Raw genomic sequence first — 288,358 nt, forward strand, 5'->3', positions numbered from 1 at the left:
ATTTTTGCAGATAAGCGTAGTAATTTAGATAAATCTGGAGGCTTTAGAGCCCTTCACTTGGGTTCTCTTTCTTTCTTTCTGTAAGGTTTCTTTTTTTTTCAATTTTATCTTGCAACTCGAGGGGAGGGAGAACGAGAAGGTGGGGGAAGCTTAATCTTTGGGTAGTTTTTCTTTTCTGTTTAATGTGTTCTCCCCCAGAAAGTGGGATAATGCAAGCAGCGCTCACACACACATACACACACAGAAGCCGGGGCTATGTTTTTTAAAAGCGGCGGACAAAAATCAAAATATTTGAAAATGTATTTCATGGTAATTATGTCATATTTCATGGACTGATGCCACTACTGAAAGAGAGCCTGAATGCCTTAATTTGTATAGAAATTGTAATCATTTGTTCATTTCAAGGTGAAAATTGCATTTTTTAATTTAAATTGTATCCTGCGTGATAGTCTATTATCTAGTAAAATTGTCTCCATGTCTGAATGCCTTATATGCAGCTGCAATGCTTGTTACAAATCCAGTTATATTCATAAAAGCTTGGTCGACGTCTCGGGAAATGTGAACAATTTCTTGTGGGTTTCTTCTTTTTTTTTCCTTTTTCCCTCCCTTCTCTTCCTCCCCCTCCTTCAGCTCCTTATTTTGCTTTTTGTTGAAATAAACCTATATCTGCTATTAATAATAATTAGCCTGGATGTATTAAAGACAATCAGAAGTGGGTTGGGGATACCATGGGTGCCATGTTTGTATAATTTTTGGTGGTGCCCAGAACAGGCCCAAGCAGAGCTGTCCTGTCCATAGGACGGACTGGTGCAACTGCCCAGGGGCCCATGCTTTGGGAGGCCCTGTGCTTCAGGGGGACACAGGGTCCAGGGCAGCCTGGGGGCTCAGCAGAGGGCCTGGCTCCGGCAGCAGCGAGCAACCTGGCCCAAGCCCACCCCTGCTACTCCCCCTCCCTGCCCCTATTCCAGCCCTTCCTCCAAGCCCCTGCCCCACCTCTTTTTGGCTTTCACCTCCTCCCCCGATCGACACCAACGGCTGCCAGGGTGGAGTGGAGCGGGGCACCCCGCTAACCTCCCAGTCTGCCTTGGAGCTGTGTTCCCCTGAAGTGCGGGGCCCCCCAAAGCATGGTAAGCCCAAACATTGGTGGAGCCAGGCCCACATTCCTAAATATAGGTGGAGCATGGGCACCACAGGCCCATATAACTCGCCGCCTATGAGAGATGTGTAGAAAGCCTTCCCTGTTCCTGCTTTTTTAAGTGAACATTTTGAGGTTGCGTTGGGTGGAAACAAGAGGCAAAAGAAAAAAAAAAGCAGCTTTCCTTCCACAGATAAGGAAAGCCCCCATCCTGCAATGAGTTAATGGTCAAGATTCTGTGGAGTGGCTCTTGGAAACAGAGCGCACACAGTCTCAGTGCAAGGGGGAGGGGGACATGGTGGCTTTCGGTCAATGTTGTCCCTGGTGAGTCTGGGCCAGCTGAGGACTAGTGTGGCCCCCAAGCCAATTTTAGGGGACCCCAGTGGCTGCTCTAAGTTATGACAGTCCTGCCTGGGGTGCATGTGGGCAGCCAACAGCGCATATTAGAACCACCCATGATCCCCATCATAACTCTGCAGGGACTGTCCTTCTGCCCCCCACACAGGGCCGGGGCAATCCATTAGGCGACCTCAGCAGTGGCCTAGAGCGCTAACATTTCGGGGGTGGCAGCCGGATCTTTGGCCGCCCCGGTCGTCGGCGGTATTTCAGGGGTGGGACCTTTCACCGCCTCTGTCGAGGACAGCATTTCAGGGGTGGCACCTTCCGCTGCCTCTGTCGGGGGTGGCATTTTGGGGGCAGGATCTTCTGCTCCTGCCCCCACATGGCCGCCCCCCAGCATTTCCCCTGTGCTGAGGATTCTGAGGGAGGTGGGGCTTGTGTGGGGTCACTCTGGCCATGCTATGTAGTGTCCGCTCTGGGGGAATTTTCCCTCAGTAAGCCACGAGGATCCCCCCCACCCAGTTCTCCCTCTGTTGGCTGCAGTGGCTTGTGAGGGCTCTAGACAGGTGTGGGCCCACTCATCCATCCTAATCTGCACCTTCTTTCCCATGATTTCAAAACAGCGCACAAAAGTTATTTATTTGGGTGTCACTGTCCCCACTCTGAGGTCAGTATTAATTATCACCATTTTAACGAGAAGGAAACTGAGCCTGAGAAGTTAAGTGTTTTATCCAAGGTCCCACAGGGAGTTGGGCAAAGTGATAAAAACCAGGTCCTCTAACTCCTTATACTATACTCCAAGATCTAGACACTCTATAGTGGTCAATACCTTGACTGTTTAGAAGGGAAGTCAAATAGGGTATCTACATCATACTTATTCTTGGTAGAGGACCAGTCAGTTTTCTATAGGAAATTGTCCACCTCTTTCTCCTCCTCTTCCTCAAACACATCGACCTTTCTCAGGCAGGTAAAGATGGATGGGTCCCCTCCCTCTCACACCTCACATGGCCCCAGGGTCACTGCACGGGAAATCCCACCTCTCCAAAAGGCGGTACGCTTCCACAGACAGTTCCTAACCCCACCTCAGCCCGGAAGGTGAGAGACCGTGTCTGGAAACCAAATCAGATTCTCATGGGATTAACCAGAGGGCTATATAATGTGGCCTTACTAACAGGGTCCTGTTCTCCTGCTCCACCATTGTGATCTTGGACAATTCACCCTCCCTGTGTGTGAGTTCAGTAAAATGGAGTGGAATACCTCCATCACTGAGGTGTGGTGGGGATTGAAGTTTCCATACTGCTTTGAATTCCTCAGAAACGAACATAGGAATTGCCACACTGTATCAGACCCAGGTATCCAATCTCTGATGGTGGCCAGCACCCAGCTGCATCAGGGGAAGTTGCAAGAAATCTTGCATCAACAGCTATGGGATAACCTGCTTTGAGGAGGCTTCCTTTTTAACCCCCACTAGTTAGGGGTTGGATTAAGGATGTTATGTGTTATAGATAAGCAGGATAAGATTCTCAGCTGGTGTAAGATCAACTCAGCAAATTGACTTCTTCGAAGCTAAGCTGATTTTATGCCAGCCAAGAATCTGGTCCATAAAGTACAGAATATTAATTATATTAAATGTCAGAAAATGAGTCCCACATGAAAATCCTTTTAAAGTCATTTAATTCTCTTTCCATGTACCTCTCCCTGCTCAAAATGCCCTTATTTTATGCAGGTGCACAGTCGATTGTAATAAACTTTTCTATATCTATTCAGAAAAGAAATTGATCATGAAATGTAATGCTGAAGGCTTCCAAGCTAAATTTGATCACACAGTAACTGTATGATAGCTACTGAGATCAGTGACAATAGGACTAAACACAGGTCATGAGGCGTAACAGACATCTGAGGCAGGTGAATGTACCCTGATAGTTAAATTATTGGGTGGGGGTGTGCCAGTCTGGCTAGCAGTGTAGTTCATATAGTCAATGCTACAGGATACATTAAGATTCACTCCAGACATACTTGGATTTTTGTGTGTTAGGAGCTGTATTTTCATGCCCTATGTGGCAACATATGGCAACTTCCAAGTTCATCGGGGAGGCTCAGCAGATAATATATAGATAAAACACACACAGCTAAACATACAAACTAAATCCTATCTTTAAGAGAAAATTATGGAGTGATGTGCATTGCTTTTGCAAGTGAAGTAATGGAAGTGACTAGAACCAGGTATCATGCACATGGGCCTTGAGCAAGTTCTCCCACAGCTTTGTCATCACATCTAAATCCTGATCGGCAACACCCTCTGCTATCCCAGCCATAATTTGCTACCTTGCGACACTGTGTCCGTTCGAAACAAGCCATCTAAGCTTGTTCTATGAGGGACTTAAGTAGGACTTGAACTTGGCTGCGCTGTGAGGAAAAGGCTATGGCTTAAATTTTCAAAAGTGGCAATGATTCTGAACGCTTAGCATGAGAGCCTTAAAAGGCGCCTGATGACCAGAAGGTGGGTGCACAGCACTTCCGGAAAAGTCAGGGCCTTTCTAGAGGTCTCAAACTGGGCACCCCAAAAATCAAAATACTCAAAATCACTAGTATCACATATCTGGTCAGGTTTCCCCTGCTGGCACCCCACCAGATTGCTGTGGGGGAGCTCCAGCCTCTGGAGTCAAAATAGAGTCCATGAACTGTCCAAGTCTTCAGGTTCCTAGGCACACTGTTGGAGTGCAGACCCTCTATCTAATATTCCTTCCTGAGAGTTCCAACACATCCCAGATGCTGATCCCAGAAGCCCCAGTCCTGACTCCTCCTCTCACTTAAAAACACCCTCTCCAAGAATCCCACCAAAGGCTCACCCTTACAGTTCAGCTTTCTCAGGAGGCAGGAGATAGATGTAACACACAACACAACACAACACACACAAACACTTTGCACAGAGTTCTACACAGCTCTTGCTCTCTACTTAATCCCAATGAGAAATACACAGATCCATGCAAGAATAATAAACCCTACATATATTTCCCCTCACTCTAACTCACCCTTTCCTTGGCTTTTTTGTGTTCAGGTAAGCAGGGTCACCCTGCCTCATTTGGCTCCAGCAACAGCTTCCTTCTTCTTAAGCTGGTGAAAAATGGCCAGAGAGTGAATGGAAGAAGAGCAGCATCTGCCCTTTCTAACCTTCCTAGCTTCTGTGTCAGGTGACTCCCTGATCAGCGCTAACAGGTGACCACAAAGCCCTATCAGGTGACTTCATTGAGAGGCTACCACTCCCCTGACAAACCAATTCTCCTACTTGGAAGCCAGTCTATCATCAAGGGTGAGTAAATATCAATGGTCCAGCTCTTAAATAAACTATCCCCCTTTGCTAGTCCTTTGCCACCTCCTTTGGAACTTCAGTCCAACATAGAGGCAAAAGCAGAGAGAAGGCAAGTAGCTTCCACCTTCAAAATGGAGCTTGTTGCTTGGTAAAGGTACATACAGAGTGTTCAGAATCTCACACCGAATTCATAAATTGTACAAGACAGACTCTCCAAATCACCACAACTAGTCACTTCCAAAAATCTTGGTGCAATGTTGTCAAAGATTTATAATAATGGATTCACAGCATACCTCTCAAATGTATCCCTTTGGGGCTTAATCCCAAAGTCAAATACCTTCCCGTACATTTCTTATCCTCTGAACTTTGTTTTTTTCAAAAGTATATATACATCAGAAATAAGGAATCATGGAATTCAAGTTATAGAAACAGTAATTTAAAGAATTTTGGGTTCCTTGCATGAATAATCTTTGTATCCCTCATTTTGGGCCAGTCTCATATAGCATCCCACATTTGGGCTTTGGTCCATTGAGAGAGAGACTGCTGGGCTCTGACACTTAAGTATGTCTGTCTGTCAGAGATTTTCAAAAGGTATTTAGGAGCCTAATTCCTATACATTTTAATGGGAGGTAGGCAGTTATGAACCTACCCTTAAGGATGGGGGCCTTAACCACCATTTGCCGATTTGTAAAATGGCCTTAAAAACCTTGCTTTGCAGGGAAGTTCTGAAAACTAATGTTTGCTTAATTTCAGAAGGGTAGATGTGTTAGTCTGTAACTATAAAACCAACAAGGAGTCCTTGTGGCACCTTAGAGACTAACAAATTTATCTGGGCATAAGCTTTCGTGGGCTATAACCTACTTCATCAGATGCATGGAGTGGAGAATATAGTAGGGACTTTTTACACAGCACATGAAAAGATGGGAGTTGCCTTACCGATTCGGGGTGGGGGGCAGTGCTAACAAAGTGAATGTTTACTAAGTGATTTGCTATGAAAGGGGAAAAATAAAGTGGGTCAAAACATTTTGCTGAAATGTTTTGTTTTGATTAAAAATGGCTTTTTGAAGGAAGTAAACATTTTCAGGGGTATATTTACTTTCTTTTTAAATGTTCATTTTAAAAAAAATGAAACAAAATAGAAAATGTTCTTTTCATTTTGTTTCAGTTGAAAGATGTTCTTTGATTTCAAATGTTCAAAAAGTGAAATATTTTTTGGTTTTCAGTTTCTGGGTGTTTTCCTCTGTGTCCCCTTCCTCCTCTCCCCCTTACAGTAGGGGGATGGAGGGAAGGAACCAAACACCACAAAGCAAGAACCTCTGAAAACATTTCATTTTTTTTTGTTTCAGTTTCTTTTGTCAGAATACCAAAACATTTTCATGGGAAATTTGGAAAAAATATTTCCCCTACATTTCCTGCAGAGAAACAATTACGTTTTTTGGACCAACTCTAGAGAAAAGAACTAATTAAGCTGCCATGCCCCTTAATTTTCCAGTATAGATGTGTGTATATGTGCTAAATTTCTGCTTATTTGGGGCTCTATTCTGCTACCCTTACTCACATTGCATAATAACTCGTTCCACGAGAAGTTCAGCTGAAATATAATGGGGCATGAAGAAAGGAGATTGCAGTAGCCAGGCCAGGAGATGGATTACGGTCTGGGCAAGCAGTTTAGCTGTTGGGACAGAAAGAGGGGTGTTAGGAACATGGAGGGCAAGGTGACTGGAGCTGCCTCCGTCTGCATGTGGGAGAAAGTAAAGGTGACGCAGAGGTTATGTCGGAGGCTGGTGCTGTTGTTCCAGCCAGGTCACGCTATCGTTTTGCACCTTTCCAGAATACCCCAAAGTCCAAAATAAACAAAAGACCCACAAATTCTTCTGTCCTACCTGGGCTCAGCTCTTAGTTCTCCCCTGTTCCCTTACAAGGACCCTGCTTCTCAGGGCTATCTCCCCAGATACCCCGCATGTCCTTCCTGCAGACTAGATCCTTTGCCCAATATCCATCCTGGCCACCTGGCAGGCGGTTGGACTTTTTCCAGACCTGCCACGGGAGGCTCTTTCACCATTGATGCCCTGTCCCCTCAGAGGGAACCTCCTTCCTGCAGCTTTCCCTTCATCTCTCTGTCTATTGTCCTGCAGTCTTTCATTTACAGGAACCACCCAATCCGGTTCCCCCCACCCCTTCCCAATATGTGGGGTTTATATACCCCATACATGGACCTAAATCTCATTTACACTCAGGCCACTTTACCTAGTCTGGTAGTAAATGAGACTCTGGCCTCGGCCCAGTGCCTCAAAACTATTTCGGCGCCGAATCCCTCTTGATTTCCATGGGAGTTAGGCACCTAAATACCTTTGAGGATCTGGGCCCTAGTAGATGTGAGATCCTGACGAACCACCCAGTCTGTAGGGTTGCCAACTTTCTAATCACACACAACTGAACACCCTTGCCCTGTCTCTGCCCCACCCCTTATCTAAGGCCCTGCCCCCACTCACTCCATCCCCCCTCCCTCCGTCGCTCGCTCTCCCCCACCATCACTCACTTTCTCTAGGCTGGGGAGGAGGATGGGGGTGAGGGCTCAGGCAGGCTCCAGGGTAGGGCCAGAAATGAGGGGTTCAGGGTGCAGGAGGGGGCTCAGGGCTGGAGGGAGGCGTTGGCATGTGGGAGGGGGTGTGGGCTCTGGATGGGGGCGTGGGCTCTGGGGTGGGGCCAGGGCTAAAGGGTTTGGGGTGCAGGAGGGGGCTCTGGGCTGGGGCAGGGAGTTGGGGAATGGGAGAGAGTTTGGGCTCTGGCTGGGGGTGTGGGCTCTGGGGTGGGGCGGGGATGAGGGGTTTGGAGTGCAGGCGGGGGCTCAGGGCTGGGACAGGGGGTTGGGGTGCAGTAGGGTGTGCAGGCTCCGGGAGGGAGTTTAGGTGTGGGAGGGGGCTCAGGGGGTTGAGGTGTGGGAAGAGGTTTAGGGTGTGGGCTCCGGGAGGGGGCTCAGGGCTGGGGGAGGGGGTTGGGGTGTGAGCTCTGGCTGGGCGGTGCTTACCTAAGGCAGCTCCTGGTCGGCAGTGCAGCAGGGCTAAGACAGGCTCCCTGCCTGCCCTGGCTCTGAGTGGTGCCTGGAAGAGGCCGGCATATCCAGCTCCTAGGCAGAGGCGCATCCAGGCAGCTCTGCATACTGCTTCCACCTGCAAGTACTGCCCCTGCAGCTCCTATTGGCCATGGTTCTCAGCCAATGGGAGCTGTGGAGCTGGTGCTTGGGGTGGGGACAATGCGCAGAGCTTCCCTGATCACACCTGCACCTAGGTGCTGCAGGGACATGCTGGACGCTTCTGGGAGCTGCGCGGAGCCAGGGGAGGCAAGGAGTCTGCCATAGCCCCGCTCCACCGTTTACCGGACTTTTAGTGGCCCCGTCAGTGATGTTGATTGGAGCTGCCAGGGTCCCTTTTTGACTGGGCGTTCTGGTCAAAAACCAGACGCCTGGCAACCCTACCAACCTGAGATGTCTGAGCGACATGTGACTGAACTACAGGAGTGAAAAGTGGAGCATAGTGAGAGGATAACACAGTGGTTAGCTTGCGTGTTAGAAATGGAGCCGACTGAAGACCTTGGAAAGGGTGGGATTTGAGCCCCAGTGGCCTCAACCAGGAACAATTTTTTAGGAAAACACCTGCTGTTTGAGGCAATCTGGTCCATTCCAAGAGCAAAAGATCCCTTCTTTCACAGGTTTTTTATGAGCCCCTCAGGATAAGCCTGGCCTGGCTGAGATGACTGAGTGGCATCCGCAAAGAAGGGAGGTTACCCTAATCCAGTGGTTCTCAACCTTTCCAGGTGACTGTACCCCTTTCAGGAGTCTGATCTGTCTTGCGTACCCCCAAGTTACACCTCACTTAAAACTACTTGCTTATAAAAACACAGAAGTGTCACAGCACATTACTGCTGACAAACTGCTTACTGTCTCATTTTCACCATATAATTATAAAATAAATATATTGGAATATAAATATTGTGTTTACTTTTCAGTATATAGTATCTGGAAAGAATAAACAAGTCGTATGAAATTTTAGTTTGTACTAACTTTGCTAGAGCTTTTTATGTAATCTGGTGTAAAACTAGACTCATATCTGGATGAGTTGCTGTACCCCCTGGAAGACCTGTGAGTACCCCCAGGGTTACACGTACCCTGGTTGCGAACCACTTAATCCAGCTTCTGTTTGAGAGCCACCTCCAGCATGTCATGGACTCCTGGAAGTAACTGTTGTCTTCAGAGGAGGAATGTCTTTCTTCCACTACCCTGTCCTCCATTTAAGAAATCCAGTCCCCCAAATGTGACCAGCACAACTCTCAAGGTGCAAGTGAAGGTGGGTAGTACCCCGGGTAGTCATATCTGGCTTGGCTTAAATCTGGCTAGCCCAGGTAACAATAGTGATAGAGATGTGGCCATGCCGGTTTCAGCAGGGGCCAGCCACCCAAGTACGTACACAGGTGCCCCGGTGGACCAAAACTTTGACTGCTAGCCTGTGCCACCACAGCCCTGCTCCTGCTGTTACTCATGCTAGCTGGAGTAAAGCTACCACAGATAAGCTTCCATATGCTACAATCACACCTTCTCTTGCAGTGTAGACACACCCGCAGCAGATGGGTGCAGTGGAGAGCAACCACCGACTCTTTTATAACCCAGGGTGGTGGGGAAGAAAGAAAAGTTGGTTGGAACGATACCCCAGTGGACTATGTAGGCTGCTTCCCGTGTATTCGTATGTGGGTGTATGCTAGTCCAAATGGTAACGAGATGAAGTTGTGACTATAAAGCGACCCTGGACATGGCAATTCCTACACTGCAGGTGCAGCATATTTGCAAAAGTTGGCAGCTGGTGTCAAACTGACTCACATTTGACTTAGCATCGGCTTATCAGCAGATTATAGCCAATGAGAGCTCAGAGCCATCATTGACCATTGATACTGGCATAAGGAACTCTCTCAGTAAGAACAGCTCCCTCATGGGATAGCTTGTGCCCTGGAGGTAATGGATCAGAGGGTAATGGATTGAATCTTGCCAGGTCTGGCAAATATCCTTTTCCACTTAGATAACAGTTAGCGTCGTTAGGCGAAAGGAAGAAGAGTGCTTAAGACAGTGGGGGGCAGTGTTGAAACACTAGCAATGGCAGGCCCGGGGCAACACACATCTAAGCACGACCGTTGTCAGAGCCAAGACGTGGCCACAAGGAACCGCGAGGCGGCACAAGGACGTCGCCTTTCCACAGTGGCACAGGGCAAAGTCTTTGTAATATAAAAGGGCATGCAATTGGAGGCCATTTTCTCCATTTCTACAGTTACTGTGTAATAATCATCATCTCTTGTTTATATGGAGCCTTCCATTCAAAGAGCTTTCCGAATGCAAACTCAGCAAGCAATCACTTCAGTCCCCACTGAAGTGCAGCCATCTCTGAGGTGAAACACGACAGCTGTTACAGCAGCACACAGACACATTAGGGCAGGGAGAGAAGACAGTCATATCAAATTTGCAGAAGCAGGATGTAATTTACCCTGGAACTTGGCAAGGAGGCCAGGGATGATTCCCGCCCGTACATAAACTTCTGGAGGATCATTAATAGCCGCAGCTTTCAGAACCTCAATTTTACATCCTATCACAAAACCAAGGTCTGATGGACAGCACAATGCCCCTAACATTAGGGTAGACCATTGATTTAGAGGGAAGAGTGCCCCCTATTAGACCAACACTATTTACTGCAGTGCCTAGGTTTCTCTTGGAGGTCTCTTATCCAAGCACTGTCTCAGTTCTGTCCTACCTAGCTCATTGGAGCTAACAGGAGTACAAAATGGCATAGCTGTAACACATTAAAGCCTTGTCAGAGCTGCCTGCCATTGCAAGGCACCCGATCAAGCTGTTAGTGAAAAAAAAGCGCTGCACAGAACAGGGGGGTGGCATTATTTAGAAACAGCTCAAACTCCTCTTGATTCTGCCCCCCCTCCCCCGGCTTGGGAGGTTTTGGTGCATTCTGACCCCAATGCTCTGGGGGGAGGCAAAATCGAAAGTTACTGGCTCAGGCCCAGCTCTATCCAATGTGGTTTTACAACATCCTGCTTAGATAGATGCAGACAAGGTGTTGCCAAAATAGAAGAAGGGCAGGAAAATCTGACCTTTCATCTCTGGCTGTCGGCTCTCCTGCTCTTCCTCTCCACCTTCCTCAGTCACAGCAAAGGGCAGGATTTATACTCTAGTTCAGTGGTTCCCAACCTCTTCTCTGCCGTGGAACACTTTATTATTTTGAGGCACAGCATCATATTGTCTCCGAATGAACCCACCCTCTTATCACTTCAGTTTTAGCTCTTTACCACCCTGGCCATTCACAGTCTGTAGGGAGTATGTACAGGGAGGGGGTAAATAAGGGCTGTGCGCAGAGACGGGGTAGTTCAGGATGCAGGGAGGGGGTAGCTAGGGGCTGTGTGTGGAGAGGGGATAGCTCAGGGTGCAGGCAGGGGGTAGCTAGGGGCTGTGTAGAGAGAGGAAGGGTAGCTCAGGGTGCAGGGTGGGGGTAACTCTGGGCTGTGTGCAGGCAGGGGTAGCTCAGGGTGCAGGCAGGGAGTAGCTAGGGGCAGTGTGAAGAGAGGGGGTAGCTCAGGGTGCAGGCAGGGGCTGTGTCCAACGGGGTGCTGCTCTAGGGCCTGGCTGTGCTCTCTCCCTAGTTGGCACAATGGGGGCAGCTCTGCTCCTTGTGGCCGTGTGCGTGCCGGGCCAGGCCAGGCCGTCCTACACAGACACCATGGGCACCAGCAGCCAGTGGTTCACGGGCACCAAGGACTACATACCTGAGCCTGGAGGGCGTGGCGGCCTTTACCCAGCCCAAGTGTGGAAATTGACCTGGACACATAGAGCATCTGGTGTCACCGCTCACCCTCCACCCCTGCGAACATTCCTCCAAGCCCTCATAGGAGATGTGGCTGGCCTGAGCCCCTTCGAGGGGCGGGGACCACAGGGAGGCAGCAGGGCCAATGGGAAGGCAGAAATCTGCCCCCCTCATGTGTTGCCTCTGTGACGTATTCAGTTTAGGGATGCAATGCCCCCATACCCATCTCTGCCTATGCAGTTGGGGGTGGATGCCCCCCACTGCCCTCCCTAAATGGGCCCCCTACTGCCAGCCCCTATCAGTTCTGTCCTCACCCTCCACCAGTTCACCGCCCACCTCACCACAATTCAGCCCCACCCCTATTCCAGGGCTTTCACACCCGTGAAGGGCCACAGCCCTGATCTCAGGGCTCCTGCGAGTGGGCCCCCCAGGCTTCTCTGCCTGCAAGATCTACCCCTGCTGAGTACCTCCAGGATCACCCTCTTGGATTTGGCCTGTCCCTGGCTGAGCTGGTTCTTCCCCCTACCCTGCACGAGCCTTTTTCCTGGCAGGTTCCCAGATTTGGCCAATGCTGTGACCTCTTGTCTGCACCAGCTCTTTTCCCCCAAGCAGCTTCCAACTACTGCTTTCAGGGTATTCATGCAGCTGTCTACAGAGACCCTGCTGCTACTTCCTGCTATCCCTTTCTTTTTCCTCTCCCCTAACTGCTCTTTGGTTCTTTAAAATAGCCAGGTGCCCTCCTATTGAGAGGCAGCTAATGAGTCCTGGGGGAACTGGACTGGGTCCCTCTTAAAGGGGCCAGTCACTCTGCGACAGGACAGTTGTCCAAAATGAGAAGTTAGTTCACCCTTTGCACCCATTCACAAATTGTTCCTTCTGCTGAGAGACAGCTGACAAAGAAGCCAATTGTTGTAGTAGTTTTTATGATGTCGGCCAGTGGAAACTGGGCTAAAACAATTTCATTTCACAGACATAGTGCAAGAGTCATCAGATGATAATGACTTTTTCCTCTATCTTCTGTATGTGATTTAGAGGTGAATTGCTCCATTCCCAAATGCCGATCCCATGAGCCACTTATTCCATCATTTGTGATTCCCTATTGGAAACTCGAAAATACTTTCCTCCCATTAATTTTGTATTTTTCCATTTGGCAAACTCCAGTTTCTTGACTGGCACTGAAATTAAAATGGTGGCTTTTGTTCAACGACGTATTCAACTCACATACTGCCTTGCCAAGCCAAAACACATTTATTTTTGCACAAAAAGCATTGGTTACGTCTAGGCCTGGTTGGAAAATATTTTTTTCCCCCTTTGAAAATTTTGATGCAAATGAAAATTGTTGATAAAACTTTTTGTGGAATTTTAAAGAATTTTTTCGTCGAATAACAAACAAACAAATACACAAGCAAGCCAACAGCCTTGGAAATAAAAATTGTGGTTGCCAGCAAAAAATGTATAATTTTCAACAAAAAACAATTTTTGGTGAAAATTTCTGATTCAACAAAAAGCCATTTTCCATTAAAAAGCAACACAAAATGAAACCAAAAAGCTAAAAAAGAATAATAACAAAAAAACCTTCTAATGGAATTTTTTTTACTCTAGTTAACTATTTAGAGCAGTGGTAGGCAATCTATGGCACGCATGCCGAAGGCGGCACGCAAGCTGATTTTCAGTGGCACTCACACTGCCCGGGTCCTGGCCACCAGTCCGGGAGGCTCTGCATTTTAATTTAATTTTAAATGAAGATTCTTAAATGTTTAAAAAACCTTATTTACTTTACATACAACAATAGTTTAGTTATATATTATAGACTTCTAGAAAGAGACCTTCTAAAAACGTTAAAATGTATTACTGGCACACGGAACCTTAAATTAGAGTGAACAAATGAAGACTCAGAACAGCACTTCTGAAAGGTTGTTAATCCCTGATTTAGAGTCTTATGTTGTGCCCATCACCATGGTATCTGAGTCCCCGCTGGCTCTGAGAAGTGTGTGGGTTAATGAACCCACTGCTGCTGAGGAGAGGTCAAATCAATGTGTTGTTGGTCCTATGAAAACAACTACTTTGTGAAAATGCATTTCTTTGCATTTCCTAATGTGTGTTAATTTGATTAAACTAGGCATTTAGGGCCTGATTTGCCCCTCACTTTCAAATGACCCTATATTATACCAAGTACCCATAAAACTCCAAAGTCTTTGTTCTGCAGCTCCCATTTGATTGTGTGTGACACACTGCAAAGTGAATTAAATAATTTCTCCAAAGACACTTTTAATTCTTCTTTTTTTTTTTAATGCATAACAGTTATGCCTGAGTTACAGAGAGACACCTACAGGCAGCAGGTAGTTAAAGCAAATACCAGTTTCTCTTTCTATTCTACTACTCCATATAGCTGAATAAATTATGGTGCGATTATATATATACACACACGCACACACACCCACGCACGCGCACACACACACACACGCATACACGTGGAGCAAAATGGCTATGAGTCAAACACAGAAGCAACATATCCGCAGTTACTAGGAATAAGGAATGTTCTATAGTGCTATGTAGATATTCCCCAGATGGGTAAATGGAGGTGTTAGGGGTGATGGGGTTAAAAGCATTAAATACACAAAGTATCTGAACAACAGGGGCTAATCTGCTGAACTGCAGAACATGGTGAGATAGTGACCAGCATGGTCTCAGAATGGTGCTGGTGGGTGGGGAGATAAAGCAAATCCGTTACTTCTTTTCCCACAAGGATCGTGTTCACAGGCCTGTAAAAAAATCAACCTGGGAGAACGTCCATTGAATGTGTCCTTCAGTTGGTTTGTTTTTATTAAGCGCGGGATTTGTTTGGGTTCCCAGGTGTCCCTGCATCCCCATGGTTGGAAAGTCTGCTCATGGCCAGTTCATTTCACTTCAAGTGACTCTGACCAGGCGTTCTCCAGGCTCCTGTGAGTCCGATGCTTGCCTGTTGCTAAGAGCCGCAGCTCCACCCTTCTTAGCGTTTCGCCTTTAGTGCATCTCTCCCTCCATTTTGCTTCCCCACCTCATCCCCCAAGTTTGTCTTTTTTTCAGCAGAACTGAGGTTGGCAATCCATAAAACAAAACAAAACAAAACAAAACAAAATCTTTTGATTTTCATACATTAATGTACCTTAAAAAGATTAAAACACAAAAAAAAACAAACAAACCCCCACCCCCCACCCACAAAAACAAGCCCATCCCACCCCAAAGATTCTGGAATGTATTTTGGAAACACACGATATGCAAATTTCTACCGTTTGCCCCATTTTTTTTTAAACTAGCACAGCACTCACTGTGTTTTTAGTATATAAAAAAACTCAACTTTCTATAAACATACAGCACATGACCAAATATCCAACTAATATACATAAGTGCGACCTCAGGGAGAGGGTCAGAGGATAGCTATTCGCATGGGGCGTTTTTTCATATTCCTCTAAGAACTCTATTTACAACAGCAGCCAGGATGTTCGTGGACTTTCTGGTGAAGGTAATTGGTAAACATTTCTATAACGCTGCCTCTTTTTAAGACTCTTTATCTTAGACTCCCGCACTCTGGCTCTTAGCTTAACCGAAGTTGTCTGTTAACAACATTCCCACTACTAGAACCTGCTGTATGCTGTTGAGGGCCATCTTACAGACTGGGATCTGTTGCGTGTCTGTTGCTTTTGTATATATGCCCACACAAGTATACAAGAAAACAAGGTGGGGAAAAGAGGAATTGCACCTTTTTGTGGGCGGGATCAGTGGCCAACCGTTTCTTGTTACAAGGTGGGTCTTTCCTGCTGGTTGTGTCATGTGGCAGGTGACGAGAAATCAGTTTAGTCAAAATTGGCTTGAATTAGTTGAAGTATAAAATGGCTTTTGGGACTTGGCATATTACTAAAGCTTTTTAATTGGCTGTCAGTGATAACAATGCTCAGTTAATGCAGGGGGCTAACATTTTTTTTCTGAAAGTTACATTTCCTAAGAGCACCAAGACATGCCAGTCTGCAGATTTCTAGGGCATGACAGCCCTTCTTGGGTGCTTATGGGCACTCAGCCGTCAATATTTTTTGCTGATTAATGCAGATCATGGCATACAGTAACATCCCAAAATGCACATGTTCTTCTGCTGCAGCAATACTTACTGGTGTCTGTTCAAAAACCACAGGTAACCATGAGGTACTAGAGCAGGTTAAAATGGCTGTTTCAGTCACGAGCTATCTCATGGAAACACCCTAGCATCTGCTTCGAGTTTCCAGATGTTCCTTTGATTCTCCAGTTTAGATGTGGTTGGGGTAATAATGTTATTAGTTACTGGGAGGGACAGTCAAGCCAGAAGTGGGATTCAAAAGTTGCCCTTCCTCATTTCAGATCCAAACCAAAAGCACATAACTCTCCATTTTCCTTTTCTATCACACTAGCTTTGGGCAACACCTCTTGTCTATCATATCTCAGTTCATCGGTAACCTCTAAGAAACCAGTATTCTTGTCCTCATCAACTCCCATTTAATATGCAGTATTTAGTCTTGGAAATGGCATTGTGAAATGCAAGAACTAGGATGTTCTGTGATCCTGAGAAATTCTCCCGTAGTCGAGGGGAGGTTCTGGAATCACAGTTCTATTTGTTGCAGAGTTGGACAAGCAAAGGAGGGATTTGGATTCTCTGTACAAGTCATTGCAGAGGAGTCTATGTATGCAATTGTCAGCATCCCAGCTACTGAACAGCAGGCTACGTCTTCACTACCCGCCGTATCGGCAGGTAGCAATCGATTGCTCGGGGATCGATATATCGCGTCTCCTCTAGACGTGATATACTGATCCCCGAACGCGCTTATATCGATTCCGGAACTCCACCAAGCCCAACAGAGTTGCGGAATCGACAGAGGGAGCCGCGGACATCGATCCCGTGCCGTGAGGATGGTGAGTAATTCGATCTTAGATACTTCGACTTCAGCTACGTTATTCATGTAGCTGAAGTTGCGTATCTAAGATCGATTTTCCCCCGTAGTGTAGACCAGAATCCAGTGTGTGTGTATAAATAAGAGAGGTGAACCTTGTGTGTTAAAATGCTTTCAGGAGTTCAGAACAACAAAGCCCAGTGAAGCAGTGGGCTGGATGAAAAGCCATGGAAGGTGTCTGTTGAAATGCAGAGCAAATCATGAAGCAAAAATCTGCTTTGACTGAGACCTGGCAATTTGCCCATGTGGGCTGCCATGTCCACAGGAGTTGGCAACTTTGTGGTTAACAATTAAATGCAGCCAAGTGCCAGGCACCAGAAAGCCTGAAACTGCCCAGAAGATGTTGCTCCAGTTGTAAAGACAAGGACTGATGGTTTGAGGGAAATGCAAAAACGAAGAAGCTGAAGGATACAGGAAAGAAATCCGCCCCCTCACCCACCCTTTAATCATCTGTCACTGGGAGGCAGAAACTAGGTCCCCCTACATCTCTCAACTCCACTGAGGGTATGTCCAAAATAGACACCAGAAAGTTGTACCTGACCGACCCAGCATGCAGCACCTGGTGCCAATCCATTGAACGTTGGACCTTACAAATTAGTCACTGACTGGCACAAGATCATGGAAAGGAGGGAAGCAGGATGGGTTGTTTCAATGGCAGCTTTCCCCATCCTCTTCAGGGTGATGAGTAAACAGTAAGTGTGTTCTTGGAGGTCAGCCATTTAAATGTAGTCAGAGGGTAAAGAAAGGCTAAATGTTTAGGGACCTGCTATAGCATTTTATTGGGATGAGTGAAGTTTGTTATAAATAAAAAAAATAAATGGTAGAAACCCCATGTGGTTCGTGACTCATATATAACTTGTTATTCCCGGCTGGGTTTATCTGAACATTGAGTTGAGCAGGATCATGGGTTGGTACAGAGGAAAGAGTGCTGTATTCTACAGAAAAGAGGGAGGCAAATCTGAACCAAAAAAATAAAATAAAAATCCGAGGCCTAGAGAGAATGCAGCTCCAAAATAAAGAACACAGAAATATGAAGAGAATGGACCAAGAGATCAGCTTGTCCAGAAAAGCACCAGATGATGGCGAAAAGGATGAGTTACTTAAGGTAAGACACAAGTACTTATCCTGGTAGGTTGCGAAATAAAGAGTTGTGTGCATAAGGGCACAAGAGTCTTTCCTGCGCCATACAGTACAGCACAAATAGGTGCATTATGGGGCTTTATGCCTCCCTCTCTCTCTGGCCAGTTGGAGACAGACTGTCGTGGTGAGACCATTCCCACAGCCCTCTGTCTCCCCAGTGCGTGACACCCACTCCAGTTTTGTGTGGCACTGTGCCTTAGCCAATGCACCTCCTCCGTCTCAGCGACTAACTTGTCACTCAGCCCTTCGCTTGAGGGGAGACATCCCTGACAGGCGCTGTCAGAACAAGTCTCATTTCATTTCAGTCATGTTCTAAGCAGCAGAAGGACCCAGTTCTGAAAGCTGAAGTGTCTCCAACTAGGCCAGACACAGGCTCAGCTACAGCACCGTTGGGCAGCGCGCCTCCCTTGCTGACATACACAGCCACTCTCCCTCATGGCCAGGATCAAACTCACTGAGCGAAGGAAGGTCATTGTTCAGTTCTCACTCTGCACAATCAGACACCACCTGGCCTAAACAGTGTCCATGCCAGCCCTCCACACGCACATGTGCCAACATTTCTTACTCAATCTCCTGCTGCTATGGGATGCAAGTGGTTTTCAGTCAGCCCCACGCCATCCTGTCAGGATCTGGTTGGTCCCTAAGAGGAAAACTGAGTGTTGCTCACACCTGCCCCCAACTTCTCCTAACCCCGCTCAGCAATTTACATTTACACTTTCCAAAGGTCCCAGGTTGGAGCATTTATAGCATCCATCGAATCCCACCTTTGCTGAGCAACATCCCTGCCGGCTTCCTCCTTGCTATGGGATCCTATCAGCAGCATGGGAAGTGGATAGGTTTGCTGTAACTTTCATTTGTTTTTTAAACACCTTCTTATATTTGGTCCAAAGGTCTTTTGGTCCTGAACGGTATCACTCTTAGTGATCAGCTTGGTTACTCCTTCTATACAACATCCACCAAGTTACTACAATAAAAAAGAGGGGGAAAATAAAAAAATATATTTTACAACGGAAAAAGAAATTCAGCGTTGACTGTGCCAACTACCGAGATCAATGGAAAGTCAGTAAGTGTGGGCAATATGCCAAGCTGACCAGGTGGGCTGGAGCGAGGGCATGAACATTAGGGTTAATAAATGTATCCAACCCATTGTCTCTCACCACAGAAGGAGTCATGGTTAAAGAGGCTGGGTTGGCATCTTAGAAGAGTGCTCGGTAAGGAACTGGATACATGGAGAGCCCTCCCCTCATCTTTCCCGTCTCCTTCACGGCTTGAGCTGGTGCAGGGTGGTGGGGATTTGGAAAGAAGCGGTGTCCAGGCAGAGGTGGAAGCCTGGAAGGCTGCTGGTGGTGTTTTCTGCGGTGGTACCAGGTTGCTGGAGTGGGTTGTTGGCACAGATGGGCTCTTCAGTAAGCCTGGCCTGTTTCTACTGGTAGGAGGCCCAGCACGGCTGAATGTTCTCCCAGCTTCATCCTGCGCTGTGTAGACAGGCTCACATTCTTGGCCAAATAGTCGACAGCAGCTGGGGGGCGGGGGGGGGTGTGGAGAAAGGAAGGGGAAAGAAACACAGCATGAGGATTGGGATTTGGGGGGCATGAGGCATTTTACGTCCAGTTAAAAGAGGATAATAAAAAATCCCTGCCACAAGGGGAATCGCCGACAGCTATGGGAGGAGTTGCAGACGCGTGAGCCTGGCCATAGGGGGGAGCAGGAGCTGTTTTAGACACACATGCCCCACGGCAGGGAGCAGTCACAGACAGGCTCTGCCACAGGGAGGCGTCACAGACACATGGGCATCACCACAGAGGGAGATGGAGATGTGCATGCCCTGCTGTGGAGAAGGCTGTGTCACAGACACAAAGGGTTCCTCTTTGGTGGTTGGGGGAGAGAGACAGGCCCCACCATTAGGTTAGTCCCAGATGCAGATTGCAGACAGGTGGCCCCTGCCACTGGGAGCACTCACTGATAGACAGGCCCTGTTGCAGAGGGAATTGCAGACAGGCTGGCCCCGCTGTGGTGGTAGTTGCAGACATACAGGCTCCCACCATGGGAGGGGAGTCAGACAGATAGACCAAGGACCTGCTAGAGCAGCCTGACAGAAGAGAAAGCCCAGGTGGAGCTAAATACAGCGGTTGCATTCACAGAACTTTGCACACACATTGCTATAGATTCACTCGTCTTCTCCAAACCTAGTGAAAATGTCTGGAAAACCACAAGAATTCCCCATCTCCCATAGACAATGGCATGTCCTGGGTAGCTGCCTAAGGATGAAGGCTGAAGAGAATGACACCTGATAGGGAGTGCTGGGTGAGTGCAGAGATCTCCATTCTCAACTCTCTGTGTTCTCTCACAGCCACAGAGCCCACCACTGATCTGAGTGAAGCTGCTTATTTCACTCGTTTCAGTGGGGCTAGCCCAGTGTGAGTGAGATTAGAATCTGACCCAGACACTGTATGTTGATACATCTCTGATAGTTTCACTCCTTGCCTCCTTCCTCTCCTTCTGGGAGAAGCCTCTGTCGATCATCATCATGGAAGACACATTGGCATCTCCCGAGGTAATCTGGGGACTCTCCATATCCCAAGTTATGACCAAGTTCCAGCTCAACAGACCGCCCCATGGACTGAAGGAGAAGAGGGACAGGGTAGGATGGTGACACCGCTCGTTAGCAGAGCTTCAGTCAAAGTCTCTCCCTCTCACTAGCTATAACGTCTCAAATTAGATTAATAAGGAGCTGGCAGGAGATGTACCATCGGTGCCAATGAGTAAACAAATTTCAGCCATCAACATCTTGTCAGATGCCTGCCCCAAAGGGGGTCTCTTCCAGACACAAATTCTTATTAGACTTGTCATATCTATTAGAATTCCTTTCACGCTTCTGCGTTCCATCACCGGCATCATTAGCATGGCTCCGGCCTCTGGGAACTGAAAGGACCACATTAATTTGGCACCCCTGCTCCACACCGGCTGGGACAGAACATGCTGTGTTTTGCCTCTGTGTATGAGTGTTCATGGCTTGGGACATGTGAGCGGAAAATGGACCCAGGCACAGGATAAAGTTACATTGAGGTGTGAAGGGCAGCATGAAGCCTATGAGGGAGTTCAGTCCCTGAGCTGGAGTCTGATGGGACCACAAGACTGGGAAATGGAGGGTGGATTGGGGTGCATGGAAGATCCCAGAAGAATGAGATTCCCATGTCCCTAGTTTGCCTGGTCCTAAGGCTTAGCCCTGTAAATTTGTGCTGTGGTGCATGTGTGTTAGGTGGGTGTGCACACGTGAGACGGGCTAGTAGACCACATTCATTCCTGACACATGGCCATATTGCCCATACAATTAAGAATGCTCTATGTGTGTGTGTGTGTGTGTGTGTGTGTGTGTGTGTGCTGGTTTTGTGCATCCATCCTTATGTATACGCCCCTCCCCACGCTGACATTTGTGCAAGGCATGGGCTCCGACATGTACTTGCTGAGGGAGGAAAAGCAGAGTGAGCTGGGAATATTAATTCTCCTGGGAAATTAGTACTTTCTGAAGGTTGGCCAGAAGTTGCTCTTCCTGTTTTGGTCATCACTTGGTGTTAGAAATGTGGTGGGATTATTATTAAAACCCAACCAACTAACCAACCAACAAAAGCCACCTTTCTACACGTCTGGGAGGGTTCACTGGAAATCAGAGTTGGTTTAATACAGAGTGGAAATCAAAACAAAAAGAAATGCACATGTGTGTGTATGAGTGGGACTGTGTGTGCATGCCTGGTGCTGAACACCCACAGTTCTCATTGACTCTACCAGGTATCGCGTGTGCTCAGCATCTCTTAGATAGACAGATAGATCGTGTTTTCTATGGACCTGATCCAAACCCTATTGAAGTCAATGGGCTTTTGAGCAGGCCCTGCACAGGGCATCATGTATATATAGGGAAATTGAAGCTTCAAATGCATCTCATCTTAACACACATAACGTTGGTTTGTGGCCACAGTTGCCATCCATTGAAAGGGAACAGTTGAGCTTCACTGACTCATGTGACTGGAAGTGAATCCAGTTCCCAGCAATGGGAAGAAGTGGTGGAGGTTGTGTGTGTGTGTGTGTGTGTGTTAAAAGCTTCTCACCCTACCTTCACCTCGGCAACAGGAAGGGACCCTTTGTGGCTGGCTACCTGAATGTCTCTGGGGAGCGCGGCACATCTGGTCTAACTCTGTCAATCGTATGAGATTTGCTGCTGGGCACAGAATGTTTGGGAGCCCGGGTTCTGATTGAAATAAACCGGAAAACGGTCCCACTGCAAACCGAGCCCGGCGGATTGAACTGTAAGCTCAAAACCAGACTTTGAAATGGGATGAAAATCTAAACATTCTGCAGAAAAGAGGGAGACACAAGACAGAAACAAAAAAGAGGAGACAAATAAAAGAATATCAGGGGATTTGAGCGGACGGTTTCATAAACCCAGAGAGCCCTCAATAAGAATTCCTGCAGCAGAACAAGACAAGCGTTTCTTTCTCTTCTCTTCTCCTTTTTGATCTTTCCCTTGTCTTTTCTCAACTCCTTCTTTTTATTTTTAAAATATATCCCCCCCGCCCCGCCCCTTTTTTTTTACACCCATGGGGTGTGACTCACGTCCTGCCTGAAGGGATCTTTATTGGAAATACATGGTATTGGAATTTGTTTAAGATTTTTATCAATAGCATGTGTGTCCAGCCTTGCATCCAGAAGCGAGAGGAAGGTCAAGGGGTCGCAGATCAAGCTCCCTAAAAACAAAAAGAGGAGGGGCGAGGGGGAAACTGCTATTGATCCTGTCTGCCGCCACAGCCGGTTCTCATTTAGCCGTAGAAGTTAAAGACATTAAAGGGCTGTGACGGAGAGGGGAATAAAAAGCCACGGCCGAATGGAAGGAAAGGTCACCGAGGACAAGCCATGGGCAAGCTGGAGAGCTAGAGAGGAAGAGGATGCACCTTTAACCCATTGTGGGTCGCTCTCTCACAACACACACTTATTATTAGTTTAACACCGGCAGGTGAGCCCTCTGCCAGGGTCTCTAGTGTTTTTGTGACCCAGCCTTTCTAGACGTGAAATCAATCCTCTCAACGGCTGTCTTTTGGGCCTGATCTGTAGCCCATGGAAAAACGCCACTTGATTTCAGTGAACCTTGGCTCAGGCGGCAGACCTTTGACACCAGCCTTGCCTCAGAGGCAAGCCGGGATGCTCGGGATGGCCTTACACAGGCTTTGCTGCCGAGATGAGCCAATCCCCCAGCCCTCAAATCTTGGGGGCTCAAATAAGTCACAGCTGGGTTTGGGTCCAGATCTAAATTTTACAACAGTTTTGAGTGTGTTCACACCCAGGATTCTGACTCTGGCCTATCTCTAAGTTTCCTAGAACCAAACCTGGCTGACAAGGTTTTGCCAAACCAAGCAATCCCCACTGTTGCCCAGCGGTAGTAGCAGAAGTCACAGATTCCCATACAAAACTCTTTGCCCGCCCCCCCTCTTTCACACACACACACACACACACACACACACACACACACACACACACACACACACACACACACACACACACACACACTTCCAGCTTTTTTCTTGACTGAAGCAACAAGTAAGGTTTGATGGGCCAGGCCTGCCTTGGTCTCAAGGAAAATGGTGGGCTGGAGACATAAAAGACCCAGCGCCTGTGAGGCATTGGAACTGGACCAGGCTTGGAATGGCCACTTCAGTTCCATGAGGGCTGGGACTCCTGGATATGATGTCGCCTATGAAACACACACATGCCTGGCAATTTCCCCCCGTCAGCACCGATTTCAAAAGACCTCTGTATCAGCCACTGGGTGGCCATTTCCCATGCTGTCCTGAGTCAATATTTCTGGAAGGAGACTCCCAGAAGGGACATTTCAGGGCAATCTGGGGACAGGTAGTGTGGTTGTAACATTTTCACAGTCAGCAATTTCTGAATGTTGGGAAAGGTGTGTTACCTCCATTCATCCAACTACTCATCCTTGTCCTTGAGGTCAAATTGAGGCCACAGCAACAATAATTCCTATGCAAATTTGGAAGCGGGTGGTTGTATTAAAAGCACCCGAAATTCCAGAACCTACCTGCACAACCTGTACCTGCTGACGGGGTGTCTAATTCATAACGAAAAGGCTAGAGAAACTCTCTCTCTTTCATTTTCGTTTCTTTGCTGCTTGGATTCTGTTCCCAATAGGGCTGCATGTGCAGTAGCAAAGTGGCCATGTATCCCACCTCCATGTGTTTGGCATGAGTCTCAAAGCCCCAAAGGCGAGAGGGTTTGTCACCTTCAGCATCTATCTGACGGAACCCTTGGTAGTTTAAAGAGATGGTGGGTGTGTTGGCAACTGGGTCAGAACTGAGTAAAGGGGATTGTAAATTGTTTGACTGGGATGGTTTTGGCAGCTGAGGAGCATCAAAAGTGCATCAAATGCGTTTTTCTAATGACCGATTCGAGCTGTGTTCATATCCGCCCTATATTTTTATTGACAGGTTGGGTTGGTGGGCTAATGCCTGTGCAGCTGAGCTCGGTCTCTTGGCTAGGGATGTCATGTCTACATCTCCTTGGACAGAAGCAGGGTCACCATGATGTAGGGCCTCTGAGGGTGCAGGAGTAGGAGATGGGGAAGCAGAGGGATCCTGGAGGTACCCCTCCTTCTCTTACAATATGCATATTTCTATTTAATATCTTTCATTCAGACTTTTCCAATAGATGGCAAGTGAGTGGGGGACCCTGTACAGAGCACGGAAAGAGCGGGACAGTGTCTGTTTGGTTAGTCCCTAAAGAATGATTCTCTGTACAGACAACATCCATGGGAATCCATTCCTGAATGCAGAGCCAACACCCCATCTGACTGCTGGTTCCTCTACCCCAACTCCCCCCGCACCTAACTCTGCTTAAGTCCAGTCAACTCTCTGGTGGGCTCGATACTCACTTTGTCCATACTGTCCATACTGGTAGCTGGCCACGGGGTCCACGCTATAACCGGTGGTGCTGTAGGTGGGAGGGCAGTAGGACTGCGAGGTGGGGAGGCTGTCAACAGACTTGATGGAGTCGCTCCGCTGGCTGCAGCTGGCGGAGATGGAGTTGGTGGTATCCAAACCACCGTGGAGGGGAGAGATGGAGAAATCAGCCTGGGGCTGTGGCGGAACGCCACTCGGGTTGCTTAGGATGCTCATCACCTGGGGAAGCAAAGGGGGAAAGCATTGTCGATGGGCACATGAAGACAGCATGCTTAGACCCAGCAGGATCTGCCTCCAAGTGGCCTTGTGACTGCCAATATCTATGGTGGCTTTTTAATCAGTTTATGTTTGCCAAATGGTGCCAGATTGAAGACACTGGCGGATAAAGTCAAATAAAGATAGAATAAAGGTCATCAGATTTCTGCCATCTTGGGCTCCCATCTGAACCAGATCTGAATAGTAAGGTCCCGCTTTTGGATCCAACCTGGAAGAGCAGGTTTTGATCTGGGGATGTGAATTCACCCACCCCCTATTCAAAAGCACAGGTAAAGGAAAGGGGGTTAAATTGCTGGTAGTAGCTCAGCCCATCTCAAAATTAAGGCTGCACCTAAACTATCTTCCCACTTTGGGACTGTAACCACAGTTGGTTCATTTTGCAGAGAAAATGCCTGTTAGAAGAGAAGTATTTGTAAAGCAAAGGGACCAGGATGGAGTGAGTCAGTTTGCCTATAGGGCTGGGAACCGGGGCCTTGATCCTACAAACCCTTGTGTACCTGCTTAATTTTACTACCACATACAGTCCTATTGAAATCAGTGAGATTCCTCGTGGTTGTAGAGTGTGTAAGTATTTGCAGGCCGGGAGCTGAGGACCAGAAGATGAGGGGAGGAGAGGTGTCTTTAACTCATCTATGCTGATCTCGTCACCAGTCACCGGGTAAGTGCAGGCTTGCGGTGTCTGTGCTGGCAGCTCGCCGGGGGGGCGGGGGGGCAGCGGTCACCTCGGGAGCCGGCGTGGAGCTCGAAAGCAGAAATGTTGAAAATCTCCACATTTAGCATAACCTTATTGACATCAATTAAAGTGGCAAATTGAAAATATTTGCAGCCCAGTGAGAGGCAGAACAAGCCCTTTATCCCCTGCCGATGGCCTGGGGAGCTATTGTGCAGAGGGCTCATTCTTTGGAATGACACAAGAGGGGATTCCATAGAACAGCTATTTCCCTCTCTACTCAACCCCATCGCCCTCCTCCCCGCCCTCGCTAAGCCAGGCGCTTATCCTGAATGATGCGGGGGTGGATTGACATTTGCTTTTTCACCCTCCCCCTCCCCCGGAAGGACTCTGGAGTCCAGCAAAGACCTTTTCCCTGGATGTAGTGTCACCTCCCGACTCAGGCAGGCTGAGTCCCTTCTCGGGGATTTGTCTGAGTGTTGGGTTCACAGATCAGCAGTGGCTGGCCCCCTGTGGAGAAGGAGGTGATGGGGGATTGGAGAAAGTGTCATCTTATCAGCTGGAAAATCAGTATAACACCCATCCCTGCGGTCTACTGGGCTGGGGGTTCAGAGTTCCTCCTCTTCCTCGCACATTATTTCAGCCCCAGGCTGTGTGAGGCAAGGCATTACAGAGCCAGCAGCAGTAACTGCCCTCTATACTAAAGCCCTGTACATACTATACAGAGCTGTCCATATATGTATCATCGAGGACGTCATCATCTTTTCCCACAACATTTTTGGAAAGGGATGTGAACTCTCCTGCACCATGGCTTATGCCAGCCTGTAGCTATTGGGGATTAGCGGAGAAATTTCTCTGGGAGCAGGTTAGCCCGTAACTGCTACTGCAGAGTTTCTTGCTCCTTTTTCTGAACCAGCTGATACTGGGGACAGGTTGCTGGATGAGACAGATCACTGGCCTAACCCAGAATTGCAAGTCCTATATTCTTGGGCCATCTCTCTGGCTCCAGATGCATACTGCAGCCTTTGATTCCAGGTACACTACAGAAAAGGGGGCTGTTTGCCCTGGGATCCCAGGGGTTTCCATCATCTTTGTCCTAAGGTAGATAGCACAGGCCCCTGGAACTCTAACAGTCTTAGCTGGGAGCTCAGCTAATTTCAGATAACTGGATGGACTAATGCAGTGGTGTCAAACTCCTGTGGTGGAAAGGGCCAAATTCCACTTTAAGTCCTGGCCCGGATGCCCAATGGGATCAGCGGTAGCATCTGGCCTTTAAATGCTAACTAAACTTTGAGTTACTATTGGATCCCTTGGTAGAAAAATAAGTCTCCCTTTGGGCCACTACTACTTCTGCCTTTCCCTTCTCTTCTTTCCCCACCCTCCTTTCTCCTCTTCTTCCTTGTCTTTGTGTCTCTCCCCTGCTCTTCCCTCTATGTTTCCTTACAGCAACACCTGTTTCCAACCTCCTGGGGTGTCTCTCCTACCCTCTCCCACATTCCCCCTGCTGAAATGATCAGCTCTGCAGTAGTTCATCTTGATGTTCAAGTGTGCTTGTTTGAGTTTGAAGGTCTAATGAGATTTATAGGGGACTGGGGATTTTACACCTCTCTGAGCCATTGTTTCAGGCTTTCTGAAGACTCAGGAAGGCAACACTGCATTGGTTTTCGTTCGGTTCATACTTGGAAGTGTTCTTCACCATCACGAAGGTCAGAAACTGGCTTTTTCCCTTTAAACAGACGCTGAGATTCTGCTTTAAGTGGAATCTGACTAGGACATGCAAGTCATATAAATACATCAGGCGGGCTGGATCAGGCTGGCGGGCTGCCTGTTTGACATCCCTGGTCTAGTGTGACCTGATTTCATATGGTACGGCAGGAGCTTCATGACTAGGTGAATTGGCTGAGAAGGAACTGATCATCAATGGTTATTTATTATTATACATATATCTAGGGCACCTGCCCCAGGCATATGTGGGGCCAAACAGAGATATTAAATTCAATTCATGGCTAGGATCAGGTGCACAAATGGCTGGTGTTAATTATTTTTGGAAAGCATTAGCTCAGTTAACTGAAGGCTAAGCTATCACCTCCTATCTCCTCCTACTCTCCTTAGTGAGCTGTCCAGGCCTTGCAGTGCTGTACGGGTGAAGATTTGGTCATAGTATAAATTCCGAGATGTTGCGTGTAGAAATCATGTGGAACTGAGCGGTTTTCTTTCACTTTGAGGTTGAGGGATTCTATGAGCTTTCCAAACCATAAGGTGACGCTCAGGCTGAGCCTCACTTGCACTCTGGGAGCGTAAAAGGGCCTCAGCGTGGGTGCCAGTTACATCTACGTTCACTTTCAGGCACTGTGATCAGAAGGAGTGAGGTGACGTGGTCTTAGTGTGAATGAGACTCAGGCCCACAGTATCCCAACCTGTGAGAGTTGAAACCGGAGAAAAGTGAGGGTGACCAGATGTCCTGATTTCTTAGGGACAGCCCCGATATTTGGGGCTTTTTCTTATATAGGCTCCAATTACCCCCCAGCCCCTGTCCTGATTTTTCACACTTGCTGTCTGATCACTCTAACAAAAGCCTGCACAACTCCCTGCAAAAAACCACAGCCAAGTTTCATGCAGCTGAAGCCAAGACTCCTGCGCTTGATTCCCAGCTCTGCCCCTGACTTTCTGTGACACCTTGGGAAAGCCACTTAACTTCTCTAAAGTTTCCCCATTTCAAAATGGGATTGATACTATCTCACAAGAGTGTCGAGATCCTGAATTCATACATGCCTGTAATGAGCTCTGAGATCCTAGACATAAGATGCTGTGGGACAGAAGTGCAATTACTGTTATTATATTAGAAGCCAAGAGGGTCCCAACATATCAGCACCCAGAGGAGACAATGGCATCATTCTGAAGCTCTGTGCCCCATGCACTACATACTCAGGTACTCTTAGGCAAAGAACACAGACCAAGAAGACAGCAGTATGTTCTAGATGGATGCTCCCACATGCATCTAAGAGAAGAAGGGGAGTGGTGCGTTTCAGGTAGTGGGCTGGTACCAACAGCTTTATCAGAGTCACTGTGTGAGCTTGGACAGATCTCTCAAACTCTCCGTTCCAGGGTTCCCTATCTGCGAAATGCTTTTTTTGGTCTGTCTTGTCTATTTAGCCTGTGAGCTTGTTGTGACAGGGATTGTCTCATCCTATGTGTTTGTACAACCCTAGTACATTGGGGATCCTTATCTCGTCTCTAGATGCTATTGTAACAGAAATAATGAGAGGTGGACCCTGGATTCTTACACCCCAGCTGACATCATCCATCCACCGTTGACCACCCTCCACAAGAGAGGGTGAAGAAGAGGTCTCCAGCTTGGGGGCAGGCCAGCACTATCTGGCATTTCACGCCGACTGGTGCAACTCATTTTCCAGTGACCTTTTGAACTTGGGGAAGTTGAGGGCAGATGGAGTAATCTCCTTCTTAAGAATGCAAAGTCCTTTTGCCTTTCCTTCCTTGACCTTCCTTTCCTATAATTTATTACTTCTTGGTGCATTACCATCACTAACTAAAAATCAATACCCACTCCACATCTGTAAGGTTTTATCTGGAGGGAAATCTGTTACCTGTCAATCATGGCAATGGACAGCATTGCCTTTTCCTCCCTCTTGTCAATCCCTCCCCCATCATCTCCTTTTCCTTTTCTGCTGCCCCAAATCAATCACAGGGTTGGTGTGAGCTTGCACTCCATGGTGCTATGAGCCTTTGGTTTCATTGCCACCCTTTTAGGAGCCTGCTTGTCATGGGGGAAAGGAGGATCACAGTGTGTTGGGGGGCCACTGAGGATAAGGTACAATGGAGTCTCCTGGATGAAATAATAGGCCCCTCCTTTCCCGCCACTGCCCCCCCCCCATCGTCTCTACAGTTCCCCCCCGGGACGTTTCATCACTCTCTCCTGTACTTTAAAAGAAGAGGAGTTTAAAAAATGTAATTAATTCCCTCCATTTCTGAGCTGGCCCTCAGGGCCTCTGGCCGTGGAAACTGTAGCAGGGGAAATGTGCACCCTTTATGATAAACGAAGGCGGCTTTGGAAAGTGATGTGCAATTAGGAGCCTCAATCTCTGCAATCGGGGCTCCAGATTTGGAGGTTGGGGGGGGTGTTGTGTGTCGTGGGGGAGGAGTTTGAGAGGTAGCGAAGTGATGGGGCGATATTTTTTTACGTACCAAAGGAAGTGGGGGCAGGGAAGGGAGAGAATGTTATGTACGTTTCAGGCTCTGTAGAAATGTGAAGAAAGACAGCCCTCAAATATCCCCTTCCTAAAGTTAACTCTAGAGACCCCTGCAGCACCCCGAGGCTGGAGTCTCTGCTTTTGGCCCTGTCTTGTTTTCACTGATATTCTCCCTCTCACTCCAGCTGCTCATTGCCAGGATGGGGAAGGGCCAGGTTTGCAGGGCCAGTCCTTGCCCACCTTACTCGGTGTGGAAAGGGAGTACAAGCTTAGGGTGCTCCCACCCTGTGAACCTTGAGCCAAATCCCTGTCTGCTTCCTTCCCAACACATAATACAAGAACTAGGGGTCACCCAATGAAATTAATAGGTAGCAGGTTTAAAACAAATAAAAGGAAGTTCTTCTTCACACAGTGCACAGTCAGCTTGTGGAACTCCTTGCCTGAGGAGGTTGTGAAGGCTCGGACTATAACAATGGTTAAAAGGGAACTGGATAAATTCATGGTGGCTAAGTCCATAAATGGCTATTAGCCAGGAAGGGTAAAGAATGGTGTCCCTAGCCTCTGTTCATCAGAAGATGGAGATGGATGGCAGGAGAGAGATCACTTGATCATTGCCTGTTAGATTCACTACCTCTGGGGCACCTGGCATTGTCCATTGTCGGTAGACAGGATACTGGGCTGGATGGACCTTTGGTTTGACCCGGTACGGCCGTTCTTATGTTCTTATTTTAAAAGTGCCTTTATGGCAACTCAACACACAAAATACCCGCCAGAGCTTCTAAGGCACTAGAAAATGGGTCAGAGAAGAACAACGTGGATATCTTTCAGCTGCACGATAACTGACCTTTCCTTTGGGAGGCAGTACATTGGAGCGCACCGCCACAAACTTTTAAACAAACAGGATCGGGATCCACTATCCCTCACTCTGGAGAGGAGAGCGGCCACAATGAACATGAAGAGGACTCCTCATTGAGGCTGCTGGACACAGACAGACTCTATGGTTCTCTCTAGTTCTCATCCTGGCTAACAGCTTGCGCTGTTTAGTGTCATTACACAGGGTCTGGGGAAAGCAGCCATGAAAGGGACTGTAGATATCCTACAGGCAATCACTCCATCTAGTTCTGCATTTTGTCTCTGGCAGTGGCCAATATGACACTGGCAGACCAGGTGCCAGCTCATGCTAAAGCCCCAGGCCAATTCACGTGTGAATTAGCCTAGATCAAAGCGATTGTTGAATGTATCAGAGTGTATTTGGTGTTTAAACTTCAGGAAAAATAATGGGATGCTGTTTGCACTGTTTTCATATATCTGTATCCTGTAGCGAACATTTACATTGGGTAGACCCCTGAAACAAAATAACCCATCAAAGGAGAAAGAAGCCTTGTAGAATGCAAATGAAGAACTTGAACAGAAAAGAGCTCATTTCAAAGCGAGTGGCCACTGTGGGTGATGATTTGAGGTCAAAGACTCGAAACACATTCCTCACCCTATGTCATCAAAGGAAAAGCCCATGTGGGTAGTGACCCTGTCAGCTTGTTTTCTGTGAGAAGATGCTAGATGCATGGATTCAAGGAAAGATCCATCCTCTCTGGACTGTTTGGACTCTTACAGGGAAGTGTACCAGATGCAAGGCGGAGCTCCCCAGAGGCAATCTGGTACCCTGAAAAGACTTTTGGAAGACGGGCAGTTTATCGAATCACTGCCACCACTTGGAGTTTCAAACTGAGACTCATCTGTGCATTTATTTTATCTCCTTTAACCTCTCAATAACTCTTATTTCCTTTTCTTAGCTAATAAACCCTTAGCTAGTTTACTCTACAATTGGCTGCTAGCATAAGATCTGACGTACCAATTGATCTGGGGGAAATAACTGGTCTCTTGGAGCTGGGAGCAACCTGATGTGGTGTGATTTTTGCAGGGTGTGGCCTTTTATCACAAAATCCAGTTTGTCTGGGTGTCAAGCTAGGCTGGAGAATCTAAGGGGTCTGCCTGTGACTCCATTATAAGAACAGTATAGCACTCCAGGAGTTCACATTTGTTTCTGACTAATTATAGAGCATGCCACCAGTTTGGGGTGTCTGCCCTGGTTTTTGATAGTCTGCTCTGAAGTAGGCATTCACAGCATGAGCTGCTCCAGACAGCGTGACCGCCCACTTTAGATATTGCAGAACAAAGCAAGAGACTCCTCCCATAATGCACCTTACCAGTGGGGGAGAAAGGGGCTAACATCAATTCCTTCCTGACCCCAGAAGATAATCAGCTTATACTCTGAAGCATGAGGTTAGATTGCCGTATCATAGTCTTATGTTGCCTAGCTACAAACTTTAATGATGGTCAGAAAATTATCCAGCCCCCTTCAAAAAATCTCACCATTGTGAAAATTATATCCATGGTGTGCAGGGATGGTCAAAACAGGTGGGTGGGTGCCAGCAGTTCTGGATTCCATTTCCAGGTCTGCCACTGACTCACTGTATGACCTTACCTAATCTATGTGGGAGAGGTAGTGTGAACTAATGGTTAAAACACAGGCTTGGAAGCCAAGAGACTTGGCTTCTAAGTGTGAGGTTTCTGATAAGCAGATTGCTAGATGGATATAACGTGAAGGCTAAACTGGTGTGACACCAAGACTAGATGAGCAAGATACTAGAGAGAAAAGATACTGGTGGTGCCGGGTTTGAAGAACTAATGGCAGACAATTGCACCATATGATCATTCCTTAAAGAACTGATGAAGTAAATCCTTATTGGTTGTGGGCATAGGCATGGTCATTTTTTTGATACCCAAGGGAAGGGGAGCAGGGAAGGTTGATATAATTTTAGGTGCATTTATAGAAGCATCACATCATATAGCAGGACAATGATGTTACATTTACCTCTGGACACCTCATTACCAGAAAGATATGAACAAATTGTAAGGAGTTCAGAGAAGAGCAGCAAAAATGATCAGGAGGCTGGAAGGATTGGTTCTGGAGGGAAGGAGAACAGAGCTTGAGGCTAATAGTTTCTCAAGTGATTCTGAGTGCCTCAGTTGTTGAGTGTCCATCTTCAGACATCTTAAGGCATCCAAAATCCATGGCTATGTTAGAAAATGTTGGCATCAATATGCATAGCTTGGCTAAATTATGAATAAAGGAAGGACATAACAATCTACAAATATTTGGAGTGCAAACTCCAACGAAGCAGAGTTGTATGAGAGAGTGTAACTTGGAGTAATGGGAAGACATTCAGAAAGGGAAACTTTAAGAAGAACATCTTGACAGGGAGATGTATTTATAGGGCAGTGGAATCATCTACTAAAGCACGAAGCGGAAAGTCCATCACTTGGGAAAGATGGGAAACCCTATCACCTGGAACATTTAAAACTAGGTTAGACAAAACACTAAAAGATTCCCTGTAGGGAAAAATCCAATTTTAACTTCTGTGATGACACCTGTAAACCTCTTTCCTTTAGTTTCACTTATCTCAGCATTTGCAAAAGTTGTTGGAAGAGGAAAAGGTTGACAGAGCCCGACATGTGTTCTGGGAAACATGTCAGTTCCTCCAGTCCCACTACCTGCCTGGAGCAGGTTCCTCCTCTGTTTTGAATCCTAAAATGAGGAGCTAATCCTCACCATCAGTAGAGGTCACTCAGTTCCCGCATTTGGAAATTCATTCTCTACTCTCTAAGTCATTTCAGAAATGGTTTATTTGTACTTAACTTAATATTTCCCATTTCTACTTTTAGACCCTCTCACCTCCTCTCACTCCTCTCAACTACTAAATAAGCCCTAATCCTTCTTCATAGCAATACCTTTCTAATAAATATAAAATAGAATAGAATAGAATAGAATAGAATAAACTGGGTTCAAAAAATCATTCAGTGATTGCCCTGTTTTGTTCATTCCTTCTGAAGCATCTGGCTTTGGCCACTTTTGGAAGCCAGAACACTGGGCTAGATGGATCATTGGTCTGACCCAGTGTGGCCATTCTTACAGGTAGACCAGATTTATTTTAAACCTACATTAAACAGTAGCAGAAGGGAAAGGTTACTGTAGGACCAGTGAAAGACTTGGGAGGAGATAAATAACTAAATAAATATGGAGACCCAAAGGTCTTCACGTTGGAGGAAGTTGACTATAACCAAATGTGCCCATGCGTAGAGAAATACGATGATTATATTGCAATCATTAACACTTTACTTACAAAACCAAGCACTCAATTTTGAACTTCTAAAAATCCCCAGGCTCAGATGTGTGGTATCCCAGCATATTGAAGGAACTCTGTGAAGAGTATGATAACCCATCAGGTGTACAAATTAAATATATCCTTTCAGTCAGGCATGGTAGCAGAGGACTGGATAAGGGCTCATATTCTCCACAACTTGAGAAAGATCTGATCAAAGTGATCATAGGCCATTTGGTCTAACTTCAGCAAACAGAGTCAGCCCATTGCCCAGTGGAATCAGTGGGAACCAGAATGGGTCCACATACATTACCTTAAAAGAGTGTGTTTTATTTCTGGAGATTTATGTTATATAAAATGCAATCAAGCTTTTAAATGAGATTTTAAATGACTGGGGTGAAATCCTGGCCCCAATGAAGTCAATGAAAGTTTCAGCTCTGACTTCAGTGGGGCAAGATTTCACTCCTGGAATCTATTATGTTATAAAAGATAGCTTGGTGGAATGGGCTCTGTCTAGCTAGATATTTATCATGCAACCATCAGCATGGGATCTGACCATCAGAGCATGGTGTTTAGGGCTGAAGAGAATGGGAACCAATGTAGTCTTACAAAAATTGGACAATTCTTGATCAATAAGAGGCCAGTAAGGCACCTGATAAGGGAATGGTTAAAATATTATCTATCCAGAATTTATTGTAACTTTGGATGAAGCACTGCACCAGTGTTTGATTCCTATACTAGTCAACATGTTTCTGAAACTCGGGTGTCTAGATTGGATAAATATCTATTGAATGGACAGAAGTCAAAGCTGGTTATTGCAAATGGCACTGGATTGTAGCGATGTCTCTAAAGGGGGAATCTCAGTTGCCTTCAGATAACAAAGCTTTGCTTTTATAGCATTTTCCATTTGCAGATTTCAAAGTGCTTTCCACTGAAGGGCAAGTATCATTCTGATACAAAAACGTGCACAGAGAGGTCATGCTCAAGGTCATGGTGTGAGTCACTGATAGAGCCAGGGCCAGAACACAAGATTCCCGACTCCCACTTCAGTGCTATGATACTAGACTATGCTATCTCCCTTTTCAATGTTCTCCTAAGTGGCTTACTGTGGACCTGTGCATGTGGAGTGGTGTAATTTGCCAACTAGCAATAAAATCAGAAATACCATTAACACAGTCAGTGACTGAAAACATCTTCAGGGTTATTTAAATACATGAGGGAAGTGGTTTAGGGAACAGTTGATGAAATGGACAAGAGTGGTTTTATTTTTGGATCTAAAAATCCTAAGATGACCTATTCACTGATGGATGAAGAATTGGCATGTACTGACAATGGAAGGGACTTATGGATTCCCATTGGGAATGATGTGGAGTTGAGAATACAATGATCACTTACAGCAAAGAAAGCCAGTAAGGTTCTAGGGATCAGCATGGGAGTATTAGAAACAAGGCAATGGGAAGTTATTACCTGATTGTTCAAGGCTACCATGAGGTTCCACTTGGAGAACTGCCTGTTGGTTTGGGCACCCTGCTTCTGCAGAGATGTACAAATTATGGAGACGGTCCAGAGAAAAGTTGCTAAACTATTCAAAGGTGGGTCTTAGCTATGACGATAAGATGAATTACTCAAGCCCGGACAGTTTGGAAAAGAGAATGGGGATCTCCTTTCAGAACAAGTCCCTAAGAAAGTAAGAAGGGCTATAGGGAATCTTCTCTTGCAGCTTAAAAGTAATTTCCCGGGGCATTGTTACATGTGGGGCTTGAACCCAAAACCTCTGGATCTAGAAGCATGAGTCTCTATCCCTTGAGCAAAAGGACCAAATCCATTGTATCAGAAGTCGTAGCACACTCAACAACAGAGAGCCACATTATGTTAGAACAGGTTGCGTAAGGTAAAGGGGAATCCCAGTTATGTGCATATGGATTTATGGTAACTAATCAGAGATGGACACACTTCCCCTGGAGATGGAAGAAACCGAGGCCAAGAGATTCAAAAGTGACTAGAGATTTTGGCACCCAACTTGAGATACCTGAAATCACCCTCCTTCTGAAGATCAAAACTTCTTTCTTTAAGGTATTTCAGGTTAAGCCAGCCACAGCCACTAGTCACTTCTGAAAATCTTGGCCCCAAGATTAGTGAAATGCATACAAAGGGTGCCCCACAGCAAAGGGTCAATTAATGTGCGTACACCCCTGCCCAGGAAGCATTCTCAAACTACAGAACAAAGATAACAGGCCTGACTCTCCTCTCCCACTGGTTTTACATCAATGTAACCCCACTGACTGGAGCAGAGTTACATTTATATTGGTATAAGTGAGAGGAGAATCTAGCTCAGTCGTATCTCAGGATAAAAATGGGATTCACTGATAGATAGCAAAGGTTCTTGATCACACATGTAGATCTGAACAAACTGATAAATTTAGGACTGGGATGGAATTTCCCCTGTGGAATAGGAGCAGAATTTTCCCCTCTATTTGTAGAGCCCTGTGCGGATACAAAATTTGATACAAAATTTGTATCCGCATCTGCTCCGCAATCCACAAGCACAGTCTGTGGATATAAAGTGCATATCTGCAAATTTTCAGGGCTCTATTCATCTGAAGCTCTGAGCATAGAGCTTGATAAACTGTTCATCACCAAATTATGAGACAGATCCTGGAGATATGCTAGCTTATATCAACTGAGGCTCTGCCCTATCAACTTCAGTGGAGCTACTTTGATTTACACCAGCTGCAGATCTGGCCCAGTATCTGTTATGAATTTATTTCCCCTTTTGGTTGGTGAATTGCTCATGAACTACTCCTGATTTCCTTCAGACACATTCCCTATCTGTAACGGGGTCACTGAATAGCTTTTTCAGCATATGAGTTGTTTGTGAAGTTAGTTATTTGTGTTGTGTGGTTGGTTACCTAAGTCACATGGTACTTTTTGTGGCTCCTTGATTGGATGGCTAAAACATTTTAAACAGAGGAATAACAAATTAAGTAAGGTGAGTGGTTGGGGCTGGCTCCTCCTCCTCCTTTCCAGCTGCTAGATTGCATTAAAATAAGCTAAACAGACATTAAACACTCCCCTGATGCTATTTCCCCCCCCTCCAAACAATTTCCATGTAAAATACCACATGGGTGGAGTGGGACGGGAGTTGTCCATGGGACACCTCCATGTGGTCCATGAAAAAGTCTGAGATCCCCTGAGTTAGGCAAACAGGTTAGGCGCTTTATCCACAAAATGATTAATTATGAATTTAATTGTTTCCAGGTTCTGACTGGGAGACAGCTGTCTGGAGACAGTCTTGATCATGGCATTTCAGCACTCACAGGGTCACCAGGGATGCAAAAGCGGAGAGGAACAATGAGGAAAAGCAAGAACCCCCAAACATTTCAGAATCTTCCACAGGGTTTAGTTTGGATTTGGCTTTAGAGATGTGCAAAGGTTTGGGGATCACCTTGTTCTTATTTTCTGCACTCGTTTGTCCATCCTGGGCTGATCTCTGGAACGCTGGCGGGAGAAGGGGCTGGAGAGAAAGGGGTTGGCAAGAGATTTACAATACCAAGAAACAAAAAAGGTTGCCCACTAAATCTGTTGCGGTGCATCGGCCTGATGTGAATAATGGCTGGATGTGGAGCTCAAACAGGATAGCTAAGTCCCGGCAAATTAAACCTGTTTCATAAACTTTCTTCTGTCATTCAACCCCTGAGAACTCTCTCCTATATCATCAGCTCCATACCAGAGATTAACAAAACCAAACCAAAATTCACAGAAGTGTCTCCTCTCTTCTCCCTTCCTTGCCATTTTTTCCTCTCTCTCTCTATTTTTTTTTCAATTCTCAGCTAAACTGATATGTGCTCACTCACTATCACACCCCCCCGCGGACACTGCTAATAGAGTGTGGGTGCTGACTTGCTGCTTCCAAACAAGATTTCCTGAGATCCTTTGAGTCCTCCGCACACATACCCTCTCTGCTTCTCTCTCTCTTTTTTTTAGGAGCGTGGGGAGGCATCTATAAATGTGAAAGGAAGCTGCACTACAAAGAGTCCCCCGAGTGGCATATCCCAGCCTCAGGCAAAGCTGCCTGGTGCACTGATAGCCCTGCGTATCTGCTCTAGAACGCCTCTCTTCCCCCTCTGATCAATCAAGGGCTGTAATCAGTTAAGGCCCGGCTTAACTGCACTGTAAGATACACTAGTTAAGTCAAGCCAATGCCTTCAGGGTCCCCATCCTAAATACAGAGAGGTCATGGGGAGATTAAATAACCCTGATAAGTTCAGCCACTGCAATGCTAGCTAGACTCAATCCAACCATTTAATAACGCAGGCTGGCAAAAGAATGAAAGAAAGGGAAAATTAGCAGCATCTCATCCTGCTTGGGTGCCTGTCCATTTGCTCTCTTGCTCCCAGCTTTCTCAGGGCTCTTTGCATTTTAAAGGTAGGCCGGCTCCTTTTCAGTTCATTCACTCTAACAAACTTGGAGCAACTTGAGAGAATTTTAGGTTCTTGGGAACCTGCAGCAGGGATGAGTTTTAAAGTCAAGTGTCTTCCCTCCACTCCTGCAGGACAAGCCATGAATTCAGTGGAAGTGGCTCTTCGCAGCCCCACAATTGGTTTCTATGGTCCTCTCTGCTGCGTGAGGCCGAAACAAAGATTTCAGAGAGAGATTTTCAAAGTCCCTCTGGTGATCTATGCTCCCTGTCCACCTCTAAATTAAAAAACACGCTCAGAGCTCAGACATTCTCAGAATATTCAAGACAATGGGCTATGTCGCTTTGCACCACCTGCGGATCTGACCCTAGAGTTTCACTGGGATAAGGATACCACTGTAGGTAAACAGGAGAATGATGATCTTAATTGAGATCTTAGTCTTGTATGTCTAGTTTTTTTTTTATCTCATAGTCCTTCTCGCCATCCAGCTCCAGTTAGAAAGTGGAGTTTTTTTCTTTCTCTCTGACTGGGTGAATAGTTACTAGAATGGGCTGGAGAAAAGAACCTTGAAATTGAGCTCCTGTGTGTTTATTTATTATTTAATGCGCTCAGCATTGTACCAGGCAAAAAATACAGACAGTCTCAGATCTGAAGAGCTTAAGATCGAATGATGCTTTAAATATTAGGAGGGCTTGGATTCAGCTTTGGATCTTCAATCCACCCTTACGTTTTTGGTTCTGGGCTGGAAATGGGGGAAGAACTGTTTTCCAGTTACAGTTCTGATGCAACTGAAACCTCATGAGATTTCAGCCCAAGATGGCAGAAATCTAGTAAGAACAGCTGATTTCTACTCTTCAAGATATCAGAAATCTGGCAAGATTTTAGATACAGTGGAATCCTGACCCAAACTCTATATCTGACTGGATCTTAAATTCCAAATCGCAGACTAAACCTAATACAGATCTGGATCAAAACTCCACTGCATTGGCCTGTCTCTAAGATTTCTATTGCAGATAGGAATGAATGCCTACAATATACTAAAATCTTCATAGACTCCCAGACAACCCTACAGAGTCCAAAAACTCAAAAAGGTTTCAGGGCTTCAGCTGAGATAAGCATCCACTGTTTCTCTGAACCACCCAAACCTCTTGAGTGTAGTTGGGCTGGAAATCTCATGAGAACAGGCTTTTTTTCTTTTTTTTTTTTTTCCGCTTACTAGCGCTTCTTGTCTCAGATGGAGGTGAGAATACCACAGAAAGCACCTTCCCTTGATATTTTGGCATTTTCACCCCCTGCTGGGAAAAGGAAGCACAAAATGAAAAGGGGAAGAAATAATTAAAAAAAAAAAGTTGAGCAAAGTTTTACAAAATGAAATTCAAACCCAGTTCAGTTCATGTTTTAGGAGAAGCTGCGGCTCAGTTGGCTTTTTATCTGAATTAGTCATATTTCCCTAATTAGTGCTAAAAATATCACCATAGAATAACAATATTGTCAATGGAGAAAATCCTGGAGTCTTTATACAAGTCTTTGGTTATAAGACTTCAGACCCATTCAGCAGTTCATCTCTCTTCAGGAAAGCACTAAGCATGTGCTTAACTTTTAGGCACATGCTTAACTGATGTCAACGGGCCTACACACATGCTTAAATGCTTTCTTGCAGAACAGGGATGGACATGAGCATATGCTAAAATGGTTGGCTGAATTGAGGCTTTGGTTCTATACTATGAAAAAGACACCATCAGTTTATTAAAATCACAGTGCCAGATTCTCTGTTGGTGGAAACGTGCTTTAATGGGGCTGAGCAAGGTGACCCCAGCTGAGAATGTAATCCACACACAGTAAAACCTCACTGACTTGCAATAGCCTCTGAATTTTGTGAATTAGCAAGTAAAAGAACAAGCACAATTTCAAAAGCCAGGGTAAGACATCACAGGGTACTTTTCTCATTTGTGTTACTGGTGGTTCGGTTTGGGTTATTTCTGATGATATTCCATAGGATATTAGCATTTTAAGCAATAATCCTGAGAGTTTTCCAGAGTATACTGCCTTATTTTAAATCTTGAGATCACAGAAATATGAGATCTCACAGCCATGGCTGTTATTAAATCCTTGCAGAGGGATAGGCAGAGACTATCGATTTTTGCATGTGGATTATAAAGTGTACCTTTGAGAGAATTTCAAATGAGTGAAGCACAGTATATATTTATAAAATTCCCTCCCTCTCTTACTAACATCTCAGATTGTTAAAAATGGAATGATGTGAAGCATTTCATTTGTTATTTGCCTTTTAGGTTGTTTGCTTACTTTCTGTGTTTCACTCCATTTGGACAATGAACATCACCTCATCAGTTTAATGACCTAGGTAGTTTCACCTTCATGCACTTAAATCTAGTCTATCTTGGAGAATTTTACAATAAGATTCCCATTGGTGCTACCGTAAAATCAGTAATAGTGCTGGTGGGGAACCCTAGGTTGAAAACACTGAAAGCCCCTGAAGGCTCGTTGATACCAGAACTCCCAGAGGGGATTTTTTGTTAGTGAAGGCACAGCCTAAAAGTGTTGGGTTGTAAACAATGCAAGGAATTGTTCAAATCAAACCAAAACCAAGCAAACGAACCCCCCCCCCCATTTTCATTACAATTTCTACTCATTTCTGTGAGCTCTTTTTTGTTACTGTTGCTATTCCTGCAGCATGTAGAAGTTCCAGTCGATACTGCAGCCCAGCTAACAAGAGCGTTGAAGTTAAGGCAGTACAACGCCCCCGGGGTGGATGCAGATAGGCCCGTATAAAGGTGCTCATACTGTGATAGTTATCCCCATATGGGAGGGGGAATTAGCTACAAGACACCTTTATCCTGACAGAATCGTGTCTACGCTGGAGGACTAGTATAGCTCTTTCACTAGAAAAAAAAAATGCGCCCCCCCCCCCCAACACTGTTTGTTACAAAATGTGTATCTAGATCAGGCCCTAATCTTGACCTGGATGGCACACACCAGGACCTCAGCATCAGGCCGGACTTCTGTCAGAGCTACAGCATCTCTTGTGAAAGGTATCTTGATGTAAAGACCTCAAGTGATGGCGAATCCACCGTAGATTCAGAGGGTACGTCTACACTGCACGATATTTCGAATTAGTTTAAAGCGATTTACAAACAGATCTATAAAATCAGTTTAGCGCGTCCACAGTGGGATCACGAAATCGATTGTTCGTCCTGGTCCAAAGCTACCATCGATTTCAGGAGCGGTGGCACTTGGGTAGCTGTTCCTCAGCTATCCATAGTTCCCACTTCGGGTTAAGAGCCCAGTGCCTGATGGGGCAGAAAACATTGCCCGGGTGGTGCTGGGTACAGCCTCACCCCTCCCTTTGTGAAGGCAGCAGACACCCTTTGGCGCTTTTTCCCGGAGTGCATTGAGACACGCCATAGCACAGCAAGCATGGACCCTGAGATACAAACAGTAATCCTGACCGTTGTCAACCCTCGCGTACTCTCTGCCGCAGCATTCAGTACACAGAGGGTGACATTTACAGTACTCAAGGAATTATTTATTTACTTCTCTTCACGTGCTGGGGGGGAAGAGACTGACGAGCTGTTCCGTGAACCACGCAAGACACCGTGTATTAAGCTACAGACATTGGGCGCTCAGCCAAGAATGCAATAGTTTCAGAGACTGCTGTGGAGACTGGTAGCTGTAGTCCTCATCCCCCCTCCCTCCTCCATGAGCATCCGTTTGAGTCTCTGGCTTCCCGTTACGGTTGTCACGCACCGCTGTGTATCTTGGAGTTATTTTTCAACGCTTGGCTTTCCTGTTCTTTAACGGAGCTCTGATAAAACAGATTTGTCTCACCATACAGCGATCAGATCTAGTACTCCCGTAAGGTTCAATGCAGGAGCTACTTTTGCTTTGAACTGCATCGTCACCCGTGCTGATCAGAGCTGGACACGTGAAAGCAGGAATGTCATTCTAAAGGTCTCGGGGCTTTTCCTGTTTACCGGCACTCCATGACCGAGTTCGGATTGCGGACCAGAGCAGTCAGTGGTGCATGGGGGATACCTCTAGGGGCCAATAATGTCGATTTCCGTCCACACAACCCTAATCCGAGTTATCACTTTTCGCATTTAGCACTACTCCTCTCGTCTGGGAGGAGTTCCGAAATCGATTTAAGGAGCCGTTTAACTCGATATTAATGACGACGTCCTGTGAACGGGTACAGCGATAAATCGGTATATCGGCCATTAAACCGATTTAAAGTCGCAGTGTAGACCTGGCCAGAGATTCACAGACTTAAGGTCAGAAGGGACCATTATGATTATCTAGTGTCTAACCTCCTGCACAACGCAGGCCACAGAATCTCACCCACCCGCTCCTGTATCAAACCCCTAATCTATGTCTGAGTTTCATGTCCCTGCGTAAGTTTGGGCCCGCTTCCTTCCATCCTAACTGTACTGCGAAGTGATCTGACTGATCTGTCACACCCTGTGTTACTCTGGCAAAGTTTAAGGCTCCTCGCGTGTGCAGAAGTTTGAAAGCACACAAGCTTCTGCTGATCCAGAGATAAATGAAGGAAAGGGGATTAGAAGCGACTTAGTGGAGGAGAGAGAAGACTCAGGAAGGACTGATTATTTTAAAGAGAAGACTATTTAAAGATAATGATTGCATAAATTTAATTAATGCATTTTCATGCCGCAAATGGCCGTTTTGTAATTAATGTATCTGGCCTCGCTAAGCATGGGAGATCACATCTTCCAATCCCCCCCTCCCTTCCGATTCCCCCCCTCCGTCTCCCATTTAATGAAAGACAGAAAGCAGATGACAGAAACAATTTGTCAGCCAGTGCGGGTGTCAGATGCCTAATTGGCCGCGCTGAGTTAGTGGAAAGTAAGGGGGGTGGTTGTTTCTTCTTGGGGCCTCCTATGCTTCGGGGTGGGTGCATGTGTTGGCAGGGGAGAGGGGAGAGAGTGTTCCTCATTAATTGATGGAGATTAGGACACAGATTGGCTGTGGCAGGGACTGGGCAGTGACAAGGAGGGGACAGGAAAGGCTGATTAACACCCATGCAAACAAGCTGCCATATCTCACAATACGTTAAGTCCCAGCAACATTGACAACATCAGTGCTGATCACTCATTCTCTCTCTGCTTCTCTCTCTCACCCACCTGATCCCTGGTCCCCCTCACTGCTACTGCTGGTGCTGACCCTCGTGAGGTCAAGGTTGGTGAACGGATACATGCTGTGCTGTAGTTCATGGCCCATGGATGGGTGAGCCAGATTCTGACATATTATTCAGGGCCAGACTGCACCCTCTGGGTCTGCCCATGGAGGCTACCCCGGTCTCTGTGGCCTCTACTAACCACCCCACCCTGCTCTGGATCCCCTGGAGGGAGACTTGATAGTGGGGAAGGAAATGGCTGAGGACACACCCATGGCGAGAGGCACTGGTCATGTGCGACGGCAATCTGAGGGAAAATCATGACAATAGTTGTCTGCACTAGCCTACAGGTCACCCCGATTTCTCAGCAACCCCCTGTGCACAAGTCCTAGTTATGTGTCATTCTCAAATATCTTCAAGACTCTTTTATGGAGACTCATCAGGGTCCTCTTACTCACCTTTGAAACACATTGTATTACCTACCCCAAGTATTCAACAATCATGTCAGCTCCCCCACCCCCAAAAATTCATGAGATTGGAGTTAAAAATCATGAGATTTTTTTAAAAAAAGACTCTTGGAATTCATTTTATTTGCATCTGGTTTCTGAGCCTCTAGGGTGTGTTCTGGACACTAGTCATAAAGTCTTCAGCCAACCATATTCTCCCTCACTCTGCCATTACATGATGAGAAAAGCCACCTACCTCTTCTAGTCTGACATATTCAAATCAACTGGTTTGGGTGCTTGAAATCTTTCCGAATTATGGCAGAGATTTTTAAAAGACTCTTCAAGAGTCAGATGAGTAAATCCCATGGGAATTCAATGGGATCAGAATCCCATAGACACTGAAAACCCCACTCACTTCCTTCCAGTCCAAGAAATGCCCTTGAGTAACCAACTGCAGCCCATACACACAGTCACCACTGCTGTCAGCCTGGACAGAACTCAGAGCTGCAGCACGAAGTACAACTGCCCCCTACCACTTGAGCTAAAGAAAAACTCTTCTGGCTGTAAATGGTGGGCTGGTTTTAGTCTCTCATATAGCTTTACTGCCACAAAAGAGTTTTACTCTCATCAATCCATGGGGCGCTGCAGCATTTAAGGGATTGATCGTCTTACCCACCCAGAACACTCAACCCAAATCTCACAGCTGAGCCAGCATTACAACAGGAACAGGTTACAGTTCTGGAGCCCTTTTTGGCGGCCCCCATCCCTATGGTATCTGAGCAAGTCAAAAAGTTTAAGGAAATTTAAATTAATCCTCACGGCACCCTGGGAAGTAGGGAAGGACTAACAGGCCCATTTTGCAGAAAAGGCACAGAGAAGCTAAGTGACCTGCCCAAGGTCACACAGGAAATCTGTGGCGGAGCAGCAGGGATTTGAGTCCAAATCCTAGGTTAGTACTCTAACCACTAGATCATCCTGCTATTCATATTTAATGAGCATTAAAGGAGTAATGAGGTGAGCCTCACAACAATAATAAATCTACTCTTATATAGAGCTCTCATCCAAAGAGCTAAGAGTTCTTTATAGATAGATGGACAAACTGAAGAACAGAACGTGGATGGGCATGAAGAAGCAGCAGCCAGGAATAGACATGTCCAAATTTCTGGCTCCCATTTCCTTCCTCTTATCACACTTAGACATGCAATCTATGAAAACTCACATGTTACTAAGGCCCAGTTTTATATTAAGGCTCCATTTATAAGTGCTGTATAAGGGGTTAATATGCGAGGAATAGATGTTACAGACAGAGCTGGTCAACATTTTCTTCTAGATGAAAACCGGACTTTAAAATAAATGATTTTTTTGTGATATATTTTAGTTTCCTTTGAAAGGTTCCATCTTTTTTAATGAAATGATTGTCCAATTAATTGGTAGGGTTTTCTAGAAAAGGGAAAAGAGGAGAGAAAGGTAGAAAAAAATAAAAATCAAAAAGGGAAACATTTTTGGTTTCCAGATGCTGAAAGAAAACTAAATTTTCAATTTGAAATGAAACAAAAATGTTTGGCTTGAAACTAAATGAAAAAAAATTGTTTCACTCAATAAAGAAATTGGAAAAAGTCCTGAAAAACTTGAAATGTAATGAAACTTTTTTCATTTTTTTTTTTTCAAAATTTGGAACGGAAAAGAGTTACCTTTTTCAAACCCAGAACAAAAAGAGTTTACTATCTAAGCTCATCAGCAGAAGGTGTTATACGGTTTAATCAGTCCTGGTTATAAACAACGTACTGACCTAAAACATCTGCTCAATGTTTATTAATAGAGCAGGGATAGAAAATGGAATTTTTCTCTGCAAAAAATTTAGTTTTTGAACAAGTCAAAATGTTCCACAGAAAGCAGACAATTTCAGTGAAAAATTGCATTTCATTGAAAACCCCATTTTCCATTTAAAAAGTTTAGATCTGCATGTGCAGAGAGGTGGGCCTAGAAGGCGGGTACTTTCCATGCATCACTCCTTTATCAAACCCAGAGGGGTCCCTACTTATGTTAATATTGACAGAGCCCTTCACTGATCTCCCTCCTTCCATCAAAGGAAGGTCCAGGCAGCACATCTCCAAGAGAACTCAGGAGAGAAGGGGGCACCCTTGGAAATCTCGTTAGAATCTTTGCACTGGTCTCTCTTGGTGTCTGCAGGGGGACCAGCAGCACAGGAACCAGCAGGCTGATAGCCCGTTACTGTTGCCAAACTGAATGACCAAGTAAGAATAGGGTGACCAGACAGCAAATGTGAAAAATCGGGATGGGATGGGGGGTAATAGGCGCCTATATAAGACAAAGTCCCAAATATGGGACTGTCCCAATAAAATCCGGACATCTGGTCACCCTAAGTAAGAATCAGTTGGAAATGTATGTTTGGAATTTCCGTTCTGAGAGGGATCGCCTTGGCCTGTCATGCATCCCTGAGATTTGGGGGATTTGCCTGTTCCAGTGAAAACCCTCCTCCCCTATCCTTAGAGCTCAAACCCCGAAGAAACAGAACCAGGAAAAACCCTTCAGGTTCCTATATCCACCCCTTTGCAAGGGCAAAGCAGTTGGAGACCAGTTGTCAAATGGATGCTACACTCAGGGCCTGATTCTGCCTTCCTTGAGGATCACCGAGTTCAGTGCGGGTGAGTCGATAAGGCAGAAGAAACCCTCAAGGCCAAGAGTTAAGATAGGCACAAACTTTCAAAAGTGGCCTCTGATTTGGAGAGGCTCCATGTGGTAGATTCCCAGGCCTGAGACATGGGGAGCTGTGGGTGCTCCCAGCTGCTGAAAATCAGGCCTAGAGGGCCTGAGGTAAAAAACGGTTGCACCCAGAATTTGGACCCAATTATATAGCTATATAATAGACGCCGATCAAATGCTTTGGACGTAGACTAGGTAAGTATGAAGCAGATCTCTTCCAACGCAGATGCTTCAAAGCTGTGATCTGCATAAAATGCTTCCTTTCCGTCCAGCTTACAAACTCTCACAAAAAGCTTGTGGGTCAAATCAATGCCTGATGGTAGTGGAGTCATGGTAGGGAGAGATGCGACTTTCTGTATATAAAATAAATAACAGTCGATGACAAGCACCAGATTGGCTGAGGATGAAGAAGCCTGTATCTGTCACATGATTGCTAAGTGAGTAAATTTTAGTTCACAATTGATAGCTATTAGATGATATACAATAACTGTCTCATTAAATCAGAGTTTGAGTGCGGGTTGGGAGTCTTAATTTAAAGTGCCACTGGTTGCAAGTTATTGAAATCAGATGGATTGGGCAGAGAGGAGAGGAAGAAAATAGGGCCTATGGAGGTGTAAGATAGCTACAGGTTATAACCCATGCACCCCAGGATTTTCTTATTTCCATGCTGCCATGCGGCCTGGTGAAAATATTTGTTCTCCAACTGCAGCCGTTTTTCTGTCTCTTTCCTACCCCTCTCTGCCAGCACTTTAAATCGCTACCTAATAAATGGTTGGGCACCTTTCTCTGTGTTTTAAATGCAGCGTCAAAAGCAAAGGTTAATGCCTGAGATTGCATTCCAATTGAAAACGCGGCCACCGGTAAATTTGGTTTGTTTAGAGTGGAAATGCTTGAACTGCTGTGGACAGGTGGCAGGGTGCAAGAGCATGCGAGAAGCTGGGGGGACTCCCCCACTCCCGTGCCTCTCCTGGACAAAATTTAATTCCAAAGTTTAATGAGTTGCGAAGGGCGCTGGATTAGAAAGGCCAGCTTGCGCCCTGCCAAAGCCAAAGCGCCGTGTTAGCGGCTGCTGCAGAGAGAGAGAAAAAAGGGACGGGGATCGGGGGAGAGAGAGGGAGCGAGAGAAACCAACAGCTCTGAAAACGTCAGGGAACAGAGCAAGTGAAAAATGTCAGGGCAAATTGCTCTTGACAGTGTTAATATCTGCACCTCATAGCAATAATTACATGTAAATAAATAGTGAAATAGCTCTCAGCTGGAGTCTGCACTCCGAGTGCAGATGCTGCTAACAGCCAGCTGGGGACCTTTCGCTCTTCGGCTGCTTATCCCCCTCCCTCCTTCTTCCCTTCCCCAAGCTCATCCAGGCTGGAGCTGAGGGCACGATCGCCTTCATCTGAAGAATTCTCTTTGCTGCCTCTTTCTCTCCTGCACTGAATGTACCCCATCTTTACGCTGTCCTTTGCCAGGCTAGAGATGCCTGTTGGTCACAGGGTTGTGTGCATGTGTGTGTGTGTGTTATAGTGTTTTTTTCAGTGTCACAGAGTCATAAAGTCCAAGGCCAGAAGGGACCAGCAGGTTGTCGGGTCTGGCCTCCCGTATATCACAGGCCACCAACCCCACCTGGCACCCGTACACTAAACTCAACAACTGAAATGATACCAGAGAATAGGAGAGACTGAGATGCACCAGTGCCCGAGGCCCCCGCAATCCTGGCAAGTGACCCGCACCCACCTGCTGCAGAGGAAGGCGAAAACACCTCAAGGTCACTGCCAATCTGACCTGGAGGGAAATTTCTTCCTGACCCTGCAGGTGATGGTTAACCAGGACCAGCCAGCTAAGCATCTGAATGCTCAGTGCCACCTCACAACTCTGGCCCTCTCTGTCCAGTGTCCCAGGTCCAGCCACCCCTTCCTTCAATGCAAGTGAAAGGAAGGAGGCTTGGTGGCTCCCTGGTGGGCCCACCTGTAAATGGACCCAAAGGGTAGTTAACTCAGTGCCTGGATCTCCTGTTCAGCGCTAGGGCCCTCTGCAAATTTGAAAGATGCTCCTGCTTTCTTCCAATTGCTAGGCAGAGATGGGAGGTATCTTCTCCAAGCACTGAGATTACATCTTTCCTACTACTGAAGCGGTCCATCTTTTAAAAGTATGTAGGGAAGTGTCTGTCTGTGAGCTGGCATCAAGGGAGAGCAGATGCTTGGTTCAGCAGGGGACCATTGGGGTATAGAGTTTAAGCCAACAAAGACGGTGTTTTTCCCTGGCTTCCAATATTCTCAGTATCATCCACCTTGCCTGAGAAATCACATCGCCCATTGTTTCTCAGAGTCAGACTGAATTTGGGGGAACCCCTTCTCTTTTCAAACCAGTTACCACCTCAGCCCTGCAGCCTCCACAGGGCATAGGACAAACAGCATCCTTCCCTCCCAGACACAGGAATTCCAAAGCTCCAGCAGGCTGAACAAGGAGATTTCAGCTTGTCCGTGGGAGGAATTTCACCACCTTCACCGTGAAACCCATCATTTTGACTGCAGATGGCTGGACCTGACTGCCTTCTGTGTGTCCCATCAGTGCTATGGTTTAGAGGCAGAGGGGTCATTGCAGAAAGATACAAAGGTCTCCATGCCCAGGAAGCCCCCATCCTGCCGGCTCCAATAAAGGCATCATCTTCGAGTCACTGAGTTTCCCATGTGAACTGACAGAGATCACGTTAGGGTACCCAATCAAGAGAGACAATATGGTCTTGTGATTAGAGCACTGACCTAGGCCATAGAAAACCTGGGTTCAAATCCCTGGGTTCAAGACTTCCTAGGTTGGGCAAGTCTCTGTGTTTCTCTTTGGTGAAACAGGGATATCTGGACTATTCTACTTCCCCCAGTGAGGAGAACTACATTAAGGATTGTGAAGGGCTCAGATAGCACAGTAATGGGGCCATATAAGTGCTTTAGACAGAGACGAGCGCTACATTTTAGCCTCAGCCTACTCCCACTTAGCCAATTCGTCAACATACCCCCTTGGTCAGGGGAGCCAAATACTCGTACGCTGAGAGCTTCTGTGCCAGCTCTCCAGAAGCCCAAGGGCTGCATGTAACTTGCCATGCAGAAATAAACAGGCTTGGCCATAATACGTGCTTGCATCTGAATTGGCCTTGCTGGGTGAATAGAAATTGTGTGTGGATGGGCACAACTGGCCATCAGGCCTGCCATTGATATTACTGGCCTGCACAAGGAGGGGGCAGCCACAGGCTGCACTTTAGGGTCACCCCCATATTTAAATTAAGAGGATCTTTCTGAACTATATCACCTCCTTCAAAGCCAAGAAATGATCCCTGCAGCAAAGCCTGGCTACACATGCAGAGATCCCTCACCTCTCAGTCTCGCTAGCGCCCTGGCCCTGCAGCACAAGCTGCTACCTCTTGAGGTAAATGAGTAACTCCAGTAGCTGCTGAGTGAAGAGCTTATCCTTGCTGGGCTCTCGATCTCACCTGCTAGGCTGGTGTCTGACACAGACACAGCTGATTAGCCACTTCCTAATCACCATTGCCTCTGGGCTAAACCAGATCTAGGATGAGACCAGAGCCAGAGCAGGGCGACTCAAAAACCCCAAACCTTCGCCGCAGACAGGAGAGGTTCCTGTTGAACTCCTGCCTTACGCAAGGGAAAAAGCTGTGAGGACTTTCCTTTTGGCTAATGAAATTCACAACATCATCCCACACTGCACTCAGCAGCAAACACAGCTCCATTCTTTGGAAAACAAATATGTTCTTTAGAGCTTCCTGGTTGTCAAACACCTTTCTGTTTAGCTCAACAACTAATCCACTTATCGGAGGATAAAGCTGCCAGTGAATCACTGGTATGATAAAAGCATGCACAAAATTAGCAAAAATTTGCCTATGGCTACTGCACATTTAACAAACACCAACTCAGAGAAAAATTATTCCTTTTTTTTTATATATATAACTGAGATCCCCAGGAGATATTCTGTCAGATAACAGCTTTTTATTTTGTTTGCAGTTTTTTTTCCCCTCTCTCTCCCCGTATAACCCAAACACTGAAGCTGGAAGATGATGAGAGATAATATCGGATCCACAGTGAAACTGACAGCATTTGAATAAGCAAGAAATGCAACTGGGGCAAGATTTTAATAAGTTTTTTTTTTAAAAAAAAGAACTCGCACAAACCAGAAAGAACTGAGTGCATCGGGTACTTCCTTAGGTGCTCAGGATTGCTGGATGTGTCCCCATTGGTGAGGTCATGAAACATGCAGGGGTCAGGACATGTCCTTGTCTATTACCTTTTATCTGAGGAGCTCAAAATGTTTTATAAACAGTCATGATTTCAGCCTTGCAACGCTCTTGTGAGATGGATCAGTACTATTATCCCCATTTTACAGATGGGGAAACTGAGGCACTGAGGGTTTTTTTTTTTAGTGACTTGCACAAGGTCATGCAGCCAAATCAGTGGCAGAGGAGATAGCTCTCATGGCTCTCAGTTCTATACTACAACCACTAAACCATATTTCCTCTTTAACTCATCTTGAGCCCAACTATTAAATCCTAGAAGGGATCTTACTTCTTTCTAGCAGATAAATTGGTGTGGGATGCTCTCTGATGCTTATCTAGCTCTGCAAACCTTATGAGTCTCTACAGCTTGGCTGGAAGTCCTCTGAGAAAGGACTTTTTCATGAGATTTCCAGCATTTCTGGAAACCCATAGCAGGGCCGCCCAGAGGATGCAGGGTGCCTGGGGTCTTTGGTGGCAGGGGTCCTTCTGCTCTGGGTCTTCGGGGCACTTCGGCAGCGAGTCCTGGAGCGAGTGAAGCCCCCGCTGCCAAATTGCCACCAAAGACACGGAGCGGAAGAAGCTCTGGGGCTTCGAGGCAGTGGGTCCTTCACTCGCTCTGGGTGTGTGCCGCAGCACTGAAGGATCTGCCACCGAAAACTCTCGTGGGGGCCCCTGAAAACTCTTGTGGGGCCCCTGCGGGGTCTGGGGCCTGGGGCAAATTGCCCCACTTGCCCCCACCCCTCTGGGTGGCCCTGAGCCATAGAGGGAAAACTCCTTAGAGATGAGCCCAAGCTACCATGGAGTCCAGATCCAGATCTGTACATCCCCAAATGTTGGGAGTGTTAAGAACATAAGAGCTGCGAGAGAGTGAGAGCAATGGGCCATCTAGCCCAGTATCCTGTCTTCAACAGTGGTCCATGCCAGAGCTTCAGGGTTATGTAACAGAACAGGGTAATTATGGAGTGATACCACCTGTCTTCCACTCCCAGCTTCTGGTAGTCAGAGGTTTAGGGCTGTCCTGAGCATGGGATAGCCTCCCTGGCCATCTTGGTTAATAGCCATCTGATGGACCGATCCTCCATTAACTTATCCAGTTCTTTTCTGAATCTAGAGTGTTCAGATTTGTGGTTCTGGTTTATTTGCAGGGTTAGCATCGGATCCTGCAACTGGCTCCACTGAAGTCAATGGGGCCCTGCACTGGCATTGGTATCCACCTGCATCCACCATCCATTTGCAGGATTGGAGCCATGGGCCTGCATCCAGAGTCTGGATCTTGTTTTCTTGTCTAACTTTCTCCACAGTCATGGGGACTCAGAGCCAGCATTATGGATCCGGACCCATCACTCAAAGAACCTCTCAGAACGTTTCAGCATTTGAAAAAAAAGTTTGGTCCCGTCTCCTTGTAGAAATAGGAGACGGTTCAAGCTGGGGGATTGTGTGGTGGGGGTGGGGGAAGGCATAGCGTAGTCAACAATCTGTTCTGTGAGTGTTTAGTCTGGGCCAGGGCTTAAGAAGGTCCAGGTAAACACCAGGCAGCTACCAGGCAGCACAGGTTGGGTCAGGCCTGGAGCCGGACAACACCAAGGAGCCTGTCTGTATCCTGCAGCCTCAATAAAGAATCCCCATCATATTTGTTACATTGCAGTCCAGTCTCTTCTCGATCACGAGAGAGACCACATGAGGACTGATATTCTTTCTGGGCTGGTTTTTGCCCATCGCTAACTGGCAACCAAGACAATCGCTCTTCAAACTCAAGGACCAGAGGCCAGAAGAAAGGACTCACTAACCTTTTTGAATCCCTATATGTGTCCCATTATTGCAAAGTGATGGTGATTTACAATGATTCTTTATTGAGTGCCAGCAGGGTGCCCAGAAGGCCATGCACACATAGGAGAAGACGCAGTCCCTGCCTTAAGGAGCTTACAAGCCACTTCAGAGTCCTATCTCAGAATAGCTCCAACCAGCCCAAGTGGATAGGATGCTGTCTTGATAAAACTGCTGCCCAAGGATGATAAGGATCTTGGTTTAAGCCTCAATGGGATGCTTGCACAGCCCGTGGATGGGGAGACTAGATAAAGCCACTCCAGTATATGGGCACCATTGGTGGCTAACAAGATATCGGTGTGGAAGCCCTCTCCTTTGTCATCACAGATGGGGGCTGGTGGGAGAGGCAGATGGCTCATAGTGGAGAAGCCGTCACAGGGATGACTTTAGGGGGTTTAAAATCCCAATTTGGACCATCTCTTTATTTAAATGTAGCCTGGATGGAAGGCGCTCTGTAGGGGAGAATCTGAAATGATTCCATTAGTCCATTGCATTCAGTAGGTGCCATTCCAGGAAGCTGACTGGATAAAGCCCAGTGCATTCAAATACCACTTTTTTGCTTTCTTTCTTTGCCGTGGGGAGGGCAAGGCAGGAGCACATGATGATGGGAACATTTAGGGGAGCTGGGAATTAATCAAGAGGCACACACCTGTCAGGCTGGAATCTGGAACTAAACAGAAACACTTGCTAGTGGGTGACCTTTCACCCCCCAGACAAGCCTGTAGCTCTCGAGCTGTTTGAGAAGCCATCTCACTGTGGTTGTGGTTCTGAGACCCCGGATGAAATACAGCAAGAAGGGAAAGCAAGAAAACAGCAGGGAAGGGGGCTGAAACCACTTTCTAAGAAGCAGGGTGGGGGGGAAAGAGGCCAGGGGATGGGGGGGGTACAGGGGCAGTCGTCAGAGAGGGCTGGGAGAACATAGTCTGGAGGTTGACCTAATAACATAGAGATGTTGGGAAAAACCACAGAAGATATTTGGTCAGCCAACAGGGAAAATGCAAGGTGGAGCTGAAGGCCGATGTTGAGGTAACCAAAGTGGGATTTTCAAAAGCACCCATGTGATTTAGGGTCCCAAGTCCCACTGACTTTCTATAGTTCTCCTGTGTCACTTAGGCCAAAACTCTGCAGCGACTGAGGTTCAAATGGCAACCGGCAAGGTAATGTTAACCCTTCCAGCCAGCCAGGCAGAATCATGGATAGGTGGCTAGAGGAGCTGGAGGCATTCTCAGCTCTAAATGCTAAGACTAGATGTGGCGTGTTAGCCCTTTAAAAAGTACGGGATCTATTTTCATCTGGTGTAAACTGGCATAGCCACATTGTAGGGCCGATTTTGACGCCAGGCACCCTGGGGACTAGGATGTCAGAATACCCGGGATCCTCAGGTTTTCCAGTTTGGGATTCTTTGAGGTAGGGTCCCCCAAGGGCGGTGTAATTCCCCTTCCTGCACTTGGGCTAAAGGCAGTGTACCATTAAGGAGGTAGTGGCTCAGCTTGGCATGTGCCGTAAAGCTGAGTGGGGAAAATCAAGTGACCCGATTCTGACTCATTAATTATTGTTGATTATTGGACTCTAGGCATCTCTTGGGCAGCCATCGTCATAGCCCTGGCTGCCTTGCAAATGGATGAAGCGAGCTTTGCAAACCTCCCGCCCCAGTGAGATAAGCGCTTGCTGTTATCACCCACAGGAAATCTGAGGCACGCAGAGATTAAGTTCATCAAGCAAAAATTTCAGATGTGCCTGGTGATTTAGGAGCCTAAATCCCATTGACTTTCAACTGGGCATAGGCTCCTGAATCATTTAGGCACCTTAGAAAATTTTGCCCATCTTCAAACCCGGGCACCTCAGATTAGGCACTGAGAGACATATTTAGGTACCTACACCATCAACCTGATTTCCAGAGGTGCTTAGTAGCCAAGTCTCCCATAGACATCACTGGGAGTTGGAGTGGGCTCAGTGACTTGCTGAAGATCACAGAAACCAGATTCCAGATCTTCTCACAACCAGGCCCAGATCCTGAGCTAGTGTAAATGGGTATAGCTCCATTAATGTCAAGGGAGCCAGGCCGATTTACATAAGCTGAGGATCTGGCCCTGCAGTGCCCAGTGTTTTGTCCATGGGAACAGTCTTTGCTATGAACTGGGACTGAATAGATTAGATTAATTGGAGATATACCTATCTCCTAGAACTGGAAGGGACCTTGAAAGGTCTTTGAGTCCAGCACCCTGCCTTCACTAGCAGGATCAAGTACTGATTTTTGCCCCACATCCCTAAGCAGCCCGCTCAAGGACTGAACTCACAACCCTGGGTTTAGCAGGCCAATGCTCAAACCACTGAGCTATGATGTTGCTTCTGGGTCCCACCAGATGTGACAACATCCCATAATAGAAGCTAAGATGTCCAGCCCAGTTTTGCTAATCCAAGAGCTAAAGCAAGTGTTTCAAATAAGCATCTGAACTCCTGGGTGCTCATCCAGAATGAATCTCTCCATTTTTTTGAGGATCACTCTGACTTCGAAGGAAGTTGAAGGCATCAAGCACCTACATTACTTAGGAGCCTGGGTTCCATCTACAGAAGAATCTGATGCATTTAGGAGCCTAAATTCCACTGACTTCCAACGAGACTTAGGCTTCTAAAGTGCTTATGTCATTTTTGAAACAGGCTAGATTTTTAAACATATTTAAAAGTTAGTGGGATTTTCAAAAGCATCTAGGCCCAGATTTTTAAAAGGATTTAGGTGTTGCTGCACTCAGCGTTGCAATGCCTACCTGATTTAGTAGCCTAAATCTAATTTTCAAATTTAGGATTTAGGCACTTAGTAGTCTAAATGCCATTGACAGTCAGTGGTCGCCTGTGTCCCTCTGTGTCTAGAAATCTGACTTACCAAATGCTCACGGAAAGTGGCTACAAAAGAAACATGAGCTGGGATGGAGCAAATTCCTTAAAAAACATGATTATTTGCAGCATTTAGGGGTTTTTTTTGGCCATAATCACCCAGACATCCTGGTTCTTGACCCTGCGTGCTTGACCACAGTTACCCATGGTTGTATTCATGGCAATCGCCTCTACCTGTGAGAGTGTTACAGACACCATGTACCGACTAGCTAGATTTCATTAGTTCCTACTTTTTGCCTATGGCAGTTACAGGTAAACTGTGGAGTGGATTTTTGTGCCCACCTAGAACAGATCCTGGCCACTTCCCCTGGCAAAGGCACCAGTTTCGATTGGGGTGTGAAGTTACCCAGTCAAAGAAGCCGTCTAATCCTCCTCGGCACAAGTGGCGGCGTGGCGGCGTTATTATCGGCATGCAATGCCGAGAGATTCATTATATCCAATGGAACTGCACTCCCGACTGAGCCGCTGAATACGGCATTGGCTTTTGGGGTCAGGGAGACCCCATGTGGCTCCTAATTCGAGCCTGGATTTGTGCTCAGCTGCACACTTTAATCATTAATTAAAGGTTTGCCATCATCCTCAAGCAGCTGTGAGTGTCCTCCAGGTCGATCCCCAAGCAACACTCTGCTGATCTGTAGTAGCATATTGGAAAGTTCACTGGACGGGTTACCTCAAATATGAGCCCCTTCTTATCCCCCCAACACACAAGCTAACTAGTTCCCATCAGAAAGAGTTCATAAACTCAGGTATTGCTGGTTGACCCCTCTCTGCTCTCACTTCTTCTTCCCCTTCCCTGCAATTTAGCCAAAGAAATATTTTTCCTTTCTTCTTTCTCATTCTTTCCTTATTTTTTTTTTTGAATGAAAAATGTTATTTGGTGCCTCCTGAGCCTCTCTAGCTGGGCTCAGCGTCCGTATCAGCTGGAGGAGCTTAGAGCCTCGTCTCTTTGGATTTAGACTGAAATTTTGATTTTCTGCCGCGTTCAGATAATGTGGAAATCCCGTTCCCCGATATTTACTGTTTATCAGCGAAGTGCAGTGCGGTTCTGGGGAGGGGGGAAGAGAATCTCGCTCTCTCTTTCTTTCGCGCTACCTCTGTGCCTCCTCTTGTGTCCCCTCGCTTCCCTTTCTCTCCCAGCCATCCCTATTATTCCTGCATATTAATAGTGTTTGACTTTAGAGCAGCCGGCACAACAATAGCCTCATTATTTCAAACAGAGAAAAGAAGGAGAAACTCTTTCCAGAGGCTCCACACCGCCCCACAGTGAGCTCCGAATTCCATTGCTTGCCGTCCCCTTTCACCTGCAGCAGCGAAGCAGAAGACCACAATCCCCATCTGTCTGGGCTACCTTCCCATGGCCATGGATGACGATGCTCAAAGGATCATGACCTCTTCAGGCCCATGGGCTGTGAGATCTCCTCCTTGTCTTGTGGGGTTTACTGCCTGGCTAGTGCAGATCCAACTCCTTTGTGGTGTGTTTAAACTTGGGGATGGGGCAGCGTGATCTGCTCTTGCCAGCTAAACAAGGGATTGCCTCTTCTCCCTCCACCCCTTATTTTCCTCTTGCCACTTTGCAGCCACAGTCAATTTATCCTCTTTCATCTGCCCAAATCAGCACTGCCTGGCCACGTCCCATTGCGAAGGTCCAGCTAAGTTCCACCACACATGGCCTGTTCCCTCTCCTAAATCCCATTGCTCTGAGTTGAGGGATTGTCTTGACTGACAGGGAGATTGGATCTGCTCCCATCTGTGGGCCTGATCCTGAGAGGAGCCTGGCACCTTTGGTTAGGGTTGCCCGTTTTGGTTGGACGCATTCCTGGAGGTTTCATCACGTGACATAATCTTTCATTAAAGACTAAGCCCTAATGCCTGGAGATGCCAGGACAATCCTGGAGGGTTGGCGACCCTAGCTTTGGCTGCCTGGTGCTTCACAGGGCCAGACCTGGTCTTTGCATTGGCACTTGCTTGTGGCCCGAATCTGATCAAATTCCCTCCCCCTGGCGCCTTCCTGTTTCCTCAACTGTGAATAAAAGATGGCGGCATTTCCTCAAAACGCAGATTAGCGTCGGCGATGCTCCAAGCTGAGCCCTGCCAAACTCATTCCACTGAGCAGCCCGGAGGGGTAAGGAGAGAAAAAAAGGCTCTCTGGCCTCCTGGGTAAGAAGCATCAACTGTTCATACAAACCTGGGACTCCTCAGCAGCGGGGAAACAGCTTTGATGGCCACTTAGCGCCTGGCAGGCCGTAATGCCCTGCTAATAATGAGTAGGCCTGCTGCCGATCCCTAAAAGGATTGGTTATTGTCAGATAATGTAAAGGTTTTTTCCCTCCTACCCCTTGAATGCAGGCATCTCCCTGTGGTTAGGATAGAACAGAATAACCCAGTGATGTTATTGCCACCTGCAAATTCGCTGGGTTTTCTCTGCAGCACGTAATTAAACTCAGCGCCGGGGTAACCGACAGCCTCCATCACAGCTTATTGGAAAGGAGGGGAAGAAAATGAAGGGGGAGGTGGTAAAAAGAGGGGAAGACGGGAAACACGATAAACCCCAGCCAGGCTCTCTCTGTATCGCTGTTCTCTGTGCAGCTTGGCTGCTGCCTGGCTCTTCTGGTTTAAAGTGACTCTGCTTCTTATGGAAACGGAGAGGAGGTATTAAAAAAAAAAAACCACAAGACACAGAGAGCTTCCTTATCTCAGGGAGACAGTTGTCAGGAATCACTTTGACTGAGTCGTTTTGTCTCCATGCTTTTTTTGCTGTCAAGCAGGCCTCAGGACATGGATCAAAGGAGAGGCGCCAAGCATGCGCTGAAACTTCTCATCCCTTCTTGGTACAGACGCTGGAGTGGCAGACAGCTCTCCTTGACATCAAATGGAAGGAGAGGAGAGGGAGAAAAGAGAGGGGGAGGGGGAGAGAGGAGGAGTGGAAGATAGGAAGGAGCAGAAGGGTTTTCTCAATGTGGGGTTTTCTCAGTGCCACATCAGATCCCACGGCTGGGAAAGCATCAGCTTGGGCACCTGGCCCCACTGTCTCCTTCTCCCCTACACGGTCTCACTGGTGTCTGGGGCACCTCTGAGGGGTTTCTCCGGGTCGCTCTATATAAAGCCACTGGAGGGTTAAAGAGGTGGGAGGGGCTGTTTTAAGAGAACTGCGTCAAGCCAGGCAGTTGGCAGAGTGGGCAAACAGAGAGTCTGGTACCTCTGTGGGGGTGGATTTCCAACCGGTGTGGAAGGGGAGCTGTCCGCTCTCGGGCAGACTGACCGTGGGAGATGTGGGGTTGGGTCTTCTCCCCTCATGCCCTTTTCCCTGCTCTGAGCTGCACCAAGGGGCTGGAACCCTGCCTGGATGGGGCATATGGTCCATGAGGAGCATCCTTTAGCTGTGTGTCTGCAGCACGTAGCACAATGGGGCCCTGGTCCGTGCCTAGGCGCTATGGTAATACAAAAAAGACATAATAATAGTGATCGCAAGAAAGGCATGTTCCTGAACCTCGCTTGGGAATCTGGAGGTGAGACTCGACCAGACAAGACCTGAACCATTCTGAGCTTTGCTTCCATTGCTGCATCGCACCGGCTTTCACAGTGCTCTCCAGGCATTATCCCAGGGTGGGTCCTAGAAACACCAGGTGCAGGGGGAGCAGGGATGAGGGTCACAGACACAGCTCTGCCCAGGTCTACCCCGTGTCATTGAAACGGAATCTGTGGGAGAGGCCCCTTCCATCATCCCAGCAGGTAAACCCTACTCCATGCGTGTGAGGAAGGGGGGCCAGCCATCCTCACTTGCTGCCACTATGTCTCAGAGGGGGAATGCCTCCCAGAGCTGAATGGGGACCAGCGTCTTTACTGCAAAACATCTAGTCCCTTTGGGCTCCGAGCTGTTCACTGGCTTGGTGGGCTTGCCATGGCTCTGGGGCAAACTCTGGCAATGGCCATTCCCTGCCAGCAACAAACCCCTTGTGTAGACCTTGTATATTCCCTTGCAAATTCCCAGGAGTATCCTGTGGATTTTCCTATTGCGGCTGAGCAAGATTAGATCCTTCCTCCACCACCCCTTTGCTGTGTGGTTTATGATCTCCTTTCAGGTGCTTATTCCCTGCAATAAGATCCCCCTCATCTCCCAACTGGATAGGCTTAAGGACTGACTCCAGCTTATCATGGGAGCTAAGACCGTCCATACCTTTGATCACCTTACTAGTTGCCCACCCCAAGCCCTGCTAGAATTTCGGATCTTCAGCCCCTGCTGTAAATTGATCTCTTGCATGTCTGTCTGATGGTGGGAGGGAGAAAGCATCTTTCAGGAGGAGGCTCAGCTGCACGCACGCTGCTTCCCTTAGGGCCATCTCTGTGCCAATGTCTATGCCAGGTGGCGAGGTCCTGCACAGACCACCCCCCAGCTCTGCAATATAGGGCCAGAAAGACTAGGCAAACTGGCCCCATAGTGGGCAAGGGCTGAGCACTGCAGCGCTACCTTGCATAGATCCTGTCGTGTGTGTGTTACATAGGGGAGGGCACAAAGCTGACACGACAGTCCCCTCTAAATCGCTCACCCACAGCCCCTTCCCTAACGCAACCCGGCCCTTTTATACCCCCCAGGGGATGAAGGCAACACTCATGCCCCTCTGCAACACTGCAAAGGCTGATGTCACATGCAACTTCCCCCCCATAGCACACCCACCCCACCCACCCTACCTGTGCGACTCACTAAACCATTGTTGCAGGAGGAGGCACTCAACATCAAGGACAAACATTGTCTATGATGGCCAGTTGCAAGATTCAGGCTGATGCAGTGGGGAGGGCTGGCGCCGCAGCAAAGGAAAATGCTTCTTCCGACCCCCTTCCATTACCACCCTTCACCAAGCACCTTTATTAACTCCACCAATGCTGGGCCTCGGCGACACATCACGGCTCCGGGGAAAGCGAGGCACCGGACTCATTGCACAGCGCGGCTTATCGCTGGCACGGGGATGGTGAAGGGGCACAGCTGATGCTTTACAAGGTGGGAGGGACTTGGGTGGGAGGGAAAGCTACTGACTCACTGACACTTGCAATGTACAGTCTGGGCTGTGCCCACCTCTGCTGCCCAGTAGGACTGGCTCTGTGCCTGGTCCCTGGCCAACGCAAGAAAGCTGCACCATAGCATTTAGGGCCTGATCTGAAGGGGTGCTGAGTATCTGCAGCACCTAAGGAAATGAATGTGCCGTGCACACCCATCTGTGTGTAACCCCTGAGCATCAGGCCCTGCTCATGCAAAGATAAGGAGCAGAGCTGGGCTTAAAATGGAGTCCACTGGAAGCAAGCTGCCAGCATGATTCTCTCTTTTTTCTCAAGGACTATTGAAACTGGAACATGCATGTATATGTGCCTGTGTCCCCTCCCTCCCATGCACGCTGGTATACACATGTGTGCACCCAGGAACGCACACACATATACATGCACTACAGCCTTTAGAGTCCAATTATTTATCTTCTTGCATTCTTTCTGTTTAAGCGTCTCCATCTAGGAGTCCTCCTTCCCGGGCAACCTTCCTCCGCACTGTGGCCTTTCTGATCCCTTTCACAGCTCAGCACCAGCTCCCGAGTCCCTGGGCTATTGAAGCCCTGCAGTAAAATGCTCGCCTCTGAATTCCAAAGGTCGCTTGGCAATGCTTGTCACCCGTCTGGAGTCGGTATTAATTGCTAATCTCTCATTTTCTCTCCCTCTATCTGCCCTGCCTGCCTTGTCTCAAGTTCCCTTAATAATCATAAAGAAGGACAAATCCGGCATTTGAATTCTCCAAGCCCATGTCTACCAGCCAAGTCAGGGGTTCAATCACTTTTAACCACCCCCGTGCAGAGAAGAGACAAAACCCAGAGGACCTGGCGAAGAGCTTGAAAGCTGGTCTCTCTCACCAACAGAAGTTGGTCCAATAAAAGATATTTCCTTCACCCCCCTTCTCTCTCTATAACCCAGAGGAGACAGATTTCGAACAAGCCAACCTACAGGGGGAAAAAACACACAGCTCATGCTTATATTCAGCTACTCCCGACCATATAAATGCAATTCTGGCTGTCCAGACGTGATCTGTGCTACGCTGGCCTGGCTTCGCATCATAAACCAAGATCTGCTACAATACGAGGCACAGGAAGTATGGTTTAAATAAGCTGGGCAATTCATAGCTCTGAGTGACTCAGACCTTTGGATATTAAGAAACGGGCTCGGGATTCCTAGAGGAATCTGATTCAAATGCTCTACAGGGTCATATGAGGATTGCATATGGGACCTTTTTCTCTTCTCCCCTTCATCCTTTCTGTCCTCTTTCATTCCCTTTCCCCTTCCTTTATTTCCTCTCCCTTTCTCTTTGCCTCTTTCCCCCTTTTCTTGTTACTCAAAGCTCCCATTGCATTCAATGGCTTGGGCTCAGGTCCTATTTTTTCAGTGTTCATAATGCTTGTATGTCTTAATATTCCTTCAAAACTCTCTCTCTCACTCTAAGGGCACACGAGGGTGTGTGTGTACACCTGCTGCTCATTTACACAAGGCACTAATGCATCTTTACTCTGCCAGTGTAACATAAATGAGCATCAGGACATATATATGTCTGTACCAATACAGGATAGATCTGTATAAGGCCTAGACTACAAGTCACACTATTCTGAATGTATTTAAAATAATATTTTAGGGTGAGATGCTCAAAGCTGCCTAGGGGATTTGGGCACTCCATTTCAAGGTGCTTCCTGTGAGAACTGGGCCTCTAAATCCTTTAGGCTGGTTTTGAAATCTTGGCTGTAGTTTCACATCTATTAATTCTTGGGTGTGATATGAGACGTGGGGCCAGACTCCGCAGATGCTTTTACTCACACAGTGTGACTTTACTCTTGTGTGGAAGCTTTTCCAGAATTGGGGCCGCTGTTTGTATGGGTTACCTGGGTAATATATAGTGAGGCAATAACACTGACTGGGCCTGTGGGAAATATTTATGGTTTGACCATATGGGAAACATTGAAAGGAAACATGGAAGGGCTGCAACAGTGCCTCGGACCCCCCACATCTGAATCCCCTCCAATCCTTTCACCCTTATAAACAAAGTAATTAGAAAGCAGTCAAATAAATACATGTCTATTTTCACATGAGAAAAATACTTTGTTCTCCCTTTTCCTCGCAGTCTGTAGGTGAGGCGTCTAATTGACAAGAGCAGATGGCTTTGTTTGGTAAAAGCTTTAGCGGAGGGGGTGGAAGGGAAAAGCTTTGCAGGACCACGTAGGTTAAAAGTTTACAGAGACAGAGCTGTATTTGATACTGAGCAATTGAGAACGCCAAAGGGAACAGTAAAGCCACCCTCTCCGAGGGGGAAAAAGAGGGTTTCAATTCCCCCCTCCCACTTTTCTAAAAGACATTGATTTGATCATATGCACCCACTCCACACAATGCAGCATCTCGATGGGTCTTGCATATGCTCTCGTCTCTGGGGAAAAAAGCAGCCCAACCTCCCAAATCAAAAAAACATAGGAGCGGTAGCAGCTTTCCAAGGGGTCTGGTGACTAGGGTCAGGCGTGTGATGGCCTGTGCATCAGAGAATCCTCAGTTAGTCCAGGAGACTAATGTTCCCCCAGAGACACAGGAGATAAATACCGGGTATAACAGCAGGGTAGGGGGGCTACAGAGTGAATTCAAAGGTGGATAATGGACAGGAGAGAGGGAAGGGAGGAGAGGTGGCTGTGTGTGCAGCACACATCCAAGGGGGAAGAGGAGAGAAAAGGAGAGAGGTAAATGGATAGACAGAATGGGAATGGGAGAGAGGAGAAAGCAGAGTGGAAGGGAAGAAGGGGAAACAGGGTTAAAAGAAAGGGAAAGGAAAAGGAAAGGCAGAAAAGGGACGGCGAGGAAACCAGGAGAAAAGTGGGAAATAAAAGCCCGTGTGGGATGGCACCGAAGAGCGTCAGAGTTAAAGACTATTAGAAGAACATGTTTCTACACTAAGATAAGCCGGAAAAATGAATCCTTATCCTTCCAAACCCAACCCTTTAACATTGGAGCGAGAGAAGGGTCTCCTTTCAGGGAATCCTTAATGCGTCCTCCCTCAGCAACCGTAATGCCAGGATGTTCCCAATCTGCTTTGAGGGATGGAAAGATTAAGAATAATAAAAAAATGGCAATAAAATATGTGTGAACGAGGGGGTAATTGTGGACAAATGCAGCATTCAAATTCATTTTTCAGCTCTTTTACGCACCATTTCAATCTTATTTTCTGCTTGTTAATGAGATCTTGTTGGTTGGGGTGGGCCAGGCTGCCCAGTAGCGCTTGGGTAATTGCACATAATTTTCTCTCTACTAGTGATTTGCATCAGATTTTTTTTTCTAATTCTTTGCTATTTAACCCCCCCTCCAAATCTTGCCCCCTCCCCTCATCCCCTCCCCCGACCCAGCAAGACTCATTTTAAATGCTTATTATAGGCGCAGTGTCTCCGACAAAAAAAAAAGAAAGAAAGAAAGAAAAGGAACCAGAAGGAAAGGTTTCGTGTCACTGAACGAGCGAGCACTGTCTCTCTGTGCACTAACCCCTCTCACCACCGGGCGCCATGTCCCTCCCAATTGCCAGGCTTCCCGAAAAGGACTTAGTCGGCTAAACCCGACCTTCCTCCAGCATCAGCATGGTTACAGCCAGGAAGTCTCCGGTCCATGACCGAGCGAGGTTCTGAACCCCTGCAATCAACAGAAGCTGTATGGTGGATTGCTGCGGGAGCAGGATTGGACCCTAGGTGAGAGAAGCTGAAGCGTAGACAAAGATCATGCTGCAAAACTGATGTCCAGACCTCAACGATGATGGCAGGTGGTCAGAGCTGGGTTAATCTCTAGGATGGAGGATCTCAGTCATCTGTCTACTGCCCCTCTCCCTCTCCACCCACTCACTCCTTGTGCTGGCTGGAGGGACTGCAGGAGATGGTTCCTCTTAGCAAACCAGGATCCTCTCTGAAAAACTCAGGGAATGGCAGAGAATGTCCTTCCTTTCCAGCTTCTGCTCCTCTTCTTGCTTCCAGGACAGAATGCTGACTCCATCCTTTACAGACAGTGCAAGGAAGCAGGCAGTGGAGTGGGGCTTGAGGATGTTTCTCTCCAGTCCTACCCATTGTTTTATTTCTTTAAAATGATGGTGCAATGGGTGGAGAGGAATGGTCAAAAAATGGAGGCAGCCTACAGTGGGAGGCGGCCACAGGCAGGGGGCAAAGCAGGCAATCAGTAGAGGGGAGGGTCAGGAGGACAGAAGCACTAGATTAGGGGTGGGCAAACTTTTTGGGTATGCAAATTGTATGGTGGGCCATGAATGCTCACAAAATTGGGGGTTAGGGTGTGAGGGGCAGGGTGAAGGTGCTAGCTGGGGGTACTGGCTCTAGGGTGGGGCTGGTGATGAGGGGTTGGGGGTTCAGGAAGATGCTCCAGGCTAAGAACGAGGGGTTCGGAGGGCAGGAGGAGGATCAGGGCTGGGGCAGGAGGTTGGGGCACAGGAGGGGTTCAAGGGTGCAGGCTCCAGGCAACGCTTACTTCAAGCAGCTCCCAGAAGCAGCGGCACATCCCCTCTCCAACTCCTACACAGAGGCTCAGCCAGACGGCTCTGCACTCTGCCTGAGCAGCCAATGGGAGCTGCAGGGGCAGCGCTTGGGGTGGGGGCACGGTGCAGAGCCCCCTGGCTGCCCCTATGCATAGAAGCCGGAGGGGGGACATACTGCTGCTTCTGGGAGCCGCGCGGAGTGTGGCAAGCCCCAGACCTCACTCCCTGGCAGGAGCTCGAGAACCAAATTAAAATGTCTGAGGAATGGGGGCCGCAATTTGCCCACCCCTGCACTAGATAATGATATGACACATTGCATCAGGAGACAGATTCAGGAAAGGACCAGGAGGGATGTGGGTTAGGAGATGAGGACAGCACCATGACCTCAACTCATTGTGCAGCTCCCCAGTCAGAATCCTGTGCTGCTAGGAAAGGACGCCCCCGGAAAGTTGGCAGCCTTGCTGAGGTTCCCTCACAGCTTGTGCTACGTAGCTTCCCCTGTAGCTCTGAGTTTGTGGGCTGTCATGAGAGAACCCTCACACAGCTTTACAAACAGGAACACAATGTGAAGGAAATACAAATGGCCAGGCTGAATTAGCCACATGGCCTGGCGTGATCAGCAAAGGTCACCTTGAGGCACCACCCAGGGCCATCCACTCAAACAGAGCCTGGAAAGCCAGACACTTGGGGGTAAAATAAGGAGCAGAAGCAGCCCATTCATGAGGGTGAGTCTGCCTGCAAGGCTCTGCCGCTCACCCCTCAGAAAAGTAAGGTGCATTAGCATCAAAATCACTGACAAACACCAACTTTCAGATCCGGCCCGCAAACCTCTCTTCGGAAACACCATTAAGGCAGCACTGCATTTCCACTACACTGGCCACACACAGATCGCAAAGCACATCAGAGATATTAAACACTCTCAAAAGTTGCTCAGTGGTGTTATCCTCATTTTACTAATGGGGAAACTGAGGCACAGAGCGGTGCTGTCACTTTCCCAAGAAATGGTGGCAAAGCCAGACATGGTGGAACCCAAGTCCCACAATATTCAGTTTCATGGCTTAGCCACATGATCACTCAGTGGTGGAGCTGCACTGGGGATGAATGTGACATGTGGAGTGAAAGCCACCCATAGCCCTGAGAAAACAAAAGCAACAAACACAGTGAGAGGGTGTCTGAGCTTCCTGTTAATGTTGATATTGTCGTGCTCTCTCAGCTTGACTTTGTGGGCCTGCAGAACATTTTAGAGGACTCAGAAAGAATCATTGAATATCAGGGTTGGAAGGGACCTCAGGAGGTATCTAGTCCAACTCCCTGCTCAAAACAAGACCAATCCCCAGACAGATTTTTGCCCCAGATCCCTAAATGGCTCCCTCAAGGATTGAGCTCACAACCCTGAGTTTAAGCAGGCCAATATTCAAACCACTGAGCTATCACTCACCCCACATCAGGGAAATGTGAGTCTGACCATCCAAAGGTTCAAAGGCAGTCAAGCTAAAGTACCGCCCAGCTTTGACACTACTGTGGTGAGACCCAGTACAAAGAGCTAGACACATCAAGTGCCTTGTAAAGGAAATGTAGAGGAGGGGGGTTTTGCAGGTGAAACAGTACAAACATTATGGTATTTTCATATTTCTGTTGATTCTGTGAAACAACTAAACATGTCAATTTAGCTGAATGTAAAATATGTCACACAGCCTTATTCCCTAGATAACCGAGAGATGTTGGCTAAGACAAACACCAAGCTATGCTGGTCATCTCCCGTTTCCCCAGCCTGGCCCCTTTATATAGACCAGGGGTAGGCAACCTATAGCACGCGTTCCGAAGGCACCACGTGAGCTGATTTTCAGTGGCACTCACAATACCCAGGTCCTGACCACCGGTCCGGGGGGCTCTGCATTTTAATTTAATTTTAAAAGAAACTTCTTAAACATTTTAAAAACCTTATTTACTTTACATACAACAATAGTTTAGTTATATATTATAGACTTATAGATAGAGACCTTCTACAAATGTCAAAATGTATCACTGGCACGCAAAACCTTAAATTAGAGTGAATAAATGAAGACTCGGCACACAACTTCTGGAAGATTGCCAACCCCTGATCAGGGCCGGTGCTACCATTTAGGAGAACTAGGCGGTTGCCTCGGGCGCCAAGATTTGGGGGCACCAAAAAGCGGCACTCCTCCAAATTTTTTTAAAGCTGTTTCAGCGGCCTCTGCGCTGGGAGGGAGAGGTTATCGAAGCCGCTTGCCAGCAGCCCAGAGGTTTCCCTGCGTCAGCGCGCCGCCGGCAGCCTGGGGTTCACCGCCCAGTTCTCTGCTTCAACTTCTCCCGCTCCCAGGCTTTGTGGCGCCAACAGTGTTTGGCGCCGCAAAGCCTTGGAAGAGAATTAAAAATCGGGGGAAAACAGCGTGGGGCGTAAGGATGCGGGAAGGGGCAAAAAGAAGTGGACTTGGTGGGACGTACCGCATGGCTCCCAGGCAGGGGTGGGGAGCTGCCACGGGGGGAGAGCACTTTATTGGCGGGGGCGGGGAGCGCTACAGGGAACTAGGGGGTGCAAGATGGAAGTTTTTGGCCTCAGTGCAAACTTTCCTTGCACCGCCCTGTTCCTGATATATCAGGCCATTATAATGACAAATCATTCTACCTAAACCATCTAAACCAGTTTGCATTGCATGTCATAACAGATGCGTTAAGGTTTAATGTTCTTTTACTCGTTAAAGGGTAGAAGGTCAGTAAACCTGGCTGACACTGACCGGAGGACCAATAGGGGGACAAGATACTTCAAATCTGGTGAGGAAGTCTTTGGTTTGTGCTTTTTGTGTTGCTGTTGTTCGTCTCGGACGGAAGGGACGGGACATCAATCTAGGTTCTCCAAATCTTTCTGATCAGTCTCTCATCAAATTGTAAGTAATTAGCCAGCCAAGGCGTGTTAGTCTTATGTATTGTTTTCTCAACTTGAACAGTTTCTTTTGCTGGAGGATTTTACCTCTGTGCTATATCTTTGAACCTAATGGCTAGGGGACGGGGCCCTCTGGTCTAGAGGAATCTGATACCATAAAGCATTTTCCATGCTGATTTTACAGAGATAAATTTTATTTTTTTTTTTTTATTAAAGCTTTTCTTTAAGAACCTGATTGATTTTTCCTTGTTTTAAGATCCAAGGGGATTGGATCTGGATTCACCAGGGATTGGTGGGGGAAAGGAGGGGGTATGGTTAAATTCTCCTTGTTTTAAGATCCAAGGGGATTGGATCTGGACTCACCAGGGATTGGTGGGGGGAAAGGAGAGGGATGGTAAATTTCTCCTTGTTTTGAGATCCAAGGGGTTTGGATCTGTGTTTACCAGGGAATTGGTAAAGTCCCTCAAGGCAACCCAGGTAGGGGCTGAAGTTTTGGGGGGACAAAGATCTCAACGTGCTACACAGGGATGTCTTCACCCATCACTGAATGGTACCTACATCTGGGGTGGAAGCCCAGCCATGACAGGGTAGCAGTGACACCCAGCCAGGAAGTGGAGAAAAACATCTCATTAAAACTAGTGGGGCATTTAAGCAGATAGAATGTAATTCCTCAATTCAGACAGCAAGCAACACAGCCAGAGCTGCTTACTCTCATGGAAGGCACCATGGACTCTTCCATGGTCATGAGTGGCTGGATACTCAGTTTTATGTCTTGTCAAGAAGACAGCAACACTGTGCTCCGTCCCTCTGTGCTCCCTATGCCAGTTCCTGCAGTGCCATGCACTTCTCTAGGAGCTCTGTCAACCAAGCTCTTCTCAGGCCCCAATTATAATAAACTAGCTAGTGCTTCTCCTTAATGGATAGACTCAGCGCTGTGTGTCATAGGCCCTGTACTGGTGACCACAAATGGAGATTCTCAAGTGGCAGGGGTCTGGGTTTCTGAGCAGAAGGATCTGAGTTCTATCCTTGCTGTCAGTGTGAAGCTTGACATAGTTGTGGTGTGATGCATGAGGAAGGTCAAGGTGTTTAGCTAGGTTATTATTGTAGATTATTGACATTTTTGGAATGAATTTTGATTTCATTGAAAAAATGACTTTTTTTCAAAATAATATTTTTTTCAAAAATCTTCCTTTTCGGATAAAATCAGAAAGCGAAAAAATGTTGCCTTATTTATGGTTTGGGTCTGGTTTTGTTTTGTTGTTTATTTTGGTTTATTGTTTTCGCTTTTCTTCCTTCTTTCTCTCACTTTTTCAGTGGGAAAAAGGAAAAGCGGAAAGGGGAGGGGGAGAAGAAAAAAGGGGGGAAAAGAAAGAAGGAAAAATTTCAAAAATGATCATTTTTAATATTAAAATTGCAGGAAATTTCAACCCAACACAAACTTGTTCCTTTTTGGAATCTGTGGAACAAAAATGATTTGGAATGTTTTGAAACTTATTAATGAAATTCCCACCCACCATTTTTCAACCTACTCTAGTTTCGAGGCTTCAAGGACTGGTGAGATCCCAGCTCCAGCTGCTGGGGGCTGCAGCCCATTTCTTTTAGAGCGTTAACTTGTCACTTGATCTTATTTTTTAATCTCTCTCTGAGTTTGTCTCTCTTCCTCTTCTCTGCCTTGCTGAGCTCTGCTCAAAATCTGCCTAGTGGAAGGATGTTGCGGAGTCACCAGTTCAGCCCAAGAGACTCTCTTAGTTCTGCGGTTAGAGGTGCAACCTTTAGAAACTGATGAGTACCTAGCCCTTGAAGATCCAAGTTCTGGGTCTGCTATGAGCTTCTCCTAAGTAGTGTTGTAACCACTAAATCCAGTCTGACAGATGCATGATGACTCATCTGGTTGCAGCTGGCTGGCCTATGATGTTAGGTTTGTTGAACAGGCAGCCTTCAGAGCATGATCATTAGTTGCCTCTCGCTTAGCAAGGCCGCCCCAGCATAAAACCATCACAGATGAGTTCTCAAGTTACCATAAGCTCTATCATTAAGGATGGGGATGGGGTATAAAATGGGGGCTGGGTTGAGTTATGTAGTGGCTTACTGATGTCGGACTATCCTTCATCTCATTGTGATTAGTTCTTTTATGTGGATTGTCATATGTAAAATGAGGGTTTGGGGGGGGGGGGTCTTAATCCAGCCTCTGTCTAGTGGTGGGAGGAGAAAAAGGGCTTCCCTACAGATTTGGTGTCTGCCCAGGAAAAGCTCAGGACAGAAACAGCAGAGGATGCTGCAGGTCAAGACAAAGGTGCTTTGATAAGGACCTTGCACCAGAACATGAAGGGTCAAGACTGAGATGCAACAGCAGAGCGATTGCCCTCTGGAGGTCCCAGGACTGGAACTCAGGGAAAGCTGCAGGACAAGACTGGGAAACTGTGTAGTGACCGAGGGCCAGAACTGGACTAGCACAGTGTGTTGCAGGCCAGGACTGCAGAGCCCCGGGCGGCGGGGAGCAGAATCAGACAAACAGGGGATGCGGTGACTGAGTATGGAGGTGCTTTGGCAGTGCCGCTTGGAGGCTGATTACACAGCCCATCACTGGTCAGCGCTATCGTTCCCTCCTTAGAACGGACATGCACTGGGTATAGAACAAACAAACACAAAGGACTGCCGTTTCCCACAGTCTCTAGGCAAAACTTTCAGCAGCTTCTGCTCCCTCTGTCGGGGGCATGGGGTGTATGTGTCAAGCCTGCAGAGGCCAAATCCAATCCCCCTTCTCTCTGGTGAGAATGGAAAAACCGTGCCCAGCCTATAGAATTTCAGTTACCAGCACCAACCCCGTCTGGTGGATTCTGGCTGGGATACCCAATCCAGGGGTAATTGGATAGCGATCCCTGTAGCTGCAAATGCAGAGGGCTGTGGCTGTAACTCAGGGTCCAGTCCCCACCCCCCGGCCATCGGTTTCTCCTTGTCTAAATTGCAAAAAAGCTCCCCCCCTGCTGCTGTTGAGGGATGAAACCAGAGAACTGTCTGTTTGCAGCTCATAGAAATCACCAAACATATCTTGAGTTTCTAACTTTTTTCAGTTGGATATTTACTCTTACCAACAGCGGCCAGATGCCACAATGAATAGATAGAGAGATAGAGAGATAGATAGAGATACAGAGAGATAGAGGGGTTGTATGGGGATAGATAGATAGATGAGGGTGTGTATGGGAATAGCTAGCTAGCTAGCTAGAGAGACAGAAGGGGTGTATGGGAATAGATAGAGGGGGGGGTATGGGAATAGATAGAGATATAGAACGGCATAAAAGGTTTATCTGTAGGGCTGTGGATGCTTGCATTACCCACAAGTGAGTTAGGCAGGTCACCCCTAGATGAGTACCCTACCCCACCCCATCATGTATTCTGCATGTGCCAAATATGTTAGGGGAAAGGCATTTGACGAATGCCTTGCAGACTTTTTATTCCCGTTACTGGGACTCTTTCTTGTATCCTTCCGCCTGTAACACCCGTGGCCTTGATTGCCACAAGTCCAACTGTACAGGGCTTAGAAGGGCAGAGAGGAAGTAAAACTAATGCATGTAAAACACCCAGAAAATAACCTAAAACAGGTTTTTTAGACACAAAACTCTGGATGTATTTATATGCAGATACCTTGGGCCTTTCTAGGGTTAGAAGTGAGTGCTTGGAATCTCCCCTTCTCAACAGCATAAAGTTCTTATTTCTTCAAAGCTGCAAGATCTTGGACTTTACATTTTTAAGTACTGAAAGGCTTTTATTGGCCCAGGACTCACCGCCAAGGCCCCAGGGGTAATTTGGAGTAGGGGTAAGCATAGAAAGAACCATTTCTCGGGTAGGGTTGAATGAACGTTTGAACCTATTCAATCAGTTGGAATATCCCAGGGAGATGGACCAGCAAGCAGATGATGCAGTCACAGGGATGGGATAAATTGCACAAAAATTGCACAACAGTTGCATTTACCACACGCTTGTGCAATTTATCACCTGGATATTGCCCCTGTATATGTCCATGTCATAAATTAGAAAAACACTTGATAAACTTGTGCCTGGGATCATTCTACCTGTGCTCTGCCCATTAATCCCAGAATATATACTCGCATCTCCAGCTTTACTCAGCTGATGTTTTAAAAAAATTCCAACTGCCAGAGAAATGTCTCCTTATTTCCCTCACAAAAACCACACCAGAGGTAATATTCAGCCCTGCCCCAGCGGAAGGCTTAACCTAACATAACTTATCATTTTGACAGCCTACGCATACCAGTATTGACTGGAACAGGACCCATGACCTTCTATGCCACACACTAGCACCCATTGTGCTGTACCACCATGAGAGTTATAGCCACCTAGAAACGGGAGTTTTATGCCATTTGGAAGGACTGCATTGGTGCAAACTGGGTACCTTATAATTTGCACCTGCAGGGCCTCCATAGGAAAGTTCCAGTGCAGAATGCTAGCGCATACAGGGGAACTGGAACAATTTGCACAGTGTGAGGGGGCTGAGAGCCATTGAACCAAACTGTAAACTCTGCCCATAACGGAAACTACTTCAAGCCAGGGGGTCCAGCAGTACCCCTACTTCCAGCAACTACACGTGCAAGCTGCAGTTTACACGCCCATAATTCAAATTCTGTATGACCCTTTTCAGTGGCAAAATGGAAAACGGAAAACAAGGGCAGCAAAAGGTGGCGGGGGCGGGGGGATGGGGAGAAGAGAAGAGGAGGAAGAGACAACTTTCTAAATCAAAAATATTCATGCCAAATCCTTGCAAAAAAAAGTTCAAATCAATGAAAAAGCATTCCTTTTTGAAACCTGTGCAATGAAAATCACTTTGAAATGTTTGAAGTTTTCCATGCTATCCCCTCCCTTCCCCCACATTTTTGGACCCACTCTAATTTTTAGAGGATTCTAAAATATAGCAGTTATACCTTTTTCACTCTGTCAGCTCTGTACAGCACAACTTAGAGGCAGGAAGCTATGAAGAATGACAGGGAGACAATGGGCTAAGCACCATACAGAAACTCAGGAGAGCTGGGTTCTGCTCCTGGCTCTACGACTAGCCTGCTGGTTGACCTTGGTCAAGTCATGTCCCTGCTCTGTGCCTCAGTTTCCCCATATATAAAAAGGTGACAATAATACTGACCTCCTTTGTATGGTGCTCTGAGATCTATGCATGAAAAGTGCTGCATAAAAGCCAAGTACTATTAACACCAGTGACCCTTTAAAAAGCATTTCTAAAAGAAGTTTTTCCATAACAAATGGGGGAAAAAGAAAATATACTGTGGTGCAGTGTAAATGTTGTATTGGAATGCATTTGAGATGACCTGGGCAGCTCACATACGAAGCTTCTTCACTTGCCAGTAATGTGGTTATTCCCAAATCAGGCAAATCTATTTAGATACGTTAGATTACATCATACCATCATCTGTTCTCTAATGCAAAGTCTCCTCTTTTTTGTTAGTGCATCTCTTGAGCAGTCCAGACTCTGGGACAGCTTTTGTAAGTTGTCACATCTCCAAGGAGATCAATGATCTCTTGTTGCAAGGAGTTCCACAGGCTAACTATTGGAGATGGGTGGAGAGCAGAAATTTCATTTCCTGAAGAATCTTGAAATTTCAAAATGTGGCTTTGTTTTGAATCAAAATCAAACCCAAACATTTCAAAATTCTCCAAGCAGGAAAATTCAGAAAAAAATATTGGTTTGGATCAATTGTAATATTTCGTTTAGATTTTGACTTCTTAAAAATATATTACAATATATAATATAATACAAAACAATTGAAAGGAAAGATTATTTCAAAACAAAATATCAAAACATTCAAAACAAAAAAATTCTAAACATTTAGTTCCAAAGGTCTTGAAAGAGGAATTGTTTTGACCAGTAACTGTTTTATATACTGCTATTCTACCTTCTTATTTGCCTCCTCTCTAAACTAAACAGTTCCAACCTTTTCATTTCAAACACCGACTGAAAAATCTCCCTGTAGTTTCAGTTAAATAAATGATCCTGCACTTCCCATCTTAAACAGTGCTGCTGAGCACTCTTTTACTGTGTGATACGGTACTATGTTAAAGCACACTAACAAGCTTTCCGAGCACACCAGCAGGGTCCACATGGACCAGTTAATGTGCAACACCTTAGTGCACTTTAGAAATTACACCCCTGTAATGCACCTTACTCCATTGTGTGACAAGTCCTTAAATAACAGCCTTATATCACCTCCCAGATAGCTGTATTTCAGTGATAGGAAAATGCAAGAATGCAACACACTTTGGTATTCTTCAGGATAATGGAAACTATGTGAGTACAAGTTATTATTGTCACCCATTAACATATAAGTGTCTTATTACCGCTAAAAGTAAACATGCATATGGGAGCCAAAGTATGACATGTCAGAGAAGAGAATTGGAACACATGACGTATGAGGAGAGGCTGAGGGAACTGGGATTGTTTAGTCTGCAAAAGAGAAGAATGAGGTGGGATTTGATAGCTGCTTTCAACTACCTGAAAGGGGGTTCTAAAGAGGATGGCTCTAGACTGTTCTCAGTGGTAGCAGATGACAGAACAAGGAGTAATGGTCTCAAGTTGCAGTGGGGGAGGCTTAGGTTGGATATTAGGAAAAACTTTTTCACTAGGAGGGTGGTGAAGCACTGGAATGGGTTCCCTAGGGAGGAATCTCCTTCCTTAGAGGTTTTTAAGGTCAGGCTTGACAAAGCCCTGGCTGGGATGATTTAGCAGGGGATTGGTCCTGCTTTGAGCAGGGCGTTGGAAGAGATGACCTCCTGAGGTCCCTTCCAACCCTGATATTCTATGATTCTATGATTCTAAGAGAATTAAATGCTCTGTCTGACAAGGCTGAGGGTACGCTGGATTGATAGAAAATTAGCATTAATATTCCAGGTGAGCCAGTGTAAGAGACCATTGGGCCAAATTCTCAGCATGTGTAAATCCTTATAACTCCATTGACTTCAATGGTGCTTACCAACTGTGGATCTAGCCCTTTGAATTTTTGAGCCCCCAGAACTTAGTCTAGTGGCAGGTTAGTCTAGTAGTTGGAGCAGGGGACTGGTTGTCAGGAGTCCCACATTCTATATGGAGCTCAGGGAGGGAGTTTGAGATCAGTGGTGTTGCACCAGGTATGAGTTTACCCCGGTAAGTTTAATACAGATGTGCTCTCTTCTTATTTGAACAAATATATGGGGAATATGTGTTTTCTCTCTCACACTTCATGTGGCTCTTCTTATGTACGATGGAGTCGTAAAGAAAATCGAGTACATCACAAATAGTTCCTGATAGAAACTGGAATCAAAATCCCAGGCCCAGATATCACTGAACTTTGAGGAAGTTCAGACCCTGGTGGGCATGGGAATGTCAGAGCCGGGCCCACCTCTGTAATGGGCTGGAACAACCCCCCTAACGCTGTTCCAGCCAACCCTCAACTTGATGACTCAAGCGAGTCTCTAGATACTTGGGAGCAGAGTGTGACATCTCAAACACAGGATCTGAGCTTTGTTACAGATGCTGTGGCAATAAGCTCAGGATGGATGGAGGGACAGACAGACAGACAGATAGATCAGGGCTCCCTGAGAGCATGCAACACCTTGTTCAGTAACAGTGTTGGACAGCAATTGCATAGAGCCTGCCCTCTCCCATGGGATCTGGGCTCACCGAACGCTGCTGGCTTGGAGAAGAAGAATGGAAGAGCACTGTGTACCTGTGGAGAGAGGCCGTTGCTGACAGGGTTCATGTGATTGGCAGGAGCTGCAGGGTTCATGAAACTGTCTGAGTAGCTGGAGAAGCTGTGTCGGGCCCCGTAGGCAGAACTGGTATCAGCGGCGGCAGCAGCTGCCAGCCCTCCCTGATGCATGGTGGATGGTGGCAGGGGCTGGGGTCTGTGCACGGTGCTGCTCCCATCTGTGAAGAAATCATTCATAGGGAAACATTCATGAGACATGACCAGAGGCCACACCTGCATCATCAGGCAGTGGGGAAGAGCCCAAGGGCTGCTGGGGATAAGAGCAGGGAGAGGAGGGAGCTGGCACAGACCAGAGAGGCATTTCCGTATAGTTCCCTCTGTTCTTTATTTTTCCCAAAATTGTGATTGAACGTAATGTTCTCCAAACAATGAGGAACTGACCCTGGCCAGCACCCAACATTCCCTCATCAGCTCTGCCAATGCACCTCAGTCCTGACCGGCACCCCTGCTAATCCAGTCCTTGGCTTCCCATCCAGGTATGCTAGTGCAGCTGAGTCCTGACCTGCAGCCAACCTGGCTATCCCGGATTTGGGTCTCATGTGAGCACAAACAAAGAAATTGTGTGGCAGTTTTCTGACCTCCTTGGAATATTTTGTGGGAGTCTGAGATGCACCCAGCAAACACACTCCCTGCAGTTGTGCAGAGCAGGAACTGAGCTCTGTTCTCCCCAAGGCCCCCCTTGCTACTGATCTCAAAACCTCTCTTTTTTTTACAATACTAGCCTCCCTGTTGCAGGTAGATCTAGCCCAGAGGGTTACAGATTTTCTCCATTCAGGGTTCTCTATTCCCCTAGGGCTGGAGATTGAGTTGCCTGAAAAAGCTCCAGTAGTGTTTCCCCAAATTTCCCCCAATATTTCTAAATCTTCCTTCTCCAGTGACACCCTGCTCCCCACAGTTTGCTGGGGAGGAGCAGGTGAGGGAGAAAGGGACGTTATGGACAGTTCAGTCTATAAAGAAATATGCAGGAAACACAAGGCAGGAAGAGATGTTGGTTTGAAGTCCCTAAGATTGTGAGATCCTTTGTAAGGACCCAATCCAAAGCCCATCGGAGTCAAAAGGGGACTTTCCATTGCCTTGAACGGCCTCTGAATAAAACTCCAAAATCCCCCCCTGCCAGATAACCAGCTCCGGAGCCAAATCCAAGAGCTGGTGAAAGGGGCTTGAATCCAGACTTCGGTGTTGGCGCTTACCTGCCGCTGCCCAGTGCCTAAAGCCTTGTGTGTGTGGTTGCTGGTGTCCAACTCACCACAGTGCAAAACACTTTGGTTGCTCTGTTAAACAAGCTCTAATACTATTCTTGTGTGACCTCCCGTGGCTGCTGCTGCAGAACTGGACAGAGCTGGGCCCAGCTTTTCAAATTTAGATGGTAGTTTGGAGATTTTTTTAAAAAAGGGGAAATTACAGAGGAAATGTGGCACATTCTCCCACCTGCCCGGTTTCACGGTCAAAGCAGCTGCACATGTCAGTTTGCACTTGGCTGGGAGGCCAGCGTTTCACTCAGCTGAGCCATAGTCATCAGTCCCACATAGAATTCACTTTGGATTCATTAGTCTCCACTCTCAGTGACGTGGTAAGTGGAGCAGCCATCGTCATGGGAGACCTTGATACAGAAATAGGGACCAATGGACATTAAGCAGACCGGCTGTGCTTAGTATCAAGAATGGAAACTATTGAGCGTCCATCAGCCTGAATCAAACGTTGGCCTCCCTCCCAGTCGATGCCAACCTGAACAGAGCAGCTGCTTCAAAGGAAGGTAGTGATGGAATCCAGAATGGTGGGATGGTCTGGCTGGAGGAGTGGCATAATAGATGAGAACAGACCCAGAAATAACCAACTCTGGTAGTTGGTGCTCACCTTGGGAAATAGTGGTGGTGGGGTAGGTGGAATCTGGCAGCTGGTAGGGTGGTAGAGTTGGCATTCCAGTTGGCGGAAAGCCCCCTGGCAACAGGTGATTAAAAGCTGCCAGCTGATTGGCTCCTGCTTGCTTGCGCCACCTGGCTCTTCGGTTACTGAACCACACCTATGATGGAGGACAGGAAAGAGAGGGTGAATCGCACGGAGTTCCATCCTTTGCAGAGACTGTCCTGTTTCACCGTGATCTCTGACGCATTTAGGGTGACCAGATAGCAAATGTGAAAAATCAAGACGGGAGTGGGGGGGTAATAGGAGCCCATATATAAAAAATCCCCAAATATCAGGACCGTCCCTATAAAATCAGGACATCAGATCATCCTTGATGCATTTCCTGGTCAATAGCGACCATGGCACCAGAGGAATCATAGTGAGAAAGAGAAAGGTGAGTGAGAGAGAGGGAGAATGGTTCGGCGGTTAATGCGCTAGCCTGGAACTGGGCTGACCTAAGTTCAAGGTTCCTGCTTTGCCACAAGCTTCCTGTGTGACCCTGTACCTCAGTTCCCCATCTCTAAAATGGGGATAATAGCAGTGCCCTGTGTCAGAATAGTGCACAGAGAGTAAGTACCTTAAACACTGGTTTGTGCTCAGACCCTCTGGTAATGAGAGCCATATAAGTATCAGCGTGAGAAAAAGAATAATTACTATGCCTATGCGTTCCAAGAGGGCCCCTAGGAAGTGGAGGTACGGCTGTCATCTGGTCAATCTGCCTCATTATCTGGCAACTATGTGAATCAGGCTGTAGGATTAGGTTACCGTAATGGCTGCACTGGTAGAGAGGATAAATAGATAGATGAGCATCGCGGCTCCTATGTTCGACAAGCGAAAAAGACAGAATCAGACCAAGAGGAATACAAAGTTCTCCTAGCTTCTCTGTACTGCAACCAATCAGCTCTGTCTGTGGCCCAGCAAGTGGCCTCCCTGCAATAGGTGCTGCAGCCCATCTAAATTACTGTTTGTTAAAATAAGCCCAGTATTTATACATGTTCAAAGATGGGCTTGCATTGCCCTGTTTTACCTATGAGACTCAAGAAAGCTTTTCTAAAGGCATGAGTCTGCCCTGATGTGTTTTATCCCAAGCTATCTCCCTCCTGGATAGCGTGAAGCGTGGCATGAGCCCCCTTTCTAGGGTCTGGTTTATTGTGTTTAATCAGCAAGGCTCTGAGGACCGATCCCTGTTTGGGGTTGAGAAGTATGCGGATAAGCTTTCAAACCAGATGAGAATGCAGCTGCTGGACTCTGTGAGGCCTAAAGGGCTAGAAAACATGATTAAATTTCACAGGGACAAGAAAAAATAGAGCAAAAATCAAGAGTGAACAGCGTTCAGGGTTGGGGGAGGGCGGGGAGTCCTCCACCAGGCTTTCAGGCTGCTCAGTGACAGATTAGGAGCTGGGGTGACAAGGGTGGAGAGTGTAGTTCCCAAGAGCACCCTCTGTTTTGGTGAACCAAAGCAAACCTCTCTTTTGTGCATGTAGTGAAGACTCTGGGTCTGATTCTCCTTTCACTTAGGGTCTGAGTCAAAGCTCTTTGAAATCAACAGAGATCGTTCCGCATGCTTTGGATCAAGCCCCTAATGAGTACGGTCCCTCATGGGCTACTTTGTGTCACATTGGGTACGTTTAATTCCCTGGGGGTATATGTGTGTGTGGAGGTGGGGAACAGGCTTTCTTTACTCTCGTCCTGTTTCATGCATTGCTAGATCTCTCTACGTGCATGCGTTCTGCTAGTGACTGGGCTGCACACTGGGGTGCAGTGACTTGGGGAGATTACGGCAACAAGTGAGGTTCAGCGTAGGCAAGTGTATGGACGCATGTATGTTGGGACCAGGACTGAGGCCAAACAGCAGGGGAGAGTTGCAGGCTGCAAGAGGAAGGATAGGGGTTTGTTGTAGGAATCTCTGTGGAGATGCTTTGGCCTATGTTATGCCAAAAGTCAGTCTAGATTATCATAACGGACCTTCTGTGATTAAAATTTATGATCCTGCAGAGGGATGGGGGTAGGCCAATGGTTTTCACTGATCATGTTGAGTGCAAGACAAAAGAGAAAAACTCAGAGGTGTGTTTGTGTTTGTGGGACATTCATATGAACTCATGATATTTTGGGCCTGTTTGTTATTTAAAAATAATCAATGAATTTCCTGCACACACGCCCCCATCTCATTTACTGCGTGGCTTGTGTTGCTTTATTATGATTGGTCGCATACGTCACATGGTATTGTTTCTGCTTCTTGACTGGATGAGCGTAACTCCTACAGCCAGGTTACGGGCAAGGACACTCACAGAAAGTGAATTTTAAATTTGCTTTCTGTGGATGTTGGAGCACGGAAGCTTGACATTAATTTGGGGGGCGTATTCATTCTAGTGACACGATTCAAAGCGACACAAATGGAGTGCAAACGTGGATGAAATTAATTGATTGAGCAACACAGGAATTGCAATAGAGGACCAGGGATCCATCTAGTGCAGTATGCTGTTTCCAACAGTGGCCAGCACTGGCTTCAGAGGAAGGATCCTTGCAACCGTAGTTATGGGATTGTCTTCCCCCAGTGCAAATTTCCTCCTATTTTTAGAGATTGAATTATGCCCTGGAGCTTGAGGTTTTATAGCTCTTCTAAATATCTTGGCTTTTGTAATATTTACTATTCTAAATCAGGTTATTTTTTTTATTCATACAAATGTCTAATTCTTTTCTGAATCCTGCTAAGCTCTTGGCCTGAGTGATATCTTGTGGCAATGAGTTCCACAGTCAATTGTGCACTCTATGTTTAATTCATGGGCAAATTTCTGCCTTACTCACAACTCCACTACGATATTGTTATTACATCCATAGGTAAACCGAGGCACAGAGAGCTTAGATGATTTATCCAGTGCCACACAGTAAGTCAGTGATTGAGGTGAACACAGAACCTAGGAATCCTGACTTCCAATTCCTTGCTTTAATTACTATAACCCACCCTACTCAGATTCTCCATGTACAGTTTTTGGCACCCATCCCCAAGCATTACCAGCTAAATCAGGGACAGAGTGGAGGGTCAAGAGGGTTCATAACACATTGTACTCTTTCGGACAGGGATTGTCTTTTTTCCCTGTGTTTGTACAGCACCTAGCACAGCAGAGTCCTGGCCCATAACTAGGGCTCCTTCATGCTATGGTAACACAAGTAATAAATAATATTAATAATTTAATGTTTTGTTTTTCATTGGTCAGACAAAGTAGATGGTCCTGTCCTTTCCCCCATTTGTACTTCAAACACCTCACCCCAAATACACACAATCCCTCTTCATTCATGCTAACAGGGTATCTTTCCTCTGCTTATGACATCACCGGCTCCCACTGCAACAGTTGACAATGACCCAAGAAGTTTCAGAACATTCTGATCAATGGGTGTGCAGTATGAAAAGGTCCCTGGCTTGAAGAGTTCCCATTCAAACCCAGAGCTGGAGATGGCAAAGAGATGAAGACAACACAGGAGAGAAATTGTCTTGATAAAAATATAATCAATCAGTCAAGATCTCTGAGTCCGAAGAGAAAGAGAGCTTGCACTCCAAGGGAGTAAAAGTCACTTCATTGAATTGTGACACTTTGCTGAAGTTGGACAGGGTGGGAAAGTTCCCTTTTATAACTGAGCGCCAGATGCCGGCAAATCCACTGTGGATTAAGAGTTTTAGCAGAAACACATGGAGTGGGATGGGCAAGCAACCTACCCACAATGACTCCCGCTCCCCTCGGGTGATGTTGTCTGTTGGATTGGCTAACAGATGATCAAAATGCAATTTCGGAGAGATTTGTCTTATATTATGTTACATCACGTACGGTTATTGTCTTCACTCTTACACACACGCATGTGCACACACACACACGAGTTCAGCAGCGTCAGCGAGTGAACCAGAGCGAGCTTATGACTGGGCAAATATTGTGAGGGCCTGGGAATCCCATTCAAGATCCCCTGCTCAACCCTTCACGGCTCCACAGGCCTAATACTGTACTATCATTGGAAATGTGACCTCTGACTTCAATGCTAGCAAACCTGCTTACGTTTCTACTCTCGTAGCGTCCTGCTGCCTTTACTGCTCTTCCCCTGCTCTCATCTTTGTACATTTCATTCATCTCACCCACCCACCCATGGAAGGATCTCCAGTCTCCAAAGACCTTCCCTTTTCTCCTGAAGATCCCTCCCTAAAAGCCTCTTCTTCCTCCAGTCTGTCCCACACTCATCTGGTCCCCAGTGTTGTCTTGCAACACCCTTTTGAAGCCAGTGTTTTGTTTCTGTTTGTGTTGGAACTAGGGTGACCAGATGTCCCAATTTTATAGGGACAGTCCCGATTTTTGGGTCTTTTTCTTATACAGGCTCCTATTACCCCACACCCCATCCCGATTTTTCACACTTGCTGCCTGGTCACCCTAGTTGGAATAGACTGTGGCTGCTTCTTGATACGGAGACCTGCCACCGCCCTTCACAGAACCATGCAATTATCAGAATGGCCAACATTTTTTTTGGTTACCCCTGTCTTCCTGCCAGCTGCACTGTGTAGATGTGTTCCACGTTTCCAACTAACAAGTGCATGTCCTTGGAGAGGAAGGATAGCCTTGAAGTTAAGGTTCTAGATGAGCATTCAAGAGATCAGTTCCCTCCTTGGCTCCCTGTGTGACCTGGGGGAAGTCACTTAGCATCTGATTTGCAGTCTGGAAGTCTTTAAATGAGGGCAATACGACTTCCTGTTCTCTGTCCTTTGTTTTGTCTTTTTTAGCCTGGAAGCTCTTTGGCGCAGGGGCTGTCTCTTACTGGGTGTATGTGCACCACCTAACACAATGAGATCCCAGTAGCTGGGTCTCTAGGCCCTGTTGTAAGCCAAACAATAAATAGTCATTATAAGGAGAAAACATAGGTGTGCCTAAGGAGCTTCATAACTGCATGCTAGTGATTCTGAGCTGAGGCTGCTAATGGATGATATTAGAACCTTTAAAACAAAACCAAAGACAAAACCGCTGAAACCATCCACAAAGGAATGTATAGGATTTATCTCCCTTTGCAGAGGAAAGAATGTTTCATGGCTGATACAGGTTGATTCTGCCCCTTATTTATAACCCACTGGGAAAAAAAAAAAAAGATACATTCCAGCTAATGACGTTAGCAATTCTTTCCTTCCCTCACTTAAAGGTGGCTCAAGGCTTTATGCTTAAAAATCATTTTATTGATAGTTAAAATACACAGGCTAGAGCATCGAACTGCAATGCGAGGCTCACTTCAAAGGGAACCTGCTTTCGCTTCACAACAGTTAAGGTTTTATCAGCCACTAAAGATTCTTCTGCCTGCAGATCCTGTTACCAGCATGTTAAGCCCAGGGTGAAGGCCATGGCTGCTAAAACCAGACCATGGGGGATGGAGGGGAAGAGCAGGAAGAGGAAGCAGCCTTGAAGCTGTGGGTCTGCCTGCTGCAGTATTGTTCCCATCCATAGGCTATTGGGATGGGCTTGGGCAGAACTGCGTAGCTAGCATCTTCTTTAGGACACGCTGTCTGGCATTTGGAAAAGAGGCTGCACAAGGTACCTGGAGGCAGATGGATATTCGTGTCTGTAATCTGCCTCTTTTATAAAGAAGTAAAAGGTACCTTGGGTTCTATGTCCATTCACTGCAGGAGAATCCCACACTGTAAATTCACTGAAGATGCATAGGACATGGGAGCAAAATTTAGATCATTGCAGGCAGCATTTTGCATCTGATAAAGACATTTGGGGTCTTTATCCGAGCACAATGTCATCAGTGCAATGTACAGAAGTGAAAGGTTACAAAGAGCCGATTACTGTTCCAGTATCTCTGTATGACGTTTCTTAATCCAAAAATGTATTTAATTTTGAGTAGAGCCTGAACAGGATGCTGTGGCTCTTCATTTTACACATGATGCTAATAGGGACGTTGCCGCTTGTATTATCCCACGTTGCCTCTCTTGAATTTATAGTCAGAAAAGTGATTGTAAATACAGCAGCTCAAACTGACCCTATTGGAAGGCAGCGGGGAGATTTTTCTACCTGTCTGAATTACGGGCACTGCAAGGGATCTGAGAATCAACCCGACTTGTTTCCTCATCTGGTATCTCTAACAATAGTATAGATTCCACAGTTGGAATTTAGTTGGGCAATTTCACTGAATGTGCCTGGTGCAGATTAGAATCCGGCTTGCTCTCCCATAGCTGCACAGACTCTTCGGGGATCACCGGTAAGGAAAACAGGCTCGTTTCAGTAAAGGTAGTTAGTGTGGCTTGTCGACATGCGGGGAACAGATATGTGGAATGGGGAGGTGCCATTTTTACACAGTAGCTTTTTGGGCGAGCAAACGCAAAGCAAAATCCACGTCCCCTTTCTAGTCTCACTCTCTCTTTCCCATTTGCCCTCACTGCAGTGATCTTCATGGGCTGTCAGGAAGAACAAAGGAGACAGCCTCCCAGCGATGCTACGTAAATCACATCATGGGGCATGTGCTTGCAAAGGAGCAGCTGGCATGGCATTCCACCCTGGAATGCCCAAGCCAGTCATGGTGGGGGCAGCTCGTCCCCATGCAGAAAGCCCATGAGCAAGGCCTGTGCATCAAGAAGCCTATACCCTACTTAAGTCCACCACCTATGGGTGGTGCATAAGCCTCACGTAGACCTTCTGCATATGGGTGAACTTCCCCCACTGTGATTACCAGCACCATGGTCATGTAGGAACCCAAGCTTGCTCATGAACATAGGAAAAAGTTATCTGAACTAATTATTGGTATTCCCCTACTTGCCATCAGGGCCCTGTTATACTGGATGACGTACATACACATAGTCAGAAACAGTCCCTGGCCTAGGGATCTTTTGTTCTAATTAAACAAAGGGCAGGAGAAACAAAGCATTCTCCTTCTCCTCCCCATGTTACAGATGGCGCAATGAGGTGCAGAGCATCTAAGAAGCCTCCCCAAGTCATACAGGGAGGATGTCGCAGAACCAGCAATTGAAGCCAGATTTCCTGCATACCAGGCCGATGCCTTACCCACAAAACCACCCACCTTCTGTCTCAGCAGCTCAGCCAGATTTGGTTTGAATTTGGGACAAAGGTTAGAGCTGGTTCTTATTTAAAGTGAACCCACGCAACTCATCCTGCCAATACTTCCACTCAATGTACTAGCCACTTGTCTGTGCACCCAGGACAGCCACACGGCCGAGACAGCTGCCTGCCAGGGGAGGCTGGACTGAATTATCCCAGCAAACATCGAGATCTGGGTCAGCTCCCACAATTTGTCAGACAAGGAGAAGGAAGGGAGGTCAGGAAGAGCCTCTCAGGGGAAAGAAAGGCTGCTGTGTTCCTCCTCAGCCTAATGAGGACTCGATGTTGAGAGAAGATGGATGGGATGAATGAGCTGGTAAATGAAAACAGGGATGGAACAATCAAGTCCTGCCCTCAACCTCAGACAGCAGGGAAAAGGCACAACATGCGTTTGCTTCCACATGTTCAGAAATCAGGGATGGAAAAGACCTATTTAGCCATATACGGCCCCATCACATGAAGAGTCTACTGAAGTCAACATGGTAACTTGCCAGCATAACTAGGGATGCCAACCTTCCAGGATTGTCCTGGAGTCTCCAGGTTAATCTTGTGGGCATACATACAGTAAAGCTAGTGAGATGCACAGATAACAGTCCTGGGGCCATGTAACTACCTAAGACAGCTACCCATGTGCTTCCTCTGTCAGAAGATGGGAAACGCAGGGAAGACAACAGAGAGGTAGATGCGCCGCTCAGATTATTATCAAAGATTATTTAGATTTTGACAAGTCTCTACAGATTTAGAAAGTGGCTTATAAATATGTTTAGATCTTAAGCTTGTACATTTTCAGCAAGGCATTGTATCTACCTGTACAGGTATTGCTACAGAGCAAAAGCTGTGCACGGGCTATGCTATGGGAGCTAGCTTGAATCCAGCTAGCGGGGTAACAATACCATGAACACAGCACAGTCCAGGCTTCAGCTCAGGGAGTTCAAGCCTGCCATGGACCCTGGGTACATACTTGTCTCACTAGCCTGCTCTGCAGCCTATGGTCACTGCTGTTGTTGCCTGCGCTAGCTGGATTCAAGTTAGCTCAGGTAAGCCAGCCTGTGCACAGCTTTGGTTGAGTAGACAGACCCGATGTCTATACAGCACCTTGCACAGTAGGACCCTACCACTTCTGGGTGCTACCACAATATAAATATTAAATAATATTATTAGACCTGATCGAACTATTTTTTACAAACAAATTTATCCAATTAATATAGCCGATTTTTCTCTTTGAAAGTCCTAGTACCCGTGAATGTATTAGTTATTAGTAAGTATCTACTGAATGGGTTGGACTGAATACTATGGCCCATTTGCGAACTGTTCAGTTCAGTTATTCGCTGGCTACCATTACTTATTCAAGATGTGTGACTGGTCATCTAAGCCTCATGACATTGTTTCTGATTCTAGATTGGATGGCTGAAATTGTTTTTAAACAAGAGGATAGGGAATAATGAATAGCAGAGAATGAGCAACAAATAATATTGGCCATTCACGAATACAGTCATTCACATATAAGCACATGTGTGAATACAACAAGTAACCCAGTTCTCAAGCACTTATGCAACCAATGATTCATCCATCTGCTTATATGGTCCTAATCACCATAGTATCTGAGCATCTCCCAATCACTAAGGGATTTTATCATCAACACTCCTGTGTGGCAGAAACTTTTTCCATTTTAACAGATGGGAAACTGAGGCATTGGATAAATTAAGTATGTTGCCCAACATCAGACAAGAGATCTTCTGTCTGAATCAGGAATTGAACCCTTGGCCCTAGAGTCCTGATCCAGAGCACTGCAGACTGGTGTATCCCTCCTACTCATCTTATGAAGGATGTTATTAATACCTGCATCTAGCAAATAAAAAGAACTAAAATTATGGCTGGACCGAACAGCTGTTTGGAATATGAATGAACGTTTGCGAACATTGTTTTTTCAGCATCTTCCAGCTGTACAATGTATATACAGAATTTCTCAATGATCATTTCAATGGTCAAAAGAAACGCTGTTAAGTCACTAAAATGAAGAATAAAATCACTGTTTTCAGTTATCTATTTATCTCCCGTACAAACTGTATGTCCTGGGGATAAAAGGGGAAGCTGAAAGACACTAGAATAAATTCACTGATGGCATAAAGCAGTTGCATAGCAGTGTGGGTTTGTTTTTTTTAAAGTGCCTGATCTCGGCTTGAATACCTGCTTCTTATATGGCCCAATCTTGACAGTGTTACAGTTGCATTTAAGCCTTGCAAAACAGGCTTTGATGCACACACCTCATTGAGGTGAATAAGGTGTTGGGAAGTAGATTTCCCACTGCTATTGTTTGGCTGGTGATAGGCTTTAACAACAGAACAGCAGCACGTTGATTTATATTATGGAGATTTTCTTTGCGACAGAAAAAGCTATGCATCATCCTCAAAAATAGCTTCAATGCTGTGGGAAATAGATAAAAAAATTAAAATATCTTGGCAAACACCAGGCTTGATTCTAAGAAACATTTTCCATTGTTAACCCCAATGAAATCTGCTAAGTTGGTGCCCTAATAAATAGCAAGATCTGTTTAATTAGGGTAATTGGCAAGAGAACAGATTGAGTGCTGTGAATTTCACTGGCTCTAAGCAATGGATAAGTGGCACACTTATTTGCTTTAAATGGCACATGGGATGGTGGCTGAGGTAGAAATAAAGGTTCAGTTTAGAGAAGGGTGTAGCTTATCTGTACCTTTTTGGTCTGATAGTTAAAGTAAAGTAAGTAAAACCGTGTTCCAGTGCTTATTCCATCTGAACTGGTTTCTCCATATCTACACTGCAAGCTTACACTCAGTATTCAACCAGTGTGAAATGGATCACCATTTGCTGCTGTAAATTACTTCCCATGTTCATTTCATATGGATCTAGGGTGACCAGGTGTCCCAATTATATAGGGACAGTCCCGATTTTTGGGCCTTTTTCTTATATAGGCTCCCATTACCCCCCATCCTCGTCCCGATTTTTCACATTTGCTGTCTGGTCACCCTATATGGATCCCTTGCACTATGAATGCAAAACAAGTTGATCTTGCCTAATTATCAGTCCAGTCCTGAAGTTCTTATTCAGTCCTGGCTCCCACTGACATCAGTAGGGGTTTTGCCTGGACTAGGACTGTAGGATTGGGCCTGTGACGGAGTGTATAAAGTCTTCACTGACAGGAAGGGGTCGGGGAGACGCCATGTGCAAAAGTAGCCCCGCCTCTCCAGCACTGCCAATCATGCATGGTAGGGAGGAGGCTTTTAAAGGAGAAAGCTGAAATACGCAAGGGGGACGCACTACAAAGGGAGTGACTAGCTCCTGCACCGGCAGGATGAGCCCTCCCAGCAGAGACCTCCCAGCTCTGCGAGGAGTCCTGCAAACCCCAGGGGTGACCCCGCTAGGGAGGGGCTGACTCGGCTACCCAGCTGTAAGGACTCCAACAAAGCCGCCATCTGAAGTAAGTCGATGCCTCGGACCTTTTTTTTTTGCCTTGTTACTGACCTCAGGAGGGGCTTGGTTTGTGTAAACCTGGACGTTGGCTTTTCCTCTACCCAGAAGCAAAGTCAACCAGCCCACAAGGGCGAGGCCACTACCAGGAGTGTGGCCTGTTCTAGGACAACGCCATGCTGGAAACTGGGCATGGCGAGGGGCCCCAGCCCAGGTGGGGCAACACCCTGGGAGGCTCTTTTTACCAGGGCCGCTATGTTTTTTGTAATGTTCAATGCACTTAATGAAGTAGGAGAGACTCTAGCCAGGAAAATAGCCTCCCTTCAGCCTCAGTCCCTTAAGTGGCATCTTTCTGGGGGGAGGGAATCACTCAGTGGTTTGAGTATTGGCCTGCTAAACCCAGGGTTGTGAGTTCAATCCTTGAGGGGGCCATTTAGGGATCTGGGGCAAAAAATCTTTCTGGGGATTGGTCCTGCTTTGAGCAGGGGGTTGGACTAGATCAGTTGTCCCCAACGTGGTGCTCTTAATGCGCCCGCGTCCTGGTCCCTGGGAGAGCAGTGGCATTTTGGCAGGGACGCCTCTCAATGACGAAATTTGTCACCAACAAGTGACGTCATCGAGAGGCATCACCCCCAAATTTCAGCGGGAACACCTCTCGATGACACTACTTGCCGTCGACAAGTGATGAGGCGTTGCCGCTGAAATTTGGCGGCATTTCGGCGGGTGCTCCCCTGCTGCAGTGGTCCTTCGTCTGGCGCCCACCAGACGAAAAGTTTGGGGACTACTGGACTAGATGATCTCCTGAGGTCCCTTCCAACCCTGATATTCTATGATTGATTTGGGGCTGCACCAGTTACTGTATTACATATATGTCTGTATTACATTATGTGTAATTACATATATGTCAGAAACCAGACTGTATTATATATGTGTCAGAAAGGCATGCATGCAATTCTAAGCTTATCCACAGATACCTCCTAGCTGTGTGTGTAAGAGACATCCTTGCAGTTCTTATAGATGATTTTTAACTTTGCCAAATCCAGGTATAGAAGAACTGCCACCATGGTTTGGGTGACCTTGGAGAGCAGAAGATTTGAGATACGGTACAGTCTAGTGCACTGAGTCTCAAACTTTTTTTACTGGCGACCCCTTTCACATCGCAAGCCTCTGAGTGAGACCCCCCCCTTATAAATTAAAAACACTTTTTTATATATTTAACGCCATTACAAATGCTGGAGGCAAGCAGGGTTTGGGGTGGAGGTTGACAGCTCGCGACCCCCCATCTAATGACCTCACGACCCTCTGAGGGTCCCAACCCCTAGTTTGAGAACCCCTGGCCTAGTGGCTACTGGACAGACGTGGGGCTTATTTGGAGAGTGTGGCTCAGGACAAGGGAGTTGTGGGCTTTCCTTTTATGGGACCCATCTCCATGTCTATTTCTAACTCAGTCTGGGGAGTTGGGAAGGACCAGCTACAATCGAATGAGTAATTCGGAACAGTCCTTACTGGCTTTTCAGAGTGGAATGCTCCTTTCGACTTGGCTTGGCAAGCGTTTTAACCTCCTCCCCATGTCCCCCCCACCCCGACCTTTTCCCGGGAGCTGAATGTTGACTGACATGCTGTGCATGTATTTCATTGTCGGCCTCTCGCAGTGCATGGGCACACACAGGAAATGCCACTGACATGGCTGCTATAGAGCCAGAGGCTGCTCTATTTGGCCCCCCGTGTGTGAGAAAGCCACTTAGCTGGCTGTGTGCCACAGAGAATGAACACGCCAACCTGACTTCTGCCAGGAAGAGTCCCTGATCCTAAGTGTAGCCTCTCACACAGTTCCTGACCACAGTCTCTTCTGGCTGCTGCCAAAGACACAGGGCAGCTGTTGTGTCATAACCTCATAGTGCCCACCCCCCCTGTGCAAGAAATGCAAACAAGTCAAACCCTGTGGAAGAAAGAAAACATTCTCCACTGGCCTTTGAGAATGAAGGGATTGCATTAACAGAGCCCATTTGGAAAAGTCTCAAAGAGCTTTGGAATCAACTAGTCAGGCATGCTGAATTAGACTCAAGCGGCCTCACATGTCTCAGATTAACGCTCAGATCTGGGGAAGACATTGACCATCTCCATACGATGCCTCCAAGCACAGAAGGGCCTCATAATAAATCCTAACAGACTCGGCAAAACGAGTGGGTGTGGTCACATCTTTTACTGGACCAACTTCTGTTGGTGAGACAGACGAGCTTTTGAACTTAGGGTACGTCCACACTACCCGCCGGATCGGCGGGTAGCGATTGATCTATCGGGGATTGATATATTACATCTCATCTAGACACAATAAATGGACCCCGAACGCACTCCCGTTGGCTCTGGAACTCCACCAGGGCGAGATGCAGAAGTGGAATTGATGGGGGAGCCATGGCCATCGATCCTGCGCCGTGAGGATGGGAGGTAAGTCGATCTAAGATATGGCGACTGTAGCTACGCTATTCCCCTAGCTGATGTTGCGTATCTTACATCGACCGCCCCTAGTGTAGACCAGGTCTTACAAAGAGCTCTTTTTCAGGTCTGGGAAACTAACTCCACCTTGCATGTAGCTGGGATGCTCTGAGTTAGTTTCCAAGACCTGAAGAAGAGCTCTGGGTAAGCTCGAAAGCTGGTTTCTCACCAACAGAAGATGGTCCTTGTCTCTCTAATATCCTGGGTTCAACAACCCCGCATATAACAGACTGCCGCATAGAGACATGCAATCCACTGACCACAAAGATTTCTGACTGATAGAGCATTGGGCTCCACCAGAGCCTTGACACATTGCAGGCTTCTGGGATCCTGTTTTGCCAGCTGGGAACTGGATTCCAGACTAGAAGTCTTTCTATAGCTGGAACAGGAAGGAGACTGGATTTTATGGGCCAGACCTTCAGCTGCTGGAAATTAGTATAGCTCCACTGAAGTCAAAGGATGCCATTTCAACCAATGGAGCTATTCTGACTTGAACCACCTGAGTCTCTTGCCCTGCGTTCCCTCCTTACTGAATTATGCAGAACATCGTTCATGGACTCATTTTAATGGCAGGAGAAACACAGCCCAGTTGTTTGTGCCAGCCCCTGTGTATCACTGGCCACTTTTGAAAATGTTTTCATTGCTCAAAGCTCCAAATCTGCCAAGAGGCCGATGCCCACTAATTCCCCCCTTTTCCGGGGAGATTTTGGTGCTTTCTGGTGAATTTAAGCTTTTTTTCCTCTGTCTTTTCCTCCAGTTAGTCAACTAAAAAACCCAGAGCAGCACTTAGATACCACAGTGATGTGCTCTTTAGAAATACTGCTAGATAGATCAGCAGGCAACATTATATCAGGGAGGAACCTTGACCCAGGAGATTGGGCACAGGACTGAGAAACAAGACTTCTGGGCTCTGCCATTTGCTTCCTGCGTCACCTGGGGCAAGTCACTTCAAGAGCTGGTTGGGAAGTTTTCATTTTGAAATGTAAGTTAAATTGAGGTCAATAAAATGAATTACAAAGGTTGAAATGGAAAGGAATCATTCTGAAATGATTAAAATGCAACATTTCAATCAACCTGCTCCCATTTTTATTCTATTTTTTTTCAGATTTTTTGGCTCATGAAAATTTCTGTGTTGTCAACATTTTGTCCTGATTTGGGATGAGAAAAAAATACAAAATCTCTAAAATTCTTACAGGACAGGAAAAGCATTTCCCACCTAGCTCCAGTCCCTTCTCCTCTCCAGGCCTCAGGCTCTTCATCTGTGCTATCGAGCGCCTAATGCTTATCCATCTTCCTGTAGCACTTGGAAAGGGAAGGTACTATATAAGCTCAGAACAGGAGGAGACATTCAGCAGCTTGCAAGTGAGTCTCACGTGACCTGGGACTTGCCTACCGGAGAGACCTCCCCTTCTGCTATGGTACATGTCTATAGTTGAGATCAGTAGAGGTATCTGACCTAAAAGTCTCATAGTTTAAATGAGAGAAAGATGCTGGTTGGCATTTTCTCTGAAGAGGCCCTTGAACCTTGATTTGAAATCTCCTGCCCTCACCTGGTAGCTTGATTTTGCTGAACTTCGGGGCACAATCCAAAGCCCCTCTTGTTTTCCTGGGCAGTGGGAGTAAGGCTTGGAGGCTTGGAGGCAGAATGAGGAACCTATTTACTCTGTTGATATACACCAGCTATGGATCTGGCCCTAAAAGCCTGGCCACCTGATGGTGGGTACTAACCAGTAAGTTAGATGCCTGTAATTAACTGCGCCCATAGAACTAGATACTGAGTTTAACCTTGGGCCCAGGAAGCCTACTGAAAACAAGGCAACATAACAAAGCAAAAAGTTCACCATCATTAGTCTAGGTTTTATAAAGCCAAGACCTCCCTGGCTCTAATCCAGTGTCAGCTCAGGCTCTCCTGCTCCCATTGGGATCAGCCGTGCAGATGCCCCAGCCCGGCCTCTACGCCATGAGGCTAAGGATATGTCTACACTTCAAGTGGAGGGTGTATTCCCATCTCAAGGATGCTAACTCTGGTCAGGCTGGTGTGCTACAAATAGACCGTGAGTAGCAGGAGGGGCTAGCCGTACTGAGAACGGGCCTGGCATCTCACACAGGTACGTACTCAGGGTGGCTAGCCCCTCCCACCATCGCAGCTACACTATGTTGGCAGTGCCCGAGGCTGGATCAGAGGTAGCGCGGTACATCTCCTGGAACTGGGAATGACATTGCCTGATTAGCAACCAGCACTGCAGGGACCTCACCTGAACATCTGACCCGTTGGTACAGGGAGCTTGACTGGATTGGGGACTAACCCTTGGCATGCACGGTCCCACTTGACTCCCAGTGGTTTGGCTGGTTGGGGTGGGAGTGGGGGCAAATGAGGCGAGAGTGACCCAGAAAAAGTGTACAATTGGAGTAGAACACACGGGCATTGTCCTGTTCCCATTCAAGTCAATGGGGATTTTGCTGTTGCTTTCACAGGCAATAGGTTCAGGCCCTATGAACCTGACGCAAGGCCCACTGAAGTCAGTGGCAGCCTATCCATTGACTTAACACACCTCTACATGCCATGTACCTTGGACTCTGCATCCAGTGCCTGCATTCTGGACTCATGCACCTTGACCGCACAGAGGTTGCTATGGCCCTATTGAAAATATCACTCATTCTTCCACGATCCTCTTAGCGGATGAGAAATAGAGGCCCACAACTGGTCCTGCCTCTCCTTCCCCTTGTTCTTCAGCTTGCAAATTTTTATTAGCTGTCAATGTGTCGAACTTCCACTTAGCCGGACAGCTGCACGACTGGCCAAGTTCCGAAGCCTTGCCAGTGAGTTTAACAGATCTAGCGGCTTCTCAGGTAGAGGGGAGTGTGTGGGTAAAGGATCAGAGACACTAAATGGGGCAGGGCAGGGATCATTCCACAGCCTCTCTCTTGCAGGAGGTCAGACTAGCTGCTCTAGGAGGCAGCGGGACCCTGTGGATAAGGCACTAGATGGAGATCAGCAGATCTTGGGTTGGCTGTGTGACCTGGGGCACTTCATTTCTCTGTGCTGCAGAATCTGTGAAGAGAGGGGAAAAGGGCTGCAGGACTCTTCCTGTTGTGTGTGTGTGTTTTCCACAAGAACTTGATTGACTGATGTTTGTGGCTCCTGAGAGCTAGTGAAAGATCCGCTCTGATATCCAGAAAATTTTACAAGGGGTGGCAGGCTTAAAAGCGGTGGGAAGAAGCCGAGCCTGCCAGGATGTCGGAATGAAAAAGCCATCAGGAATGTGCCTCAGAGAACAGCTGCTACTAGCACTCTGGCAGGAGCCTTCCCCACAAGCTGCCTGGGAGCCAGGAGAGGGATTCGGAGATCACAGCTTGAGCCGAGGGAAGGGGGTTATTTATTTATTTGGTTGGTTTTGCTTTCCTCCACCCCCTTGTCACTCTGAGTTCGGAGCTCCTCAGAAGGAAGGAACCTGCCACGGGTTCACAGGGCAGCTCTTCCAGCTGCATGGGTGCCTGGATTAGAAGACTTGGCAGGGGCTGTGGGGAGGAATCTCAGCTTTCTGGCACTCCTCGGGCTTTCCCTCCGCTCCCGCAACTGGCACCACAGTACACTGAATACAGATATATTTTTCACCATAAAAATGTGTGTAGGGGTCTTTGCCCAAGTAAAATTCCCCCTCCAAGCACCATTCTCTGGGTGGGTTTGGCCAACCAGCACCTTCTTACTTCTCCTTGTTTCTCTACTAGGGTCTTTCAATGTCTGCATCAGCCAAAGTAAATCAGAAGAGGAGCATGCAACCCCCTTCGGTATTTTATCTCCTGCACAAGCCCCTGCCATCCAGGGTGGGTGGAGCAGGGCTTGCTTCAGGAGCAGGTAGGAGAATTTTCAAGAGGTCAAATGGTCTCATGGTGCAAAGACGACCCCTTCTTGCTGGCTAGTGGCTCTCATGGAGACTTGAGGACAGGAAGCCCTGTACTTCCTGTCCTCAAGAAGAGTACTTAGACCTTACACAAACTGGGATCCCAGCAGGGTGATTTTGCTGGCCTTGCCCAGAAGGAAATAAAGCAGCATTTCAGTGATGCAGCTGCTGTGTTTCTGCTCTAGACCAGTTACCGTAGACTGGCTTTCACCACAAATGTGCCCTAAACCGAGAGGATGAGCAACCCAGTGTAATGCAGAGAGAAGGATAAACTCTTGGAACAGCACAGGGCCTGTTCCAATGCTTGCTGCAGGCAATGGGGGGTTTTCTTGGGTGTTAGTGGGAGATGGATTGGGCTCATCATGAACAAATGGCATTATTATTGCTAAAATCTCAGGAAGACCCTCTTGGCTAAAGTCAAGTCTAGTATCATAGAATCACAGAAGATCAGGGCTGAAAGAGACCTCAAGAGGTCATCTAGTTCAACCTCGGTCAAAGCAGGTCCAACCCCAACTAAATCATCCCAGCCAGGCCTTAAAAACCTCTAAGGATGGAGATTCCACCACCTCCCTAGACAACCCATTCCAGTGCTTCATCACCCTCCTAGTGAAATAGTTCTTCCTAATATCAAACTTAGACCTCCTTCAGTGAAACCTGAGACCATTACTGCTTGTTCTGTCATCTGCCACCACTGAGAATAGGTGAGCTCCATCTTCTTTGGAACCCCCCTTCAAGTAGTTGAAGGCTGCTATCAAATCCCCCCTCATTCTTCTCTTCTGCAGACTAAATAAGCCCAGTTCCCTCAGCCTCTCCTCATAAGTCATGTGCCCCAGGCCCCTATCAGTCTAATGTCCACTACATCTCCTCTGCTGGGGCAATACAGCCCATGTTCATGTGGAGAAGGATTCACTCTGACACGCAGCATCTTTTGTGTCTCAAGGTACGATGGGTCAGATCTTCCCTCCCCAGGAAAATAATAATCATCCCTCGCTCTTATATAGAGTTTTTCATCAGTAGATCTCAAAGAGTTTTACAGAGGCCAATATCATCATCTCCACTATACAGACGGAGAAAATGAGACACAGAGAGATGCTGGGAGGCTCAGGGAGACACGTTGCAGTCATTGAGCCTTTGCTACACCCACGCGCTGTGAGTCTGAGCCCCTGCGGTGGCAGCTTTCAGAGAACATGAGTCGGGCAGGAAAAGCCAGCGGGAGGCAAAAAGACACACAGGAAACGCTGTGAGCTGTAGCATTGCGGCTCTCCATCTCTTTTGATGGCCAGGGCAAGACCATGAACTGGGTGGGTGTCCGAGAGGTGTGAGGCCCGGTTTTGGGAGGATGCAGCCATATGGTTGGGCTGGCCTCGGAGGGATTAACACAGGTCTGTTATTATTCTGAGGGGAATCTCAGATAGAAAAACGCCTGTTTTGCTTCCAAAAGGTCATTTAACTGAAGACCTATTTCCCTGTCATGAGATGGAGTTGCTCTTTCCCTCCCTCCTGCGGCTGCAATTCCACTCCGGGCTTGACAGGCAGAGCCCCTGATGCTGAGGCTGAAACTGAATAGTGCTGCCCACACTGGCTGTTGGTGTCTCCATTTCACTTCTTTAACCTAGCACAATCCTCAGCGCCCCCCTCTTCCCTTTCCCCGGGGGACTCTATTATACCCACCGATCTGTTCACACTCCTTATCCCTCTGCATGTTTGCACACACTGCTGACCCAGGCTTTATCTGGAAGACATAAGGGTCTGTGTGCGGAGTTCCCACAAGGGCTATTAATTGTGTTGATGTCATAGCTTTCTCCCTTACCCCTCCTCTCCCCTTCCCTCCCCCCGCCCCGCACTCACAAACTCTCAGGAGATTTGCAAAAAGAAAAACAGATTCACATGCAGAATTTGCAACCTTTGCAAAATATGATCCAAACCCTTGGGCGGGGAGAGGGGAGGCTGGTGTATGGTAACTAGTAGAAACAGCCCAGACACTCCTAACTAAATGGGATACAGCCCCTTCCCCACTCAAGGGACTAAACACAGGACTGAACGTCCCGTCAGCTTTGGGAAGGTTTGGATCATGATCCCAATCTGGATTGAAATTTTGCAGCTGTAATGGGCCAAACCAAAATCTCAGATGGGAACAGCCTTAGGTTATGGGGAAACTTTGGATCTGGATCCAAACTATGCATCTCAGCCTCGGTCACCTGATCATATAGAAATGGTTCCTCCACCGTGTCATCCTCCAACTCTCAGCTCCTTCTGCTCCTAGGTCAATGGACCTAGAGTGTCCCTGGCTGCTGTGTTATCAGGGGACTCAGCCATGTCCTGACTTTCATCCTTACCTGTACTCGGGCCTCTGTGAGTTTGGTCCTCTGGGCTAGCTCCTCTCGTGTGTAGATATCTGGGTAGTGGGTTCTCTCAAAGGCCTTCTCCAGCTCCTCCAGCTGCTCGGCTGTGAAGGTGGTCCGGCTACGACGCTGCTTGCGTTTCAAGGGGAGGTCTGGTTCAGACTCAACATCTGAGCCTTCATCCAGCCTGTTACCTGACGAGGGAAAGAGAAGAAGGACTGAAGCTTAAATGGCAGAAAATCCAGAATTAAACAGCTACAGGGAAGGAGAGAATCCAATATAGTCATAGAGTTTAAGGCCTGAATAGACCATCAGATCATCTAGTCTGACTTCCTGTAGATAATAGCCTACTAACACCTCCCAGCCACCCCACAACCAGAATTAGAGCATTCTTACATTCTACAGTGATGGTGTCCACCAAGCCAACTTCTACTTCTGGATAGAACTGGACAGGGAAATTCTGACAAAACATTTTTGTCAGAAAAATGCTGATTTGTCAAAACTGAAATGGTTTGTGGGAAAGGATTAGTTTCGATGAACCTCCTGATTCGAAAATTGTTTGGAAAAAAAGAAAAGTTTCCAAATGGTAGAAATGTCCCATTTTGATATTTTTGAAACAAAACATTTCATTTGACGGTTGGGAACTATTTTTCATTTTGAAATGTTAATTTCTATTTTTTATAAAAAGGTTCAAAATAAAAAAGGTCAAAATTGAAAAGAAACACCTACAAATGATCAGAACATGTGAGTTGACCCAGTTTGATGATTATTATAGTTTTTGGATGATCAGTTTGTGGACATTTGTGAACGCTTGGTCCTGATTTGGGACATGGAAACACACCTGAAACCTCAAAAACTCTCATGGGGCATGAAAATGTTTTCTACTTCTGGCCTGCCCAGAGGACACAGGGCTGCTGGCTTGATTCTGATGGAACCGGCACCGCTCCTCTGTGGCTGAGAGAAAGTACATCCTCTATAGACGGCCAGAGCTGGGTAGGGGCTTTAAGTGGAGGGCAGCGGACCTAACACCAATAGCTCAGGCTCTAGGACCCTGCAAGCTGGAGGATCCCAGAGCTCAGGTAGCAGCCTGAATCCAATCTACACTGCAGTTAAACTGTCCCTTAGCCTGAGTCAGCAGGTGGCTGTTTGATGCTCCTTTGTGACATGAGTTTAGGGGCCTTTAGTTCTTTGCGAACAAGCATCCATTTCCCCCAAACATACTACAGTCGATGCTCATTGTTGGCCATCTCTGCAGAAAGACCGTGAGCTGAGTGAATTCCCCTGTCAACTCTAGAGGTGGTCCCTTCTGGTTGGCATGATGCCCCTTTGCTGGGCACAGTGCACAGGGAGATTTCATGGCTGCTGCCCAGGTTCCACCTGTCCCATGGATAAAGGGAGGGTTTAATCCAGCATATTTATTGGGACCAAATTCACAAGAGAGACAGCGAAACTTCCCCAACAGCCTATCTTCAAAAGTAGCATTTGGCCCCCTGACTTCAGTGAATAGGGCACCCCGAGCCCCGCTTTGAGGGAATGATGATGAGTCCATAAAATAGCATTTTTAACAGGCTAAAAGCATCTTAAGGGAGATGCTAGGAGTTTAAAGAACTCCCACTAGCTTCAAAACAGCTCACAGGGCAAGGTCTCCTCTTAAGTCAGTAGCTGCATCTCCTGTGATCATTGTACAAGGTTAAAGGGAGTCACAACTCACAGAAAAAGTCCTCGGCTCTTGGAGGGGGGAAGCAAACCAGTTTCTGTTGTTTGCACATGTTTTGGCTACAGTCCTGGCTTTCACTCTATCTACTCTGTCTTCATTATTAGCAGTGATACCCCACCTGCTACAGTCTTTTATCTGGGAGGGAGGGAATAAGAAAGAAAGAGAAAGAAAGAAAAATGCTGAAGCATTTGTTTGAGTTGTATTGACCTGGATCTGCTGCCAGTATCAAGTCTTTGCTGTGTATGGGACATACCATCAACAAAACCAAATAGATCATACCTGGCCAAAAGAGTTTGCCCCAGAGCTAGTGGGCCTGATTTTGGTCTCAGGTACACAAGTGAAAATCCTCAGCTGATGTCCACAGAGTTACACCAGTGTAAATACACAGCCTGGTGAACCTTACTGGGAGGGGGTGGGAGAAAGGTGCTAGACTGCATCACTCTTTAGTGCTCCCTCGAGGCCACTCACATTGCAAAACTGTTGTCTCAACAGATGCTGTGTGACCCTGCCACAGGTTAAGTGGTGCAGATACCAATGCACAGAATGCTTAATCTAGGCCGGTACCCCACGTCGCTGCCGTGTGGGAAAGTGAGAGACAGCTTCAACTCTCGCGGGATATATGCCCTTGCTCAGTATGGAGGTAGACCGGAGAACATGATGTATAAAGCCTTAGATCTCCTCAGTGAAACACAAAATCTGCTCTCTCTGTCTGTTTCTCTTTCCCTGTCTCTCTTTAATACAATTGATTGTACTTAAATGCACATTGGTTAACTACAGGGACCTGATTCTGATCTCCCTTACACCAGAATAACTCCATTGACTTCAATGGTGTTACTCCCGATTTATACTGACGTAGCTGAGAGCAGAATCAGGACCATAATCTGTTTCAGTGCATAGTTCACAACCCCAATCTGCTCCTATTAGGCCAAACCTTTATCAGCTACGATTAAATGCATGAGTTACATATGCAGGGCCAAATCCATCCTTGGAATAATCCATATAAAGTCAATGGAGCTGCCCCTGGGATGAATCTGGCCCCTTGTCTTCACTGTGCTCTTATGTGGTGATCGGAACTTTCCACCAAAATCTCTTCTTTTCCCTCCCAGGACTGGGAATCCCAGCTGTGGCGTTCTCAACAGCTGCTGAACAATGCAGCCGGCCTGTGGGGCATGAGGCAAATATCCCAATGGGGGCCAATTATTTATAACGAACAGGTCAAACATGCCATTGGATCCAGCGTGCTGCAGGGCAGGATGCTTTCATTTCTTGGGTCTATGTGAGGAGGATGCATCTGACGAATATTTTTAGGAGGCCTTTAGAATCCTGACTGTAGCACAAATCTGGTACATGATCAGCTTCATTGGTTCTGGTACATGATCAGCTTCATTGGTTTTTGCATTTTCAGAAAAATCTCTAGATTCTTAAATGGTGCAAAGTGCACATCTGGGCCAGGTATAGGTACTTCTGGGCTCTTAACAATAAATAATAATATTTTCCTCCAGTTCACCTATCCACCTGGGAGTGGTGCTAGAATATCTATAGCAGGGATAGGCAACCTATGGCACGAGAGGTGATTTTCAGTGGCACTCACACTGCTCAGGTCCTGCCCACTGGTCCGGGGGGCTCTGCATTTTAATTTAATTTAAAATGAAGCTTCTTAAACATTTTAAAATCCTTATTTAGTTTACATATAACAATAGTTTAGTTATATATTATAGACTTATAGAAAGAGACCTCCTAAAAACATTAAAGTGTATCACTGGCACGTGAAACCTTAAATTAGAGTGAATAAATGAAGACTTGGCACAGCACTTCTGCAAAGTTGCCGAGCCCTGGTCTATAGACAATGGAGCTGGCTCACCTGCCTACCTGGTGGTCATGCTTGACTATCTATGAACAAAACATCCAACATCCAGGTGTTTTATATACCTGGGGTTAGTGCTACAATATCGATGGATAATGAATCCAACTCTTCTGGCTATCTGGTGTTACTGCCAGAATACCTGTCACTAATTCATACAGCCCTGCTGCAACCCACAATATCACACACACACACACACACACCCCCCCAATGAAGGAGATGGGGAAGTAGAATGAGAGAGCCTCACAAAACTCAGATAAGCCTCATCCCCCGCCCCGGTTTGCTTCCCCACTTATCCTCTTGTGCATATTTTCCATGGTGGTCTGGAATGGGAAGGAGCCAAACTTCTTTAAACATCCGCAAATTGGCGGGTGAAAAGCCCCTCACGAGGAGCCTGGCAGGGAATAGCCAGTTGTCATGACACCCAACTCATCAGCCTGTCCCTTGGGACTTGCTGGCCATCTACCTGGCTGCAGTGCCAGATGGGAGAGCGCCAAAGCTGTCGTTACAAAGTGCCGGCAGTGAGACACTGGCCTTGCAGAACACTCCCTGTCTGATCATTTCCAGAAGGCGTTCGATGAGAAACGGGGCATGGAGAGTGGAAGGGACTTGCCTGTGGTCGTGCTGCTGAGCTGGGAATACAACTCAAAACGCCTGATGCCAAGTCCTGTGCTTTAACCATGAGACCATATGGAACAGCGCAGGGAGCAAGACAGATCCCAGGGCACGTCTGGAACCAGCTGGTCTTAGCAGGATGCAGCTGCCACTGTCAGGCACAGATTTTTTTTAAATAATGTGGGCCGCCTTCTGGCTAAGATTGAGTGTAGTGTCAGCTGATTAGCCAATGCATCCTGTATTATCAAAGGGATGATCTCCCGTAACTACAGAAAGATGGCCTCAACGCTCTAACAGGTCTTTTCCTAGTCAGAGGCCTCCTATGCAGGGGACTCACTTCTATTATTGTCAGCAAAGTTCATGCACAAAAAGGTTAAGAAACCTGCAGGAATAACCACCCCCTGCGTATAATGCAAAAATAATGCCTCCCTCCCCCCTCGAACCACCAGGAGCCTTCATCCAAAACCTTAACCAACTTTTTTCCCCAGTTTGCAAATGTTTGGATGCCTTCCCTGCCTCCCCTGTTTATTACTGTTCTTCTCTGGAGGCCTCTGAACAACCAGGCTTCAGCCAGGATAGACAGCAGAAGCAGCAAAGGAGTGCGAGACAGGCTGTTCGGGAGGTATTTCGATCCTGGCTGGAAAAAGAAATCGTGCAAAATACCCAGCCTGATTATCACAGAAATGTCGGGCTAGAAGAGACCTCCAGAGGTCATCTAAGCTATCTCCCCGGGCTGAGGCAGGACCCAAGTATACCTAGACCCTCCCTGACAGGGGTTTGTCCAATCTCTTCTTAAAAACCTCCAAGGATGTGGAACCCAAGACACTGAACAGTTATGAGAAGCATCGTTTGATTAGGGCCCCAGATTTTGCATCGGTGTTACTGTGTCGATTACAGCTGGGGGGTTTTTTAAATATAATTTTTATACTAGTGCAATTCCTAGTGTAGATGCAGTTACACTGTGACAATGATGTCTTATTCCGGTCTAATTTACCCCCTTCCCTTATAGGAATAAGCCGTAGGGGATAAGCACAGTTAGGTTTAATTGCATCCACACTAAGGATCTTATATTGCTTGAAACACTACCAGTCTAGATAAAGGGGTACAACTTTTGCATGTAGACAGAGCCTCTGAAATATAAAGCCCATGAGCCTGATTCTTCCCCCCTTAAACCATGTGTCGTCACGTGCACCTGAGGAAAGGTGTGTGAAGTGGGTGTATAATGTCACCATTGGTGTGAGAGGGCAGCAAATCCCACTCTGGGCTGGTCTACACTGGGGGGAGTCGATGTAAGATACGCAACTTCAGCTACGAGAATAGCATTGGCGTATCTTATTTCGACTTACCTCCAGTCCTCATGGGGTGGGATCGACAGCCGCAGCTTCCCCGTCAACTCCGCTTCCGCCTCTCGCCCTGGTGGAGTTCCGGAGTTGATGGGGAGCGCGTTCGGGGACTGATTTATTGTGTCTAGACGCCAATCCAGCGGGTAGTGTGGACATAGCCAGACTGTAAACTTTTTGGGGTGGGAGCATCTCTTTGTTATATGTTTGTACAGCGCCGAGCGCAATGGCACTAGGGCTTCTAGAGGGTATTGCAATGCAAGCAACAGTGACAATAATTGCAATTGGGGCGCATTTTATGCCCCTTCTCTCCAGGTGTAATTGACCACCCTAAACGCAAGGCAGTGGAAAAACCAGGCAGCACCTTTTGCATGGGTCACTCATCACCCCTTGTAATGAGGGACAGGGAAAGATTAGCTCGCTCGCTTTCAACCCCTCGAGGACGTCTGGGGATTGCCTGTGAAAAGGAAGGAAGAAGAAGAGAAGAAGGGAGAAAAAGCCATGGGAAAAATGGCACAGAGAGGAGGGGAGATGAAAGAGCAGCCCCTCTAGGGTATATTCTAGATACAGGACATGCACTGGTTCCAGTCTAGTTTCTGAGGGGCGAGTCTCTCTCTCACACACAGCACAGCTGCCTTGTAGCTAGAAAAACATTTTTCTTTTCTTTAATTGACTCGCCCTTGGAAACAAGCAACAAATATGGATTTACAGCACAGAAGAAAGTTTGCCAACTTGAAAATTGGCAACACTTCCTAAGTCCCCTCCCCCCTTATTTAGATTCTTGGCCCTTTGGGGTAAGGTCTGGCTGGGTCTGTTTGTGTACAGCGCCTAGCACAAAGGGGCTCCGCTCTCAGTTGGAGCTGGTGGGTGTGACTGTAATACAAAATAATTGGTAAAGATAGTAATGGGTTGGAACCTCAGCTGGCGTCAATCAGCGTCGTTCCACTGATGTCAGTGGGCTGGATTCTCAGCTGGTTTAAATCAGTACAGACCCACTGAAATCCATGGAACTCTGCCGATTTGCGGAAGCTCAGAATCTGGCTCAAGAAACCCTAGCCTAGCGGCGAGCAGAGATGAGCCCAAGCTGCAAAACTTGAACTAGATCCAACTTGTTCCAAAGCTGGGGGCATTCAGATTGGGGCTCATGGCCCAGTCCTTCGCTGTAGCATCAACTTTCACCACGAACAAAATCCCAGGAACAGCCCCACACCATCGCATCCTCCCACCCCCAAGAGCATGGAGAAAAGAAGGTGAGGAGATGCTAACTGGAGATTTGCATGATCCACCTCAAGCCCCAGGTTTGAACTGAGGATTCGAGGGATGAAACAAGATGGCTCCTCTTGGATGAAGGGTACGTGGTCAAAGCAACACACGCAGGTGCGTTGGTGGGGCAGGGAGGGGGTCTGGGAGACAGGAGAGAGCTGGAGGGGAGGGGGAGCTGGTTTTACAATCCAGTCTAGCATGAGAAAATGTGTAAATTATGGCCCGCAAACGCGCATTCCTGGGTAACAACGCCAGTGGAGGTGGGGCATGTAATTAGGAGGAGCTGAGCAGAGGGAGTTTGCAGGAGTTTGAAAGGGGTGGGAGTGGAATGGAGATGTGGGAGTGGGGGAGGAAGAAGAAAAACCCTCAATAATTAAGGGGCATGCTTCTCCTCTCTCTCCCCAGCCCCTTCCCCCTCCCTTTCCCTCCATTACTTCTGGGAGCCTCTTAGCCTTGGAGTTAAATTAATCAACAGGATTAGGTGGAATCGGCCACAGTGAGCCCCTCCAGGCTCAGACAGCCCTCAATGCTCTACAAGGGCCCACTGCCTCATCTTGAAGCACCTCGGTGCTTTCTGGAAGGATTCGCAGACAGGATTGGACATGAAGATGCATTCATTATAGAGGAAATCGGATTTGGGCAGCGGGGGAGGGGAGGTAAAAGGGGGGCTGCGTGTTTTCTCCTACGATATTTCTCATCTCTCTCTGTCACCCTCTCTCCTTTAACTCTATTTCCTTTCTCTCTTGCTCTCACCTGCCCCATCCTAAAAAGTGCCTGAGAGGAAGAGAGAGGGGAACGGTTTTGTGAGTTGCTAGGAACCTGCCGGAGCCCATCAGGGCGCTGTCCACATACGGTAAGTCACGGCATCAAAGGGGCTGCATCCCAAATCACTCCAAAGTCACAGGGGCAGTTGGGACTTCCCAAAAAGACTGTACCAAAGGCACTGTGGTGCCTACTCACTGGGAAGCTGGTTAAGGCATCGGGAAGCCTCGAATCAACAGCACAACAGGGGGTGGGGTTAACCAACTTTGAAGACTTGGCCATCCAAACCCTCCAACCCACAAAGCCCCTCAGGAGGCTGCATGGGATCGGTTCCTGGGCAGGGTGCGAATGGAACTCTGCCACTTGTCCTGAAATTCTGCTCTGAACCTTCTGAGTTTGGGCCACGGGCTCTTCCCACCCTCATGCTCACAGGGCAATTAAAGAGCATTATTCTGTGGTCTGGTTGGTGACATGAAGCAGCCCCTGCTGTGAGGAGATGGTTTCCTCACATCACACTGCTGTCTCAACAGCTGGTGATGTGGTGTCACATTGTCACAATGCAGCCAAAAGGCACTCCAGGGAGGAGCTCATTGGATGGAAATCTTCACCACCACTGGAGCATTGGGCTGGGTACAAGTTCTGGTCAGGACCCCATGACACATGCACAGGGCCAGACTGTGAACCCCTTCCTCATGCTGAGCAGCACCCCACACCATGAGTAGCCCTGCTGAAATCAATGGGGCTACACATGGGGTTAGGTCCTACTCAGTGTGAACAAGCGCATCACAATCCAGCTCGGCACTAGGAAGATGCCCCATATTATAGAATATCAGGGTTGGATAGGACCTCAGGAGGTATCTAGTCCAACCCCTGCTCAAAGCAGGACCAATCCCATATATATGTATGGAGGCCATATTCCTCCTCTCCATTTGAGCCCTCCTGAATTGGCTTTTCGAGGCTCTAATGGACAACAGCCTGGATCTTTGGCTCTGGTACCATCTTGCTTTCTCCTTCCCCTACCTCTGGAAACAGACTGTTGATGGCACTCCGATGCTATGGAATGAGTGGCAGTATAAAACCCTAGCATACGGCCGTACAGAGATTTCACACACTGATTTGCATTGATATCAGAAGACTGGCTTTGTTTGCCAGGCAGGCTAGTTATTTTTATGTGGGAAAATGAGTCTGTCAGGGATAAGAACGGCCCACGGTGCAGCCTGTATCTACTTAGTTTACTTACCCAGACAAGTGTTCATGCTACAGCCAGTACTGCCACAGAAGAGCAAGAGCGTTTCTGTTCTGCACGCTGCATCAGTAGCAGAGTTGCTGGCTAGAATGCAGAATCAATATTGATAGGGTCGTAGGAGGAAGCAGAAAAAACACGGCTTGGATGCCAAGTGCCAAGAGGGGACATCAGTGCTGGGGTGGGGTCATAAAATCCCTATTTTGATTCACCAACTGACCTCAACTGGCGATGGCAGCAATTCAGGAGGCTCAATAAGGCACAGCAAGATCCATTTTTTAAATTTGCAATGAGTACCCATTTTCTGACCACAATTGATGGTTCTCTCTGAGCAAGAGCTGGGCAGCCCTGGGAATAGAGTATCTGCCTCTCTCTGGAGCAGGAACAGGCAGAAAGCAAACAAAATCTATCAAAATGCAAACAAGACCACCTAAAAGGTGAGTTGAGGAGAGAGGTGGCAGTATTGCAGGCACAAAAGAATTATATTTCCATGAGATTTTTTTTTAATGCGAAAACAAAAATCTCCCTCCCCACCCCCCATCTCTCTTCTTTGAGGCCGATGAAGTGTTGAGCCCTAAATGTGAAGGGTGGGATTTTAACTAAATAAGATTTCTGCAGAATAACCCTTCCTCACTCTCCCCTCCCAACCTATCTAGCTGCAGGTGTGTTCAAACGAGAGCCAGAGAGATAGTCCAACTCCAGATGCATCCCCCCCACCTGGCCCCATCCATGAAGAAACAATAACCGGCGCATACAATATAGCTTGGATTCTTCATTCTCCCCAACCTGTAAACTCCTCTGTCTCCCAGTTCCCCCATCCCCTCCTCAGCTATATTACAGTTTAACATAGTTTAGGGGCTGTGGTGTGAAGCGATAGCAGAAAACTGAATCACATAATAGTTGATATGCGTTTTAATCAAGTAATTCGGTCCGAGCCGAGTGATGGTGCGTATTGGTGGGGTGCCCTTGAATACCAAACAGATGGGGTAGCAGGGCTAGGAAAATGAAAAAGTCATTTACAGCCCAGCTGGGGACCGCAGTGTTCAGCACAGCATTAGTATGGGGCCTTAGGAGATGAGGGTTTTGTTTTTTTTATTCAGGCACTGAACTGGTCAGCTGTAACTAAACCACAGATCGAGGTAATGTCCATTATGGACTTTACAACTTGGCAATAACACTAACAATGAGACCGATGCTCCAGAAGGACGGGGGTGGGAGGGAGTCATATCCCTTGCTTTCTCTGAAGGAGCAAGATTGTATTGGGGTGCGTGAGAAGGGAGAAGCTAGTGAGAAGAGAAACCTGGAGATTAAATAGACTGAAAGAGGAGCGAATGGAAAATCAAATGTCATTCCGAGCTCTCTTAATGTTTGGATCATCAGGTTTGATCAGGCAGCAAACCTAAAGGCAGCTAGAGTCGTGCAATACACAGAGGTTTTGGTCTGCAGCAAGTGATGAGTTTCTTTTCCAATTTTGGGTCCCCTGGATTCACACTGCAGTTTAAAATTGAAATGATAAATCTGAAGATTCCAAGTGAGACTTGGACCGGACCACCACGATGTCCCTGGTTCTGGTTAAAAACATGGCAAAACCGCCCTGGTTCCACCAGAACTCAGGCCCCACTTTGCAAACAGAAGCTGGGATCGGGTGAGAGGGGGATGGCTCACTTGATGATTCCCTGTTCTGTTCATTCCCTCTGGGGCACCTGGCATTGGCCACTGTTGGAAGACAGGGTCAGATGGACCTTTGGTCTTACCCAATATGGCTGCTTTTGTGTTCTTATGTTGTGGGCTCATAACAAAGTCGAACTGGGGGTGTATTTCATCAGGTGCTTTGTCATGAAATGTTCACACAGTTGTGGCACCGTGGCTAAGGCACTAGCTTGGGACTTAGGACATGGCAGGTCTATTCCCTGCTCTGCCACAGACATCTGTGGGACCTTGGGAAAATCACTTAGTCACTCTGTGCCCCAGCTCCCCAACAGTAATAAGGGAAAATCTAGACCTCTAAGGAGTGATGATAAATACATTAAAAAGATTGTATGGCACGGGGGGGTGGGGGGTCATATAAGCACCGAAGGTAGATACAAGCAGCACTGTTTCGGTCACATTTTCAGCTTAAACTAAACAGCAGCCCAAAGCTGCTGCACCTCTGTGTTTTATGGTAATCGTCTCCTTTATGCTGAGACCCAAAAGTCAATGGGAACCTTTCTCCAGCCCATGGGCCAGCCAGGGGAAGAGTGGCACAGGGTGTCGTGTGCTGGATTCCACGCCTTCCATTCTAAGCGGAAGCAAGCGGCTGACGTTGCAGATACACATTGGTTCTGTCACAGGTGCTGTACAGAGCAGGATTTTCCCAACAGAACACCACATGACTTGGGAATGACAGGTCAATACACAACAGCCTGATGTGCAAGGAGAGCATATTGCTGAGGCAACCACCCAATGTCACAACACCCGCAATGCATTCAGGCATCCCACACTGTCTTGCATGATGGGACTCATGAACTGTGGAGCAACAGACCAGTGCATGCATTTTGGAATGGAAAGCAGGAAGCCTGACCATCAGCTGCACCACTCAATACTCCAGCTTGGAGAGATTTTTGTTTTGATAGAACTAGGGAGATCCACCCTCACAAAGAGTTTTCACTGCTGCTAATACTGGACTTGAGTGAAGACTTGGTCAAGGACTTTACTCTGGAGTCCTGCCCATTCATAGCTCTCTATCTGTCTATCACCATACAGTCTTCTCTCTCCATCCATCCATCTAGCCTGGTTCAATTGCCTTGGAGATGGACATAAAGCCCATTACATGAGCTATGTTTGGGCTAGATCTCTAAAGCACTTGCACATTCATATGTTACAGAACTGACAGTGATTCATTCAGAGATCTTTGCCAGTTAAATGTTTGCTATTCCGAGAAGGATCTTGGGGAGGCCAGGCAATGCAGAAGGGTGCTGCTTAATGCTTCACCTGGACAGACCAAGTCCCCTCCGGCGCTGACATAAAGCGATGTAGCTCATGGCATGCCCATGGCACTGCACCCAGGGGGATCTAGTCCTGGAGTCTCCGTCTCCTTCTTGGAACACAAAGGAAATAAAAGCCATCAGGACCCCTATTGAGTCCCACTGGAAGTCCGTGCTTGGCAGGGCAGCTGCCCGCTGCTGTGCCCCATGGAAAGACCCCCGGCCATGAAAACTGATTCTGTTATGTGTGAGCAGTGAACAAAACTGGAGCATCCAAACCATTTGGGGAGAGATGGTGGGGGAGGGGGGAGCAGAGAGAGAGAGAGAAGGAGACGATGCCTCTGACAGCCTTTGTCAATTCCCTGCACTAGCCTGAGCATAAACAGATGGAATATCCATCAACTCCGGTCTCTTTTCTTTTCTTTCAACTTTTTTCTAGTTCTCGCCTCCCTTCCCTCCTCCCGCCCCCCCTCTTTCTTCTGGCTTTTGTTTGGCCTTTTAAAGTACCCCGAGGTAAAGGGGCCCTTCCCGACTCCTCAGCACATCTGTGAAGTCCATAAAAGGCCCTTTTCACTTCAATATTCATAGCTGCGTGCTTGTGGCAGGCACAGGAACCAGCTGAGGGCTGCATGCGAGGGACCTTGGGGACTCGCCTGCTCCTCCACTCGCTGCCTCTCCTGCTGCAGCATTTCACTTCAGCTGGGCTCCTAAAACTGGGCAGCAAAGGTAGTTTTGCAGGAGGAGGATGGAGGCCAGGGAGCAGGAGGGGCCTAATTATTTAACCTGGGGGGTTCCTCTCATGCTCTCATCCTTTGCCTGATCTACCTTGTTAATTCCCTTTAATCATTTTTCATGCACATAGGACAAGCCTCTGGGCCAGATCCTGAGCTGGTATAAATCAGGACAGCTCCATTGCAATCAATGGAGCTGTGCCAATTTACACCAGCTGAAGCTCTGGTCCTCTGATGCTATCCCAAAAGGGTGGCAAAAGAGAATTGGGCACAGAGGACCAGCTTGCTTAGCCCTCCAACTACAAAGGAAGGGGATTTTGGTAGGACACAGAGGGGAGAGCATTGCAATGACCTGGACTTTGGTTTTGAAGATGTGGCCGGACTCAGGAAAAGCCATTTGACCAGTGAGGCAGAACGCATGGTCCTCGGTATCAGTGGGAAATTCCAATCTTACTGGGGTCAGGGAGAGATGTCGTTGCAGCGGGTGATGACTGGAAGGGTAATGTATTGGCACAGGTAGTTTATTTTGTTCTACACTGTGTTTTGGTTTGATAGTGATCTGTGTGTGCAGATGCCATCGCCAGTATGCACGGTGCTCTGTTGTCAGCACAGCCACTTAGCCCTGGCCCCAGGAGCTCACAAGCTAGGCAGTAACCTTGTTCAACTGATTTCAGAAGCTCATCTTTGATTCTGAGTCTGCTCTGGTCTGGGCCTATTCCCCTGCATAAGTTAGAGTAACCTGAAGGGTGCTCTACGTTAGGCCATTGCTCCAAGGGGCTGAAATGTCAACTGGAAATTGGAGGTGGGTGTACGCACACCTCAGCCATGCCCAATTTGCTCTCTCTACACCTTCTGTGCTCTGTTCACACCACTTCCACCACCAGTAGGGGTGGGTGGCATAGGAATATCTATGACCCAGATTCTCACAGGGATATTTAGGCTCCTTAATTCCACGAGCCTAAATATTTTTGAGGATCTGGGCCTACATCACTAGGGGAGCCTTCTACACCAAAGCGATTCTTCTGCAGCCCATGTCCCCATTCCTAAGACAGTACAGTGCCAAGTGGCCATATCAGACCCCACGTCATGGCCCTGTGGCCTGAGTCTAACTGCAGCTTCAGCATTAGTCAGTATACTGGGCCAGATCCTGGCCCCTCTCAAAATCAATGTGTGTTTTGAAGTTGAGTTGCCTAGGACTAAAGCTTGCTGAAAAACAAGATGCCTTTCTTGCAAAAATCATCATACAAAACTACAGCAGGTTTTTTGCCTTGAACGATGCTCAAATTCATATTTTGGGCCAGCTCTATATCGAGCCAATGTTTGGCTTATTAATGATTGTTATTTGTACTGGGATTGTACCTAGGAAGCCCAGTGTGCTAGGCACTGGACAACCTGTTTAATCCCAGCAGTGCTGGGGACAGAAGATGACGTAACAAATGCCTCTCTAGCGCCGTCCTGCTGAAGATGTTGGAGTTACACAAGGGACCAGATTGGCCCTATGACTTTACTTCAGTATGTGTCAGGCAAGGGATTGGCCAGCGCAAACACACATTTCAGAAAGGCTGCCAACAGCTCTGCTCCGAGGTCAGGGTCCTCGAGTGGGATCTTTGCGATTCCTTCTCACTCTCAAGCTGCTGCCTCCATCGGGGATCAGTGCAGATCTGGGTTTGCTCATGATTTGGGTGCTGGAAAGAGTTGGGTGATTTTATTTTAGGGTTTTCAGAGGATTTCAACATTAAGGAACGATGAAATAGTTCTCCAACACCTTTACTCCTTCACAGCTCATGGTAATTCAAGAGCAATTACTGTATTAGGGCTCATTGCGAGGTGTTTTAGGTTGGCACGATAGGGACACAGGGCACCCTCTTAACTCCCTGCATGGGCAATTGCATCACCAGTCTGTGCATATAGGCAGGTCGCTACTCTCCTCTCCACACAGGCAGGCAGGGAGGGGGAGTGGCAGAGCCTCAGCACAACTTCCCCAAAGCACCTGCCAGCACAGGTGAGCTGATGCAGTGGGAGAGGTAAATGGGTAGCGAAATGGTTCAGCTTTCTTCCCCTGGAGCAAGAGGGAGCAGGGACTGAACTGGGACTCTGAGTCACAGTTCAAGCCCTGGCTTGTTCCTGGAGCAGTGCCCCTTGCGAGGGGCTCATGGCGGTATCTCTCCCTCCCCCAGCCCTTAGAGAGGTGCAGTTCTCACTGAGCAGGGAATGGTTCCTTACAACCCTCTTATACCTTTATCCTTCATTTCTACAGGTAGGCCCATTACTGTTCCGTATAGGGTGCCACACTCAGGCAGGGGCCCTTGTGCTGAGATAGCTCATTGGCCTGATCTCGGATAGAAGGCACAGTTCAGGGCTAAATACAGCCACACTGAAATCAACGGGAAGACTCTCAATGGGTTCTTGGTGCCTGATCTCGGATAGAAGGCACAGTTCAGGGCTAAATACAGCCACACTGAAATCAACGGGAAGACTCTCAATGGGTTCTTGGTGCCTGATCTCGGAAAGAAGGCACAGATCAGGGCTAAATACAGCCACACTGAAATCAACGGGAAGACTCTCAATGGGTTCTTGGTGCCTGATATCGGAAAGAAGGCACAGATCAGGGCTAAATACAGCCACACTGAAATCAACGGGAAGACTCTCAGTGGATTGGGCCCTTACTAGGCAGCAAAGCAGATAGCAGAAAACTGCTCCTGCCTCCACCTGCCGAGGGAGGATTCGCAGAGCTCAGCATTCCATGGTATCAGAGCCCAAGTCCCATTAGTACCAGCAACCCAGGTTAAATCCACCCAGTGGCAGAAAACCAAAAGGTGCAAGTCGGTTTTCCCCCGGTGGAGCAGTTGCTGCTCTGGTTGACTCAGCACACGCAGTGCAGTCTCCGGTAGGTGACCAAAAAACAGGGCGAGTTGCTTCCATTGAATAATACTCCTCAGCAGGACATACACCTGCTGAACAGAGGGGAGAAGGCAGAAGGCCTGAGGGCTCAAGCAAGGTGCAAACTATTTATCCTATAGGAGAAAATCATGCCTTCACATTGTGATGTTGCATTGTAACCACACAATGCTGTATTGTGACACCCTTTTGTCCCCGCTTTCCCCTGAAAGTTGGTGCGTTAGAAAGATAGATCTGAATTATGTGGCTTAGATTTTTCTCTAACAGCGATGCAATATCACCATCACTATTCAAAAATATGTATCCTGTGCCATCAATTTACTCACTGCACTTTGCCGAATACAGAAAAGCTGTGGGCTTAGCCTTGGAAAGCTAAAATATAGTAGACACAAGACAAGACATCAGGCTGGCCTCAAAACACACCGGCAAAGCTCACGTATGCAAAAATCCCTCATTCGTGTGTTGCTGTTGCCACGGCACACACACATGTTCATCTAAACATGCAAATACAAACATGTTTTTGTTGCAAAAATCTGGAGGTTTTGCACACAATCAAAATTGGGCAAGGGCATTTCTAGAGGCCTATCTGAAAAAGCAGCTCTGGAATTTCAAGGATCTGGGGAAGTCTTTGCCACACTAGAAGTTCTCTACCGTCAACACAGGAGGAAACGTGCCGTGAAATAATCTCCAGAGACCCATCCTGCTTCTCAGGATTCTATTCCTGGTTCCTGCCCAGTGTGACCTAGAATAAGTCACTTTGGCTGAGCTTTTCAAATTTTGGTGCTTAGAGTTAGGGACCTGAATATGAGAGACCTGGTTTTCAGAAGTGGGATTGCCCACAAAGCATGATGCCGTCCACGGGCGCTGCAGTCACTCAGTGCCTTTGAAAAGCAGGTTGCTCCTATTTTGGGGCCTAAATATGGATCTAGGGGCCTAACTGCAGGCACCCCAGTTTGAAGAGGTTGACTTACAGTTACCTCTCTGTGCCTCAGTCTCCCCATGTATAAAATAGGGGTAATAACATGCCCCACCCGGCCTCACGGGGGGAGTTCAGGTGCTTTATTGAACTGTGTTTGCAAAAGCACTTGGGGATAAATTTAAACTGCAGGCATCTGGAAGCCTCAACCAAGATCGGGACCTCCGTTGTGCAGGACGGTGCTACGTACACAGTCCCTGTTCCGAAGAGCCAAGACAGGCAAACAGCAGGCAGGGAAGAAGGGGCCCCACTAGGGGAAGTGACTTGCCCAAAGACACAGAGCAGGGAATAGACCTCACCCCCCTAACCCTCAGGCCAGGACCTGCCCATTAGGCCATGCTGCCTCTCACCTTGGGGATGGGGAGCGTGTGCGTAACACACATTCTGACTTTGCAGGGGTACATAACTAATAAAAATAACAATGCAGAGGAAAGGGACGATTTAAGTGCAAAGTGCCATCGCCGTCCCTCCTCACCATTCGCGCGGTCTAAGATAACATCAGAGGGGGCTTGTTTTGCCTCAGTTGTGATGAGTCCCCATGTCCCGTCCCACATGGATATATTGGGGAAAGTCCCCCCTGCTTCCCACTCCTTCCTAATCATCCCAGCCAGGTGCTGGCAAGGGACCTTCATTGGAGAGGCCCATTCAATCCCATCCCCAGCTCATGAAGCCTTGCCAATGCACCCCAGCTCTCCTCCAGCCCCGAGCCCCTCACCCTAACCTGACAATGCACCTTAGGACTTGCAGCACCTTTGTTATTCCAGTCTTGAAACACTCCCTCCCCGGATCTGCCGATGGCCCCATTCCCAAACGGCCTGTTCCCCTGCTATCCCACACGACTCATGCCAACAGATCGCCCCATGCTTCTCACTCATGCTCTTCCAGTCCTAGGCCCAATATAGTTCTGCTGAGTTACCTCAGACTTGACTTACAGCATCCCCCGCTATTCCAGTCTTGGGCTTTCCAAAAACTCTCCCAATGCACCTCTGTCCTGACTGTAGCTGCCCTCTTCCCATCCCGGGCTCCCCACACATCTCTGTCATCACAACTCCATCCTGACCTGCAATGAGCCCCTTCTGGGTCAGTCCTGAGCCCTCTCTACAGCTCTGCCAATGCCTCTCACTCCTGTCCTTCGGCATCCTGCTATTCCAGCCCTGGGCCTTCCCTAGATCATACCTTTCAGTATAAATCTCTTGCACCAAAGATGCACCAATTTCAACCTCATGAACCTTTCCCACTCCTGAAGAACCAGCTGGCAAAGACGAGATGCTGGAGACCCATAAAGCACATGTGAAAAACGGGTTCCTCCTGCTGCCTGCAGCCTTGGTTCATTTATCTGGGCATCAGGCTGCCTGTCTGAAGCCAGGCGGTGTGAGCAGAGTGGAGCGTGGGGATTTTCTGTGGTTTGTCCTTTCTGTGTCCCTGGCTGCTGGACAGCAAAGCAACACAGCACAGGTTGATGCGACCATGGAGGACACACTTACTTCTGTCTGTTTTTCTTTCTCTACCTTCCATCTCCTTTGTCCATCTGTATCTATCCCTCTTTCTCTGCGTCTTTTCTCTCTCTGCTCCTTCTACTTTCTCTTTCCCTTCCTTTCTCTCCTTTCCTGTCGTCTCCCTTTCTCTCTCCCTCACTCTGCGCTGTGGTTCGCCCCCTTCTCTTTCTGCCTCTCCTCCCTCTGTATCTATCCTCCCCTCTGTGCTTTACGTTAATTTTAGTCCTTTGGAAAAAACAACAGTGACGTGAGTGTGTAGAGAACTCCAGGAGAAAAAAGGGGCCACTAGCCAGACACCAGGCAGAGGGTGCCCTCAGGAATCCCTCATCACTTTGGCCAATGGCACCTCCACTGCCATTAAAAATGCCTTGAGAAGCCGGACGGTGACATTCGCCTGCAATTGAACCGCTCGGCCTATCTCTGACGCTCTCCTCTCAGCCGAGCTGGGAGAAGAAAGAGGAGAAAGAAAAATCACAGGAGGAGAGAATGAAAGTGACAGAAAGAAGGATTGAATGAAGGAGTGAAAAGAAAGCAAGATATCCCTGCGCTGCTGGGCCCTTTCTCAGCCCTGTCATCTGGTGCAGAGCCCCGACTGCATTGTCTCACCTTGGACAAAATGAAAAGGCGTTTTTGTGCAGATTCCTTTAGAGCTGCCAGAGCCGGCACCTTAGGGGGCCGTTAGAGCCTGAATGTGCAGCTGACAGCCCTGTGCAGCCCGATGTGATATCAATAAACTCCGGCATGTCAACTCTTCAGCGCAGCTCATGTGGAAGGTACGGCCTGAATATTAAAACCCTGAGTGGCCTGGAAAGAAGCTTGGGGTGGAGCGGGGCTGGGGGGGAGGAGAGGAGGGAGAAGAGAGGAGGACAAAGATCAAGGGGGTGCTTAGCAGAGCTTTGGGGGGCAAGACAACCCAAAAATACATTTCCTGCTGCCCAGCTAAATGAGTCAATGAGTGTTTGCTCTTATCCTAAGGCATAGGGCCCCCCAGGCAACAGGCGCAAAGGAGTCACCAGACTGGACAAGACGAGTCTCTGATGGCAGCCAGAATCGGATTATTCCAAGGAAGGTACACGAAGCCTGCAGTGGCATGACAGTACTGCATGGTCTGGCCAGGGGAGGGAGTCCTGAAGCTTTGCCCTCACAAGGAGCAGAAGGACCATCTATCCCCTAAATTATTTATTTTATGGTAGTGCCTAGAGACCTCCTTGCGCTAGGCACTGTACACACGCATAATAAGAGACAGTCCCTATCTCAAAGAGCTTTCAGTGTAAATAGACAAGACAGGCAAAGGCTGGTAAGAGAAAGGAAGAGCTATGATCTGTATTTTGCTAATGAGGAACTGAGGCAGAGAGATGACTCGGCCCTCCTGGTGCCTAAACAAAATGTCACTCCCCAAAGACTGCGCAGACCTTTTTAAAATGATCACCTCTCTTCTTTCATGGATGTTTGGATCAACAGAGAAATACTTTACATTTTTGACATGTTAAATCACACCATTAGGTTCCAGAGTTAACGTGCCCAATTGCAATGATGAGAGGCAAGTCACAGCTGGCAGAACCTCTGTGTCAGGCTGTCTGCAGACTCCAGCAGACCTTGCTACATTAGTTTTTGCTCAGCTCATCATTGGAAGGTTTATCTTTGTGCCCATAAGAATTTTTGCCTTGAACTGAAAGCTTAGGTCCTGGAATGCAAGATGGGGCCCTCTGGGAAAAACGTATAGGCTCAGTGAACCACCCTGAGACAGCCTAATGGAATTTCAGAGTGTGGAGCTGGGCTGAACTCAGGGGCTACGGGAAGCGACATGAACACTCCCCTTTAGTCTTGGTGAAGCTGGGTTAATGCATCCTCACATTTGCTCCTAGCTCTGAGTTCAAAAGCAAAATGCAACTGAAAAAGGAGAGTTTCAGCAGGTGTCATTTCTTTCGTGCCTCCAAGGGAACACAGCTGCCACAAGGGATCATGGTATGAGGAGTGGGGCAACTGGGGAGCCAGAGCCGATTCCATGGGGGACCTCAAGCTGGACTCTGTTTAATGGGGGAGCCAGTGCAGGACACCAACAAGCAAGGTGATGTCTACATGCTGACCCTTTTCTATGGACAGAGGGACATCATTCACCTGAACAATTGGTGCTTTTCCCTGGCTTGAAGCCTGGCTGAAGACACTGGCAGGGTCAAATGGTGTTGGAGGCTGGTTTGTGCTCACTTCTGAATTAGCTTCCTTAGAAAAGAGAGGTGAGACCCTAGGTGGTGGTTAGCAAGATCTGTAGCTTCAAGCACCGGTTTCTTCACTATTATTGATCATCTCTTCCACAGCTACTTGTGCAGCTGGAACGAGACTATTTGTGGCTTTGGTCCTGTGTGCTGCCTATTGTTCTCTGTGGCTCATGAAACCATAGCTTACGTTGGTGCCCTTCTCTATGACACAAGGTAATTCCTCACAGTGAGGAGAGTATGTTGATGGGTGCCGAGGTACACCTAGTTGGTTAGATGCAGGGATAGACAGACAGGCACCTGCAGTTAGACAAACAAACAGATGAAGAGTAGGGATGAGTGGATAAAAGAAGAAATCTCCCCTCATTACAAGCCTCAGCCACAAACCCAAATCAAACCTCCTTTAAGATTCTATTGGGACCAGACACAGCATGAGAAAGGCAATTCTCACGCCAGTTCTCTTTCCAGCCTGAACAGAGACAGCAAGTGCACAAAATTCCATGAGAAAATCTTTGAACTCCATAGGTTTCCAGCTAATGATAAGCCCAGACTGTAATCACCCCTGACATTTGATGGTACAGGTGAAATGGTACTTGCATCCAGACCACTCAGGTTTCTTCAGCCAAAACCCAAGCACTGAGAAACCTAAGCCCCTTCACTCATCTCTATTTCTAACCAAATTTTGCAGATCAAAGAGTCAAAGAAGCATTCAAATCTTTGGTTGTTTCAGGAACCTTTAGATGTTCACCTCTTTCCAGTTCATAGATAATTTCAGCTGCTCGCTGATGAGATTCTGGGTTCAGAGATCGATATTTTCTCTTGAGATGGGGACAGCTGGTTTGGATAAATTAAGAACTTACTTTAACAGAATGTAAACCTTTCCTGAAGTTTCTATTATGTAGGTTTAACTCTGGTTGTCTTCATCTTCCTGCATTTCTGTGTTTCAACACTTATACATTTATTCTTATCTATATTCTAGTAGTCCCTGAAGTCCACAACCATTGTGGTAAGCATTGTATGCTATCTAAACAGACAAGGGGGAAAAGGGTAGGACAGGAAACAGAGAGGCAAGGGCAGCTCCAGGCACCAGCACGCCAAGTGCGTGCTTGGGGTGGCAAGCTGCTGGGGACGCTCTGCCGGTTGCCGCGAGGGCGGCAGGCAGGCTGCCTTCGGCGCCCTGCCTGCGGAGGGTCTGCTGGTCCTATGGCTTTGGCGGACCAGCCAACCCTCTGCAGGCAAGCTGCCGAAGCCGCAGCCTGCCTGCCGTGCTTGGGGCGGCGAAATGCCTAGATCTGCCCCTGCAGAGAGGTGAGGTGAATTGCCAAAGGTCATGCAGCAGATCTGTGGCAGAACTAGGAACAGATCTTGGGTCTTCTGACTCCCAAGCCAAGCCAGCGTCTGGTCCATGGACCACTCTTCACAGATGTTATGGCCAGAAGGGACCATTACAATGCTCTAGTCTGACCTCATGCATAACCTAGACCCAGAGAACCTTACCCAGGATTTCCTGAATCAAGCCCACGTTCTGGCTGAGCTTGCGCACGCCTTATAGAAAGGCATCCAATCTTGATTTCAAGACTTCAAATGACAAGGAAGCAACCACACACATACGTAAGTTGTTCCAATGGTGAATTACCCTCACTCTTAAAAATCTGCCACTTTTATTGCAATATTTCCCTCCAGGCTTAGAAAACCCCACTGTGCACAAGATGAAGGGCTGCATACGTTGTGAGATAGCCCCAGAGCTGTCAGCAAGGCACACCACCCTCCCCAACACCAGACGAAGCATCAGAATTTCATCTAACAACATTTGAATCTCGTCAACGGTTTGGTCTGAAGGATGATCAAAAATGTAAGTATGTTTGGACGTTTACCCAGACCAAACCTCTGTATTTCTGGATGCTCACCACCAGTCACTAATTTTCACCCACTGTGAAGAAGAAGAAAGCACCGTATATATGCAGCCTTTTTCAGCGTCTTAATTTACACGACAAACAGCCTTCTCCATGCATCTAAACAAATGAACCTCCCAGTCAAATGATTTGAAGTGGGGGCATCAAACTTGGATGGGGAGCTTTAGCCAACCATGAGTGAAAGGGTTGGACCACACCCTCTGGGTTTAATTTTAACCCTAGGAGTGCTGTAGATTCAAGAGAGATATTCAGTCATTGGGCTGCGACTGGTGACAGTGTGAGCAGACCCCGTTCTGGGGATGGCAGGGCAGCTTCGGGTGCCATTGACACTACTCAGAATGCTTCTTCTACTCGTTTAGAACCTTGCCAGGGAGCTCAGCACCAGATATTTCCACCTGACTTTAGTAACATGGTGGGAACTAGGGAGAGGAGACTTGTCAACTCATTATCATGGATATGCTCTTCAGTGCAATGCTTCTGGCTCTATTGCTCCACTGGAATTTTCCACTCGCTTTTCATCCATATTTCGTCTGTCTGTATTGTCCCCATGGGGACAGCTGACACAGATACACAGCCCATGGGGTTCCAACAAACCCCGCACTTCCTGGTGGATGCCACCATTGGGTCTCTGTAGGTATGTCTACACTGCCCATTAAGCCCAGGTTCTGACTCAGGCTTGCATCCAAGTCCCTCTCCCATCCACACACAAATCAGCCCGACTTGGGTCAGTAAGCACTCAGAACCTGAGTCTAGGACCCTGCTGGGAGAGGGGAGGTGGTGTCAGAGCCCAAGTCCCTCTGTGACTCATATCCAAGCCCTGGCATTTTACAGCGTGGATGCAGCTCAGTACACAAACGAACGTCAGAAGGGCTGCACGGTGCAGCATGGACGTGTTAGCACAGCTGTGAGACCTCAGTCCACCAGCTGTAATCCCAGCCTTGCAACGCAATGTGGATGCTCAAACCCAGGCTTGGAAACACCAAGTCCACAAGCCCAGGCCTCCCAGACCGAGGTTTAAAATGCAGTGTAGACATGCCTTTAAAAACACAGCCCACTGCGCTCTCCACCTCTGTGATCTACAAAGGACACTGATATTCACAGGGGAGATTTCCAAAGGCACCCAACTCCCATGGGAATGCAATTGGAGTAAGGGGATTCCCTCCCATTTTTGCCTATGTAAACCAACCCCTATCAACTAGTATTATTAAATGCTTCCATTGCAGTCAATCCTAGGGGGCTCTGTGGTGCTAGATCAGGGGTGGCCAACCTGGGGCTCCACATGTGGCTCTTCAGAAGTTAATATGCATCTCCCTGCATAGGCACTGACTCCGGGGCTGGAGCTACAGGCGCCAACTTTCCAATGTGCTGGGGGGCCTCATTGCTCAACCTCTGGCTCTGCCATAGGCCCTGCCCCTACTCAACCCCTTCCTGCCCCCTCCCCTGAGCCTACTGTACCCTCTCTTCTCCCTCACCCCCCAAGCCTCCTGCATGCCACAAAACAGCTGATTGGGAGGTGCGAGGAGGATGGAGAAAGCGCTGATCGGTGGGGTTGCTGGTGGGCAGGAGGCGTATGTGGTGTGTGTGGGGGGTGATAGGGGCTGCTGATGTATTACTGTGGCTCTTTGGCAATGTACATTGGTAAATTCTGGCTCCTTCTTGGGCTCAGGTTGGCCACTCCTGTGCTAGATGCTGTGAAAACACATAAGACAATGTGGATCCTGCCCCTAGCAGTCTCCAGTCTCCTGATTCTGCCAGCAGCGCGTCCAGTAGAGCCCTGCTCCCACACAGAGCGCCTTTCGAGATCCCAGCTAAAGGCTTTCACCCACAGTTTAGCTTAATGGGTTCATAACCACTGCCCAGAGCAGATCCTAACTAGTAATATCTCAGCTGTACCGCTCTCTGCTCTTTACCGGAGGAAATCAGACCTGCTTTAATGTTAATCAGTTACAGGCACTTAGGACTATGTGAAAGTGTGATTATTTTTCCCCCCACAAAAAATGTTCACAATGTTATTTTGGTTGATTTCATGCCTGGAAAATGTCAAGATTTCTTTCACAAAAATTAGTCTTTGCTTACAGAAAATTCAAATGGATGGAGGTTTCGGGGCAAACATTAATGTTCCTCTGAGAAAATTTCAACAACGAAGGATGTTTAAGCTCAGAAAAAGTGATATTGGGATTGAAAACTCTCTTTTTCTTATTAGTCCAACGCAATCCTATTTGCAAGCAAAGAGCTATAAAACGTCACTGGATTTTTGTTTAAATCTGGCTTTTTCTTTTTCAGAATCTCAGCACATTCAAAACACCTGAGATTTCAATGATTTTTGAATGTGACTATTTCACACAGCTGCACAGTGTCTCCCTCTGCTGGCTGGAGGACTGAGAACGTTAGCATTACTGTTACAGAGAGCTAATGCATACAACTCTGTCTCAGATCACAGGCTTGCTTCGTTGTACCTCCTGACACTCATATAAAGTGTTAGAGTATCAGAGCTATGGAGACTAGAAAAGAGAAATACAAGTTCACAGATTTCAGATACATACACATCCCATTCTCTGGGAACTTGGGCATAAAAGTTCCCCAAAGATTTCTGTGTTCTTGGAAAAAAGCCATGAACAGAGTGTGCCTGGTATCCTCTTTATATTACTTCTTTTCTGGACAAGTTCTTTCCACAGGCTGGTAGACGATCCCTGTTTAGTGATAGGCAAAGCACTAAGCCTGGGTGCCAGATTGGATGTGTTCAAATAGAAATGGCCATATCGGGTCAGACCAATGGTCCATCTGGTGCAGTATCCTTTCTCAGGCAGACACCAGGACTAGATGCTTCAGAAGAAAATGGAAGAAATCCAGGAGTGGACAATTAAGCAATAACCTCTTTTCGGAAGGGAAGGAAGGGTCTGCTCAGCCTGCTCCCTTCATCCCCCATCAGTTCATGGCTGGCTTAGGCCCTGCAGATTTGTATCTCTTCTTTCTAAGAAAAAAACATGTTATCCAGAGTGCAGGTTGCATTTGGATAAGGATCTAAAAGCTTTGATGGATGGTTGTTAGCACTTCTTGGGTTTGAGTAACCAGGCTGGAAAATCTCACCAGAACAGCATTGATGGTGAGCTTTCTAGCCTTTGCAGTGTCAGACAGCATAAATGAAAGAAAACCCCTCCATTACCCCCAATCCCACTCCCAGAAAGGGGGATCTGGACATTTCACAACCTCCAAACAAGATTCTGTCATGGAAACCAAAGGTTTGGAGAAGCACGGCTGCGTGTGGGGGGGTGTAAGTGGGGCAATTTGCCCCAGACTCCGGGCACCACAGGGGCCCCCACAAGAATATAGTATTCTATAGTATTGCAACTTTTTTTATGAAAGGGGCCCCCAAAATTACTTTTCCCCAGGCCCCCTGAATTCTCTGGGTGGCCCTGCGAAGGGGGGGATTATATTTTATCCAAGTCAGGTCATTCACCCAGATTCTGCATTGGTAAGATGTTTTCCTTTTATATTCATAATATGACCAATGGCAGAAGAAAGGCCATCACTTCTACCTACCTCTGGCTTGCTGTCTATGCTGAGATGTTAGCCTAAGTATACCAGTGGCCTGTTCTCCTGCTGAAGTAGTCTAGACATTCTTTTAATTTAAAATTGGCCTTCCATTCCAAGCACTTTCTTGAGAGTGCAAACGGTCCCAAGTTGGTGCATATGAGTAGATATTATAGTTGAACATTTTCATCTAGTTCCTATGGTTCCAGTTGGCCAGCTGGTTTTAGAACAGAGCAACAGACGTATCTGTTGTCCATACTGATTAGCTAGCCATACTAGCAGAAGTGCCAGGATAAGCATGGCTTGTGCAAGGCAAGATAAGGATCACTGTTTATATGCTGGCATCATAATTAGTAAAGGATAATCTTGTATATTCCACGCAATCATCCTTGCACTTATATTGGCATGGTTGATTTCTGGAGCTGCTCAATCTCCATCTGAAACCAAGAGAGACTGCTTAAAAGACTGAAATGGAGTCTGAGTTTCTGTTTGGGCTGGTGGCCCATCTTGGGATCCTGTCCCAGACCCCTTCCTGACAGGCATGAGATTGTGCCATGAGCGAGGTGAGACCTCAGGAGATGCTGATGAATCATAGAATATCAGGGTTGGAAGGGACCTTAGGAGATCATGCTCTGGTGATTCATGAAGGAGAAGATAGGGAGGGAAGTGAAAGGAGGGACACAGGAAAGGGGCAATTGAAGGAAAGGCTTGTACTAAAGTCACACTGGTTTCTGAAAGGGGTATTTCTTCTTGCTGTTTGAGCTCTTTAACCCTTCCGAGTGCGAGGTGAAGTGGCATATACACCACCCCCTTTGGTTCCCGCCACAGCATGGAGACAACTAGCTCTGCACCGCAACGGCTCATGGACTGGGTGTGCCAGGGCATCTCTGCGAGTTAATGAAAGCAAGGGTAAGATTGGTCACCAGGAAGCTGGGAAAGTTGAAAAGCCTCAGTCTGAGGCAACATGTCCAAGTGGTTTGTAAAGCCAGAGAAGTGAGAAGACTCCAGTGGAGAAATGAGACACAAAGGATTCACTGATGGGTGGGTCGTTCAGTGGATGGGTGATGGGCAAGGGAGGACGAGGTTGTTCTTTCATCAGCAGATCTGCCAGTGGATGGAAGGGGGATCAGGCCAACTGAAAGCAAGTGCTGTGCTTGAATGGCCAGACTTGAATCTCAAGGTAAAAACGAGGGAAGGATGAAGAAAGGCAATCAGGGCCAGATCCTCAGCTGGTGCAAACAGCCATTGCTCCATTGGTCAATGGGCCACATCCTCAGCTGGTGTAAATCAGCATCGCTCCCTTGAAGTCAGTGGGCCAGATCCCTAGCATGTACAAATGTAAGTCAATGGAGCGACGCTGATTTACACCTGCTGACATATAAATGTACTTATGTGCGTGGACCATATACCTGGGGAAAACTGCCTCCACTCCCTGTCTCTCCCCGTCCTCCTCTGCCTGCGGGCTGCAGGAAGCGTAAGTAACCAAGTGATGGAGCTCGACAACAGACAAGGCCCAGTGGAGTGTTTCCTAACCCCTCGGCTTTCTCTGAAACGAACCCAACAGCAACTCAACTGGGCTGTTTCTATTATATTTGTTGGAGTCACTCTCCCCCGCCCAGCCCCTCCCGCTCTATGGATCTGCTGCTAATCAGACTTGTGTAAGTTTATTGTGCAGCTGCTAAACATTCAGACAGGAGCAGGAGCTGGCTTGCGGGTGTGTGTGTGTGTGTGTAGAATACTGTAGTAACATGAAAATGCTGCGGTAACAATCCAGAAGACAGGGCCCTTTGCACAATTGTTACAGGACACTGTGGTACTGTTTTGATACAGGGGGAGGGAGACAATGGTGGAATGAGACGGCTACACTTGCATTTGCCTGGAGGATCCCTGATATTGTCCCTATTGACCTAGGAATCTGCTTGAACAGCCTGGATTTATTCCATGCACGTACACAATATTGTCCTGCCAGGTGGATGGGTGTGCGTTTGTACTCACTACTGCCCCCTTTTGGTGGGACACCACAGCCCAAAATTCTATGGAGACTGCACTGCAGTTGTTTGTTCCAGGGGGCCATGGAAGGGGCAGGTTGCTGGGCCTTCAGCTGTGACTACAGCCTGTGGGCAGTAGAAGCAACAGAGCGGGTGCCCCGACCTTTGTCCCTGGCCTAGAGAGGGAAGGTTCTAAGCCCCAGCAGCCCCTGTGCATGACTAATCGTTTCTACCTTTGGGCCTCATGCTGCTTCCATTGAAACCAACAGCAAATGTCCCGGTGACTTCAAGGAAGCAGGACCAGAGAATCGGTGTTTGGTCTTGTCCTGAAGCAGTACCTAGTATGACTAAAGAAACACAAGCAACGAGTGCCCTGTGAAACGGGGCGCAGCACGGAGCAGGCAGAAATACAGGGACAACAGCAAGACAGACAGACCCAAACAGCTCAGATGCAAAGTTAACAGAAAAGTTTGTGCTCCAGGTGATGCGGGAGAGACAGTCTAGTGGTTAAAGCAAGTGACTTAGGAGCCAGAACTCCTTGGTTTCATTCCGGATGCTTTCTACTGACTGCTAATATGAACTCGATAATAGGGTGACCAGACAGCAAGTGTGAAAAATCAGGACAGGGGTGGGGGGTAATAGGAGCCTATGTAAGAAAAAGACCCAAAAATCAGGACTGTCCCTATAAAATTGGGACTTCTGGTCACCCTACTTGGTAAGTAACTTTCCTGGTGTGGAGAATGGGGCTAATACTTTGTCTCACAGGGGCGACTATCATTTAACAAAGTTTTCATTTGAAAATAATTAAAAAAAAATAAGTTTATTCTTTTTCCGATTGGGGAGGAAGGAGTACTTCGTAAATCACGTTGGGGGCCTGAGCAGAATAAAGTTGCACAGATGGGTCAAAATCCTGAGGTCACTGAAGTCAGATTTCACCCATGGTTCCTCCCCTAAAGAGCTTACCAATTGCGTGTTTCACTTTCACTGCTGCAAACGTTTCCCTGGCAGAGTGGCCTTCTTAGGGACAATATCCAGCTATTTCTATCTATCCATCCATCCCCCTATGTTGAAAGCCAAGATCTTTTTGAGTATGAGTACGAAATAAATTATTTTTGTTTTGCCTTAGGAAAATCAGATAAACATACTATATATGACACACACAAAGACTAATGCTAGCAAAGTTGTTATTTTACAAAACAACTGCCCTCGTAACAGAGGTTCAGTGCAACCAGAAAGGCAACTGACAATGGATTCACAGACAATATTGTTATATAATTAGTTATTATTGAAGCCATGATCCTGCAGTCTGATCCAAGGGGATGGAACCCTGCATGTGCGCAAGGTCCCATTAGCTTCAGCAGGACTCCAGCCGCAAGAATCAGCTTTGCAAGACTGAGGCTCGAGACAGCACCATGAATTTACACAGACACAAAGCCAAACCTGAATCTCACTTCTCCTCCATTTTAGTCTGTGCAGTTACTTGGGATTTACTCTGGATCATACCTGAGATCAGAATTTGGCCCGTAGAGTAAGACACGTTCCCTGAGTTGCTCAGCCTACAGTCTAAGGACCCAATCCTGCCAACTGTTTTGTATAAGTGTTTGCAGGATTGGGTCTTATGACACACAAAGCAAACTACAGATAAAATAGGTGACAACCACTGAAGTAAAGCAGGGAGTGGAGAGGATGCTGGAGTGCAGAACAAGGCAGGAAGGGCTCCTGGAAAAAGCCATTTAAAGGAGGAATGTCAAGGAAGAGTGATGACACTTGCTGGGGAGATCAGGGAGATGCTTCCAAATGTACGGGATGGCATGAAGGGCAGGAGAAGAGATGAAAAACAGTAGGGAAAAAATATTGGGTGCAGTGCAGGGAGCAAGAGGGAAGGGCAGAGGGAATGTGGAGCTGGGGCCTTGTAGATGAAGACCAGGAACTGGAATTTGATGCTTCAAGAAGCAGGGAATCCAGTGAAGGGATTGGAGGAAGGTGGCAATTGGAGAGGACAGTCATTTCCACAGCAAGGTTTTGGATAGACTGAAGGCTGTGGAGGGAGGAGCAATGAGGGGAACAGTAAAGACCTGGTCGGGCATCTCATCTACAGCTCAGTCAGTGCAAGAGGGTTCCCAGCAGAGGGCCTTCAATCGGAAGTTCTGCATAGAAAAAGATAGCCCAGTATATGTCCTAGCACTTCGTCCAGTCTTAAAATGCCCCAGCGCTGGAGCACTGAAGCCGTTTGGGCCTTTCTAGTTCGCGAACAGCCAAACTCTGAAGTCCTTGCTCTGTCCTCCTGAGTTCTCCTGATTCTGACAAAACTCACATTGGAGCCTAGTGTGCCGAAGGCCAAGGCATTTTCTCAAAGCTATTCTGACCTCACTGCACTGTAAAGCTGCAGTGACTCCATAGTCCTCAATGGGAGTTTGCCTGAGTAAAAACTCAGCAAAATCTGAGTAAGGACCTCAGGATTTGGCCCTACAAAAGGCTTTTCACTCTTCTACACCAGACTACCCAGAGAACAGGGATGGTCCAGTGGTTAGGACGCTAGTCTGGGATTTGGAAGAAGAAGGTTCCATTCCCTGCGCCACTGGCATCTCCCTGTAAAGTGCCCTATCTGTGCCTCAGTTCCCCATCCGTACAATGAGGAGAATAGCCCTGCCCCGCCTCACGGGGGTGTCATGAAGATATGTACATTTCAAGAACAGGAGGCTCTCAGGTACTACAGTAATGGAGACCACATCAGGACCTTAGAGAGACATAGTGAGTACTTTGCCCCACACGTCAGTCCACTGACATCAGAGGACTCCTCTGTGTATGCGCATCAGGATCTGGCCCATGGAGTTAATTGTTGGACAGCTCCTTACTCATCCTTTTTCAAGGCGAAGGCACCATCAACGAGCTGGTGTAAGTCAGCAGAGCTTCGTTGAACCTGGCAGTGCTCTGCTGGTTTATGCCAGATGAAGATCTGACCCAAAGGCTTGTGGGCCCTGAATGAAGACATCAGGATTTTGCCCCTGCAGGCATGACCTATTGTAGATTTTCTTCAAGTTTAAACATTAAAAAAAAAAAAAAAAAAAAGGCAAATCAAAACAACCCAACATCTAATTTCTCTCTTGGCGGTGGGAGAAGAAAAACGCAGATAAAACACAACACAGGCAGCAGCCTTTTCTTCCCCCCACAGGTCTGATTCAATCATATCTTTCAAAAGAAACTTCTGTCGCCACAAACTGCCTTTTCATGCCGGATTCGTCCAGCTCCCCCTCTCTGCCTCGTCCCCGCAACTTCCAACAGCACCGATCAATCTACATGCGACACCCTGCCCCCTCTCCCTGCTGGCTCCAGCCACCACTGTTCCCAAGCAAAAAGGCAGCTTCACCCAGGAAGGTGGTGGAAAAAATGTGGACAAATTTCTGATTTGCAACACTCTGGGAATGGGTTTATTGCCATTGTTTGAGTGCAAATGTATAAATAAAGCAAAACGAAGATTCCAGGGTGAGGCCGATGAAAAGCAGAAAACAAGAAATTTTATGGCCATAAGTGGCGTGGGCTAATGGTGATTTTTGAGGCACTGGACCATGGTAGTTACTTAGCTAAATGATTGCTGTGAAACCGGGCAAGAGGCTTATTTCTTAATTACTGTTACATATTATGTCAAGCTGACACTCTGAGGCGTGCTGGTGCAGTGACAAAAAAGTTAGCCAAAAAAAAGAAGAAGTAGAGAACCTGTTTTGAAAGCATGTTACATGGGGGTCGAGGACGACTCTGGGGAAAGGAGGGGGGGCTAACTCCCCAAAAAGGGCATATTGGGATCTCTAAGCCAACAACTCGCTCCAAGCAAGGAATCCAGGATAAAAACTGAACCAACGCTATCCAAGCACATGGAGAATAGATCCCTCTGCTTCGCTAACTTTGTGCTGAATACTCCGTAAAGCGGATTGTGAAGAGGATAATGTGTGTGTTTTTTCCACCCGGAGAACTTAAGCGTATCTGACCCAACCCAGGCCCAGATTAAAGATCATAAGAACATAAGAACAGCCATACGGGGTCAGACTAAGGGTCCATCTAGCCCAATATCCTGTCTATCGACAGTGACCAATGCCAGGTGCCCCACAGGAAGCAGGGATGCCCAGAGGATTCAGGGGGCCTGGGGCAAAGCAATTTCAGGGGCCCCTTCTGTAAAAAAAATTTGCAATATTATAGAATACTATATTCTTGTGGGGGACCCTGAGGGGCCTGGAGCAAATTGCCCCACTTGCCCCCTCCCCCCCTGCCCCGCTGGGTGGCCCTGAGAGGGAGTGAATCTAACAGGGAATGATCAAGTGAGATCTCTCCTGCCTTCCATCTCCACTCTCTGACAAAGAGAGGCTAGGTACACCATTCCTTACCCATCCTGGCTAATAGCCATTAATGGACTTAACCTCCATGAATGTATCTAGTTCTTTTTTAAACCCTGTTATAGTCCTAGCCTTCACAAGCTCCTCAGGCAAGGAGTTCCACAAGTTGACTGTGCGCTGTGTGAAGAAGAACTTCCTTTTATTAGTTTTAAACCTGCTACCTATTAATTTAATTTGGTGGCCCCTAGTTCTTATATTATGGGAACAAGTAAATAACTTTCCTTATTCACTTTCTCCACATCACTCATGATTCTATAGACCTCTATCTTAGCCCCCCCTTAGTCTCCTCTTTTCCAAGCCAAAAAGTCCTAGCCTCTTCAATCTCTCCTTATATGGGATCCGTTCCAAACCCCTAATCATTTTAGTTGCCCTTCTCTGAACTTTTTCTAGTGCCAGTATATCTTTTTTGAGGTGAGGAGACCACATCTGTACGCAGTATTCAAGATGTGGGAGTCCCATGGATTTATATAAGGGCAATGAGATATTCTCCGTCTTATTCTCTCTCCCTTTTCGAATGATTCCTAACATCCTGTTTGCTTTTTTGACTGCTGCTGCACACTGCATAGACGCCCTCAGAGAACTATCCACGAGGACTCCACGATCTCTTTCCTGATTAGCTGTAGCTAAATTAGCCCCCATCATATCGTATGTATAGTTGGGGTTATTTTTTCCAATGTGCATTATGGTCAGCTGCGGTTAGTATGACAGAACACTCAAGCCACTGCTTACTTCAAGAGTCACAGGATAGTGACCACAGCGCATAGCCCTCTGGGAATCTGGCTCCTTGTCAGCTGGCTCATTCACGGCTACTGTGTCACCCACTGTGACTCTGCCTTCCTTTTAGGTGCTCTGAGCTGGACTAGTGCAGCTACTGCAGTTTGTGAGTGGAGCAAAGATATGTATGAAGGAGTGCAACCAGCAAGGAGGACAGAATCCACACGCGGGCACCTGAAAAGGGATCGGCAGGGCAGAAGGTCGCTCCCTTCCACATAACCATTTTGAAAGATTTATAGCCCAAAACTGCTGTGATCTACTTAGCCCTAAGTCAATGGAGCTCTTGCCAGCTGAGTAACTGGGAGCAGAATTTGGCCCTTAGAGTAACACAAAGGATAAGAGAAAGGCCAGCTTATTAACTGAATTAAATCAGCATATCTCCACTGAGCTCTACAGAGCTACTCTGATTTATACCGGCTGAGGATCCAATCCAATAGATGCACACACCTTTCTAGAACATTCTCTTTGTGTCACACCATTCTAGAACCTTTCTAGAACATTCTCTTTGTGTCAAAAGATTTGGAGTCAGTTTCTCATGGCCCCACGTCTCTGCAGCGCTGCGCTGCACACAGGCATAGGCAAACCTGGTCATTTGGATTTAGCAGCACTTGTGTGGCTGCTGTAACTGACTGGATAAGTATCAGAGGGGGAGCTGTGTTAGTCTGGATCTGTAAAAAGAGTCCTGCGGCAACTTATAGACTAACAGATATATTGGAGCATAAGCTTTCGTGGGCTAAAACCCACTTCACTGGATGCATGCAGTGGAAAATTCAGTAGGAAGATATATATACACAGAGAACATGAAAAAAATGGGTGTTGCCATATCTACTGTAATGAGAACAATTAATTAAGGTGAGCTATTAGGAGAGCTATTATCACCAGGAGAAAAAAAATTACAATTTCGGGTAACATTAATGGTGGAGGATTTGACCCAAGAGTAGAGGTCCCCTGGTGCCCCCCGGTGCTCTCTCGGGTGGGGCTGGCTTGAGCCTGTGTAAAAAGTGGTAGGCTAGAAACCCATTGCAGGGGGAAAAGGTGCATCCTTCCTATGATTTCCTATACCCAGCTCTTTCATTCCACTCCTTTAACTGGTTAGAGATAAGTGTACCATTGGTGTGCCCACATACTGATAGTATAGATGCACGTCATTACTTACGTCTCTGGCAGGCAGGCCAAAGCTCTGTCCTTCACTACTTTACTATTTCTCTTGGGGCAGCACCCAGGAGCCCCAAACATGGGCCAGGATGCCATTGAGCTCATGAACAAAAAGACGGTTCCTGCCGCCAAAGAGATTACAGTCTAATCTATAGTGATCGCATGGGCCGAGGTGTAGTTAATTCCACCAGTGTAGTTGATTTTACCAGTGTAGTTGCTTCCAAAGCAGAGCACTTTTGATGTTGGAGACTTACAGCTAAGGAAACTCTGTTTGAAAGAAAAGCACCTACATAGGAAACTATTAATCATGGAGCACTTTTGTCTCGCGAGCTCCCCTATCATTCCCGCTTGCGTGCGATCTGAAAAGTAAGCAGTCACCGCACTAATAAATACGAAGACATCCTCTCACCATGACAACATGCCCCCCGCCCCATGATTCCAGACTAGTTTGCTCCAAAACAGAAAGCACAACTACAATGCTTTAAAACAACTGGCACCTTTCTATCTACATCACCATGTCCTAAGGCTGGATGCGAACGAACCCTTCTGAGCGCTGGGTGGGCTGGGGCAGAACTCTGGACCGGCAATTTAAATTTCCCGAACCAGCCATGTCTTTACCATGAGCCAAATCAAAGACCATGGAGCTGTACCCTCCCTCAAATCTGTGACATTCAAAGTCCAAATCTGAATTTTGCAGCTCAGATCCATTCTCAGAGTGTGGATTTCATGGGCATAAAAGCTCATTGTACAAGAACGATCAAGGCCCAATTCACATTCACCGTTTCTTTGCCACCCATGCCTGCATAATAACAACTAAGTCTGTCTTGAGGTTTTTACTTATGTTTCGTGTCACAGAAAATTACTTTCTTTAAAAAAAAAAAAAGCCGCAGGAAACTTTATTTCTCGGACCTGAGAAATTTCATCCCTTTAGAATCGTTTCTGTTCTTCAACCCCCCTGCACAAATGTAATTATTTGTAAATTGTGGGGCTCACTTCATGACTAGCTGGCTGGGCTCCTGAAAAGTCATCAGTTGCCCATTGATGTTGGAGAACAAGTAAGGGCACTCGTTCAAAACTTTGAGGGGAACAAACCACACACGCACACACACACACTCATACAGTCAGACGATGACTTCTTTTTTTTAATTCCTTCTTCTTTCCCTTTCAGCTTTTTGGAATCATTTGCCTCTGTGAGCTCTGGATTTGCTCCAGTATATTTGAGGTAGGAAACATGCGGAGGTTTGATCCTTTGTTGACTCCATCAGGTTCAGGTTACGTGTTGGGGTATAAAATTATAAACAAATGGATGGCATTTACATTTCTGAAGCATTTCCAGTCCACCCCCCTCCTCCGCCTCACTTAAAGGTACATCGTCTTAAGCAGTGCCTGATGGAACAAGGGAGCCAGGTGGCTTATCCGATAATCCTTTATGCCCCCTTTTTAAAAATGTTCTGCCTTCCCCCCCAGGTCCTTGGCGTGAGTCCAAACTGGTGTCTCACATGTGATGAGTTGGTCGGTCTCAGCTGAGCCCCAGGGGATCAATCTTTTACCCCTATTTCCATACGTTTAAGTAATTATAATTTAGAAGTCTCGGTATTGTGGGAGACTCAGGGCTGAGCAAGCCATCCCTCCCCAGAGTAGAATGTAGACCCTCAAAGAGACGGGACAGGAATGGTTGCAGTAATCCTCCCTGCAGTTTCCAGGAGCACTAAACGCATGGGGCCAGACATAGGGCAGTGTAGCTCTGTTGACTTCCATGGAGCTATGCTGGTTTATGCCAGCTGGGGAACTGACCCATGTGGTTATTTTCTCCTAGAAAAGCCAAGTTCACTACTGGAAACCAAGAATAAATTGTTCTGTCATCATTTTTGTGAATGGAAAGTCCTGGCAGGGAAATTGTAAAGTCTCACAGCTCTAAGCAAGGCTTGAGGGCCCAGATCCTCAAAGAAATCAACGAGAGTTAGGTGCCTAAATATATTTGAGGATCTGGGCCAGGGTCCTTGGAAAGAAGACAAAAGGGCACCAGTTCTTGCTACATTATTTTTTGTCCCAACACATCTAAAGTAGACAATCCCGTCCAACCCTTAAAGTCCATGGCAAAGATCACACACTCGGGTTCCAAGAATACCTGAGTAGCTAGAAGGAATTCTGCAAAGCCAATAAGGAGTCACTACCAGTCAGAGTTTACCAACAATATAATGATTTATCCTTATTATTTAGAAGTACAACACTTGCAATACTAATGTTTAACATTACCCGTGGTGCAGGTAGGGCCTCACCCTATAATTAACACTTGCAGCCTTCTTGCCAAAGGATCACCAAGCACTTTACAAACTTAAAAGATATACAAATTATCCAGAGACATTGCTACACCCGTGACTGAAAGGCGACCACCTCTGGGGTGAAATGCAACTGCTGTGCAACTGCTAACAGTGCTCCTCGGGAGGAAGTGAAGCAAAAAGCCTCTAACTGCAACTCCCCTACTCTTCCAAATAAAACCACGGGATGTCCATGAGCTGTCGGGATGTCTGTTTTGTGCCTTGTTCAAAATACAGCAACTCCAGCAAAGACCTGCTAGGATCATGGTGGCATGTTAGTCCAGTGCTGATACAGAGGGAAGAATGCCAACCGTTGAATCACTAACACCACTCCTAGTAGTACCTACATGTTCCTTAGAGATCCTCCATCCACCAGTTGATCAAGACCAGGGCTGAGCTGTTTTATTCTTAGTGTTTATTCTTTGTATAATAGAGACTCCAACCAAGATTGGTGCCCTATTGTGCGAGGCATTGAACAGATACATAATAAGAGATTGTCCCTGATCCACAGAGCTTACTAACTAGACAAGACAGAGGTAAAGCAACTTGCCTTTGGTCACATAGCAGAGCTAGGATTAAATCTCCATCGCTCCATATTCACTCCAGTTCCCATTCCATTAGACCATGTGCCTTTAGAAAGCAGATGGGATCATAGCTTAAGGTAGTATGATCACAGGCTAATGGAACTAGCACACAAAAACCCCTCACTTGCTTTCTGATACTAATGTTAAGATTTAACCGGCAAAATCCACAGCTGGTGTAAATTAGCATAGCTCCCCTGACTCCGTGAAGCTCTGCCAATTTACATCAGCTAATGATCTGGCCCTTAAGCCTTGGACTGTATAAAGAGCCTCTACGACAAGGGCCGCAAAAGTGCAGCCATAAACCTAGGAAATATCCCCCCAAGAGCCAAACGAATCCTCTCTATGTCAACCTCGTTCAGGGAGACTCTGGCAGAAACACCTTCTTTAGTATAGCTGCTGTGTATACCATGCCCGCTGGGACTGCTCACATTCAAAAAGTTAAGCATATGCATAATTAATTGCAGGTTTGGGATGTGAGACGTTAAGGGCCATATTTTCAAGGCAGCCTCAACCCAAGCCTCTGAAGTTGCACGCCACAAATTAGAGAGACGCAGTTATAAATGACTATATTTTCATACGCCCACCCTGCCACTCAGATCTGTACCCGTCATATTTCTATGCACAAAACTGAGTTTTGAGGGTACAAAAATGGGACTCACAGTTGTAAAGGGGGTAAAAATGGCTACATTCTTCTCTCTGATCCACATGAGGGATCTCTTGAGATATAGTCCACTTTCCCTGCAGTTGCAGAATCCTTGCTGGTGTCACTATACATTCTAGGTATCAGAATGAACAATACTCAACAGTGATGTTATGCAGCCAGGCAAATAATTTCCCCAAGCATCAAAGGGCCAGTCCTAGAGGTATTCAAAAATAGGCTAGACAAAGCCTTTAGGGAGAGTGTACACCAGGGGTCGGCAACCTTTCAGAAGTGCTGTGCCGAGTCTTCATCTGAACACTCTAATTTAAAGTTTCACGTGCCACTAATACATTTTAACTTTTTTAGAAGGTCTCTTTCTATAAGTCTATAATATAGAACTAAACTATTGTTGAATGTAAAGTAAATAACATTTTAAAAATGTTTAAGAAGCTTCATTTAAAATGAAGTCAAAATGCAGAGCCCCCCGGACTGGTGGCCAGGACCCAGGCAGTGTGAGTGCCACTGAAAATCAGCTTGCGTGCCGCCTTCGGCAAGCATGCCATAGGTTGCCTACGCCTGGTGTATACCAAGGGATCTGGAGCTGATGATCCGAGATTCCCTTCTTATCTCTCTAGATTATGGCCCAGCACCTCCAATGATGTAAATCAACACAGATTTCCGTAGCTAGGTCAATTTACACTAGCTGAGGATCTAACCCTATTACTGGGATTGGTCCAGCCAAGGAGAATGATTGAGTTATAATCTTGGCATTGAACGGATTTGTGGGTAGGAAGGACAGCTAGCACATAGGGTGTTGGATGGGGGATTCAGTCAACCTGGATTCAATTCCCAGCTCAAACACAGACCCCCTGCATGACCTTGGACAAGTCATTTCATTTAACCTGTGACATGGTGCCCCATTGGTAAGATGGGGACAATGCTTCCTCATCTCACAGGGGTTTTGGGAAGCTAAAATCCATTAGTCAACATGAGGTGTTTAGATACTGCAGTGACAAGGGCCATATAAGCTGGTCATGTTACCTAGCCTGTCTTGTTTCTTAGTGCCCTTTTAAGTGGGTTTCACTCCGCAACAAAATGCGGCCCCACAGGGGAAGAAGCCGGTGAACCTTTTATTCACGACTTGCTCGCAAAGAACAGACCAACATTCGGAACAGATACAAGTGCTGACGGGAGCCTTGAAACACTTTGGTGTTTGACTGTGATGTTGCCTGTAGCTCTTTACGGCACTTTTAAAGCATCAAAGCTCAGATTTGTTATATTGAACCTGGAAAGCTTCAAAAAGTTTGTGCAAATTAAAATTAAAGATACCAAAAGCTCTGAAGTGGTATTTTTTTAAGATGGGCATATGCACTGATTTCAGCTAATGAGAATAATACTCCCTTCCCTCCCCCACACATCACCCCCAACAGAGATTTTAATGCAGCAGAAGGGGGAGTGGCAAATAAGACATAAATTGTCTCAGTAAACAAGTAAATAGTGTCATTTAACTCTTCCCCTTATGGCTCTTTGCTGGAGTTCTGAATGAGTTTATGGCAGATCTCTGCCCCAGGACCCCCTCCCTGGAAACAGAGGTGAAACCTCAAAAGCCTTTGTCTCTTTAGTTAATTAATTGAGGTAATATTGAGTTGAGCTTTGCTTCTAAGTTCGAGGAACCCAGCTGGGGGCAGCAGCCTCTTGTTTGATGCCATGCACACAGTGGAATGAGCTCCAGGCCCTGCATTAAAATCCAGAATCATTTAAAACATTCCAGGGGGGAGAGGAAAAAAACAAAAAGCAAACCCAATGTATGCAGCTTTGCAGCAGGTCGAGCTGCCCCCAGACAGCTACAGGGGGCTCCCCCTTTGCATTCGACATCTAGTCAATACCCCGGTCGCCCGAGCAACAGCCAGTCACATCCCACATGGCTTGGAGTTTAAGGCTCAGATAAGTAGGAGGCGGCTATTTCATTTTTGAAATATGGACTGTCCTCTGAACTAAGTGAAATCACGAAACCTGCTAAGGAGGCTCTTTGCAGAGCTCGGTTAATACCATGCTCAGTTGCAACAAGGGAACATGTGGTGGTAACCTGAGGCCCCGATCCCGCAAACATGGTTCGTGTGCAGTTTTACTCCCATGAGGAAATGTTCCAGCAAAATGGATGGAACAACTTGTGTGAATAAAGTTACCATTAATACAGGCATTTGCAGGATTGGGCCTAAAATAGGCATGATGTCCCGCTATCAACAGTTCTATTTCTTTTAGCTCTAATGAAAAACAAAGTCCATATCCTGAGGTCCTTATTCAGTCCTTCTTTGGACAATAGTCCCATTGACATCAGTGGGGGTTTTGCCCGAATAAAGACTGCAGGGTTTGAAGCCAAAAAACCCACAAGAGAATAAGTAAGAGGTAGTGTGATCTAGTGCATAGGGCCTGTCTGGTGACTCAGGAAATGTGGTATCTATTCCTGCTGCAGCTTTGCTACTGGCTTGCTGTGTGACCTCTAGCAAGTCACCTCACTTCTCCGTGCCTCAGTTTCCCCTTCCATCTTTTGGTTGTCTGGTCTATTTAGCGTGTAAGCTCTTTGGGGCAGAGATTGTCCCTTATTGTTTATATGTGCAGCGCCTAGCACAACAGGTTCCCATCTTGGTTGGAAGTGATCGGCCCTCCCATAACACAATAATAAAACTATATTTCTCACTACTATCTGTAAGCCAGAATGAGACCCTTGTTCTGATCCATCTCTCGTTCCGGGTCCTGTTCCCACATTTTAATATGGTTTTGTCTGGTTGTTTGAAATCCAAAGAGGAACCAACAAGTTCCACAGTTCAGGATTTGGAGCATGCAGATTGCATGATCTTCATGGATTTGAACCTATTCTCCCTCCTATATATTGAGTATTATCATCCTTCACTGAGTTAGGTCTAATTTAATTTGATACCTTCTCAAGGCAAGGATCCAGCTTTCTATTCGCCTGCCAATAGCACTGCATAAAAAAAAACAACAGTGATCGTAAAGCGCTAGAAACACCTGCTGGTGTCGAGCTGTCAACAAGTGATAATTCTGTGGGTAGTTAAATAGGAGGTTTGGGATTCTGTAGATTGGCCTGGTTACTCACATATGAATAAGGGAACTTGAGTATTTCTGTTCATACTTTTCAGATTTTGTTTTTTTAATGCCTCGGGGAGTGACTTCAGGGACTGAAATTTTGCAAGATTGGTTCTTCTCATGGCACTTTTAGTTCCTTGTCTTATTTTGGCCCTAGAAATGCAAGCGAGCCCGATGAAAAACCTACAGTCAAATGCCAAGATATTTGCAAATCTCCAGAGGAGAACCTGAGACGCCGATCCTGCAAATGCTTATGCACAATGCTCAACTCTGTGCACATTAGCAGTTAGAGCGAAGTCGTCATGTTCACGTATCTAAAGTTAAGCATGTATGTGTGTGTTTGCAGGATCAGGGCCATAATATCTACTAGCCTGGGTCAAAAACCTGCTTGCCTTACTCACACGAGCCATTCCTACTGACTTCAGGCCACCAGGACTGGGCATGTGCATAGGTTGGTTTTGAGGCAGCTGAGCTAATTTGAAGCAACAAAAGATTACTGATGGGGTATGCTCCTGTGTGTGTTTAACCTGTTGCAAACTCAAAGATGGCTTCAGGGTGCAAATATTTGAGCTACTAAGTACTGCTGCCACTAGTAGCTTGGCTTCAGATCTGCTGAGCATCCACTGATCCCAGTAAAATCAGTGGGAGCTAGAGGTGCTCAGCACTTTTTTTTTTTTGAGGGGGGAGGAATCAGACCACAAAGCTGTCAAGAATTGATCTCCCCCAACTCCCAAAGAACACTCTAAGCAGAGATTTCCTATCACCACAATTGCAAATTGGGCTTCCCGATTCCTTTCAAACCTCAGCTGGAAGCATTTCTTTTCTCCTTTGTCTATATACCTTATAAATTTCTCTTCTCTCCCTCTTTAGATAGCACCGTTCACAGGAGACTCTAGGAACAAGTCCCTTTGCTTATGGGTAATGTTAAACTCTTGCACTATTCCCTCTGTAAAGCATTTGGGAATACAGTGTGTACAAAGGACACTACATAAAACAAAGGCCTGATCCTGCAAGGTGCTGGGAATGAGGGACTGAGCAATCTCAGCTCTGTATTAACTTCACTAGGAGAGGAAAGCACTCAGCACATTCCAGGATCAGGCCCCAATCTTAAGTTGTACTGATTCAGGATCTTCATTCTACCTTATAAACGGGTTCCATGTCTATATAAAACATGAACTGAGAAGAGAGAAGTTGTTATGGGTCCTATTCTGATAGTCACTGAGGGCATATGAGCTGTTCTGGATACCACTGGGTTAGTTAATTTGAGCTGGCATCTTCTGTAACTGGGAAACTCTTCTGGTTTTTCACTCAGGAGTTCTTTTCTTCCCATCGCTGCTTTTTTATAGCCTTGATTTGCCCTTGTGATTTAGTCTCTGCTCAGGTCATCTCTCTAGGGGTACTTGTCCCTTTTGAAAGTTTTAAGTACAGGTTACAAGGGTCATAAGTCACAGAACCCTCTTGGGGGAAGTTTGACTTCAGTCAGTCATGAAATAGCAACTGTTCCATTGGTAGGAGAAAGGGGATGTGTGAATTTTTTTTTCTTTATTATTATCAGCGGTTGACCTTCCAACCTGGCACTCAGAGCTGTCTCTCGTTAGGATTGTGTAAACAGGCATATGGCCCAGCAATCACCACAGTGTAACTGTAGCCATTCATCATGTGAATTATCACTCTGAAACCTGCTGTCCTCCACACCCACTCAGGCAGCTACTGTCTGAGATGCACCCACTGAACCAGACTCGGCTCTCATTCACATCATTGCAAATTGGGGGAGTGACTCTAGATGCACACTGGTGGGTCTGAGAGTGAAATCTAGCCTAACCATCTGCAATAGAGGGGTTAGGGGGAGAAGAGAGAGAGAATGGGATGCCTCAAACTGACAAAGAAAACTTGGAAGAACGTAAAAATAATCAGGGCTGTGCATTCAGACTAGGAACCTAGATCAAGCCAAACATGGTGGCATTCTGGTGCACTGAAATATCTGTCTCTCTGTTGACATTTTTCCATGGGCTATTTGTTATGTTTCAATAAGTTATTGGGAGTTAAGGCCCAGATCTTCAAAAGGTATCTAAGCTCCTAACTTCCATTGGTTTAAATACCTTCGCGGCTCTGGGCCTCAGGTAATACGAGATCTGCTTTCTCATAGGAACTGAGATACCCCAGGATCATAGACACTAAAACGCCATAAAATGTAAATACAAATTAACACGTGAGACCCCCTGCATGCACTTTTAAAAATTAACCTTAGCTAGACCAGCAGAGGAGAGAGGCGAGTGTGTCTGTGATGTAGGGAGAAGGGGAGTGGCTGTGGGAAAAAAGGTAAAAATGCAAACACACAGGTCAATCTGATTTTAAAAGAAGAAACCATGTTATGACCTGTGCAAGAAATGACAACACTAATATTACTGTTTTATTAAAAACCAGTTCTTCCCCTCCTCTGAGCTTGCCCGTTCATTCTGGCTACTCTCTGAGCCCTGTTCTCAGAGTAAATCAGGAATAACCAGGGACGTTAATGACAACCAGTGAAGGCAGGGAAGTGCCAGTGAAGGCAGAAAAAGCAGATCCTGGGTAAAATCCTGGCCCCAATAACACGCCATGGCATTGACTTCCCGGGGACCAGGATCTCATGCTCTATCCTATCTTGCTTCATTTTGGATGGAACATGTTGTTACTGCTCGAATCCAGCTTATGAGTACGGCTTATGGGCCAGCACCCTTGGTTTCAAAGCCCCTCTACTCATCCTCCTGACTCTGGTTTAATAATTTTTCTTTTTGCCTCTTTCTCCTTTGTTTATTTTATCTCACCTCCTTCTCTGATGGGGATCCATCAAAACTCCCCACCCCTGCTCCCCTCCTCCGTTCCCCCAAATAGCCAAGGGACAGAATCTTGCCCAGCAGGGGAAGAGGATGGACAAAACCCACGGTCTTTTTAGAGTCCTCTGCTCGCCCATTGTCCGGCCCCTCACTGGACCTTGTACTGCCCACATCTCGCCAAAGAAAACTCAAACAATTCCTCCAACCCCCCTCTCTGCAGAAACTGAAGTGGCCATGAGTGACTCCTTGAAAGGAGCATGTTCTAAAGTTGTGATTTTAACAAACCACCCAAGTTTGTGATGGCTCCAGCCTCCTGCCTTAGGTAGAGGTCTGGGCCTCTGAGCTGCAGCATATGGTGTGGAGCAGCATTGGGAGAGTGGGGGGTGGGGACACACACAACCCCAAGGAGCTATTTATTCCTCCCCCTGCAGATGTACATTAATGCAGGAGAAGTCGGTGGAGCCGCTCTTTGGGCTGGAAAAAGAGAAACCGCACTCCTTCCTTTTAACATGCTGTTGTCTGGCTTGATCTTGTCACTCCAAAGGAGCCCATTGAGAGGTATTCATGCATCTGCCTTAAAGGGACAATGGGCGCCTGGTTTATAAACTGGCTGTCCAGTTGCCTGCAGCCTTTAGTTCTTTTGTTTTCGCTTCTCTTAATAAACTTTTTTGGGGAGTTCATCAATACGCTTGAATAGCTGCTGGTCTCATTCTCAGAGAGGGGGGATAACAGAAGGGCTAGGGTTGTTTTTTTACAGGGTGGGTGGATGGAGGGGGGGGGGCGTTTCTAAGAAGGGAACCAAGCCTTGAAAAGCATCAGACACCCCTTATTTAAAAAAAAAAAAAAATCAACCCAAAACAAAACTCCCATTTAGAGAGACATGGGGGGGCGGGGAATAACCAACATTTATTGGGTCTCTCTCCAAGGTCATTTTTATCCAGCAAACTAATTTTAAAGCTCTTAAAATATTTTAGGTGGTTGGGATTGGGAAAGAATTTCCGAGGCCAGGCTCATTGACAGAGGATTTAGGGTTGTCTGCCCCCACCCCGCCCCTTTTCAAGCGATTGCAACAACACAACACCCCCTCCCCCCAATGTCTAGCAGCATCGCCGCAAGAAATGCCTTTCCTCACCTCCCTTTCGCTCGGGTTCCCCACCCCCCTTACTCACACACACAAATACGATTCTCCCCTTTGATTAGCCCTGGAGCTCGCCAGACGCAAGACACATCCACGCAACGAGACTCGATTAAAGATCAGACTCGACGCGCCGCGGACCCATGGCAAGTTCCCAGGCGAGTCATTTCATTGCACCGCTTGCAAACGGAGCTGGGTTTTTTTCTTTCTTGCAATGGGCAAACCCCAAGCTCTGCACGTTCCCAAACCGTGTCCACCCCCCGCCCCCCAGTAACTCACTTTTAACCAAGCAGCTATTTCTCCCCTGCTGAAAAGAGCAGAAACCTGCGCTACTCTGGGCTGCTTCTCTATCCCCTCCCCAGATCAGTTTCCAGAGGCACTCCCCAGCGGCCCCAGTTCAGGGGTTTAAAGCCCTAATGAGTGTTGACAAGTTTAATGAGTTTGTTTTAAAGAGGAAAAAACTGGTCAAGTCGAGATTTCCGAGTCAAATCCATTAGGGGATCCCACCCCTGCCCTGCCTGACAGCTCCGCTGCCCTCACACTTCACTGAGTGTTTGATCAGCCCAGGTTTGCCTGGCTGTTCACTATGGTCTGGAAGGACCCCCCCCCCCGCCTTCCAAACATGATCCCTGCCCGGGCGAACAAATCTGGGGTGCAAAACGCAGCAGTGGGTGCAAACAGCGATTCATAAACAATCACAGCCGTCTGGCAGGCGCTAGTATGTGCATTGATTGCCCCTGGGGGCGGGACATGGTTAGCAGGGGTAAGTGCCAGGGCTGAGAGGGGGGCCAAGTGGGGCAATTTGCCCCAGGGCCCCAAAGGGACCCCAGGAGAATATAGTATTCTATAATATTGCAACTTTTTTTATGGAAGGGGCCCCCACAATTGCTTTGCCCCAGGCCCCCTGAATCCTCTGGGCAGCCCTGATAAGTGCTAGAAATAGTCGGGACCTGAGTTGTGGGGCTGGTGTGTGGGGTTCGGGGGTCAGAGGGGATGGTTGGTGGGCAAGGCAAGGTCCCTGGCTCAGGCTGGACCCCGAGTGCTTTTAAGGTGTGTGTGGGGGGATAAGGAAAGACAAGTACCTCCCACTCCTCCTCTCCGATGCCGGAGCAAAGCCCTGGGAGCTGAGCGCAGCTACAGCGCAAGAGAGGAAAACCGCGCAAGTGGGCCGCGAAGTTCTCTGCGGGGCCCGATCCTGGAAGGCCGAATGAATGGCAGGGCCGGACCCGGCTCCCCGTTGGAAATGGGCCGCTGACTTATAAGGAGGAGCCGCAGCCTCTAAGCTCCTGGCGCTGCTGCTAGTTGGGAGAGCAGCGGACTCCATCTCGCCCCAGCGCTGGTGACAAAAATCTCCCCGGGATCGGGCCCCCTGCTGCAAAGAAAACCTCTTCTGCGCACCGCGCGGCTAATGGGGAGGGAATGCGGGTAAATAACATTTCCATGTGGGAACAGGGGCGGGGGCTGCTGGAAAGTGGCAAAGGAAGCAGATTGCCAGCTTCCCACTGTCCCCTACTCCCAGTCGGGTTTGATGTGGGTCTGCGACCCCCCCCCCCCCATCCCTCCTTTCCTAACCGTGGCAACTATTCGTCCTCTGCTCACTGATTAGCAAACTGCTCCCCGGACGCAGGGGTTTGGGGCTAATCTCCCCCGAGGCCCAGCGAGTCATGGAATACGTGTGCAGGTCTATTGGGAATTTCATTAAATGCTCTGGTGTCTTCCCCCCCCCCCCCCCCATAAGTAACCAGCCCTCTGAAGCCGAGGCTGAAGGTCATGTTAAGTCATGCAGTCTGACTTGGTGAACTTTGAGCCGGGCTGATTAGAAAGCGGGTTCTCCTTTTTCAATTTCTCCACTTCCTAGGTCTCGCTATTGTTCCAGTTCCAAACAGCTGCTGGTGCTAATCTTTCGGTGATTTGCAATCAGGGAGGATGAAATATGCGCAACCCCCCTCCCCCCCAGTGCTCTAATATTAGCCCCCCCCCGCGAAGTAAAGAACCCACCGGGAGCCGAGAATAGGGGGACACCAAACAAAGCCAACTTATTAAACGCAGTTTGATTCTGAGCCGTTCAGGTAGCTCTGAGTCCGAAATCCTGGCAGGCAGGAAGCCAGGGAAATTAGACTCTCAGGTACTCACAGCACTTAAGGGCAGCCCTGATTTTAAAAAGGTTAAACTCCCCCGACCTACTGGAAGTCTGGGCAGACTGGAGGCGGGGGCCTGGGTGTGGAAGAGAATACGAGCTGGGTGCAAACTGGAATTAAAGCAGATTTAATAATAGTCAGACCAAACCAAAGTTGAAAAGAAACCTGGAGAGAGAGAGAGAGGGAGACAGGCCAACAGATGGATACTCGAGTTTGGACAGGATGGGGTTTTTATACGGGACTTTCTGGAAAGATGAAAGCGATTCAAGGAGTTAACTGAAAAACGCAGCGTTCCCTTTTTAAAACAAATATGGTGAAACAGGCGCATAAATACACGCGGATTTGCACTTCCACACACACACGCGCGTGGGTGTGCACACGAAGTCACACCGTTCAGTCATACCAAGGTGTTTTGTTTGTTTCAAATCAGGGAAGAATTGATGTACCAGTGAATGGTTTGCTTATATATAGAAATGATCAAAAGCAACTAGTGATCTTAGGTGTCTTAAGGCAGTGGCTGTCAAACTTTCCACACAATTGTGTCCCCGGCAGGAGTCTGATTTGTCTTGTGTTTCACCTCACTTCAAAAACTACTTGCTGACAAAATCAGACATCAAAACGCCAGTGTCCCAGCCACCCAATGACTGAACAAACAGCTAACTTTCTCAGTTTGACTGTCTCACTCTAAAACCAGTTGGAATAACATTGTACTTACATTTCCATGTACGGGTGGCATCTAGAGCAATATAAACAAGCCAGTGTTAGTATGAAATCTGAGGCTTGTACTGTCGCCTGTTGTAAAATTAGGCAAATCTCTACCTGAGCTGATGTACCCCCTGGAGGACCTCTGGGTCCCCTGGGTTGAGAACCACTGTCTTGAGGGGGGCCTCCTTTTAGGGGGCACGCTGCACTTTTCAGAGATTTTTTTAAAAAGTGTCCTACATTGGACTCCCCAAAATCATGCGCCACTTTTGAAAATCTTGCCTGTCTCGGTTTACGACCAATGATCTAAATAGTATCTAGCGTCTCTGGGCTTGATCAATGCGCGGACTCAGCTCGGAAGGGGTGGGGAACAACCCCATTGGTCCTGGATTGTCTTTTAAAAACTCGAGCTGGCCTGCAGCCTTGTTACCAGCAAAGCGGGGCCTTCACTGGTTTACTTAGGTGTTAATCCCTGAACAATCAAGTTGTCTGACCACAGGGCCCTGTCTGTATTCTTGTTTACATCTAATTATGCCTCCGAAATGCTGCTTCCCCTGCGCTTCCCTCCCAACGCATTTTCATTCCGCCCAGTCTGAGCAGGTAAAACTGCTCCCCCTCCCTCCTCTGCCAAGTTCTCCAATGAAGCAGCTGAAGATAATTAAAGCAGCTCAGGTCACCTTGGCTATGTCCAGGAGACCAGGAGCTGGAAGGGAAGTTGTGGGGAGGGGCCACCCACAGGATTCAAGGGGCGCGGGGCAAAGCAATTTCGGGGGCCCTTTCTATAAAAAAGTTGCAACACTATAGAATACTATATTCATGGGGGCCCAGGGCAAATTGCCTTACTTGCCCCCCCTTCCTGCGGCCCTGAAGTTGCGGGGGGCTGCACCCCCAGGGATCAAAGACCAACCTCCTCCTCCTTCCAGCGTTTGATCCGCTCCTCTTCCAAAACCCCAACTGGAGGGAACCGAGGCTGGGCGCGGGCTCAGAGACGCAGCCCAGGGTGCAGGACCAGCCGCCTAATTTGGGGGAACGGGGAGGGAGACGGGCCCCTATTGGCTGCCTGTAACTTGGCCCGAGATCAGTCCCCGGAGTAAAGGGCAAAGTGGAGCAGCTCCCGTCCCCGTGTTCCCAGCCCCGGAGAGATTCGCTTAATTCAATTAAGCCTCAGAACTCCAGGAAACCAGCCGAGGTCCACGCAACCGAGTCACTCGCCAGTGCTGAACAAAGACACCTTTATTTGCAGGGGGTGACAAAAAGCCCAGCTATATATAGCCCATGCGCCACCCCAACACCCCCCCACCTCCTTCGGGGTTAACAACTCAGGCCCCCATGCGAGCTCTGGGACTGCAGCTTGGCGGAGATGGTGTCTCCGCCCCGGGGGCAAGTCTTCTAAATCAATTTTCAAAACAATCAGGTTAGGGGCTTTTAATTAAGCTTTAAAGCGGTAGTTAAAAATAGCCGTTTGCTTCTCTGGGATCCTTTCTAGTCGCCCGGATCAACATGAAGCAGGATGACGGGGCGATTACCCGCCAGGGTTTAGGGAGATATATGTTCCTATATGGCCCAAGAGATTCACAAAGTTACTTTCTTGCATGGGCAACTGCTACTTTCCCAACCCGCAGGGTTGCGCTGGCCCTTGGAATGCCAGACCCAGAATAAAGAACAGGAGGACTTGTGGCACCTTCCAGACTAACACATTTATTTGAGCCTAAACTTTCGTGGGCTACAGCCCACTTTATCGGATGCTGGAGCCCACCAAAGCTTATGCTCAAATAAATGTGTTAGTCTCTAAGGTGCCACAAGTCCTCCCGTTCTTTTTGCGGATACAGACTTCAACCCCCTCCCTCTTTAGATGTTTGGAACTCATCCCTCCCCAAAGAAATTAAACAGGAAGAAATACCCTGAAATCCAGATTAGGTCGAAGGTGCCCTCCATGCCTCCTTACCCCCACCCTTGGTTTCTGGGTGGAGTGAGATAATTCCTAGCCTATGCAGGTCTTCTATAGTATACAACAGCTGGGACAACTAGACACAACAGGATGAGGGAAGGGTGACTGGGGCCCCCCTCTTTCCATGTCCACCTTGTTGTCGTTTTACAACGGATCAGTTTTACAGCACATCCTCCACGTTATTTTGGGGCGTCCCTCTCCGGTTTAAAGCTCCTCTCAGAAGGGAAGCTTGCTGTGGGCCAGGAGGAAAGAATAAGCTGCCATAGTTCCTGCACACCCAAGAATCTGTCGGAGCGCAGATACTTTAATTGAGGGGCTTGTACCAAAGGGAGCTCTTAAAGGGACCACTGGGTTGGGTTGATTGAAGAGTAATTAGGGGCAGTGGGCTCCTTCAGGGCTGCTTGGGACAGATTTCTCCCTAGGTGACCTAGATACATTACAGATATGGTTGGAATAACTTTTGTCCCGTATGGGCTGGGATAGAAATCCCATGAGCTCAGACTGCAAATCCCTGCACAGTAGCAGCTAATTAGGCACTCCTGCAAAACACAGCAAGGTGAAAAGAAATGGCATCGAGACAGAGCCCTTTTCCACTTATAGCTACTGGACTTGTAAGGACATTAGCTGATTTTGGTTGGGGTTGGTCCTGCTTTGAGCAGGCGGTTGGACTAGATACCTCCTGAGGTCCCTTCCAACCCTGAGATTCTATGATTCTGGGATAGGTTAGGGTTAGTTCATCGCATATTTCCATCTGTCCCTTGTTTCCAACCCCGGAGCAAAAGGTAAAAGAGATTCCTGGCAACTTTCGCCCAACTAAGACACCCAATCTACACCCTAACCTCATCAAAAAAGGGGTAAATTCAGATTCACTCCAGCGGAGTGCCTCCTGATTTACTCTGGCGTAACTGAAGTCAGAACCAGCCCTTTCTTCTCTCTGGCTGGGCCGATGGAGCATGGGAAAGCTACGCTTTTCCACCCCCGCAGCCCACCTGATTTTGGAGGTCCAATGAGACGCCCCAAAGAGCCTGGATTTTTCCCTGGGAGGATGCTTAGCAATCAGCTTTCTTTGACGTGTCTCGGGTTGGGTACCCGAAAATCGCCAGCCGCTTCGGAAGATTTCGGCTAAAAGATGACATTCTTCTGTCAGGAGCTGACACTGCTATGCCTTCCTCCTCCTCCTTACTCCCTTGTCGGTTTCATGAAAAAGGCGAGCAGCAATTCTCTTTGCGATAGGGCTGGGGATCCCTTTGAAATTGACTAACCCCAGTAGAGATCAGCTGGATTCTGAACCAGAAACGGAGAGGGGAGATGCCACTTTTTTCACGCAAATGAGATCAGGGCTTTCCAGAACAGGCTGGAGGCAAAGGAAAATGTGGTCATAAGAATTTATTTTTCCTTCCCACCTCTACATTTACTCCCTTGTCGGTTTCAAGCACATTCTGCTACTTTCCTTGGCTTCTGCACTAGGTCCCCCCCAAACCCCTTTCAAACCGCTTCCCTCCCCCTTTAGATCTCAGCGTGTTTGCTCTTGACTTCATCCACTAAGTCAATAGTTTGAAGATGCCCTCATCCTCAGAGCCCAGAGCCCCCTTATCCCCTCCCTGTTTTCTTCTGGGGATAATGGTGCCCTTTTGTTGTGTAATCAGGCTCCCGAGGGGTGGGGAGACAGATATAGATTCTTGGCATTTGTCGGTGAAAATGAAAGCTGGATTAGGCAGAGCCGGCTGCACACTCCATGGTAAAGGACAACAACTATTCCCCCATTGAAAGTCCCATTCTGATTTGGTTACTTTATCTTTAAAGTTGTTTGTATTTCTAAAGTGGCTATTGATGCCCTCAGAGAGTGTAGCAAGCTGTAAAGGCTCCCTTCAAATGAAAGGAGGACCAAAAAAAAGGAGGTTAAGGGGAGAAAAGAGAGTGAGAAAAAAATACCATAATAGGAGGAGAGGGGAATAGATTTTAAAAAAAAAAGGGATCAAATTCAGCCTTGTATCAAGTTTAAAAACTAAGGAAAGCGAGTCATGAAGTCACACAGCAGCACGAAAAAGAGCAGGGGCTCCTGATTAAAGGCTGTTTGGTTTTTTTAAAGCAGCAAGGATATTTACACTTCCTTCCTTCCCTGGCAATCTGAACCCCTCCTTAAAAAAAATGCATTTTCAATATTTGCCCTGCTGACGTATTAGTCTGTGAATCTGTTTTGACTGGGGGATTTCTCCCTACCCGGGAAACTTGACCCTTTGCAATGGAAATCAGAACTGGTCCAGATCTACGTTCTTCAGTGAAGCTATTTTCTTCTCTACAATTGATGCTGATAGTGAAAACTTCTCCTTGACACGGATTTGGTGACTGGCTGTGGCCAAGCCTAAATGGGGAAGGTTGTTTATCTATCTACTACTAACCTTTAAGCATTTTTCCTTCTGTAGAATGGAGATTCTAACAATCTGTGGTTCCCCCAAAACATCACTTGCATGCATCAATTTTGGGCTAATTGGTTCTTCAGATTCCTTTTAATCCTGGACATTCTCACCCATTTCTTCGAGGCAGTGACTGATTCTTTTTTCCTCTTTCCAATAAAGAGAAGATATAAAGAGGAATTAAAAAAAAAAGTTTGCTGCTGACTTTGCTGGAGTTTGAGGGAAATAAATGACTTCTTACCCGCTGCGAGGATATTCAACAGAACGCAAAAGAGAGGGTTTGTGGTTGGAATGAGATTAAGGGGAAAGCTCCAGGAAAAAGCAACAAGATACAAACCAAATATTCGCAACTCCCCCCCAACTCCCAACTCCCGCAGAACGGGGCTTCAAATAGCGAAATTGGCTGCTTATTTTTTTTTAGCAATAAATAATAATCATGTCTCGGGCTGGGGCGTGGATTTGAAAGAATTTGAAAGCTTTTAAGTTTCTGCACGGAAATAGTGAATCCAAAAATCCCAGCATTTCCACCCAATATATTTCTAGTCCCCAAACGTCTATTAATTGGCAGCTTCGACTATCTACTATTGTGTCTCTTCCTGACCCGTTGGAGAATCGACTGCCGGGGCTCGATGATTTACAATCTCGAAAGGTCGTGTGGTTGTCTTTCCACCCCTGAATTCCTCCCATGTCCACGTTGCTCTTTCCTGGCAATCAAATGGGTTGGAAAGAATCGCTTAGGGTTTAACCGGGAGTATCTTTTGAAATCGAACCGCCCTTTGTATATTTCACACGCTTTTTAAAAAGACCTCGCTCGATTAAAATGATTCCTGCTCGCCACAATTTTGCCCATCGTTCAGGAAAAGCGAGTCACTAAGAGTCCAGCTGCGTGGATTTCTCTGTAGTCCCCGCAAACAAGGGAGGTATTTTCTTTCAAAATGTTTGCTTCAGATGAAATTACGTTTACAACAAATATCGACGTTTCAAAATCAACTTGAGTAGCTTCCTTTTTAGATCTGTTTTCGGAAAGTCTAAAATCCCCTAGCATCCCCCCCCCCACACACACACTTGCTAGAAAGTTGCAGAAAAACGGCCTAAATAATCTTGTTGAATCAACTTTTCTGCTCCTCCTTTAATTCCCAATCTGTATGCAAATCAATTCGTCTCCATAATAGAAGCCAACAAAATTATTGCGATCATCATCTGACTTTTTTCACCTACTCCAAATTTGGACCAAAATGTAAATTGCCATAGGTTGGGGGGGGGGCGATTTTTCCGTCTTTTGCCAGCTGTTCACTGGAGAATAGCAAAGTAAAATCATCATAAAAAACCCTAAAGTTTTTGAGTAGAGCATTTTCAGGGAGAAGGTACCAGGGGATTGAAACAAACGCCTGATTAAAAGGCGTTCTGGCAACACACAATTTAGGAAGAAGTCTTGGAGCGGAATTTATTAGCATGATTAAACATTGGACTTTATTTCCCATTTGCACCACTTAGTCATGAGGACAATTAGAAAGGGGGAGCTGGGGAGAGGGGGGAGGAATCAGATCCACTCCAAACGTGATGATCCGCGGAAGAGACCCTCCCTCGCTGATGCTGGAGAAAACTAAAACCAGCTACCCATGCCGGCCTTTTCTGCTTGATGGTTTCAGAAATCCCGAGCTCCCAATACTCCCAAATGGTCCAGCCCCCGGGGGGGAATCAGCAGGAGAACCAATTCCAAACACCGAGAAGTTTCATAACTAGTTTTCACCTCCCCTCCCCCGTCTCTGTCTTTTTAAAGAAGCGACCAGGTCACTTTGATCTGCGATCTTTAGGGTCTTCAGACAAAGAAGCCAGTGAAGGCGAAAAGACTCCGAAAGTGTCCTCCCCCCCGCCCCCCAGCTTCTGTACCTAAACCGCGCAAGGACCCTTGCAAAGGAGCTGTGCCCTCAGTGATTATACTCCAGGGTCAGGCAAAGTGCTTCCTTCCAATTTTAGCAACAGCAACAAAACACAGAAGGGAGTGAAAAGCAAGCAGGGCTTCCTCTCGCGTCCAGATAGCCTAGGGGCAGAGGGACGGCGGGTTTCAAGAGGAGTCTGTGTGTAAAGGCGGTTTACTCTTCCCCTTCCGATGCATTGCTCCCACCACCGCCTCAGCACCTCGCTGGCTCATCTATTCACCATTTTTTTCTGGCAGCGTCTATGCACGGAGTGGTTGATAAGGCAACTCCAGTCTTGCATGATTCAAAGGTCTGAGTGAGGTTGGACTTCGAATTGGAACATTGGGGAAAGGATGTGACTCGTTCAAGGGAGATTCGCTTTTAAGTAACCCCATTTTTTTAAATAGTAGTTTAGTTTGATGTTCAAAGCATAGGGTGACTAGCTGTTTTGATCTTATAGGGACAGTCCTGATATTTGGGGCTTTATCTTATATAGATGCCTATTACCCCCGCCCCCACACCACCACCCCTGTCCCGATTTTTCACACTTGCTGTCTGGTCACCCTATCAAAGCAACTATCATCACCACAGCAGGTGTAGGTGAAGGAGGAGCCCGGAGGTACTGCCTGCAAACTTAGCTGTCTGTGATTGCTGGGTTAAGAAGAGAGGGGAGCTCTTTAAAACGTGTCTCTTGGCCCCCCAGGGAAGGAAAAACAACAAACTAGTAATAGGAGAGACTTTATAGATGTGGAGAATTTATTTTCTGGAAAAAAAAGCACTCTCTTTTTAAGCACGGACAAATGTCCCAGAAGCCAGGACCACAAAGTCTAAGTGGCCAGAGCAGAATCGCCTGGAATTCTTTGAGCTTATGTGTTAATTCCACAACAGACATAACGAATGAACAAAGATGCTTCCCTCCATACATATGCTTTATGAATGAGCATTAGGAGCGTTTCTCCTTCTTCTCCCCACCCCCCCCCCCAAAAAAAACACCCAAGCTCCTCCGGCTTCTTTGACCAATCCTGCAGAGACTAGAAACCGAGATGGCCCTTTTCAGCAATTCATCACAGGACCCAGAGCCATCCAAGCAAGTAATATGTAGCCTCAGATCTAGTATGTCCCACAAGACAGATCGCCTGCTAATTAATAGACAGTGAGTCCTGCGAGCAGCCCGAGCAGTCTGTAATATGATGAACTTTCTTTGTACCAGTGTCACCACAAATGTTTCTGATAAGGAAACGCAGCCAAGGATCAAAGACTATAAGCTTCTCAATTTCCTCAAACTGCCTCCCCTTTTCCTCACCTCTTTCTTTCCCACTCTCCCCAACGAGTTGCCACTGCCTCCTCCCCCCTGTGACAACTCGGGTCTTCTCAGAATCAGAGGGTCTTCACAAAATAATAATTGCACTTTCACATCCCTTCCTCAATGGGTTTCCTTCGAGGTCCCCTCCCCCGTCCCATGCTCGCACCTCCCTCGCTCAGGAAGACAAATGTCTTTATAAACTGTCATTAGCCGGCACCTGATTTCCCTTTTTTTTTTTTTTTTTTTTTTTGAGGGGGAGGAGGACAGAAACTGCAGCATAAAAGTGACCCCTCCAAAGGCAGATTCGTCTGCTCCCCTCGAAACATGCTTTGCAACCAGCGAACTCGAAAGAGGAGGGCAGGCACAGGTTGATTGTTCGCAGCCACCAAACGGTGACAATTATGATTCGTAATAATTCTAAATCCCAAACCTCGCTGCTTCGGCAGCCCGCTGCGTGTCATACCGGATGTCCCCCCCGGGTGTGCTGATCAGCCCCGGGGAGTTTAGCTAAAACACCTGTCCGTCCCTCATTCCGTGCTAGTCATTTTCCTCTGGCCAGGTGGGATATTTTATCAAGCGCTCCCAGAAAATCCCAAGCATCTGGGACACCCAGACTGGAAGGTCTCTTCCCTGATGCACCCAAGCCTTGCAGCTGAACTTTCAGGGAAAGGCCTGGAGCGTCAGTTTTGGTTGGGATTCAGGGTTACACTCTCTCTCTCTTCTTTTTAATGGTCGCCCCTCCCTCCCAGAGTGGGGAGGGCATCTTGAATGAAGACCAAAGTCTCCTAGTCAATATCACACAATGTTAGGAAGCACTGATAGTCCTGACCCCACCCGCGCCAATCCAGAGCCTACATCATAGCGCAGTGCAGATTAAAATGACAAAGCAAAACCCATGGGGGGGGCGTATGTAGCGACTGATTGAAATTGCTTTTCCTTTAAGCGAGGGAGAATAGCCCGTCTATAACATCTCACAAGTTCAGGTCTCCAGAGGGTCCTTTATTTGCTTATTCCATGTGTAACAAAGGTAATTTTCAGCAAGCCTCCCCTCACCCTAATGCTAAAGTAAGTACCTTACCGCTTTAAGGGTCGTGTTATATGTGCTTTAAAATCCTGCCATGTAAATTCCACTGAAAAATTTGGCAAGCTGGGGGGGGGCAGTGAGGGGAAAGGGGAGGTTAATCCGGGTTTAACGCTATGATGCAGTCACAGGACCGGGCCTAGGCTGATTGCGTTATCTCTTCTCAACATTTGGGTCTCCCATCTTTCACCCAGCCAAATAGCTGCGAGGGGGAAAGTGCGCATGGAGGCACTCCTGACGCCTCGGGCAAATATGTTATTAATATCTAAATAACTTCCCAATACTGTCTCTAAATCTCCCCTGCATCACTCCCGAGGATGAATTCGTTTGAAGTATTCTCCCGTCTCGTCTTTTCAATGTCTCTCTCCCTTTTTTTTTTATACCCAGGCTTATTTCGAACTGGTAAACATCTGAATTCCTTTAACCACACTGCAGCCATCTCCACTTTCTCATTTAGCTGGATTCCCTCTATAAACCCCGTCATAGCCTCTCACCTCTTTCTGGAAACGTATTTTGGGTGCAGGGGCTTGCTAAGGATGCACACACACAGTCCCGGGGCAGAGGTATCTGCCTTCGAGTCTTCCTACCCTATAATTGAATGTATCCACCCACCCATACAAACCAAAAATCCGTGGGTTATAAATACTGATTCCTTCTATTGCCTTTCTTTTTCCCTGGATTATCTGGTTGAACCTAACCCCAATCCCCACCCCAAATCACGGATCATAACTACCTGCTTCATGTTTTTCCTGGTCTATAATTATGCTTCCCCACCACCACCAAAAAAATGCTGGATTATTAACATCTTCCTTATATTATTCCTCTTCCTGCTGTAGAAGGGAACTCCCCCCCCAGGCTCCCGTTCCCTCTCCGGCATCCTTGTCTTAAGTTTGTTTTTTAAAAGTGCCTTGTATTAGATTATACTCGTGTATTCCTCCTCCAACCTTATCTCGCCGCCTCTCTTCTCTCCTGCCCGTCACACTCGATTTAGGAAGGAGTTTATCTTGCAAACATTTGCCGACTTCGTTTATGTAGCCCAGGTTCTGCAGCTACTTGTTCCCAAAAGCCACTGTTTGCCTTTGTAATTGTTATCTGCGTTTATTGTTGTACCTCATTTGTCTCAGCCTTTTTTGTGACATGTAAGCTCTGTGTGTGCTCAAACATAGTCCCCCCGCCGCCCCGCTTCCTGTTTTTTTTTCTCTCTCTCTCTCTCTCTCCTCCTGAAATATGCACAGACTAACTGAGCCTAAAGCCAATGAATTGCCTGACACCATCCTATCTCTCTCCTGCCCCCCATTATTAGAGCTGATCTCACCGCGAACACTCACAAATCCCGCCTGGGCTCTGTTTGATTAGATTGCCAACCTTAGGTAATCCCTTGATTTGATGAAGTGTCTGTTCCCTTTCACGTCTAAACACACATTTACAGAGAAGGCGCTTGTTGGTTTTAAATCAATGCAGATTGCTGGCTGATAAACCGCCTGAGACCCTCCCCTCCCCAACGCCGACCCGGGGAAACAATCCGGCTTTCCAGGTGTGCCAGCAAAAAAATGTTGCAGAGGGTGGGGGCGCGAGGGGGAAGGAGTCCCCTCTTTCTCCTCATTCATTCACTCCCCCAGAGCCTAATTAAATTTGGCAGGTCCTTGTACACACAATCAAAACAGCTTCCTTCAGTGTCGCAAGCCTCCGAAAACCACATTAGCAGCGAGTGCTGCTGCCAAATTAAATTGTTACCACCTTGAGCTGGAAGTGTCTAAATATCCACACCTTTTTCTCTCCCCCATCCCCCGTCTCTTGCTCCCGTTTTCTGCCATTCTTTTCACAACCTTCCCCCCCCACGCCACCTCCCAGAAACAATACTGATACGGGAACCCAGAAAGTTGTGTCTGGATCTTCTGCCATAGCAAAATGTTGGTATTGATCCATTTGTGAAACCCTGTGCCACACACAGACCCTTAGAAGAAATCGACCAGGTTACAGTCTGGGGAAATAGGCAAGCACACCGGGATCTCTCGCTGTGCGTGAACACACACGGACCGAGAAATCATCTTCCCCTATGCCCCACTGACTGTAACCTGGTTAATTTCTTACGCCCGCTTAATTATATAATTAAATATTTCCCACAGATCTCCTTCCCTCATACAGTAGCCTCCTTTTACACACACATCTATATGATTAAGATACATTTATATACATATATTGCTCAGAGTTTGAAAGAATAAGCCCCACGTCCATTTTGCGGTTGCGGAGGATGCAGATAAAGCGCGCTCGCGTGAAACTGACGAGGTTATTGTATGGGGAAGATGTGTCCATATATGCCACGCATATAAGGAATTGATCTTCACCTGGTCCGTTCTTTCCACGCCTTGCATATCTAAATGCTGTACCCAGATCATCCCCCTCCCCATACAATCAACTTAGCCACTCCTTGAGCGAGACAGCCCCTACCCCCTTCCCCTCCTATTTCCATTGATTGTGGAGCAAGCCCAGGCAATTAATACCGTTTGCATGAGGCCTTGCCCCCTCCCCGCCCTTCTTAATTAAACACGGGGCATCTTCCCCGCGCCCTGAGCTGCTGGTTGTGTCCACACACATCCTCGCCACAGCCCGCATGACCCGCATCACCAAAGCTCTGCAGGTCTGGTTTACGTGAGAATTTGCAGGACCACGTGTGGCTCCATAGTGCACCCCAATAACAACAATCAATAACAAAAACAACAAGGCTAAAAAAAAAAGGAAGAACTAGTGAAGCCTCATGAATCTACGCCCAGGGCTAGCTGGAGTGAGCCGTTTAAAGATGAAAGTGCAGAGAAATAAAGGCTCAATTTAATCTGCCTTAAAACCCTTCAACTTAACGTTTGTGCTTGGAACTCAGAGAGTGAGCACTGATTGGGGATAAATACATTTCTTAGCATGCCTGGGAGCTATTACACCCCGCTCCAACACAGCTCCCTATTCAGCGGCCACAGTTTTCATTACCAGCTCTAATAAGTCTTAACGTTATTAAATGCCAAGCAGATGATAGAAAGAAACAGGCGCAGGGTGGAATCTTTCTTCGGCGCTGAAAAAGGGAGAGCATTTAGGGCTGTCTTCCCCCGGCTCCCTGCGAGGAGCGTCCACAAATAGAGCAAAGGCATTTGTCACGAGGAAAAAGCCCCAAAACAAAGTTCTCTGCCCCCCTCTTCCCCCTGTCTCTTCTTTTTCCTCCCCCCCCTGGATTTTTTTTTAATAAAGACCAGAACCTTTTGTGGCTGTTCTTGGAAACTACAGGTCCTAGTGCCAAGAGGTTAAAAAAAAAAGTCGTTAAAAAAGTTACAATTTTGGTTAAGTAGAAGTGAGATCTCTAAAGATTATTAAACTGGAGCCAGACTGGAAGTCGCCCCCCTCTCTCTGCGGTGTGCGATTAGTTACTTTCATTGGGGCCATTGAAAACTTCCTCGTACTTCGACAAAAGACGTCTAGATTGGGGCGAGATTTTGCATCTGTTGTTTTTTTTTAAAATCGCCTCCCGTCGTGGTGAGCAGGTTAAATGCATCCGATCAGCTGCTGAAAACAAACGGGCTTTCCAAGACGCACTCGCAGAGGCCTCCAGCAAATGGCGGGGGCTCTATTTCGCTATTGCGGTTGCGGTGAGGTATTTCTTTTAAAAAGATCTGGGGAGCCTGGGCTGCTCTCCAGAGTCAGGGTCACCGCTGTGAAAAGAATCTAGAACTAGATTCGGTTCTTCCGAGTAGCCAGCGGTGGAGCAAACTGCCAGGGAACTTTCTTTGGCGTGTGTGTTCTCATTTCAGATCCCGAGATGTTCTCAAATTCGCCCTTGCTGGAAAATGGACGGGTTTTTAACCCCCCTTCCATAAATCGGGGACCAGTTTTCGTTGATCATGGAAAAAAATGTATATTTGTTTGCTGATTGTAATTAATTTACCTCTTAGTAACAGGGGAAGGAAGCTGACAGCTATGTTTATCCTTTATTCTTATTTTTTGGGGGCGGGGGGGGGACCGGAGGAAAATATGACAGGTTTCAGAGTAGCAGCCGTGTTCGTCTGTAGCCGCAAAAAGTACCCCTGTTCTTTTTTAGGGGGAAATATATTTGCAGCTTTCTCACGAGTGTCTTTATCATTTTTTTCAAGCAATAAACTCAAACTAAAATCTTTAAAAAATATATATTATAAGGGGGGGAGGGATCGGAGACACAATAGGACTGATTTGCAAATGAGCATTGAATCCTTCCAAATCACACGAAACATTTTGCAGCGTCCAACGGCTCGCCTTTTGCCAACAGACGGTCCTATAATATTACAAAACTATCTAACAGCAGGGAGTTTTGAATAATTTATCTCCTTTTCTTCCCCTCTTTGGCCCTTTGTCCAAACTTTCTCCTCCTTGCAGAATTTTGAATGAGAATGGACAGCACTCCCCCCGCCATCCTTTACTCCATTTTTTTAAAGGCAGCCCAGATTTAAAAAAAGAACTGTTTGCTTTTGTGACCAGGAATCTTTTGCTTATAAAGCTTCAATAGACTTGAAGGTCTTTGTAAGTGAAACTCATCTTCAAGGTGGGGGGGGGGGAGATCGGATCCTTAAAGCCCCCCCTTTTGTGCACCTTTATTTCAAACTTGGAGTAACGTTTGATCGTGGCACTTGGAAGCTTTTTCTTCTCAATTTTACCCTCCCGCTTTCAACCCAAAATCGCTGGATTTCGATATTCCGAGTCACTCACCTTGTCGCAGCTAGGGGAAATGTTATAGCTGGTGAAAAATATTGCCCGAGTGATCTCTTCCCGCACACAATTTTTGCAGGCTTCTGCGACAGAAAATAGCTATTTTCCCCCCTCTGACCCTAAATTCTGTCACTAATATTACGGCTAAATCGTCCGAAGAAACCGCAATCTCTTCAAACCAAACCAGAAACCAAACCAAGGGATTACAAAAAGACCAACCAGAACCAGAACGCTTCAGAAGTTGCCATTTTCCAGCTTTCTACGTATTGCACAGAAAAGGATCGAAATCCTTTCGGAGGTTTTTCCTAAACAGACCTTTCCCCTCAGAGAGCTGGTGAGATCCCTAACTGGAGAGAAGAGCGGATTTCCCTTCAAGTAAATGCACGGGTTTCTCGCCCCCACCCCAGTGAGTTAGGGTCTAGTATGATTTAGAAACCGAAAATATCCTGATAGGAAAATCCAAAGCTGGATCTTTTCCTTTTCTCTTCAGTGAAAAAGGACCCGCGTCCTTCCACCAAGTTCATTGTAAGTGGGAAAGAAACACAGATTGAAATGTACACATGACAGTCCTCTCTCAAACTTTTCATTTACCCGACATCCAGTTCACGCTGTTTATTTTATAGCCTTTCTCATGCTTGTTTCATGCATCTGCACTGACATTTTTTTTTGGTTTTGTCCCAGAACTTTTTGGAATCAATATCTAAAAAAGGTTTAGCTGCAAACATTTTGTTTCTGCAAACTTATCTCCCTTCTCCCCTACAATTTCCCTGGGTACAAGAACTGGTGTTTACAAAAGTTTCCAGAGGTGATTGGAGACGGGAGATTTCAACACACATTTCAAATCCTTCCCACCCCGCGCACCGAACGAACTCAAAAGCCTTTCCTCAATCACTGCAGGTTTTGTTGTTTAAAGGGAAGATTTCTTGCTCATCTGAGCACCGTCGCCCCCAAATTGGTCCCTCTCTGGTTAGCAACGGTGCTTTTTGCTGGTGCCCCCAAAGCAGAACATATCCCAGCCTCTCTAATTGATATTGATTGCCCAAATCGCTCAACTGTCAGCCAGAGTTTCAGGGGACCACTTAGATAGCAGGAGAAAAAGCTGTTTAACAAATTCATTTAGGAATCTCTGATTCCTCCCCCCCCTCCAGCCCCTCCCTCCCTTCTCTATAAATAATTGATCCACAGTGACTGCAAGGAAAATACCAACATCTCTTTCCCGGCATCTCAGATGGCTCCGAGAGAGGGCAAGGTGTGACACAAATACCCAATTAATACCCCACGCGCCCCCTCTTTCCAAGCGCCATCTATGTACAATTGCATTAAGGCCTTTCTACCCATTTGTCTGCTTTCCTCTTAGATCTTTTAGAAAGGGCCCTGGGAACAGCTTGTGTCCTAGTTACAACAAAATTGGGGTGATGGGAGTTAAAAAAACAGGAGGGGGGAAAGGAGGGGGTATGCCTTGCCCCAAAGCGCCTCTGAAGCACTTCATTATATAGCCATTAGCTTTTGACGTGGGTGTCGATTTCGCAAACGCTTAATCACTAGGAAGAGGCGGAGAAGGGCAAGTTTTGCAGACTTTTGCTGGTGCAGGGGCCCTCCCGCTTCACCGAATTTCGCCCCGAACTCCAGTGACAGCAAGCTCTGGCCCAGGCCAAACCCAGCAGGGAACAATCCGAAGCAAGTGCGGCCGAATGCAGCAGGGGAGCTCAGGCCCGGCTGCCCGTCGAGTTACCTTTGTCGCCCAGAATGCCGTCTATGCTGTGCTTGGCCTTCTTCTCCCCGTCTTCGTCCTTCTTGTCGCACTCCTCCTCCTCCTCCTTCTTCCCGAACTTGAGCCTGAGCACCCGGCTAATCGAACTCACTAAACCTCGGCCAGTCAAAGACAAAAGCGCGAGCATAAGCTGGGTTGGAAAAGGGGTGGAAGCGAGACAACCCGCCAACGTTTCCAAAGTTGAGCAACAGGAAGGCAGCGGGTCGGCACGCGCACACACACAGACACACAATCACATACACACACAATCACTCAAAAACTTGCAAACACAAACACATAAATAACCCCAGAAAACACACACACACACACACACACACACGGACTCCGAAATAGACACTCGCATAAAAATGCACAGGCATCAATTTACACACTAACATGATCTGCGCACCCACTCAGGAATAGACATCAGCACACACTAGTTCCCGAGCATTTCACGCCCTCTCCGTGAACAAACACACTGATCACAGACGTGCCCCCAAGTCACAAGCTTCGACACCAACACCAGCGTGAACACGAACGCACACTTAGCACTCACTGGTGTACGAGCACAAGCCTGCAGGCATGTATCACACACCCACATGCACTTACCTCTCTCCCCACATCTGTTACACAGACACAAATGCACACTTATCACACACACACACACGTGCAAATCACAGACACCCACATACAGAGGTGCCCACACAGATATACCCACTTAACCCACCCACGCTCCCACCCTCGAGAACACAAATTCTTCCACGGCATCTCGTTCTGGTTTTGTCTGTAACTGTGAAAAAACCGAGCACGGGCTGGCCCTCCCCTTTGCTTTTCCTCCCTGAAGTCAAGATGGCATCAGGGATTCAGAATCGGGCCCAGTGCTGAGCTCCTTGAAACTCTTGCTTTTGAGCTACTTCCACGGAGGGAAGTTTGGGCTTGGGGAGGGGGTTTGTCCTGCGGAGACGGGAGAGCCATTGGTGCCCCAAACCTTTGCTGATTGATTTTAAACTGAATTGAAAGACACTTGCCCCCCACTTCCTCCCCCATCAGCTCCGGACAACATCGATGGGAGAAAATGGTTCTTCCCCTGAGCAACTCCGAAAGCCACCCAGGGGCGATTGAAGGGAACCCCAGGATGCTGGTGGGTGCTCTCTGTGCACCCCCTTTCGACTGTGCGCGGCTCCCTTGCTGTGGGATGGAACAGGTAAAGTCTCGACAGTGAGTGTCATAAACCTGCTCTCCTTTGAACCGTGGGTTTAATGTTTGCCTTAGTCTATGTGTTTTTGTTTTTGTTTTGGTTGCGGAGAGAATTTAAACGTGCACTTTCCTGCTTTCTAGGTTCCTTTCTAGGGAACCTTTAAAGGATTTTTTTTTTACATCACTTATTTTTTTCGACTCAGCGCCTGAGAGGATGTTTTGTAGCCTTTGGATACAGGCTGGGTGTCAGTTTGTGGTGGCTGCAGATAATCATTTCCCTAGATCTACTTCTATCTGGACGTTTTTCTCTCTCTCTCTCAGTGTATTTCTTGCCAAGCTGCCTTCTCACCTGAGGGAACAGTGCTCCTGTCACAGTGCCCATCCTTCAGGAGCCTGTCTCGGATTTCCCAGCTAAACATCCCCGGATTCTCTCTCTTGTATTCCTCGATTTTCTTTTCCACGTCGGGAGTGGCAACCTGCTTTTGGGATCAATGGAGATCAGTGGGCGGAGGGGGGGGGAACGGTACGTGCAGGGAACGGAGCGGGGAGAGAGGGAAAAAATCACTTTTAATTTAAAAAAGAACCATAGACTTTCTTAGACTCAGATTTCCCATCGAGGTCACTATTCTGGTCTAACAAGAAAGATATTTCATTCCAAGTAATGGGGTGTGTGTGTGTTAAATCTGCCTATATCCCCCACATCCCCCAAGAAACAACTTGATGCCAAAGATTCTTTTGTCCCAAACTCTTGGCCTGAAATTGACAAGGGTAGATTTATGGTGCGTGTATGAAATCTCGGATTCCGAGGGGGGCCGGGGAGATATTTAGGGGAGATCTAGACTCACATCCGCATCACACCCGGATTGACCCCGTGTAAAGCATCCCTGAAATGCAAACGGGGCTCCCGCCGGGAGACACCCGGAACCGGAGCAAATGTTGGAGCGTGTCCCACTTGTTGCAGGTGGACAATCCTTTCAATATATTCATTGCCTTCAACCCCGCACCACTTCTCTCCCCACACCCCGGCCCCTGAAGATACATTTCATCCAAACAATTCATTTTAACCGGGGGAGGCCTCTTGCGTTCAGCGTGGGGGCCCAGGCACCGATGGGAGAGTGGCTGCACTCAGTGCCCAGGCTGCCCTGGAAATCGGAGTTGATGGGAATCGCGTGGCGAAAGCAGCCATGTGTGTTGATATCGATGGGCCCATCCAAGAAGGCAGTTTGAGGGAATTGGGCTCCGTCTGGGGAGCGCTGAACAGGTAGGGCCGGATCCTGCTGCCGTGGAAGCCAATGGGAGGAGGAGGTGGAGGCGTATTTTCCCATTGGCTTCAACCGCAGCAGGGTCAGATCTGCCCGGGCTGGAGCTACCTTTGCACTCACCCTGGGTTTGCTGCCTCCGATCGCTCCGGGGCGGATGGAGCCGGTCTCCTGATACCGGCAAAGGATTTTGGAGACGCAGCCGTGGGAGACTCGCAGCTGCCGGGAAATCACGCAGGGTCTGATGCCGTGGTGGGCCATCTCCACTATCTTGTGGCGGATATGGTTTGGCAAAGGCCTGCCATTAATGAACACCCCCCCGAGCTGGTTCACTCGACCCTGGCCCAGAGGAGTCGACACTAGAATTCAGAGTGGGAGAAAGTTGGGTCAGGTCGACCATCTCTATGCACGTATCCCCCCTTTCTGTGCCTATGTATCCCGTAGAGCTACACGTGTTTCTATTTGTCCCTATATCGTCGGCGTTTCTTTGGGTGCCTGTAGATTTCTCTCTATTCCTTTCTCTAAATCTTTCCCCCTCTCTCTGCCTCTATAGACCTGTGTCTGTATTTTCGTCTGCATCTATATATTTCCACCTACCACCTGTATCTATTTGTATTTTCCTCGATATAGCCATATGATCGACAGCTAATGCAACAGTCGCCTATCGAGCTCAAGGTCTTATTAAGAAAAGAAGTGCACGTCTTTCTATCAATAAAGATCACCCTTCTCCTCTCCAAAACGACCCATGTGTCATCACGTTATCCGGCCGTTGGCCCCCAGATTTTAAATGCTATTGCAAACCGACGAACCTAGCTTGGAAAAGCGGCTTTAATCCAAAGTTTCCTTGCGCTTTTTTGGGGCCTGATCCAAACCACAGAAAAGCGCATTTTATTTAACCCCCCCACTGCTAAAATCACCTCATTTAAAAATATCCTCTTTCTTTCTTTCCTTGATGTCTATCTGGGGGAAAAGGAGGGGGAGATTTTTGTTACTTTCAAGGAAGCAATGCGACGGGAACCAGCAAAATACCGGTTCTTTGCGGTGGCCCCGTTTTAACCAGGGAACACCTTGCGGTGGGCACGCATCCGTCACAAGATCCGAAGACAAAGTCTGCAGCATTTTCTTTCAGGGCCATGGGGGCGGCAGGCTTTCTAATCCCGGTCTGATATCCCCCCATTTGTTTAATACCTGGCAATGTATATCTTGCAGATTAATACAATTTCACAGCCTGGAAAACACCGAAGAACTCAGCTGCATAATTTGCGAAGAGGTGACGGCGGTGGCGGGGTGACAAGGCCGAGTTTCTCTTTGCAAAGAACAACGGAGTCCAGAAATTGCCTCCCGATTTAATAAGAATCATGCACCACTAATTCAAAGTCACTCGGCCAGCACTTGCTGGCTACCTCATTAGCGGCAGATAACACTCGAGTGGCCAATTTTACATTCGAGAGGTACCAAAAGCACCGGCCGCTCTCTCTTTTCATTATTCCCAGGCATGGTGTGCAAATATTGTTGTAATCCTTTGATCCTTTCCCTGTCCGTCTGCTTTACTTCATTTGCTACAGAAAAGCACTTGAGCAAATCCCCCTAGCTTGTGTGTTTTGCAGCCTGCGTGGGTTTCCATCGGTGTGAGTTTGGCCACTTGATCACGGCTTGCCTGAGATTCTCTGCTTTAATAAATGCGAGGAGAGGGGTCCCACTCTGAATTTGCCTCTGCTAAACAGCCAGCAGGCGGGTGAGAAATAATACCGGTAATGAAGGTAACGTGCAGACAGACACACAGTGCAAAGGCAGATACACCGAGAATTGAATGCAGCAACGCTGCGAAGTGGGGGGAATGACACATCCTCTGACAGCTTCAGGGGCCTTTCCGGAGCTCAAAAGCCCCAAACCTTCGGCGGCTTGTTGCAAATGGGTCCATTTCAGCCCTGAGCAGTGACCTCCCCTCCCTCGAGCCTGGGGTGGCTACGGTTTCCGATTCTTGGGAAGCCGCTTCTGAAGTTTGAAGCGACCCAGTTCGGGAAGGGAACAGAAAGTTTGGGGAGACGCTCGGGATCGTGTCCGTCTAAGGGGGTGAGATTTGGAGAGACAAAAAAACCATCCCACGTTTGCTAACGTCAAGGAGCTGGCAAATAATCACTGCCGGCTGTCCCGGAAAATCAGATGAGGAGATCTGCCCCCAGACTCTATCAGGGTAGAAAGTTACAGGGTAATTAGTTGGGGATCGCACCGCCCGTTGCAAGTTTTCCCTTCCTCCCTGGACTCTAATGCTGCATTCTGGCCCTGGCAGGGAGGGAGATGTCCCCACACGGCGATCGGCTGTGTAGAAACGAGTCATTTAAAATCAAGACCTACCTTCCAAAGGGAACCCGGTGCGGGGGTAGTTCTGTCCTGGCGCGGGGCGCATCATTCTGGGAACTGTCCCTGGTAAAGTTGCCATCCCGAAGTCAGTCTGGGGCGGCTGGGTTTCAACCAGACTCACAGATCAAAGCCAGGCCACCCCCTTGTCTGGGCTGAGCCAAGCGAAGTGAAGTCCCGCGAGCTGCAGCAGCCGGCTCTGTCTTCTCGGCCTCTCCTGCCTAGCCCTGGGCTGCACCAACAACGGGGAAATCTTTTGCTCCGACAGGGAAAGGAGGGAGGGGGGAAATCACCCCCCCAGAAATTCTCCTTAAAGTTCTAGCGAGGTGGCTCAGCAGGACCGAGCTTACGCTCTTGAGGAATGTAACAGACAGACTAGAGGGGGAAGTGGCCACATCCCAAGTGGTCTCAGTGCTGGGCAGGGCTTCTGGGATACTGATTCCCCCCTTCTGTTTTATTGTGGTGTTGTTGTTTTGTGTGTGTGTGTGTGTGTGGCAGTTGGTGATCGCTTAGGGGATGGTTGTTTTAGGGAGAGGAGGGTGATGGGAGGGGGTTATGTCAGCTGGAAGGTTTGGAAGTTAAAGCGCCTAACTTTGGCGCATTGGGTAGGAAGAGGGAGAGCCTCGAGTGAGCTGTGATAGGCTCCAGAGTCTTTCTTTTATTCATGAGCAGGGGAAGGGGCACTGCCGTGGGGGCGGAGGGACCGACAGCAGAAAGCAGCTTCCAAACGCTCAGGCATATCTAGGGCTTGGGGGCTGGAATTCAGTCCTCGGCTTGGCCTCGTTTGCAGGGCAGGCTGGGGATTTTGTGGGGGCGGGGGGGCGGTGAGAAAACTTTGGGAAAGCATCTCCCGGTGGTAGGCAAGTTCCTTCCCCAGCTCATGGGGCTTCAGCTGAAGGATCTTTATGCGCCAGCACGATCCCCCCTGAAGGGTCGCCCAGAGCCCCCGGCTTGGCTTGGGCGATGCCTGTCCCCTCGAGTGGCAACCGAGCCGCCTCCTCTCTCAGCCCATCAGGGGAGGTTTTGCCACTACTAAGGACTCCAGAAGAAACCTACAACCCAAGAAACCCTCCTCCCCAGCCTGCAATGCGCCCGCGCCTCTCCAGCTGGCCCGCGTTAGGGGATCTCTGTCTGGCACTCGTTTGAATCCGCTGACCAAACTTCTCCCCGAAGCAGGTTGCAAATTAACCGCCCCCCAGCCCCACCCCCAGATGCGGGGAGCAGAGAGATGGTTCCCGGGCGATTGTGCCTGGTGGGAATAAATGGCCCAGTGGGTTACAAGCCCCGAACGCGACCGCTTTGTATGCGTGGACATAAACCACCCTTGACGCTTTCACAGCCAAACGATGTAATCCCCTTTTCCTGCTTCCTTCGATGCCATTTAAACTCTCTTCAATTTTGTTTTTTTGGGGGGGGGGCTTTCTCCTGTTTCATCCCCTCTCCCAAGTGCCTGGCCCGTGGAAGTCCCCACTGCTCCCCTCCAGACCTGGGGACACGTTTCTCTCGTGTCTTAGGGGACCCTCCACACGCATCTGGGAGCATTTTTTGGTGGGAGAAGGGGTAACCGAGGATGCGAATGGGGGAAAGGGCAAAGTCAGTAGCCGAGTGGGGTGGAAAGAGACCCAGGGAAGTTGGGTAACACCCTCTATTAAGGATCCAGGCAAAGATCACGCCTTGGTCTGTGAACCCAGCCCCACCGACCTTGGCTTGGCGCATTCGTGTTTCAAACCGAGGAAAGGCAGGTTGGAAACAACCAGAGTCCCTCCCACCCCCCTTGTTCTTTCTTCTTCCCGCCCGTGGGCAAACAAAACTCCGGCCAGGGGAGAGCTACCTCCAGGGAAAACATTTTGCAGGATAGGGCCCTGCTTTGAGAGGCGCTCCTGAGCGCCGGGGGGAGGGGTGTTGCCACAGAGCTGATTGCTCGCCCTGCCCCCCCTTTCCCCCCCACAGGTGCGATCCACTACCGTGAGGTGGAGCCTGGGCTTCCCCATGGGGGATCGTCCCGCTGACCCAGGACAATTTGAACAAATAGCAAATGTTTCCCTTGAAGGTGGCTGCTTTGGGACTTAAAGGGAACAAAACTTCTTCTCAGCAGGGAACGACGCCAGGGCTTTGCGGACTCTTTTGTTTGCAGCTGTAAAAGGACTTTTCCTGGAAATCACGGAAAACTTTTTTTTACACTACACTTGCAGCTTTTCTTTCTTTAAAAAAAAACAAAACTTTGTTGCAATCAAAATCAGGTCTCCCAAACCCTCTCCCATTCAATCGGACCCCCCTCCCCCAACGAAAAAGTATATTCCCGTTGGAAAACCAGCCAGAAGAGAGACAGATTCCCAGGCAAATACAGGTTTCTGATCACTTTTCCCTCCTGTTTTGTCTTTTCTAATAATAATTAAGACGCGGCTGGATCTCAGTGTCTCTCCCAACAAGGCACGGGCGCATCAGCTTCTTCCCCCCTCCTAATGAAAAGCCCCCTCCAACTATTAATCCGATCTCCCAATATAAAAGTTCTCCCTGTCTGAGACGTTTGAGGTTGACAGTTAAAGCTGCAATGCAACAATTAAAAGCGACTGCCCCCCTCCCCTCCCCTTCTGCTTCAATTTTTCTATCGTTCACACATCTCCCATCCCCGGCCTGATAGTTCTCAGACACTTTGCAAGGCACAGAAGAAAATCCCTCCCGTTAAAAGTAGCTTTGAGTCGAACCACTGCAGCTCTTTTTTTGGAGGAGGGGAGTGTTTCCAAAGCTGATCAGCTCCCAGATGCAGTAAAGACCTTGAACTAAATGATGAGGGGGGAGAGGGGGTTATTTGCTTGGCGATGTTCCTGTGCCAGTCCATTCTTTCTCAAAAGAGAGAGAAACAAAATCGATCTTGTCAATTTCTTTCCAAAGAGTCGAATCGCTTCAAACATTTTCTCTCTCATCCCTTCTTTCCCCCTACACGTGTCAGCTCCTAAACTTTTAGGGGAAACACACAGGAGAGCGGTGGGGGAGGGGAAAGGGGATAAAACGGACCAGTTTGAAAGGACTTGGAGACCCGTCTTAGCTGAATTCCTTCAGGGTTGCTCCAATTCATTGTTTTCATTTCAACTGGACCGCGCTTGGTTGGGGGGAAAAAAAGTTGAAAATGATACGGCTCCGATTTTGTAGCGCCCCAGCTGATTAAGAAAATGGGGAAAATCTTGTCTCCACTAAACCTCTTGCTTAGGACACCTCTTTAGAGGGACTATAGCTATAGTCCTACGATTGTTTGAAAAGCGTCCTGCCTCCCCAGCTACTCTAAGGTTACCTCTCTCGGACAAAAATCCCAGATCAAACGTAGGATTTGTTTTCCTTACCCTGCCCAAAGGAGCAGGGAGAATTGAAAAAGATTTGACACTAGAAACTTCAGATTTCCCCCACCCCCACTCCCTTCCTTTATCCCCTCATCCTTTTGTCCAATGTATTTTTTGGAATAATCATCTCCACAGACAATGCGTAATCTCGCTTGATGAAGGCATTATGGCCAAGCAGATTGAAGGACCAGCCGCCCCGTCCCCACCTTTCAGGGCCAGACTGGACGCTTGATTTCCAACTTTCAGCTCGAACGACTGCATCGAACCCAAAGCAAGAACCCCAGAGCAGGAGTCTTGAGTCCACTGGGCATTTATCAGGGAACCAACGAGGCAAAGATGGCATCTGCATTCTTTTGTGCTGGCATTTTAAGCAGCCTTAATTTTTGTAAGTGTGTGTGTGAGAGTGTATGCGTGTGTGTGTGTTTTGGGACAAATAGGTTTATACCGGGGGAAGCAGGTTGTCAGCATCCTGGGAATTCCATGCCTTGGAAATGCAAGGTGGGGTGTGTGTGTGTAATAAGCGTGCACCGCTCTCCTGGTGGAAAGCAATTTCACAAATAATTTTTCCAACAATTAAGGAGTGTGCGGGGGTGAAATGGCAATTTCACACGCAGATCTGGGGGCTGCGCGGGGGAAGGGGGAGCTGTTACCTGAGCGCCCAAGCGAAGAGCTAAGAAAGGGGGGGGACCCTTTTTTCCCCTTCCCCCAATGCCTTGCTTCATTACCCATGTGCACAAAGGAAAGCCCCCTTCTTTTCTCTCCGGGGAGCGCTAAGCGATAGATTAAAACAAGCATCAATCAAGAAAGGGACCCGATTAACTGCTTAAAGCAACAAGACAGAATTCCTCGCGTCTTGAAAGGGACTCCTTACTTCTCTGCGTATCTCCATGGTTTCCCAAGGTATGTTTCTGGTTGATAAATGCTGTATATCAGCGCTCCCTTTGGAGAGATGGCTTGTAAATCAGCACTGAAAGACCACTCCTAAGGATAAGGGAATAGGGGTGTTATTTTCTCCCCCCCACAGCAAACTCATCTTCCTTTTGCTTCCTGTGGAACTCAGAGCCACTCAGCAAAGGGGCGGTGTATGTAAATTGCGGAGGGGCTGGCTAACACGGCGCTGCGTCCTGTCAAGATCTGGTTATTAAATTCTCGACTTGAGGAAGGTAGCTAGGTTAAGCTTGCCCAGGAAAAAATCACTTAGGCAATGCACACGCTGCCAAAAGCAAAACCGCCCACCTCCCTCGCCAGCTTAGTCCGCGCGCTTTTTAGAGACGGGCTATCCATTATGACTTAAAAAAACACCTGGTTTATTCTTTATTTACTGGGATCATGCGTTTGAACGTCTGTTATGACACTGCTCCAAGAGAGGATTGAAAGGAGACAGCTTCTCTTCAAAAGATCACTCCAATCAGCCGTGCTTTTTAATATGCACTTTTGAAAATATTAAAAGCTGGAGAATTTGATCGTTATTTTGTTAAAATGTAATAAGAATAATCATTAAAAAGGACCGCAGAGGAATTATTTAAGGAGAAGTTACTCCCCTTTCCTGAAATGTACAGGGAGATTATCCATGGGGTTTTCCACTTGAAATTTCGGTGCAATGAGCATTATTGTAAAGCGATTATTCAACGAATCGCCCTTGCAGAGGCGAGCAATACGCCTTGAAAACTGGGGATTTTTTTTAAAAAAAAACAATATTTCGGAAGGGTTCGGCGCTGTTTGAAAACGACCATTGCAAAAAAAAAAAAAAAATCGCAAGAGAAAAGTACCACGCGCGCTCTGCAAACGTTTTCCCACGGGGAAGAGGAGAGGCTGAATGTTTGCAGCGAGCACGGGGAAGACAAGAGGCAGGAAAACTCGTTTGTTGTTTAAAAGCACAGTTCAAGGCTGAAAAGCTACGTGTCCTTAAAGATCTGGTGTCCAGGGAAAAGTCAAACAAATAAACAAATACAAAAAAAAAAAATCTAAAAGGCACAAAACGCGACACATGACAAAGACTTGATTTACTGCTTGTGTAAAACCGGAAACGAAATTGACATGAATATTTTCTTGCAGAAACTAAGGGCTTGATCCAAAGCGTATTGAAATGTCCCAGTGGTTACGATGAGCTTTAAATCAAGGCCGATGTGAGGGTAAATTATCTCAATGTGTGTGTGTGGGTGTGTGTGTGCCTAACTCTAGTCTAGTATAGTCTATATTGATTCTTGAGTTAAAACACACTTCATCACCATAGTATCTACATATATAACCCTGCTTCCTGGCCAGAAAGATCTCCCTTCAAGCAGTTCTGTGTTCAGATGAATTGCTTTTAGTTTTAGCCTGTGCTTTTTATGTAGATGGATGGACTGAGAAGTGGGCAAACAACCAAACAGGCAAAAACCAGATTCTGAAAATTTAAAATCTGCTGCCACTGAACTCCCTGGCTCCAACAGGAGCGGGATGCGACCCCTTTCGTTGGTATGGAGAGAGCAGTGCTGGTCTTTAATTCTCAGTTTGTGTTCCTGCTTCCTCTGTCTTTTTTCCCCCCTCCCTCTTTGGTGGGAAAACAAGACTCTGTTTATTTGCCAGAGAGATGCTCTGAACTTAACTGCTTAAAAAACAACAACAACAAAAAGTTCCATGCAATCAGACCATAGGCTTTTTTTTTCAAGCCCCAAGGTGGCAGTGAGAAATAGTTTGACCTCCAAGACTGTATTTAAAAAAAAACAAAAAAACTGTTTGCAATTTCTTGCATGTCTCCCTACTCTGTGTGTGTGCGTGTGTGTGTGTGTGTGATGCAGTCCTTGCAGACTCACAAGGAAGGCTGTTAATTTGTGTGTAACGGGAATTCATTTATTTTCCCAGGGACTTTCTCAAGGGACAGCAAGAAACAAACTCCCCGAATCAAACCCTGTCAAGCTCCGCTCCCTGACAGGACCCTGAACAAAAGGCGAAGTGTCACAGCGCTCTGGGCTGGATTCCACAGGGCTCCTCCACGCTGGCTTTCCATTGGGCCAGGTTTAATTTGCCCAGAGTGCGGTATTAATAAGATGTAAGCTGCCCCCTTGAACAATTACCTTATCAAAGCATAACATCGATGGAATAAGCAAAGTATTTTCATGAAACAAATCAAAATAATAAGGCGGGCCCTGGCCTTGTTCAGTCTTTGAACCCATAAGTGGCTTTAGAGAGATTCAACAGTCCCACACTAACTTCTATCCCATTGGCAGTCCCTGCTTAGTTTTTCTAAAGAAGATTAAATACTCCTTGCTAAAAGGCTCAGTTCTACTTGTTGTCAGGGTGCAACATCCTAATTGGGTTTTCTCTGCCTACAACATGCTTTCCCTGCCAGGCTTCAACAGCCTAGCTCGGATGGCATCAAGGCAGGAGCAGGGCTGGGGTTACTTTCCTCCCTCTGTGTGTTGAGTTTAGTCACATTATATGGTAAAAGGGTAACTGGTAATAAAAAGAAGCTGATTGAGAGAAGCTAGGAACGGGCGACAGGGAATGGCTCACTTGGTGATTCCCTGTTCTATTCATTCCCTTTGGGGCACCTGGCATTGGCCTCTGTCGGAAGACAGGACACTGGGCTGGATGGACCCAGGAGGCCCATTCTTATGTTCTTATTGCATCTCTCCTGTTCAGCAGCAACCTGGCAGGGCTAAAGGAGGACACTCCTGCGCTGATGTGGAAGGATATGTGTAGGGATTGTATGATCCATTCCTTTGTGCTCCTCACGGGGGGTTGTTGCGGGTTCCATGTGTTGGGGGAGGGGATGTAAGGGACATGGATGAATTCCAGCTGCCTACAAGTTGGGGCAGTGTGTCTAGTAGCGAGAGCAGGGGACCAAGGTTTTCAACAGCGACTAGTGGGCAGCTCCGTTTTGGGGGCGCACAGCTTGAATGAACTGAAAGGAGTCGGAGTTTCAAAAAGTGCCAAGCACCTGCCCTCTAAATATCTAGCTGTCTCCACTTGGGCACTCAACATCACTAAGCACTTTCTAGGGGCCAGCTCTGCCCCTGATCCTGCCACTCTATTTGGTCTGGCCTATCCTCTGGATTAGCCCCAGTTCAGCAATTCGTGACCAGCCATGGGGCAAGTCCCCATGCTTCTGCCAAGGAAGGCTGTGATTTGCCCCCTGGCCCGGCTTCCTCCAGTTTCAAGAAGGGTCTGGCTCCACCCTTGCAAATGGGCTATGCAGCAGGGGAAGCTAAACCATTTCTCCTGGGCAAGCCACTTGTGAAGTGAGGCACCTGGATATTTACCACCTTTTGGAAAGTGCTTAGAAATCCTCCGCTGAAAAGTGGCTGGAGTAAGTGCAGAGCCTAGCTATATTCTACGGCCTGGTCTAATCCTACCCGGAAGACACTAGCACCAGTGAGAAGGAGGGTGAAAACTCCTGGGGGAATGTGGCTGCGGAAAGGTTATGGGAACGATCCGAATGAAGAGCCTGGTCTTCATTGAAGTGGATGGAATTGGAAGCCCAGTTGCACATTTGTTTAGGTGAATTAAAAAGCACAATTCCTGCTTCCCAGAGGGATCACTTGGTTCTAGTTACACAGTTAGTCTTACAGGTGTAAAATAGGTTCCCTTTATGCTTACAGAATCATTTTTTCCCCCATTTGAATTTCAAGGCTTTATTCCCTTCTTTGGATTCCAGTCTCCTACCTGAACCTGATTCTCCCTAGTGCCATTAATTCCTTCATCACCGAAATGAATTCCATTTAATTCTCTATCGTGGTTGTTAAGCTAGATCAAAAAAAAGTGCATTTGCAAAGGTTCCCCCCACCCTTGCTCTCTCTCTCTCATAGTTCCCAGCTCACTTGTGTCTTGAAAAGGCTCAGAATCAGAAACCTTCTCATCCTTATTCATGGTGGGTTTTCTCTCCCTCTCCTTTTAGAAATGGGGCCATGGGTGTTATTTGGAACTGGTGGTGCTGGGGGTGCTCTGCACCCCCTGGCTTGAATTGTTTTCCGTCGTATCCATGTTTACAGTTTCGTTTCCTGGTCCTGAGCACGCTCCCTCCCCCCAGTAAAAATCCCCTGAATGGGGAATGGCTCAATCAAAAAAGATCTTTGTGGTTTCATAGATTCATGGATTCCAAGGGTAGAAAGGACCATTGTGATCATGTAGTCTGACCTCCTGTAACACAGGCCAGAGACCTGCCCCCAAAATAATTCTTAGGTCAGATCTTTTAGAAAAAAAACATCCAATTGTGATTTACAAATTTTCGGTGATGGAGAATCCATTGTACCCTTGGTAAATTTTTCCAATGATTAATTACTCAATGGTTATTTGCAGAACTTTAGAATTTGGTCCTCATTAAGAGGTCCATGGGCCAGATCTTCCACTGATTGAAATAGCATGGCTCTGTTGACTTTAATGGAGCTACGCTGATTTATGCCAGTTGGGGAATTGGTCCATTATATCCAAGTATGTTGCCCTCAATTCTTTTCTTCATCTCTAATCAACCAATTGAATTTGGCCCAGGGAGACACACTTGGAAACCACTGGGATAAAACCAGAGTCCAGGTTCTTTGGGAAGTTGATAGGTGAAGAAAAAAAACTGCCATCAAACTCAGGCACAAAACAAAATCAAAGCCATTTCCCCCCACTGGACAGAGCAGTTCTGATTGTTTATCAGAGTGGAGAGTGAAGAGGAAGAAACAGCTTTTATCCCTGGCCATAAAGATGTATCTGCTGAGCAGATGTGTGAGCTGGATTCTCCACTCTGTTCCACCACTTCCAGGCAAGTGTAACTCCACGGAAGTCAATGGATCTGGTGTAATCCAGTGTGGAATCAGGTCCTTTGTCTTTAAATGAATCAAATAGAAGGTGATTTCAAGAAAACTGCCCTGGAGAAGAGCTCCCAGGATCCTCCCACAAGAAGATCTATCCTCCTTCCCTGACAATTGCCCAGGAATTACTCACCATCCTCAGCTGCCATTGACTTCAATGAACTCAGCCCTGAGGTCCTTATGCAGAGTCAGGCTGTGATCCCAGCTACACTGGTGTAAATCCAGAGTAACTCCAGTGATTTACTCGAGATTTACACAGTAATATGAGTGAAAGCAGAATTCAGCCCTTGGTTCTTACTTGTCTGTCCCTAGTGAAAACTCCAGTTGAGGTTTTACAGGCAGTTCCTTTTGGTTCCAAATGGCAACTAGAGTTAAGGATGGAAAACAGACCCATTGGTCTTCTGGGTCCTGGAGCTACTGGTCTTGCAGGAGAAACCAGTGAAATCCAGGTAGGAATCTGCAGTGACCTGCAGAAACTAACAGAGATCAGATGAAAGATTCTAATGGAATCTACTGTCATTTCTCTTAAGCCTTACAGCCCTTACTTAGGCAAACTTACCTTGACCGCAATGGTGAACAAGCACTAATTAAAAATGGAGTAAGGAATGCAGGATTTGGCTTAATGGCAATGGAAAGCACACAGCAGCCCTCAGAATCAGGCCCCAATTTTGCTATGGGTAGGGCATCTAGTGAAGTCAGCTGCAACTTATCCCATGCACCGTCCATTATTTTAGCAAACCCTGCCTCATCTTTTCTGAATCAGTTTCTGAAATACCACAGATAAACTCTGGGTATGTTTCTCTTCTTGCTTTATCCTCTGAAGGCTGAGGACAGCTAATGTCTCCAAAGATTTCTTTGCGTGTCTTCCCAGCCCTCCTTCCCAAACTTTGTTAAAACAAAATGAAGGTTGAGAATTAATTTCCCTTTAAAACCAAGAAGCATTCAAAGGTGATAGTTTAAAAAACAACATTAAACTCAGAGAAATTGAGTTCAACGTTTCCCACATTAATCTTAACTCTGCCCCACTAACCTTAACGCTATCCTCCTTTATCCTCTGATATCTTCAGAGTCAGCTGGCTGGCTTCTTTGGCTGCTACTGGGGAGGGCAGGGATTGTGGGTAAGCAGGCAATGATAGGAATGAGGAAAAGGAATGGGGCCATGTGATTCAAAATGAGGTGGAAGCAAACGGTTTCTGGTATCTGTAACTGGTCTGAGGAGGTCTCTCAGCTCTCAAATCTTATCAGAGGAACACATTAGGGTAGCTCTGGAATAGTGTAGGTGCAAGCCCTAGCGCTCATCTCACTTAGCCACTTTCACACCCATCTGAATCTACGGACCCGTAGCATTAGTCCAGTGTAAATGTCAAGAGAATCAGGCCCACTATTTCATAAGAATCACCATAATAACTGCTGTTTGAATGGCACTATGCTGTAGCACTGAACGGTGAAGCAGCAGCAGCAGCAGAAGGCTGGTCTTGTGGTTAAGGCAGTGGGCTGGAACTCAGGTGAAATGGTCTCAATTCTCAGCTTTTAGTGAGTCATTTAATTTCTGTGTCACCTCTCATTAAAATGGGGGTAACACTATGGTTGCCTGTCTTATTTTTTTAGCTCTTTGGGCAGGTACTATTTCTCATTCTGGGCATTTGTACAGCACCTGACACAAGAATAATGCCACCACCTAGCCCTTATGTAGCACTGTTCATCAGTAGCTCTCAACATGCTTTACAAAGGAGGCCAGGATCAGTATCCCCATTTTACAGATGGGACAACTGAGGCACAGAGAAGTGAAGTGACTTGACCAAGGTCACCCAGCAGGCCAATGGTGGAGGACCCTGACCTGAGTCCCCAGTTAGTGCTCTAACCATGAGCCCACGCTGCCTGACTGGGTCCCTGCTCTCAGCTGGGGCCTCTATGTGCCACCGTAATGGTAAATATGGTTTGTGTGTAAAATTACCTCATGTTTCGTGACGCTGGATCAAACGCATGATTTGGCTAGTGCTTTGGACAACTGCCCCCCTAACACATTGGTAATGAATAGTTTTATAGTTTATTTTCCCTAGTCCTCTCTCAAACCTGTAAAACCTGTACAAAATGCTCTCATTTAAAACATCAGCACCTTGAAGCGTCGCTGTCTCATCTTGGCAGGGTCTGGGCTCATGCTAATGTGGAGTTTGTTTCTTTGTCAGTGTTGTCTCCTCCCTGGCATGTCATGTAATCCTGGCAGGGCCCGTTTTAATCCTCGAGAACTGTAATTCTGTCCTTTCCAGGCTGTAATTTGAGAGAGGCTAAGAATCCCTTTTTGAAAGCAAGTCTGAATTTCAGGAACTTCAAGAGCTGGAAGGGAGGCAGGAAGTGGGAAGGAGGTTGAAGCCCCACCAAGAAAACTTCAGTTCCCCGCTTTCCATTCACACCAGGTAGCTTCTAATTACACCCAAAAGGTAAAAGGTCAGAAGGTGGGCGGAGGGATGCCACAATAGGAAAGAAAAACATTTTATTAGCTAGTGAACTAAAGAAGAGTCCACCTGCCCCCCTGCCCCCTGCAGTCAAGCAATACCACTCCATACGAACAGCTCTTTGTGTCTTTTAAGCGTTGCAGTCAAAAATAATTCTTTTTGCTAGCCTTTAGTAGTTGGGCTGGCAAAATATTTTGCATATCAGGTGCATGGGCCTGCTTCGTACAGCTGTTTCTTGGATGAGTTTTGCCCCATCCTCACACCATCAAGGCTAATTGTCCTCAAACACTGGTTTCACGTGGGCACAATGCCCTTAGCATCAGCGGAGTTATTCCTGATTTACATCTTCAGGCTGCCAGCTTTAAAAGGAGTGGTCTTTTCCTGTGTCTGTAGAGTGTCCCGCGCAATGGGGCCAATCCCCATGGGCGCCTTAGGGTGTAATAGGTATAATGATGACAATAGTGGGGACAGTGTGGGTCATTGGGTAGGATCCTGAATGAGGCGCTCCCAAACCTGGATTCTATTTCCAGCTCTGCTACTAGGCTTGTGAGGGACCTTTGGCACATTGCTTATCTGTGCCTCAGTGTCTCCCTCTGTAAAATAGAGGTCGTGACATTTCTTTCCTTTGTAAAGCAATTTGAGATCTACTGATAAGAGCTAGATGCACTCGAGATTTGGCTTTTGTATCGGAGATGCAGTTGGTTTTTTCCCCCCTCTTCTTTTAAAATATTATTTAAACCAGTGGTTCCCAAACTTTAACAACCTGTGAACCCCTTTTACTAAAACATCAAGTCTCGTGAACCCCCTCCTAAAAATGAATATTTCCAGGGATTTTCTCCTTTACCTGAGTATAAATGATAAAAGCAGTGATCTTGGAAATATAAAATTTGTTTTTATGACATGCTTATTACACACTGTGTATTATTAATTATTATTTCATTACAGTATTTTTATTACATTATGAAAACTGCAACACTCTTCCAAGATCTCACTTTCGTAGCTTGTATCACTTTGAATAAGGCTGTTATAAGACAAGTCTCCTATGTTTCATCGAGGAGTATCAGATGTGAAACAGCATGAAGGTATTTAAGAAACCAACTCAGAGTTCCTCCTATACAAGCATTCAGGTTTTGAGTGGTCCAGGCAAACAACGCACATTACAACAAAGCTTAAACTTGTTCTTCATAATAATTTAAAAAACACTACTAGCTGCCCATTTAATTTTAAAAACAGCAAAAAATATCCACCTCTCTTTCAATTTTTCATAAGGAGTCTTGAAGTTTTAATCTCCTCAATGTGATAGATACGCTTGCTTTGATCTGCTTAGCTCTTGGAAGTCCAGGGGCTCCAGGCTGCTGGCCCCAGGCTTCTCGGGGTGCCTAGGGACAGCTCTGTCTGCCATTAGGGAACTTTTTCCCAAGAACCCCCTGTAACATTTTGCGACCCCCCCCAGGGGTTCACAAACCCAGTTTGGAAACCACTGATTTAAACCATTTTATTTATCATGTCATAATAATTATGGCACCAGTTCACAATAAGGCAAATGATGTAAAGGGGAAAACTCTCTCTTTTTAAATTCATAACATTTTTGTCAAACACAAAGAAGTCCTCTGAAACATGGAAGGAAATTTACATGTGGCTCAGCCTTATAGCACTTTAATCTCCTGCAACTATCATTTCTTCTTGGCTTAGCATAAGAATAATTAAATAGGCATTACAATTAAAATCAGATCTCCCCTTTCCCCCCAGATCTGATAAGGACCCTGTTACATCAACATCTGAACCATAATCCAGAGAAATGGACCTGATCCAAAGCCCATTGAAATCAATGGGAGTCTTTCTACTTACTTCACTGGTTGGAACAGGTTGTTGGTTTTTTTTGGTTCTGAGGGGCCCAATTCTATCATCCTTATTTGAATGAATAGGACCCAAATCCTGCAAATTCATCCATGCAGGTATTAATGTATGGAGATATACCTATCTCACGGAACTGGAAGGAACCCTAAAAAATCATTGAGTCCAGTCCCCTGCCTTCACTAGCAGGACCAAGTACTGATTTTTGCCCCAGATCCCTACGTGGCCCCCCTCAAGGATTGGGCTCTCAATTCCGCATTTAGCAGGCCAATGCTCAAACCACTGAGCTATCCCACCCCACCCCCCATAGGCTACTCCTTGGCTGGGGTAGAACCCTAGAGAGCATAAGGTTGCAGCCACATCGATTTGTTTGTTGGACTGGGGCCTTGCTTTGATTTCAGTGGGGCTAGTGGTTTAGTAAAGCACTACTCAGTAAGGGTGGCAGAAGTGGTTTTATATCCGAGACAGAGGGGTAGATTCTTAGCTGGTGTAAAATGCCCTAGGGCTATGAAAATTTCCACCAAAGGTGAATCTGTCCCTTAAGGCTCTTTTCTCTACTGGAAAATTTGCACCAGTGTAATGGACTGCTTTAAAAAAAAATCACAGACAGGGCCCCTAATGGAGGACCACTCAAACTGGTTTAAACCATGCTGATTCTGGTTTAGTTAATTCGCTAAACGATTATGATAAAATATGATTTGAACCCATTTGAGTGTGTTTATGGTAGGGGTTTGCTCTGGCATAACTAAATCCAATTAGTTGACAGTGGTGCGAGAAATCCATGTGCAGACCAGCGCAGTGTGACCTATTCTGATCATAGTTGTGCTGGTGTAAGTCAGGGGTAACTCCACTGAAGTGGTGGAAGTGAGAGAAATATCAAGACCAGGGAAATTAAGCACAAACTCCACTGACTTTAACGGACTGTGGATCAGGTTCTGATATAACAAAACTCTGTATCAAAAACTGCAGCCAAAGAAACTGGCGACGCGACCTTCAGGCTGATAGCAAAAAAATGGGCTATACCTGGAACCAGTTAGAGCGAATGGCCCAGGATAGAGGACTCTGGAGATCTGTTGTTGGCAGCCCATACCCCGATTGGGGTGACGGGCATGAATGAATGATGAATGAATGATAACAGAGGAAGCAAGCAAACAAGTTGGAGTCGGAGGAGATCTTAGGTACGTGTTTTTGCAGTGCCTGTTCTCTGGGAGCTCTCTTTCATTTGGTGCTGACCTCTGAACAAAGAAATTCTCCAACTTCAGACCAGTTCAGGGCTCTGAGATGGAAGATAATCTAGTTACTAATACACCATAAAGTTGAATAAATATCTGCTGACAAACCCAGAAAACAAAGCAGAAGGGTATTTTTTCAAGAGTCAATTTTCATTTCCTGAATTTTCATTAGAAAAGTAATGGTTAGGTTATTCCTCTCCACATCGTTATTTTTTCTCCATAAATCAATTGTTTGTTTAATCTCTGGTGTAGCAGGCAGTAGATGGATGCAAACACATCATATTTGTTTTCATTTGGAGAACTGAATTTTACTTTCAAACCTCTGGATAAGAAAATTGAGGGCCTGCTTCCAGTCCCCTGGAAGCCTGTGAGGGTTTTGCGATTGACTTCACTGGTAGCAGGATTGGACCTGTGTACAATATTATCTATTAAGAGCTAACCCTGCAGCTTGCTAGATTCTGACTTTAATGAGAGTTGAAGGTGTGTGGTGCTTCACAGGGCTGAGCCCCCATCTGTTACAAACACAGAACCTGATCCTGATCTTCGTTGTACTGGCAAAAATTCAGAGTAACTCCCATAGACTTTAATGGAATTACTTTAGCTGGATTTATGCCATTGTGACACAGATCAGGGTTTGATCCACATTTTTTTAAATCAGTTTTTTAACATTCACAAGGTATTTTATAGTCTCAGGGAAAAAAATACCTACTACCTTTGGAAGATCTTACCCTTCCTTCCCCCAACAATTAAAAAGAAACAAGTCCCGATTTTTTCCTTCTTCATTTAAAAAATGTTTTCATGGTTCCCTGATTAGATTTCGAAACAGCTACTTACATTATTTCTAAAGCCGATGGTTACGTTTCTTTTATATGATGCCGTATCTATAAAGGATGGGTCTTTTGCTTTTAACATGCAGGCTGTATTTGAATGTTTGGTATTGATAGAAGATAGAAAGCTGCATGGAAATTAGCCTTCCCAACCCCCAGTACGGAAAGACAAGTTAGCATCTATGCTCAGCATATGAAGTGACCCATTCCCTTATCGTAATCCATAGAGCCACTTCCCTAACATCACCTCCGCTATTCAAGGGAAAGGTAGAACTATCTCCCAGGCTGTAGCTTACTAGATAGTCGATGAGCCATATACTTATCACAGAGCGCAGCGGGCATAATGGGAACTGGAAATTGCTCTAAAAGTTACCAAGGAATTAACTTCTAAAGGGTGGAAATCCTCAGAGGTGGTGAACGAATAGCACTGACCGAGCGGTTGCCATACAGAATCAAATTCAAACCCGGAGCTCTCTCCTGCTACAGCTGCCCCTGGCTTTGTTCATAGGAAGTCAGTGAAGGCCCCCAAGTCAGCAAAGGACTTAAACACGGGCTTAATAGGACTTCCAAGTTAAGCACATGCTTTGCTGAATCAGGGCTTGGCAGCATATCTTTAATTAAAGAAGGGAATGGAAGATACAATGAAACGGAGAGCCATACAATAATCATATTGGATAGTGACACAGCCCGTCTTGGGGCCAGCCTGGCTGCTGAGTGCTTCCTTGTGTCAACTCCAATGAAAGCTGGAAGCATGCACCACTTTGCATGAGGTGCTCCTCATCGTATAGGATCTGTCCTTGCTCCTGAAGGATCTGAATGTCCCACAGTGCTGGGGCCCCAACCCTGAAAGCTCATTCATGCAAGCAGACCCCTGAGGCCTGTGTGAATGAGCCTGCAGGAGCCGGGGCCTTGGCCTTGGTCCTGCCATCAGATGAATAATCCTCAAGCGAGTGAGGATTTAGACCTTGGGTAGGAGTGGTGGGGAATGGTGCTCTCAGAGGCAGCTGAACTTCCCTCCGTGGCTAAACAAGAAAGCAGAAGAAGCAGTGAGAGGCAAAAAGGCATCCTTCAAAAAGTTAAATCCTAGTGAGGAAAATAGAAAAGAGCATAAACGCTGGCAAATGAAGTGTAAAAATACAATTAGGAAGACCAAAAAAGAATTGGAGGAACAGTTAGCCAAAGACTCAAAAAGTAATAGCATTTTTTTTTAAAAGTACATGAGAAGCAGGAAGCCTGCTAAACAACCAGTATGGCCACTAGACGATCGAGGTACTAAAGGAGCACTCAAGGACGATAAGGCCATTGCGGAGAAACTCAGTGAATTCTTTGCATCAGTCGTCACAGCTGAGGATGTGAGGGAGATTCCCAAACCTGAGCCTTCTATTTAGGTGGCAAATCTGAGGAACTGTCCCAGACTGAGGTGTCATTAGGGGAGGTTTTGGAACAAATTGATAAATTAAACAGCGATAAGTCACCAGGACTAGATGGTATTTACCCAAGAGTTCTGCAGGAACTCATAGATGAAATTGCAGAACTACTAACTGTAGTCTGTAACCTGTCATTTAAATCAGCTTCTGTACCAGATGACTGGAGGATAGCTAATGTGACACCAATTTTTAAAAAGGGCTCCAGAGGTGACCCTGGCAATTACAGGCCAGTAAGCCTGACTTCAGTATTGGGCAAACAGGTTGAAACTATAATACAGAGCAATATTGTCAGACACATAGATGAACATAATTTGTTGAGGAAGAGTCAACATGGTTTTTGTAAAGGGAAATCATGCCTCACCAATCTACTAGAATTCTTTGAGGGGGTCAACAAGCATGTGGACCAGGGATCCAGTGGATCTAGTGTACTTAGATTTTCAGAAAGCCTTTGACAAGGTCCCTCACCAAAGGCTCTTACGCAAAGTGAGCTGTCATGGGATAGGAGGGAAGGTGCTTTCATGGACTGGTAACTGGTTAAAAGATAGGAAACAAAGGGTAGGTATAAATGGTCAGTTTTCAGAATGGAGAGAGGTAAGTAGTGGTCTGATCTGGGACCAGTCCTATTCAACATATTCATAAATCATCTGGAAAAAGGAGTAAACAGTGAGGTGGCAAAATTTGCAGATGATATAAAATTACTAAAGATAGTTAAGAAAATTAAATTAAGAAAATTAAAGATAGTTAAGAAAATTACTAAAGGTAGTTAAGAAAGCTGAGTGACTGGGCAACAAAATGGCAGGTAAAATTTAATGTTGATAAATGCAAAGTAATACACACTGGAAAACATAATCCCAACTGTACATATAAAACAATGGGGTCTAAATTAGCTGTTACCACTCAAGAAAGAGCTCTTGGAATCATTGTGGATAGTTCTCTGAAAACATCCACTCTATATGCCGCAACGTCAAAAAAGCGAACAGAATGCTGTGAATAATTAAGAGAGGGATAGACAGAAAATATCATGTTCCCTCTAAATAAATCCATAGTACGCTCACACCTTGAATATTGTGTGCAGATGTGGTTGCCCCATCTCAAAAAAAGATATATTGGAATTGGAAAAGGTTCAGGAAAGAGCAACAAAAATGATTAAGGGTATGGAACGGCTTCCGTATGAGGAGAGATTAATAAGACTGTGACTTTTCAGCTTGGAAAAGAGACAGCTAAGGAGAGATATGATAGAGGTCTATAAAATCATGACAGGTGTAGAGAAAGTAGATAAGGAAGTGTTATTTACTCCTTCTCAGAACACAAGAACTAGGGATCACCAAATGAAATTAGTAGGCAGCAGGTTTAAAGCAAATAAAACAAAGTATTTCTTCACACAATGCACAGTCAACCTGTGGAACTCCTTGCCAGAGGATGTTGTGAAGGCCAAAACCATAACAGGGTTCAAAGAAGAACTAGATAAGTTCATGGAGGATAGGTCCATCAATGGATATTAGCCCGGATGGCTAGGGATGTGTCCCTAGCCTCTGTTTGCCAGAAGCTGGGAATGAGCAACAGAGGATGAATCACTTGATGATTACCTGTTCTGTTCATTCCCTCTGGGGTACCTGGCACTGGCCGCTGTCAGAAGACAGGAAACTGGGATAGATGGATCTTTGGTCTGACCCAGTAGGGCCATTCTTATGTTTTTATATGACCTCTCTGTGTGCGGGTCTAGGGGGCACATTCTAACAGACGTGCTGGAACTAAGGGTGCTCCAGCACCCTCTGGCTTGAAGTGGTTTCCATTATATCCAGGGTTTACACTTTGGTTCAATTTCTCTCAGCCGCCCTACTATAAAAATAGCTCCAGCGTCCCTGCAGTCTAATCACCCAAACTGGAGTTGGATCAGTCAACCGCTTGCCAGCTTTTGTAAAAACTTCCCTGGGTTCTATAGGTGCCGATTCAGCAAAACATTTACAGCTATCCCCGTTCAGCCAAGAACGATTAAAGCACGTGAGTGGTCCCATTGACATCAGTGGAACTTAAGCACCTGCTTAACTTAAGCATGTGTTTAAACGCTTCTCACGAATCGCAGCCTAAACATATGGAACTCTCAGTAGAAACGGCAGAATGTTTTGCCTTGACCCCTGGCAAGACACCGAAAGGGAGAAGTGCTGTGCAGTGTGTATGACAAAGTGTGTTGTGTGTGTGGTGGTTGACCAGGCTCTGTTAATCTCTCCCCAACATAATTCTATTGAAATATTTTGTGGACTTTAGCTTCTTTACATTGATTGGGCCACACCTTCAGCTGGTGTTGATCAGCCGAAGCTGCACTGAAGTCAGAAGCTGATGGACAGCAGCTGAAGACATGAACCATTTCCCCCCTCTTAAAACAAATTAGGGCTCTGTAGTGGGGTGGTCACCCTGCTCATGCCCTGAAGGGCTTAAAACATCCCTGGAGAGGGCTGGGGCAGGGGGAAAGCTGGGCTGATTGGGAGAAAGCAGGCACAGGTGGGGCCACGCCCCAATCAGGTCACAGCTGGCCCTATAAGAGGGTTGAGGGCCAGAGGCTAGAAGACACAGTCTCTCTCTAGCTTTCTGAGAGAGAAGGACCTAGCTGCCTGGGAGCTGAGAAGGTTACCTAGAGTAGAGCAGTGCTGGGGAGCTCTGGCCTAGCAAAACCTCAGGCTGCAGGCCTAGTTAAAAGCCTACAAAAGGGTACTGGGGCTGCAGAGGGGCAGCTCAGAGATAGGCAAGGGCAGCAGGTCCTAACCCCCTTGCTGATGATGAGTGGTTTACAGTCTGCTGTCTGCCCCAGGGAGCAGGGGCTAGATGGGGACTGGCAGTAGCCACTGAGGCAAGGTGGTTTTGGAGGGTTTGGGGGTTCCGAAACCCAGCTTGTGGGTTACTGCTGGGGGGAAGAACCCTGACATAGAGGGGCACCGGAGTCTGGGAGGGACACATGGGCCAGCGGCAGGCAGGATATCAGCCTGCAGAGGGCACTCTGGGGTGGAAAGAGCTAATTCCTGAGACGGCCAGCAGGAGGCGCCCCACCGCAGACCTTGATTTGCATTTGTATGTACCACTGTGTGCTTTAATGCCCATTTTGACTAAGGATGCTGTCCTAAATAGCAAAATATTGTGGGGTGGTGACAGGAGGTAAAAACCAGCCACTAAAAAAAGCTACAAATATGGTTAAAGTATTTTTAATTTTAAGGGGAATTTTTATTTTTGAAATATTCTTAGGCACAATCCATGCATGAGATGATCTGCCAACTGCTGTGACAATAATCCCATATTTGGAATAGCATTGTTTGTTGGTTTGGGTTATTTTAAAATCAAAGTGATTGAGTCCTATAAATGATAAAAGCAGAACTCTGAAATGTTACATGTTTTCCACAACATGATTAATTAAAGTCCCCTAAACTAGGTAAAAGGATACCATTTTGTAACCAATCCACTGAGTGGAGAGGGGGAAAAAATTAAATACATTAAAAAATATAAGGGCAACTATAAGAATGAGTGGAAGTGTTTAAAGGATACGGGCTGGGTCATCTGCTGGTTTAAATGGGTGTAGCACTGATTTACATGAACTGGGTTCTGTTTCATTGATTTTAATGGAGATACATTGATTTGCACCAGCTGGGAACCTGGCCCGTTGACTTCAATAGAGCTATAACGATTTACACGACCAGAGGACTGGGCCCAGAATTTATACTTGGTTGTAAGTTACGGTACATTTTGGACAGGAGTGGAATGATTAAGCTCAGATGTCTTTATTAGGTGATTTCCTTTCCAAGTTTCATGTCTCCTTGATGTTTAAAAGTCTCAGTTGTGAAACAAATTCAATTTTGTAGCCAGCACTGAGATCCCTGCGCCAGTCCACAGGTGCAAAGAGCCAGAACCTGTGGATTCTTGCTGAAGTGTGTGGGAAAGAGAAGGCAGGAGTGTTCTCTGCTCCCATCTGATTCTGCTGAACCCCCCAGGTGGATCCAGGTGTGAGGGGCAGTGCCAGGGAAGAGCCATAGTTTGCTGCACTTGAACCTCCACAGGTTATGATTCTTTGAGTGCATCGAAGTTGGGCCCCGATTCAGCAAACCACTTAAGCATTTGCTTAACTTTAAGCATGTGCTTCAGACCCCTTCAAGCCAACGGTGCTTAAGGTTAAGCATATACTTAAGTGCTTTGGTAAATCAGGGCCTTAATGTTGCAAGAGGGACCCAAAAAAGCAGCATGTAGGACATAGATCTCCATGAGCCAGAGATATTCGTTCTTGCAACAACCTCTCCTGTCCCCACTTGCTTCTAGAATGGTGCAGACAACTGATTTTGAAAGTAAAATTGAAAGAAAAACAAACAAACTTGGGGATTGATCCAAAAAGCCCATTTTCCGAGTTGTTCAGTGAAACAAAACATACATTTTTTTTAGGTCAGGCAATTGCTTTGTTCAACCCAAAAGGAAATGTTTCAATTACAAGTGTTCCGCATTTTTGACATTTTTAAAAAATAAAACCGACATGAAAATTTGAAACATAAAGTAGTTTTGATTAAAACAATCAAAACATTTGCTTTTTTAAAGGTCAAATCAAAACCTTGATTTTTTTTTTAAGATTTATTTTGGTCCAAAACAATGTGGTGAAAGTAACACGAAGTCAGGCAAAGCTTCAATATTGCCAAATCTGTATTTTTTGCCAAAAAACGTTTCAGACAATGAAATTAACCCAGCTCCGCTAGCACCCCTCCTGGATCCCACCTGCCAAGTCCCTACCCCTATAAAGGAGGATTAGTTTTGAAACTCTAGGGGATTCAGCTCTACTCTTGACTCTTTGTGACCGTAGGCGAATTATCTGTAAAATGAGGATAACAGCACTCACTTCTCATGTCAGTTTAAGAGTTTGTACAAGGCTTTGAAATTATTGAGCCATGAGCAATGTTAGGAGTCATCTCTCAGGCTGGGATGATGATGCAGTTTTGCATTGTGAACAGTGTCCCAACCTCCAAATAATCCACAGGGCCAAAAACAAAGGGCACCCCAGATGTTCTGAAAATACTAGCAACTGGCAGGCGATTGACATGGATGATCAGGGCTTGTTCAGCACAATCAAGGATGTCCAGGAAAGAGCAAAGATAAACAGCAGGAATTAAGACACAAGACTATATAACACAACAATTGCAAATTATAACCAAAGATGTTGATACATAAGAGAGAATGTAACCTCTCTGGGACAGGGACTGCCTCTTATTAAATCCCCTATTCTGCAGAGACTTACACATACTTTCAACTTTCTGCACAGCAAGCTGTTCCAATGGAAGTAAAGTTAAGCATGTACGTAAATTATTGGAGGATCAGGGTATAGGTGTTTCTACGGCTCCCAACACCATGGGACCCTGATCCAATACTTTGAGAAGATTTAGTTTACATTTTCTCTAATGAGTTTGTCTCATTGATTCTTTTATCCAAATTGCTTTGTTACATCCATGTATTACTATGTGCACAATGCATTGATGCTTATGTTCATCATTCAATAAGTGATGTTTGCACGTGCTATTATACAGTAACTCTCTGCAAATAATAAAGCTTTTATCAAGAAGGAAAATGTTTCTTCTTCACAGAGATACATTTTGTAGTGGGAGGATACTTTCAACTACTTGGAAGGGGGTTCTAAAGAGGATGGATCTAGACTGTTCTCAGTGGTACCTGATGACAGAACAGGAGTAATGGTCTCAAGTTGCAATGGGGGAGGTTTAGGTTGGATATTAGGAAAACTTTTTCACTCAGAGAGCGGTGAAGCACTGGAATGGGTTACCTTGGGAGGTGGGGGAATCTCCTTCCTTAGAGGTTTTTAAGGTCAGGCTTGACAAAGCCCTGGCTGGGATGATTTAGTTGGTGCTGATCCTGCTTTGAGCAGGGGGTTGGACTAGATACCTCCTGAGGCCCCTTCCAAACCTAATATTCTATGATTCTATGATAGTTTTATTTTACATTCATTTATTCTGCCTCTCCCTGAGGGCCAGCGTTTGACCATCCTGCATACAGAAATCTCTCTGAAATCTCTGGCTGCTTGAAGACTTTCAGATGGCTTCTGATCACCTTGCAAGGAATGAATCTTCAATTAAATATGTCTATGGTCCCAGGTCAGCAAAGCATTTCAAAATGTGCTTAAGTTCATCTCTATTCTGCAAGGTTCTTAAGTAGGCATTAAAGATAAGCTGGTCAGAAAACTGATTCTGTCGTGCAAAAGATTAACTTAAAAAAATAGTTCTGAATTGGGACAAAAAGCCAAAATGCTGAAATTATTGATGAATTTTTTTTTATTTCAGGTCTATTTCAGCTTTGACCCATTTTCATTTTAAAATATAAAATAAAGTCATTTCAAAAGAAAAACAATCAAAACTTTTCATGCTGAAAATGTCAACACAGTGCATTTAGAAAACATGTTTTTCTTCAAAATTAAATTGTTAAAATTGATACTTTTTTGGGAAAAAGGGGGGGTGTCTGGTTTCGACAAGACAGCATTTTCCAATGGAAAATTGCATTGATTAAAGTTTTCTGATAAGTTCTAGTTTATGCACATGCTTAAACACACACGAGAAGACAATGGAACTTTAGCACATGCTTAAAGTTAAGCATTCACTTAAGTGCTTTGCTAAATAGGGATGGACTGCTGAATTGAGGCCTAAAGGAATCACTGTACTCTGGATGTCAGGTGTTGTGGAATTTTATAACGTCTAAGAGGTTTATAACACCAGAAAAATGACCTCCCTTCCCCACGCTCTGTTGGCAGCTGATGACAAGATGCTGATCTGCAGATCTTATTTTCTTATCCAAAGCCATCCTGCCTTCCCCAGTGCACCATTGGAGACATGTTCAATGCAGTTATCATCCACTCAGAACCTCTTGCTGTTCTCTGAGCCTTCACCTCCACTCTACTCTGCTGCAGAACAATGCTTGGGTTATTTACAACCTGCAGTCGTGTTCCCCAGGCGCACTGTTTTAAAGCTGCGGAGGCCAGAGTGGTGGTGATAGGGAAACCTTCATTTCAGAGAGGCTAGGCTCTTCCCTGGCTCTCCCAGAAATGTTGATCCTTCTCTTTATCTGCACAAAACTTAGTTGCACAACTGCCTGTTCTCTGAAATCAAACCGTTCATGTTGCAACAGCAGAAGGTTGCTGCCACCTAAAGGCCAAGGTTAGCAAGAGTTCTTCAGAGAAAGGACTAGCTAGTATTGCTCTGGGGACCTCTTTGAAAGGGCTGATGAATGCACATAAGTTGCATTGGTTTAGTTACATCGGTTTAACATCACACGTTTGGTTAGGGCGTGGGTACAGGGCATGGCTACATGGGGCCACTCAGGAAAGTTGAGGTGACTCAACTAAAACCCACACCTCCTAGCCGACATTTACGCCAGCAAAACCTCCAGTGTAGTCACCACTTTGCCAATAGAAGAGTCCTTCTGGCAGCATTTCTAGTGTCATTTGGGGAGGTGGTGTTACTATATCTGCAAATAAACCCCTCCTTCTCTCAGCATATGCTGCACCTACACTAGCGGGCTCTGCTAGTACGGCTATACTCCTACAGCCATAGCATCAAAGCTTCTGCCGTGCAGATTAGCCTTTAAGCTTCTTCCATTACAGCAAACTCAGGTCACCTTTACTCCTGGGTGAGAGCATCCCCACAGATGTTTAATGCACTTTAACTTTACATCTTTAGTTGATTTTGCCTTAACTTTCCTGAGTGGCCCCATGTAGACCTCAGATCAGTATAACTTTGTGCGCAGACCAGTGCAAATAGGGAGAGAGAAATATCTTCTTGGCAGACCCTAGTTCCAACTGCTTGGTCATCAAGGTAATTCATTATGGTGAAGGGTTTCAAAGAGACCCACTGCAATAGAAGAGGTGAAACGGGGACTAGAAATATTTTAAACTGTTACTTGTTGCTTGGCTTGTGTCATTTGTGCCAGATACCCTCAACCCAGACCAACTGCCGTTGTTCCTCCCAGCTTTGATCCAGATTTCACACTCCATGGCAGAGCGGATGTTGTCTAGGCTTGGTTGCCACTGTGGTTTGTTGGTCTGAATTGTCACTTCCATCAGATTAACACTATGGACTAGAGTCTGAATAAGTTTTGCCCCTGGAAATCTTTCAGCGTTTACTTCAGATTTACATCAGCATAGCTGAGATCAGAGTCTGGCCTCATAGCTACAGCCTCCTAAAGTACAATGATCCCAACACACTTCCAGAAGGTAGAGATTAGAGCTGCTAAAGTTTTCACAAAAAATGTCATCCTTTTTTGGTGTCAATTTTCATTTTTTTTAACTTGAAAAGGGATGACTTTTTTTTGTGGGGAAAAAAAAATGACCCATTTTCCCACCAAAATTTGAATCACTTTTAAAGAAGTTTCACTGAAATTTTGAGTTTCTAAAATTTTTTACTCGTGCTAGTAGAAACACCTGGTAATTTGTTAATTAATAAGTTGGTAGAGAATCTTTTCTCTCTTGTCCCCATGTGTGTCTGCACATCACCTAGCACACAGCTGGAGCTACGGAATATTACAAAGAGGAAGGCCCAGAAGAAAGAGCCAGTCACCATAACATATACTGCCTCTGGATTGGAAGTTAAAGTTGTCTATGCCTGCCAAACTTTGCCCACAATTGTCCCACCAATGCTCTGGCTTGCCTATATATTTAAAAGCAAAGGTGTTCTGGGGACGAGTGCCAGTCACATAACCTGTCAACATTTGCCTTCCATGGTTCATGGAAGAGGGAATAGTTAAGAAGGGGTGTGTGTGTTGGGGGGAGGAGACAGGCTTTCAGATGGAACGAGGAAATTGGCAAGGAGGATCTTTAGCACAGAGTTGTCCTGCTCCCCATCGCTGATCGTAGGAGAACACCAGCTGAGTGAACAAGAATAGGGTATCAGGAGGTAGCCGTGTTAGTCTGTATCCACAAAAATAACCAGGAGTCCGGTGGCCCCTTAAAGACTAACAGAATAGGGTAGTATCCCTTTAAATAGCTTGTGAACCCTCTAGTGAAGCTCACTATGTTCTATTTTCAGAAACTGCCAGCACCAGCCGGGCAGCAGTGTGTGAAGTCCTGGCACGATTTGTGTATATTCTGTAAACACGGTTCTTTGAGACCCAACTATGCCTGTGTGGTTTCTTCATACTGTTTCATTCTGTGAAGAGCAAAAGACACCAACCAGCATTTCCTCACATACCTCAATCCATTTTAAAGCTCCCGTAAAAAATATTATTTTCTCCAGTCAGTATATAACATGTTCCCCTAAGAGTCATAGGATATTGGCCATTATTCCAGCCTAAGAGTTATGATTGTCCTGTAGTGAGTGCAGCTCAAACCCTTGGGAGCTTGGGTTTGATGTGTGTCTAGAATCCGTTGCTTCTCCAGATTATTTGGAATCCCTGAGTCTGCAACATTAGGTGGGGAGTCTCGAGATTTCCAGGACTCCTGCTTGTGTGGGATGGAAATGCCAGGCTAAGAGCCTTTCTGCTTCTGGCCCCGAATGTAGAAGAGAAGAGGCAACCATGAGAATGAAAGAAAGGGAAAAAAAACCCCAAACAAAATAGGAAAGGAAGTTAACCAATTTTTTCAAATTTCCTTAAAGGTTTAGTTTGAGTTTTTGTTGGATAGATCTGGAGGGCTCTTATTTTATTTCAATCTTTTTGTCCACCCCTAATTATAAATGAGTGGAACCATTTATTGTAATTAAAGCATGGGCCTGGGGGTCCAGGAAGGCACCCACTGCTCTGCTCACTCTCCTGGCACAACTCTTCCCCTCACCTGTGACTGTCTTCTCTATTCAAGGCCCTTTCTATTGATTTTGAAGGGTGTTGGATCTGGACTTTATGCTGTAGCTTTTCATGGGAGAGACTGGGTCAATTTTCAGAAGTGCCTAAGTGACTTAGGAGCCTGCGTCCCCTTGACTTTCATTGGAAGCCAGGGCTTGTCTACACGGGAACATTCAGGAAAGTTAATCTGTGTGTGAATGTAAAGTGGATTTGTTAAACAGTAATTAATCTCTTAACTGATCCACTTTGAAAGTTAATGCAGATTAACTTTCCTGAGTGTTCCCATGTAGACATGAATTTAGGTTCTTAAGTCACATAAGTACTTTTGAAAAATCTCACCCACTGATTCTTATTATCTGTTTGTATAGCACTTACCACAGTGGGACCCTGACCCTGACGGGGGCTTTTGGGTGCTATGGTAGGACAAATGCTAAAAGTAACATAACAAGAGTCCTGACTGATCTCCTGTTGGTTTGACTTCCAGAGGTAACTCCGTTGATTTCAGTGGAGTCAGCACAGCACAGTCAGCCCCATGGACGTTACTGTCAAACTGCTTTGCCATTTCAGGGAGCAGCAGAAGAGGAGATAGTGGTGGGGGAATGGCCTTTATTGTAAGACAGTCACAAGCAGCAAAATCCCGACTGGAATATGGCTGTGCCCTGGGAACCCCCTGATGTTCAAGGGTGGTTGATCTGGGGTGTTTGCTCAGGACCATTCCTCGTCTAAGTCCCCGATTCATCAAAGCACGTAATTAAGCCCCAAGGTACTTGTTGTCATGTGCTTAACTACTTTGCTGAACTGGACCCTAAATCCAGAAATGGGGATTGAATATTTTGTAATGAGGTTTCTTGATTTTATGTGGTGGGGGCAGGGGGTAGATTTGTTTTACTAAACCAACCAGACTCCTCAGAAGAAAGAAGAGCAAGCGGTGACTGTGGCCTGCAGAATTCTGGCATCCCATTCACCCCAGACACCTCTTCGTGTGCACCCCACAAGCTGCCCTGGACCTGGCCATGGTGCCAGAGTCCTTTCTTCTGCTGTAGCACGTGCTCACCAGCAGGGCAGTCACTCTTTCCCCTGGGTTCTCTTGTAAATCAGGCGCTGATTGCACAGCGAATTCTGAAGGAAACAGATGAGCCTCAAGCTTCGCTCACATGTCATGGGAAGTCACTCATTTCCTGCCCTGGGCCCTCTGGGGAGAGAGACTTCTCTTTGACAAGACTCTTAATTAGCCAGAAAGTTGGGTCATAACCACTGCTGTGTCTCTTCTTGTCATGGTTAGACTCTAGGGGGTGTGAAAAATTGAAACAGTACAATGAGCGTTTAGAGAAACTCATGTTAATTTTAGAGAATGAAAGGAGGAATTTTTTCCCCCTGTTGATAATGATTTTCAAACCGTGAATACCCCCAGGAAAGGAAGAGAAAGGGTCTCTCTCTAAACAGCTTTAAAAACATATCCCTCCTAAGCACCTGTGGCTTAGGAGGTGGTGCCAGGCTGCGTTCAATTCTTGTGGAATAAAGACTCCAGCCCAGCTACTGGAACTAAAGTTCAGGCCTGTCTGTCATGTGTTTCCACAGAGCTTGGAGTTTGCATGACTCTGCCTCTCTACGTGCGGGTGACAGGCATGCCTCACAAGCTCCAGAATTTGGGTTAGGTGGGCGGGAGAATCCAATGGAGGCAGACAGAGACCACCTAAGTTGGAAGCTGTAGTTCAGCTGGCCTGGTGTGAAATACCATCCGGGCTGCCGAAAAGGGATAAGGAATCTGCAGACATACATGTTAACTGGGAAAGACCTCATCAGGTGCTTTGCAGCGAGGACATGATGACAGAGAGCGCTGCAAGGAATGGTTGCTAGGGGACTTCGAAGTAGCTAGGGCTCCAGTAGCTTCTGTTTGTGACCAAATCATATTGACAAGCTCAAACAAGAAATGCATCTTGAAGGGCCTTAAAGACACTGGGCCTGATCCACAGCCGTTATAACCTGGCATTGCTCCATTGAAGCTAAATGGATTTATACTAGCAGAGGACTTTGCCAATGGACTGTTTAAATCTCATCCAAGCCACCTGAGAGGTAGGTATTACTTTATTTTAGAGATAGAGGGCTTGATATGGGCCCCACTCAAACTTACTGGAGAAGGGGCAGCAGGGAGCCCTCTGTGTCTGTTAGATCCTCAGCCGCTCAGCCTTGACATATATTAAAGATGTGTAGCAGCTGCTTTCATTTATGCCAGTGGCAAGTGAGGCATCCTCCAGCCCATGCCAGATCCCCAGGATGACTTTAGCATCCCCCCCTCTCTCCTTACTCAGAAGCAACAGACCTGTTGCCACCAGCGTTCTGCTGGCAAAGAGTTCTGCTCCAGGGAAATTCTCTGCCAGCCACTTTAAGGCCTCTTTAAAGCCATTTACGGGATGCAAAGTGAACATAGCAGACCAGGGAATCCAATCCAGAGAATCGCTGAGATAGACGGGAGTGGACTAGTGTCTCAGAGGGCCTGGATCAATCCAAAATTTGGTGACCCTTCCCACCTTTCAACCCTACCACCAGGGCCCCCTGCAGACTCTGTGATCTTCCTTTTCAAACTTCGCTCAAAAGCAATTTCCTGGAACTTCTCAGTACTTGCTGCATGGTCAAAATGGGAGGAAGCTCGTAGACCCTGATCCTGCAAAGGGGCTGTGGTAGGACCACTGCTTCCAGAGCACCCTAACGTGGCAAGGGGTGGCCACACAGGTACTCCACCCTCTGTTTCCTCGTGGGTCTCTCAGTAACTTTCCATAGTCCAAGGTATTTAACCCAAGATTCCCTGTCTGTGGAATAATTCATTGAGTCTTTGCACAGTTTCCAGGGGCCCTTCAGGCCCAAATCCTTCCCTCTTGGCTAAGAGATTACATAGCCAACTTCCAAGGCTCATATGGGGCAATGCTTCTCCCTGGTGCCTCTGAATTGCCCTCCACCAGTTCCACCCAAGATTGGCAACAAAGTCTTTCAGGAAAGAAAACTCAAACCTAAATCTTCATTACAACATTGAGAGAAATCTTCCAGCCTTCCTCCACAGCCTTGGAAACCGGATTGCACCACCTCAGTCCCTTCTACCCTGGGCTATCTCCTGCAGGGCCCTTCCTGCTCTCAGCTTTTCTAGGCCAGCTCACTCCCTCATTCCAGGCATCTCCCTTATCTACCCCAGAGGCCTGATTGGGTCACAGGATCCTCCTCTCACTTGACCTTCTTCACTTTCCCCAACTGGAGAGGTGAGCTTACTGTGTCACAGGTGGGGCTCCCTTTAAAGGGCCTGTCTTCCCATGACAGGGTCCCATATGGCCCCCTAAACCTACATAGAATTTCCCCTTTGGCTTTTCTGGGCCCACACAAAGGTAGAAGTGTTCGCTCACCTGCACTGATATGTGCAGGCCTGTTGCCATAGTTCTGATATTCATTCAATGGTCACTGTTAATCAGTGCATATAGGTTATATATACCACCCCCACCACAGTAATAGGTGTTAAGCACATGGGATTAGAATAACATATACATCAGGGGTTCTCATACTGGGGGTTGGGACCCCTTAGGGGGTCATGAGGTTATTAATGGGGGGTCATGAGCTGTCACTCTCCACCCCAAACCCCGCTTTGCCTTCAGCATTTATAGTGGTGTTAAATACAGTAAAAAGTGTTCTTAATTTATAAGGGGGTCACACTCAGAGGCTTGCTATGTGAAAGGGGTCACCAGGACAAAAGTTTGAGAACCCCTGATATACATGTGTGCGTTGGCTAATTGTGCTACATTGTACTACGCTTATTCTTGCTCTCTTATGCCACAACACGTATCCCGCGATACCCTGGGAGAAACATAGCTCAGCATTAAGACGCAGGCAAATACGGAAACGGTCAAAAGCTAGGTGGATGAGTGTGACGAAACAAAGGTGCAAGGCGAGAATGTAAAATGCTACGTATTAGGGACTATATTCACGCCTCGTAACATTTGGAATTTCCAACATTCAAAACAAAAGATGGGGAAGGCACAGGAAGGTACCAAAGGAAAAGCTGACACAAGCTGGCTAGCTAAACTTCAGTGTTAAGTGACTTGAACAGCTTTGTGTAACTTGTAAGCCACCATGCTGTGATGGCTAGTTTAAGGGGGCATTTGGGACGTGCGACTTCTGTGTAAGGTGAACTGAACATACTGGGAAGGACTAACTCTTTCTTTCTTGTACCATATTGCGTTGTGTTTAGACAACAAATTTGGCGGAGCTTAGTTATTTGATCTCTTGAACATTCTTAATACCGAACAGCAAGTATAGTCAATATCGCCCTGGCCTTACAGGCCATTGTGGGCGGCCCTGGTTGAGAAGGGAGAGTGGTTTAGTGGTTAGAACAAGGTATGGGCATCAGGACTCCTAGGTTATAGTCCCAGCTTTGCCACTGATTTGCCGTGTCGCATCCTTTGTTTGTGATGTGCCCATCACACAAAACATGGGCATGTTCTGCCGTGCAGCCTAAAAGCAGCTAAACTGATTGTCAAGTCACTGCGGTCCTCTGTGCCTCAGTTTCCCCAGCTGTGGGAAGGAGGTGATAATACAGACTTACTTCTCGGGGTGGTTGGGAAGCTGACTTAATTAATTCATGTCACGTAAAAGTGTTTTGAGATCTGTGGTGCCATGTGTGACAAAGTGGAGTTTTTTTCTTGGGGTTTTCTGTCATTTTCAGGGTTTGCATGCACAGGGGGTGGGACTCAATGTACCTGGGTGTTACTGGTTTAACGAGGTGAGGGGAGAGGGAGTTTGTTGTTACAGAGGACCGGAGAGGGACTCGGGACCCCAGCCCAGGAGACACAACCGGTTCTGGCCAGTGGGAGGACAATGGGCTGCAGAGAGAGGACCCCGGTGACCTGACCAGCCGGTTCCAGCCAGAGGAGAGCTGCGAGGAGAGGGGACTCAGGCCTTCCTGTTTACGACCCTGTTTACCTGGAGAGAAGACAATGGACTGAGGCGGGGCTTGAGGCCGGGGATATCAGAGACCCAGCGGGGAAGCAGGGGGGCTCGGGCTGGCGAGGGGAAGCAGGCAGAGCCCACTTGGATGCAGGGAGACTGGGATGTGCTGTTATTGTGAGAGGCCAGGCCTGAGGCCCTGAGAGTTTCCTGTGCTGTGTTCAACTCTCAATAAACCCTCCTGTTTTATGCTGGCTGAGAGTCACTCTGGTCTAGAGAACAGGGTTGCATCAGCCCCTTTGGGGGTGAAGAGGCCCAGGGGGTCCAGAGTGCGTGGACTCCCGGAGGGGGCCCACGGCAGAGACAGACGTGCTAAGGCTCAGAGAAGTGCAGCTCCAGGAGGTGGAGGGGCCTGACCCCGAGAGAGAGTGGACCCCCGAGAAGGGCTGTCTCACTAAAAGGGGCACCCCCCACGGACCGAGCAGGGCCACGAGTGGGCACGATCTGTGAGTCCGTGACACCATGCAAGTGCGAAGATGTTCTGCAGAGACTACAGGAGAGCTAAGGGCTAAGGTCCAGACCCTGAGAGGTATCTAGGTACCTAACTCCCATTGATTTCAAGGGCAGCTATGTACCTAAATACCTTTGAGGATCCAGGCCTGAGTGACTGGTGCATGGGTGGGCTTGGGAACCCAGGATATATGCATGTACTTAAGTGCACGTCTCTATCTCTACATCTTTCTCTTCCAGGCAGTACTCTGTGCTTCAGTCCATCGTCTCTCCGTGATGCTACCTAATCCATCCTACCACTTCGTACCAGGCCTGCATCTTCCCCCCTTGCCTGTAGATTGTCTCTCTAGCTCTTCAGCTGTAGCGTCCACCTCCCGCCCCGCTGGATGTCAGTGAGACTGATCAACTGCTTTGCCATGTCCCTTTGCCTCACCTGGACATTCCTGCCACATTCAGGACAAACTCATAGGCGTCTCTAGCTCTGCAGTGACCTCCAGTGGCAAAAAGTGGCCAAAGGAAACGCAGCTTCGCTCTTAACTGATGAGATTGACAGGAATCATCATCATCATCTGCCACATTTATATAGCACCTGGCAGGAAGGAGAACTGACCCTCTCGGTGCTTTTTCAGAGTGCAGGACCCAAGACATAGCAAGGACCACTTCACCCTCTACTGACAACAAGGGAAGAGGGACCAGTTAGGGTCAATAAGGTTATTCCACTTAGGGGCATAACCAGGGATGGACCTGGGTGGGACGCAGGGCCCTTACTTAGCAGCCCGGCCCACCCAAATCTGAGCAGGGGCATAGTGCTGCCAAAGCATCACTCAGGCACCTGAAATCCAGGAGGGAGCTATACGCCTGTGCTTCAGAGAGCAAAGCTCCGGCAGCTCTGCCTGGCCGTTTTCTGAGCCGCCTCAGGGCAGGTGAAGCCCTGTGTCTGGGGGCACCAGGCTTAGGAAGAGGACGTGGTATCGGGGGAGATGGTGAGATCGCAGGTGCTTGGAGGCTGCCCGTTGGCCAGCAGAGCTCTCCGCACGGCTCACCCCTGCATGGCCGGAGGTAGCGGCAAGGCCAGTCTCTCTGCAGCACTCCCGGGAGAGGAAGCCCTTTGCTGGGCAACTTAGTACAGAGTCTGGGACAAGTTGCATGCAGAGGAAAGCCCTTGTTCATGCCCCTGCAGCGCAGCCGGAGCTGACCCTGCACAGGGGCCGTTGGCCCACAGGAGACGTGAGCCCCCAGCTGACAGGCAGCAGCGCGGACCCTGAAACGAGGCAACGGATCCGTTTCTTACCCCGCTGCAGAATCAGGGTGCAGCCAAGGGGATCAGCACTCCCCGCCCTGGCCAGCTGGCATGGCCAGTGAACAGCACAGTCTGGCATTACCCATCCACCCAAAAGTTGGGGCCCATCCAAATGTCCTCTCCTAGCTACACCACTGCTTCCACTTCTCTGCTTTATTTCCACAACTCTCTGGGCTCTGCTGAGTTTGGATCAGGTGCAGAAACTATCTGGAAATGCAGACTTGATCAACTCAGACAAGCTTTGGCTTTGGCTAACCACCCAGAGTTCTGATTATCATCTAATCTAATCTATCGATCTATCTAATTGCTTATGCTTATGTCCCATTGAAGTCAATGGGACTGAAGCAGGTGCTTACAGTTCAGTGCTGTCTGGGCCTAGTTACTCTGAATTTTCACTGGTGCAAGTGAGATCAGAATCTGGGGCCCTTTTTTGCAAAACTCCACCTGTGATATGATCAGCTTGGTGCAAGGGGCAGTGCCAAGTGTGTTCATCTGTCTCAGCCTTCCCACACAGCTCCCGTGTGTTCCAGAGAGAAGGCGGTGAGGCACTTGTCCTGCAGGGTTTATTCGGCTCCCACTGCAGGAGCCCCAAATTGAACGAATGAGATAACCCTTTCCCTTGGGGTGGTGCGAGTGTTGGGAACGGAGCAGAGGGCAGCGGGGCGAGGCAGGGAACATGTGTCAAAGGGGGGAGCGGTGGTTGAGCAGACGTGTGAGAAAAGGCGGGTGGAGAAAGCGCGGCTAATTGCATTTCTGAGAGCCCCCCCCCCCCCCCCCGACGGCATGACATCATCGGCCAGACGCATCGACAAGTCAGTCCCTGGAGCATGAGCCCCCAACTCCCCTGCAGATTTATAAGGAAGCCAGGGCACTTCTGTCCATGCTGAAACCTTAATTCTGTCTGCCTTTACATGAACGCGTGACCAGAGCGGTAAAAGGAACCAGTTCCAGAAGGTAGCTCTGATTTTATGGGGGGTGAAGCAGGGGGTTTACTTTCCACAGCTGTGGAACTGGGAGAAGGGGTGGGGGGAAGCTGTTACACGCCAGCTTGACATCTCATGGGGATTGGGCCCAGCACCTGTTCTCAGCTCTGCCTGTGGAATTAGCCATCGGGGTGTGTAGAGGGGAGTGGGGAACCCCGGCTGAGGAGCAGACGTGGCAGGGAAGAATTCCAGAGCTGCCACTGTGCCAAGCCCGGCTTCCTCAGTGCAGGCCTTGCACTCCGTCTCAGGGCCTGAGCAGGAACGCACCCAGCTACCACCACGGTGCTTGGCAGGAGCTGTGGTTGCCCAGTCCCCGGGCTCGCCCCCTGGTTTGTGCCGATTTATAGGAATACTGTCTGGAGCCATGGGCTGGCTCCTCTGCTGGCATAAATCAGCTGAGTTCCTCTGAAGTCAATGGAGCTTCACTTGGTCACTGCAGATGAGGATCTGCCCCAAATATTTCTGGGGACCTCAGATTTATTTTGCTGTTGATCCCACCTTTTTGGCTTATGGGAGGCGGTAGGGCCCAGGATGGGAGTCAGCACACCAGGGGTCGAAGCCCTGGATGTGACGTTTGCTCTTGCTGGGTGCCCTTCGCTCCCATGGAGACGCTTTCCTGAAATGTGCTGGTCACCCCTGATGAGGCAGTGAGCACCGTAAACTTCCAGTGAAGCACCTGGCAGTATCTGACCCTTAATATGTGACCTCTGGCAGATCTCATGGGCTCTGTCTACTCTGCAGCTGGGATGCTACAAATCTGGATCCTGCTGTATATTAAGGTTCCATTTATAAATGCTTGATATATACTATGCATGCCATACAGACAGAGAGCCCCCAGTATCGGAGCACCACGTGATTTTTAATGTCTTTATTCTCACAATACTCCTGTGAGGCAGGGAAATACTATTACCCTCATTTTATAGATTTGATACTGGCATTTGTGATTCCCATAGGAAATTTACAGCTAGGAACCTATGTAAATGGGGATATCTAGACTTTAATGTCTTGACTTTAGCAAGGCTTTTGATACTGTCTTGTGTGACTTTCTCATAAACAATGTAGGGAAATACAATCTAGATGGAACTACTATAAGCTGGGTGCATAACTGGTTGGAAAATCATTCCCAGAGAGTAGTTATCAGTGGTTCACAGTCATGCTGGAAGGGCCTAATGAGTGGGGTCCCGCAGGGATTGGTTCTGGGTCCAGTTCTGTTCAATATCTTCATCAAGGATATAGATAATGGCATAGAGAGGACACTTATGAAGTTTGCAGATGATACCAAGCAGGGAGGGAATGCAAGTGCTTTGGAGGATAGGATTAAAATTCAAAATGATCTGGACAAACTGGAGAAATGCTCTGAAGTAAATAGGATGAACTCCAATAAGGACAAATGCAAAGTACTGCACTTAGGAAGGAACAATCAGTTGCACACGTACACAATGGAAAATGACTGCCCGGGAAGTACAGCAGAAAGGGATCTGGGGGCCATAGTGGATCACTAGCTAAATGTGAGTCAACAGTGTGACGCTGTTACAAAAAAAAGCAAACGTGATTCTGGGGATGTATTAGCAGGAGTGTTGTAAGCAAGACACGAGACGTAATTCTTCCGCTCTACTCCGTGCTGATTAGGTCACAGCTGGAGTCGTGTGTCCGGTTCTGGGTGCCACATTTCAGGAAAGATGGGAACGAATTGGAGAAAGTCCAGAGAAGAGCAACAAAAATGATTAAAGGTCTTGAAAACATGACCTAGGAGGGAAGATTGAAAAAATTGGGTTTGTTTAGTCTGGAGAAGAGAAGACTGAGAGGACATGGTAACAGTTTTCAAGTATGTAAAAGGCTGTTACAAGGAGGAAGGAGAAAAATTGTTCTTCTTAACCTCTGAGGCTAGGACAAGAAGAAATGGGCTTAAATTGCAGCAAGGGCAGTTTAGGTTGGACATTAGGAAAATCTTCCTAACTGCCAGGGTGGTGAAGCACTGGAATAAATTGCCTAGGCAGGTTGTGGAATCTCCATCATTGGAGATTTTTTAAGAGCAGGTGGGACAAACGCCTGCCAGAAATAGTCTAGATAATACTTAGTCCTGCCATGAGCGCAGGGGACTGGACTAGATGATCTGTCAAGGTCCCTTCCAGTTCTATGATTCTAAGTGTAAGTGAAAACAGGCATAGAGGTTTCAGGCATGGAATTATCACATAGAGGTGAGTACACAGGTACATGGTGCTATATAGTCTGCATAAGACTATGCACAGGCACATGGTGCCCCATACAGGAGTGTAGGTGCAAATACCTTATATACTGATAAGTTGCCAATCATATGCTTGTAGAATAGTGTACATTGGCATGATGGGGTGTATAAACCCTACGCTAGCAAACCAGGGCTTAATTTGTGCCAGGGCTGAGCCCCAGGAGCTCTAGGCCTGGCAGTTCAGAGCCCCAGCACCGCTGGGCTTGCTGTGACAGTTATGAATGTAAAAAAATTGCTTGAGCTTCGACATCTGTTTCGTTACAATCTAAGAACGGTAGGAAACAATGTGTTATTAGGAGCCTGTGGCCTACGATCCCTGTAAGCGATGTGGCTGTGCAGCAGGCTATAAAGGGCCACACAGCCACAGGGCCTGGAAAGGAGAGGTAGGGCATGAGTGGGGGCTGGGGAGGGGAGCAAGTTGGGGCATGCAGAGCTGCCACGGGCCCCCCAGAGCTCCCTGCTGCCGGTGGGGAAAGGGCTAGGGGGAATCCGCTGGCCCCAGAACAGCCTGCACCCCAAATTCCTTATCCCTGGCCCCCACCCCAGAGCCTGCACCCCAGTCCAGAGCCCTCATCCCCCCTACAGTCAAACCTCCTGCCCCAGCCTGGAGCCCCCTCCTGTACCCCAAACCCCTCATCCCCAGCCCCACCCCAGAGCCTGCGCCCCCAGCTGGAACCCCCATCCTCCACACACACTCCTGCCCCAGCCCAGAGCTCCCTCCTGCACTCCAAACTCCTCATCCCAAGCCCCACCCCAGAGCCTGCGCCCCCAGCTGGAACCCCCATCCTCCACACACACTCCTGCCCCAGCCCAGAGCTCCCTCCTGCACTCCAAACTCCTCATCCCCAGCACCACCCCAGAGCCTGCACTCCCAGCTGGAGCCCTCACCCCTGAACCCCAAACCTCTGCCCCAGCCCTAAGCCTCCTCCCAAACCCCTCAACCCCACCTTCACTACACATCACCTCCATACTGGTGCACACAATAAAATTCAGTCTGCACATGCACATCAAAACTAAGAGGGAACACTGCCTGTGGCCCAATTAGCCCAGTGGCTGGCCCCTGGAGGGAGGGCGAGGCCCAATTTAGTATTAGTCCCAGCTGGGGAGGTTGCAAGAGGCAGAAAAGCTGAGGAAGGGAAATGCGCTCTAGGGGTTTCTGGTAGAGCTCAGCAGAGCCAGGGAGTGACCTATGAGGGGATTTGGAAAAGTTGCCTGCAGCATAGCAAGTTGTGTGGCAGTAAGTCTGGGAAGCTCTCTGCAGTGGGCCAGAGAGAACAGACAGAGAGAGAGAAAGACTTAGACCCAGGCTGAGCCCAGGAAGACAAGAGATTGTGCAAGGCAGGAAGTGGTCCAGGGCGATGCACCTTGGCTGCTTGCTACAGGGTCTGTGAACTGGAACCCAGATAAAAGAGAGGGGTTGGATTCCCCTATGGGGCCACAATAAGGGCTATTGAAACCTCCCCTGAAACAAATGGGAAGGACTACCAGGCTAAGAGTCAGTGCGATGGCTTCACTCTGTGTCTTCATTCTCTCCTGCTGTTGGATTCTTGGCTTATCCTGGAAGAGCGAGGACAAAATGTGACCTGGCTGGAGAACCACATCACAAGATGAAGTAGAGTCTAGACCACCAGTAGACTTGGAGGGCCATGTGGCTGGAGCATCAGAGAGAAGACCTTGTAAAGCTGTGCCTGCTGACTGGTGAGTAACTTTGTCACAATGAATATTTGGTGCAGGCTTTTGGCATTCAGGCAGGAGTGTGGCTGCTCTTTGTTCACTATGAGTCCAGTGCTGCTCCCTTCAAAAGCACTGGCATGTCTCCCCATGGCTGCCATAACGCAGGAGCAGAACGAGAATGGTGGTGTTCTAGGGGTGGGTGGTGCAGCTGGATGGAAAAGGCCTGAGCTTTTAACCAAAATTAAAAAACTCTTCCTGTTATGGGCACTGTGCTGGCTTGTCTCACCTGGTGCTGGTCCTGTGATACAGCTAGGGTGACCACCTTTGAAATGCAAAAAAAACCCTGGCACCTGCCCCCAACAAAGTAAGCATGCTGTAGCCCCAACCACCAGAGAGCTCTTCAGCTCCCCTTCAACAGCTGTTTATAGTGCCAAGAGAGAGAACACATTGCGGGAGGGATAGCTCAGTGGTTTGAGCATTGGCCTGCTAAACCCAGGGTTGTGAGTTCAGCCCTGGAGGGGGCCATTTAGGGATCTGGGGTAAAAATCTGTCTGGGGATTGGCCCTGCCTTGAGCAAGGGGTTGGACTAAAGACCTCCTGAGGTCCCTTCCAACCCTAGTATTCTGTGATTGCACATCTCTTCCCTCTTGTGAAGTTCAAACCTCTCTCACATCCCCATGCTTGTGTGTTGGTGGGCAGGCCACTGCTGTATTTGATTAAGCTGCAGAAGTGGGAACACTGAGACTGCAACATCTTAGCTGGACATAGAAGCTGGTCCTCAAGCAACCTGCTGCCATAGGCTCCTTAGCATTCCTTCAGGGAGGCTCTGGCCTGGTGAGCAGAGCACAGGGGCTGCTGCTTGTTTGGTTGTAGGGCTTTAGCCTCTTTTGTGGGGTCAGTGAGACCTACCCATAATGCATGGCTTCTCTCCATGGTAACCTGTCTCTGAGGGGCTTGGTAGGGTGTGTGTGTGTGGGTGTGTTAACAGCTTTATGACCCAGCTGAAGGTGCTGAAATAATAGCATTTATTATCCCTCTATATACCTGGGGCAACATTCAAGGCAGAGTATTGAAAGGAAACAAAAGTATGTTCCCTTGTAGGGCTCCAGGTTCCTGCCAGCTCAGCTTCTATAGCTGGCACTAAAACTCAGCCATAAAATTAATTGTTGATCAGCTGCAGTTCTATAAATTGTTGCTGTGAAGGCCTCTATGCAATGCTTGCAAACATCCAGTGTTCTCCTATCCCACCATGTGCTGGGCCCAGTGTAAAGTCTAGGGTAGACTCCGTTAGAATTATACAATATCAAGTATTCATGCTAATTATTACTACTGTCAAGTACAAAACTAGTTGATGGTTATATGTACGTGTGTGAGCATGCCCCTCCAGTTCCGTCCGGGTCTGATTTGCTGGCAAAATGGCTTCTAGGGTTCGTGCCTGTGTGTTGAAGCAGTTTTTTTTTCCACAGGGCCCAAAAGCACAGCAAGAGTCTTGCTCTGCACCCCTTCCCCCAAGGTTTCAGTGGAGACATTTCTGCTGACCGGTCACAAGATGATAATTAAATTAAACCCTTGCTTCCCACTTGGCCTTTCAGTGAAAGCCAAATCATGATTCCTCATGTGAACTCTTTCACATCACATGTCCATGCCCACACCCACACCCCGACACACTCCTCACATTTACCTTCGCTAGCACGAAAGGCCAGGCTTGGTTTGAGAGGCCTTTTTAGATAAATTGGTCCCTGGTGTCATGCTGTTGACTTCAGTGCAATTACACAACAGATGCATTTGACCGGGCGTGCTTAGAATAAGACACTTCATGTCTTCGCAAGGTTTCATTTTCTTGCCCCAGTTGCAGCTCCGTTTCTTAGATGATCTTAAGAGGATCTAAGAAAGGCACACCTGTAACTAAGATCAGGCAGTGGGAAATGCTACCAACAGCAAGATAATCAGATGCGCTGATTTTGATATTAATTCGGCCAACAGAATTAAATGTGGGATGCAAGGGGGGAGGGGAGTGCACTGAGGTACTGATGGAGGAAGGAGCAGATGCCTCTGCACCCCTTTAAAAAAAAAAAAAAAAAAAAAATAAAAGCTGCTACCCAGCTGACTTACCATCCATGAGACAGTCTTTCACCCCCAGTGATGGTGGTGGGGTGCAGGCTAGAACAGCAATTTGTGAGGCTGAGATAAAGGATATTGTAGTGACACCTTGAAGAGGAAAGCATGAAAGGCCCATTTGTAGCAGGTTGGAAGATAAGGAGAGGCAGGTGGGTCAGATCCACCAATCTCAGTTGGGTATGAGATGCCAGTGGACTACCAATTGCAATGGGTCATAAGAGGTGCCAATGGATTAAACTCACCATTTGCAATGGGCTATAAAGAGACGCCGTTGCAGCAGACCCTTCCATAGACCAAGCATTTGCTAGCCCAAATATCCAGTTCTTTATATAGTAATGCAAGGCATAGATACTGCACCAAGTTAGTCGCCTTTAGAGCGATGACCTGGAGAGTGATGGGAAGAAGAGATGTCCCATTATCCAGGTGGCCCAACAGTCACTGAAATATGTAAAGCTGCAATTGCTCTTCAATCATAGAGAGAGCTTATGTAATGCCAACAGACCCCAGTTGCTGGCAGGCAGGATTGAACCGGGGACCTCTGTAGCTTTGTGCATGAGTCAAAAGGCAGCTGGCTGTTGAGGAGACTCATTAATTGCTCTCTAAGTGGTCTCAGTGCTGCTAGATGGGCCAGAACACTGCACCCAGGAGTGTGTGTGTGGGTTACACTTAATGGTGTAGCTATTGAGTGTACTGAACAAGCGTTCATTATTCAGCACCTCAGGAGCTGGCTGCCTTAGGATCATGCGGTGCGATGCTGTGTGCATTGACCAGGTCGGAAGCCTGCTTTACCCCCTATGTACTGTGAATTCTGGTCACGAGTCAAGCTTTAATTAAAATGACCATTGGTGAGCATCCTGCCAGCTCTGCTGCAGATAAAGTGTAAGGACTTTGACCCTGGCTGTGGGGGATCCTCATTGTCGGACTGCAGACAGCACTCCGTCTGGCTCTGGGTGTGCCTAACTACAGTTCCTGCTGTGGTTTCTATTGGCTCCAATACTCTTAGATCCCTGGCTTTAATCATCTGTGTAGAGTTGTTAGGCACGGTTAAAACCGTTCTACCCTAGAGGTGGCTGCATTTCAGTGCGGGCAAACTGATTCCCATATAGTCTGTTGGTGGAGTTTATAAAGTGCTTTGGGATCCTTCTATTACCCGTTAATGCCTCAGGATGCCAATCGTACAGAATCTGAGAGGTCTGTGTTCTTGCCTCTAGAGACCGAGCTGGTTGTTGCTACTACAGTAGCACACAGAGGCCCTAGGTAAGATTATGGTGCTAGGTGCCCTACAGACCCATAGGAGACAATCTATAGTCTGAAGAGTTGACTGTCTCAAGAGACAAAGGGTGGGACGGTAAACCAAGGAACAGAGAGGTGAAGTGTCTTGGCCATGGTCACATAGCAGGTCAGTGGCAGAGCTCAGTTCTCCTGAGTCCTAGTTCAGTGCCCCAGCCCCTGGATGAAGCTGTCTCTCCCCTAGTGTTTGTTGCCCCCCCCGCCCCCTCCAAAATCCCCAACTGAATGGCCAGAAGATGTGGCTGGCAGGGCTCACTGGGTTCCGTCAGGTGTGTGAAATTGCAGTGCTGGTGAATGCCCTCTGCCCCCATTTATCACTGTCTGGAAGGATGGGGTCTGGAGACGGGCAATGCCAGCTGACGGCAGGGTCTGCTCACTAGCTGTAACGAATGAGTGAGTAATGAAAAGCAGACTCCCTCCCACCACGCTGACTCTTGTGCTCTTCCTCCTGCTTTCTCTTTCCTGCCCCTTCTCCATTTATCACCTGCAACATTTTCTGCTAGCAGATACTTAGCAAGAGTGGGAAAAAAAAAAACCAGGCTTTTCATCTTTCCCTCTATTCTCATTCACCCCAGGAAAATGGGTGCTACTGGGCTGCCCTAAAAATATCCCCTCTCCGTTCTCAGTGCTAAGCCTCCTCTCGGGGTGGGGGTGGGGTGGGGGAGCAATCATTTGTTTTTCAGGAGTGCAGACAAGGTCTCCTTTGCCAAGATTATGTCAAAGTGGGGCGGGGCGGGGGGGGAGGGAGACAGAGGGTGGAGTGGGAGAGCAGAGGCCCTCACCTGTGCTGTCATGTTAATGTCAAGAGGCAGAAAATACATTAGTGTGACTAGATATCAAAATTGCAAGCTACTTAGGGAAGAAAAAAATGCAGATGTTAACCTTTTCCACCATTCCTGAGACCTGGTGAGTATGTATGTGCCAACAGATCCTGGATCAGATCCTCAGCTGGCGCCAATCAGCGCAGCTCCATTGTAGTTTGATCACACCAGCTGAGAATTTGATACATTTATCTCCCTGCAAAGGTCGTGCACTTTTTTCTGTGGTATGTTGCTACGTGCCACCCCCAGTGTAGATGAGGCATACGAATGGGAGAACTGCAGGATTCCACCCCAGGTATGAGGCCCTACGCCTGAAAGGTGGTGCTCAAAAGGGGACAGAGGGGCAGCCAGTCCTGTAACCATGGCCCTGTTTGGAGGGAATGCAATGCAGGTGCAAAGTTCCCTAGTGCAGCGAAGGCTGGTGACCTCTGATAGCAGGTAGGAAAGCCTGGTGCAGGGGATGCTCGGAGCCAGCTTACGGTAGTGTGTAAAGCCTGCAATCTGAACAGGGTACTTGCTGCCTGCCCTGAGGAAGCTCTGCTGCCCGATAGGCAACACGGGTGAAATAATCCTTTCATCTGTCCACAGCACAGGATGTCGTAGAACAAGTTTCCCTAATGCCATCCTAGCTATGTGCCTCCGCTCCAGCGTGGAGGGACTCCCTCTAGAGAGTGTGTGGCGAGGTCCATCTGCTGGGGCTTTGTGTTTTGAAATGCTCAGCACCCGAACTCCGGGCAGAACTTAGCCCAAGAGCCTCAGCAGGGGTAAATCAGCCTCACTTCTCTGCAGTAAATGGCCTATGATGATCTACATTATCTACATTAAGCATCCTATAGCATCTAACTGAGGCCCAGACTTTCTCCACTCTTCCTCTCTCAGGTCAGTGGGGTTTCTTGCACCAAATCATACCCTCAGGTGGACATGCTGTATTGGTGTAAAAATGACTTGCAGCTAGCCCCAGACTGAAACCACTTTGTACGCTGGTACAGCACCTCTAACCTAGGGCTTTGCACTGAGGTTCATCAGTGTAGCTAAACCGGTGCACTCCTCCTTTTTCCTCCTCTCCTTCCAGTGCAGACAAGCTCTCAGTCCCTGCAATGCTCAGAGGGGTGTGTGTGTGAGTGCAAGAGAAATCTGGGCCTCACTGAAGGCAATGGCAGTTTTGCCACTAATTTCAGGGAGGTGAGGATTTTACCCCAGGTCTTGACTCTCTGAAAATGCAGAGAAATCCCCTTCCACCTGAGCAGATCAGTTACATTCACACTGTGTGTTACCTTTGAGCTCCAGCAATCCAAGAGGCTCCAATGGATAGAATCTATGTTACCACTGGGTACCGCCCAAGGCTGCTTAATCTCACTCTGTCGTGGTCCTCTCCAGTACTGCAACAATAACTGCTCTCTCCATTTCTTCCCTTTCTCCCCATCTCCTTCTCCATATTCCCAACTCTGGATTCTCAACAGACTGCTTCATATATTTGCTGTGCTTCTCTAGTTACTCCTCCCTTTATGGCCCGTGAGCAGATGGCCTGTGCCCATCTATTCCCGGGTGTGGAGACCAAATCATGGAAATTCATTGTCTGGGGAAACTCCTCCTTTTTGGTTCAACAGCATTAACAAGCAGAGTAAATCCATGAACTCACTATAAAATTTGTCATTTTTCAATAGCTTGGTTTTGATCAGATATACCGATGTGACAACAGTGTCATTTGTGTGGTTTTTGCCTTGTTTAGCACAACGACTGATGACTGTGAGGCCTTGTGTTCCAGAACCATACAAATCTGTGAATTTTTTTTTTTCTTTTTGGATAAAGTTTATTGAGGCTAGGAGAAACCTCCTGAGATCTGAAATGCCTGTATATGCTTGTTTAGGCTCTGTAATTGCACGTTCCTTGGTTATGGCTGGGTTGTTTTGAGTAGATGACTTATTTGCATTGCTGCTAATGTCTGTGGTATTTTTGGTCTTTGTGCTCAGTGAAAAGGACACAGCATTTTAAACTGGAATCTTAGTTTGGAAACTTGAGTTGGTAGATGCGCCATTGAGAGTCAAACAGCCAATGGCAGCGATTTGGCTTATTTTATTGGGAGAGATGAATCTAGTTATGAGAAAAAAAAATGATTGAATTCAGTGACTTAGCCACAAGGACTCAGGGTTCCTGACTCTAACCCAAACTTCCAGTGCAACTTTGGGCAAGTCACTTGGCCTCACAAAGGAACTTAGGCACCTAAATCCCATTTTTAGGTACCACTGTGGTCCATAAAACTCACTTGGCAGCTGCTGCTTAACTCTATAGGCACCTAAATTTTGGGCTTTCCAGTGGTCTGCTTCTTTTTTTCTTCCAGATCCCAAGGACAATCTGGTTTCTTTTCTTTGGGCCTCGGTTAGCCCTGGCAAATGGCAAGATTGCCTCTTCAGCCTTTGATCAGTCAAAATCTTTCACCTTCTTTTTGTACCCTCAGGTTAAAAACTTCTCTCCTGTTTTGCTCTTCTGCGGAGTGCAGTACGTCTCCGATCTGTGTGCTGCTTCATAGTGAGCCCCTTCTTGCTGAGTTAACTGAAAATTGCTAAGCACATCAAGTGCACCAGAACCTTCAGAAATAAGGCTGCTTACCTCTGAACTGTCTGTCTTTTCAATGGCACCCGCTACTGGCAGCTATAGCGGGAAATGCTGTTTAAACCTCTCCCAGTTGTCATCCATATTTCCAAGTTTGAGCTTTTTAGCAGCTCCACTCTTCTGCTTATTTTCCATGTGTTCTCAGTGCCATGTGGTGGCCGGTAGCTGGCATTGGAGAACATAATGACCACTCGGGGGGGGCCAGAAATCAACCTTCAATGCTATCAACGGGGGACTTTTTAAGTCTTCACAGATCAGAAGTGTCTGCTGCTTCCTCAACTGCTAGCTCCGACCTGCCTCTTATCCTCAGCTAACATAAGTTTTTTTTTTTTTTTTTTTTTTTTAAAGTCATGGCAAAGAATGAGAGGCTTTGGAAAATGTCTGAAATATGAATTCCGCTTGATCTTATGAAATTGCTGAATCATTGACTGTCTTGGTGAATGTGGAGGCAGCCGAAGGCTGTCAGGACTGTCTCTCATGTATTTCTCCCACCCCACCCAAGACCAGAGACCGTGGTAGGTGGTTGAAGCTTTGATGGTTTCCATTCAAGTGAGAGCTCCATAGGACAATGGGATGGCTGATGCCTGGGGAAACCAGTCCTCCTTGCAGACCAACTTGGTTGGGGTTTGGAGCAGTGGAATTTCCACCCCCCTCACCCCCCAGAGCCTGAGTTCCAGCCTAGTTGCAACTTCAAAGCACTGTTTACACAGCTATTTTTGGAGTACCAGGATGAGCTCCCATGCCCCCTGGGTCTGTCAGCTCAGACTGGGAGGCTCACTGCCACAAGTGGTGTGGATATAGCTTAAGAAACTCAGAGGTACCGAGTCACAGGAAGCTAGGGAGGGAGGGGTGTACTTTTCCCAAGAGGGATCCTGCTTAACTGTAGGACCAACTAAGGAAGAAGGAAAGTGGCTACAGAGGAGCGAGGCCCTCCATGATTTGGAGATGAAGCCACTTGCAGGAGGGTGATCCTGGACTCAGTAGAGGATGTCTACACTGCGATTAAAGACCCGTGGCATGGCTGCAGCTGGCCTGGGTCAGCTGACTCACGCTCCTAGGGCTCATGCTGTGGGTTATAACACTGCAGTGTAGGCATTCAGAGATGGGCTGGAGTCTTGACTCTGAGACCCCATGAGGAGGGAGGGTCTCACAGCCCAGGTTCCAGCCCAAACCTGAATGTCTCCATGGCAATACCATAGCCCTGCAGCCCCCAAGCTCCATGAGCTTGAGTCAGCTGACCCAGGCTCTGAGACTAGGTGCTCTGGGTTTTTTTATTACAGCAGAGACATTGATCCAAAGAACACACCAGAGAGGTGAGGAAACGGATGCCTACGCACAGATCCCTGCTTCAGTCATTTGCTCTAGATCTAGATATTTCTTGTGCTAGCTGAAGCAGTAAGTGATCTTTTTTGAAACGCTTTAAAGCCTGGGTGTCTCTTTGGTTCAATTAGCACACATTCCTGAAGAGATGAACTGTAATACAGAGTGCCCACAAGGTTGGAGGTCTGCAAAAAGATGTACTTGAGCTACTTGGGAAGTCTGGAAGGGCTCAGCACTAGTTCTGGCAGCCTAGGGGGCTGACAAAGGTAAGATGGGGTAAGAGAGGACTGGTGCCCAGAAGTGGGCCCACAGAGGCTGAAGAAAGACAGTGCTGTGGCCTGTTTAGAGCAAGGGATGCTTAAGAGCCCATTGGCCCAGTGAGGTGGGACCTGATCACAGGAGGCTGTGTCTAGCTGTCAGGGCTACGTGACACAGGATAATTAGTCCCACCCCCAAAGCCTGTAGGAGTTACTGGAGAAACTCCCACAGACCCCCCATGGGTACGGGGTCAGGCCCTCAGCTGCCTCAAAGACACTTCTCCATAGGGAAAGGGAGTTTCATAAACACCTCCTGAATGGCTGGGCTAGAGAGGTGGGGGCCAGAGCTGTAGCTGGTGGCAATAAGCATATCTTGGTCCAAGTCAATGGGGCTACCATGCTTTACACCAGTTGAGGATCTGGCCTGTGTTTTTCCTTGGTTTTTGTTTGTACTGCTCTAACTCCCTTATTAGGATGCACTTCTCTATGATTTTTTTTCTCTCTCTCCTCCCCCGTCCCCCAGGAAGTATTTAAGAAAATACTCCATTGTCTCCAGTCTTCTGGCTGGTCTATGTGAGCTTAGTGGGAGGTTGATAAAGTCACTGGTGGTCTGGACCAGATGTAACTTTATTGGGGTTTGGTTCTCCACTCCACTGATATCCATCTTGTGGAGTAATCTGTGTCTGTGCAAAATGGAGGTACTGTGCTAGCAAAGCAGGAGCCAGAGCCTCCGCTAATATAAATATAGCAGATCTTTGAAGTTAAATGGTGTCTTGCATCTGAACCCAGAATGGCAGCATTTTGAACCTACTCTACTCAGGCATAGATGATCTCTTGAGGCGCAAGCGAATGGAGAATCAAGCCATGGACATCTGTGTCTCTCTCTCTTGTGTCCTGTAAAAGTAGAGCTCAGGATGAGCAGACTGAATATCCTTACACACGACTGTACTGCAATTTGGGACACCCCAAACTCTAGCCCCCAAATTCTTGCCTCTTGGATCTCTTAGCTGCTGATAGACCCGCCCCTATCTACTTGGGAAGCGAACGTTGGTTGGTGTTAAGTATAAACCTCAAATGCTAGTTCAAACAGGCCTTAAATAAGTAGGCACAGAGAGAAGCTAGAATAGGGCAGTTAAGCTGGCTGAGACTAGACTGTATACAAAGATCATGATATTGGCAGCATATATATATATTTTTTCCTCCCCTCTGTCTTATTGGACCACAAAAGCCTCTGGGAAGTCCTGATGTCTAATTAGCATGCTGCCCATTGAACAAACAGCCATTTGTGAGCCGGCATGTCTAGATGCCTGCGTGGCAGAACATGGAAAAACATGACTTAAAGAAACTGGAGAGTTCCAGATGGACTGAAAAGAGGCCGATTGATAAAAGTGACAGCTTTCTTTGGCTCCAGTGGCATCCAGTCCAGGAGGATGTGGAATTGCATTTTGTGGATGTGTGTGTGTTGCTCTGGGGGAAGGAGGGGAGGCAAGAGGGGAAATGCCATGTGACTACCACTCATTTTATAATCTGAGAGGCCTAGTTTAATTCCTCAAAACATGGGCATTCTTGGAAAATAATACGCTGCTCTCCTGTACCACCTTTCAGCAGAGTGTTTAGCATGTGTTTTAAACATTAACTAGATACTCTTGTAGAGCAGGAAAGAATTATTAGCTCCCTGCAACTGATGGGGAAACCTAGACCAGACAGACACTTAACTGCTGTGGGTCTAGGTCCATAGACTAAATCAGTGGCAGAATAGGGAATAAACCCCAGATCTCCTGATAGCTGCTCATTCTCCTACACAACACCTACTGGGAGTGTTGCTCTGTCCCCTAAGACTTGGGTAATACGCATTTTGGTTTCATGAATGGGAGATTTATTTACTCTCATTTTCTTGGGTGATGAAGAATTGTCTCCTGATCACAGCATTCCTTGTTTGTTGAATGAATGAAAAGGTTTTCTGTGTGTGGTGATTTCACTTATTAGGGAACACGTAATGGTTAGCATGGAAGTGTCACATTTGTACTCAACCTTTTCGTAAACTATCCTGTATCTAAAAATATGAGTTGAAGCTGTCCGGCCTGAAGGTGACCTGTAGGCTAGCCCTAGGCATCTGAGATCCAAGAGTAAGGAGTCATGTTTGCCATTGGTTGAGGGGGCTGAAAACTTTGAAGACTGTATTCATTGGACTAGAGCTGAGTGAATAAATGGTGTGGGGTTTTTTTAGGTGGATGAACTGAAGGAAAAAATGGATTTTTTTTTTTTTGTTGTTGTTGCCAAACCAAAAAAATTGCAATACAACAACAAAAATATCTAGCTAAATCGAGAAATCATCATTCTGAAATGAGAGAGGTTTTTGAAACACATTTGGCCTCTTGATATTTGAGTTTCAGTGCTGAAGATATTAACCAGAATTTGTGAAATAGTTTGGTCAACCCAAAACTGCATTCCCGCCCCCCCCCACCAAACAGTCTGTCTAAAATGTCACCTAGTGCTACGCAGATTTGAAGATTTCTGAAGTATCAGGCTGAAGGATGCCAGAATGGTTCATTAAATGGAAAGAGAGAGGTGTTTCTTCCCCCTCGCCCCCCCCGCCCATTTCAGTGTCAAAGATGAGCCTGAGCATTTGCCAGGAATCCTTGACTAACCTGGCACTGAATGGATCTCTAGCTTTTGGATGAAGCAAGTCTTTCAAGTATATGACCAATAGGCCTTAGGTCACTAGCTACAGAAAATGCTGTGAATTTCTAAAGAATCTATAGCAGAAATTAGCAAACACTCTAAAGAAAAGTCCATTATATTCTTTTGGCTCAATTCACTTGTAATACATGCACACCCATGGGTATTCTAGAAAAAGTTTACTGGCTGGCTGCAATAGTGAATTTTAAGCCAAATTTGAAAGCTTCTGGAGAAGCAAATTTAAAACTCCTAATAATAGGAACTTGCACCGGAAATGGGATTATAAGTTACACCCATTCCATCAAGGAATGGAAACATGGCATGTGACTAATACCATCAATAGAGCTTGACAATTTACATCAGCCCGGGAATATGGTCCTATGTGTCCAGAGAGAACAGCATTTAATTTTTAATATCAAATGCTGGCAGCAAACTGACTGTGACCAAGCTTCAGACCCAAGGGTTAGCCACACAGACTTGATGACTAGTAATTTTGAATAATAAATAGATTTGAGAAAAGCACAGTCTTTTTTTCATGGACAATTTATTAACAGAAAAGGTTTATTCAACACATTTTACAACTGTTGCAAATTACTTGCCTGCCTCTAGTTCATGGTTACGTTGTGGAAATCTAAAGAAAGAAACTGATTTATCCATTTATGTTCTTGCTGAGAAGCCTTAAGTAGGGTTCCTATCAAGGAAAATAATTCTGCATGTAGTTGTGGTCTGCCAAATAAATAGTAGCTAGCCTGGTTCTGCAATTCTATTGCACGCACTTCACTGTGTTGATAAAATGGAGTTGCATCATAGGCGCATTTAACTTGCATGATTTTAACTATATGCGCTCAACAAACCCAAAAAAGATAAAATTAACAACTTAAATACTGTACCTGTAGTGCGGGTTATTCCAGCCGCTATTCCATTCAATGAGCGTTTGGCTATATGCAATTTTTCACCTTACACGCTGACTTCAGAACTTAACCCCTGCGTAAGATGCGACTCCCCTGTAGTCACAAGTGGGACAAGTCATGGCCTTAACTTTTTAAACAGGTGCATAAGAGTTTGCAGGATTGGGGGGGGCCTTCAGATTATAAACTTTGGGGCAGGAAATGTATCTGACTTCCCCTACCCCCTTGTACAATTGAGCCAGGATACAGACTAGGCACTACTGGAATACTAAAAGTTATGGAATAAGAAGAGAGACATAACAGAGGTCTAACGTTCTAACCCTCATGATGAGTAATGCTAATGCAAGTAGCTCCTGACGTTAGTGGGTCTACTCAGCTTGAGCAAGTGTTACAGAAATAGTCTGAGTGTTATAAAAACACATTGGCACTTAGCTGCTGCGGATTCTTAAGCTTACAAGCTACAATATGAGACTGTTTCTTATCTCTTACTCAGCTGTAGGACAGACCCTCAACTGGTGTCAGTGAAGCTCCACTGAACTCAAGAATTGCACCAGCTGAAGATCTGACCCATTTGTATGTCTGCCGCCCTGTCTGCAATAAACTGACTTTCATAAGAATTCCTGTCTGTTTACCGCATGGGGCAATCAGTGCGCACTTAAGTAATTTCCCGTACTTTGTGGTTACTTGGGGTGCTATATAGGTGGCTGCTCTGATATGAATTCCTCTTGCATTTCTCTCTAGCATTTTCTTGGTTAGGACTATTGAAGCTTAAATATACATCAATATATGGAACGCCACTAGACATCCAAAGATGTAGAATGCCCTTCCTCGTCGTCTCACTCCTCCCCCTCAAGCTATGCATGTGACCCAATCTCATTACTGGACAGACCCATTACTGTAGTAGCTTGGTCACAGTGAAGTTTTCTGCAACTGAGGAGACACATGATAAAAGATGTCAAAGCATCATCAAAGCCAGCTTTACACAGGGTGACCTTGTTTGCAGACAGCCCTTTGTGGACTGCAGCATTAAACGAGTCTTATCAGGCCAAGGGAGGAAAGCCTTAAACATCCAAGATAAATAATAAAAAGAAAGCCCTCTGGCTGTTATCTAACATGCTGCATTAAGGGAAGCAGGAACTCAGGCCTTCTGGAGGTAGCTGGGGTTTTCAGTGACTGACCTGCTCAACATGTGGGAATGTAAGAGATGTGGAGGGGCTGTAGGCAGAAACCCTTCAAGATAGGCACAAGATCATCTTCAGTTTCTTCTCAGCAGCGGCACCAAAACTTCATTCCAAAATAAGTACTGAAGGCTGTTTCAGGTTCTTTCCTCCTGGGATTTTCATTCTCACCATGAATTATCTACCTAGCTCAAATATATCATCATGATAGCTAAGCTCCAAGGGCCTGGGCCAAAGCACACTGAAGTCAGTGGAAAGACTCCCATTGACTTTGATCAGCTTTGGGTCTGGCTTCAGAACCAAGCATAGGTGATGGTTCTACATTTTCCTCTTATTCCATCAGTGCTAGCCCAGAAACAGTGTTCACATAGAATCATAGAGCTGGAAGGGACCTTGAGAGGTCATCTAGTCCAGTCCCCTACAGTCATGGGAGGACTAAGTATTATCTAGACCATCTCTGACAGGTGTTTGTGTAACCTGCTCTTAAAAATCTCCAGTGATGGCGGTTCCACATTCTTCCTGGGCAATTTATTCCAGTGCTTCACAGCCCTGACAGTTAGGAAGCTTTTCCTAATATCCAGCTTACCCACCGTTGCTGCAATTTAAGCCCACAGCTTCTTGTCCTAGCCTCAGAGATTAAAGAGAATTTTTTTTCCCTCCTCCTCCTTGTAACAACATTTTATGTACTTGAAACAGTTCTCATCTTCTCTTCTCCAAGCTAAACAAACTCAGGTTTTCAAACTTCCCTCCTATGTCATGTTTTCAAAAATGATTAAAATTTTAGTTGCTCTTCTGGACTTTCTCCAATTTGTCCATCTTTCCTGAAATGTGGCGTCCAGAACTGGACCCAATACTCCAGTTGAGGCCTGAGTAGAGCAGAAGAATTACGAGCTGGAAAAGGCTTGCTTTGATCTGCTTAGCTATCTATCACACTGAAGAGACTTAAACTTCAAGACTCATAAGAAATGGAAAGGGACTTTGTTGACACCTCCTGAAACTCTGTCAGAGTTAAGGTTGCACTTTTTTATTAGCTAAGATTGATTGAAACCTTCAGGAAAACACTTGCTGCTACCACAGCCTGGGCAGCCTTCAATGGATTGAGAGAGACCAAAACCCTGAGCCACCCAATACAAGGTGGAGGGGAGGAGCCAGTGGTGTGTGGGGTCTCTGCTTTTTGTTGGTTTGGTTTTGTTTGCTCAATGTCTATCTAGTCTTTCCCTGGCTTTTCCTTATTTCCCACCCCAAGTTTTATGTGCCTAATAGGTGTGAATCTCACAGAACGTCACGCCGTGCTATTTTGGAGTGTAACAGTGCAACCCACAAGGTCATAGATCTGGTCTTTGGCTGCTCATCTGATGCCCTTTCCACTGTGTTAGAGGGGAGCGAGGAGTCCGCTCCTCCAACAGCTGGACCTTGCCCTGATCAGTCTTCCAATCTGATCTCAGATGAAGCAGGGACCCAGTCTGCTCTGGGAAAGAGCTGCACTTTCCCATCCCCTTTGGGAGGGGTGGATGAGGGGCATCGTCCTACGAACTGATTCTATTGGGCACTGGCACGCTCATGCCCTGGGAAGTCTCACTTGGCCTGATCTGGCTGCTTTCTGGTCCCATATGTACCACCAGAGTGGCACCAGGGATCCAGGCTGCAGGAGGAACATAAGACGTTCCCTTCTGCTCTTGACGCTCAGATCTGTAAGCCTTTGAAGCCCGGCAGGATTGGAATCAAAGTTCTGCTGCCTCGCCCGGGAGCCTGCCTAAGTTACCATTGCCTGTCCCCAGCTGCCTACAGGCAGATGTGTTGCCTATTAATTGAGGCACTGAGACCCTACCTGCTCGTCCCTTCTGAGCTCCATCCCTATAAAGGGTTTGCCTGGGGACCCCCAGAAGACAGCCTGCTGTGCAGTACTCTTAGTTGTCCAAGGTAACAGAAGTCCAACTTAGCCTGTTACATGAAATTGTTTATAAAAGTCAGCAAAAGTTGAAGGCCGATAGACTGGGGAAAACTGGATTGTTTAGCTTAAAAGAACTGTGCTCCGAGGCCTGCAAGGTTCCTAGAAGAGTTGCAGGTTGGCATGACGACAAGCCAAGAGATTCTAGAAATGGGAGGGCGAACTCACTGTGAATGTTAATGGGATGAGGTTGCCACCCCTTGTTGGCTGCTGTTTATCTGGGGGTCACTAAATGGGGGAGCGGGATGGGTGGACAGAGAGTGAGCTTCACCATTATGGCTGCCACCCCTACCATTTCTGGGTCCATCATGTCACCACTGGGCCTTTATTATCCTGATCAGGAGGCATCCTGACCAGACCAGGGAGAGGGAACTTGTGACCTTGCTACTTCCACTGGGTTCTGCTAAATCTGGAACAGCTCCTGGAATGTGAGACATGGGTCCCTTATGTCCTTTTCCTCTGCCACTTCATTTCCTTTTTTTTTTTTTTTTTTTTTTTTTTTTTNTTTTTTTTTTTTTTTTTTTCTTTTGTCTTCTGTTTTGTCAGTGTCGCTTAGCTGGCCAGCAGTGCATCTCTTGCAACACAGGTGTGAACCTATGACTAGTGAGGCAGTTAAAAGCAATGCACTGAAAAACCTGAAACTCGTATGAGTTTGCCAGGTGTTGAAGGGGCTGATTGGACCATACACAGGAATCTTGTTTCTCCAGTTGCAAGGAAGAGTCCACATCAGAGATGTGATGGTCCAGCTTCCAATAACTCAGACATAGATTAGAGGTTTGTTACAGGAGTGGATGGGTGAGATTCTGTGGCCTGCATTGTGCAGGAGGTCAGACTAGATGATCATAATGGTCCCTTCTGACCTTAAAGTCTGAGTCTCTATTGTTCTGTTCTGGTTCTCTGTGTGTTTTTGTTATTATCTTTGAGGCAACAGGATGAAACTTTAACAGTAGCAGCAGCTCCAGACCATCTCAACTCACTACTACTTCTTCCTGTCTTATTAATATAAACCAAAGACTGTCAAATGGGGCAGGAAGTGGGGTTGGTTGGTTCCTTAGGAAAAAGCTTCTCTCTAGCTAAAGGGAAGGAGGGATAGCATTAAAATGAAAGCCTGACTTAATACTTTACATTTCAAAGACTGCAGCTCTTTCCTCTGTGTCTTCACTAAAAGGTTTAAAAGACACCTGCCTCTTCCCCCGCCCCCCCCCCTGCAATGGCAGTTGTGTTACAATGGGAGTCATCAGCGATGACTTGATGTGAAACCCCAGATCACATGGGCCAGTTTAATCTTGTAACTGAGAGCTAACAAATTTTTCAACACAACAGTTTATTTTCCTCATAGGAATTCTCCCTTCACTGAGCCAAGGCCTCTGCAATTCATGTACAATGGTCAACATACAGGGGCCGGTGTGGGGATGAGAATCTTGCCCTCCACCTTGGCCGTTCCAGGGCTACACCCGCTATTCCTCTTTTCTCATTGGAGCCGCCGAACACAATGCCGTTGCTCCTCCTTCAGCATGGCTTTCATGACATCAACCCACTGAATCAGCTCCGTGGTGATCCTTCTGGATAAGAACATATGCTATGAATCTTACTTGCCTCTCAAGTGCCCCCAAGACAATTTAGTTTCATCTCTTCCAGGAGAAACCTCTCCTCTTGTGCCTTGACCTGTCAGGCATAGGCAGGGAGAGGAAGGCATGCAAGCAAAGCAGACTTACAAAGAGAAGATCCGTGATGGGGCCTGAATAATTTGCACTATGATCTTTCTCTGTTTTGGCACAGATTCCCAGTGCTGCTCATTTGACCATCAGTGATGCCCACTAGGGTGAGTGTAAGGAAAGCCAACATAATCTCTTGTCTTCAAGTGGGCCAGCATCTTAATATTTGGTGTAGCTTCTAACCTTGCTGTTGACATGGGGAATATTGCTGTGGAGACAGTGGGCTATTGAGACACCCAAGACCTTGGGTGGAGTCCCCTGTCCCTCCCACCCTGGTCGTCTCTAGTACATTGTATGAATGTCTTCCCAAGCGATACCATCTCTCCTTTTATCTGTCACACAGATCCTCTTTATTTTTGCCTGCCTGGCTGTGCCTCATCAATTTGCTAAGCTGCATTTCCTCTGTTAAACTTCCCATTCATTTTATTTCATTTTTATTTCATCTTTCTAGAGAATCAAAACATCTGCAGCAGAAAAATCAAGCTTGTTTTCCCTGGCCAAGAGCTTCAGGAGAAAACAGCTGCCCCCTTATATTCCTGTGACCTTTCAAAACTGGAGAGAGGGGAGTTAGCAATGTGAGTTACCTTTTGGTGAGGTCACAGCACTGGATTGGGAGACCCAGGTTCGAGTTTCCGCTTTGCTACTGATCAGCTGGGTGACCCGGGACAAGTCAGTTCTCTCTTGGCCTCCATTCCCCATCTGTAAAATGGAGATGAACAATTTAAAGAAGAATCATAGAATATCAGGGTTGGAAGGGACCTCAGGAAGTATCTAGTCCAACCCCCTTCTCAAAGCAGGATCAACACCAACTAAATCATCCCAGCCAGGGCTTTGTCAAGCCTGACCTTAGAGGTTTTTAAGGAAGGAGATTCCACCACCTCCCTAGGTAACCTATTCCAGTTTCATGAAAGGCGCTGTCTCTTTCAACATGCCTGTACATCATCTAGCACAATGGGGCTTTGATCTCCATTTGGGCCTCCAGAGGCTATGGCAGCACATACAATAACTCCCTGTGATGGGCAGAAAACTGTTCTTTCATGATAAATGTAATCAGAGTCAGTGACTAAAGAAGACAATGAAAGCAAAGGGTATAAATAAGTTTGAGACCCAGGATGAGCTATATGGCAATGTTACCTCATTTGACACTGGTATAACTCCATTGGTTTCAGCGGGGAACCAGGTCCATAAGCTTCTTTCTGAAGTGTGGGACTTGGTGAAAATGCAGGACAATCAGATTAGCATCAGTCTATAAAAAGCAAGTGTTTGAGGCTATTTGGGTGTCTTCCTGTTTCTAAAATTTCTTGGGGCATGTGGGGGTGGAATGGACCATATAATTGGTTCATCTAGTCCAATATTTTGCCTCTAGCAGTATCCAGTACCTGATGCTACAGAATATCCTGAAATCCACCTTCCTGCAATGTACCTGGCTGCTTGGATAATGGGGTTGAGAGGTGGGCTCAGGAAGGAATTTCCCACCAGACAATCGAGATCAGACCTGAAGTGTTTGGCCATATCTCTGCTAGCAGCTATGACACCAATATAAAGGTTTGTTACTGGTCACAAAATGACGTTTTCCCTGTAGTAGTAATGGAAGCTGAGGCTCAGATTCTACATGCTGGGAGCTTAATTTTCCATTTCGAAGCTAGTTGCATGCATGCAACATGTCAGAGTAGGGGAGATATCGCAGAGTGGCATGTGAGCTGAGTGGGTGTTTCCATCTGGCAAGTACTGCAAAAGTTTGTAAAAAAATTATTCCCTAGTAGAACAATTTTTTGTAGCAGTGAGGTGGGGACCAGCTGCCCAACTTTCCCGGGGAGCCCCGATCCTGCTGAGGGCCAGCAGGAAATCTTCCAAAGAGCCTCAGACCCAGGACTTGCCCAGGGGGGCTGCCACGCAGTCAAAGAGACAGAGCTCCTAGCTCCTTGGCATCCTGTCTAGTGGACTGCCATGGAGCAAGGGACTGTGGAAGCTCTAGGAACCTTGGCTGCCAAGAAGCTGTGACCCTGGGAGCCACCATTCCCAGGCTGTTGGCTTTCCATCAGCCCACCATGAGGGCTACCAAGGAGCTGTGTGGGCAAGCTGGCAGGAAACTGCAGGCCTGGCAGGTTTCTGGCATATTTTGAAATGTGCTTAGTGGGCAGGATTCTGTCTGAACTCTGCCTGCCTGGTTTCCATTGGAATTTTGGCAAAACACACACTTTTTTTTTTTTTTTTTTTTACCCCCCTCAAAATCCTGGGCTCATCGAAATGTAGGGCTGGGAGGGACCTTAAGAATTGCACCTAATCCACCCCCTGCACTGAGCGTGATCCGCGATACCTAGACCAGCCCTTACTAGTGTTTTGTCTAACCTGTTCTTAAACCTCCAGTGACAAGGATTCCACAATCTCCTTTGGAAACCTGTCCCAGAGCTTAACTACCCTTTGAGTTAGAAAGTTTTTTTCCTAATGTCTAACCTAAATCTCCCTTGCTGCAGATTAAGCCAATTAATCTTGTCCTACCTTCAGTGGAAGTGGAGAACAGCTGATGACCATTTTCTTAACCGCTTTTAACAAAGCTAAAGACTTTTTTTGATCAGATCTCCTTGCTCTGTGTTCTGAAGACTAACCACATCCAGTTTTCTTAACCTTTCCTCAGAGGTCAGGGTTTCTAAAACCATTATCTTTTTGGTTGCGCTCTCCTGTACATTCTCTAGTTTCTCCCCGTCTTTCTTTAAGTGTGGCATCACAAACAGGATGCAGTACTCTAGCTGAGACCTCACCAGTGCCAAGCACAGTGGAACAATTCCCACCCATATCTTACATCCAACACTCCTGTTAATACACCTCAGAATATTAACCTTTTTCACAACTGCATCACATGGTTGGCTCATATTCAATTTGTGATCCGCTGTAACCCCTAGATCCTCTTCTGAAGTACTAGTGCCTAGCCAGTTATTCCCCATTTTCTATTGGTATATTTAATTTTTTCTTCCTACCTGTAGTACTTTGCATTTGTCTTTATTGAATTTCATCTTGCTGATTTCAGACTCACTCTCCAATTTATCAAGATCATTTTGAATCCTAATCCTATGCTCCAAAGTGCTTGCATCCCCCTCCCAGTTGGGTGTCATCCACAAATTTAATAATCATACTTTCTGCTCCATCATCCAACTTATTGCTGAAAATATTGAATAGCACTGGACTCGGGACTGACCTCTGCAGGACTTCACTAGCTATGTCCTTCCAGTTCTGTTCCACTGGAAAATTTCCAGCTAGTTCTAACCGTAATGATAGGTTTATTTATAGTGTATTATTTAATCACGATGTCTGTCTGCTATATAGAGTTCTAGGGAGGATGTGGATCTTGGTAAACAAGGGAGATAAAGCTGGGTCTCAAGTTGGGTGGAAGCTGGTTTGTTAGTTGTAATAAACATCTCCTGTTTAAAATGAACTGTGATTCCCTATATCGTGACATGGATTAGTGTTGTTTATTCACACTGGAAGTTTAAATAATGTTACATTTGCATCAGCCCTTGCTGTTCTTATTACAGTAGCAAGTAGAGGCCCAACCTGAGGTCCATTGTACTGATGCAGTCCTTGCCCTGACCAGCTGTACAGTTTAAACAGACAAGATAGCTAAAAGCTGGGAAAGGAACAGAGAGGTGAAGTGCCTTGTCCCAGGTCAGGGGCAGAGCAGCTCAGTGATTGAGGCAGGAATAGAATCCAGATCTGCAGTGGGTCATGCTGCTTCTGTGCTCAAGAACTGCCTGTCCACTGATGATCGTTAGAGAGGCTGTGGGCCAGATCCAGAGAGGAACTCGACCCTTAGCATGAGGAAGCAATGGATGTGGAATCATGCCCTCCATAAAGTCAAGACGTCTTCCCGTTGACACTGACAGGTGCTGGATCACGCACTATAATCCAGCTATTAATCGCTGCTTTGGAGATGAATTCCTTTAGACCTGGGCAGAATCTTCTGTCCCCTCAACTAGACGCCGTTATAGCTCTTCACTCCTATATGCCTCTGTCTGTCTCCCCAAATACAATTCGCCGTGCCATTCGTCATTCAGCAAATCAATTGTTTGCTGCCTCCACTTCGCTGGCGACGTCTTTATGAGCAGGAAGGGTCAATAAATACAATCTGGAGCAATTTATTAACTAACAAAACCAAATTCACTGCACCATAAACCCTCCTGCAACGACTGCCAGAAGGGTCTCCAATACCTTTAGCAGCAAACTCCCCACTGGATGCTCTGGGTTATAACTCCCCCCACCCCACCTCATGTCTGCCTCCATGCTTCATCTAGTTTCCACACAGGATGTAAGCAGTCTCTTGGCACTGCTTCCTGCCTCATGCTGAGTAATAAGTGTCAAGTGATCAAGGATTGACAGTAAGGTAAAACCAGAGTGACCTTGAGGCGGTTGTTCTGGAGCCAAACTAGCTTGGTAGTGAGTGCTAGTTGGAGCCAGGAGATGGCTCCTTCAGTCCTCCTATGCGTCTATATAAACCCATGGCACACTCGCTCCTGGAATATTGCATGCAGATCTAGTCATCCCCTTCTCTAAAAGGAAATTTTGGAAATGGACAAAGTGCAGAGAAGGGCAATAAAAACTGATTAAGGGTCTGGAACACCTTCCATGTGAAGAGAGATTAAAAAGACTGGGACTTTTCAGCCTGGGAAAAGAGCCAACCAAAGGGGGGAATATGATAGAGGGCTATACAATCTTGATTGGTGTGGAGAAAGTGAATAAGGAAATGTAGTTTACACCTTCACATAACACAAGAACTAGGGGCCACCTGATGAACTTAATAGGCAGTTGGTTTAAAACCAACTAAAGGAAATGTCTTCACACAATGCACAGTCAAGCTGTGGAACTCATTGCCAGGGGATGTTTTGAAGGGCAAAACTATAAAAGGGTTCAAAACAGTACTAGGTAAGTTCATGGAGAATAGGTCCATCAATGGCAATTAGCGAGGATGGTCAGGGATGTAACACCATGCTCTGAGGGACCCTAGCCTCTGTCAGAAGCTGGGATGGATCACTTGATTGCCTCTGCTGCTGTTTTCCTCTGAAGCAGCTGGCATTGGCCCAGTTAGAAGTCAGAATTCTGGGCTTGATGGACCATTAGTCTGACCCAATATGGCCGTTCTTATGAGTTTCACTGGTTTCAGAGCAGTCCCTGGGTCAGACTCTTTTTTTTTTTTTTTTTTTTTCCAGCCTATTGGCAGCATTTGGTCACCTTGCATAGGAATTTTCTACTGGATCAGACCCCCAAGACCGACCCACTGAGGGCTCCGTTGTAGTGCAATTGACTGGGGAGGGCACCAATTAAAAGTTTATTGGGATTTTTTTCCTCTGTGGCGACAGCAAGAGATCAGAAGGACCTTACAGGCTTGGTGACGCAATACTGAGGCTCTTCTGTGGTGTGAGCAACTTCCAGCTTAAGGAGGCTGCTAACTTAGGGAGGAGAAGACTTTTTTACCTTGAGGATCTCGATCTGACACCCATGTGCATTGATGTGGCATTGATGAGGTGAATTCATAGAATATCAGGGTTGGAAGGGCCCTCAGAAGGTATCTAGTCCAACCCCCTGCTCAAAGCAGGATCAATCCCCAACTAAATCATCCCAGCCAGGGCTTTGTCAAGCCTGACCTTAAAAACCTCTAAAGAAAGAGATTCCACCACCTCCCTAGGGAACCCATTCCAGTGCTTCACCCTCCCTCTAGTGAATTTTCTAATATCCACTAACTCCCTGCAATTGCGACTTCTCCTTGTTCTGTATCTGGTACCTTGGAACGTCTAGATCATCCTCTTTGGACCCTTAGGTCGTTGAAGCAGCTATACAATCCACTCTTCTTCTTTTTGTAGATGATCGTTCCTCAGCGTTCTCCTCGGAGTCATGTGTCAGCCCCCTTCCTTTTTGTTGCCCCTCCGTTAGCTCTTTTTCTTTCCCATTTTTTCACATCCTTCTGTAGTGTGGGGCCCACTGGACCAGTACTCCCGCTGAGGCTACAATTCGAATCGAGGGGGGGTGGGGGTGGGGGGGGGGGGTGGGGGGGCGGGGGGGGGGGGGGGGGGGGGGAGGTGGGGGGGGGGGGGGGCGGGGGGGGGGGGGGGAGGGGTGGGGGGAGGGAGGGGGGGAGGGGGGGGTGAGGGGGGGGGGGGGGGGGTGGAGGGGGGGGGGGGGGGGGGGGGGGGGGTGGGGGGGGGGAGGGGGGGGAGGGGGGAGGGGGGGGGTGGGGGGGGGGGTGGGGAAGGGGGGGGGGGGAGGATGTCATGTCTAATCTGCTGGCAATGCCGCCTATATCGCCAAGTGCTGTTCGGCTGCCTTGCCAACAGGCCACTGCCTCTATCGTTTCGTCCACTGTACCCTAGGTCTTTTCTGCAGAATGCTGCTTAGCTGTTCGGTCCCATTCTTGTAGCAGTGCTGGGTTCTCTGTCTAAGTGCCGATCGACTTGTTTGTTGACCTTCGGTTTCTTTTTGACCAGTCCGTTACTTTGTTGCGGTCCCTCTATTCTCCACTACTCTACGTATCTTACATGCCTCCTATCCCATTCGCTAGGTGGGGCCTGTGCTTGACTTATTGCCTTTGGAGGGTCTGAGCATTAGCTGGCAAAAATGATGTCCTGAAAGAGCTGGAAAAGCTGGCCATACTTCGTGGACCTTCTGAAACCTACTCGTGGCCCTCCAGGGAGCCCTAGATCCCTGGTTGAGAACCACTGCTCCAAAGTATTTAAAGGCCCACTAGGCATGCAGACCCCTTCTTGGAAACAGCCAGGCTACCCCAACTTTCTCTGGGTAGAGAAAAGGACTAATGGGGAAGATCTCGTCCTACCTCAGTGGGACAGGCACCTTCCCAGCATGTGTGTCAGAGGCAGAGCTGATTGGAAAATGGGTTTTCCAGCCTGCACAAACTTTCAAGATTTTGAATTTGTTTTTCTTGCAAACAGGATCAAAAAGGGGTGGGGGGGGAGAGAATATTCTGAATTTGATTTGTTTTGGGTCAATCAAAATGGTTTTGTTATTATTTGGACTCTTCAAAAATTTATACTTTTTTTAAAAGTTGTTTTGAAGTGAAAAATTGGAACTTTTTTCATTGCAAAACTGTTGAAATGTGGCATTTTCAAATATTTCTCCCATTTTCCCCCCCCATGTTGCTGAAAATGAGGCCTAGAAACTTCTTTCTTCACTTCTTTCCTCCTCCCCCAACACTGTAAACTTAGATTCTCCCACAATCACCTGACCTCTGGGCGGCTCTTCCAGCTTCTGCAGATTCAGGGGGCCTGGGGCAAAGCAATTTCAGGGGCCCCTTCTATTTTTAAAAAAAGTTGCAACACTATAGAATACTATATTCTCGTGGGGGCCCATTCAGGGCCTGGGGCAAATTACCCCAGTTGCCCCCGCCCTCCCCCCCCACCCCAGGCGACCCTGGAAGCTAGGGCTTTAAGAAAATGCCAAATATTGCAAGAGCCATGAGACTATTGTAAGAGTTGGAGACAAAGTCTGGGTGGTGAAGCATCCCCTGGGTTGTGAGGATTTTTTCGGGGTTCTAAGCTGCCCTGTCTGTAACCCCACTCTTGCTGACACAGCTTCTGCAGGCTTTTGGAACTGGGGTTTGTTTGTCAGGGGCTTATCTTTGCTTTGTTGATCATCCCCAGCTGGGATGGTCTTTAAACAATTATTACCTTTATAAAAGGTAAAGACAAAGTGTGTGTGTTGGGGGATACAGCCAGTCAAAACCAGGTAAAGCTCAAATGCAAGGAGGTCTTCACTGTAACAAACTCCCTCCCTTTCCCACCTTCTTATAACTTTTAAATGAGGAAGATCCCTTGTTCTATTGCTTTTAAATGTCCTTGTATTGAGGGGTGGGGGAGTCACTTTTCCATCCAGTTCCAGCAAGATGATCTGTGCAGTGTGACCATGTGGATCTGGTTTCAGCAGGAGGGGCTTGGGAGTAGTTCTCAGACACTCTTGTAAAAGACTTATCCTGTTTCTTAAAAAAGAGGCTGTGTCCTCATTCTCTGATGCTTGCAGGTCAGCTGCTGGGAGACCAAGGCTCATGATCAAATTAGCCTCTCCTCTGAGCTTGGCCTGGAAAACTCTTGGCCATGCTCTTTCTTACTTCCCTCTGGTCAGGCTCTGGAAAGACCAAGTTTTACTACGATCAGGCTGCTCAGGAATTGCTCTGTCTGTCCAACTGGTTACAGCAAAGTGCTGCTAGGGTACGTTTGCCCTGGTTGGCTAAGATGGGTAGAAGGAGAGAGAGAGAAGGGCTATAAGAAAATGGAAGAGGGTGGAACCTGATACAGTACGATGGTAGTGGGCAGAATAGGAAGAGCCTTAGATGAGGGAGGAATCGTGGAGCATCTGCTCCATGAGGATATTCAGAATTCCCTCGCTGCTGTTTGGAATATGTGAGACAAATGACAGGGTGTCCTGAAAGTTACAGCTGGGATTTCTGTTGAATTCCAAGGAGCCTCGGATGCCTAACTCAAAGCAACGCTAACGCTATACCTACCCCAGACTATGTAATATGAGGGGGAAGGGGGAGAATAACTGGGTGCCTCAAAGTCCCATTTTGAGTCTAGCTTTATCAAAATAGCTGGGGCCAATGTTTCCAGTCCCCTAGTGCCACACAACATGGGTCCAGCGGCCTCGCAGCATGAGCAGCGCTCTGGATTCAGAACGGCCCTGTGCCCGGGGGCTCTGCTGCTGGCCTAGCGGCTGGGACTCTGCTTTTAGCCTGCATGCGAGGTCCCAGGGTTCTTACTATATGTTCCATTCTATGCATCCCATGAAGTGAGCTGTAGCCCACAGAAGCTGATGCTCAAATAAATGTTAGTCTCTAAGGTGCCCCACGTACTCCTGTTCTTTTTACGTAGTAATAATGACAAATGTAGCAGTTTGTGAGAACTGGAAGAGCTAGAGTTACAAAAGAGCCCACACAAAGCTAGTCCCCGCTGAACAGAACAAAAACCCTTTGCTGCTACTTAAAGAAAAGATCAAGTGGAGGAAAAGTTTTTTGTTTTTCCCTTTAATGCAGCCTGTAATTAAACAAATAGCCACTAGATGGCACAAGTATTCTGTAGTTCTCAACGATTAGCACTTTACAGGGGCTGCATCAGGGAAATTCTCTACCCCAGGGAGGGCCATATAGAAAGCTCTGTGACAGTTGTCTCCTGAGGTCTTTCCCCTCCTTGATATTCTCCCCCCCCCCCCCATGGAATATCTGATCTGAACACACCCAAAGCCTCAGAGCGAAGCTTAGCTTAGAGCTGCCCTGTTTTGCTTGAGTTCAGTTACAGATGATCGATCCCAGCCCAGCCTTCCTTGGAAAACGTGCCAATCTCTGCCACCCGGTCATCGAATCTCCCCCAAGATTCACAAGGGGGAACAAGACCAGGCCAGTTCCAGCTAGTGCATGCAGCTCTTGTGCAAAGCCGTTCACTGACCGGAGGCATAAGAGAGTAATAGGGAGGCCCAGCTTTTCAGAAGTGCTGGGCACCTGCTGCTCCAGCTGAAGTCAATGGGAGCTTTGAAAGATCAGGCCTTATCACCTGGATCTGAGATGCAGACTGGCCCTTTCAAAGCTCCTTCCTTTAGGTACCTCACCCCAGAAACACTCCATTTGACACCCTGTTGCTGCTGGGTTCCAAAGCCATGCTGTGTGGGGTATGCAGCTTGAAGAACCACCTTGACTTTGAGTGGGTCAGGACACCTGTAAGAGCTGACGCTATTGGAGTTGATATGGGGGGGCGGGGGGATTGAACCGAAGAGAAGTGGGGCTGGATGCAGCTTGCAAGCAAATTCCCTGGGTGAATGTGGGAGATGTACTTCAGACACATGTACTCCCAGTCCAGGGATGGTTTTTAAAACTGAAGTTTAATAATTTTAATATGCCCCCCACAAAGGCTCTCCTTCCCCCAGCAATTGCAGCTGCCATAAACCCCATACGCCACAGGGACCACACCTTGCTCCCACTGTCTTTTTTTTTTTTTCCCCTCTTCAGCTGTGTTCCAACCCTTAAAGGAACAGGACCTGGGTAAATTAACCCTGATATTCTCTATGAGTGCTATACAAGTTTTTGGGCTCAATACAGAAGTCACTGGGTGAAATTCTGTGGCCTGGGCTATTCAGGAGGTCAGATTAGATGGTCTTCTGCTCCCTGCTGGCCTTAAAATCCATGAACATGGTTGTTCTGCTGTTACTTGATTTTTCTCCATTATTCTGATCCAGTTAAAGACATTAGAGGTCAGTTGAAAGGCATGACAGGAGGGCTGGATTTTCTGGAGACAAACAAGTAGCTGCACTTTTTATATTTCTATGAATTCTGCCTGCAGCGTACAACTGAGGGCACATCTACAGCCCTCATTTGACCTGTTAGGTCAACTTACAGCCACTGCAGTAATTACTGTGGTGGCTGATGTCCACGCTACCCTCCTCCCGCCGGTGGTGCATGTCCTCACCAGATGAGCTTCTACTGACTGAAGGGGCAGTTTTGGGGGCTGAGAGCCTCCAGGCAGCAACCTGGCTGGCAGGGACGCTGGAACAATTTGTATAGTGGGGGTGTTGAGGGTCACTGAACCAAAGTGTAAACCCTGGCTACGATGGAAGCCACTTCAAGCCAGAGGGTGTGACAGCACCCCTAGTTCCAGCACCTATGCCAGCTGGGAAATTGACAAGATCGCCAAGAGCCAATGTAAGTAATGCAGTGTCAACGCAGGTGCCTCGTTGCCCTAACTACACTGATGTAAGCCCCGTGCCTCTCGTGGAGGTGGAGTTATGTATACAGATACATCAGCAGAAGCATGGCTGGAGTTTGGACACTGACATCATTAGGCCAAAATCCACTCTACTATATAGTTGAGACCAGGCCTGAGTGATGCCTGAGAGATAGGTGTAACAGTGCCAGCATGAGCTTCTGCTGCATGAGCCAAAAGCCACATGGCCCTTAGCTAAGACTGTAGCAGACTCATTAATCTCTCTCTCTCTCTAAGTGATCTGGGTGCCACTAGATGGGACAGAACATCACACCCAGGAGGTGTGTGGATTACATAGGCACCTAAATACTTCTGAGGCTCTGGGCCTATGGCAATAACATAATGACTAAGAAGCTATGGATGGACATTTTTAAGTCTCCTACTGCCTCTTAGCTAATGGACCTGGTCTTAGTTTGGGCAGTAGTGGTGCATGCTTTTCGGTCCTGAGGTCCCAGCTTTAATACCTGCAGATAACGACACCCCTGGGTGAGTTTTATACCGAGTTTCGGGGCGTGAGGATTCCTGGGGCGGTATCATTCATTCTCCATAAGTATTTAAATGGCTGCTGGGAACTGAAGAAAACAAACAGCCATGAATCCCCAGTGACCCCCCAGCTGCTAAGGTGAATCTGGAAGCCCCCACGGGAAAGCATGTCATGTGTTACTCTCCTGTTTAAAATGGTTGTCATCCAATCAAGGAGCAGAAAAAATGCCACATGATTTAGCTGGGCGACTGCATGACACAAATGAAGTGGAGTCTGCACCCAGCTCAGAGACTGACTATTCTGGCAAACGCTAATCGTGAGGAGGTCCGAAGGGCTTGCCACACCAGCGAGGGGCCTTCCCTCTGCGCCAGCGGCTCTAGATGTGGTTCACCTCTCCTGTGATTCTGCTAGGGCTAGATTCTTAGCTGGTGTAAATCAATGTCGCTCCACCAACTACAATGTCGTGATGCAGATTTACACCACCCAGGATCTGGCCCCTAGATTCTACTCCAATTCCTCGTGGTCTTCCCAAGGGCTGCTTTCTGTTCCCTTGGCCCCAAGGTCGCTAATGTTCCTGTCTAACAATGTGCTGCTTGTTTGAAGGAATGATTGGTTGTTCAGAAAGGGACTGGGATGAATTCTGCACCCAGTTCAGCCATTGGGAATTTGGACACTGACTGCAGTAGCTGGATGGTTTGACCTTTATGGGTCTGTATAAAGACAGACTTATGTGGCTTAGGGGAATCTAGTTGAGGTTTTTCAGCCAGAGGTTGCATCCAAAATTCATTCCAGGGCCCTCTTAGGATTTTCTCAATCCAGTGGGATGCAGGGCTTCATTTTAGCTGCTTATCCCAGGTAATCCATGCCAGCAGTTCATCATCTTTTCCTAGCGCGCCTAGGACTCTCTACCGAGAGTCTATCATAGACAAGCACAGGTCACTCCTCCTCTTCTCTTCCCAGCAGCCCTACCCCCAGGACGGCAGGAAGCCCGAAAAGGCCAAGCTCCCTAGTTCTTGTTGTAGGACCTGGGAAAAGCGATTGAATTTTCAGACCGTTCCTCCAGTCGGCACATTCATTTTCCACTAAAGGAAGCGCTGATGTGTGGAAGGGAATGTTGCGGTTTTATGTGTTTATAAACTACTGAAGACATCGCCGATCTGTGCTTTGCGATTTTATTGGCCATAAATCCACGTTACAGCAGCACTTTATTGCGCCATAAGCAGACAGGTGGCTGCCCCTTTTACAACCCTTAAAACACTGTATTTCTCGGTGCTTGTCCTTTTATGCATCTTCCAAGAACAGAAATGGGGGTGCTGGGCTCGTTCGAGGCCTGTGGTCAAACGCTTTAAAAGCGAAAGCCCTTGGAGGATGGACATCACCTCCACAGATGTAGATGCAGATCCTGGCTTACCTTGCAAAGGAAGTGAGGTGGGTGCTCCCTGTCTGAGCCGGGGGTGATAACGGTTTTTGTGGCCCAGGATTAAACAACGACTGTGAATGGCTAGCCCACTACAAAAGCAGTTTCTTCTCCCTTGGTGTTCATACCTCAACTGCTAGAAGAGGGCCTCATCCTCCCTGATTGAACTAACCTCGTTATCTCCAGCCTGATTCTTGCCTGCATATATATACCTGGCTCTGGGAATTTCCACTACATGCAACCGACAAAGTGGGTATTCACCCACAAAAGGTCATGCTCCAATACGTCTGTTAGTCTATAAGGTGCCACAGGACTTTTTGCTGCTTTTACAGATCCAGACTAACACGGCTACCCCTCTGATACTTGACAATTCTTCTCGACCGGGGGGAGCCCCGGGAGACGGTACTGCAGGTCCGGAGCATAACTGTGCGGGGGGGCCCAGGACTGGAAAAGGTGGAGGTGCTGCTTCTCCAGAGCAAGGGCCCCTAGAAGCATTGTGTGAGAGAGCTCTTGGACTGCAGTAGCAGAGCAGCCATGCGGTGCCTAGGAAGAGCTAGGAGTCCTAGAACTGGGCTAGCAGGCACACTACAGGGCAGGGTCGCTGTGCAGGGGCAGGGTTGGTGGCAGGCTGAGCACTGGGCTAGCAAAGGCACTGTCAGTCAGGAATAAAGGCAGCAGCCAAGCTGTGGAGGGAACGGAGTCGAGCAAACTGTTGCAGACTGTTTGGTAACCGTTGCCCTCTGAAAATGATCCCCCTCCCCAATAATATTTTTAAAACGAATGTGCTTGGCAGATGCTGCGGATGAACTTCAAAGCCTTGTTGACGTCCTACTGGCTAATGGTGCTCTGACATCGCTGGTTTTCAGGAGTTAAATGCTCATTAGTTCTTGTATTCATTAATTAAGCACTCTCCTGCAACGCTTTCTGTGCTTAGGTCTCAAAGCATTTTACAAAGGTGCTCAGGAGTGTTATCCCCGTTTTTACAAATGGGGAAACTGAGGCACAGAGCGGCAAAGTGATTTGCTCCAGCTCACTCAGTAAGGCCACTAGCAGAGCCAGGAACAAAACCCAGATCTCCTGAGTGCTAGTTCACTGTTCAAGCCACTAGGCAACATTGCCTGACCCTCTGTCAGTCATTAACTGAGCTTGTGCTGTGGTGGTTCTTAGGGAATGAAAACTCTCCTTCTGGATGTCCACCTCAGTGTCTGTCTGTCTGGCGCTGTAGACAGACAGACAATCACCCTAGTATCTAGGGACTTTGCCTGTCAAAATCTACACTCCCATTGAATAGCCCACTGGATATTGAGGATTCTCATAAGTCCTGTGGCATCATCCCAGGTGGTGGTGTTGCTTTTGCAGTGTACATTATTCCTGGGGGGTGATGGGAGGGTGAATGGAACAAGCCATCCTTACTGATCAGTATCTGATAAACCCTGTCATCTCTTTAGTTTCCAGTCTCTGTCAGTGGGCAAACTACCCTCTCTTCCCCGTCTCCTGGAGGCTTCTGAGAAGCTGGCCTCCAGCCTGATTTGGGATGCTAGGTGCAGAACGTATTTCATTTCCAAGCCAGTCATTTTAACAGGGAGCATCTATGCTGAAAAATACTATATTGTGGGTCGTAGCCTATAGGCAGTGCAGTCTCTGGATCTGCTGTTTATAGGAGAGGGTCCCCAACTTCCCAACTCTCTGGAACAGAGCAGGGATTAATTCTACAGCTACTCGCAGTGAGTGAGACTGGGAAGGAGACAACCTGAATTGTGTGTGTGTGTGTTTAAAGGCCCTAAACCACTAGGGGTCAGCAGAACCAAAAGATTGGGAAGAGGCCCTGCCAAGCTGGCTCCTTGGATTGTATGGTTGCATGCTATCACAGGGACTGCTGCCTGGTCATGGTCCTAGGAGAGCGTAGTTGTCTCCTGTTTTATGGCCATTTATGTCACTGCTTTGTACAGTCCTACCATTTAAAAGAGAAATTTGTAATGATCTGTGCACTGATGCGGGGAACTGGATGGACAGCGCTGAGGACTCCTTTTATCCCCACAGAAGGCACAGCATGGGTAGGAGCAATACGAGTGTCCCGCAGCAGAGGAACGTCCATCCCTATAGGTGTTAGAGAGAATTTCAGTTTCCAAGTCCACTTGGTCCTGGGTCACCAAAGGTGCTGATTAATGTCAGTGGCCTCTGACCCTCCTGAGGTATTTACTGGTTGGTACCTGAATATAATTACAAAGGAAAATTGAGGCCACCCAGTGTGCAGATGTTAAAGATAGGGAGGGTTTGTAACTTCAGGATAGCGATGACTTGAACTCTCATGGGTTATAGTGGCAGTGGAAAAGTAGAGCCTCGTGTAATAATTCCCTGCCTTTCTCTGACCTCCTGAAGATCTCAAAGTGCTTTGCAGACATTAGGGTGTGTCTATACTGCAGTTGGGCTGTGGACTTATCCCAGCTAGCTTTAATCTAGCTAACATGAATGCAAAGTCAGCGAACTAGGGCTGTGGGGGGTGGTGCAGCACCTCCAGGTTTTGCATGGGGTCCCAGCTGCCGGCCCTGTGCCTGAGGGCTCCGCTGCTGGCTCTGCACCTGGGACTCTGCTTTCAGCCTGCATGCAAGGTCCCAGCTGCCGGCCCCATGCCCAGGGGCTCCGTTGCTGGCCCTGTGCCAGCCTTTCAGCAGGGGCTCTGCACCCACCCCCAGCTGTGGCCCCAGCCTCGACCCCCTTACCCTGTCTATGTCTTCCCCCCAACCCGTTCTGAAGCCACGGCCCTGCTCCTGGCCCCAGCTCTAGGGGGCGTGAGGGGCACGGACAGGGAGAAGGGTGGGCACAGCTCAGCACCCCCACTCTAAAAGCTGTTCCGGCAGCACTGCGTGAGTGCCACTAACAGGGACTCTGCGGCAGCAGAGCCTTCAACACCAACTCGTCGGCCAAGCACCCAGGGTCCCAGACGTGTTTATGCAGCCTGGGCTGCTGCAGCGTCACTGGCTTTGGTATCCATGCAGGCTAGATCAACGCTAGCTCGGCGGTGTCTGTACATGCTGCAGTCACACCTCTGATTGCCACCTAGACATGCCCAGAGTGAGCTGAGCCTCAGCAAGAGATGATTTGGATTAGCCACAGAGGTGGGTAAGTGACATAACACATCCAGTCTGTGGCAGAGTCAGGAACAGAGGCCTGAACTCCTGACTCCTAGTCTTGTGACATAGCCACAAGCTTATCCCCCCAACCCTGATCCTCAACGCTGGGCTTATTCCTTGTTCAGCTAGTCCTTCTCGCTGTTTGCCAGGTCTTAAAGGGGCAGGTACTTGTCAGCACTGACATCATGATCCATACAGTCTAGCGCTGTAACAACAGCAGCCGCTCTGGACCAGCTCTCTATGCCCTGACCCTGATCCGGCCTTCTGGTGAGCCGACGCTTTGAACAATGCCTGGATGATGAAGGCTGATTTCATGCACAGAAATTGGCCACTCTGGTGCCAAGTCAGGGGCCCGGAGCAGATGGTCTGCACTTGCCAAACCTTCGTGCTGGCACGGGATTGCAATTCCCGGGGGCGGGGGAGAGCAACGCGAACCAGTTGCTAACTAGTAATTAAGCAGTGAACTGTGGAAAAGCAAGAGACCTGGCCAGATGATGGAGACACAGGTGGAGGGACAAACAGGCAGCATCCTAGGGACAGGAAAAGCCCAGGAGGATGCAGAGCAGTGCTGGCAATTTGCTTTAATGATATAAATCTGGGATATCTTACGTACCCACTTCTAGTCCCAACCCCCTCACCAATTTCCTGAACTGCAGCCATTCAATCTACTCTAGCTACCCAGTGCAACCAGCCAGCTGCACAGAGCATGGCCCCTTGCCAGGATGCTCTTCCTCTTTCATTAGCTGGAAATCTTTGGAAGAGTTTAACGAGAGCGAAGGGCTGGTAGCACTGGCTTGAGTCTGTATAGATCAGGCAAGTATTTCTTCAAGCTTTTCCTGCACCAGCTTTGCTGGTGCATCTCAGTGCTAACCTCCTGCAGCATCCCCTGGTCTCAGCTCCGCCATGCAGATCTGTTTGGGCAGGCCCATCGGGCAGGCCGGTTGCAGTCCGCAGGCTGTAGTTTTCCCCACCCCTGGAATAGATGATCACAGTGATTCCTTCCGGCCTTGGAATCTAGAGCTTTGTCTGTACTTGCTGTAGTCCCATGCTGCCGTCACCCTTCTGATTGCAGTGTAGACGTACCTGGGAGTAGATTGAAACTTTCCTCTCCCTTGTGTCCTGATGTAATGCCCTGGTAAAGTGTCTCTCACATTCCCCATTAGTGGCTATTTCATCTAGAGGATACCCACCTAGGGGCGTTGGTTGATTTTATTCCTTTGGCTCAAGTGGTGGAGGCCTGGGCCGCAGTGCTGCAGATCCATGGTTCAAACCCAGCTAATGTCATAGAATGGGGGTTGTTACGTAAGTAAGTTTCTATGTTTGATGATCAAACTTCCATTGATTTCTACCAGAGCTGAAGGAGGCCAATGCCAAGGGCCTTTCAAAGCCCCACCCAGAGTATCTGGCTGGTGCTGTGGGCAGAGAGGCAACAAAGGAGTCTGTATGGCCCCATGGGGCTAGACCCCAGGCCTGGCATCTCCAGGCTGCCATCCAGCAACAGCTGTAACCAGTTTTCACTCTGCTTTCCATGACCTGCTGTGGACACAAACAGGTCACAGACCTGTACACAGAGGCAGTTCCACCTCAAGAGTTTGACCGACACCAGCCCCATGGCTCCTGAATGGCCCCTTGACCTATATCAACTGGAAGGGTGTTCCAGGAAGTACTCAGGCAACAGTGCGGATTTCCTGTCGCTGTCGCAACTGTGCTTGCTCCTTGCTCCTGAATTCCTGACTTTGACCTCTCCTTGATCTGGACTTAGACTCTGACCCTTGGTACTGACCCTGACTACGAACTTCTCTGCTACTCCCAGCCTCAGGTTTGGCCCTGATCTGACCTGTTCCTGGCTGGGATCCTGACAGGGTGTGCAGCAGGGACAGGAAGATGTAGCATTGGCAGCACTTTTGGCTCTTGAAAGAAGTACTACTAGTGAAGAACAAGGAGTTTTCTGATGGGGTTTTCAAAGGCGGTGAAGTAATTGGACACCCACCTGCCATTACAATTCCATGGGACATGGCACTAAATCCATGAGGCACCTTTGAAAAACCTATCCTTAACATCTACAGTCCTTCTTTTAAATCAGGAAGTAAGGCTGGGATCCTTCAACCTCAGACAAAGGAAGCAAGGAACCAAATACCCTGGAACTCTCTGATGCATTGGTTCCAAGTATCTGACAAAGGATCTTTGGCTGACACCAGCTAGGAGCCAGCAATGAGTAGTCCTCAACTTTTCTATATTTTTAATAACACATCCCTACAAGAATGACAGATGGAGTGGACAGGGCTTCCCAGTAGCCATCCTTGATGGCAAGACAGATTGGATGAGAGGAGAGCGAGAAAATAACTCTCTGGCCCTTCTGGCCTATTTGTATTCTTCCTCGAGCCTTGAAAGACACATGTTCCAGGGGAATTACTAGCACTAGAGACAGAGACCATAAAGCTCTAAAGTCTGTTATCAAGCTGGAGAGACACTGACATTGACAGAGGTGGAGGGAGGAGAATTTTCTCTGAGAGACTGAGTGGTAGGCTTGGAGATGCTACCAGCAGAAAGGGATAGCAAACCTTACCTTTGATTAGGTGACTAGTCCAAGTGCCAACAGTTTCCTGTCTTCTGTCCATGCATAATCCATTGCACATGTTCAGACAAGTCCAGTCCATGTTCTTCTCTTCCCAGGTGCTATGTCCAATCTCCATCCAAAGTAGGGCCTTGAAATCTAGATGAAGTTCTACTTCTCCTGTGGGCTGCACCATTTAGAGTGGACACAACTATTCAGTTTAGGTTCTCGCTTTCTCTGGGGAGTAGCCCATCCAATCTATCCCAGAGCCCATTCTAAGCAGGGACAGTAATTCATTTCCTGTTCTCCTCCTCCCTTGGGCTACACTAGAAGTGACGCCGAAATCCAGTTCAAGCTCTTGTACCTCTGGGGTTTAGTAGCTGGGCACAGGAATCCTGCTGTGGGGTTTCTCTCCATTTCCTATCAAAGTAAGAGAGTTGTTTGTGGGCTGGATGTTAGTGCAGAATTAATTGGCCTGTTCTACTGGGGACAGTCTGAGGAAAAAACTCCCCTTGTCAGAATGTCAGAGGCTAACCTGCAACAGACTCCGCTGTTCTTCTACTGCTTGGCTTTCGATCTGCTGACTTCCTGAAAGAGGAAACATCAGTCTCGCCTTCTTCAACCCCCTTCCCATTCTTGGATCCCCAGTGCCAGGAAAGCCCAACAAGAAAAAGTTTGTAAAGCCGAAGTGACAAGAGTGCTGAGGCAGCTTTGATTATGTGTTGATGCAGCTTGGTGAGATGTAAGTGAAATGAAATAAGCACCTAATGGATTTGGACAGTGGAGGGACTGCTGATGCTTTTCTCACCTACTTAGGCCCCTCGTACTAAAACTGAGAGGGAAACCACGCTGAATGGAGCGTTGTACAGCTCTGCTCCCAGCCAGCAATTTTAACAAGAATCCTTGTTCTCTCTGTCCAGCAGGGTCTGCGTAGTTCCTGGCTTCGGGGGGCTCCCCGCAGCAAGCGGTCCATGGTGGCCTGATGGGCCAACACAGGTGTCTTGATGTGGTTTCCATTATACACAGGGTTTACAGTTTTTGGTTTAATGGCAGTCAGCAACCCCACGACATGCATTTTTCCAGCACCCCTGTGGTCTAGGGAATAGGGCACTGGCCTGCTAGTGAGGAGAGTGAGATTCGATTCCTAGCTTAGCTACAGACTTCCTGAGAGACCTTTGGCACATCCCTTAGCCTTTTTGGGTATGTCTGTGTTACCAAAAAACACCCTGCAGCAGCAAGTCTCAGAGTCTGGTTCTACAGACTTGGGCCCCTGGACTACAGGATCTAAAATAGCAGTGGAGATGGTTCTACGTGGGCTCTGAAAGCTGGGGGCAGGTGGCTCTCGGAGCCTATGCTCCAGTTCAAGTGGGAATGTCTACACAGCTGTTCTTAGGGTGGGCCCCAGCCTGTAAACCCACGCTCCGAGATATGCAGCAATGACTTTTTTGGGTTTGCTTGGTTTTGGTTTGCAGCGTGGATGTACTCGATTTCTAAATTCCCCATCTGTAAAGTGGGATAACTCCTCCTTGCCTCCCAGGGCTGTTGTGAGCACAAATGGGCTAACGCCCGTGAGGTGCTCTGGTGATAGTGTGAAGTGAACTTTACAGATAATCCGTCTGACTCCCTGCCCTCGCCAGGGATGTAGGATCCCCAGTTCAGCTGCTTCTCTTGGTGTCTTATCCATGCTCTTGTATAGAGTGAAAGGCACCCCTGTGCAGGGTCTAAGCACCACATGCATCTTCCTTTGGGGGCCCATGTGATGGGAAATCCTTGTGCTGATGGATGAATTTCACTTCACTTCAAGGGATCATATGGAGCCAAGAAGCCACCCTGAGCACCTGCCCCAGGCAACCAACTGACTCTAGGCCACAAGGTGTGGGTGGGATGGAAGCCAACGCCGGACCCTGATACATAGAAACTGCCTGCGCCTTCCCTGCTCCAATGGCCTCATTCTGAGCCTGCTAACAAACACCCAGAACAGGGCAAATCTGTCCCTGACTCCTGTAGTTACAGAGCAGTTAATCCAGCCTGGGTGAGGGTTTACACAAGGTCAATGACAATTGTGTAGGGCAGTGGTCTCCAAAGTGGGATGGGCAAGAGGATTCTTCAGGGTGCGCGGCAGGAGGAGCGCTGCCAGAGCAGCTCCGCCTCCCCCACCCCCCAACAGTTCGGCCGGGAGTCCGAGTGGCGCTTCTTTTTTTTGCTTTAACAGTTCGGCCGGGAGCAGGGGGTTCGTGCTCAAAAATTGTTTACTGATGGGGTGTGTGATCAAAAAAGTTTGGAGACCACTGGTCTAGGGCAGCAATTCTCAAACTTTAGCAATCTGAGGACCCCCGTTTTGATTTAAAATTTTTCACAGAAGCCCCCAAGCCGGCTTCTAATTTTCCCCCAGGGGTTCTCTGCCCCTGCCCCACTTCTTCCCTCCCCTTCTCTTCCCTTCCTCCTCCCTCACCCACTGATCAGCTGTTCCACGGCATGCGGGAGGCACAGGGAGAGAGGGGGAGGAGTTGATCAGCAGGGCCAGCTGCCCCGGACATGACTCATGGACCCCCTGGAGTATCCTCGTGGCGTCCAGGGGTCCATGGACCCCAGCTTGAGAACTGCTGGCCTAGGGTGACATACTTTTAGCAGTGACCACATAGCATCGAGCTTCTAGTCTGAGGCATACGCTGAGGATAGAGCTTTCCAGTCATACATAAGTGTGTGGTGGGGGCGGGGGGGAAGGGCAGGGTGGAGAGTAGGCAGATGAGTGAGAACAGAAATCTAACTGTCTCCTTCTGCTAGGATGCATCCATCTTTCACTGCCTCTGGTACAGTGAGGGGCAGGGTACATTACCATGGATCACTTGTCTGCTTCAACAGTTGGAACGGGAAAGCAGCTTCTACTCCAGTTGTTCCCAATCGGTGGTGCATGCAGCAGTCCTGGTATCTCAGATTCTTAGTTTCCTTCCCCTTGTGCCAGCTGGAGAGCCCCACTGAAGACTGTGGACCAGCTTCTGTTGACTTGAATAGGATCAGGATCAGACCTTTTAATGCTGAGCTCCTGTTTTGGGCTCCAGTAGGTAGCCGCTGCCAACCTCCCGTCCAGCTGTGTTTGCCATAGTCCATCATGGGACTTAGCTGCAGCAGCTCAGGGTTCAGATCCTACATTGTGGAGGGTCCTAGATGTACACAGGTAGAATTAGTGGAGGTGAAGGCTGGCACTAGCTGGTCCACGTGAGCTCTTAGGCTGGGGGAAATAGAAGAGAATTGTCCAGAAAGTAGTGATCGGCCGAGGCCCAAGCCCTTGGATCCAAAATCTGAACCTGGAGTCCAATTTCACAATTGGCTCCTATTTCTAGATGACGCCAAACCAAAATCCGAGATTCGGTCCCCCAAGGGGTTCGATCTGAAGCAGTGGTTTTACAACTTTTTGTATTGGTGACTCCTTTCACACAGCAAGCCTCTGAGTGTGACCCCCCCCCCCCGTATAAATTAAAAATGGGGGGAGAGTAAATTTAATGAGGGCTCGGGGCTGTCAGTCCCATGGAGCTGACAGCTAGCAACCCCATGTAACCACCTTGCGACCCCCTGATTGCAGTTTGAGAACCCTTGAGATTCAAAAGTTTGTAGCTCAGGTTTATTTCAGTAGCAAGGGCTTAACCGTGGTCAATTCTGAGGCTGCTGGATGCAGACAAACCTTGCCTAACCCAGCCTGTCCCCTAAAACCTGGCCTCAATTCACCATTCATGGAAGGGATTGCAGTCAAATTGGTCTTAATACTGGCAAAGTTGTCTGGGAAAGTAGGGAACCACTGTTCTGAGTCTTTCTAGGCCCATCCCCTGCCAGCCTGCTGTAAATGCTTACCGGTGTGCAAACAGAAGAAATCATCCAAGTAATCATTCCCTCCCCAAGCAGCTGGACTCTGCAATGCGACATTTTAGCTCACTGACCCCTTTTCAAGCTAGATGGGCTTGGAAAGAGGCCCTAAAGTGTTATAAACTGGAGCAGCAAAAGTTTGTAATCCTCCCAGGCAGTTACTTCCATTCAATATGAAAACATATGGCTAATTTTAGGGATGCTGTAGCCAAAGTGTATCTGAAACTTCTAACCAGCCGAGAGCATTATTGTAACAAGATTTTATTCTTAATCCGATATGGCATGAGCTGAGCACTCGCACTCCACCTTTGCCAGGTCACTGTGAATACTTTCACTTCACAATACACAGGGCGACGGGGTGGTTAGAAGCTGATAAGCAACTTGGCGCATTCATTAAGGCCTGCTGCAAATCTCTCGCCTCACAGGATCACGCGAGGTTGGCTTTTTGGCATCCCTGGGAAAGTGAGCTTAAAGGAACGGCGTCGAGGCTGGTGGGACCAAAATTTGACCTGCCTTCTGAAAACCTCTGACATAGGTTTACAAATGCCACAATGTGATTCAGATAGCTGTATTTCCTCAAAACACATGCTCTTTATCTTCAGCGCACAAACAGTGAGCAATCCAGGCTACCCTACAATAATAAACCAATATTTACAGTCCAGGACCTGTAATAAGATGACAGCCTCTGGGGCCCAGTTCTTTTGTTGAACCAGCTTAAGTTCAGATGCCAGGCCTTGAGTAATTAATGTGGCTGACTCCTGCTCCTGGGTGGGTTTTGTTAACTCCAGCCGGTGGGCAGATGATGGTGAAGGCTGGCTGGGGCAGAGGGAGCTAGGACATCGGAAGCGCTTTGGGGAAATCTTAGGAGTGGCTGAACTTGGGCTAAGGTTTATGTTTTGTTCCTGTTGTTTGAAGTTGTTCTTGTTAAGGGAGTAACTCTGGAGCATATGCACTGTGTATATACTGTCTTTGGAGCAAGGTCTTTGCTCTCGTCTATGCTAATGGTACAGACCAGCTTTCATGAGTCACCCGTAAAAAAAATTAATGGGTTCAGTCCAGCACTAATGAGCTACCCTACGATAACAAGCCAGTATATGAAATCCGGAAAACAGGCAGTGGGGGAAACCATCCCCCACTATACTATAACAGCGTTTAAAAGAGAACTGGATAAATTCATGGAGGTTAAGTCCATTAATGGCTATTACCCACAATGGGTAAGGAATGGTCCCTAGCCTCTGTTTGTCAGAGGGTGGAGATGGATGCAGGAGAGAGATCACTTGACCATTACCTGTTAGGTTCACTCCCCTGGGGCACCTGGCAATGGCCACTGTTGGCAGACAGGATACTGGGCTGGATGGACCTTTGGTCTGACCCAGTACGGCCGTTCTTATCCCGTGTTTAATAAGGACCCAGATTCTGTGTATTAAATATTGTTTTTATTGCCATTGTGTTTTCAGCTATCCTGACCCGCTGTTTCAGCCATCATATATCTTCCCAAATGGGAAAGAGACAAAAACAATTAGCGGAAAATGCAATCCTTGTAATGGCTGCGTTTGAATTCCAAATGAAAAGCTCCTCTCCAGACAGGCCTATCGTGCAGAAATAAAGAATTTCTGTTGCGTGGCTAGGTGCAGATGCTTTTTTTTGTGCAAATGGATGTTACCACTTTGTCTTTCTGTTTATTTGTTGTGGGAAGGAAAAAAAAAAACCCACCCAAGTCTGCCTGTCAGACTTGGTGATCTCTTGTTGCCTTGTACATCTGTCACCAGACTGGCTCTGTCACTGACAGACAAGGCCTGTGGGGGAGGGAATCTGATACGGTCGTTGAGCAGCTTGTATTGATTGTCAGAGCGCAAGAAACGAGGCACTTGCAGAAGGCAATGCGGCCTATTGGGTAGGGACACTGACCTTAGGATTAGGAGCTCTGGGTTCTGTGGGAACTGGGGTAGGTCATGTCTCCTCTCCGTGCATCTCATCTGTTGTCTATTTAGATGACAAGTGCTTCAGGTCAGGGACTGTCTCGTACCATGTGCTTGTACTGCACCTAACTCAATGAGGCCCTGGTCGCAGGTGCAGCCTCGAGCATTGGTGTAAAGCAAATAAATAATTATTATTGCTGAGAGGGAAAAGTGCCCAGCCCATGTCAATGGTCTTCTCCGGAGCCATCGATGTCTATAAACAAGCAGATGTAGGTAAATGTTCAAGATGGACCCCAAACCCAACCCTGGGATGTTTCAGATTCATGCTCCATGGAGCAGGCGTTACCTCTCCCGTGGGTTTGAATTGGAAGCCTGGATCCAAATGGCCCTGAATGTGGGGAAAGCTCAGGCCTGGGTTCAAACTCCCCTCTGGTATTTCTGCTCAGCTTAGAGTCTCTAATGCAGTATTGAAGCCAGTCTGCCCTATGGAAATGGAGGATGATACCAAATCAGGCAGATCCCTTCAGAAATCCTCACCTTCCAGTGCTCCTGTCATCTGTGCTAGCTCAGGCACGGGGCTGGGACATTGCTGTTAGAGTAAGTGATTTCATACCAACATAGCGCAGACACACACAACACAGGATACTGTGCTCCGGCCTGCTGCCTGTTGCCATAGCTGGAGACAATCCCAACTTCTTCTATCCTTCATTAGACTTCTTAAGATAAGAGATCTGGTGTATTTTGACACTAAACCCAGTGACTGTCCTTTTTCTTTCCCCAAGGCACAGGCACCTTAGACTGGCTAATGCCCTGAAAAGCCTCCTGCAGTCGGGTTGAGCTTTTAGGCACTTTTGAATGGGTAGGGGCATGGGAGAAATCTCTTGTGGGGCACAGTTTGGATCTAAAGCTGAACTTCTGCCAAAGTTCCACCAAAGAGTTTGAGATCATGATTCTAGATCCAAAACAGCCCAGCTCTTTAATAGGGTCATCAACCCTCATGCTTCAGGGCATCAACCAGCCACTATTGGGGATCAGGAAGAAACATTCCCTGAAGGTAGGTTATACCATAACTGCTTGGTGTGGGGGTTCTTGCACTTTCCTCTGACGTAGCTGCTGTCAGCCACTGTCAGAGGCAGGACGCTAGGCTAGTTGGACCTTAGGTCTGACCCAGTGTGGCAATTTCTGTGTTCCAGTTGGACCATTATAATGAAGTTTGGATCTGCATCTGCATCCATATCCCCATGTCCCCAAACTTCAAGTGGGGCTTTGGATGTAGCAGGCTGGTTCCTGCCCATCTCTGACTCTGATAGTTTCCCTGAGCATGGCAGGGGGGCTTTTTAATCTGCTCGGCTTCTGCAGCTGTGTTCCAGATACACCCTGTGGAACGCACCCACTGTGCAACTCTGCCTGCCATCTGTGCCACGATGCCCAGTCGATTTCAGTGCAATGCATGGGCAGGGTTCCCGGCAGCACGGCAGTGAGACCTGTGTGGCTTGCTGGCTGCGTCCTGGGCCTGAGAAATACGCGCTGGTGGGAATTAGAAAGCAAAGCAGAAGCACGAGGGTGGGGAGCAGGGCTCGCTCCTAACAGCGGTGTGTATTTTATTACTTTAGGTTAAGAATCTTGGGCTCCAGTTCAGATCTCTCACTGAGCAAACATGGCCTGGTTCTGTTAAATATAAATTGATTTCCGTCAGAACAACTGGTCTGGGAAAACCTATCTGCTTCAGCAAACAAACAGCAGCGCTTACACGGCTGCCGCTGTTATCACTGCACTGTGCAGCTGGAGTTCTTACTTAAAAGGCTCTCTGCTCAGAGGCTGCGTTGTAAGCGCTGCTGGGGCCAGGTTCAGGGTGTCCGTGGAGCTGTCCACGCAGGAGTATGAGTCAAGACAGGACAGGTTGTTTGTGTAATGGGGGGTGATTGTAGTGCTCATGACATGGAGGGGGAGCTCACTTGAGGCTGAAGAGGGGAGATGATGAGCAAATTTCCCCCGCCCTGTCGCTCTGCTAATGCCTCTGATTCTTGACTGGAAGTCCGCCCTGCTGTTCAGTTTCTGGGGTCCCCTGCAGATTAATCAGGGCACCCCTGTCCGTAGACACCCTCTGTTGCCTCAGCCCTTATTAGCTATACCAAGTTCTTTCTCCTGAGCAGATGCTGTTTAGTCATGCGGTGGTTGGCGTGAGGTGAGGAATGTCCGCTGCACTGATACCAGCAAACTCATGTCACTTGTGACTTGAGAGAGAACCAGTGATGTTAGTGGAGGAGAAACCATTGAGAATGTGGCCAGGGTACAGAGTGATTAATCCAAGTGCTGCCTCTGAAACCGGCTCAGACTTTTTGCCCCTAAAGCAAGAGCCCTTCTGAAATCCTCAGCCCCATGGCAAACCACTGGCTCTTCTCCTGCTATGTCTGACCCGTGCAGGCAGCAACGGACTTCCAGGAAGAAGTGGGCTGGGCAACAGTGGCTTGTGCTGTGTCTGCTCATCACCATCACTAGGGCTTGGGAGATGTGTAAGAATCGTCCCTCTCTTCAGTTATGGGGGTAGGGGGAGAGATGCTGATAGGGCATCATGTGATTCCCCAGTGGGTCCAGTTATCTCAGTGTAATCGTAAGACTGGAAGGGACCTTGAGAGGTCATCTAGTCCAGTCCCCTGCACTCATGGCAGGACTAAGTATTATCGAGACCATCCCTGGCAAGTGTTTGTCTAAAAATCTCTGATGACAGAGATTCCACAACCTCCCTAGGCAATTTAGTCCAGTGCTTCACCACCCTGACAGGACTATTTTCCTACAGTCCAACCTAAACCTCCCCTGCTGCAATTTAAGCCCGTTGCTTCTTGTCCTAGCCTCAGATGTTGAGGAGAACAATTTTCTCCTCCTTGTAACAACCTTTTGTGTGCTTGAAAACTGTTCTCATGTCCCCTCAGTCTTCTCTTCTCCAGACTAAAACAAATCTTGGCAGCTGCTGAGGCCCTCCGTGGTATGGGAAACATGACAATCCTCATAGACTTTAGGGTCAGAAGGGACCAATATGATCATCTAGTCTGACCTCCTGCACAAAGCAGGCCACAGAATCCTACCCATCCTCACCTGCACGTAGGTAGTAAGTGACCGCGATCCTTGTATTTGCGGTAGTGCCCGCTCTGTGTTAGATCTATTATCACGATTGATTATTTATATTGGGGTAGGACCCCAACAGTGGACCAGGCCCCCATGATGCCAGGCACTGTACAAACCATAAACGCAAGGAGGAACATCCAACCCAGGATCAGACACACAGACCGAGATTAGGGTGGAAGTCAAGATTAACATTCAAGGCTAGATTTAAAAATCCATGGGGCGCATGTCTTCCGTTGCGGCCTTAAGTGCAGCATCAAGTCTAAATGTCAAATGGTTTTCTAAGGAAACCATGGGTAGCATTGTATGCATCACTTATGGTGTAAGAGCATCATCACTTTTGCAGCCTGGGTGTCAGGAGCACTTAGTTTCATGGCTCTCACACCTAGACCACTTAGGAGGTGGCAAAGTCTTATCCGAGGAGACGCTGGGCCTGATGGTATGCATTAATTCTGAGATGCCGTGCGAAAGGCAGTGTCAGCCGGAATGCATGCCGGCTGGGTGCCTGTGTGGCGTGTCTTGTCAGTCACTTGGGTTGCTCCTTCAGGTCTCATGTTCACTAGGAAACTTACTCTTTGCTGACATCAGGTGGTGTTGGCAATGAGTGCAGCCGAGCGTGGGGCACCCCACTGCTGATGCCTGTTGTCTGCAAGGTGAAATTCTCCGAGCACAGACCAGGCCGACACCTAAGTCTGCCCTTTCTAAGTGACTCAGAGAACAAATGCCCCCTGCCCCATCAGCCTGGATTTTCAGATCCCATGTTCCTTTATTTCCTCCTGGGAAGGCTCATCTTCAGCCATGGGAATTGGCACAGGAACAAAAAGTCTCACATTGAATCCTGTTACCCCTGGGGACACCTGGCTTTGTCGTGCCTGGCGCGAGCTGCGATGCACACATGAGAAAAGACCACACAATCAGTAACAGGCTTCCTCCTGTCTCTCCTCCTTCCCTTAATGCCTTCCATTTCACAGTTTCCTTTAGAAGCCAGCAGCTTTAATTTGGCATTTCAGGCTTCCAGGATTATCATTACGTATGTTCCTTTTCTAACACCGTGAAATTACTTTTAACAAGGAACTGCCAATTAGTGGATTTGCAGGGTAGGTATGAAATCTGCAGGCACTGGAGGAAACTGGAGGAGAGCTAAAGGTGAGTATTGTCTGTCATTTCTCGGCCCCTGCCTTGGTGAGGCATTTGTGTGAAGCCACCTCTCTGAACATAATGAATATGGGGATGGAATTTCATATTTCCCTTGAGTGATGTCTCTGACCATTAGCTGGAGACAACTGACTCTACTAATTGCTTAGTTCATGGGGGAAGGAGGTGTGCAGCTGGTGCTTCCTAAATCAGTGCCTCCCCTCGGCAGCTCAAACCCAAAATCCTTGCAAAGGAAAAAGAAAGGCAGAGAGGGAGAACAGTGGGAAACGAAACGTAGGCCATTGCTAGGATGTGTTACCCAGGGTAATAGGTCCCTGGTGTTCCTTCTGACTAGATCCATCTTCTTTTGCCCCACATCCTCTGAGCGCATTCCAATTAGGCACAAAAGTCCAGACTAGGATTTGTTATTGATATTCTCAGGTCAAACGAGAAGTCTAGCGAGAACTTAAAGTGCACTCAAGAAGCCATCTTTTGGAGACTGAGTTTGTTTTAGTCAGCCTGCTGCAGATTAGAAAAAAGGTCATGGGCCACATCTGCGTAGATGACAGAGGGGGTTGAAATAAAATTATGGTGGGAAAGGTCTTCTGTTGGCAGTTATCATCTCTATAGCTGGTGGCATCTCACCAGTTTACAGCATCCCTACCTCTTCTATGATTCCCAGCTTCAGAACAATAGATTAGGGCAGTAGTTTTCAAACTTTTTTTTCATTTGCGGACCCCTAAAAATATTCAAATGGAGGTGTGGACATCTTTGGAAATCTTGGATGGAGTCTGCGGACTCCAGGTTGAAAACCACTGTTCTTTGGTAATGCCAACCTTTCGCAGACCCCTTAGGGGTCAGCAACCTTTCAGAAGTGCTGTGCTGAGTCTTCATTTATTCACTCTAATTTAAGGTTTCGCGTGCTGTCATACATTTTAACATTTTTAGAAGGTCTCTCTCTATGTCTATAATATATAACTAAACTATTGTTGTATGTAAAGTAAATAAGGTTTTTAAAATGTTTAAGAAGCTTCGTTCAAAATTAAATTAAAATGCAGAGGACCTGGGCAATGCGAATGTCACTGAAAACCAGCTCGCGTGCCGCCTTTGGCACCCGTGCCATAGGTTGCCTACCCCTGCCTTAGACATAGTCTGTGGACCTCCAGGGATTCATGGATTGCAGGTTGAAACCACTGTATTAGAGTGATGCTGGAAATACTGATGCACCATAGGGATAAGATGTAAAATACTCTTGCCTCTCTCACAGCAAAACAGGAAAGATCTCAGAAAAATTAGATATGTTGGAAACCATCTGGATTCTTCTGCTGGCTGGGATGTAAAAGCAGCTACCCCGTTGCAGATTATGGAGACACTTTTGTGCTGGAGCGTGCAACGTTAGCCCAGACTGCAGAGGGAAATAATTTTAGGAACAACAGATGACACTTGAGATTCAGATTAGACATTCATCTGTCCAAATCCCAAGAGTACCAGGCATCTAAGGAAACACGGATTGAATTGTTCCTGTGATTTTCATACATGACATTCAGGTGGGACTCAATTTTACTGTGGAAAGGGCTATTTATACTGCAGAAGATGCAGGTTTTCCCAAACCTGCCTAGGGGAAGTTCTAGTGATGATCAGTGAAAAGATGAGCTGCTGAGACAAAGTGCAAGAGAATCAGGAAATATTTACAACAGGGAAACTGCTAAATTCCCTTTTCAATGGGCCACAATCCAGCATCTCAACCCAGGCAAGGAGAGTTTGCCTTTCTATGCAAGTGAATGGAGGGCTTGAGACAAATTCTTTGCTGATGTAAATTGGAACTGGTCCATTGAAGTTAATACACAATTGTCAATTTGCACCAGCAGAAAATTTGGTCCCTCAATTCTATTCCTATTCAAAATCATTTTGGATGAATTCATCATGGCTAGAGCTGTGCATAGTCAGGAAGATTATATGCAAAAATGTCGCGATTTTGTTTGGTTTTTCCCATTCCTCTTCCTATTTTCATGAGAAAACTCCGGTGGGGGAGAGCGGGGAAAGTCACAAGTTCACATGGTTTGACACCAAGTTTGATCTCCAGCCAAATAAAATTTCAAATTTAAAAAAATGTGGTGGGTTTTGTACAAAAATAGGCCTCTTTTGGAGTAAAAATGAGACAAGAATGGTCTGATTTTTCTACTGGGAAAGAAATGTTATGTTGTTTTTAAAATAAACAAACAAAAAAACACAACAAAACACAAATCTCTGCTACAGTGATGTTTTCAACTGTCACTGCTAATATTTCACTCAGGGCTCAGCTTTCCCCTAATCTGATCTGTAAAGAAGCTGTATATCTAGGGCCTAATTTTGATCTTACGTAGAAGGGTGTAAATCAGGAGGCAGGCCATCGAAATCGATGGCGTTACACTAATGTGAAACTGGCCTAAGTGAGAGGAATCTCAAACCTTTATTGTGTTGTCTGATCCTTTTAATGGTTAGTAATACTCATATTGATTGCCGGTTGGTCAGAAGGTGATAAGGTTCTTGTCCCTGAATCAGGCTCTGCAGAACTAAAACCAATCAGTTCAATATCTTGTAGTGACCCTTGGGGTGCATGGCAAAGACACGCACCGCGGGTGAAGTAAAGCCTTTGAGATTTTTGTTAGGATCAGTAATAAAGCCAGGAAAGCTCCAAGCCACATGAACAGATAGGAATAATACAGCATTGGGGATATCTGTGGTATTGTTCTTTGCGTACGCTCTTAGATTTGCATACTTCCACCCTTCCTTGAGGACCTGATGGTAAGAGACAAAGGATGGGCGCTGTCTGGCATGCCAAATGAGGTTCCTCAACGACCAGGACTGATGGTAGATAAACACAGAGCAGAAGGGTCAAACGGTGGCAGGCTAACAATGATCGAAAAGCTCCTCTCTACATGGTGATTTGCCTTGTTATAGGGCCTGAGAACCATTATGGCTATTCAGCCTGCCATGCCCAAATTTAACTTCCTCACCCACATAATATTGGGGAGCACTTCTCTAGTAGGGTAACACATTAATACCTATCAATGCCACTGAACTTATTACCATACCCCTCACTTCCTTCGTAAGCAGATTTGCAGTTATTACCTACATTTTCCTGCAGTTGTCGTTTACTGTTAGTTTTCAACTCCTGCCACTGAGCAAGCTAATCCTAATTCCCCAAATCTAAGAGGAACCGTTAGGCCATTTATCTATGCCAAAGCTTGCAGGCAGGGCTGGCTTTAGACCAAATGGCACCCCAGGTGAGGAGCGTCTTTGGCGCCCCCCCCCTATTTATTTGTTAAACTTTTGAATACCTTATGCTTTATTGCATTTGAAGCCCATTTTATGACTTCGAGGCATGATTTATCCTGGTCATATAAGATGATCAGTTTGCATGCTAGGATCTGTAAATCTGTATTTATTCATGCCATATATAAACAAATAAAAAAAATGCGCTTCCTCTAAGCCTATAGAAACTTTTTTTAATTTTAAGAGTAACGGAAACATACTAATATCAAGAAATTGTACAGTGCACCAACATTGCGTGGGCCATTATTAAATAGAGTTACAGTAGGTGACCACCTCAGAATGATAACCCTTGTCCTTTAGTGCAAAAGGTTGCCTTTTTCGCCTTTGCCCTTGCAAACTGAAGCACAGCGTCTGAGAGATCCAGAGACTGACCAATGGTATCTTCAGGTGACAAAATTGCTATTGATGTCAGTCCTCCGTCAGCCATCATCGATCCAAGATATGTTTTGAAGAGTCTGAGCTTTGAACAGCTGAGCTCACCACTCGTGACTGTGACCGGCAGTGTGGGTAGAATTCTCAAAGCTATCCACACGTTATGAAAAGTGTTTTTCAGCTTTGCATTGTGAATGAAGTGGAGAATCTGAAGTGAAGAGTGCTTCCCATGTTGCAAAATGTGATGGATGTTATCCAATTCGACATAGAGGTTTTTATCATTTATGTCCGAATATTCCCCATGTGTCAGCGTCCGGTAAAGGTCAATACAATTGTTCAGCAGTGTTTTCCTGTCCATTGGATGTTTACTTAGGTCATAACTGAGGTGTTTTTGTAGTGCTTCATTTGTCCAAACCTTTCTTCAATGGACACTTGAGCAAAAACCTTCCTCTTGAATTTTTCTTCTGAGCTTCCCATCACCTCATCTCTGTCCTTGTTACCTGCCTCTTCTTCCAATGAATAAGAGTTTCCTTGAAGACAAGCTCAACTTCTAAGTTTTCCTCCATTTCTTTGGCAGCAGTGATGGCATCTTCAAATCTGTTTAGGCCACACCGAAATCAAGGGAGCTTCTCATCAAAGTAGTAGCGGTCATGATGTCCATCAGCTGAGTTTGTAATGTTTTACTTACAATGTTACAGGATATCGTGCCAAACCATAATTGAGACCGGAAATTGAAAGTCAGTGATCTGGTTTGCCAGGCTATGCACCTCATGCCGGATTCCAGCCTCGGCTTTATTCCACTGTGCCAGTTCCATCAGGACGTGGTAATGTTCATAAATAGTTCTGTCAGGCCTTTTCTAGTAGAGTCGTTCACAGACTGGAAACAGATAAAATGTTCCTTTTCTTGATTACAAGGATGGCTGTATCCAAGTAATCTTACTGTAAATGACATCTTTTCACTGTAACTAATGTCAGGAGTGCAGGCCATTATTACGGCATAGTTCTTCACTTTGCTGAGCCACATCAATACATTATCAAGCACCTTCCTTGCCATAAGGGCAATCAATTAATTTTGAATTGTTTTGCTGCAGTAATGGGCCATATCTTTTTTTATGAACTACTTGACGTAAGTGCTCACGCATGACATAGTCACATTTTCCAAGGAGCTCTACCAAACCGAGGAAATTACCATTATGTTCAGTAAACAACTTATCCAGCGAGCCCCGGAAAGCCAAATTATTCTTTTCAAGGAAGAAGGTAATTGAGATCAAATGCTCGAACACATTCTTCCAGCGCTGGGTTTCTACATTAACAATGCACTGGTTTTCTGCATCTGTGCGTTTATGCAGCTTGAGTCTGGACTCGACCTCCATGCAGTTGGAGTAGACTGCAAAATGGCTGGATGAGTTTTCATGTTGCTTCAGAGCATTAGATAATATGTGCCAGTAATTGTACTTGGAAAGTGCATGCAATGACTTGGCACTCTTGTAAAATATTTTGCAGCAAAACCAGAACACTTTGTCAGTTGATTTTGAGTAAACTAGCCAATGCCATTTCAATTTCTCAGCATTCTTGAGCACTCTTTCGCAGTGCGACGTTGAGAAATGTCGCTTCTGCTCATTTACTGGAAATGTTGTATCCTCGATTTTTCCTGGCCCGTTCAAAATGGTCTGATCGATATCGGCAGAGTTTAGGACCACCAGCCATAAAGCAGGATCTGATGTATCGATCCGTAGCATGCAGTTTTTCTCACTGCTGTTTCTGTTGTCATGTGAGGTTGATTCTCTCCTTTTCATGTGAGCCAGATCATCTCTCTTTTACACCACCAGGAAAACTGGATGATTCCTGATCACTTTCCTCACATTTCCATTCCTTATCTTCAGGTAAATCTGTTAATTCCTTAGGAATAGGACTGCCATCATTTGTGCTAAACTCCTCAATTTCTTCTGCACTGGGACAATTGCTACTGCCCAAAAAAAGGTCTACGTTGTGCTGTTTCAGATATTTTCCCATCAAATTTTCCCCTTGCTGCAGACTAAATTGCAATTGAGCTTTTCGCATTCCTATACTAAACTCCCGAGTGCTGCTTCGGGAGCATCTTTTATTTTCTACGGGGGAAAACAGACAGTATTACGGAGAGCAAAAGTCTATGTTCTGCAGTCTTAGGAAGTCATCAAACATTACGTGTTAAGCATGGCAAAAGATGTAACAGTATTTCTTTTATATTATGGCGTAGATAGGACTTCAATAGATCTCTCTGGCATCTCATTAAATATGTCCTTTATTAGTCACTACTTACACTCAAGTCTTAAAACACAAGTACACTTTCACAACTGCACAATAAAACAAGGTTCACAATATCACAGCTGGGCTCTCACTTCATTCTTATCTCTTGCTGATTGGCTGCTGGCATCCCACCTCTTATATACCCACGAGGGGATGGCTGACACATTCTAGGATGTTCAAGGAAAACATGGTTCTCAGGAAGTCTGGAAAGTTCCATGGAATTCTACAAAGGTCAAGAATATTCTAGGAGGTTAGTGAAAAATGAATCCACGTATGCAGGGGTGACTCCAGGCCCAAGAATGTGCTTGGGGCGGCATGCCGCGGGGGGCTCTCTGCCAGTTGCTGAGAGGGCGGCAGGCGGCTCCGGTGGACCTCCTGCAGGCGTGCTTGCCAGAGGTCCACCAAGCTGCGGGACCGGACCGCGGGACCAGCGGACCCTCAGCAGGCATGCCTGCGGGAGGTCCACCAGAGCCGCCTGCCACCCTCCCGGCAATTGGCAGAGAGTCCCCCGCGGCATGCTGCTGTGCTTGGGGCGGCAAAATGTCTAGAGCAGCCCCTGCACATATGGAATACCTGAACATTTTACTTAAAACATTCTCTTTTCCCTTTTGTTGCTAACAACAGAAATAGCACCGTGAGCCCGATGTTGCCCAAGTCTGGCACCCCAGGTTGTCACCTGTGTTGCCTGCCTCTAAATCCATCCATGGTTGCAGACCTACTATACTTATGCTAACTTGCTTAAGCTAATGTTTTACAGGATACAGGCCTGTAGGTTCCTTGCATTTCAACTGGATATAATAGAGGCTAAGCTAGCCCTATGGGCTACAGTTGTAGGGGATAAAAAAGAATCAACGTTAAGAAGAATCAGGCAGGAGAGAAGTGATAGACTAGACTTGCATGTCCCTATTACTCAGTGAACTTCTATTGTATTTGTTTTCTAAAGATTTGCTGCCGAAAGAGGAATGGAACATAATTGCTGCCCTGTTTTATCGACAGTGAGCACAAAAAGCCTGTTTCTGAATCCAGTTAACACTGTCACCACCACGACCAAACTGTAACACTGCCTTGGAAACCCTTGTCGTTTATGCTAGCGGGTACCATACGGGGCTGCAGAAAGGATGCCAGGGCAGATATCCAATTAACAGAGCTGGGCAGGAAACGTTTTTCACGTCCCTGGAAGACTTGCAGGATTTCAAATTTTTTCCCATGAAACGGAAACCTTTAAAAAGTGTTGGTGGAAAAAGCTGAGGGAGAGAACCTCCAGCACGACCCCGGAATATCCAGGAGCCTGGTAGTTAAGGTGCTCATGTGAGATGAGAGATGCTGGTTCAAGTCCTTGGTCTGAATCAGACAGAGGATCCTACCCACCAGGCTATTGGGTGGTGTATCTGACTGGCAATTCCATCCTGGATGTGAGAAACCTTCCCAGTGAAACTGGACTATTCCCACTGAAAGTTTTTTTGGTTCTGACAAATTGGCATTTTCCAGTGACTCTGCCCCCACCTGGCTCTAATAACCAGTACCATCTGTTGAAAGCGCTAGTGGCCCCCATCACCCCAGCATCTGAGCATCTCACAGTCATCAGTGGATTTATTCTCTCAGCACATGCAGGAGGTAGGACGGGGCTATCACCGCCATTTGGCAGCTGACGCACAGAGAGGTTAAAAGATTTGTCTGTGGCCAAGCAGGGAATTGAGCCTGGGTTTCCCAAAGCCAGACTAGCGCCCTAACCACTGGACCATCATCCTCTCTTACAAGAGGAAGATGTGACACAGATCAGCCCCCATTGTGGCTGGCTCTGTACAAACACAGTAAGAGACAGTCCCTGCCCCAAAGAGTTTATAATCTTAGGCCATGATTCTAAACCACCTTTCTGCTCCTCTGGTGCTTGGCCTGACCTATGCCCTGGCATAATTAGGGCCCCTTGTGCCACCCTGCTGGCAGAGGATTGCTGGAGCACAGCAAATTCTGGCTCCACTCTCTCCCACTGCACCCGGGAATGCCCCCTTTACTAGGGATCGGGCATTGTGGCAAGAGCTCTATTCTAGCTCTGCGCCACTCAGGGATTCCTGCCAAATCGATTGCCCGGTTTTCACTCTCTTTTAGGCTGGAGAACGCTACCCGGCTGCACAGAGAGGCCACAAGCGTCCAGAACTGAAGTCCTGACTGCAGGGGATGAATTTCTAGGGAAATAACCCAAAATGTGCTGGAGATAGTCAGGATTAAAATGTAGTTATCCGGAGCAGCTTCAGTGGCAAAAAGGGGCCCAAGTTGGGTGTCTGGATCTGGCCCAAGGTTTGGATAAACTGACCCCTGGGTCGCCATTTAACGAAGGACACGTCAGAAAATATTTGCAGGCTGTGCTGAGTCCAGTTGTTCTTTGTGAACAGACGGGAATCTAGCAAACTCTCCCTCGCTTCTTGGTCTACTGGTTTGTAGCTTTCAGGCAGCATCAGACCAAAAGCTAATTCTCTGCAGTTCCCCGTTGTTCAGCTCTGTTAATTGTACTGCACACTGGGAATGCTCTCTCTATTGATTTTTAGCTATATTAACTTTCCCTCCCTCCCTCCCCATTGACTGGGCACCTGGCTTTCTGAACAGCATTTAGGTATTGATAGTGACAATGTGGCTGCCACTGCCTTTGCTTTTCAGTTACTATCAAAGTCAATACAACTCACTCGCCTTCTCCACCTCAGGATCTTCTCCTTCTCTGAGAAAGAGGCAAACAGCTCTCAGATTGAACACTTGGCATATCTGCAGCTGGCTTGAGAAGGGGAACCCAAGACCCAGATTAGCCACCACTGATTGGCCCTCCATGTCACTAATATTTCCATCAGCAAATGCAACCCCTTATTACTAACAATCGCTCCGGTTGGCACCTGTCCTCAGTCACACCCCAAAGTTCTCCAACCACTTATGGCTCTGCTCCTAGTAGTAGCTCCCCCCTGCATTGTTTCTGGTTGGCTGGTTTTCATTCTGGATTCTGTGAGAGGCCAAAATGTCAGGCACTGGAGTTCTGGTAGCCGGGGGGGGAATAGCTGACTGGAGCAGAATGTGCCTGGAGGTAACCGCATTTTGATACTGAGTGGGACTTTGTCTCTAACCTTGGGCTGTGTAGTGGACCCTCCATGTCAGACTCAGAGGGAGGCCATTCTGACATGCTGCATCAGGCAACAAATAACAGTGAATTAGCAGGCTCTAGCCCGAGCCACCTGGCTAGGGCAGACAGTAATCCCAGTCTAGGGGCTTGCAGTCTTCTGGCTGGGGCAAGCCACAAACAAGGCACAGGCCTTTTGGCCTAGGGGGAGTAGGCAGCCACCCCAGGGTTGGGGTCGGTAGCAGGGAGGTCGGGGGACCTGGGCCCACCCTACTCCACTGTGTCCCAGCCCAAGGCCCTAACAGTGGAGGGGATCCTCCTGAAACACGCTGACTTGTACTAGGACAGCACAGCCTGACTGAGGTCTGATTCCCCTGGGCTACTCCCTCCCCTAGTCCATTGGAGTGGCTCCATAGCCTGCGGATTCTCTGTCTCCTTGGGGTAAGTGGTGGACGGCAGTCCCAGCAACTCTCCCCTACTCTCTAGGGGCAGGGTGCTGCATGGCTTGGGGCCTGGTCTGAAGTTCTGCCGCAGGCTAAAGATGTCTGCCTCCTTCACTGAATCTGGCCCAACTGAGCAGAAGGACCTGCTTCTTATACTTCTCTCCCCTCTGCTTCCAGCACAGGGGGTGGGGCTGGCTTGGCTCCACCCACCATGAAGGGGTGGGGTTGGCTTGGTTCCGCCCACCATGAAGAGTGCAGTTGGACCCTCCATGTCAGGTTCAGAGGGGGGCCACTTTCCTCACTATAAGCTCCTGTAAACTGGGTGGGATGAATGCAGGGCAAAGAGAATGGCAGACTTGGGATCTCAAACACTTTTAAAACCTTGCAAACAGGCTATAGATATGTATGTGTTGCTTTACCCACCACTGAAATGCAGCCACGTCTGAGGTGAAACATGGTCTCTGTATGAGTGCAGGAGTGCCCCCGGTTGCACCCTGTCACCTGCATTGCAGCCTTGTCTCTCCAGCATGAATCCTGAATTCCCTTTCAATCAATATTTCTCTTGCTGGCCATGTCCTGGTTCCTGTAGGTCTGATGCAGAAGGCAGAACTGGGCAAAGCGCTGGCAGCACGCAGGGACTACAAAGATACACAGAGCAGGGTTCGGTGCTGGCACAGCTTGCTACAAGCATTTTCCAGATTGCCAAGGGGCACAGAGGGTGGGTGTTGCTGGGTTGTCCTATCTGCAGCAGGGAGATTGATGCTGGCCCATCAGAAAGCTCTTGCTGCTCCTGGCAGCGTTTGAGTTCATTGGGAGTCTGACAAGAACATGATAGGATTTTGCTGTGGCCATTTCTTCTCTGTCTATAATTATTATTATTGGATTTGTTTAACCCTCCGACATGAGGGGGTTTGAACTGCGCCGGATCCAGTTCTCCAGCCTCCTGGTATTTTTCTCTGAGCCTCTATCGCTTTTGGCACCGGCTCTAAACCCTTTATCAGCAGTGGCCAGTCCAAGTATGGTTCTCCGCTCTGCTGCACACTGAGGGGCTGGCTGCATTGTCAGTTTATATTCTGATTAGATTGACACTTCCCTTCTGCAGATAATGCAAAGAAGAGAAGCGAGAGTGGAGGAATCCTAATTTGCCCAGAGCCAAGGGCTTTGCATGTTGCCTCTTTGAAAACAGAGGTGTAAAGGAGGCACAGGCCGGGTTGTCTTGGAATATGGAGGCTCCTACAGGTTGATGTTGAACAAAAGGTTAATGGCTGCAGTGACTCACTGTAATGAACTCTCGTCCTGTAAGGAATCACAACCCTGTGCCTGTATCCTGCTTTCAGCTACTGCTAGGCTGTGCACCCAAGAGGCTGCTAGTAGGAAAGTGCTCTCTCTGCGGGTGATGCCAGGAGTAGGGAATCAGGCAGGCTGAGAGTTTCTTGTCTAGCGGAGCACCCCAGAGAGAATGGCCATGTCGGGTCAGACCAATGGTTCATCTAGCTCAGGATCCCGTCTTCCGACAATGGCCAGTGCCAGGCGCTTCAGAGGGCGTAAACAGAGCAAGGTGATTATCAAATGATCCATCCTCTGTTATCCAGTCGCAGCATCTAGCAGGCAGACTCTCAGAGCACTGGGTTGCGTCCATGATCATCTTGGCTAATAGCCATTGATGGACCTATCCTGCATGGGCGTATCTAATTCTTTTTTGCACCTGGTTATACATTTGCCCTTCACAACATCCTCTGGCAATGTGTTCCACTGGTGACTGTGCGTTGTGTGAAAAAGTACTTCTATATGTTTGTTTTAAATCTACTGCCTGTTAAGAATCAGGGGTCACCCAGTGACATTGTGATACAAGATGGGGTAAATAACACTTCCGTATTAACTTTCTCCATACCAGTCATGATTTTATAGACCTCTATCATATCCCCTCTTAGGCGTGTCTTTTCCAAGCTAAACAGTCCCAGTCTTCTGAATCTCTCCTCATATGGAAGCTGTTCCAGACCCTTAATCATTTTTGTTGTCCTTCTCCTTACCTTTCACAGTTCTAATATATCTTTTTTGAGATGGGGTGACCAGAGCTGCACTTCGTATTCAAGGTGTGGGCATACCATGGATTTATATAGTGGTTTATGATATTTACTCTCTTATTATCTATCTCTTTCCTAATGGTTCCTTACAATGTTCGCTTTTTTGCCTGCCGCTGCACTTTGAGTGGCTGTTTTCAGAGAACTAGTCACAAAGACTCCACAGTCTTTTCCTTGAATGGTAATAGCTAGTTTAGACCTCATTATTTTTGTGTGTGTAGTTGGGATTATGTTTCCCAATGTGCATCATTTTGCATTTATCAACATTCAATTTCATCTGCCATTTTGTTGCCCAGTCACCCAATTTTGTGAGATCCCTTTGTAACTCTGCACAGTCTGCTTTGGACTTAACTCTTTGGAGTAATTTTTGTATCATCTGCAAATTTTGCCACCTCACTGTTTACCCCTTTTTCCAGATCATTTATGAATATGTTGAATAGGACTGGCCCCAGTACAGATCCCTGGGAGACACCACTATTTCTCTCTCTCCATCCTGAAAACCGACCATTTATTCCTACCCTCTGTTTCCTGTCTTTTAACCAGTTACTGATCCATCAGAGGATCTTCCCTTGTATCTCATGACTGCTTAGTTTGCTTAAGAGAATAATGCAATGAGTTTCCTTGGTTATCTGGTTCCTAGGGGTGAACTAAGTTCTTAGTCTATATGAAGCTCATTGTGGTATTACACATGCATGGATAATATCAGGCATAAAGCAGCGTGGGCCAGATCCTGAGGTGGTGTAAATCAGTGTAGCTCTACTGAAGTCAAAGAACCAGCTGTGTATGTGTTTGTGAAGCATGAGGCCTCCCCATTCCCCTGCCCCATGTCCTGCATCAGGAATGAGCAGAGCTGGGATCAGGCTATCTCGTGGCCAAGCTGCCCAGGCAATGTGTGATCCCGGGACCTTGTCTGATCAGAGTTAGAGGGGAATCGGCTACAGTACCCAGGGTTGCATTCCCAGGAGCGAGCCAGTAGGCACCAGGGGCGGCTCTAGACATTTCACCACCCCAAGCACGGCGTCATGCTGCACGGGGTGCTCTGCTGGTCACTGGTCCCACGGCTCCGGTGGACCTCCCGCAGGCGTCCCTGCGGAGGGTCCGCTGGTCCCGCAGCTCCACCGAAGCCGTGGGACCAGCGGACCCTCCACAGAAGGAAGCCTGCCTTCCACCCTCCCAGCAACTGGCAGAGCACCCCCCACGGCATGCCTCCCCAAACACTCACTTTGCATGCTGGGGCCTGGAGCCGCCCTTGGTGGGCACTTTGCAGCGTCACAGCTGCCATTCTACATGGCCAGTGAAACAAGCTGCAGAGGAGCAGTGGGACACAAGGAAGCAGCAGCTTGAAGTCTCCTGTCTGCCGCTCATCTTGGCTCAGCAGCTGCCTCCTGTTTTTCAAGCTTGCGTCTCCCTTGGAGCGAGAACGCAGGGAGGAATGGAGGCTGTGACTGAGATTCAGTCAGTAGTGAGTGACCTCTGGAAAGGCTAATCACAGCTGGGAAACAGGTGGGCTAAAGTTCTTGTCAAGAGCCAGCAGGACCAGTGGGAACACCCAGTAAGAGAAGATGTCCAGGGTAGGAAATCCTCTGTACACAGTGACTTCCTCCATCCTAGCTCCAGGGAGCAGTGCGCGTGGCAACAGCCTGGCACACGGCAGCGTTGGCAAGAAACTGGATGTGTTTCCCTGGCTCCAGCCATGTGACTGGGGTAGCTGCCAATGGTCAATAATCCTGCATCACATGGCCTGGGCCAGAGGGCAGCGATGCCTTGATACCGAGTGGAGATTAGCCAAACTCATGTTTGATGTGGGCAAAACTCGATCTGTAGTCCCCTGAGAGGTGAGGTGCCTGCAGCTAGACTCTGGGCATGAAACCCCGTGGCTCGAGCCCTTTTTGCCAGGGCAGAGCTAGAAAGGAACAAGTCACACAGAGGGAGGGGTCCCGCCAGCTTGGTCAACCAGTGTCTGCGGAATCCAAGCTCTGGAATATCGAATTTTTGCCCCTAGTGATTCTCTTTCTACAAGGCAGCTCTCTAAACTGTTGCATCCGTTGCTGGGTAAAGTCAAAGATGCCTTGAGCCAATGGCTCATGGGGCTGATGCAGTTAAGGCATGCCAGCTTCATAGCCAATGGCACACAAGGGAGTGGTGCGGTCAGCATCATGTCCGACCACCTTTAATTGCCCTAACCCAATAGGCCCATTTTGCAGACTTCTCTCCCTCCCCTTCTCCCCTGGCCGCCATGGTCTGGTGGCTGGAATTACTGGGCCAAAACAATCTCTGATGTAATTCAATCAACCTCTGTGGTACAGGGATGAATGGTGTCTGCATTACGGGGGGTTGGGAAGTGGGGAAATCTGCCCCGGGCCCCACAGGGGCCTCACAAGCTGCTCTGGGTTTTCGGTGGCACTTCAGCAGCGGGCCCTCACTCACTCCGGGCCTTCGGCGGTGGGTCCTTCAGCGCAGCGGAAGACTCAGAGCGAGTGCAGGACCCACGGCTGCCGATGCCTTGGAGCGCTACCCGGTGAGTACAAGCGCTGCAAGCGGTGGGGGGAAAGGAAAAAACTGCCATCGGCAGCACTTAGGCTGCTCTACCGCTTCATTCTTCAGTTGCATTTGGCAGCGGGTCCTTCCCTCCGAGAGGGACCCGCCATGAATTGCCGCCGAAGACCCAGCCCTGCCCCAGGTCTCCTGAACCCTCTGGGCGGCCCTGCTGCATTATGCGTGTATTACTGCAGCTGGGGCTTTTGTGGTGTGTGGACAGCAGAGCTGACACTCTCCTGGGCCGTGAGCAGGACTGGATTAAGGCATAGGTAACCTAGGTGCATGCCTGGGGTCGGGGCAGGGGACAACCTGAGTTCTGCTGTGAGCCTGTGTGCCAGGTTGCAGTGCCACTCACTCAGATTTGGCCTTGCCATCCTCTGTCATGACAGAGAGCTGGGGGGGGGCAAACGTGAGTGGGCGGTGGGCCGGCCGGTGTTGCTGCTTCTTGCCACTGCTATGGGGCCAGCTCCCTAAACCAGCCCAGCTGGAGCTTCGCTGCTGTCACCTAGGCACTGGATTGGAGCTGTGGGGAGTACCAATATGGGGGAACAAGCTAGAAGAGGATCCCTTGGGAAAGTGGTCAAGAGAGGGTTAATAGGACAGTGTTCATGGAGCAGAAGCCAGTCACGGACTGACCTGGATAGGAGAGGGTTAACTAAGCAACATCTGTGCATGTTTGCCTAGGGCTCAGAGATGGATCAACCTGGCTTTGGATGTGAGAAGTTTCTCTCAACTGGAAACTGCTCATATATACAAGACTGGGTGCTAGACCTGGGGTTAAGATTTGCTGAATCCAGACTGGTTATGGACAAGAACTGTTTGGGATCACCACAAATATCCAGCCATAACATGGAGGCAGGCACGGGAAGATACTTTTCCAGATGCATCCAGGTTTGTGTGTGAATCGGGGCACATGAAGTCCCACCAGCTGACTTCTGAGGGATGTCTCCATCTTGACTAGGGAAGGTGAGTGGGTCAGGCAGGTGGAGGAGCAGTTACCTGAGAAGAATGAGGCGGCCAGATGAGCAAAAGGGGAATGGTTAGAGGAAGAGAGAATTGATGGGACACTGGGTCTTGTATGTGACTGGCTGAATACAGGTGTGCTGGGTTTTGCATGTCACCCTGGTCTCTGGGCTGGCGTGCCTCACCTCTGGGTCATGCTAAGGAGTCTCATATGTGACTTCACAGGCAGATCTATTGGCTGGTGTGTCTAATTCCTGGGTCAAGTCACCGATGGGGCCCCACCTCCAGTTACATCCACTCGATAGGGTTCACCCCTCTGTTAAGAAATGCATTGGCGCAAGTAGCAGTATTATGGCTCGTTGTTGTTTCCAGCCTGGGTATCTGCTTTCGTGGCAGATAACCAATTTGCAATGAAACAACTTCTTTTTGGAGAATGTCTACTGCAGGGTTTCTTGCACCTTCCTCTAGTGCAGTTGGTACTGGCTGCTGTCAGAGACTGGGCATGGGGCTACATGGTCCCCTGGTTTAGTCCAGCCTGGCCATCCTATGTTCTTAGAAAAAGATCACACCAAATCAAGTGACAGACCAGAAAGCTAGTGTGGGGATCTGTACCTTTAAGAGGTCATGAGCCACTTGGATCCAGTCCTTTTGTTAGATGGCTCATGTTATGCTAGGATGTTGAGTTAGAACACCACCACTAGTTCACTAATAACTCTGGCCCTACCAAGCAGCCGGCTGCTCCTAATTAAGCAGGTCACCATAGAGATCAGCTCAGATCCTCGGTACTTTGGGTTTAACCAGCTTCTCCATGTCTAGATGTCAGAAGAAGTCTTTATTTCTACAGGCAGACTGGGAATTGTGTGAAGGGAAGGGGTTCCTGTGAAGTCAGCCATTAATGAATGGGATGCATGGTCCGGAGCACTTCGGAGATTAAACGGAGAGCTTAAGGCTAATTCTCTCCTGCTGTTTGATTTCTCCTGGGGACTGTGTTGCAATGAAACCAAATTCTGGGGGTTGGGGGCTGTGTTCCAGAGGGGGATGCTACAGGGACATGTTCTGTGGTGTTGCAGCCGTAAGGGAACACAGAGGACCTGGAGGTCCCCATGGGAATGTTTGTACATCTCCTAGACTAGCTGAATATTAGGGGTGCGTGTGGTAGTGAGAGTTTGTATTTGTGTTTGCCTCTTTCAGAGGCTTCTTACTAGTGGAGCCAGGGAAGAGGGTGTAATAGCATGAGATCTTCTTTTCATATGTTGCTTAAGTCTGTGGATGGATGCGGGAAGACTAGATCTTGTACTCCCTTGGTCCCATCAAGAGCTCCATAAGGCCAAGGAGAGACCTACACAGAAATGCCCAAACAGTCTGCTTTCTTAGGGTGCCAGTGGAAGCCAGAGTTAGATGCTCAGCCTGTATCTTCATTCACACCCCCACCTTGAGGTCTTCTCCTTTGCACAGGCCCCATCACAAGGGACACGCACGTGAGTTATGGTGAGTAGTGGAGTATCCGAGGGGTAGCTGTGTTAGTCCGGATCTGTAAAAATGTCAAAGAGTCCTGTGAGACCTTATAGACTAACCGACGTATTGGAGCGTGAGCTTTCGTGGGTGAATACACATTTTGTCGGATGCATGTAGTGGGTGGGCATGCTCAGAGAGGTGGGACTTCAGCTTCTGCTTCAAACCACAATATTTAGGAAAGCTTCTAAGGTAAGAAGAACTCAACCTCTTCTTCTGCTCGTGTGTTTTGAGAGAGGATCCAACATCAGATTGTTCTTAGGTCACTTTCTGATGCAGCCAGGTCTCTCCTCGTCCCCAGACTCTGGGGATGAGGTCCTTGATTGAATTCTCCTTGCCTGTCTGCTTTCTCAAGTAGTCAGCCCTCTTTTCTTACCCATGCTGTGGAGATGGGGTCCTGGACCTGCCAGCCATGGAGCCAGGATGGGATCCCAGACCATAGACTTTCCCCGTGCAGTCAGCTATCTTTTCCTGTTAGCCAGCCTCTTCCCCTCGTAGCCATTCCTCTCTTCTAACTTAGGTAGCAGTCGGAATATCCCAGACTGGGCTTCTCTGGGTTGGCTGCTTTCCAAGCAGCTGGCACTCCCCATGACTGATCAGAGAGGCTCAAGGATAATTGTGCAGTAGTGAAGATGCACAGGCATGGCAAGCAATCAGCAGTAATTGTGCGTGAAGCTAACTGTCCAAGCGAGTTGTCTGCTGATCAGGTAAATGTCTGCCCCGGGGCTAGTCCTGGAATCTTCACTCTTTGGCAGAGGCGTTTAACGAGATCATAATGGAAAATAATAGTCCTTGGCCGTTCCAGGTCCTGCCTGTTATCTTTCATGACCTGCTTCAATCTGTCTTAAACCATTCACAGGATGTTAATGGATTTTTCTCCCGACTCCAAAGGGCTGTAGAGGCCGAAGCTAGTTACTGCCTCCCGAGACATCTGCTCACATGTCCGGGTTCGGTATGTCTGGGCTGGTGGTTCCAGTGAGAGTGATTTCCAGTCAAACTGGATATTTTTCTCTAAACAAAAACATGGAAAGCAAAGATTATTTCCGTTCCATACTGCTGTCAGTGTGGAAAGCCGAACTAATAGAAAAATCCGAATTATTTTTTCTATGGGAAATCTCTAATGTTTTTCTAAATGTCTTGCAAAAATAGTGGTTCAGTTTTTTAAAATCTAAACATTGATACCTGAATTTTTTGGGGGAAGCTGGGGGTTAAAAACCATTTTTGGTTTTTAAAAAAATCAGTTTTCAGTATCAGATATTTTGTTTCTGAAAACAGAACATTTTGTCCTCCAGAAACTTGGGGTGTCTGTTGAATTCTGGAAAACTTTGACTGAAATGAAAAAATTATTTTGGCTGAGAATACTTTTGGGGTTGGTTGGTTTTTGTTTTATTTTCTCATCAAAACTATTTTTAAACCATATGTCACCCAACTCTGTTGGAGTGGTGAACTGTAGACTTGAAAGGCCCTGCATCCTGTTATCTGCCCCCCTGAGTTAGCCAGCACTCCTCCTGTCTCTCACCTCTAAACCAACAGGCAATCCATGAATCTCAAAGTAAGAGGAAGTTTGGATATGCCTCCATGTGCTCTGGTTCTTACCCAGTTTCCTCACCTGACCCCTTGCTCTTTGGAATGCAGTTCACGGTCTCCTCCCCATCTCTGCAAGCTGCCTGACTCCTCTTCAATTAATATACCTGTCCTGGATTAAGTTCACACAGGCATAGGTGCTCCCTCCCATCAATCTGTGAAGATCTATTGGGGATCTTGCAAGGCTGGGGATCTCTCCACTGGGATTCAGGTTATCTGTTGCAAAGTTCCCTGCTGTAATGGGGGTGAGGGGAATCCAGAGTCCATAGTATAGTCTTGATGGGGTGGTTTTGGAAGGTAGGCGGGAACTGGATTGGGGCGCCCGAGAGCCTAGCCCTGGAACAGAAGAGGTTACTGTAAAATGATCTAATCTATCACCATGGGACCTTAGCGCCATCGGACGGGATTAGGGTGCTTTGGCTGAGTTGTTCGGGGAGCCCAGGAGTAAGAGAGCAGAGGGTGCCAATGGTCGGGATGGTGACATGTGGAGAAGGCACTATGTTAACATGGAATTGTGTGACAGGAGACGTCATAAGATTTTGTAGTGGGACATGGTGTGGGATGAAGACCAGGAAGATTGTTTGCTGGTGAACGTAGAGCATTACAGAAACTTGGACTCTTGGATGGAACGTCCACCCAGACGGCCCATTTGGATATTCGGTGTGAGGGGAGGGATTGAATTTAAAAGGATGGTTGGTCGACTCCTGAGGAGAGAAGGAGCAGGATCGCAGAGGGGGTCTGGGACCGGGACAGGCAGGAAGCGCTGCCTGGGTGCGAGAGGATCAGGCTTTCCCTGGCAGAGTAAGAAGTAGAAGGGTTACGAAATGCCATTGCTAGGTTTACTTTGGTGAACTAGTGGAGCGCACAGAGAAACTCTTGTTACCTCACTCTAAGTGAGACTGGCTTGTATTTTACCCACAATCCCTTTCATTTGCATTGAACGAGCGTTTCTGCGGAGTGGACGCTTAAGTGTTGATGCAGAGGGAGGGTTGACGGTGTGTGTGAGGGGGGGCAGGACCCGACAGAGCAATGTTTGCTTAAGTGTGCGTTTGAGAGGGACTGGGCAGAGGTTACAGAAGCTCTGCAGCTGTAATTGGGAATCATTTCTCTTCTTCCTTCTCTACCGCTGGGAAGCCAAGGGAAGCAGCAGGGAGAGCACGTCTTCCCCTTCAACCTCCCGCACGCCATTATGGTCTCCCTGGCGTGTGAGAGTAGCCGGGCTGCTTCAGTAGCTTCTTCCTAATGGCCGCAGCCATAATTAATGGCTTGCCTGGGCCTCCACTCCTCTTGCTTAAGCATTCTCGCTAGGGCTGTGGCAGGGAAATCAAACGTTCTGGCTCTGACATGTGTGGCTCTGCTGGGAGCTCATTTAGGCTGTGCGTCCTCATTGCAAGCTCGTCTTCCTAAATGTTAACTGCTAGGACTTCCCAGCGGCCTTAAGAAGGCTCTGTTTGCAGTTCTCCCACTGGAGGCCATGATGAAGGGGTCCCATTTAGGCTACAAACTGCTCCAATTAGGCGATTGCTTCTTCTCTGTTTTATATTTCCTGGCAAGGAAGCACAGCGCTGGCTCCACTGGGAACAACAGGCCTTGCCTTCATGTGCAGTGCATCTTTCAACCCTAATAGGGGATTTGGTGTTCGCTTGACAGGGGACTTTCCTCTCCCAGGCTATCTAGCCCCAGAACGGGCAGCTGCCATGTGGGCTGCCCCATAGGCCTCAGTGCTGACCGGGAGGAATCTGCACTGGGCTGAGAAGGGCATTGAGGTGCCATAGTCCATTCAGAACTTGTCTGAGACTGAGACAACAAACGGGCCAGTTGTGACCCTGCCTCATGGATGCCTCCTCACTGGGACCCAGCTTGGTGCATGATCAGATAGTAACAGCCCATCACTTCAGAGCAGGAGCTGTCTTTGGACCTACAACCTCAGCTCTCTCCCCCATGACCCTTCCCCTGAGTCACCCAGTCCTCTTGCCTGGTGTGTTCTCTGCCCCCCCACCCCATTCCATCACCTTGGTGCTTCAGGCATATATTTAAAACTGGCTCCTGCCAACCCAGAATGGGGAGGAGAATGGACAGGTAAGGAAGGGATTTAAGTGGAAACCTTTTGCAATGGTGGAAAGAGATGACAAGATGATTTGTCTAAGCACTCGAAATGAGATCGAATTGTAAAGCTGCAGAGATTAAAAGGAAGCTTTTGCAGAGTTGTCCCTGGAAAGCTCCGACGGGCTAAGCTGCAGAGAGGCTATACATTTGCCCCCTGCTGGGTTTGAGCCTGGGTGGGAGGTTCTAACGCAGGGTGGGCCCCAGACTGCACCCCTCAGCCATGCTGCTGATGGCAAGAGTTTAACTCACAGCAGGACTCTGGTCAGGGAAACTGTTGATGGGAGGTTAGGCTGTGGGGAGAAACATGTCCTGCCCCATGTCGATGACCGCAGGACCTGAGAGTGAGGTTCAGCTGTATGGGGGAAGGACAGTATTTCTGGAGCATGCAATGGGATTCCACATCTGCCCTGTTGCTAAAGCCATTTTTGAGTCATGCAAAAGAAGAGAAAAAGACAACATTCTCTGGAGCTGTTTCTTTCTGAGTTTCCTGTGAACTAAAAATGACCATATTGATTTTATTTGGCGGGGAAGAAAATTCTCCTTTGGTCTGAGCCCTCAAATGGCAAACTCCAGCCAGGGGTGGATTTTTTTTTTTAATAGCATTTCTGATATGTGTTTATGATGCCACCGCTGACACATTCTAAACTATCTCATGTCTATAAGTCCTCGAAAAACTCCCGGCGGGATTGAAATAGTGTTTGGTGAATGCTCTCTCTTCGTTGCTGCTAGTGAATCAAAAGCCATCAATGGCTTAAGCAAAGGCCAGAGCATAAAGAGGGGAACTTATGCAGGAGTCTGGGCATATTTCATTGCTGTGCTTATTCATTCCGAGCCCTTCTCCCTTCAAACGTGGTGCAGATTTTAATTAAATAGTCATTCACAAGGCTGTTGTTCTGGCTTGGAAGCCTTCCAAATGGCTCTGTTTGTTCCAAAACTATCACGAGGGGACATGTTCCCCTCCCCCCACCAATTCCGTCCCCCACCCATCGTCTGCCAAGGTTCATCTTCTACAAATACTGCTAATTATGTTTGGCCGGCTGCAAGCCGGCTCCCCGATAGCATCTTTCATTAACGCTGACCTCTCCACACATGCAAGGAGCTGCCTGACGTTTCCAGAGCATTTCCGGGCTCGCTCTGGCCTGTAACATTTAACCTGCCGTGACTGGCAGCACCTTAGTCAGGCCTGCACTAGCTTTGACCCCTGTGCCCACTCACTAAAAATAACAGTGAAGTGATGATAGCCTGGGGGGTGTCATGGGAGAGGTACTTACCAGAGTGGCTACTCTGTACCACCACAGCGACGCTGCTGTTTTTAGTGAGCTAGCTTGGGTTTGCCAGCGCATGCTGTCCTGATTGCTGTGTAGACAAACGCCGTAGCAGTAAGGCCAGAGGAATCCATCGGAAAACCTTTTCTAATGGCATTCCCAGCTCTGTTTTGCAGACTCAGATACCTTCTATACGCTACTGAATGTGTGGAGCCTTATGGAAATAAATAACGATGCCAAATCTCATGATGTTTATCGTGGGTCTTGTGATATTTGGGGGGCTCCTTGCACCCCCACCTCCTGGAGTCACGTGATATGTGAGAACCTCAGCTTTCAATTTTTTAAAAAAGTAAGCTCCTAATCCTCATGACTGCAGGGTAAAAATATGATTCAAGTGCACCCTAAAGATTTAAAAAACAAACTACATAAAAAGAACTCAACATGTATTAAATCTCATGGTTTTTAAGACAATCGTTTGATCGGGGGTGGGGGACTGACTCCTGGCTTTTGGAAAGCCTGGGGTTGAGAGGCCTATGGAACTAAGCCCAAATGTTGAAGTTTGTGCTCATGTCTAGTTCTAATCCACTTCCATTTAGCTAAGGCTGAAAAATTATTCCCAGGGCTTTCTGTCCCTTGGACCATCATATACGTTCACTTTCCCCTTTCCATGAGCACATGTAGCTCCCATCGTTATTGTTAATGGAAGTTGCACAAAGGTTAAAAGGAGAATCTATCCTATAGTTGCCTTTTAAAGGAAGCTAGATTCTGAAGCCATTCCAGGATTTGTATTTCTTTCACTGAAGGGCTTTTCAGTCTCTCTCCCAAGTGCCTCTTACAGTGGCACTATGTTTACAAAAAACATAATTTTATCCATATCCACAAATCTGAAATGGAGTGTCATACTTAACCAAGTGGCAGAGGCTCATGAGCCACTTGTGGATGCTGGGGAATGGAGGAGTGCTTGGGGGTTCTTTTGCAGCAAGGCACTGATTGAGGTTTACCTATTACCAGAAATTTGGTTCCCAGATGTACCAGAAAAAGTGAATACTAATCTAAAGCTGTAGGATTTGCAATATCCATCTGCAAATCCTGTAATAACAGGCTTTTCTCAAGACATTTCTGCATCTTGTAATGGTCATCACCTGGAAGATCAAAGGCATGTGAACATGCAAAATAATGAGGACGTTACCTTAACCTGCAATGGATTAATCCACGCAAATGATGGGAGAAGGCTTAAGGCATCATTAAACAAGGGGGTGACATCAGGCAGTCATGAGAGGAAAAAGGATAGGCAAAAGATTTCCCAGAAAATGTTTCCATGATTGAGTCTGACAAAGCCTGGTACTGTGTTAGGGCTCAGTGGATGGTCTCTAGGGTGATCAGATGTCCCAATTTTATAGGGACAGTCCTGATTGTTGGGTCTTTTTCTTATATAGGCTCCTATTTACCCCCCGACCTGTGTCCCCATTTTCACATTTGCTGTCTGGTCACCCTAATGGTCTCCCTTCTTCCTGAGCAATTGGCGTAAACCACAAGGGATGAAGGCAAGTGTTGTTTCTTCCTGTTCTTATGTAATGGCATGCTAAATTGTATTAGCATGCTAAAATGTTCAGCCATTAGGTGGCACTGTGTATAAAATACCTTATTTAAGCTGACTTCAGATATGCCTGGGAAAGCATCTTATGATGAGTGCACCCGGTATGTATAAGCAAGCTCTGTAGACAGTCCATATCCAGTACAGAGGTACATGACCTTGTCTGAAGTAAACTAAGTACAAAAACAGAAGGAACAAACGAACAAAGGTTGCAGGAGGTCCTCAACATACCTCAGAGATCTTCCACTTTGACAAACCTTCAGAATGGACAGACTGGGAATGATATTTTTGCAAGATTTCACATTGCTACTAAGCTCCACTTAGAAACTGGAGATATACAGGTATCTTTTTAATGGAAGCTGTGGAGAAACAAGCAGGGCATATCTTTAAACCCTTTGACTTGACTGAAGATAGTCCCAAATGACTATGAAAGGATCCTGGCTATATTTGATGCATACTTTGTACCTCAGAGAAATGTGATTTATGAAAGAGCATGTTTTCACCAGTGATTTCAAGGACCAGGGAAAACCACTGAATGTTTTATAAGTGTGGTGCATACACTGCCTGAAAACTCATTTTTGCGAATGTAAAAAATGCAAATATCAGACAGGCTGGTTACCAGATAAAAACCTTCCTTGGCAGCTCAAATTAAAAAGAGACTTAACCCTACACACAGTTGTTCGAATAGCAAAACAATCTGAGCTGGTGAAACAGCAAAACCCAGAGCAGTGGTTTACAACCTTTTTTCTTTTGCAGACCTCTAAAAAATTTCAGATGGAGACGTGGAGCCCTCTGGAAATCTTAGACATAGTTGAGAACCACTGTTCTACACTAGGTTTCAAAGCAGCAGCCGTGTTAGTCTGTATCCACAAAAAGAACAGGAGTACTTGTGGCACCTTAGAGACTAACAAATTTATTTGAGCATAAGCTTTCATGGGCTACAGCCCACTTCATCAGATGCATAGAATGGAACATATAGTGAGGAGATTAATATATATATGAGAACATGAAAATGTGAGAGTTGTCCTACTAACTCTAAGAGGCTAATTAATTAAGAGAAAAAACTTCTATAGTGATAATCAAGATGGCCCATTACAGACAGTTTGACAAGAGGTGTGAGGATACTTAACATGGGGAAATAGATTCAATTTGTGTAATGGCTCAGCCATTCCCAGTCTCTATTCAAGCCTAAGCTGATAGACAACCTTTTGGAGACCCCTCAGACATAGTCTATGGTCCCCCAGGGATCTGGGGACCACAGGCTGAAAACCACTAACCTAGAGCAACTTGACAAACTTGAAAAACCTGAAATTAGCTTAGAAACGGCAAACAGACACTTGAGTGTTAAAAGTTGTTGTCATAAAAGTCCTGAGGCCAGAAGAGAACTCCCACACTAAAGCTTTTGTTTACATTGGCACTTCGGCTGCAGAACTTTTGTCCTTCAGGGGTGTTAAGAAAACACACCCCCGTAGGACAAAAGTTTTACTGACGAAAAGCGCTGGCGTGAACAGCGATTTGTCGGCAGGAGCGCTCTCCTGCCAACAAAGCCGCTGCTGCTTGGAATGGGTGGGGGATGGAAGTTTTTTGTCGGCAGGAGGGCTCTCCTGTCCGGTCAGGGACACTTAACAGACTGATATGTACTGAACTTGAGACAATGTGCTATTGTAAATGATAGGAACCTAGAACTTAAGGCAGAGATGCAATGGAATGCTGACATTGTATTGTACTGTTCCGTCACTAGGTGGCACGGAGTGGCAAAATACCTTATTTATACTAACTTCAGGCATACCTGGCAGAACACAAAAGGATCCTATGACGAGTGTATCTGGTGGATATAAGCAAACTCTGTAGCCAGCCCAGATCTGCACGTGATTAAGGGTGGGCAGACGTGACACTTTTACGCTCAGATGTTCAAAGGAGCTCAGCTCCCAGCAACTTCCATTGAGAACAATGGAGAATTCCAGCATGCACTCAGCCATTGACGCCTGTTAGTAGCAGCCACGGGCAGCCGGAAGAATCAATCTCTCATTGATTCTAACCTCAAAAAATGTTTGGATTGAGTTCTGGGCAAAGTTACGGAGCAGTCTCTATTTTCTCTGAGCGGCTTTTACTGAGCCTTCAGTATTGCCAATGTGACCCCGGGACCTGATTTTATGGCTGTCTTGGCCACGGGCACTGACTTCCCAATGTGCTGTGGGGTACTCAACCCCTGGCTTTGCCCCAGGCCCTGCCCACTTCCCCCAAGACCCCACCTCCACCAGCCTCTTCCCACCCCCACTCTACCACCGCCTCACCTCTTCCTGACCGTTCTGTCCCTCCCTCGAGCACACCACATCCTAGCTCCTCCCCCTCGGAACCTCCTGCATGCTGCAAAACAGCTGATTGCAGTGGGTGGCAGGTGTGGGGAGGAAGGGGGAGGTGCTGATTGGCGGGCCCCGCTGGTGGGCAGGAGGTGCTGGGGGGGAGGTTTTTATAGGGGGGCTGTCAGTGGGTGCTGAGCACCCACCATTTCCCCCTCTTCCCTCCGTGGATACTCCAGTCCCAGAGCACCCACGGAGTCAGCACCTATGGTCTTGGTCAACTGTGTGTATCTCTAAGTGCACAGTGGGGACTTGCTAAAAATCCTGTTTGATGGCTAGAGGCAGGAGCAAGCAGAAGTGATCTCCCTCCACACTGGGCATCACCTTGAGACTGCCCAGCTGAAAAGAGCCGGCTGCAGCTTTGAAGGACAGGGCGGCTGAAGAATACAATTATGTGTGTTATTGAAGTGGAAATTTCTCTCAAATCACATAACGTTTTCCTTGCGCAGATAGGAGGGATTGATTTTCCTCTTGTAATCGACCTGACATTTTAATGTGATCTGCTCTCTCAGCCTGGCTGGGTTTATTGTGTTATTTCACTATTTATTGTTATTTAAACTTGTTTGGGGTGTTTTGTCACTCTGCGATGCACACGTTTGAATTTCATTAAGTTATTCAGCTATGGGCGTAGAACTGTATATTTGCAAGCTTCTGCACTTTGATACATGGTCTCCATGATTCTTTCTCTTCTGACCCTTTTCACATGCGTTGGTGAGATTGTTCTGCTAGTGGAATCTAAGCAGTGTGAGTGAAAAAACTATCAGTAACAAGACAACTTCCATGTTGCAAACCCCAATGAACTTCTGAGCACCGACAATATCGTCTCAGGAACCTGGGGCCTGATGTGCAAAGGCGCTGAGCACCAGCTGCTCCTGTTGATTTCAGTGAGAGTTGTGGATGCTCAGCACTCCTGAAGATCAGACTCTAGAATCCCACCCCGTTTGCTGCCTGTTACACCTTGTAACTGAGGTGCCCTCCGTGTGTCACCAGGGCTGCTGCATTGCCTGCCCAGGAGTCATGGCTTCCTCCTTCACGTCAGCTGATGTACCGCTAAAAGCTATCAGGTTATGGGTACCAGCTTTTCATCTCCTTTTCAGAAGGCTCCATGTGGCTGTTAGTGCAGGATGCACTGTGGTACCTGAGAATTATTTGCTTCCATATGATTTGTTTTCTGTGCCTCTCAATTTCCAGGCCTCTCCCTCTCTGCTGGAGGCAGCTGCTGTTTTGTGTTCGGTTCTGATCAGGGGTGAAAGTAACTTACAGGACTTACCGGTACTGCCGTAGTCCTGAGGGGTGTGTGGCCTCAACCAGAAAAAGCATGGCTTCTCAAGATTTAAAGGCCCTGGGGCACTGGCTATGGCTGGGAGCCCCAGGGCCTTTAAATCAACCTGGGGCTCCCAGCTGCAGAGGTGGCTGGAAGCCCCCAGGGCTCAGGGGCAAATTAAAGGGCCTGGGGCTCCGGCTGCTGTGGAGCTCCGGGCCCTTTAAATCCCCAGCACAGCTCCGGCATGGATTTAAAGGGCCCAGAGCTCCTGCGGCTGCAGAGAGCCCTAGCCTTGCCGGGCTGGGGCCGGGATTTAAAGGGCCTGGAGCTCCCGCTGCTGTGGGGAGCCCCGAACCCTTTAAATCCCGGCCCCAGCCCGGCTGCTGGAGCTGTGGGGGGAATTTAAAGGGCTCTGGGCTCCCCGCAGCCGCAGGAGCTCTGAGACCTTTAAATCTCCGCAGAGGAAGCTGGTGCCGTCTGGCACGGCGTACTGGCTCTTGCTGGTACCCCGTACCGGATCATACCGGCTTACTTTCACCTCTGGTTCTGACACAGCCTGTAGCAAGGGGGACACACACACAAAGACATTTAGATGACAAATGCACAGGTGCTTTTTGAGCAGGGCTAACTCAACATGGTTTCCTGACATCTGCCCAGCATCCTGCAGCATCCAGGTGCCTTCAGAATAGCCCATACTCAGACACAGAACGTCCCTCATGCTCCTGATCTTACAAATGTCACCTCAAGCTAAACAGAATGACTAATGATTGGGAGAGTGCATGGGTGGGAGGAGGGGAGATTTCCCATCATGTGCCTAGCGTCTAGTCAAAGCTATTAGTCCCACACACTCATACGAACTGGAGATGGGAACAATCCATTAGTCTCACATAGTCTGTACCGGGGGTGGCGACCCTGAGCCTGAGAAGGCACCAGAATTTACCAATGTACATTGCCAAAGAGCCACAGTAATACATCAGCAGCCCCCCTTGAGCTCCACCCCACTCCCAGTGCCTCTCACCTACTGGCAGCCCCACTGATCAGCACCTCCCCCTCCCTCCCCACACCTCCTGATCAGCTGTTTCGTGGTGTGCAGGAGGCTTGGGGCGGGGGAGGAGCAAGGGCATGGCAGGCTCAGGGGAGGGGGCGGGAAGGGGTGGAGTGGGGGCAGGGCCTGTGGCAGAGGTAGGGATTGAGCAATGAGCACCCCACGGCACATTGGAAAGTTGGCGCCTGTAGCTCCAGCCCCGGAGTCGGTGCCTAGACAAGGAGCCGCATATTAACTTCTGAAGAGCCGCATGTGGCTCCGGAGCCCTAGGTTGGCCACCTCTGGTCTATAAAATCCAATGAACTCTTGTTCTCTCTGCTATGGTCTCCAAAGCTGTTCTGTTGTTTTCAACTAAATCTATCTAAGGTACAACTCTGTCTCTCATTACCACAGCATCTAAGCACCCGCGATCATTCCTGTATGTATCCTCACATGACCACCCTGAGGTAGGGCAGGGCTATTAACCCCATTGTACAGTTTGGGGAACTGAGGCACAGAGAGGCTAAGTGACATGTCCAGGGTCACACAGGAAGTTTGTGGCAGAGCACGGACTTGAATCCAGGTCTCCATGTCCCAAGCTAGTGCCCAAGCCTCTGGCTTATCTCTTAGGAGATTCTTCTACCGCATAATAGATCTCCTGGTTAGGCTGGTTTTTGATTGGAATTTTCCATACTGGATCAGACCCCAAGAGAGAGGCTGCTACTAGATGCTTTTGAGGAATGTGCGTGAAATGCCAGTTTAGGCAGTTTTGGGATAACCTGCCCCTGGTGAAATCTCTGCCCAACCCCCAATAGCTGAATGTTGGCTTAAACCCGACATTTCATCCTAAACTGTTCTTTACTTGGTTTCATCTTATCACCCTTAGTTGTTTCCACTGCATTGTCAATAGTCGTCCTTCTTTGCATTTATACCCTGCAGACATATGGGCCTTGCTCTTCCTAATACTTCTACGTGTTCTTAACTTTACGCACGTGAGCAGCTCCTTTCAAATCAAGGGGGCTACTTGCATGTGTAAAACTAAGCACGTGTAAAAGTTGGCAGGATCAAGGCCCTGGAGGGCACTTCGCTATCCTCTTTTAGGGGCCAATCCAAAACCTACTGAAGTCAATGGAATCCTTCCCCCCACCACCCCCCCACTGATTTCAATGGCCTTTGGAACAGTTTGGCCTCATGCATGCTCAAAAAACACTAGACCTCCCTGCAAATTAAAAACTTGTGATCACTTACCGCACACGCCTGATTAATTGCTTTTGGTGCTTTGACAAAACTGTGTATTTTGAAACACCTGGGATGGAAAGCGCATTAATGATTATGGCAGGTTATGGATCTTAATTATGCAATTTGGGGCATTTACAGTAATAAGGATACCGAAATAGGGCATGTGATTACACAGTACTAATCTTTGTAAAATTGAGATGCATGAATTTAAAAATTAAAAACTGCATCGAGGCTATTTCCACATTCACACCGGCAAAATGTACCTTTAAAGAACATTAACCTTGGGTCAAATATACTGATATCAAAAGTGAGTAATTCATAATCATACTCTGCAGTACCACTTTTTTTTTATCACTAAGCAATTTGAGCTTTCATTAATCCTCAGCACTCTGTCCTTTGTGAGCCAGGTAAGACATATACCGGAGATCCCTCCCCCACCATGGAAATGCAGCCACCTCTGAGATTGAGCATGGCAGCTGTTTGACAGCCCAAAGCAATGCTGTGTAGTAGTTTCAGAAGGAGAATTAATGAAGAACGATTTATACAACTGAAAGGATCGGGGAAAGTTTAGAGAGACATAATTGTATAATCCAGCTTGGAATTTTGGTCACGACACCTGAGTTCACACTAGGGCTGGGTGAACCACTCTGTAGGACCCACAAAACTCTATGCACAATCAAGAACCCATACTGACTCTATCACATTTGCTAGCATTAGGTCAGGGTTACGAACCATTGATGAGAGCTGGGTGACATTGTTGGCCAAACGTTGTTTCGTTTTTTGTTTTTTGTTTTTGTTTCGAAGAAAAAAAAAAAGGCAGATTCAGCAACGCCAAAACATGTTGCAAACTCATGTTGATTTTGCCGAATGGTTTCAGTTGAACCCCCTGAAAAGTACAACTATTTTATTTGGCCATTTTCAAAATCAAACAATTTTGATTTTTTTTTTAATCGAAGCAACTTTTTATTTAGAAATTTCCTACAATTTCATTAATTTTTTTTTTAAAAAAAGGTTTTTAAAGGTTCAAAATGGAAAGATTTAATCTGGGGCTGAATGAAACGCTTTGTTTGACCCCCAAATATTTTTTTTTCTTTTTGCTTTGAGGAAAATTTCAAAAAAAATTTTTTTTTTCAAATTGCCCCTGATTTTTTTCAGAATTACCAGCTCCAGGAGCAGCTCAAGCTAGCCACCATCTGGGGCAGGCAACCTTGGACCTTAGGGGTTAGTCCAAACCTCAGCTGGAGCTGCATCGTCCAGACTGTTATTTTTAGTCCAATAGCTTGAGTGAAGCTAGCACAAGTCTGTCTACCTCTGCTGGAAGACACACTTCCTTGATTAATTTCAGTGGGCTTTGGATCAGACCTTGATATCTTGAATATCACCATTCCCTGGTTCTCCTCCTTTAGGACGATGATAAAATTCACACCTTGAATTTTACTCCTAAAGTTTCTTTTCTTTGTGTTGGATCACAGAAATCCGCTTTGGACTGCCACCTGGTGTCCTGAGACTACCTCTGCCCTTGCTTTTCCTGCCAGCTTGGGACTTCAGTGCCTTACCTTGTTTGAGCCAGACATGCTTGCCTGCTACAAACACAGACCCAGGTCTGAACCACATAGGGTGACCAGTTGTCTCAATTATATAGGGACAGTCCCGATTTTGGATCTGTCTTGTATAGGCTCCTATTACTCCCACCCCCTGTCCAGATTTTTCACATTTGCTGTCTGGTCACCCTAGAACCACATCCCCCACAAGCTGCAGGCTTAACTGAAAACAGCTTAAGAAGAGCTGCTGTTTCCAGCATTCAGATACCCAACTCCCAAACCCCAAATAAATCTGTTTTACTCTGTATAAAGCTTATACAGGGTAAATTCATAAATTGTTCACCCTCTATAACACTGATAGAGAGAGATGCACAGCTGTTTACACTCCCCACCGAGGTATTAATACATACTCTGGCTTCGTTAATAGGTAAAAAAGTGATTTTATGAAACACAAAAAGTAGGATTTAAGTGGTTCCAAATAATAACAGACAGAACAAAGTGAATTACCAAGCAAAATAAAATAAAACACACAAGTCTGAGCTTAATACAGTAAGAAAACTGAATACAGATAAAATCTCACCCTCAGAGATGTTTCAATAAGCTTCTTTTACAGACTAGCCTCCTTCTAGTCTGGGTCCAGCAATCACTCACACCCCTCTGGTTACTGTTCTTTGTTCCAGTTTCTTTCAGGTATCCTTTGGGGGTGGAGAGGCTGTTTCTTGAGCCAGCTGAAGACCAAATGGAGGGGTCTCCCAAGGCTTTATATAGTTTTTCCTTGTGAGTCTAAAACATCTCCCTCCTCCATGTCAAATCCCCTCTACAAGATGGCATTTTGGAGTCACATGGGCAAGTGAAATGTCTGTGCATGATTTAGTTCCCTATAGGGACGTTCCCAGAAAAGCTCAGTTGTGGATTGGCATCCATCAAGGTCCATTGTTTGTTTGCCAAGTACTTCCATTTACTTGAATAACCCCTTCCCACACTATGTTGATCAAATCTACCTGAGGTGCTTTCTACAGCAAACACTTTAAATACAAGTATAAAGCCAACACTCATAACTTCTGATATAAGAACGATACATGCATAGGATGAATACATTCAGTAGCCCATAACCTTTGCAGAAGTATGTTACATGGCATATCTAGCATAAAACATATTCCAGTTATGTCCTATTTACATTCATAAGCATATTTCTATAAAGCATTATGGGGTGCAGCGTCACACCTTGGTCCCAGCCATCATGTTAAGGGACTCATTTGCTCTTGTTAAAGGATTTTACCTTGCAGTGCCTCCTTCAAAAGCAGATGTAGACTTGTGCAATCCCTTTTGCCCCGAGCCAATCAGAGCTGAGATAACTGGCGCACTTATACCACAGCATCTGCTTGACCGATAGACAGCTGCACTGGCTCCATTTGCAGGATCACATATTAAGGCAGTTGTGCCTATTAAACTTTTTGCAAAGACATTCTTGTTTTAATTTGCTAACTCACTTCAGAATATTGTTACTGTTCTTTATTTTCCTTTCTTGTAGCTTCCATTACAGCTTTTAAAAGATGCATAACCCAAACTTGGTTAGCTTTATTTAATACCAAACATTTGTACTTCTATAGCATTTAGATAACAAGGCAAGACGTGCTTTGGATATCCCTAAGATCAATAAAGAGATAGCATCTTGCATGGATGGGCTTTCGTGTTCTTCCCTGACTTGAGTTAGCTTAGCAATGCTCTGTAAGGTAGCTAAGTATCATTATCCCTCTTTTACAGCTGGGGGAAACTGAGGCACAGAGTGGTTAAATGACTTGACCAAAGCGCAACAGTTAGCCTTATGTTGCTGTTCATCCATGGGGACTGATCCAGGCTGGAGACTCTAGGTGCTACCGTAATATAGAGAGATTGCAATAATAATCTATGCAGCAGAGGGCTGTTTGAGATATGAAGGCATGGGGGGTAAGGGCTAAAGAGGGGTAGAGTGACCAGGTGTCCTGATTTGATAGATACTCTTATATAGGCTCCTATTACCCCTCACCCCCATCCCAATTTTTCACACTTGCTGTCTGGTCACCCTAGTTGGGGGGCATACATCCCCCCCAGATTCTGTGGCTGCCAGGAGTTGGTTTGGACTCAAGTGCCTGCTGGTGGATTATTAACTTTCACCCAGTTGCCTTATGCCCATTATGGCGGGCAGGGAATCACCAGGACAGAAACCTACCCCAGCCACATGGCCCTGCTTCCCCCTGACGTGCCCAGAATGCCCCTTGTACCTGGAGCTCTCGCTGAGGAGGAGAAGGGGAGAGCACAGACAGCTGTAAGGAATGCCTTGTGCACCACGGGGCTGGGCTGCTGCTTTTCACAGCCAGTGCAAAGGGCCTGTGAGCCAGCAGTGAACCGGGCCCAGAGCAGGTAGCTGATCTCCATGCTTGGCTCAGTAGCTGGGGCAAAGTTCTCCTCACTGGCATTTGCCATGGAAACTGCAACTGCATTCAGTGTGGGCTGGCCCTTGGGGCTATTTTTGGAAGCGGCCCAGCTCTCTAGCCTTTTAAAAACGTATTGTGCTGTTGGAAAGCGCTGTCTTGGCAGGCCCGACGGAGGCTGAAGTTGTCTCTTTACTCCCTCAGTGATCTTGGCCTGGGCATAAACAAGGCCCTCTCCCCCTTGATGCCCTGCCAGTGTGCCATGGCCCTGAGCTGACTCCGCATTCAGCTCCCGACCTCCCCGCTGGGGCCGCCCACACGGGCACTTGAGGGTCGCAGCTCAGCTGCTTGCTTTAGGTTATGATGCCAATGGCCAGACTCTGCCTCAGTTCCAGCCCTCCTAGGCAGCTGAAGTCCTTGGCATGGTACTGGTGCAAAGGACACAGTCTGGATGCTGTCTCTTTCAGATTCCCCATCTCCATCCACATACTCAAAAAACCTCCAGGGAGCTTCCCCTTGCAGCTGTCTTTCTGGTACATAAGAAACACCCCTTGCCAGTAAGTCGTAGCGATGTATCACATGAGGTACAGTGGGAAATTACTTTACAGGGGTGTCCCAAACTTTGCTCCACCCACGGCCACTTTGGCAACTTCCCAGGAGTCTGAGGCTTGCATTTAATTTGCACCAGTGTTTACAGGCATTTAAATATCCCCCCCCCAAAAATGCACTCACCCAACCTGCTGTTTGCATCTTCTGCGTCCGCTGAACAGGAGCTACTAGTGGGAGGCATTTGCCAGCAATGGAAATATACAGTTAGCCAGTTTTGTTTCTCCTGCTTTTTAGTTAGAGAAGGGCTTGAACCAAGGATAGAAGCCCTCCCCACAAGTCTAGATCCTAATGCCACAGTTGGATCATCTCTATAATGGGTTGAATTAGAACCGTGGAAGTGAATATCCCTGGACTTCAGGGAAGTCTGGATTTGACAGGTGCTGAATTCTGTGGCTCAGGCTCTGGGAGCTGCCTTTGGCCCTTGAGCCCAGGACAAAAGAAAAGAGAAGAATCGGGGTATTTTTTTAGCTTCCCATCAGACCCTTGTTTGCACCGTGCCTCTGTCTGGCAGCACCAGGACGATGGGGAGGAGTGTCCCTCGGGGGGAAGGGAAAAGCTGTAACTCCTTGACTCCGAAGCGTGGTGAGACGTGGTCAGCCAGGAATCTGATGTTGAACTGTCGGCTGATGCAATAGACCAGGTTCTCCACCACGGCACACTGGAAGCAGGGTGGGAAAGGCATGCGTTTGGTGGCACACTCGTACCACAGCTTGGCTTTCGGGCTGCAGCGGTAGACGCTGATGCCCATACTGCGGTTGAGGTCAAAGCGGTAGATGAAGCCACCAGCGGTGACCATTTCAGTGGTCCGGTCCTTGCTCCCGCTGGTGATGCTGATCTTCCAGCTGTCCGACCGGCTGACATACCGGAGCAACATGTAGCGCAGTGTGCCCCCGGTCACATAAATCTCCCCGTCGCACGCCGTTGCGGTGTGGGCGACGGCAAAGGTATCATTGGGCAGTGGCGCGGTGAAGGTCCACCGGTCCTGGCGGGGGTCATACTTTTCCACAGTATAGAGGCACTCTCCCCCGATCGCATACAGGTATCCATCCAAGGCGACAAGCTTGCAGTGAGGCCTGGCTTGGTTCAGTGGGCAGATCTCCTGCCAAATACTGGTCAGGGGGTTGTAGCAGAAAACCCTGTTGGAAGGCTTCTGGTGCTGGCCCAGCCCTTTGCAGCCAGCCACCACAAAGAGGTAATTGAACATGCTGCAGACGGCGCAGCCCCTAGAAACCGCCTCCACTGGCATATAGGACAGGGGATGCCAGATGTCGCCTTCGTTATCGTAGTAACAGAGCCTGCTGGTGCGCAAGCTCTGCTCCTGCGTGCTGACGTCTGCTACGGTGATGTACTTCCTGCCCTTCATCCTCCTCAGGAGGATCAGCTCCCTCTCCCTGGCATTGAGGCGCCCGAAGATAGACGGGTTCTTCAGGACCTGGAGGTAATTGTCGCTCATGACCTTATATGCTGCCTCCTGGAGACTGTACAGTTTCTGCTTCTTGGCCATGCACAGGACATCATAGCAGTTCCCCAAATCCAGGTGGATGTCCACATCAGACTGCAAGCTTAATGGGACTTTGAAAAAGTTGGCACCAGCAACAAGTTCCACTCTGGGTTCGTTGCCTGCATGAGGCTGGAGGCTATGAAACGATTCCACCAGGGAAACGATGGAGCTGGAGTAGAGGGGAGTGGCGGGGGGAGTGCTTGAGTCAGATCTTCTGCCAGCTGGCGTCAAAGCCCCGAACCCTTCCATCTGCACCTGAAGTTCGGGGTTATCTGCAATTTGATGGAAACTCTCTTTCCTGCCAAACCTGCGTTCCGGTTCAGCTGTCTTGTGGGCGGGCGAGAAGGAGCTGCCCAGATCAGATGCGCCACCCCAGTCTGCAGGCTTCATGCTCTCTGCGGGACGTCTGAAAGGCAGGAGACTGGGAGAGATGGGTGGGATGTTTGCTGTTGGTGAAGCTCGGTCTTCATCTCCCACTGCTGACTCACTGGCTGGTTCTTGGGGTGTAGACAGGCGCAGCCAAGTCTCACATTCACTTAGCTCTTCGTGGATTTTGTCTGGGTCGTAGAGTGAATCAGTGTATGAACAGGGCCGCTCCTTCGACACAGACTGCGAGGTAGACTGGACATAGTAGTCATAGACCTTGCCTCGCAGGCTAGTAGTGGAGGATGTGGACTGCCACGGCTTTTCCTCCCTGGGTTGCCTCTCTGTAATATAGTTTTCCTCCACCTGTATCTTTGCAATGGAGGAGAAAGTGTAAGAGGCATCAGACCTCTGATCGCTTTGGTTGATGGCTAAGCCCATGTCTGATGTAGCATTGAGGGTCTGAATCCTCTCCTGGCCAGCCGAGGCCTCCTGGTTCCAGGCCAAACTCTCACTCATGTCTTCTGCTTCCTCCTCCTCAGTGTCCGGGATGGATCTGTCAGTTGCTGTGAGCTCAGCAGCATTTCCTGCTTGGGTCCTGCAAGGATTGTGCCTGAGGCTGACGCTACACCCAGATTGCCGCGAGGCTACGTCCCAGCTAGCTCCCCTGCTGTCATCGATGGAGCTGTCCGGTTTGTGCACCAGACTGCAAATGTTACGCTTACCTCCGGCTTCTCTTCCTGCCACTGGCGCCTCCTGCTCTGCACTGTCTGCTGTCACCACGTTCGGGACCACACCTGGACTCTGCCCCTTTCCCTCAAAAACAGGCTGCTTTTTGCCTGGCTGTGATTCGGCGACCAGCTGACAAGCCTTTTTTCCCTTCTCTCTCTCCTCCTCCTTCCCCTTTGGCAGGCTTTGATCTTCCCTGGGCGGTGTGCTTTGTGGGCCCCATGTTCCCGCTGCGACTGTCCCACCCAGGTGCGCACTTTGATTCCCTTTGCTGGTGCTTGGCCTCACCCCATTGCTGTTGACTTGCCTGTACCTGAGTCCCCGTGGTGTTTCTTCTGCGCCTCCCCTTCCGGCTCCAGCCTTTTCTCTCTGCTCCGTCACATGCTCAGCGTTTCTGATCCTGCTGCTGGATGGTCGAGACTTATAGAATCTATAAGCCAAAGTCAGTAGGAGCAGAGCCCCTGCGGAAAGTGCCAGCTTCCCAGCAAGCTGCATGTCTGACAGCCAGTCCTGGCTGACTTGAGCCTGGTTGGTCATTCTTCCATAACAGGCCAGCGGTCAGGAATGTGAAGAATCTGATTAATGATTGCCAAGCTGGGACAAGCTCAAGGCAAAGCAGACCTCTCTCTCTCTGAGCTCCTGGATGCGTTTGGGGGCAAGGTGACTTTCACCTGCGGCAGGTAGACTGGCACAGGCTTCCAGCTGGCTGGAGCATGCGGTGTCTGCTTTCCATAGCAGCTTTGCATATTTGAGCAAGGTGGGTTGGGCTGGGCTCAGGTGCAAATGTGCATGCCAGGCAACAGACAGCGAGTGACATGGAACTGGCTTTATTACCCGGGTAAACAGAGAGACTTAGAAAAAATACAAGTAGAAAGGCAAAGGAAAGGTGAAAATAGCTTCCCAAGCCAGCCCACAGACTTTTCTCCATGCCTTTCAACGATCTTTTTTTTTTTAAAAGGCCCGTTTGTTTTCAGCTTATTACGAATATAGTAGCTGGGGAAAAGGACCGGCCTCTTTAAATCCTGGATGGTGGGAGGCACCCATGAAAAGAATGAAAGCCCTCACCCCCATCTCAGGTGAGGGAGGGGCCAGAACTGAGAATTTAACTGATTACTGGGGACAAAGAATGAGCAAACTGTGTGTGTGTGTTGCTGCGGGGGTGGGGAAGGAGGGTCACGGTGTCAAATTGAGGGATGCCAAGAAGAGAACCATAGACAGCCCACCAACGTGAGAAAGAGTCCAAGGAGATGAGATACCACCTACAGGACACATGCCTGGACAAGGGGCTGGAAAAAGGCTACACAGTCACAGAGGACTGACCCCCATCCATCTCCCACCTCCTGTACTGATGGTCGGCCAGCTTGGCCACTGCCAGGAGAGATGATGAGGCCCTCTCAGGGCCTGGTGGGCCTGTGGATGGGGAGTGAGTACAGGAACAGGGGCCGGATTGACAGTCCTGGAGCATGAAGTCCCCTGTTTACCTACCCAGAACAGATCACTTTGAAAAGCTTCCCTGCATACTGCCCTGCTAGTGAACGGCACTCCTGGCTTTGGAGGCATGCCCTGTCCTGGTGAGAGGACAGTCCAGCTTCGTGGCCTGGCTAGTCCTTATCTGCTGATGGCAAAGGTGCCAGCTGGGGCGGCGTTCTCATGCGGTGGACGTCTGCCTGCTGAAAACTGATCTGACGGGGAGATCCTCTTAGTTCCAACTTAGAGGTATAAAGGGTCCATTCTTTCTTTGAGGCAGGGTCTGTGTCAATCCATCCGTCCATCCATCTTGGAAAATCCTGAAGAATAGCCACGCTCAGGCAAAGCATGAGCTGAGGTTTATGTGGTGGTGGTGTTTAAATGAACCATAAAGGCAAATGCCCAGGGGAGGGGAAAGTTTGGGCCATAATGTGAATGTGCTGCTTTAGGAGCAGGGTGGGAATGGCAGCTGCTTACAAACCTTCAAATCATTCTCTCGCTTCTAGGGGGATAACAACATAAGGAGTTCTGCCCTGCAGTGGGAGAGGATTGGCTAAGCACCCCAAAGTTCAGGGGCAAATTCAGGACAGGCCACGTACCACAATCCTGCATCCTCTAGCTTCCTTGTGGGAGGCCTCTGCCTCTTGCAGCCGGAGCAGCTCTGGGAGCAGACTGGCTGCCTTTCTAACCTTGCAACTAACATTATAGAGCCAGATCCCAGGCCGGTGTCAATAGATGTAAAACTCCAGTGACGTCAATGGAGCAATGTTGATTTACATCAGCGGAGGATCCGGCCTGGGGTGCTCGTTTCCAGATGTGGTTCGCAGCCCCTCCTCTCCCTGCTCCTCATCCTCCCTCCCCAAAGCACTCGAGGAGGGATGTACCGCAACTCGTTCCCATCAGGCGGAGCGGGTGGTGGGAACACTGTGTCACCCCTCTCAGCGCCGAGGCTCGGTTGGTCATGTGAGTAAGTAGCCATGAATTTGAGTACCCTGGGCCAGGGAAGGAGGCAGGGGCAGGAACGGGCAGAAAGGCATTCCCAGTCTTCCTCCTTTCCAGGGAGACGTGTGACCTGAAGTTCAGTAATGGCGAGTGAAGGAAGCCGCTTGGAAAGTCACAAAGTCCTCTTGCTACAGCGGGCTGAGCATGGCAGGCGCAGCCAGTCTCCGGAGCAGCCATAGCCGACTTGGAATGAAAGAAATTATTGCTTTAAAAAAAAGAAAAGGAGTGAAATGAACAAATGAAGACAGGAGCGAAATTAAAAGATAATTGGAAGTCTATATTAGGCCGTGTATGCGTGCCAAGCCTCGCGTGTCGTGTCATGAGAGAGTAACCAGGGAGCTCCTCAGTTTACTCAGGGGGAGGATAAAACAATCTAATGCAATGCAGACAAACAGGCCTGTCTTAAATGGGATTAGCTTCTCATTTAATCTGGAGAATGTTTCCTGGCTGTTTGTTTTTTTTCTCTGCCCTGAGCGGGATGATTTGTATTCTATTTTTTGGGGCTGGGTGAGGGCGGGGTGTGTGACTGGAGTGGGGAGGTCTGTGTGTGCTGTGGTAGGCGTGGATGGTGGGCGGTTGTTGGTGTGTGTAACGTGGGTGGATAGGGACTTGGGGCTTGTGGTATGGGTGGCGGTGTAGGATGTAGCTCTGGGGAGATGGGTGGGTAGCTGTGGGGTGTGTGTGTGTGCACACATAAACGTGTGTGAAGTAAGTGGCTGGTGAGTGAAGTGGGTGAGCAGCGTAGGGGACATCCTGTGCACTTGTGATATGGGTGGGTAAGGCTGAAAGGGGTGGAGGTGTGTGTGACTGTATGGTTGTGTTGTACAGGATCCATTTGTGCTGGAAATCTGTGGGAAGTGTGTATTGTGTGTGGCCAATCTGTAAGTAGTGTATGCAGTGTGTACTTGTGATGTGAGAGGATAAGTTTGGGAGACACGCGTGTGTGTGTGTTACAGCTGATGTAGAGCTGGGTGTGAGTGAGTGTGTATGTAGTGAAGCAGGTGAGCACTGTGTGTTAGTGAGGTGAAAGTTTGGGGCTGTAGTTGTTTGTGGTATATGCGTATGAGGGGTGCACCGGTATATGCTTGCATAGGTGTTTGGGGGATGGGGGTGAGATGTTTGTGGATAAGTGTGTATAGAGGAAGATATTTGGTATGTGTGTTGATGAGATGTGGCTGGATAGATATTTGCGGAGTGTGTGTGGGATCTTTGCAATGTGAATGAATAAGTATTAGGGGTGTGTGCATGTGGTGTGTCTATGTGTGTGTCCAGGAGATATAGGGGGATAGGTGTTTGGGTGTGTGGTGCGAGGGGATGGGTGCCTGTGTATGCGAGTGAAGAGGTGGGAGGTGTGTAGATGGTGGAGACTGTGCTGGAGCAGGTATTTGTGTACATGCTGTGCTTCTGAGGTGGACTGGTTCAGTGTGTGACGAGTGCGGGAGGTGAGGTCTGTGGCTGGAGAGACTCCACCATTCCTTTGTCACTGTCTTTGTCTAATAAGCGAGCATCTGGGAGCCAGCCCGCTGCTCCGAGTTAGAGGCAACAAACGTCAAATATGCAAAGAACACAAAAACAATGGGGTGTGGTGTGGGGAACTCCGCTGGCGCCATTAGTCATTCTGCTCTACTGCGTTAATTGCAAATCAACAGCTTCAGCAGGTGGGGACCCAAACACAAAAGAAGACCTGCCAGGCGAAGCGTTACATCTGGATGTTACCAGCTATCAGGATATAGACCAACTCTGAACATCTCCCTAGAGAACTCAGCTCAGCTGCTGGGACTGGAGGCAGTGCAGCCTAGTGACTAGAGCACTAGAGTGGGAATCAGGAGACCTTGGCTCAATTTCTAGCTCTGCCATGGGCCTGTTGAGCGACTT

At 47.4% G+C, this 288,358-nt stretch overlaps 2 protein-coding genes across 3 annotated transcripts; both read right to left on the reverse strand.

Moving 5' to 3' along the window:
* Positions 1-17,454: 17,454 nt before the first annotated feature.
* Positions 17,455-164,476, reverse strand: PAX7 (paired box 7). 2 transcript variants are annotated; one of them, XM_032787558.1, is made up of 9 exons: positions 164,280-164,476; positions 162,048-162,283; positions 161,015-161,144; positions 159,451-159,585; positions 97,070-97,269; positions 77,769-77,934; positions 75,873-76,072; positions 24,659-24,905; positions 17,455-19,246 (listed from the first exon to the last, which is right to left on the reverse strand). In XM_032787558.1, exons 1-9 carry the CDS (start codon positions 164,362-164,364, stop codon positions 19,131-19,133), a joined length of 1,515 nt encoding a protein of 504 aa, XP_032643449.1. In that variant the 5' UTR covers positions 164,365-164,476; the 3' UTR covers positions 17,455-19,130. The 2 variants fall into 2 exon arrangements, with proteins under 2 accessions (XP_032643449.1, XP_074916479.1); XM_075060378.1 differs by lacking the exon at positions 164,280-164,476 and having other exon boundaries at positions 162,048-162,279.
* A 116,418-nt stretch (positions 164,477-280,894) lies between these two features.
* KLHDC7A (kelch domain containing 7A) lies at positions 280,895-284,807 on the reverse strand. The gene has a single exon (XM_032787560.2). It carries the CDS (start codon positions 284,549-284,551, stop codon positions 281,897-281,899), a length of 2,655 nt encoding a protein of 884 aa, XP_032643451.1. The 5' UTR covers positions 284,552-284,807; the 3' UTR covers positions 280,895-281,896.
* Between the last annotated feature and the right edge of the window lie 3,551 nt (positions 284,808-288,358).

This window comes from Chelonoidis abingdonii, chromosome 23 (assembly GCF_003597395.2).
Source record: "Chelonoidis abingdonii isolate Lonesome George chromosome 23, CheloAbing_2.0, whole genome shotgun sequence".
In the NCBI taxonomy this organism is placed as follows: domain Eukaryota; kingdom Metazoa; phylum Chordata; order Testudines; family Testudinidae; genus Chelonoidis; species Chelonoidis abingdonii.

Coding starts and splice junctions, on each gene's coding strand:
- PAX7 (XM_032787558.1), bottom strand. CDS start 164,364: ATGGCAACTTTACCAGGGACAGTTCCCAGAATGATGCGCCCCGCGCCA. Junction 24,906..75,872: donor GCAACGGCCTCTCTCCACAG/GTACACAGTGCT, acceptor TTGCTTCCCCAG/GTGATGAGCATCCTAAGCAA. Junction 19,247..24,658: donor GTATGGACAGTATGGACAAA/GTGAGTATCGAG, acceptor CCCGCCCCCCAG/CTGCTGTCGACTATTTGGCC.
- KLHDC7A (XM_032787560.2), bottom strand. CDS start 284,551: ATGACCAACCAGGCTCAAGTCAGCCAGGACTGGCTGTCAGACATGCAG.